Genomic DNA, 243,793 nt, shown 5'->3' on the forward strand with positions numbered 1-243,793 from the left:
TCATGCCAACTATATAACTTTGCATCCTGAAAACTGGGATGCATGTGAATAAGGCTAGGGTTTTGTCTTTTGCAGAAAACATCTGAATTCCCTTTACTCTTCTATTCTGTTGGAGTTTTTCCCTGCATCCTTGTCTTGAATAAAAATATATATTTATGGTTTTAGGTTGGCAAAAGTGGTTGGATTGTCTGGATATATCATTGATATTCTTTACCACCTTACCTATTTTTCATTTTTCTTTTTATTAAGTGATGATTATGACTAACATTTATAGAGTACTATATAATACTAGACACTGTGTTATGCAATTTGCATTGATTATCTTGTTTAATTTTCATAGTAACTGATAAGAGATCTTTATTGTTATCCCCACTTTACACATGAAGAAAATGAGACTTGGAGATGAATAACTTTCCTGGGGTCACATAGCAGTGGGCTAGACCAGGCCACCTGACTCCAGAGCCCTGCCCTACACTTCCTCCTTGCAATGTTTTCTTAGGAGTATAACAAAACTGAAACTCAGTGACTTTTTCTAAGATCTCCAGATGATTCCAGATCTTCACCTGGTGTCTTGCTTTTAGACTTGATCCTCTCAAGTTGATTCCATACACAGCTACCACTGTGGTTTACCAAAAATGAAACCTACTCATGTTATTTCCTGCCTCAAACCCTTCAAAGCTTCCGCATCCTCCTGTAAAACAAGATCTAGGTCCCTTAGCACAATATCCGGGAACCTCTGCATGAGCAGGTCTCTGCTTCATAACTTCCATACCGCCTTCCCACATTGACATTGCAGCAACAGGAACAGTTTGTGATTTCTCACACACACTCCATAATCTCTTATCTAGTTTCTGAAGCACACAACTGCATGGGCAGTTCTTCCTCCATGCTACACTAAAGCCTCGTTCCATCAGGGAAACACCTATCCATCTCCAAGAATACTTCCCATACCAAACACTCCTCTGAACCCCACACACCTCACTGAGGGATGTGCCCTCCTCTGCACTAGTAGAATGTCCCCTAGAATTTTATTTATGTTGCTGCAGTAGAGTCATAATACAGGGGTCAGCCTTTCCCTTTAGACTACAGGTTCATTGAAGGCAGAATAAACCTCATTCCCTTTTATTCATATATACATATTATATAATGAAAAAATGAAACTGATGATGGAAGGTGGAAGAGTGATCCAGTGGTTAGTCCTGGCCCTTAAATAATTCTCCATTATCATTTAATGGTTCAGGTACTTTTGAATGGAGTCATTACTACTAAGAAAACTCAGGAGTGGAGAGAGGGAAGCCCATTAGCTTTGCTTCGTACCTGAGCCTAGTCTGAGGCTTGCAGCTCCTGGGAGCTCACCAAGCCTCTTTTGTGTTTTCAGCTCCTGAGCAGTTTTGCTGTAGACGGGACAGAGCCTAAAAGGAGTGGCATGAAGTATGTTAAAGCTGAGTGTTTTGCCTCTAAATAGGACCAGAGGCTAGGAAACACATGGATCCAGGTGCTGAGTCAGTGTTAGTGAAACTCCCCAGTTGCATCATGGCTTCTTTAGAAAAATTCTAACTGAAAATACCCATGTTTTATTTCACATCATGCCTTTGCACATAACTGCCAAGCCATAAATGGTAATACAGCAGGCTTCCTGTTCTGATTCAAAGCAGTCTAGTGAAGAACAAAGTTGTCATGTTTTGTAAGATACAGAGTTGTTTTTCTCCCCCCAATTATTTTTAGCATGAAGGGTGATCTCATGACACTCTCTCCTTTTTTTTGCAAACCTAACAGTGCTCATTTGTTTCTTGGTCTTACAAGTCACTTGCTTTAGGGTGTCCTTTTTCTCAGAAGGCTGCCTGTAATAGAACTGTCTTGATAACTTCAAAATAAAGCCTAAGAAGGTGATTTTAAAAGGTAAAGCCCTGCTATTGTAAGTTCTTCGTAGGTGTTGATGCTAAATCATGCTAGTGACATTAACCCAGCTGACTCTAATTTCAATTTATTCATTTGACAAGCAAGTATTGAGTCCCACATTTATAATATTACTTTAAAATACATTGAAAGGCTTGTGGTCAAGGATCTTGCTCAATAATCTCCTAGCCCGCGGCGGCTCCGCGTCAATCAGTCATGGGTCTGCAGCCCAGAGCCGCCGCGGGGGCGGCGGGGCACTGGGCGCGGGGGCCCGGCTGAGCCGGCCGCGGAGCGCGAGCCTGCCGCGGAGACGACGGAGGCGGACGCGGGGCGACCCCGGCGGCGGCGGGGGGAGCGGGAGCCGCCTGGGATGTTCAGTCATGAAACGGGTGCGCACCGAGCAGATTCAGATGGCCGTGTCCTGCTACCTCAAACGCCGGCAGTACGGGGACGCAGACGGCCCACTGAAGCAAGGCCTGCGGCTGTCGCAGAGCGCCGAGGAGATGGCCACCAGCCTCGCAGTCCAATCAGAATCTGGTTGTGCCAACATAGTGTCTGCGGCCCCTTGCCAGGCAGAGCCCCAGCAATATGAAGTGCAGTTCGGACGGCTGCGGAATTTCCTCACCGATTCTGAATCCCAGCATAGCCATGAAGTGATGCCTCTCCTGTACCCCCTCTTTGTCTACCTCCACCTCAACCTGGTCCAGAACAGTCCCAAGAGCACAGTGGAAAGTTTTTACAGCCGCTTCCATGGAATGTTTCTGCAGAATGCCAGCCAGAAGGACGTCATCGAGCAGCTGCAGACCACCCAGACCATCCAGGACATCCCGTCTAACTTCCGGCTGCGGGCCTTCCTGGACAACAAGTATGTGGTCCGCCTGCAGGAAGACAGCTACAACTACCTTCTCCGCTACCTCCAGAGTGACAATAACACCGCGCTGTGCAGAGTCCTCACCTGGCACATCCACCTGGACGTGCAGCCCGCCAAGAGGACGGACTACCAGCTCTATGCCAGCGGCGGCCCCTCCCGGGGTGAGGGCGGCGGCCTGGAGCCTCCCGACGTGCCTGCGCCCATCCTGCAGAACGAGGCCGCGCTGGAGGTCCTGCAGGAGAGCATCAAGCGTGTCAAGGACGGCCCCCCGCCCTCTCACCACCATCTGCTTCTATGCCTTCTACAACACGGAGCAGCTGCTGAACACGGCGGAGGTCTCCCCGGACAGCAAGCTGCTTGCCGCTGGCTTTGACAACTCCTGTATAAAACTGTGGAGTCTGCGTTCCAAGAAGTTAAAATCCGAACCGCATCAAGTAGACGTGTCCCGCATCCACTTGGCTTGTGATATCTTGGAGAAGGAGGATGACGAGGACGATAACGCAGGCACGGAGATGAAAGTCCTGCGGGGACACTGCGGGCCAGTGTACAGCACCAGGTTCCTTGCGGACAGCTCAGGGCTGCTCTCCTGCTCTGAGGACATGTCCATCAGGTACTGGGACCTCGGCAGCTTCACCAACACCGTGCTGTACCAGGGCCACGCCTACCCCGTGTGGGACCTGGACATCAGCCCGCATAGCCTGTACTTCGCCAGTGGGTCCCACGACCGCACGGCCAGGCTGTGGTCGTTTGATCGGACGCACCCGCTACGCATCTACGCCGGGCACCTGGCAGACGTGGACTGTGTCAAGTTCCACCCCAATTCAAACTACTTAGCCACGGGCTCGACCGACAAGACAGTCCGGCTGTGGAGCACCCAGCAGGGGAACTCGGTGAGGCTCTTCACGGGCCACCGCGGCCCCGTGCTCTCTCTGGCCTTTTCCCCCAACGGTAAGTACTTGGCGTCAGCGGGCGAGGACCAGCGGCTGAAGCTGTGGGACTTGGCGTCCGGGACCCTCTACAAAGAGCTTCGGGGCCACACGGACAACATCACCAGCCTCACCTTCAGCCCGGACAGCAGCCTGATCGCGTCGGCGTCCATGGACAACTTGGTGCGCATCTGGGACATCAGGAGCGCGCACTGCAGCGCACCCGCCGACGGCTCGTCCAGCGAACTCGTGGGTGTCTACACCGGCCAGATGAGCAACGTGCTGAGCGTGCAATTCATGGCCTGCAACCTCCTGCTGGTGACCGGAATCACACAAGAAAATCAGGAACATTGATTTTTATCTTTGATGTAACGGACTGGGGCGTGTGAAGGGCTCCAGACGGCAAGTCTTAGGACAGACGGATGGAATCACTGACTGTGAAGGACTCCCCGCGTCCCCACGCATCCCCCCCTCGCGCCCCCTCGTCCCGCGGACATCCCAAGCCCGCCACCCTTCGCTGAGCCCCCAAGTGTGGAAGGACAGGGGGAGGAAGGGCAGTGACGGGAAACGAACGTGAGATCAAGAATCACGGAGAGCCCGCTGTGTCCTCCTGCTGGCCCCTTCCTGTCTCTGGAGCCAAGATGCCCTCACCTCGCCAGGGCTGCACTTGGCCAGAGGAGGTTTGCTGGGCGCCCTCCCCAGGAGCAGTGCTACAGGGTCACTGGGTGGAAGGGACTCTATCTGGGTAGAATTCGGGGGCGGGAACTAGGAAAGGGGGCGGGGTCATCCTGGCAAATGTCTTTCCTTTTTCGTGATTACAGAGAACCAGGATTTTTTTTATTATTGTTATTATAATTATAATTATTATTATTAATGAGAAGAGGAAACCTAGCACTGGCAGAGGGGGCCTTCTCTGCTCTCATCTTTCAGGTTTTACTCCTGGCACTGGCTGTGATACTTGGAATTTTGAGGTTCAGGGAATTCAGAGAATGTGGTCGCACAGTGTATTGGGAGAAAGGGAAGATTTCTGGGGGACAGATTGATCACTCCAGCTGACCTGTTTCTAGAAGTAGGTGGGTGGATTTGATTGAGAAAGTCTTGGGCTCTTGCAGTGATGGTGGGATAGATTCTTTTCGTGGCTGCACTTCTATTAACAATTCTCTCCCCTGAAAGGACAGATTGTAGTAAAGAAATGAAAATAATTGGAAGTGAGAAGTCAAAAGATAGAATTAGAAAATGTTGAATTTCCAAATGATTCCGAGGTGTGGCTTTTCCAGCGTCTTTTCCCCCTGAGATCGTGCCTCCCACCTCCTGCTTTGCAATAGCAGTTTAATGAACAGTCTGTGAAACAAATCTTAAGTACGAACACACACGTCGAAAACTACGCTCTGAGGATAAAGCAACTTCTAATTTGTGGAAAAAGGATTAAATATTTCTGTTTTCTGAAGAGTTATTTTGTATTTTGTTTTCTATTAAAATGTATTTAGTTTCAAAAAAAATAATAATCTCCTAAATTTGTTGACATGAATAACTCCTGATTTATGTTGAATGAAGAAAATTCTTAGAACTGAAGTGTTTGCTCATCTTCCTTTCCATCAATCACGGGGAAAAAAAATCAACCCTCTAGGGAGGAAAAAAAAAATCACAGAACACAATATAATACAGCTAGAAAGGGAAATAAGGACCAAACTAACTTAGCCGTCCTCGAGATACTTAAATCTGGAACCCAGGTCTTCACAGAGGTCATGCCAAAGATCTCATAGCAAGAGAAGGCCAGGCTGTTTAGTAAGTGTTTTCATTATTTTGTCAGAGTGAAATCCCAAATGTAAAATGTAGTCATAGATAACATCAGTGGAAGAAGGTATTTAAAAGCCTGATTTTTAAATAAATTGATTTTAAACTAATTACTCTGTTAGATTACCCATCTCTCTTATCTCCTGTTTGTGAAATAAGAAAAGTTGTTACACCATTTCCCAAGAGAACAAGTATGTCACAGCCATGGATATAGAAATACAGTTTTGCTCACATTTATACACACACGTACACACACAGAGAGACACAATTTCAGGTTAAGATACTACTACCATTCTCCACTGTCATCAATTTTGAAGTTTTTCCTAAATGTAATTTACTCTGATTAATTTTTCAATTGTTTCAGCTGTAAAGTAGGGATAATAATAGTGCCTACTTCCTAGGGTGGTTGTGTGAATTGAACGAACATATATATAAAAAGCACTTACAGGGGCTTCCCTGGTGGCACAGTGGTTGAGAGTCCGCCTGCCGATGCAGGGGACACGGGTTTGTGCCCCGGTCCGGGAAGATCCCACATGCCGCAGAGCGGCTGGGCCCGTGAGCCATGGCCGCTGAGCCTGCACGTCTGGAGCCTGTGCTCCGCAACGGGAGAGGCCATAACAGTGAGAGGCCTGCGTACCACAAAAAAAAAAAAAGCACTTACAGTGATGTTGTGCATAGTAGGCATTATTTAAGGGTTAGCTATTATTATTCATCCAAAAGCTATGTTATTTTTAGAAGTCAGACACTTCCTCTAACTTATGTCCACAATTCAGGTGGCATGAAAGCATAAGCTATAAGAAACCAAACTGACCTTACTAGTCACAAATAGGAGTACGAGTAGTATAAAAAAAACTCATCTGCATAAAAAGATGATTATGCAAGAAGGTTAGAGTTGTCTAGGTTGAATTTTAAATGTGTGTGAGGAACAGTCTTAGTTATTTTTGGAAGTGGCAAAAATCTTTGTTTTGCTTTGAAAATGAATGTGTGTACTATGAAGATGGTATTCTAAAGCATAAGTGACCTAGATTCAATTAAGCTAATTGGAGTCCTACAGAGGAATTAGAGGTTGGGGAATAGACCAAGAGATGATGGAGTATAGAACAAGGGAAAGGGAGAGGAACTGGACATAATTAGCTAGGCAGAGATGTGTAGAGGTGGTACCATAGGATGGAAATAGAAAATTATCAAAAAGGAGAAAAAAGAGGTCGGTGACAGAAAACTGAGGGGTGGAAGAAGGTCAGAACCTGTGGACAACAGGTAGAAAGAAGACATGGAGCATGTGAGATAGTGATCTGAATTTACACAGGCTAAGAACAGGTTGAGAGCAGGGCCTACCTTAGAAGCACAAGAGAGGGGAGAGCAGGAGAAGTTGCTTAAATCATAGTATCTGAGCTGCCCCAGCATCCCCAGTGGGGTCACTGAGTGCTTTTCAACATGGTGAAATTGCCTGAACTCTATGAAATTTTAACATGTTAGATTCTCTTAATAGTACCTGTTTCATACCACAATACCCACACACAAAAGAATAAAATGTGATTGTGCATCAAAATCCTTGTTGCATCCTGTTTCATGGAAGCTAGCAGAAACAGAGCCTAGTAGTGTGCCCAGGACAGAAAGGAGCTCCTGTCATACAAGCGGAAGTCTCAGGCTGAAACACTGCAGGTAAGAAGGAGAAGCAAGCAGTCCTGGTGAGGGGACAAGGGCGGAGCCAGTATCCTGACAGCAGCGCCAAGCTTAGCCACAGAGAGATGTTGAGATGGGCATGGAGCAAATGCTAACAGAATTTATCTCAGGGTGGTGGGGTCAACCCCTGGTGGGGTTTCCTTTGTCAAACTGTATTTGCTAAGTTTTTCAAATGAGAATAATTGACTTTGGTGATTAAAAAAAAGAGTTTCTCAAGAGCAATGAAAAAAATAACCAAAGTGAAAGCTGCTGGGATGCTGCTCCCTGGGCAAACCTGTATTCAGCTCACACACTGTAGCTCCTGCCCCCATGTGCCTTCAAAGTGGCCTCCGTCATCTGACAACCTTCTTTAGGGGCTTGCCAGCTCAGGGTGAGGAGGACTGTCCCCACCGGGCAGCGACACCATCTTACTCTTAGACAGTCAGCTCCATTATGGCACAAAAAATTTTCTGGGGTAAAAGTTTGAAGACACAGACCTTGAGATGTGTCTGCAAGCCCCCATCATCTGTAGAACATTTAAGCTGTTGCCCCTCTGAACATATACACTGAGCAAAATTGTTTAATGGGAAATACGTGAGATCTGGAGGCGGGCAGTTTGGAAGTTGGCTCCATCAATTATTAGCTGCATATTAGTTAATCACTGTGTGTTTCATTTCCCAAATTACTGAGTGAGAACAAGAATCCTACCCTATGCATTGTAAGGATTAGAGGTGAAATTTCAAAGTGCTTAGTACAGTGTATGATACATATAAGTTGTTCAACAATAAAAAATAGCTGATATTATTGTTAAATTGGGGAGGTAATCCAACATAGACAAGTGTTAAAGCACTTAAGGAACATACCAATTAGCTGGGAGGCAGACAAGTAAGCTAACAATTACACATAATGTAGAAAATGCTCTAACAGAAGTATGTTCTAGGAGCACATCAGATTGCGGGGGGACAGGTTTCCTAAGTGAAGTGTTGCTTGAGCTGAATCTTGATGGGAAACAGTGTCTACAACAGAGCCAGGCCTAGGGTGATACAGCGAGGCACTCACCTCAGGCACAAAATTTAAAGGGGGTCAAAATACTCAATAACTAATAGAAATAATATTTTAATGCAATGCTTTAAAAAGTTGAATTGGCAAACTGCAGTCTGCAGCTTGACTGCTTATTTGTATAAAGTTTTATTGGAACAGGGGCTGCTATTTGGGTGAGGTGAGTAAGGCAGTGTCGTGGAAATGCAGGATCAATTTCTGTCTTTATTTCAAGTTTGAATATTTTGTTTATTGTGGATTTTTTTAAACGATTGCATTAATGTATTATTGATCTTGATCACTGCATTTATTGTCACCTCCTTAGATTTTGTGTCTGAGATGAGTGCCTTTCCCTCTGATGAGAAGATATCAAGGTGAAGGAGACCCAGCAGTTAGAGGACACGTTCCAGGAAGGGAAAAAGCATTTGTGAAGGCCCTAAGGGCAGGCATGGAATGCTATCCTCACAGCAAATGGCTCCACGGGGCTCCATGGGGCTGGAACAAAGAGGGCAGGAGGAAGAACAGCAGGAGAAGGGTCAAGAAAAGCCATGTAAGGCCAGACCTTGAAGAATTGTTATGTACAAGCTTAAAATAATTAAAATTCTAGAGATGCATCAACCATTTTCATTAGCAATGTTTTCCTCAAACATTTTTGTTTGAGGAAAAGTAACTCTTGGAAGAGCCAAGACTCAGGTATTTAAGAGGCTACTGTAATCACAGCCTAGAAAGTATGGTGACATGAACTATGGAGAAGACAGTGGGAGTAAAGCAGGAGGGCCTGGATTGACAGACATTTAGAAGATGGAGGGAATGCTGAATAAACATTGAAAATAATTAACCTAAAAGTTTCTCTCCCTTCTCTACTAGAAAAATGGCAATGCTATTCGCCTAGATCAGTCATACAGGAGGAAGAGTAGGTCTGGGGGAAGATGATGATGAGGTTAGTGTGGACCCAGGAAATTTGGAGTTTAGGGAGAGGTATAAATGGAAGTATCATCACAGGATTGTTACAATCATGAGGAGAGATTCCAAAAATCCATTGGAACGATAGAGACTATGTGACCAGGCACCAAACTCAGTCCTTTGTTTTGGAGGAGCCAGCTGGGCAATGCAATCAACATGAGGCTGTGGAGATCTGCATCGTACAGGAGTCTGAGCATCCTCCATGCCCAGCGCCTCCCTCAGAGAAAAACTCATTGGTGAGTCCTTGTAAAGTTGCAAAGCCTGTCACTCTAGTCATCACTGAAGGAAACAGGAATTGGTGTCCAGGTCAAAAGCAGCTATGGATTCTAGGGATGGAGGTCAACTAGCGGAGAAGTGATTTGGTCCCAAAGTCCACTCTTTGTGTGGGAAGGTGATAAAATGTCCTTAGTCCAAAAGCAGCAGAGATTCATGGATGCCTGTTCTGAGGTAACAATAAGATGACTGAATCACTTGGGGAGCTGTTGTATCTTGTTTAACAGTGAGCTGTTGACAGTTCTCCCTCATACCTGCTGTCAGTACCGTCTGGCCTCAGAACCCCTGGGACTCAGCCTAAACCTGCAGCAGCTAAGATGGGTTTTGTTGCTTTCTCACTTTTTGGTAATCCCTACAAGCCCCTGCCATTGCATATAACATGAGCAGGTCTTTTCCATACAACCTAAAAGGCTATAGGTGAGGCAAGGCCCGTTTCACTGGGGGAACCAGAAGACCAAAGCCTGAGGGCAAGGTTGTGTCAGAAACCAGAAGCACAGAGCCAAGGAGCTTAGAACATAGACAAATTCCAGGAACAAAACTGAATCATGAGCCAGCACAAGAATCAGATCCCACAGACTGATAATGGGGAGTCTAACAAGGAGCCCCAACAAAATCCATTCAACAGTGACCAGGACAAGTCACTTCTCTTTGCCTCATTTTCCTAATCTGCAAAATGGGGGTAACCTTGGTACCTTTGGCATGGGGTTGTGATGAGGACTAAATGAATTAAGTGTGTGACGTCCTTACAACCAGGAAGATAGTAAACATTATGTAGATGACTGTTAAAAATAAACTATTTACTTTTTTAAAAAATTGACTGGTATCAGCCTATTTCTCCCTTCTTAGACATTGTGTAGCTTATGATACATATCCCAACTAAAGTTAACCAATTGCCAGATATACACCAAGACCAGCAAATCGTTCGATTAAGCTTGGGGTTAAGTTTTCTCAGTTTGGTTTATTTACTCAGGACTGCTAGGACATACATTCCCCAGTGAATCTATGGGAATGAGCAGTTATGTCTACACTAGATATTTAGTTTTTAAGGTTACTTGTAGGGAGAAAAATATCATCCTGCTCTGGTGCAGTCCCTAATAAGGCCACCAATCAACCGTAAAAGAACATCTTTCAAAGTGAAGAAACAACTATTAAGTCAGTTGCTGTGTATGTCCTTTATTTCCATAGCTAATTTTCTGTTTGATAATAAGCATCAGCTTTGATTTTTTTCTATAAGATATGCAATTTCTGATCCTAAAGTAATCCTTCTAATTGATATATATGCAATTTATTTTATACAGTTTTCAATTGACCGGAAAGAAAAGAAAGAAATTTTCATTGAGAAGCTACTAGGGTTTATGTACTATGCTCTTCACTGTTATATACATTTTTCTCATTAAATTCTCATTGCAAGTTTATAAGTTTAGCAATATCATCCCCACTTAACATGTAATTAAAGAGAGAGAATGAGAGAAAGGGGGAAAACAAAAGCAAGCAAGCAAGAGAGAAGGAGAAAGAGAGAAAATAGAAATGTTTACTTCTCTTATACTATTGAATCCAGAAGATCATATTACATTGTAAATACTTTTTTGCCCACATTTTCATAAATGATGAATTCCACATTAACAATGAAATAATTGAGATAATGCAGTGCTTTGTTTTGAATTTTAAATTTCTTTTGATTTCAGGCCCTTGTCTGTTTTTGTTTTTTGTTTTTCTTTTGGCTGCACCACACGGCTTGTGGGATTTTTTGTTCCCCAACAAGGGATTGAACAGGGACCCTCAGCAGTGAGAGCTCAGAGTGCTAACCCCATTGGACTGCCAGGGAATACCCAAGGCGCTTGTCTTCTAAGAACCTCGCAGAGAATATTCACTCTGCTTACCCCTGGTAATTGCCTGATTTGTGATGTCTTTCCTTCCCACTAGACTCCCCAAATCTTCCAAGAATGAGAGTACAGGACTGCCAAAGAGCAAAGATTTAGTGCTGCATTTTAATATGACAACTCTAATTTGGAGCCTGTTGATTTAAGGTTTAATGGAGAGTCTTTCTGGGAAATGTGTCTTCTTGTTTAAAAACACTCAGGACTTTAAACAATGCCACTGTTCTGTTACAACCAGAAATCTCTCTGAAGCAACAAAAAGAGGAAAAGGAAAAGTTATCTAATTTCTAACATTTTTCTTTAACTTCCCAGATTTCGTTGAGCGTTATCCTTGTTTTTTAAGGATCTAAGTTTAGCAATTGAGAAGAGTGTATCTTTTACCCAGTAATCTCCATGAAAAAAGCTTCAAAGCTTCTTTGTTCAACAAAGCAAAAATGGTGATTAGAAATGTCATTAAAATTATTATACTCTCAACTCATCTTTCTTCTATATTTATTATTTAGTTTAGCCTTCTAAAAGCACTAACAAAATACAAGAATAGCCACTGCAGAAAATTATCAACTGATAAATTACATTAGTTAAGGGATTTTTTGTTTGTTTGTTTTGTTTTTGAAATAAAAGTAAATGAAGTCTACTTAACTTGAGCAAAATAATAATTATAAATAACTTTATGGGAATACTGAAATATTTATCAGAATCCAGGAAAGAGTAAAAGGGTCTTGGAAAGTACAGGAATTTAGGAAGCTCTGAGTACCCAGTAACAGAAATATACGGATTTTCTAGAATGCAGTCTAGAGTTACTGAGCTTCGAGAAACTTTCAGAGCCTGTGTCTTTTCAGTCAACAATTCCAAATTCCTGGAAGGGAAAATCTGATTGATCTAGCTAAGGTCAGGTGATCACCCTTGGATCTGCTCTCCAGAGGGTTCCACATAACACACACACACACACACACACACACACACACACACACACACACACAAATGTATGCAAGGATGTTTCTGTTATGGGGGACCCAACACTCATTAGTGGTAACATAATGCACCATACTGAACAACGACTCTCATGATTAATACCAATTATGTCCCAGGAAACGCTGTCTCTCTTGCCATTTATCCTAAAAACACAACATGACTGCATCTGAATGCCATGAATGTTTGGGGTTGTGCCATTGCTAATGTCAGAGAGGGAGGCTGCTTTGGAGCATGAGGAGGATTGGAGTGGCAGAAGCACACAGGTAACAGAAAAGGCAAAATAATTAACCTGAAATCCTGCTTCTCACATACTATGAATGCAATGAACTCCTGTATGATAAAGTGCCTTTTCCTAGTAGTGCTGAAAGTCAAGTGTCTTGTTTCTCTTTGTGTTCCAATCTGATTCCAAATTAGAGCAGTATTTGAAACAGTTGCTTTTCAGGGCTCAGGACCATTTTGCCACAGTAAACAATTCATATTACTCTTTAACTTGTATATATGTAGATCTCAATGTAATACTATGAAACATGTTACCGGCTTGATTTTATTTTCTTACATTGGCAACTAGAGGAAGCCTGAACACTAGAATTGAAAACAATTTTATTTGTATAAAAATTCTTAATATGATGTTTTAGATTTTTTTAAAACAACTTAATTTTTATTTAAAATTTTGATATTCAATAATTTAATTTGTAGTTTGACTTTTGGTGTTAATAGATCATTTAAATGTTTTAGTAAACAACATTAAAAATACTTTTATTATTTTCAAACGTTGCATTTAATTTAATCCCCATTTTTTAAAAATGCAAACTTTATCCCTTTTAAATATAATTTCACTTGATTCTTTAATTTTAATCTAAAATCAAATACAAATTGTGCTATTGTCTTGGTATTAATACTATAATTTGCGATTTCTTTAAATGCAGGCAAGAAAAATCATTTCTGGGAATAAATAAGAAATAATTTTTGAATTATGTAAATCATTATTACTCACCCTAGCACTGTCAGCCCATCAAATGTACATTCACGTATATGCAATAATTATATTGAGTCATCTTGATACTTTGGTAATTTTTAGTCATAAAAGTCCTGGCTTTACACACATGTCATTATTTTGTCATTTGAAGCTATATCTGTCAAGATAGAAGGTTAGAAGATATATAACAATGTGTTAGTTTGATTTGTGATTTAAATATCTAGACTGTAGAAGTTAGTCAATATTCAGTCAAACTCCATTTGACTCTTGCAACAGGTCTCTTAATATTAGAGGCAGAGTAGCATTTATGATTTCCTTTTTTGTTGTTGTTGTTTTTTGCTTTGTTTTGTTTTGTTTTTACGGTACGCGGGCCTCTCACTATTGTGGTCTCTCCCATTGTGGAGCACAGGCTCCGGACGCTCAGGCTCAGCAGCCATGACCCACAGGCCCAGCCGCTCTGCGGCATGTGGGATCTTCCCAGACCGGGGCACGAATGTGTGTCCCCTGCATGGCAGGAGGACTCTCAACCACTGAGCCACCAGGGAAGCCCTATGATTTCCTCTTTATAACCTCTCTCTTCTCATTACTTGTCTTCCTCTGTTACTCTCTGATTCCCTAATTACAGAACTGGCTATAAGCCTTGCTAGCAGATTCAGACAGACCATGGGAACAAGATAAAAACCCACAGAATCATGATTCAATATTGGGAGAGACCTGCCCTACTAGTAAGGGCTATACTTGTGTACAGTGTGGTCACATGGAAGCTAAGTTGATTTAAAGTTGCACAGAGACAAAGTACCATGTACATAATTATTTGTTTTTGGAGGTACAGTAATTTTCACACTCTTTTGTCCCATGACATGAAGGCAAATTCCTTCAGTGACCCCATAACCATCTGATTCTAGCTACTATTACAAAGTCTTTCTCCTAGAATCTAAAGCAATTCCTTTATCTGGGAAGGATAAAATAAAAGATGAGCCACCAATCTTCTCACTTCAAGATTCTGCAGTTACACTTTTTTTGTTCATACCCAGAGCTCATGACTTTTCACACCTATCTTTGATTTCACTTTACACTTGACAACTAAACATACTCATGTTCTTCATACCTGCTGCCAGTCCACCAGCATTCTCTTTTTCAATCAAGAAACATTACTTTTCAAGCAGTTTTACATTCACAGAAAAATTAAATAGGAAGTACAGAGATTTCCCATCTACCTCCGGCCCTCACGGATGCACAACCTACCTCACTATCAACATCCTGCATCAGAGTAGTACATTTGTTACAATCAATGGACCTACACTGACTCATCATTATCACCCAAAGTCTGCAGTTCACATTAGGGTCCACTCTTGGTGTTTTATATTCTATGGGTTTGGCCAAGTGTATAATGACATGTGTCTACCACTGTACTATCATACATAGTAGCTTCACTCTCCTAAAAATCTTCTGTGCTCATCCCTTGCTCCCACACAATGCTTAGGAACCACTGAACTTTTTACTATCTTCACAGATTTACCTTTTCCAGAATATCATAGGGTTGGAATCATATAGTGTATGTAACCTTTTCAGATTGGCTTCTTTCATGAAGTAATATTTATTTGGGTTTCTTCTGTGTCTTTCCCTGTCTTGGTATCTCATTTGTTTTTATCACTAAATAGTATTCATTGGCTGATGGGGTGTACAAGTTTATTTATCTATTCACCTATTGAAGAACATCTTGGTTGCCTCCAGGTTTTGGCAATTATGAATAAAGCTGCTATAAACATCCATGTTCAGTTTTTGTATGTATGTAAGTTTTCAGCTCCTTTGGGTAAATACCAAGGAGCGTGATTCCTGGATTGCATGGTAAGAGGGTATTTAGTTTTGTAAGAAACTGCTAAACTGTCTTCCAAAGTGTCTGTGCCGTCTCTTCAGCAATTAATGAGTGTTTCTATTGATCCATATCTTCACCAGCATTTGTTATTGTTAGTATTTTGGATTTTGGCCATTCTAATTGGTGTGCAATGGTATCACATTGTTTTACTTGGGAATTCCCTAAAGACGTATGATGTTGAGTATCTTTTTATATGCTTACTCGTTATTTGCATATGTGCTTTGGTGAGGTGGCTGTTTAGGTCTTTGGCTCATTTTTTAACTGGGCTCTTCATTTTGTTACTGTTGAGTTTTAAGTGTTCTTTGTATATTTTGGATAACAGTCCTTTACCAGATGTGTCTTTTACAAATATTTCTCCCAGTCTATGGCTTGACTCCTCATTCTCTTGACATTGTCTTTTGCAAAGCAGAAGTTTAATTTTAATGAAATCCAGCTTATCAGTTATTTCTTTAATTGATTGTGCCTTTGGTGTTGTACCTAAAAAGTCATTGCCAAACCTAAGGTCATCTAGGTTTTTCTCCTATTTACCTTCTAGGAGTTTTATAGTTCTGAGTTTTACATTAAGGTCTATAATTTTGAGTTAATTTCTTTGAAGTGAATAATATCTTTGTCTAGATTCTTTTTTTAAATGTCCAGTTGTTCCAGCAACATTTGTTAAAAAGATTATCTTTGCTCCATTTCCTCTGCTCCTTTGTCGAAGATCAGTTGATTATACTCTGTGTTTATGTGGGTCTATTTCTGGGCTCTCTATTCTGCTCCATTGATCTATCTGTTCATTATTTCACCAATATCACACTGTCTTGATTACTGTGGCATCACAGTCTGTTTTGAACTTGGATAGTGTCTATCCTCCAACTTTGTTCTTCTCAATATTGAGTTGGCTTTGGAATCAGTTTGTCAATATCCACAAAAATACTTTGTTGAAATTCTGGTTGAGATTTTGTTGAATATATAATCAAGTTGGAAAAAACTGACATGTTGACAATATTGAGTTATCATAATCATGAACATAGAATCTCTCTCCATTTATTTAGTTCTTCTTTAATGTCTTTCATCAGAGTTTTGTAGATCATATAGATCTCATACAGATCTTATACATATTTTATTGAATGTATACCTAAGTATTTAATTGGGAAGGGGGGATGCTAATATAAATGGGAAAGTGTTTTTAATTTCAAATTCCACTTGTTCATTGCTGCTATGTAAAAAAGGGTTTCACTTTTGTATATTAACCTTGTATCCTGCAACCCTGATCATTTATTTGTTCCAGGAATTTTTGTTGATTCTTTTGGATTTTTCTACCTAGACAATTATGTCTTCTACAAATACAGTTTCATTTCTTCCTTTTCAATGTGTATACCTTTTATTTCCTTTTCTTGTCTTGTTGCATTAGCTAGGACTTCCAGTACAATGTTAACAGTGGTGAGAGGGGACATCCTTGCCTCTGTTTCTGATCTGGGAGGGAAAGTTTTGAGTTTTTCACCATTAAGTATAATGTTAACTGTAGGTTGTTTGTAGATGTTCTTTTATCAAGATGAGGAGGTGTCCCTATATACATAGTTTGCTGAGAGTTCTTTTTTTAATCATGAATAGATGTTGAATTTTGATTATGGGGCTCTGGCTCACTCAGGCCGTGGGGGAGGGAGGGGTATGGAATAAGGGACAAGCCTGCAGTGGCAGAGGTCTGCGTGATATTGCAACAGCCTGAGGCATGCTGTGTGTTCTCCCAGGGAAGTTGTATCCTGATCATGAGACCCTGGCAGTGGGGGGCTGCACAGGCTCCCGGGAGGGGAGGTGTGGAGAGTGACCTGTGCTTGCACAAAGGCTTTTTGGTGGCTGCAGCAGCAGCTTTAGCATTTCATGCCCCTCTCTGGTGTCCTCGCTGATAGCTGTGGCTCAAGCCGGTCTCTGGAGCTCATTTAGGTGGTGCTCTGAATCTCCTCTCCTCGCACACCCTGAAACAATGGTCTCACTTCTTAGGCAGGTCCAGTCCTTTTCCCGGACTCCCTCCCAGCTAGCTGTGGCGCACTAACCCCCTTCAGCCTGTTTTCACGCAGCCAACCCCAGTCCTCTCCCTGCGATCTGACTGAAGCCCGAGCCTCAGCTCCCAGCCCCCGCCCGCCCCGGTGGTTGAGCAGACAAGCCTGTCGGGCTGGTGAGCTCTGGTCGGCACCGATTCTCTGTGCTGGAGTCTCTCCACTTTGCCCTCTGCACCCCTGTTGCTGTGCTCTCCTCCATGGCTCCGAAGCTTCCCCCCCCACTCCCCCATCTCCACCAGTGAAAGGGCTTCCTAGTGTGTGGAAACCTTTCCTCCTTCACAGCTCCCTCCCACTGGTGCAGGTCCCATCCCTATTCTTTTGTCTCTGTTTATTCTTTTTTCTTTTGCCCTACCCAGGTACGTGGGGAGTTTCTTGCCTTTTGGGAGGTCTGAGGTCTTCTGCCAGCGTTCAGTAAGTGTTCTATAGGAGTTGTTCCACGTGTAGATGTATTTCTGATGTATTTATTTGTGGGGAGGAAGTTGATCTCCACGTCTTACTCCTCTGCCCTCTTGAAGGTCCCCTTCTGTCTTTCGTGGTTTTAATTAATCATTTTATATGATTCCAGTTTTCTCTAATTTCTTATCATAGAAATCATACTTTCCTTTTTTACTTTTTTAAGGATTGCCCTAGAGTTTGGAATATACATTTACAACTGATCTAAGTTCACTTTCAAATAACACTATACCACTTCACAGGTAACATAAGTACCTTATAATTACAAAATATTCCCTTTTAATAACAAAATATCCCCAAAATATAATAACAAAATTTCCCTCCCTTCCAAATCTTGTACCATTTCTGTCATTCATCTACATGTATACATAGATATACATAGTTATATGCAAGCACATATAATCAAGTATATTGTTACTATTATTTTGAATAATCTTTTAGATCAATTAAGAATATGAAAAAGAAAAGATTTTATTTCACTTTCAATTATTCATTCACTGGTACTCTTCCTTTCTCTACAAATATCCAATTTCTGACCTGTGTTATTTTCCTTCTCTCTGAAGAACTTCTTCCAACATTTTTTCAAGGCAGTGCTAATGGCAACAAATTCCCTCATATTTAATTTGTCTGAGAAAGTCTTTATTTCTCTTTCACTTTTGAAGGGTAATTTTACATGGTACAGAATTCTACGTTGTTGGTCTTTTTTTTCTCTCAACACTAAATATTTCACTTCATGCTTTTCTTGTTTTCACATTTTCTGAGGAGAAGTTCAGTGTAATTCTGATTTTTGTTCCTCTATAGGTAAGGTGTTTTTTTACTCTGACTCCTTTCATGATTTTTTTCTTTGTCTTTGATTTTCTGAAGTTTGAATATGAAATGCCTAGGTCTACATTTGTAGATTGGTGTGGGTTTTGGGGTTGGGTAGTTTTTGTTTTCTATTTTTGTGTTTTTCATTTATCCTGCTTGTTTTTCTGAGATTTCCAGACCTGTGGTTTGGTGTCTAAAATGAATTTGGGTAAAGTCTTAATGATTATTGCTTCAAATATTGCTCTGTTTCTTTCTCTCTTTCTTTTTCTTCTGGTATTCTCATTATGCATATATCTTTTGTAGTTGTCCCACAAGCTTTTGATATTCTGTTCATTTTCTTCTGTCTTTTTTCTCTTTGTTTTTCAGCTTTGGAAGTTTCTATTGTCATACCCTCAAGTTCAGAGATTCTTTCCTCAGTGATGCCCAGTCTATGAATGAGCCCAAAAGGCATTCTTCATTTCTGCTACAATGTTTTTGGTCTCTAGCATTTACTATTAATCATTCTTAGAATTTACATCTCTCTGCTTATATTATCCATCTGCATATTGTCCACTTTTTCCACTAAACTCCATAGCATCTTAATTATAGTTTTTAAAAAATTCTTGGTCTGATAATTTCAACATTCCTGCCATGTCTGACTCCAATTTTGATACTTGTTCAGTGTCTTCAAAATGTGTTTTTTGCCTTTAGTATACATTGTAATTTTGTTGTTGTTGTTGTTGTTGAAAGCTGACATGAGTGCTGGGTAAAAGTAACTACAATAAATAGGCATTTAGTAATGTAATGGTTAGGTGTGAAGAAGGGAAGCATTGTATAGTCCTACGATTATGTCTCAGTCTTTTGGTGAGCCTATGCCCCTGGGCTGTGAACTTCAAATGTTCTTCTTGGTTTTCCCCCCTTAGATGGAATGAGATGGCATAGGGGGCTGGAGTCAGGTGTTTCCCTTTCTGCAGTTATGTTGGGCTCTGATAAAACTCCAACAGGTTAGGATCTAGTAAAATAGTTTTTCTTGACAGCAAGCCTTGTTAAGAAGAACAGAATGTTCTGGCTTATTTCAAATGGCTCCTTTCCTCCTTCTCCTGATGGAAGTACCAGGGGATTTTTCACTGTGAGGACCTTGTAGAAGACCTGGAAGTAAAACTCAAAAAAGTGTGCCCCACTCCTGCCCCATTACTCTGTCCCCCTGGAGTTTGTAACTCTCAGAGTTGTCCACACTGAGGCTCCAGTGATTCATCTATTACAGTTCAGGTGGTTTTTTTTTTTTACTGTGACACTGATAACTTGAAGGTTTCTGCTACGGGTTTCTGCTCCTGTCATTTGTGATTTTCTGCATCCACTTGTCTGTTTCTCCAGTTTTGGTGGCAGCAGTTTGCCCTGTGACTTCATTTCTCTGACAAATATAAAAAGAATTATTTATTTTTCACTTTTTGGTTAGTTTTTTACTTGTTGGGATGGTGTGATGACTCAGCATTTTTTAAATTAAAACTGTTTTAATATAATTTAAATAAATACATAGATGTGAACATATGATACCTTAATTTTTATTTTAGTCTTTCTTTTTCTTTTTCCATCTTTGCCTGGTACTCCTCCCTCTCACTTCTCCCACATACATTAGTGCCTCTCCTTCACCAACCAAGGTAACATGTTAATAACCTAGTATGTATCCTTCCATATTTTTCTCCAAGCTTTTGCAGACCTATATATCTATGTATAAACATACATATTCAGGTATTTCATATTGATTAATATGAACAAGATCATATTATACATGTTTTTCACCATTTTACTTTCTTCATAAACTAAACCTCTTGGAAAGTAGTGCAATTCAACTGGCATAGCTTTAAGTTATTCTTTTTAATGTCTGCATAATAGTCAATAGAGAGGATATTCTTTTAGTTCATTCAGCTGTAACCGTATTGCATTCTCACAATAGAGTTCTCAAAAGAATTCTCAAAAGACCCTGGATGTTATGACCCAGGGTTTGAGAAAGCACTTGAATACACTACATTTGGAATCAGAATATATGAGTTTAGTCTTCACCTGTTACACTTTCACAATTGGCAATAAAGAAGCCATATAACTTTTAAAGACCTGTATATCTACATAAGGAAAAAGAAGGCAAGAAAAAATTCTGTAAAAATCCATATCTAGCTGTCTCATAAAACGGCCAGATAATAAGAAGCAATTTTTCTTATACAAAAGAAGCTCAGTAGGGTAGGAAACAACGCTCTGCTGCTGCTGTTCCTACCATCTAAGTTACTAATATGGGCAGAATTCTAAGATGGCCCCAAGACCACGCACTCGAGTTTAGATGCTCTGGATAATCCGTTTCCCCTGAGGGGGCGGAACTGTGCCTATGATGGTTTCCACTCCTGTGATTATGTTATATGAAGAAAGTGAAGGTACCAAATCAGTTGATTTTGAGTTAATCCTAGGTGGACGTCATATAATTGGCCTGCAGCCCTTAAAAAGGGTCAGAGATTTGAAGAGAGAAAGAGGTATTTTCTTCTGCTGACTTTAAAAAAGCAAACAACCATGCTGTGGGAGTACACATGGTTAGCACCCACCGGACGATGTCCTGTAGGAGCTGGAAGCAAACTCTGGCCAACAGTCAATAAGAGGATGAAGCCCTGAGTCCTATAGCTGCAAGGAACTAAACCCTGCTAACAAACAAGAAAGAGCTCAGAAGAGGACCCCAAGCCACAGGTGAGATCAGAGCCTGGGCTGACTTTATGATTTTAACCTTGTGAAACCCTGAGGAAAGGACCCATTACGCCATGTCTGATGACTGACCTACAGAACTTGATAATAATAAATAGGTATTGTTTTAAAGCACTAAGTTTATAGTAATTGGTTATGCAAGAACAGAAAACTAATTCAGTGACCTTAGACAAGACATAAAGTCTAGTCTTCACCACTATCAAGTAAGACAGTGGGCCCAAAGGACGGGCTTTTGAGTTCTAGAACACTATATTTTTATGATTCTCCTCTCAGTCAAAAGAAACAGGGTTTGTTTCAGCAGCACTGGGCAATGACAACACTCTGGGAACACTGAGTGTATTCACAATCTCCAAATTTAAGGTGTCGTTAGAATGATCTGACATATTATTTTAGATATGGCATATTTAAAAGTATTTTGCATATTAAATGAAAAACTTCCAGGCAGATTGACAGAGCAACATTTATTTTACAGGGTTGAATAAAAGGGTAAGTCACTGAGCAATGCTTAGGGAGAGAAGACTTTCAAAGTAGAGGTCAGTAATGATAATAATCTATTTCTCAATATTGACCATGAGCAACCATGGTTTTAAGAGACAACCCTGGGGCCTCCCTGGTGGCGCAAGTGGTTGAGAGTCCGCCTGCCGATGCAGGGGATACGGGTTCGTGCCCCGGTCTGGGAGGATCCCATATGCCGCGGAGCGGCTGGGCCCGTGAGCCATGGCCGCTGAGCCTGCGCGTCCGGAGCCTGCGCGTCCGGAGCCTGTGCTCCGCAACGGGGGAGGCCACAACAGTGAGAGGCCCACATACCGCAAAAAAAAAAAAAAAAAGAGAGACAACCCTGGACACTATTCTCTAATCAAATTGGCATGGAGCTGAATTTGTCTCAACAAGAGTCACATGTACACCATGTGTGAGGATGCAGAACCACCTTACCCGTTTGACAGGATCAGAACCCTTTGCAGTTTTATCAGCATTTGTGCCTATTGGAGAGTTTATTTTGCAAAACGATAAAATTGTCAGCATGTCTTCTGCCCATCCCTTCAAAAGTGGATGAGAGAGAGGGGGAAGATGGCGGAAGAGTAAGACGTGGAGATCACCTTCCTCCCCACAGATATGTCAGAAATACATCTACACATGGAACAACTCCTACAGAACACCTACTGAACGCTGGCAGAAGACCTCAGACCTCCCAAAAGGCAAGAAACTCCCCACGTACCTGGGCAGGGCTAAAGAAAAAAGAATAAACAGAGATAAAAGAATAGGGACGGGACCTGCACCAGTGGGAGGGAGCTGTGAAGGAGGAAAGGTTTCCACACACTAGTAGCCCGTTTGCGGGCAGAGACTGCGGGTGGCGGAGCAGGGAGCTTCGGAGCCGTGGAGGAGAGCGCAGCAACGTGGGTGAGGAGGGTAAAGTGGAGAGATTCCCGCACAGAGGATCGGTGCCGACCAGCACTCACCAGCCCGAGAGGCTTGTCTGTTCACCTGCCGGGGTGGGCAGGGTTGGGAGCTGAGTCTCGGGCTTCGGAGGTCAGATCCCAGGGAGAGGACTGGGGTTGGCGGCGTGAACACAGCCTGCAGGGGGTTAGTGCACCATGGCTAGCCGGGAGGGAGTCTGGAAAAAGTCTGGAGCTGCCGAAGAGGTAAGAGACTTTTTCTTCCCTCTTTGTTTCCTGGTGTGCGAGGAGAGGGGATAAAGAGCGCTGCTTAAAGGAGCTCCAGAGACGGGCACGAGCCACAGCTAACAGCACGGACCCCAGAGAGGGGTGTGGGATGCTGGGGCTGCTGCTGCAGCCACCAAGAAGCCTGTGTGCGACCACAGGTCACTCTCCACACCTCTCCTCCCAGGAGCCTCTGCAGCCCACCACTGCTGGGGTCCCGGGATCCAGGGACAACTTCCCCTGGAGGATGCACGGCGCGCCTCAGGCTGGTGCAACGTCACACTGGCCTCTGCTGCCCCAGGCTCGCCGCGCACTCCGTACCCCTCCCGCCCCCCGGCCTGAGTGAGCCAGAGCCCCCGAATCAGCAGCCCGTTTAACCGCGTCCTGTCTGAGCGAAGAACACACGCCCTCCGGCGACCTACACGCAGAGGCGGGGCCAAATCCAAAGCTGAGCCCCGAGAGCTGTGTGAACAAAGAAGACAAAGGGAAATCTCTCCCAGCAGCCTCAGGAGCAGTGGATTAAATCTCCACAACCAACTTGATGTACCTGCATCTGTGGAATACATGAATAGAGAACGAATCATCCCAAATTGAGGAGGTGGACTTTGAGAGCAAGATTTATTATTTTTTCTCCATTTCCTCTTTTTTGTGAGTGTGTATGTGTATGCTTCTTTGTGAGATTTTTTCTGTATAGCTTTGCTTTCACCATGTGTCCTAGGGTTCTATCTGTCCATTTTTGTTTGTTTGTTTGTTTTGTTTTGTTTTACTTTTTAAAAAGTTTTTTCTTCATAATTATTTTTTATTTTAATAACTTTATTTTATTTTATTTTATTTTATCCTCTTTCTTTCTTTCTTTCTTTCTTTCTTTCTACTTTTTCTCCATTTTATTCTGAGCCGTGTGGATGAAAGGCTCTTAGTGCTGCAGCCAGGAGTCAGTGCTGTGCCTCTGAGGTGTGAGAGCCAACTTCACGACACTGGTCCACAAGAGACCTCCCAGCTCCACATAATATCAAACAGCGAAAATCTCCCAGAGATCTCCATCTCAACACCAATACCCAGGTTCACTAGACGACCAGCAAGCTACAGTGCTGGACACCCTATGCCAAACAACTAGCAAGACAGGAACACAAGCCCACCTATTAGCAGAGAGGCTGCCTAAAATCCTAAGTCCACAGACACCCCAAAACACACCACCAGACGTGGACCTGCCCACCAGAAAGACAAGATCCAGCCTCATCCAACAGAACACAGGCACTAGTCCCCTCCAACAGAAGCCCACAAACCCAATGAACCAATTTTATCCACTGGGGACAGACACCAAAAACAATGAGAACTACAAACCTGCAGGCTGCAAAAAGGAGACCCCAAACAGAGTAAGATAAGCAAAATGAGAACAGAAAAACACACAGCAGATGAAGGAGCAAGATAAAAATCCGCCATACCTAACAAATGGAGAGGAAATAGACAGTCTACCTGAAAAGAATTCAGAATAATGCAAAAGATGATACAAAATCTGGGAAACTGAATAGACAAAATGCAAGAAACATTTAACAAGGACCTAGAAGAACTAAAGATGAAACAAGCAACAATGAACAACACAATAAATGAAATTTAAAATACTCTAGAGGGAATCAATAGCAGAATAACTGAGGCAGAAGAACGGATAAGTGACCTGGAAGATAAAATAGTGGAAATAACTACTGCAGAGCAGAATAAAAAAAAAAGAATGAAAAGAACTGAGGACAGTCTCAGAGACCTCTGGGACAACATTAAACACACCAACACTCGAATTATACGGGTTCCAGAAGAAGAAGAGAAAAAGAAAGGGACTGAGAAAATATTTGAAGAGATTATAATTGAAAACTTCCCTAATATAGGAAAGGAAATAGTTAATCAAATCCAGGAAGCACAGAGAGTCCCATACAGAATAAATCCATGGAGAAATATGCCAAGACACATATTAATCAAACTGTCAGAAATTAAATACAAAGAAAATATATTAAAAGCAGCAAGGGAAAAAAAAAAACAAATGAAAAACAAGGGAATCCCCATCAGGTTAACAGCGGATCTGTCAGCAGAAACTCTGCAAGCCAGAAGGGACTGGCAGGACATATTTAAAGTGATGAAGGAGAAAAACCTACAACCAAGATTACTCTACCCAGCAAGGATCTCATTCAGATTTGATGGAGAAATTAAAACCTTTACAGACAAGCAAAAGCTGAGAGAGTTCAGCACCACCAAACCGGCTTTACGACAAATGCTAAAGGATCTTCTCTAGCAAGAAACACAAGAGAAGGAAAACACCTACAATAACAAACCCAAAACAACTGAGGAAATGGGAATAGGAACATACATATCGATAATTACCTTAAATGTAAATGGATTAAATGCTCCCACCAAAAGACATAGATTGGCTGAATGGATACAAAAACAAGACACATATATATGCTGTCTACAAGAGACCCACTTCAGACCTAGAGACACATACAGACTGAAAGCAAGGGGATGGAAAAAGATATTCCATGCAAATGGAAACCAAAAGGAAGCTGGAGTAGCAATTCTCATATCAGACAAAATAGACTTTAAAATAAAGTCTATTAGAAGAGACAAAGAAAGACACTACATAATGATCAATGGATAGATCCAAGAAGAAGATATAAAAATTGTAAATATTTATGCACCCAACATAGGATCACCTCAATACATAAGGCAAATACTAACAGCCATAAAAGAGGAAATGGACAGTAACACACTCATAGTAGGGGACTTCAACACCCCATTTTCACCAATGGACAGATCATCCAAAATGGAAATAAATAAGGAAACACAAGCTGTAAATGATACATTAAACAAGATGGACTTAATTGATATTTATAGGACATTCCATCCAAAAACAACAGAATACACATTTTTCTCAAGTGCTCATGGAACATTCTCCAGGATAGATCATATCTTGGTTCACAAATAAAGCCTTGGTAAATTTAAGAAAATTGAAATTGCATCAAGTATCTTTTCTGACCACAACACTATGAGACTAGATATCAATTACAGGAAAAGATCTGTAAAAAATACAAACACATGGAGGCTAAACAATACACTACTTAATAATGAAGTGATCACTGAAGAAATCAAAGAGGAAATTAAAAAATACCTAGAAACAAATGACAATGGAGACACGACGACCCAAAACCTATGGGACGCAGCAAAAGCCGTTCTAAGGGGGAAGTTTATAGCAATACAATTCTACCTTAAGAAACAGGAAACATCTCGAATAAACAGTCTAACCTTGCACCTAAAGCAATTTGAGAAAGAAGAACAAAAAACCCCAAAGTTATCAGAAGGAAAGAAATCATAAAGATCAGATCAGAAATAAATGAAAAAGAAATGAAGGAAACAATAGCAAAGATCAATAAAACTAAAAGCTGGTTCTCCGAGAAGATAAACAAAATTGATAGACCATTAGCCAGACTCATCAAGAAAAAAAGGGAGAAGACTCAAATCAATAGAATTAGAAAAGAAAAAGGAGAAGTAACAACTGACACTGCAGAAATACAAAAGATTATGAGAGATTACTACAAGCAACTCTATGCCAATAAAATGGACAACCTGGAAGAAATGGACAAATTCTTAGAAATGCACAACCTGCCAAGACTGAATCAGGAAGAAAGAGAAAATGTGAACAGATGAATCACAAGCACTGAAATTTAAACTGTGATTAGGAGGGTGGGAGGGAGGGAGACGGAAGACGGAAGAGATATGTGAACATATGTATATGTATAACTGATTCACTTTGTTTTAAAGCAGAAACTAACACACCATTGTAAAGCAATTATACTCCAATAAAGATGTAAAAATAAATAAATAAAATCTTCCAACAAACAAAAGTCCAGGACCAGATGGCTTCACAGGTGAATTCTATCAAACATTTAGAGAAGAGCTAACACCTATCCTTCTCAAACTCTTCCAAAGTATAGCAGAGGGAGGAACACTCCAAACTCATTCTACAAGGCCACCATCACGCTGATACAAAAACCAGACAAGGATGTCACAAAGAAAGAAAACTACAGGCCAATATCACTGATGAACATAGATGCAAAAATCCTCAATAAAATACTAGCAAACAGGGCTTCCCTGGTGGCACACTGGTTGGGAGTTCGCCTGCCGATGCAAGGGACATGGGTTTGTGCCCTGGTCCAGGAAGATCCCACATGCTACGGAGTGGCTAGGCCCGTGTGCCATGTCCACTGAGCTTGCGCGTCCAGAGCCTGAGCTCTGCAACGGGAGAGGCCACAACAGTGAGAGGCCCGCGTACCGCAAACAAACAAACAAAATAAATAAATACTAGCAAACAGAATCCAACAGCACATTAAAAGGATCATACACCATGATCAAGTGGGGTTTATTCCAGGAATGCAAGGATTCTTCAATATATGTAAATCAATCAATGTGATACACCATATTAACAAATTGAAGGAGAAAAACCATACGGTCATCTCAATAGATGCAGAGAAAGCTTTCAACAATATTCAACACCCATTTATGATAAAATCCCTGCAGAAAGTACGCAGAGAGGGAACTTTCCTCAACATAATAAAGGCCATATATGACAAACCCACAGCCAACATCATCCTCAACGGTGAAAAACTGAAACCATTTCCTCTAAGATCAGGAACAAGACAAGGTTGCCCACTCTCACCACTCTAATTCAACCTAGTTTTGGACGTTTTACCCACAGCAATCAGAGAAGAAAAGGAAATAAAAGGAATGCAAATTGGAAAAGAAGAAGTAAAGCTGTCACTGTTTGCAGATGACATGATACTATACATAGAGAATCCTAAGATGCTACCAGAAAACTACTAGCGCTCATCAATAAATTTGGTAAAGTAGCAGGATACAAAATTAATACACAGAAATCTCTGGCATTCCTATACACTAATGATGAAAAATCTGAAAGTGAAATCAAGAAAACACTCACATTTACCATTGCAACAAAAAGAATAAAATATCTAGGAATAAACCTACCTAAGGATACAAAAGACCTGTATGCAGAAAATTATATGACACTGATGAAAGAAATTAAAGATGTTACAAATAGATGGAGAGATATACCACGTTCTTGGATTGGAAGAATCAACATTGTGAAAATGACTCTACTGCCCAAAGCAATCTACAGATTCAATGCAATCCCTATCAAACTACTGCTGGCATTTTTCACAGAACTGGAACAAAAAATTTCACAATTTGTATGGAAATACAAAAGACCCCGAATAGCCAAAGCAATCTTGAGAACGAAAAACGGAGCTGGAGGAATCAGGCTCCCTGACTTCAGACTATACTACAAAGCTACAGTAATCAAGACAGTGTGGTACTGGCACAAAAACAGAAAGATAGATCAATGGAACAGGATAGAAAGCCCAGAGATAAACCCATGCACATATGGTCACCTTATCTTTGATAAAGGAGGCAGGAATGTACAGTGGAGAAAGGACAGCCTCTTCAATAAGTGGTGCTGGGAAAACTGGACAGGTACATATAAAAGTATGAGATTAGATCACTTCCGAACACCACACACAAAAATAAACTCAAAATGGATTAAAGACCTAAATGTAAGGCCAGACACTATCAAACTCTTAGAGGAAAACATAGGCAGAATACTCTAGGGCATAAATCACAGCAAGATCCTTTTTGACCCACCTCCTAGAGAAATGGAAATAAAAACAAAAATAAACAAATGGGACCTAATGAAACTTAAAAGCTTTTGCACAGCAAAGGAAACCATAAGCAAGACCAAAAGCCAACCCTCAGAATGGGAGAAAATATTTGCAAATGAAACAACTGACAAAGGGTTAATCCACAAAATTTACAAGCAGCTCATTCAGCTCAATATCAGAAAAACAAACAACCCAATCCAAAAATGGGCAGAAGACCTAAATAGACATTTCTCCAAAGAAGATATACAGACTGCCAACAAACCCATGAAAGAATGCTCAACATCATTAATCATTAGAGAAATGCAAATCAAAACTACAATGAGATATCATCTCATGCCGGTCAGAATGACCATCATCAAAAAACCTAGAAACGATAAATGCTGGAGAGGGTGTGGAGAAAAGGGAACCTCTTGCACTGTTGGTGGGAATGTAAATTGATACAGCCGCTATGGAGAACAGTATGGAGGTTCCTTAAAAAACTAAAAATGTAACTACCATATGACCCAGCAATCCCACTACTGGGCATATACCCTGAGAATACCATAATTCAAAGAGTCATGTACCACAATGTTCATTGCAGCTCTATTTACAATAGCCAGGACATGGAAGCAACCTAAGTGTCCATCATCGGATGAATGGATAAAGAAGATGTGACACGTATATACAATGGAATATTACTCAGCTATAAAAAGAAACAAAATTGAGTTATTTGTAGTGAGGTGGATGGACCTAGAGTCTGTCATACAGAGTGAAGTAAGTCAGAAAGAGAAAGACAAATACCATATGCTAACACATATATATGGAATTTAAGAAAAAAAAATGTCATGAAGACCCTAGGGGTAAGACAGGAATAAAGACACAGACCTACTAGAGAAGGTACTTGAGGATATGGGGAGGGGGAAGGGTAAGCTGTGACAAAGTCAGAGAGTGTCATGGACATAGGTACACTACCAAACGTAAAATAGATAGCTAGTGGGAAGCAGCCTCATAGCACAGGGAGATCAGCTCAATGCTTTGTAATCACCTAGAGGGGTAGGATAGGGAGCGTGGGAGGGAGGGAGACACAAGAGGGAAGAGATATGGGAACATATGTATATGTATAACTGATTCACTTTGTTATAACATAGAAACTTACACACAATTATAAAGCAATTATACTGCAATAAAGATGTAAAAAAAGTAAAAAAATAAAAATAAAAACGTGGATGAGAATTTTAAGATTTCTAGTAAAATACTCACTTGAAATGGTTTTGAATCATTTATCACTCTTTCAAGAAAAAAACAAAAGGTAAATACATAGAATTCCACCCCAAAATGCCTAATTTGGTTTCCTAAGGCTGTGATAATAAACTACTGGGTGGCTTAAGCAACAGGATTTTATACACTCACAGCTCTGGAGGCTAGAAGTCTGATCTCAAGGTTAAGTCCATGCTCCTCAACCTTTGGGGGCTCTAGACAAGAATCCTTCCTTCTCTACCAGCTTCTGGCGGGCCATCTGCACTCCTTGGCTTTCCTGGGTTTTGTTTGTTTGTTTGTTTTTCTTTTTCTTTTTGCCACTTTGCTCCAATTTCTGCCTTGTTTTCAAATCACTTTAACCAATATGTACATGTCTCAAATCTCCCTCTGCCTTTCTCTTACAAAGGCAATTGCCATTAGATTTAAGGCCCACCTGGATAATCCAGGAAGATCTCCTCTGAAGACCTTTAACTTCATTGCATATAAAGAGACTCTTTCATCCAAATCAGGTGACATTCATAGGTTCCAGGGATTTGCACCAGGACGTATCTTTTGGGAGCCACCATTCAACCCACTATGTAATAGGGAAGAAACTTTGTATTCTATTACAAGTTAATCACTAAAGGGATGTTGTCTATAAGCATAAATTATACATAATGATCCATCTCTGGGAACCCTGCTTCCAGGTAATGAGCATTAACCTAAAATAAGTTTGTCTGGCTCACAGAAAACATCCTGACCAGGCCCACCTTTGAATGACTGCAGGAAGAATGAAATTAACACATCTCCTCTGGAGGCTGACTGGAACCAGGAAATGACTGACTTTACTCCCTCCCCTTTTAGTATAAAAGAAGCCTGCATTCTAACTCAGGCAAGATAGTTATTTGGGACACAAGTCCACCATCTTCTTGGTCTGCCAGCTTTCTAAATAAAGTCACTGTTCCTTTCCCCACCAACTCCTCTCTCGATTTATTGGCCTGTCTCGGGGTGAGCAGTATGAGCTTGGACTCGGTAACAACTACACTGCCTCTTTTTGCTATTATATGTTTATGGATTGATTTGTGCCTTTCTCCACATCCCCCCTCCCCAAATGCATATGTTGAAGTCCTCACCCTCAGTACCTCAGAATGTGACCTTATATGGAAATCGGACTGTTGCAAATGTCATAAATTCAGATGAGGCCACTAGGGTGAGCCCTAATCTGATATGACTAATGATCAGGGTTATACTTCTTGAAGCTAAGAAAAGCCAAAAAAAAAAAAAAAAAAAAAATTGCCAGCAAACCACTAGAAGCTAGGTACGAGGCATGAAACTGATTCTCCCTCACAGCCTTCAGAGGAAGAATCCTGCCAACACTTTGATCTTGGACTTCTGGCCTCCAGAACTGTGAGATAATAAATTTCTGTTTAAGCCACCAGTCTGTGTACTTTGATAAGGCAGTCCCAGCAAATGAATACATTATCCATACATACTTTACTTTTACTTTTTACATTTACTTTAAATGGTGAAAATAAAATTATGGTTTTGTAACCTATAATAATGTTGCATTTTATTTATCAACACTACACTGAAAGTATGTTTTCTATTTTCTATTTTATAAATAGTGTTGTAATGAACATGAACTTTGTCCATATGACATTTCTCTTTTGTGAATTACTTTCTTTGGATATATTCTAAGAAATGAGAATCCTATATCAAAAGATTCAGGGCTTCCCTGGTGGCGCAGTGGTTGGGAGCCCGCCTGCCAATGCAGGGGACACGGGTTCGTGCCCTGGTCCGGGGGATCCCACGTGCCGCGGAGCGGCTGGGCCCATGAGCCATGGCCGCTGGGCCTGCGCGTCTGGAGACTGTGCTCCGCAACGGGAGAGGCCACAGCGGTGAGAGGCCCGCGTACCGCAAAAAAAAAAAAAAAAAAAAGATTCAGAACAATAAAAAAATTTTTGAGTGACTCAACATTTTAAGCCTTGGAAACTTGTTGCCAATTGTTTTTCAAAGAGTTGTAACAATTTACCTTTTCCGCTATGTGATGAGTGATTTCAATACTCACCACATAGCAGTGATTTCAATCTCACCACCATTTGACAGTATCATTTCAAGTGCTGACATACACGTTGTTTGGGGAACACATTCAGACTTATTCTCAAGTGGGAGGAGCGATAACAAAGAGTATATTTATGTGGTCCTAACTTTTTCTGTCTCTCTTGCTCTCAGGTAAAAACACCGGAGAAAATTAGCCACCGTGATTTTAGGCTACACTTTGCTTAATATATTCAATTGAAGAGAGTCCAATAGAAGAGAATTCAAGATGGGTGTGATTTTTTTTAATGCAAAAAATGGCTCATATTAACTCCAACTTGCATGAATTAAATTTTATTTCTTTGTATGTCGATTGTTGTAATGAGGAGAATGAAGACAACGTATAGGGCAATGTTCCTTTTTGGCTTTTCTTAACATAGCACGTTTATTTGGGAATTTACCTTCCACCTTGTCCAAGAAATGAGGTTGGGCGTTGGCCGTTTTTCAGCACGTCCTGGCTGAGGACTGTGACAGCTCCACTCACGTGCCTCTCTGTCCCTCTACAAGTCTTCCCTGACGACAGTCCAGTTTTCCCGTTTAAAATGTAACAGCGACCAAAGCAAATCCCCCCAAAGCTAAGCTACCAGGCTTATAAACAAAACGTTTTTGTTGTTGTTGTTTGTTTGCCTGTTTTTTTCTTTGTTTTTTTTGTTTGTTTTTTAATCTGATAAGGAGCTCTGATGAGCAAAGCTGGCCAGCTGCATTCTTGCAGCCGCATCTCTGATCTTTTCTAGTTTCCTATCCACCTACCCACTCCCACCTGACGCAGACAGAGCCTGATTTCTGCCCTCCACACCCTGGACATGAGTAAACCGCGCCTCCGGCCCCTCCTGGATTTTTAAAAGGACACTGCCCTGGTCGGTCATTGCCAGGCGCCTCTGCAGTCTGGAGCAGACACCAGAGCATCCCTCCCACTGGGCGTGCAGTACGGACGAGCTGAGTAAACTCGGATTTTTGGCTGCCTTTTCTGCTAGGGTGGGTGGGGAAAGGTGTGTCCTCCAAGCGTTCACGGTAGAACCTCTGACCCTCTGTCTCCCCTTGGCCCCCATCTCTCTCTGTCTCTGTCTCTCTTTCTCCCCTCTCCTCTCTCTCTCTCTCTCTCTCTCTCTCTCTCTCTCTCTCTCTCTCTCTCTCTCTCTCTCTCTCAAGGTGTAGGAGCTCTCCTTTTCCAGACCAGAGAGGGGCGCCTTTCCTGTTCCCTTACCCCTCACCCACCGATTTTTTTTAAAAATGGGGGGAAAAAATCCAAGCCGGGAGTAATAGCGAGTGGATCTGCTCGGATCTGAATGAATGGAAGCTGCGGGGCGGGCCTGCGCGGCCGGCCACCCTGCCCACGATGCGGTCCCCTCGCGGCCTGTAGGGCCCTCGCCAGCCCCTCGCCCTCCTCCCGCCCCGGGCAGAGGCCGCCGCCAGCTCCGCGCCCGACGCCGAGGCCGCGGCGGCCGAGGGGAAGGTCGGAGGGAGGGTGGTTTCCTCCCGCCCCACACCCAGTCTCCGAGCCGGATATATAGAGTGTCACGTTTGGGAGCCGAAAGACGAGAGCAGCTTCCTCGTGGCCGGAGCACCTCCTGGAGCCCCGGGAAAGGACCGGGATTTAGAGGACCACTAGTTGAGCCCGCCCTGCGCCGGAGGAGCAGGTACTCAGGGTCGCAGCCGGGCCGCGCGAGCGCCCACGCCTCCGCCGGCGAGGAGCCGGCCGGAGTGGCCGGGTGGCCGGGAGGCCGGGCTCGGCGGGGTCTGCAGAGAGGGCGAGGCAGCCGCGGGGCCCCGCGGCAGGGTGGGCTCGGGCCCCGGCGGGGAGACGCGCGGTTTCCGCGGCTCTGCCCCGGAGCTGCCCCCGGCCGCCCCCAGCCATCCGGCCGCGGCTTAGGCGCGCTGGGCGCCGGCATCGCCCGCCAAGGTGGGGCACGCGGGGGCGGGAAGGGCGCGCGTGTCGGCAAGCTGCAGACTGGGCTAACTTGGGAGCCGCGCCGCGGCCGCGGGTCCGGAGAGACAGAGGCTCCGGCCGGGTCTGGCGGAGGCCTCCTCGGCCCCCGGGGCTGTTCCAGGAGAGAGCAGGGCCACGTGGGGCGCGGTGGCCGCCCTCCCTGCGCCCTGGACTGTCGGGGCGCGCTTTCCGGCCCCTAGTCCCACGCCGGGCTCTGCACGCCTCGCCGGGTACCGAGCCCCAGGCTGAAAAGGGCCGGCACGGCCCCGGGGCGGCCGGGGTGGGGTCTGTCCCCGTCCGAAGTTTTCCACCTCTTCCTGAGGGGCCTGGGCGTCTTGGAGGTAGCAGGGGAGCAGGTACCAGATTGCAACTGGTGTAGATGGCTTGAGGGAAGGCTGCTGGCACCCCTGGCGATTACCCACGGCGCAATTCCATTCAGTTAAAAGAATTAATGACCGACTTCATCCTAGAAACCTCCTACTTTTCACCTGGTGGGATGAGTAGAATTAAGAACACTTATTCTTCGAAGGATGAGTTACCAGGTGTGAGCAACCAAGGTTCGTTTTGTATCTGCCAGAGCTTCGGCGGCTGGTTAAATCATGTAGATTGTCCCATTGTGCCATGGACAGGGACAAGAGTGGGTACAGCAGACTGACCAGGAAACTCAAGTGAATCGTGCTTTTCTACTTGTTAGAGGCTGCTGCATCAAGAGAAGTTTGACACTGTGCAAATGGAAATTTGAGAATTTCCCTGCTGTTTCAATTACCCATCTCTCTGTATCCCCATTCATATGAGTTGGAGATTTGGCTGAGGAGCATATTTAGTCTAAAAGGGCAAAGAGACTAAATAAAATTTTAAGGCAGCCACTCAGACTAAAGGAGCAGGGCTTTCAGCAAAATCCGCTATTAGGGATATTTGTGTGTGAGACTTCTAGGAGATGGCCATGGGGCTTTACCAGCCAGACTCAAGAGTTGCAGCATTTCTTCTGTAGTATTTCTCGGGATGCAGGTCTTCAGAGCACTCTTTCCCTGTTTCTGAGGGCATCTTCTGAACCTGCTTTGTTAACAAATTCCTACTTTACTCCTATTTCAACGTTGGGTTATAATTATCTATAAAATTGATATAAATCAGCACGAGTTGGTAAATCTTACATTTCTCCTTAACTTAAAAGAGGGAGAGTGACATCTAATTACAGAAGGAGAGGGAGAAGCTTCCTTTAAGGGAGGAAAAATAAGTAAAATAGCTCGTACTTGGGTATCACTTTGGGGTTTGTGAAGAACATCATCATCTTGAATGTCTCACTATTCCCTTTCCTATCTTCTGAAGGTACATTCAGATGTTATTTCTTTCTGGCAACATCTGGGCAGCCTTAAGAATTCTTTGTCTTTGCATTAATACTTGTGCACCCATGAAAACTCATGCATGTACAAATGGTCTCTGAAGGAACATGCACACGCGGTCCCTGCCAGTCTCTTGTGACTTTGTGTTTGGTCTCTTTGAGAACATTTATTACTCTTGAAGAAGCATTCTTTTTTTTTTTTTTTTTTTTTTTTTTTGCGGTACGCAGGCCTCTCACTGTTGTGGCCTCTCCCGTTGCGGAGCACAGGCTCTGGACGCACAGGCTCAGCGGCCATGGCTCACGGGCCCAGCCGCTTCGTGGCACGCGGGACCCCCCCGGACTGGGGCACGAACCCGTGTCCCCTGCATTGGCAGGCAGGCTCTCAACCACTGCGCCATCAGGGAAGCCCTGAAGAAGCATTCTTAATGCTTTATTTTGTTAACAGACCACTTAAGGATCTGATAAAAGCTTTGGAATATGAAAAATAAGCATATACATATTAACAGAATTCTGCCTACAATTTCAGGCGCTCACAGCCTCCTTGATACTTAATCACCCAGATGTTAGAGGTTCAGAGGCCTCAGGCAGGGCCAGCTCACAGGGACCAATACTTGGAGAAGGGCCCTGCACTTGGTTTAATGTTCTGCTGTCGCTGTCAGCTGTCTTAGTAATTTTCAAACAAGGAGCTCCAAATTTTCATTTTACACTAGACCCTGCAAATTCCATAGCCAGTCCTGAGGCCAGGTTCACAAGCCTGTTCTGTCACTTCCTGAATAACAACCCTGTCTCAGCCATCCTACACTGCAGGTGAATTCTCTGACAAAAACAGAAAGTTAGCTGCTGCATGCTTCTGTCATTAAGTCCTTCTACGCCCAATTTCCTCATTGACAAAATAAAGATAACAGACAATATCTACTACTGTATTTCATCTTAAAGAGTCATTGTGAAGACAGGTAGGTAAAAAGAGATAATAATTGTAAAACTGTTGACTTACCTTGAACAGTACTATACTAACAAAGACAGTATTGTTACAGGCTTAACTTTTCTAATACATGTTTCAGAAGTAGCTTGAGGAAGGCTGGTTAAGTACATTAAAAGGGTTGTAGAACCTTTATAACCCTTATATTTTGGTGGGAGAAAAAATAGAACAAAAAGTAGCTATGTTTTGTGGTATTTTAAATATTCCTTAAAAGTCTTTATTTGGTCAAGATTGGAACTGGCAACTAAAAGTACAGAATACCTTCCTGGATCCCAAAGATACTTCCTGAATTAAATTGATGTTTTGGTGGAATTCATCCAAAATTGAACAATGAAAAATTGAGTCATTGATTGAAATTTTTAAGAAGGTATCCTTTTTGCCCCATTTAACTTTTAAATATTCATACTTTCAAAACCGTGAGCAAGGCACTCTTTTAAATATTCTGGGAGATACCTGGCAATATAAAGTATACCTAGTCCCCTACCAAGTTGTCTTCACCTTCTGTACCATTGCGGGAGGAACTTAGAAACCTTGGACCAGTCCTCTTTCCCCACACTCCTCCTTTTATTGCTTCTCTCTGACCTCAGAACTTATCCTTTCCACAGCTTTCATTCCCAGTATGATGGCAACACACTTGGAAGGGTTGAGGAAGAAAATAGAGTAAAAGGATATAGATCAAACTTCCGTATCAAAGTCTTAAAATAGGGGCACCAGAGAAGGTGGATGGAGACTCCTTTCATGCAGCTACTCTGTGCAGAGGCGTGCTGTGAACTTCAGGGTTATGAAGTACCAAGTCCTGTACTCGATAGATTTATGACATCATTGACAAGATGAAATATGTAAATATAATGTGTTAATTAACATAACAGATACATTGTTAAGAGGCAATATAAAATTAGGCACCAAATGAATGGTACAGAAAATAAGTGCAATGAGTTCCCAAGAAGAGAATAAAATAAACTGAAATGGTTAGAGAAGCTTAAGAGGAGAGTTACATGAGATGGCCCTTAAAATTCCACTCCTAATAGAGATGAATGAATGAACCTTCTGGGTGATAATTGTGCAAAAGATGAAAATCTGGATGGAACTAAAGTTTCATGCAAGGAAAAGGCAGGAGATAAAACGAAGAGAACTTTCCACTGGTTAGCTTCAGTCATGTAACACATAATTATTAAGCCCATTCTGTGACCAGACACAATGCCAATTTTTCTGCATTTAGTGTGGAATAAAGCAGATGTGTCCCCTATCCTTTTGGATCTTACAGGCATTTAAAATATAAACATATAATAAGAAAATTTTGGAAGTAGCATGGAGAATAACAGGTGCAATGAAAAAATGAGGGGTTGACTCAGATTTGGTGGTTTGTGAAGGTCTCTGACAAAGAAAGATTTAAATTGATATTTGAAGGAAGCATAGGGATTAACTTGGCAAAAAGAAAAAAAAAGAATGGAGGGAAAAGCAATCTGGGCAGAGGAAATAGCAAGTAGGAAGACTGTAAGGAAAGGAAAAACCTGGAAGTGTTCAAGGAACAGAAAGAAGGCACGTGTTTTGGGTGAGGGAGTTGCTGAGAGGCCGGCCGTGTGTGTGAGCCTGGTCATGTAGATCCTCACAGATCTTGATAAAGATTCTGAATTTTATTTTAATGAGAAGCTCTTGAAGACTTTGAAGCCAGAGACTAATTTAAATTTTAAGACCTTTGTGGCTGCAATTAGGAGAATGGACGAGCGGGATCAGGGGTTGGAAGTAGGACAGAGCTGGTGATGGTGTGGACAGGCAAGATGGAGAGAAGTGGGCAGACTTGAAGTGCATTTCAGAAGTAGAACTGATAGACCTTGGTGATAGATCGGCGATGAGAAGTGGCTAAGCAAAGAAGTGTGATAATAAATTCCTCCAGTAGATACTGCTGTATGTTTATAATCCACAACCATAGCCTCCTGATGCATAAGATTTAGAGTTGCCACAGAAGAGCTGAAAAGTGACATGGAAACTGATAACGCTGCCTGGTATCTCTGAAAAGTGTGCCAGGCTGTTGGGATAGAGGTGAGATAGCAGAAGATAATATGCTTTTCATATTATCATTTCTACTGTTGAGATTATTAATGAACTGTGCACGAACTTTATAATGTTTAAGAGGTTACCACCAAAACAAATATGACTTCTGTCTTTCTGACTTGAGCACACTGATGGCACATGGGGTAATCTCCTAAAATGACGAAAACCCAGAGAGAAAAGTCTGATCCGCACCAAAGTGATTGCTCTACACCATAAGTTACTCCCCTGCTTAGAAGCTTTCCATTCTTCCACCTTGTCTGTATCAGTGTCCCAAAATGCAGTCTGTGGACCATTAGTTTCTCGGGATATTAATAACAGTCAAGTGAAGGGAAAAAAGCTTCCCTCATCACATAAGCTTGAGAAACACTTAATTCAACCTAGTTAAGCAGTCTTATTGTGGGAATCCTCAAAGCCTTTAACATACTAATAATGCACTTTAAGAATCATCAATCAAGAAGAGATATTTTATGCTGCATTTCCTAAACTTACTTGACCTTGAAATGCTTTTTTTGGCAGAACATCTAACAGAGTCAGCATTCAACATAACACGCTTTGGGAAATGCTGCCCTATATTAATAGATTAAACCTTTTAACATCCACAGCTGTCTATTAACCATCAGCTTCTCTCATGTCTTTCATGCTACTGCTTAGCTGGAAGGAAGCAGAAGACCGGAATTGAACTGACTCTGTTAATAAGTTCTGAGTTGATGATGAAAACAATTCTACCATATGGATAATAGATGAAGAGATATTCACAAGCAAGATCTGCAGTCTGACTAAAAACAATTTTTTAAAAATTTTAACTTCTACTTCCCTGGCAAGGCTATGCAGGACCTCTCGGAGGTACATTCTGTCAAGTCTAGATGTACACGTGAGAAAGCTGAAGCATAGAAAATGGGGAAGATTTCACAGGACCTTTCATGTCCCATGGGAGGTCTGAGCCTTATTTGATGTTCATAGTATATCCCCGGCAGGGCAACACAGTGTGAATACATAGGACATCTGTAGGAGCAGTGATTTTGCACTGAATCTCATACATCTTCTTTACTGGTCCCCAGTGCATTTGCGTGGTGGTGGGATCGAGGCAGAAGTGCGATTTGTGACCAAAGAATAACCAGCAGAGCAGGGCAGAAGAGACGAGTTCAAACATCTGTGGACTCTGGCCACGGCTTCATCCACCTGGTGCTCTAGCTTAGGGGTTAGCAAACTATGGCCTGAGGGCCAAATCTGAATCCTGCCTATTTTTGTATATGTCTTGGACTAAGAATAGTGCTTATATTTTTAAGTGGTTGAAAAAAATCAAAAGAAGAATAGTGTTCTCTGGCAAATGAAAATTATATGAAATTCAAATTTCAGTATCCATGAGTGAAGTTTTATTGGAAATCAGCCAGTACCGTGCACCTACTCATCCTATTGTCTATGGCTGCTTTGGTGCTCCACGTAATGAGTAGTTGTGATTTGCAAAGCCTAATATATTTACCATCTGGCCCGTTAACATAAAATGTTTGCCGCCCCCTGCTCTAGGCTACTAAACTCACTGGCCATAGATAATTATAATAGATTTGTTTTATATATTAGGGGTAGTCTTAGTTCAGGCTGCTATAACAAAGTACCATAGACTGGGTGGCTTATAAACAACAGAAATTTATTTCTTACAGTCCCAGAGGCTGCGGGTCCAAGATGAAGGCACCAGCAGATGTGCTGTCTGGTGAGAACCACTTCCTGGTTCATAGATGTCCTTCTTTCCATTGTAACTTCACATGGTGGAAGGAGCAAGGGGGTTCTCAGAAGTCTCTTTTATAAGGGCACTAATCCCATTCACAAGGGATCTGCCCTCATGACCTAATAACCTCCCAGAGGCCCCACCTCCATACACCATCACATTGGAGCCTAGATTTCAACACACACATTTCGGGAGGACTGAAACATTCAGTCCATGTCAAGGTAGAAATACAAATAGGTAAACTGACGGTCTAGAAGCTCCTCAAATGTTATTACCATCGGAGTCATGACAGTGCCATTTACTGTGGATGAGTAGTGTAGCTAGTGTTAGCTGCCAACGTGAGGTGCAGAAGACAGTCTTGCAGGTGATAGCTTTTGAAAGTTATTCAAACGTTTGAATTCACATGTAAAGGATGGGGCCTCAGATAAACATACCCAGCATCTAAGAGGTAGAGGGGGTAATTAACACCAATATTAGCTGTTGAAGTCTGCTACCTCTAAGCATGGATCTTCTGTGAGTAGTCACCTCTGATTTTTATTTCAGTAAAGCAAACCTGTTTTTTATTAAAGCACCCTGTTTGTGAAGAGTGATGGTTTAAGCGTGACAGTCTTAAGTTTAGGTTGACAAATACATTTTTCATCATCCCCACCCCATGCCTATTTTATTTATTTATTTACTAATTATTTTTTATACATCTTTATTGGGGTATCATTGCTTCAAAATGCTGTGTTAGTTTCTGTTGTACAACAAAGTGAATCAGTCATATGCATACATATATCCCCTCCTTCTTGAGCCTCCCTCCCACCCTCCCTATCCCACCCCTCTAGGTCATCTCAAAGCACCAAGCTGATCCCCCTGTGCTATGCTGCTGCTTCCCGCTAGCTATCTATTTTACAGTTGGTAGTGTGTATATGTCGATGCTTCTCTCACTTCGCCCCAGCTTCCCACTCCCCTCCCAGTGTCCTCAAGTCCATTCTCTATTTCTGCATCTTTATTCCTGCCCTGCTCCTAGGTTCATCAGTGCCATTTTTTTTTAGATTCCACATATTTGCATTAGCATACAGTATTTGTTTTTTCTCTTTCTGACTTACTTTACTCTGTATGACAGACTCTAGGTCCATCCAGCTCACTACAAATAACTCAGTTCTGTTTCTTTTTATGGCTTAGTAATATTCCATTGTATATATGTGCCACATCTTCTTTATCCATTCATCTGTCGATGGACACTTAGGTTGCTTCCATGTCCTGGCTATTGTAAATATTGCTGCAATGAATATTGTGGTACATGTCTCTTTTTGAATCATGGTTTTCTCAGGGTATGTGCCCAGTAGTGGGATTACTGGGTCGTATGGTAGTTCTAATTTTAGGTTTTTAAGGAACCTCCATACTGTTCTCCGTAGTGGCTGTACCAATTTACATTCCCACCAACAGTGCAGGAGGGTTCCCTTTTCACCACACCCTCAATGAGTCTATATTTTTGGTACAGGACTCCCCAGGTACTTCATACATAACCAACACAGCACAGGTACAAATGTGGGCACAGCTGGTGTAGGTGCTTCCATGGGACTTAGAACCAGAAGATGGGAGATGGAGGCTTGTGCTTAGGTCTATCGCTGTGATCACAAAATCTTTCCAGGCCACAGTATTCTGTGGGAATCAAACAGATTGCCAGCCACATTCTTAAGGGGCCTTTCCATGACTAATTCAGAGACCTGCCTTTAATTAAAAAAAAAAAAGAATTGGTTTCAGGTGAGATCTTTATTCAATAGCCATTTTTCCATTTTAGTCAACACTATACCAAAGCAAAAAATATTATATATTTCTTTTTGTAGAGAACAACATGATTAAGTAGACAGTGAAAAAAATTCATCTTACTTTAATTGGCAGACACTAAAAATAGCATGTGTCTATTGCTTTAGTCATGGTTTATTTTTAAAATCCTAGATAATTTTGTAAACTTAACCTCTGCAGTCCAGGAAAAGCCCAGTCCAGCTGCAGATGACAATGCATCCCCTTTGGCTTTTGGACATGCTATTACCTTGTTTTTAATGCATTTTAACTTCCTAGGCTCCTCCAGAGATGGCTCCAAAGTGTTGAAACACACACTTGAGGGGAAGAGGAGAAGGGAAAGCTCTTCCTTGTGAATCTGTGTAAAAAAAGGCAAAAATCTGGCCTCTTCTATCCACTTTCCCATCCATCCACCTCAGCTGGGAGGTGCTGGGTCAGTAACATTCACTGGTGAATAACAGGATGACCATAGGAGGCAAGTATAATATTTCCTGAGCCAAGAAATGAGAAAAAGTCATTGTGAAAATGCTCCACATTTTAGATCATTTTAGAAAAATGGTGCATTCTTTATCATAGGTCAGTGAGAGGACACTTTCCACAAAAGTCAGCACAAACTCCAGTATTCTTGAGGGCAGGAGAGTTGGAAATTAGGAAGATCGTTAAATTTTGTGTCTGGTCCCAACATATTTGAAACCACTGAAGCGCTTCAAGCAGAATTAGATTCACCAATGCATGATATTGCCAAGAAACTGGAAGAATCTGCCCAGAAGAATTTGATAACCTGAACAAAAGAAGCTCTGTGTAACAATTCACTATGTGTGCATGTATCAAAGATTTTTTATTATTATTTTCAAGAAAGGACATTTAGTACTAAAAGGTGTGTGGATAGTAGCAGCATAGTTTTATCCAGTAATAAAAGCATCTTAAAGATAGATAGGGCTTCCCTGGTGGCGCAGTGGTTGAGAGTCCACCTGCCGATGCAGGGGACACAGGTTCGTGCCCCGGTCCGGGAAGATCCCACATGCCACAGAGCGGTTAGGTCTATGAGCCATGGCCGCTGAGCCTGTGTATCTGGAGCCTGTGCTCCTCAACGGGAGAGGCCACAGCAGTGAGAGGCCCACGTACTGCAAAAAAAAAAAAAAAAAGATAGATAATATTCATTTAATAAAAATAGAAGTGTTTGTCTAAAACTTAAGAGAAACTGTCCACTTAATTCCACATGAAACATAAGTGTAAATAAGATACCCTGATAAATATTAATGAAATCAATTTTATGTCAGTCTGTGTATTTTTATTTCTATTATGCTGTAACTGTTGTCTCATTCTGAATTGACTCATTTCCTTTGTGTTTGTTTACATGAGACCTTTAAGACCTATTTGTTCTGAAGATAAGTGTATGATCTAAAGGATGGACACGTGTTCTCGTACCAAGAAGCTTTGAGAGCATTAAGATCCACTTACAAAACTATTCTCCAAGCTGCAGGGGAGTTTGAAAGAGTTAATAGTTCTCATCCAAATAAGCAGTTTCCTTCTTTCTTGGTAACCTGTAGTTGCCAAAGCTCTCTCCTTAGTAGAATTGTGACTTTGCTTCTTCCTTCTTTTCTTCTTACTATTTTGGTCCAGTCCTGCCTGAAGCAATGGTTATGCAAGTGCTGCTGAGTGCACTGTTGATCACAGGATTGCACTTTAGGTAAATTTAGGTCTCAGTTTCTTTTAGGACAGAGTGAAACTTTCTCAAATTAGCCTTCCCTAAACTCTTAGACATACTATATACATACATACATATTGCACCATCTTATCTACTCCACGTAGTGGTGACTGCAAATAGCTTTGCCTTAACTAACTCTATTCATATTCTACATATTCTAAATTGTAGAATGTTCAAGTACCTTATCTATATTTGATCTAATTCCCTTATTTTATAGAAAAGAAAAAGTCAGTCCCCAAAACACAAAGGGACTTGTCACTTATCTATTTAAGTGTAGAATAATATCCAAATGTTATGACTACAAATCCCATGAGCATTTTTTTTTTTTCTTTTTGCGGTATGCGGGCCTCTCACTGTTGTGGCCTCTCCCGTTGCGGAGCACAGGCTCCGGATGCGCAGGCCCAGCGGCCATGGCTCACGGGCCCAGCCGCTCCGCGGCATATGGGATCCTCCCAGACCGGGGCACGAACCCGTATCCCCTGCATCGGCAGGCGGACTCTTAACCACTGCGCCACCAGGGAGGCCCCCCATGAGCATTTTATTCCATTCATTCATTCATTCATTCATTCATTCAATTTACTACCATGTGTCAGGCCAGGTGTTTAGCTCTGCAAATATAGTGGTGAACAAGTTATAGTACCTCCCCTTAAGCTTTAGTGCCCCCTATTCATTGGGCAATTTCTGACCAGTTAAAACTTTGGAGTTTGTGAAATCTTTCAGCGAAGATCCTCAGTGTGAATATAAAAAATACTCATATATTTTTATTTCCCATTCCTCCACCTCCTAGCCAGCCCCAGTCAGTGATTTAGCTTCCCATAGCCCTGAGCAGTTAGCACCAAGAAGGGGGTGATGGGAAATGGAATTAAAATGAATTAAAGTCCACAGGGAAGATAATGAAAATTCTCCCCAAGGAAACAATGTTCTCCTTTATTCACCATAAATCCTGAGGATTAAATTAGCCTGTGGCACCCTCCTCTCAGTTTCTCACTCTTTCCCCAAACCTGGCTGTGGACTGGGTTCAATCTTCATGCTTCCCCCTTTCCTTTCTGCCCTTAAAGCTAGACGTACAATCTCTTTGTGATTTAAGTAACTGCTATTCATTGTGGATAAAGAAATAGGGGAAGAGCAAAAACAACCAACGTGGGAAAGTTACAGAGTTTCCAGAACGGTACCTTTGAGTCTGGGCATAGGGCTAGTAGTTAGTTGCTGGCTTCCTGGGTGATGACAAGTGGAAACCCCATTATCTTCAGCCTTCCATCTTTATTTCTACAAGTGAGATCACAAACCAATACTCTGTTTTAAAAATCCTCACCTGTACTCTTAAATCTGGATGATGGGAGGATTTATAGTTTTCAACAGAGTTTCAAAGAGGTCGTGACCAAAACAACATGGGAAACCACTGCTTCAGGAACAATCAAGTGGTTATTTTACTTCCTTGAAGACCTCCAGACCCAGGAAAGATCCCTTCTGAGGATACTTGCCAAGTATCATAGAACTGTTTGAGATGCTTAGGTTTTCCTGATCCATCTTCAGTGTGTCACATGATTCAGAACATTCCATTGTTCCAAAACAAAAAAGGGATCATGTCATTCCCCTGCCTAACACCTTCCACTGCTCCCCATTCCCTAGAGCAGCCTTGCCAAGTGTGTGAGTTGCTAGTTGAGGCAGGTGTGTGTGTGTGTGGGGGGGTTCCCTAATACAGAAGAGCTTTTAGCATCACCCTCCCTTCCTGCATCTCAGAAATCTGGAGACTACAAAAATCAAGGTGTTGGCAGGATTGGTTCCTTCCCAGGACTGTTAGAGAAACATCTGTTCTAGGCCTATTCTTAGCTTGTAGATGGCCATCTTCTCCCTGTGTCTTTAACTCCACTGCCCTCTATGCATATCTATGTGTCCAAATTTCCTCTTTTTTAAGGACACCAGTCATAATGGATTAGGGGTCCACTGTACTCTAGTATGGTTTCATCTTAACTTAATTAGTTACCTCTACGATAATCTTATTTCCAAATTAGGTCACATTCTGAGATACTGCAGTTGAGGACTTTAACATATGAATTTTAGGAGGACAGAATTCAATCCATAACACCCAGGAAACTAATACTTATTCCTCCTTACCGCAATGGAATATGGTGATGAAACTACAAGGCGCTTTCCGTGTTACTCTAACAAAACAAAACAAAACAAAATGACCACAAAAAGCAAACAAAAGCAAAGAAAAAAGAAAACGAAAACCTATGCATTTTAGGTACAGGTTAATAATGAACATAAGTAATAACTATTTTCACCGAGTTTCTTCTCCATGTGATTTTTATTATTTTTTACGAGGTATGACTTACATGTGGAAAAGTGAATATATCATAAATACAATAATAAGTAGCTCTCAGATTTCAGCTTCCAGACTTAAAAAAAAATAAAACATTACCAGCATCCCATAAGATGCCATCTACTCATTACCTATTCACCCCAAAGTAACCATTATCCTGACCCCTAAGTCATAGATTAGCAAGATTCAAACATAGGTTAGCTTTGCCAGTTTTTGGAGTTTTATTTGTAAGTAAAATCATACAGTGTGCATTATTTTGTATCCACCTTCTTCACTCAATGTTATGTTTGTAAGTTTCATTCAAATGTTTCTGTATTCATCTCAAGTGCTCATGGAACATTCTTCAAGGATAGATCATATATTGGGTCACAAATCAAGCCATGGTAAATTTAAGAAAATTGAAATCGTATCAAGTATCTTTTGCGACCGCAACGCTATGAGACTAGATATCAATTACAGGAAAAAATCTGTAATAAATACAAACACATGGAGGCTAAACAATACACTACTTAATAAGCAAGAGCTCACTGAAAAAAATCAAAGAGGAAATTTAAAAATACCTAGAAACAAATGACAATGAAAACACGATGACCCCAAACCTATGGGATGCAGCAAAAGCAGTTCTAAGAGGGAAGTATATAGCAATACAATCCTACCTTAAGAAACAAGAAACATCTCAAATAAACAACCTAACCTTATACCTAAATCAATTAGAGAAAGAAGAACAAAAAAATCCCAAAGTTAGCAGAAGGAAAGAACTCATAAAGATCAGATCACAAATAAATGAAAAAGAAATGAAGGAAACAATAGCAAAGATCAATAAAACTAAAAGCTGGTTCTTTGAGAAGATAAAAAAAATTGATGAAGCATTATCCAGACTCATCAAGGAAAGAAGGGAGAAGACTCAAATCAATAGATTTAGAAATGAAAAAGGAGAAGTAACAACTGACACTGCAGAAATACAAAGAATAATGAGAGATTACTACAAGCAACTATATGCCAATAAAATCGACAAACTGGAAGAAATGGACAAATTCTTAGAAAAGCACAACGTTCCGAGACTGAACCAGGAAGAAATAGAAAATATGAACAGAACAAGCCAAGCACTGAAATTGAAACTATGATTAAAAATCTTCCAACATAACTGATTCACTTTGTTATAAAGCAGAAACTAACAAACACACCATTGTAAAGCAATTATACTCCAATAAAGATGCTAAAAAAAAAAATTCTTCCAGCAAACAAAAGCCCAGGACCAGATGGCTTCACAGGCGAATTCTACCAAACATTTAGAGAAGAGCTAACACCTACCCTTCGCAAACTCTTCCAAAATACAGCAGAGGGAGGAACACTCCCATACTCATTCTACAAGGCCACCATCGCCCTGATACCAAACCAGACAAAGATGTCACAAAGAAAGAAAACTACAGGCCAATATCACTGGTAAACATGGATGCAAAAATCCTCAACAAAATACTAGCAAACAGAATCCAACAACACATTAAAAGGATGATACACCACGATCAAGTGGGGTTTATCCCAGGAATGCAAGGATTCTTCAATATATGTAAATCAATCAATATGATACACCATATTAACAAATTGAAGCAGAAAAACCATATGATCATCTCAATCGATGCAGAGAAAGCCTTTGACAAAATTTAACACCCAGTTATGATAAAAGCTCTGCAGAAAGTAGGCATAGAGGGAAATGTCCTCAACATAATACAGGACATATATGACAAACCCACAGCCAACATCATCCTCAATGATGAAAAACTGAAACCATTTCCACTAAGATCAGGAACAAGACAAGGTTGCTCACTCTCACCACTATTATTCAACATAGTTTTGGAAGGTTTAACAACAGCAATCAGAGAAGAAAAAGAAAAGGAATCCAAATTGGAAAAGAAGTAAAGCTGTCACTGTTTGCAGATGACATGATAGTATACATAAACAATCCTAAAGATGTTACCAGAAAACTACTAGAGCTAATCAAAGAATTTGGTGAATTAGCAGGGTACAAAATTAATGCACAGAAATCTCTAGCATTCCTATACACTAATGATGAAAAATCTGAAAGTTAAGTTAAGAAAACACTCCCATTTACCATTGCAACAAATAGAATACAATATGTAGGAATAAACCTACCTAAGGAGATAAAAGACCTGTATGCAGAAAACTATAAGACCCTGATGAAAGAGATTAAAGATGATACAAATAGATGGAGAGATATACCATGTTCTTGGATTGGAAGAATCAACATTGTGAAAATGACTCTACTACCCAAAGCAATCTACAGATTCAATGCAATCCCTATCAAACTACCACTGGCATTTTTCACAGAACTAGAACAAAAAATTTCACAATTTGTATGGAAACACAAAAGACCCCGAACAGCCAAAGCAATCTGAGAAAGAAAAATGGAGCTGGAGGAATCAGTCACCTGGTTTTCAGACTATACTACAAAGCTATAGTAATCAAGACAGTATTGTACTGGCACAAAAACAGAAATATAGATCAATGGAAGAGGATAGAAAACCCAGAGATAAATCCACACACATATGATCACCTTATCTTTGATAAAGGAGGCAAGAATATACAGTGGAGATAAGACAGCCTCTTCAATAAGTGGTGCTGGGAAAACTGGACAGCTACATGTAAAAGTATGAAATTAGAACACTCCCTAACACCATATGCAAAAATAAACTCAAAATGGATTTAAGACCTAAATGTAAGGCCAGACACTATAAAACTCTTAGAGGAAAACATACGCAGAACACTCTATGACATAAATCACAGCAAGATCCTTTTTGACCCACCTCCTAGAGAAATGGAAATAAAAGCAGAAATAAACAAATAGGACCTAATGAAACTTAAAAGCTTTGCGCAGCAAAGGAAACCATAAGCAAGACCAAAAGACAACCCTCAGAATGGGAGAAAATATTTGCAAATGAAACAACTGACAAAGGATTAATCTCCAAAATATACAAGCAGCTCATGCAGCTCGATATCAGAAAAACAAACAACCCAATCCAAAAATGGGCAGAAGACCTAAACAGACATTTCTCCAAAGAAGATATACAGATTGCCAACAAACACATGAAACAATGCTCAACATCATTAATCAATAGAGAAATGCAAATCAAAACTACAATGAGATATCATCTCACACCGGTCAGAATGGCCATCATCAAACAATCTAGAAACAATAAATGCTGGAGAGGGTGTGGACAAAAGGGAACCCTCTTGCACTGTCGGTGGGAATATAAATTGATACAGCCGCTATGGAGAACAGTATGGAGGTTCCTTAAAAAACTAAAAATGTAACTACCATATGACCCAGCAATCCCACTACTGGGCATATACCCTGAGAAAACCATAATTCAAAAAGAAACATGTACCACAATGTTCATTGCAGCTCTATTTACAATAGCCAGGACATGGAAGCAACCTAAGTGTCCATCTACAGATGAATGGATAAAGAAGATGTGGCACATATGTACAATGGAATATTACTCAGCCATAAAAAGAAATGAAATTGAGCTATTTGTAATGAGGTGGATGGACCTAGAGTCTGTCATACAGAGTGAGGTAAGTCAGAAAGAGAAAGACAAATACCGTATGCTAACACATATATATGGAATGTAAGAAAAAAAAAAAAGGTCATGAAGAACCGAGGGGCAAGATGGGAATAAAGACACAGACCTACTAGAGAATGGACTTGAGGATAGGGGAGGGGGAAGGGTAAGCTGTGACAAAGTGAGAGAGCGGCATGGACATATACACACTACCAAACGTAAAATAGATAGCTAGTGGGAAGCAGCCGCATAGCACAGGGAGATCAGCTCGGTGCTTCTGACCACCTAGAGGGCTGGGATAGGGAGGGGAGAGGGAGGGAGACGCAAGGAGGAAGAGATATGGGGATATATGTATATGTATAACTGATTCACTTTGTTATAAAGCGGAAACTAACACACCATTGTAAAGCAATTATACTCCAATAAAGATGTTAAAAATATTTTTTTTGTGTATTCATTCTCCTTGCCGTCTAGTACTTCATACTGTGAATATACCACATTTAATTTATCTCTTCTACTGTTGATGAACAGTTAGGTAGTTTCCACTACCAAGTGCCACTAAGAACTTAGGAATAGTAGTACTAAGAACTTTCTTATGAATGTCTTTTGTTGAACATATGTGAATACTACACTTGGGTATACCTCCATGTGGAACAGTTTCATGTAGGGAGCTTTAATAAAATCTGCCAAAGAGTTTCCCAAAGTGGTTGTACAGAGTGTACTCCCAGAAGCAGTAGTCAAGAGGTTATACTTATTCCACTTGTCAACACTCCTCATTGTCTGTTCTTTTCATTTTAGTCATTTCAGTGGGAGAGTAGTTGTGTGGCATAGTAGTTTTGCTTATATTTCTCTGGTGACTGACAGTGGAGCACCTTTTTGTATATGGACTATTTGGATATCTTTTCTTGAGACATGCCCAAGTCTTTGCCCATTTGTTTACTGGGTTTCTATTTTTTTTCATAATGATGTGTGCATATACTTTATCCTGGATGCATTACGTTTATTAGATATAGGTATTGTGAATGCCTTCTCCCAATCTGTGGCTTGCCTTTTTATGCTCTTAATTTTTTCTTTTGATGAATACAAATTCTTAATTTTAGTAGAGCCCAATTTATTAGTATTAGTCTTTTATTGTTAATGCTTTTTGCACACTTACAGATCAGGGAGTTGTTCTCTTCTAAAGACTAGATTGTTTTGCCTTTCATACTAAAATCTGCTATCCATCTGCAATTAACTTTCTGTTTGATGTGGGAAATAAAAAGTGCATTTCCATCTGGATATCCAATTGATCATTTATGAGAATTATGTATATGATTTCAAATCAGGGGACACAGTAGTAGTAACCTGGACACCTCAGTTAGAACTAACGCATTTAAACATGAAGTCATTTTAAACATATCTCACTGTAATGACTTCTGAAGCCCATGTGACTATGAATGAATGTTCTAGGCCCCTCCGTGTTAAGATCAAAATACTTATTTTACCTGCTTGTAGGATCCTAATTTCTGGTCTAATGGATTAAGTGAAATAAATTATTTTATCTCACACTCAGAAGTCAAAGTATAAAATTGAAAACAAATTTGGGCCCCAGATAGAGTGACTGTGGATGAAGAAAATCCCTGTCTTAGTAGTGTGATGAGTTCATGACCAAACATTTGGGGAACAACAATCAAAAGACTTATCTTTGGTTATTAAGGAAGATAAGTAAAGGGTTTACCAGCCTCCATAGAACTTACACACTAATGTCTCACTAGTTTCCCCAACTCACTTCAGGATGGAAGATAGGTGGAATAAGGAGAAATTGAAGACAGAAAGATTTAGGTGGCCCTTCATTCTTTCATGCATTCAGTCAACAAATATTTACTTACTGTTTTTTTTAACATCTTTATTGGTGTATAATCGCTTTACAATGGTGTGTTAGTTTCTGCTGTATAACAAAGTGAATCAGCTATACATAGACATATATCCCCATATCTCCTCCCTCTTGCGTCTCCCTCCCAGCCTCCCTATCCCACCCCTCTAGGTGGTCACAAAGCACTGAGCTGATCTCCCTGTGCTATGCGGCTGCTTCCCACTAGCTATCTATTTTACGTTTGATAGTGTATATATGTCCATGCTACCCTCTCACTTTGTCCCAGCTTACCCTCCCCCCTCAAGTCCATACTCTACGTCTATGTCTTATCAGGTGTTGTGTCAAATCCTGTGAATATTAGGAAGAGTAAAACACAATCACTATGTTTAAGGTGTTTGCAGGCCATCAGACAAAACAGACAAATAAGTAGCCAATTCCATATAAGGTGATGTTGCATGGGGACTGAGAGAGTTTGGCAGATACGATTTTCAACAGATTGAGGGGAGAATTGAGAACTGTTTCCCAAAAGAAGTGAGTGTAAGCTTTGTTCAGTGAAGAGCAGGGCAGGACAAAGGGCATATGGTTGCGTGATGGGGGCATGGCCTCTGGCACTAGTCTGCAAGCTGTGTGACCTGGGGTAAATCACTTTAATTTTTCTGTACCTTGGTTTCCTATTTGTAAAATGGGGTTTATAATAGTAAATGTCATGGAGTTGTTGTGCTGATTCATGAGTTAATACATGTAAGACATTTAGAAGAGTGATTGGCACAGTGAGTTGAGCTATTGTCATGGGCAAGTGTTAGAGAGTTATGATGGGTCCTGAAACTGCAGAGAAGCAAAGAGGCATTATCTGTAGCATGTGAGTCCAATGTGAGAACAGAGGTGGAGAGAGAACAGCAGACACGGGCTCAGGGGTCCAGACTCTTGTCTTGATTCTGCTCCCTGCTCGCTCAGTGACTATGTCTGTATTAGAAAAATGACTAGATTATCTCTGAAATCCCTTCTAGCTCTCATGCCCAATGATTCTGTGGCTCCTGCTGAGGTGGACTTAATAAATATCATTTGGATTCTTGTGGTAAAGAAATATAAAAAGAAAGAAAATTCTATTTTGAGATTTCCAGCTAGTGACTGGGTGAGCGCTGATTCATTTCAAAAGAAATAGGCAAGGCATGAAGAGATTGGTGTATGGAGACTGGGAACGATACAGCACAGATTCATGCATAGAAATTTTAGGTTGAAAGAAACCATTTCTGTCATTTTAATTCAGTGTGGTAGAGAGGTATTATGTTTCAGTGGTTCACAATGACTACAGAAACAGAAGCTCGATTATCAGGGCCCAGGCTTGACACTTTCTGGAAAGTTACTTAATTGCTCTGCATCTAGATTTCTTCATCTGTAAAATGCAGAGAAAATGCAGGCTGAACCAGCCACAGTGGCCATTGGTAGGTCAAAATGGTTGAACATTGGCAATTTCACATGCTTCAACCTAGTAACAGACACTTTCTAAAGGGTTGGACTGAGAAATAAATGAGTTCATATGCATCACAGTATAAAGGCAGCAGTCGATACATGATAAGGTGCCATAGAAATATTTCCCTTATTAGTAAACCTTTCTTTGCTTGTTCAAAATTTATTGCACCAAGTTTAATTTGGCAAGAACAATAGGTATTGCATAATGTAACTGCTTAAGCTTCTTTCCCATCCTTACGTTTAGGCAGGCCTGAGGCCTTGATTAGGCAATTAGTCCACCAAGGTACAGCTGTATTCACTTTCAGGATGGCACCTGCTGCCATTTTGCTTGTTTCCAGTGCTTTCATCTAGACAGGCATTGGTTTCTACTCCAAAGGGAAATTTAACATCAAAGTTCCTGGGCTGCAACTGGCTTCCTCTTCCTCTTCTCAAACTACACGCTCCCTCCCCAGCCCGGCCCTTGGCATCCATGGGCACAGTTTCTGTCTCCCTCAGGGTGTAATACCATCCACAATCTGAGGCCCCTTGACATTACAAACACCAGGCTGCCCCTGCAGGGAGGGTAAAAGGAGCATGGGACATCTAAGAGTGGCCCTGAGTGGAGGCCCAAAAGACGGGGTAACTGAGGGATGCTAGAGAAGTAATGAAAAAAAAGAGAACATTTTCTTCTTGAAAAGAAAGAGAAAAGCATGTCTTTCCTGAGTAAAAGCAGTACTAGCTGCAGTTCCTTAAAAAACTGTTTATGATCATTGCCCATTGTCACCCGTATATTAACCATGGCTCACGGTGTTGGATTGATATAAGTCCCCATTTGTGACTTGTCTTCTTAGTTTCTTTCTGGTGTGTGTGTTTTTTTTTTTTTTTCGGTATGCGGGCCTCTCACTGCTGTGGCCTCTCCCGTTGCGGAGCACAGGCTCCGGACGCGCAGGCTCAGCGGCCATGGCTGATGGGCCCAGCCACTCCACGGCACGTGGGATCCTCCCGGCCCGGGGCACGAACCCGTGCCCCCTGCATGGGCAGGCGGACTCTCAACCACTGCGCCACCAGGGAAGCCCTCTGGTGTGTTTTGAAGGACAGAAGTTCTAACTATTAATGTTGGTGAATTTACCAAACATTTTCTCTTTTTACCGAGATTTTCGTGTTTTGTTTAAAGAGATCCTTCCCTGTCTGTTTTGCTTTTTAACTAATTAGTTTGTAAACCTCTTCCTTAGTGAGACTGGTTTCAGACTCAAGGTTGCAATTGTTCTATTTCCTCTTGCTGGTGTCAATGCAATGATACAATTCACACAAAGGAAGGAAATACTCTTGTAACAATGAAATGCAGGATAATAAATCATGGCTGATTGAAATCACCCTTATTTTTACTGAATGTTTAAGTCAAGGTACTGTGCTAAGCACTTTACAAAACCCATATTCCATCAAACCTTGAGGTTACACATTTTGCAGATGAGGAAACTGAGACCCACAAAGTTTAAAATACAGTCATTAGGCAAGTATTAACATAAAAATATAGTTATTGTTGAAGCATAATTTCAGTTAAGGGAGACAATTCCAACTCAAAAATCTATTTGAGAGTGAGTCAAAAGAAGCCTTTGGCACTGAAACACCCATGGTTTGGATATAGTAGATATATTTGCTTTGAGAGTAGGGTCCTATTTTCCTGAAAATCAATGAAAAATGATGCAGTATTCATTTTTGATGGACAGTGTCTAAGGAACAGAATTGTGGGTTTGTCTTTACTATCAAGAGACAGTTTGGAAAATAATTGTACCAACAGGTAATATGTGAAGCCTCAGAGAGGAAACTGGCTCTTGAGGAGAGAATCACCTTGCAAATTCAATACCTTTGAGCCCCTAAAGTTTTAATATTCTGATATGCAGTGGCTAAGAAAAGAAATACAGAACAGAGAGTTATCATATGTATGTGTGTCCCAGATGTTATTATATGGGGAAAGCAGGAAGCAAATGAACACCTGGTGAAAAGCTTTTTTTCTCATTACCTATGGGAGTTAGAAGACTTCACTTTCTTTAATCCAAAAAAAAAAAAAAAAAAAGTTGGCCTTAGCCAAATCACTCACTGTCTCTGTTCTTCAGTTTTCACATCTATGGATAATAGTATCTACTATTTACCTCCCATGATTGTGGTGAGAAAATACTGAAATGTGCATATGAAATGCTTTCAGAACTGTTAAAATAAGGTGTGAGATATTACAAGAGTTGCTAAAATGTTGATGATAGCATATGACTGATAACTGTGTGTGTGGGGGGGGGTGTATAGGTTCCAATATCTGTGTCTATATATAATTTTGTACACAAATAGTAATAATAATAATAATACCTTCAATTTAAATTATATTCTACACCCCATGGAGGACTTTTCTATCCATGACTTCATGTGAGTCTGCCCTGTGAGTTGGGCCAAGTGTCATCCTACCTTTCCATGTTACTCATGAAGGTTTCTGTTTTCTCACCAAAAGCAAGCCTCTCCTCTTTCACAATTTCTGCAGCTTCTGCCAGTCCTTGTTGCTATTACTTTTCACCTCCAGATCATTCTCTGATATCTGTCAAACACATAACTCACAAATATCTATTCCTTTCCAACTGCTGAGCATGTCCTAAGGTTCAGCATCCGTGTGGAGGCGCACACAGCAGTACAGAGCCCTGATCACACGTCCCCTTCAGCGTTCATTTCAAGCCCACTAAAGCACCCTATTTTTAGAAGACTACTTCCAAGGCCAATCCTTGGGCTTGGATGTTGCTCCAGACTGTTGTATCTAAAATCTCTAACAGTTCACACTGGGACAGTGACATTCTTTACTTCCAGCTCTCTCGTTTTCTTTCTCCCACCAGAGCTACGGTTCCAATTTGGCAGGACCTCCAGTCATTTGCCTTCTCTGCCCAACATACACACACACTTTCTCCTATTGCATGAGCTCCCTCTCATGAGAGGTACTTCCCTCTCTGAGCACCTAGGTCCACTACTTTATGCCTTTGCCAGCTTCCTCTACTCCTGACCTTTTCCATTTGTTTCCCCTAAATCCATTGTTTATACCCCCAAGTCTGCAGCTTGCCAATGATCTATTCTTCCTGCTCCAACCACGGGCACTCAAGTGTTACTGAAGAAAAGCAGGTAAATATTTGTACGAAGTGGGGTAGTACAAATCCGTCTTCAATCTCAGCTGGACACTGCTGCTTCAGCTTCTTCACTGGTTTCTGATCTGTTTTCTTTCCCATGTAGAGCTGTGGTTATGAATATTTATCTCCTTCCAGGAGCACCTTCCTTTAGCTCTTTAATAAGCAAAATATGATCTTGCCTTATACTCCTTAGAGAAAAAAAGAAATAACCAAAGATCTATCTCAGGTTCTGCTCCAACCTACATTTATCTACCTCCCCCACCCCCCAACCTCTTTTCCTCCTTTTCAGAGGATGAAATGACCTTCCTGTATTCAGTGCTGATAACTCTACCTTTTCTATTAATTTTATGCCCTCTGAGCTCCTCTAGAACCTCAGTTACATTTATTTTCATTCTCTCTTTTCTGTCTAATTCCTCTCAGATTCTGCACATTCTCAGATATCCCATTTCACCAACAAATGAAATTCCCCCACCCATCCTTATTTTTATGTGCTTCTATTCTTCTATTGCTACCCAGTCACCTACATCACTTTTCCTTCTATGGTTGAACTTCTGCCCGAGGTAACGTACACTAGCTGTTCTAATTTAATAATCTGTCCAGAGTTGTCTTGTAAATACTACGCTCAAAGACAGCTCATGAATTATTCTGACACTTCATTTGGTGCTTTATTTAGTCACTTTCTTCTTGTGTGTTGACCTTTCACATTACTCAATAAGGATGTTTGCTTTGGATGAGTATGTGAATGTAACTTGCTGCTTTAACCAATGAATGGAAATGGTATCAGAGCACCAACTGTGGGACCTCATGGAGGAAATGAGAACTTTAAGGATAGTAATGGGTATTGTGGGGAAATAAAGACCCCTCATTATCAGTTACTGAGATGAAATTCTTAGAGAAATGGTGCCTCAAAAAAAATGTAGTCAAAATAAATGTGCATATCCTCATAGATGAATTACAAATAGTTTTTGCACTCATGATTCCAGGAAGTACCAGAAAGTACTTCGTAATGTGTCACTCAGAAGTAAACACAGATGTCAGGGGAAACCTTTTCTGTATGGTTTATCCTACCTTCAAACCAGAGACCAATTGAGAGTTGCTGAACTTTGGTTCTTGCTCCATAAAAGGAGAGAGTGTGCAATTAGATGAGCCCTCCTCTGTTGACAGAAATTACTGAGATTTATGATGCTGTGAGGGGACATGGGGTACCTTTTACTGTTAGTGTCAAGTTACCCTGATGATATTCCTGGTCAACTCATTTCTGGGGGTATAGAATGGTATGATTGCTGATGGATGAGGACCTTTAGGGATACTAATTTAGTGCATGTCTAGATGCTGCAAAATCTCATTTCTAAAGATGAAGCTCAGAAAGAAATGAATAGAAAGTAATTCAAACTATAAATAATAATAACATAATATTCATCTTATAAAAATGCAGAGTAAAAATTGAGAAATAAAGCAAAATACCAAAATTTAACATGGTGAGTAAAAACAAGGTGACTTCAGTTTATGAAACTTTAAAGGATAGTACATTTAAATATTGCACTCTTTTAGTTTTGTAAAACTATGTACATGTTACTTAAGTTTTCAAAAGCACTAAGTATAGATCATTTTTTATGAGTTTTATTATCAAATTTAATTTTAAGCTCCCCAGTTTGCTTTTTCCTCATATGAAAATTCAGGAAAATGCTCAACAACTTTGTTAAAGTGAAGATTTAATTACTGATAGATAAAAGCTATTTGTTTTTCAATAATTGCAATAGGTAATCATTGCTATTAAAGCAAAGTGTGCATTTGTTTTTCTTAGTCAGTTTACTGACTGATGTACATCATCTCATCAGGGCTACTGGCCTGCCACTAAGTGCTCTGATATACCAGTTATTGGAATTCCAGCTGAGTTTGGATGAGAACAGCAAAAACAGACAGGTAAATTTGCCAATGGCAGAGACAGCATTTTGAACATTTTTATTTAGTTTGCATTATTTTCTTTAACCTAGAAAAGAAAAAGTAATTTCAGAAAAACTCTTAATTTAAAGAAAATGAAGTTTAGATAAAGCAATTCAAAGATCATTTAGAGAAAAATGAAATTAGAAATACAGCTAAAATGGTCACCTTTATATTAACAATTGTGATAATTGAACAGAGAGTCAGAAATAGATAATCACTGCAACAAAGCTAAAGAAATGATGCTACAAATATTATGTATATAAAATATAGGTGTGTTGCCCTTGCCCCAGATCGTAATTCAGTGTGTAATCATTTAGGCTGTTTTGATTCTGCCTTAGACACTCTATGTTCACTTGGGCTTTTACCTATGTCAGTGCCATAGAAAATGGCAAATGGGAAATTGTACATAACAGAATGCTTTTTCAGAGAAAAAGTAATAAGTTTTGTTGTGGAGGGGTAGAAACTATAGGTTAAGTTATTCTTTAACAAAGGACCAGTGAAGTGTATTTAGCCATGCTGGGCTCCTATCCTTCGTCAACTTGCTTAAGCAAGACAGACCTACACACAGGACTTACCTCACAAAATGAAGCAGTGGTCAACCTTATCGAGAGCCAAAGAGCTTTCTGAAGGACAGTCACTTTAAAATAACCCAGGCTAAGATCCTGAGGATGTTTATGGTTAACGCTACAATGAATGGAGCCAAAGCATTTAGAGATAATGTTTGAGTACCTTCCTTGGGCACCCAGACCTTCAGACACTTGATGCAAATCTCATCCATCTTATTTCAGTCTTTTTGGCTGCACTGGATCCAGGGTAACAATACAGGTTGAGTGTGTTGCATAAATTCCAAGAAATCTGCAGAGCAAATAACAGAGCTAGCTGTGGCTGTGGTCTTGATTAGAGATTTTTAAGGGAGGTTTTCTCCTGCTTCTATTTATGCTTTTACTAGAACGTCTTATTGTATAAATGCTTGTGTGGAAAAATGTGGATGGGAGAATGATGCCACTGAGAACTAGGCCAGGGAAACTGTTAACCTCCCTATGGCATCTTTCCAGACAAAAACTGGGATATAACCAATTTTTCTGTGGCTAATATAGGGAGGGCTATCCTAGGGTTTTCTCTAACAGTTGGATAAGTAAGAAGATACTTGCAAATGATAAAAATAGGGATTGGGTTGAAAAAAGCATTGAAACGGCATTACACAGAAGCTGAGCTGTAATCAAATTCACACATTTGTGTACCTCAGTGATGGACAAAACCTCAAGTGGGCACTTGCTCTGGGCTCTGGAAGGTATTATTATCCTCATTTTGTAGCTATGTCCCAAAAATTTCCCCAAGATTATGTGTAATAATTAAATAGCAATTGTAATGTAAGCCAGAAAAATTCAGCAACCATATTTCTTTTCATAAAACCAATTGCCTTTATGAATAAGAACCATGCAAAAAGAAGTAAGGAAGATTGAGTTTACCTATACTGCTGATATGAAGGAGCTATATGGCAATACAAAAACAGTGGGTAATCTACACCTAGCCTCCAAAACTTCAAATGCAGTCAGTGACATCTATGAGACACATTGCTCATGGTCTGCTACATGGAGGCTAAACTAATGATTTTCATCTGGTGGTCAGTGTAAAATTAATGACCCTCAGAAATAGTGGTCTAAATGGATGCCAATCTGTCATAATTCCAACAATAAAAATAACTATAAAAGAGAATTCTCAATAACATTGATTTCCAATACTGCCACTCTTTTATGTTCTTAAAATTTACATTGTTATAAATGTTTTTAAAGTATGCCTGTAAAATAAATGTTTTTCTTAGGAAAAAATGGGCGGACAGCTTTGTTTTTCTAGTATGGTGTGAGGCCCAGGTTTTTTTGATATTGCTTTTTGGACTATAAGATATAACAACTAGAGAAACTTTATTCTAGAAACTTATTGAAAAGTTAGCTTTCTTTGCTGACAATGTATGGCTTGATTTACTTGCTTATTGGATTTGCAGATGTTATTTCACTGATGAATTTGCTAGGGCTGTCAAAATATGGCACCACAGGCTGGGTGGCTTAAACAAGGGAAATGTATTTTCTCACACAGTTCTGGAGACTAGATGCCTGAGATCAAGGTGTTGGCAGGATTAGCTTTTTCTGAGGGCTTTGAGGAAATTATCTGCTCCAGGTCTCTCTCTTTGGCTTGTGGATGGCCGTCTTCCCTCTGTGTTTTCACATTGTCTACATCCAAATTTCCTATCTTCATAAGACTATCAGTCATATTAGATTAGGGTCCATTCTAATAACCCGATTTTAGCTTAACTGCTTCTGTAAAGACACTGTCTCCAAATATAGTAACATTCCGAAGTCCTGGGGATTAAGAATTCAGGGTTTGATTTGGAGGGACACAGTTCAGCCCGTAACACCAGGAATTTTCCTCCCCTCCTTCCTTCCTTTCTTTCTTTCTACTTTTAAAAAAATTTGGGGGGAGCTGTACATATCATCAGATGCACATATTCAGAAATATATTCACCTCTGTGTTAGTTTGCTAGGGCTGCCATAACAAAACAGTGAAACTGGGTGGTTTAAACAACAGACATTTAATTTCTCACCATTCTGGAGGCTGGAAGTCCATGATCAAGGTGTCAGCAGGTTTGGTTTCTTCTGAGACCACTCTCCTTGGCTGGCAGATGACTGCCTTCTTGCTGTGTCCCCACATGATCTTTGCTGTGTGCGCATACACACACACACGTGTGCGTGCACATGCACTCACACGCACAGCCCTAGTATCTAACTGTCCTTTTCTTATAAGGACATGAGTTAGATTAATTAGGACGTACTCTAAAGATCTCATTTTAATTTAATCACCTAGTTAAAGACATCTCCAAGTACAGTTACATTCTGAGGTGCTGGGGGTTAGAGTTTCAACATATGAATTTGGGGAGGGGCAGACACAATTCAGTCCATGACAATATCTTAACGGCATTGTCTCTGAATCCTGATGCCAAAATCCAGGCCATTGCTGAGATATATAATAATAAAGGGAAAGAGGAAAGAAACCAACATTTATTATGCTTCTCCTGTGTGTGGAGCACTAGGCTAGGTAGTTCAGAGACTTTAAATGCCTCTGTAGCCACCTGCTGCATACTTACCCTATGCCAGGATCTTTATATTCATTCTTTTAAATCCTCACAACAAAGCTTCAAGCCAGACATGATTCCCACTTAAAAGAAGACAGAATTGAAGTGATAGGTGCTTTTTGGAGCGGAGATTTACACAGAGGAGTATAAGACTCAAAATCCCTTGCTCATTCTTCATGACACCAGAGTGACACCTGTATACTCAGATCCTTGATAGGCAACCCATGGTCATTCCAACTTGTATGCTCTAATTTCAGGAACTTTTTCCTGTTTTGAATGGAAAAACTGAGGCCCAAAGAGAACCAAACCTATCCTATCTGTCTCCTGTACTTCAGGGATTTGTCATCCGAAGCAATTAGTCTGTTGTCAACTACAGTTGCTTCAGTCAGATATGGAGGTTTGCAGCAGGGAGCATTGTTGATGGGAATGAAATGGACCATTTTCCACATAAAATTTAAAACTTTGCTATGATACTGCCAAACAGAAAAGTGGGTGATGGAAAAACTCATGCCTTTCACCAGTACTACCAATTACAGACCAGATCATAAGGACAGTTAAGCCTGTTCAGATTGCCTCTGAGTTCTTTACTTCTTTCAGGATGGGTTTCAGATGCCCTCATGATGCTCTGGGTCAGGTCCCTCAAACTACCCTCTCCCAATGAAGTCCTGAACCTCACATCCTCAGTCTTGAGGAAATTCCTCCATCCTGATTTATCCAGTCACTACTGGTCCTACTAAATTAGTTTCTTAAACTAATTGGAGAGATGCTGTAACTATCTGATATGTGACCACTTTCAGAGCACATATATACAGTTTAACCCAAAACTGTATTGTCTTCTGAGAGTGTTTTCAGGCCCCAAGGAGGACTTCTAGGGAGAGATACTTGGCCTGGGGAATCTTTCCTGTCTTCAAACAACATGTGTTTTCCTAAGGTTACATGTATTATTCAATGAATCTATCTAGCTACCTAGCTATCTATCATCTATCTATCATTATCTATCTTTAAAAACCACTCACAAAGTAAAATACAAAGGGCCAGAAATCTCTGGATTTTTGAGAGAACATTTGGTTCTCTCATGTCTTAATCCTCTGTGTGCAGAAAGAACATCAGCTTGTCACATACCTTCTCTCTACCTTGTTGGAGTGAGAGTGGGAAGACAATTCCTTCTGCTCTTTTCTAAGCATATATATTTTTACATCATCAAAGCCTGTTGTATCTAGTTTTATTACTCTTAAATGTTCATTCATTCCTATGTACTTATCTATAAAATACTGCATGTTTTTACTTGTCTCAATGACCCGTGTTTATCTTGCCATTATACTTAACATTTTTCAACTATATCATGTAACAGTTGGCAAATATAGAGGGATAGACTTTTATATTAGTGTTTCTGAAGTTCATACACAAAATTACCCACTAAAGATTGAATTTTCTACAGCTAACAATAATCAAATTTTATTTGAAATGTGCCTTTAGGGGTGTAGTACCTTTTCATATTTCTCCTGAAGCTAATTAGCAGGACTCTCTCATCAGCCTTTTATCTTACTGGTTAATAGCACTCTAACTTATTTTATTATCATTCATTTATGAAGCACAAACATGTATCATTCATGTATTAAGTGACTGTTTTAATTCCAAATGAAAGTTTACCAAAACCCCTCAGATTTCTAGATTCTGTACCACATTGTTATTTTATTAGGAAACCTCAAAAAGAAATACACTGAAGACTGTCTTAACTGCAAATATCAACCCAAATTTGGAACTTTATCAAGGTGATGGTTTTGTACCAGTGTGAATATATCATATACCACTGAATTGAATGCATTAAAAATGGTTTATTTTATGTTATGTGAATTTCATCTCAATAAAAAAATCAACACAAAAATAGAAAACTCTCCGAGAGGCTCATCTCCCTCCTTTATAAAAGAACCTTACATAACTCCACCAGAATAAGTGTCTATCCAGGCCACAGAAATTAATTTGAACCTGCAGTTCTGAGAGAGATTAGGTCAGGCTTTAAATAAAGAAGTTGTAGACAAGTTAAATTGTCACTGAATTCTTAAATACCACTCAGTGTCCAAGAACTGTACTTCCAAATTATTTGTTCTCAGAGCTATTCTTCCAAATTATTTGTTCTCACTGTGATAAATTGTGTGGCCTGGTTCCCAAGATCCACTGTAAAGTGTGATCAGTCATCCTTGTTCTTACAGGTCCCTGGAGAGGAAATTTTTTAAACCTTTGATGGCATTTTCTAATATTTTACTCTGACCCTCAAGGTTTGTGAGGCTCAGTTAAATCTCTCCTTCAGCTTTTTGTTTTTTTTTTTTTTTCCTTTTTGCGGTATGCGGGCCTCTCACTGTTGTGGCCTCTCCCGTTGCGGAGCACAGGCTCCGGATGCGCAGGCCCAGCGGCCATGGCTCACGGGCCCAGCCGCTCTGCGGCATATGGGATCCTTCCAGACCGGGGCACGAACCCGTATCCCCTGCATCGGCAGGCGGACTCTCAACCACTGCGCCACCAGGGAGGCCCTCTCCTTCAGCTTTTAATATCCATTTCTTCTCTTTTAAATCCCCAGTAGGAGTAGATAACTGATCTGAATCCATCAGCCACCACTTCAGAAAATTCAGTATTGTTGCTGATCTTCATTTTCCAAATTTCACAGGCTTTTCCTCAAAGATTTCTAAACAAATATTAAACCATCTCTATTTTTCACTTCTTGCCTCTTTTCAATATTTCCATTTTATATATCATTTCATAATGTTCCAAACTAGATATAATTTTTACCCAGATGTGTAATGGAAAATTAATTTCTTCTTCCAGCATATCCTCTTGTCCTCTAGATAGAGAATAATATCATCTAACACCACAAGTGCAATGAATTAAAATGTGCGTTCACATCCGTACCTCACTTGTTCTGTATCAGCCCTGTGCTCTTTACTTAAAATAATGACACTGATAATGTGTTATTATGCTAGATTCTGTGTTGGAATTCAGTCTGAATTCGAAATCTTTAGCTATAACTGATGGCTGTTGTCTCTCCGAAATGTTTTTGTTTTTGTTTTTGCGGTACGCGGGCCTCTCACTGCTGTGGCCTCTCCCATTGCGGAGCACAGGCTCCGGACGTGCAGGCTCAGCGGCCATGGCTCACGGGCCCAGCCACTCCACAGCATGTGGGATCTTCCTGGACTGAGGCACGAACCCGTGTCCCCTGCATCGGCAGGCAGACTCTCAACCACTGTGCCACCAGGGAAGCCCTGGGCAGTGGATCTTTATGGCTGCTTTTATTTAAGCTTCTTGGGTGAATTTTCTCTAGAGGTCCAGATTGTAAACATTTTAAGCTTTGCCAACCCAGTAGTCTCTATCACAACCATTCCATCTCCCTGTCATTGTAGCATGAAAGCAGCCACAGACAGTATATAAAGGTATAGGTTTGACTATATTCCAATAAAACTTTATTTATAAAGAGACCTCAGGCTATATTTGGCCTATGGGCTATAGTTTCTTGGCCCTTGTTCTAGATATTCTAGAATCACTCACTTTACTTTGACTATATAAACTAGCCATTTGATCTCGCATCATGATTCTGGCATAATATTGAGCTGTTACACTGAGCTTTGAATACAAAGAAGACAGGTTCAGAGATCACTAATTCTCATCTGACTATGAAACTATATTTGTTGTCTTTATTTTCCTTCTATGTGTATAATAAAAAAAATCATTTATACCTCTGCTTTTAAAACAAAATTTATCCAAAGTTTACATTGTTGTTGCTTTATTTTAGTAGTTTCCATAAAACTACTTCACCCTCAGCTTTGGGTGAAGCTTCCTGGCTTTTGGCCCTTAATTTTTACATATTTCGCACTTTGAATTCATTTGTTGCATGGTGAACACTTAAATTTTTTGACTTACACTGTAGCATAAAAACAGCCTTCCAAGGAGGATTTATCATAAATGTTTCTCCATAAAAGTGTAAGGATGGAGCTTCCCTGGTGGCACAGTGGTTAAGAATCCGCCTACCAACGCAGGAGACATGGGTTCGAGCCCTGGACCGGGAAGATCCCACATGCCACGGAGCAGCGAAGCCCGTGCACCACAACTACTGAGCCTGTGCTCTAGAGCCCGTGAGCCACAACTACTGAAGCCCTAACTCCTAGAGCCCACACACCGCAACGAAGAGTAGCCCCCACTCACCACAACTAGAGAAAACCTGCATGCAGCAACAAAGACCCAACGCAGACCAAAAAAAAAAAAAAAAAGTATAAGGACGAATTTATAATACCACTGGCTGAAATGGACAATTTTAGGATTAATGTGAAACATACCAATTTGAAGAGCTTTCAGTAGTAGACCCTACATGCCATGCGTTTGAAATCCTAATGTGAATAAACACACCAAAACAAAATGCAACTTAGTAGCCAAAACTTTTTAATGACAGAAAGGCCTAGAGCTGCTGCAGAAATGCTTTCTCTGGTTGTGGATATTCTGGGTTGTTACAGTTGAAGTGTTAAGTGGCTAAGTTCCAATTGCTATGGGAACTGTAACTGAAACTTGACCTTTGATATATTTACATATTCAACCCTAACATTGTATTAACAGGCTTTTGCATTTACCTTGTGTCTGTAAGTGACTTTGTTTTAGGCTTTCAGGGATATTAACTTGAAAAGATCCTCTGGGAGGGAAAAAGCAGAAAGCTTGATTCCTTTCAGAGTCTCATCCACTCCTAGCATCAGAGTTTACTTCTGTAGAATCAGTGTGTAACCATGCTTTTTGAGGATAGGCAACAAATTCCCATATAGAGACTACTCCTTTAAAGTAAATAGTGGACTCATTTTTCAGAAAGTCGGTTGCTTGGCTATTAGTGTTCATTGATTAAAACTTTGTCTGCACAGCAGGTAGAGTTCCTGTGGCTTGTCAGAAAGCAAGAGAAGAAAAGCAATAGTTGTGAGTAGCCATAAGTGAGAAATAACCATCATTAATTCTTTCACCTTCTTTATCACATCAAGTTCAAATATGGGTGAGTCAACACACCACAGTGATTCCTGCCATTGCTTTGTTATTGTACCTCCACAGGTTAAGTCAATTAAACTATCCTCTATGATTATGCAAGTTTGAATATTGTGAGTAAATATGAACCATCAGGCTCATGAAGCCCCTACAAGTTTTCGCAGTACCAAAGCCCAAAAGGACTTGCATGGACTACCTTGGAAATGAAAGGGGTTAACATTTATGGGGGACTTCCTGTGCTGGGCAATAGGATGGATGCTTTATGTAGGCAATCTCATGTAATCCTCACAACATTCCACAGGACTGTTGAGGTTAATGAACTTTCCCCAGTCACACAGTTAGTAACTGGTGAAGCCATTATTTGAACCTAGTTCTGGATAATTCCAAAATCCCAAAATTCTATAAAAACATCTATGTTTTTGCAGATTTCTAGTTCAGTGAATAATATTTGTTATGTTTTTATCAAATAGCTCAAAGTTTCCATAAAATATTGACTCTGGTATTTCCAAAAAGTGTTTGGAAATACCAAAGTCAACATCTGGATTTACTTCAGGAGTCATGTCCATTTATTGAGCATCAGATTTTATAACAATTAATGAAGCATAAGGGTCTGGTCAAAATAAAATAAAAATGAAAGTGGAAATGCAAAGCAAGAGAGAGTTGAAACAAAGGCCTTGATTCCTTCAGTGGCACTCTTCGCCTGTTTATATACGTTCCTATAAGTTAGTGTCTACATTGCAGATACCAAGAGGTTTTTGTTTAATAACAAAGGGGTTAGAATGCTGCTATTTCTATTTAGGCAACTTTTCAACATTAGCAGTTACAGCAGGGGGTCAAAATCTGGCTGCACAATGCCTTTTTTTTTTTTTTGACGGTACGCGGGCCTCTCACTGTTGTGGCCTCTCCCGTTGTGGAGCGCAGGCTCAGCGGCCATGGCTCACAGACCCAGCCGCTCCGTGGCATGTGGGATCTTCCCGGACTGGGGCACGAACCCGTATCCCCTGCATCAGCAGGCGGACTCTCAACCACTGCGCCACCAGGGAAGCCCCTGCACAATGCCTTTTAAAGCACAGTAAATGGTTTTAATGGGCAATGTAATAGAGCCAGATTATTCTGGGTTGTAATGCAAAGCTTAACATGTCTATTTTCTCTTGCCTGCTCCATTTAAGTTACCTACTGCCCCCTGCAGGCATTTAAGTTTCCCTTCCATAAAATAGAACTGTTCTTCAAATGAAGTGCGCATTATTTCTTAGAGGAATAAAATTGTGTTTCCATATGATAAATAAAAGCAAAAAGAGAAAGTGTGCTGTAGTGATCTCTTGGAAAGGTTACCAAATTCCAAAGACTAATCTTCAGCTTCTCAGTTTCTGAAATTGAATCTTGACATCATGCTAACATTGATTAGATTCAATGGAATGGATTCCCAGTATATGAACTCACAAAAAATGGATGTATGAACTAGAGCAGTGGTCCCCAACCTTTTTGACACCAGGGACCAGTTTCGTTGAAGACAGTTTTTCCACGGATTGGGGGGTGGGTGGGATGGGTCAGGTGGTAATGCGAGCGATGGGGAGTGATGGGGAGCGATGGGGAGCGATGGGGAGCGACGGGGAGCAGTGGGGAGCGACGGGGAGCGGTGGGGCACGGTGGGGAGCGATGGGGAGCGACGGGGAGCGACGGGGAGCGATGGGGAGCGACGGGGAGCAATGGGGAGCGATGGCGAGCAGCAGAGGAAGCTTCACTCACTGGCCCGCCGCTCACCTCAGGCTGCGTGTCCTGGTTCCTAACAGGCCACAGACCGATACCAGTCCACAGCCAGGGGGTTGCGGACACCTGAACTAGAGTCTCAGTTTATTAAGTTACTCTTGGATGCAGATTTCTTCCTAGGTACTAAAATTATTACGTCTTCATTGCAAGGGACCCTCCTTCCAGTATCTTGGTGACTGGGTGCTATGGCCAGTCCACAGAGTTGAGATGGATCCCCACCCAAAATTTGGTTTGGATTTTGAAACTAATCATCACAAATACACACACACACACACACACACACACACACACACACACACACACCAAGAATGTATGAAAAGGTTTTTTATTCCCATAATGAAGCTTTCTGGGGCGAACAGGACAGACCTCTCAAGCTGATCTGAAATGGCTTGAAAGAACTGTGAAAGGACAAAAGGAGATTGCCTTTGAGTTTTTATGGTGGTTAGGGGCTGAGGCTGGAGTGAGGGTTTTAGTGCAGGATTTGAACTTGCTGTTGGTGACGAAGCACCTAGGTTTTTATCAGCTTGCCCAGATGTGAGACAGAAGGGGAAGTGGGATGCATAAGGCATAAAAGTTGTCTGTAGTCAAACACCAAATGATAGAGTCAGACTATTATGTTGGGTCCAAAAAAGATAGTTTAGTGAACATGGAATTAGTGCAACATGCAGTGAATACTCTTGAAATGGCTCATACAAAATATGGCAGTGAAACCTAAGCAGAGTCCTGTCCCACCACAGCACAAGCCCCTCGGGCTTCCAGAATGTCAGGTTTTTACGTCTCTATCTTTTGATCACTATTGGGGAAAAATATCTACAAATTCGTGTTCTTTCCTTCTGTTCATGAGATTTTCCCTGAAAACAGTCTCTGATATTAGAGAATTCAGTAAGGTTTCTGACCAATCCAAGTCTTTCTTGATTTTTTAGCCTGAGAATCAACATATCTTTTTGGGTGATTTCTTCAGATCAGTAAATCTGTTGTGGGTAGAGTTAAACTATTTTAACTCACAGTGTTTTAAGGAAATTATACTGTCCACCATCTACAACCACTTTCAGTTTTTTTCTAAACTGGATGCTAGTGAATCTTCCTTCTATTGTTTATGAAGTTGCATCTTTCATGTCGAACACTGATCTTATTCTCCCATATCATCATTTAAAAGGGAAATAATATGGATAATGTGGAATGTTGGTAACAGCAGAGAAAATTCCTATTAAATGACTATTTAATGCAAGAAGAGTAAAGTAGTAAATTGAGATCAATTCTGTATGACTGTGGCCAACAGTTCTGTGTCTCTGCTGAGGAGAGATCAAAAGAATACACTCAAAGAGAAACAGATAAGATTCAGAATAACACCTGAAAAACATCTGCAAAAATAGGGAAGAGTCAGAAAAAACCCTTTTTTAGAAGTTTATTTTTAGAACTTCCCTGGCAGTCCAGTTGTTAAGACTCCACGCTTCCAGTGCAGGGGGCGCGGGTTCGGTCCTTGGACAGGGAACTAAGATCCTGCATGCCACACCGCACTGCCAAATGTGCTTATAAGAAGAACAAAGTACCTTCCGTGCCTGCAATTGTCTAGGTCAGTGGTTCTCGATCTGCTTGGAGTCATAGGCCTCTGGAGAATTGATGAAAATCCTTGGTGGAGAGAAAACTCACATGAAGCAACATTTGCATTTGACCTATAATGTGCATTAAGTTATTCAATACTAACTTTATGCTGTGTGGTGGATAAAAAAATCATTCCAAAGGGTAAAAGTTTGTTTCCTAAGCTACTTAGTCTTCAGTGTCTCATTATTGGCTGGCTATGTACATTTAGAGTTTCCAATTTGCCTCTGAACCTGGCTTTGTGTTTTGTTACTCAACTATTACCCTACTTATAGAGCTGAAATATAAGATGACAGTGTTGAGGATAAAACAGCCCCTCAACCAGGCTTACAAGGATCAGACATGCACATAATAATAGCAGCCTTTGATTGAATGGTTACTATGTACCAGGCACAGTACAAAGCACTATCTCGTTTAATCCTCCAATGACTTTATGATATGGGTATTAATCCCATCTCTTTGGTGAGTAAAAATGAGGCTTAGAAGGTTTAATAATTTGTCTAAGTATTTATTGAGCACCTTTTGAATGTCTAATACTATAAAGGAAGATACAAATGAAACAGAACATAGACTCAGTAAACTTTTAAAACTAAAATAACTTTTTTAAATTAACAGCATTTTAAAATGTCTGTGCTTGAAATTATGACATGTAATTGCCAGCATGATGGTTTAATTATAGCTCAAAGTAATGGTGTGGAGAGTTGACTTCTTCTAAAACTCTGTGGGTGTTCATTTAGGAAATGATATATTCCATCATAAGGCTCTGTTGATGATGGTGTTGAAACAGATATACCCCAGATATTTGAACTTGAAACAAAATAAAATCTCAGACTTAGTGCAAGATAATTTTTATAAGCCAAAAACTCGTCTCCGTTGTTTGTTACATATACAAAGTAATTGATACAGCTTAATGGTGACATTAAATGTACTTCAAATAAATGTGACACTACTGCCTCTGTATAGCTGTGAACATCTGTGTACTTTCAAAAGAACAAACTTTTTTAAAAGAAAGAAGAATAGAAGAAAAATACGCTTGGAGAGTTTCCTTTTATGCTCACTGTTTTGAAATAGCTTTGTGTAAAGGCAATTTCTATTCTCTCCCATTATTCTTTTTTTTTTTTTTTTTTTTTTTTTTTTTTTTTTTTTTTTTTTTTTTGCTGTACGCGGGCCTCTCACTGCTGTGGCCTCTCCCGTTGCACAGGCTCCGCGGCCATGGCTCGCGGGCCCAGCCGCTCCGTGGCATGTGGGATCTTCCGGGATCGGGGCACGAACCTGTGTCCCCTGCATCGGCAGGCGGACTCTCAACCACTGCGCCACCATGGAAGCCCTCCCATTATTCTTTTACATTTAAATATCATAGCAACTTTCCTTTAAGTTTTATCACCAATACCCATAGCTTTGACAAAGACTTTATAGGGTATTACTGCTTTGAAGTAATTTGGCCCCTTTTAAAGATTTTTTAAAAAAACTGAAGCATAAAAATATTAGGTGTCTCTGAAATAATGCTGCATTCAATGCTACACTTCTACCTACGTGGTTAGAAAAAGCTGAGTGATTTTTTTTTTTTTTTTTTTTTTTGCGGTATGCGGGCCTCCCACTGCTGTGGCCTCTCCCGTTGCGGAGCACAGGCTCCGGACGTGCAGGCCCAGCGGCCATGGCCCACGGGCCCAGCCGCTCCGCGGCATGCGGGACCCCCCCGGACCGGGGCACGAACCCGCGTCCCCCGCATTGGCAGGCGGACTCCAAACCACTGCGCCACCAGGGAAGCCCCCCTAAGTGATTTTGAAATCTAGAGATACGGACTGCGTCATAGCCACTATTTTCTTTCCTACCTTACCTCTTTATGCTCCTCACCTTTCCTGATCTTTCAGAAGAATTTGAAGTTCATAATTTCCTCCCTTGCCTTTCTCTTTGACTTATGCATTCACCCATCGACTTGTCAATCATTCTGAGTAGCAAGTACTAGAGATACAAAGATAAAATCATTTCCCTGTTCTCAAGGTACTTGAAGTCTCTCGGGAAAGACAGATTTGGAAACTATTGCAATGTGCTCTGCTAAATACCACTGGAGTTCTAGGAAGGACCACTGACCCAGCCTCAGAGGTTGAGCTGGGCCTGTTAAGGAAGCCAAAGGTAATGTGTATGTCTAAAGTGTCGTATATGTCAGGACAAGTGGTGGAAGTTGAAAATGGAGAAGCATGCCGGGACCAGCTCACCTGTAGTGCCTTGTTATATCCCACAGCTGGGAATTCAAATTTCATCACGAGTTGCATTAGCAAGATATAACAATTGAAGAAGCTTCAGTGAGAGAGTGACATGGTAATATATGCAAAGATTCCACTGGAAACTATGTGGATGCAGAATGCACCAGATTAACAGAAAACATGACAGGTGATTGGAGAGGGCCATTGAGAGGCCCCAAACAACTGCACTAAGAATGTAGCAGGGACAGATGTGAAAGAAGTTAATTGAGGCAGAATCTCCAGGATTTACAGATTGATGTTTTGTGGGGAGTGAGTGAGATAGAGATAATTCTCACATTCTGGCTTGAGATGGATGGTGGTGGTGTTAATCAGGATTGGGGATCAATTCATCTTTTTAATGTGTTGTATTTTTGGGGCCACTGAAATATCTGAGTAGAACTGTGTAAAAACCCCATTAGAAGGTGAGTCTAGGGCTCTGAAGAGAAGTCTGGTTGTGGATAATATAAAAGTTTAGCAGCCATATAGGTGGTGGATGAAGCTGTATGTATGAATGAAGTCATCAGTATCTACATTAAAAATGAAAACAGCAAAGGGCCTAGGGTCTCCCGCAAGGGGAAGCACTGCCTTGCTAGAGGCCAAACTGAGGAGCTTCTAGGCCATATGGTGCCCTTGTGTGAATTAGAGGACACCTTTACTGCCATCAGCCCGAACGTCATCATAACGAATTTACAGATGTGTGCAGTCTACAATGTGAATGGCACCCCTGGAGCTGAGCAGTGCACAGCCTCCCCTAATCATACCTAGTAGAGATAAAAAAAAAATCAGCTGGGAAGGAGACCGAGAAGCAGCCTCTAGGCAGATAAGAAGAAATCAATTGTGTGGAACAAACAACAAGGACGGAGTTTCAAGGTAGAAGAGCGGGCGGCACCACCCCTACCAACCATGACTCAGAAGTCAGGTAAATGTGGTCTGAAAATTTTCAGCAGGAGCCAGTTGATCTTAGTGACGATGGGTTCAGAGGAGCGCTGAGCTCTGGATTAGTCTCCTGAATTTGGATGTTCTTTCTCTCCTGTGTCTTGCAGATGCTTTGACCCAGACACTGTTCTGCTTCCACCCTCTCTACCATCTGCCTACCCAACACGTTATCTTCCTGTCTCATGCTTTCACTTTTGCTTTGAGAGCTTTGTCTTCTCCTGTTTTGGATCTTGATACATTTTAATTTTGTTCTTATTCCTTTTACCTTTCACAACCACTTTCACCTCCACTTTACCCAGCACACTCAGTTTCCCTTTAAAAAAAACATATCTAGGGCTTCCCTGGTGGCGCAGTGGTTGAGAGTCCGCCTGCCGATGCAGGGGACAGGAGTTCGTGCCCCGGTCTGGGAAAATCCCACATGCCGTGGAGTGGCTGGGCCCGTGAGCCATGGCCGCTGAGCCTGTGCGTCCGGAGCCTGTGCTCCACAACGGGAGAGGCCACAACAGTGAGACGCCCGCGTACCGCTAAAAAAAAAAAAAAAAAAAAAAAAAAAATCTAGAAAATGGTACAGATGAACTCATTTGCAAGGCGTAAATAGAGACACAGACATAGAGAACAAATGTATGGACACCAAGGGGTGAAAGGGGGTGTGGGATGAATTGGGAGATTGGGATTGACATATATACAGTAATATGTATAAAATAGATAACTAATGAGAACCTGCTATATAGCACAGGGAACTCCACTTCGCTGTACAGTAGAAACTAACACAACATTGTAAAACAAATATATCCCAATTAAAAAAATATATATATATCAGTTTTGGTCACAATTCTCATAGACATCTACTGCCCTTTAGATGTATTTGTGAGCACAAATTTATATTTGAATACAGATGTCTTCTGAACAAGAGATAAAAGGGAGGGTGAGGTCTTATATTTACTGTCATCTTTTTGCATGAGGAAACATATCAGCCTGATTTGAGATAGGCATACCAAACCTTCTGGCCTCTTAAAGTCAAATGGGATTTCTGCCTTTTCATCTATATGTAAGCTGGAGTTAGGGGCAGAAACAGAGGTCAAGAAATAGACTTATCAAGAAAAGAACTCCGCTTTCTAATGTCTATCACAGTGAGACTTAATATGAACTGGTTAGTCATAATTTACTTGTAGAATAGTATCATTCATTCTTTTAATTGTGAATGCTGACTTTGATATGTTTACGTCAATTTGGCAAAATTTGAGCTCATTATTCCACTAGAACTGTATTGTCCAATACAGTAGCCACTAGCCACATAGGATATTTAAAATTAAAATTTAATTATTTATTAAAATTTAATTATTTATTAATTTAATTCATTATGCTGTACACCTTAAACTTATACAGTGCTGTATATCAATTATATCTCAATAAAACTGGAAGAAAAAAATCAATTAAAAATAAATTAATTAAATTAAAATTTAATTAATTAAAATTTAATAAAAATAAAAATTCAGTTCCTCAGTTATATTAACCACATTTTAAGTGCACAGTAGCCACATATTGCTAGTGGCTACCATATTGGACAGCACAAGTATAGAACATTTTTTCATCATAAAAAGTTCTATTAGACAACACTGCTCCAGAATAGTGTTTGATTGTTCCTGTTAGTTTACCAATTTTTTTTTTTTTTTTTTTTTTTTTCAGTGCACGGGCCTCTCACTGTTGTGGCCTCTCCCATTGCGGAGCACGGGCTCCGGACGTGCAGGCTCAGCGGCCATGGCTCACGGGCCTAGCCGCTCTGCGGCATGTGGGATCTTCCCAGACCGGGGCACGAACCTGTGTCCCCTGCATCGGCAGGCAGACTCTCAACCACTGCACCACCATTGTTTTTATTTCCATTTCTCTAGGAGGTGGGCCAAAAAGGATCTTGCTGTGATTTATGTCATAGAATGTTCTACCTATGTTTTCCTCTAAGAGTTTTATAGTGTCTGGCCTTACATTTAGGTCTCTAATCCATTTTCAGTTTATTTTTGTGTATGGTGTTAGGGAATGTTCTACTTTCATTCTTTTACATGTAGCTATCCAGTTTTCCCAGCACCACTTATTGAAGAGGCTGTCTTTTCTCCATTGTATATTCTTGCCTCCTTTATCAAAAATAAGGTGACGGGGGGGCTCCCCTGGTGGCGCAGTGGTTGAGAGTCCGCCTGCCGATGCAGGGGACACGGGTTCGTGCCCTGGTCCGGGAAGATCCCACATGCCGCGGAGCGGCTGGGCCCGTGAGCCATGGCTGCTGAGCCTGCGTGTCCGGAGCCTGTACTCTGCAACAGGAGAGGCCACAACAGTGAGAGGCCCGCGTACCGCAATAAAAAAAAAAAAAAAAAAAAAATAAGGTGACGATATGTGCGTGGGTTTATCTCTGGGCTTTAGATCTGTTCCATTGATCTATATTTCTGTTTTTGTGCCAGTACCATACTGTCTTGATTACTGTAGCTTTGTAGTATAGTCTGAAAACCGGGTGACTGATTCCTCCAGCTCCGTTTTTCTTTCTCAAGATTGCTTTGGCTATTTGGGGTCTTTTGTGTTTCCAACAAATTGTGAAATTTTTTGTTCTAGTTCTGTGAAAAATGCCATTGGAAGTTTGATAGGGATTGCGTTGAATCTGTAGATTGCTTTGAGTAGTATAGTCATTTTCACAATGTTGATTCTTCCACTCCAAGAACATGGTATAACTCTCCATCTGTTTGTATCATGTTTAATTTCTTTCATCAGTTCCTTATAGTTTTCTGTATATGGGTCTTTTGTCTCCTTAGGTAGGTTTATTCCTAGGTATTTTATTCTTTTTGTTGCAATGGTAAATGGGAGTGTTTCCTTAATTTCTCTTTCAAATTTTTCATCATGAGTGTATTGGAATGCAAGGGATTTCTGTGCATTAATTTTGTACTCTGCTACTTTACCAAATTCATTGATTAGCTCTAGTAGTTTTCTGGTAGCATCTTTAGGATTCTCTATGTATAGTATCACGTCATCTGCAAACAGTGACAGCTTTACTTCTTCTTTTCCTATTTGGATTCCTTTTATTTCTTTTTCTTCTCTGATTGCTGTGGCTAAAGCTTCCAAAACTATGTTGAATAATAGTAGTGTGAGTGGACAGCCTTGTCTTTTTTCTGATCTTAGAGAAAATGGTTTCAGTTTTTCACCATTGAGAACAATGTTGGCTGTGGGTTTGTCATATATGGCCTTTATAATGTTGCGGAAAGTTCCCTCTATGTCTACTTTCTGGAGGGTCTTTATCATAAATTGATATTGAATTTTGTCAAAAGCTTTTTCTGTATCTATTGGGATGATCATATGGTTTTTCTCCTTCAGTTTGTTAACATGGTGTATCACTTTGATTTTTGTATATTGAAGAATCCTTGCATTCCTGGGATAAACCCCACTTGATCATGCTATATGACCCTTTTAATGTGCTGTTGGATTCTGTTTGCTAGTATTTTGTTGAGGATTTTTGCATCTATATTCATCAGTGATATTGGCCTGTAGTTTTCTTTCTTTGTGACATCGTGTCTGGTTTTGATATCAGGGTGATGGTGACCTCATTGACTGAGTTTCAGAGTGTTCCTCCCTCTGCTACATTTTGCAAGAGTTTGAGAAGGATAGGTGTTAACTCTTCTCTAAATGTTTGGTAGAATTCGCTGGTGAAGCCATCTGGTCCTGGGCTTTTGTTTGTTGGAACACTTTTAATCACAGTCTCAGTTTCAATGCTTGTGATTGGTGTGTTTATATTTTCTATTTCTTCCTGGTTCAGTCTTGGAAGGTTGTGCTTTTCTAAGAATTTGTCCATTTCTTCCAGGTTGTCCGTTTTATTGGCATATAGCTGCTTGTCGTAATCTCTCATGATCCACTGTATTTCTGTAATGTCAGTTGTTACCTCTCCTTTGTCATTTCTAATTCTATTGATTTGAGTCTTCTCCGTGTTTTTCTTGATGAATCTGGCTAATGGTTTATCAATTTTGTTTATCTTCTCAAAGAACCAGCTTTTAGTTTTATTGGTCTTTCCTGTTGTTTCCTTCATTTCTTTTTCATTTATTTCTGATCTGATCTTTATGATTTCTTTCCTTCTGCTAATTTTGGGGGGTTTTTTGTTCTTCTTTCTCTAATTGCTTTAGGTGTAAGGTTAGATTGTTTATTTGAGATGTTTCTTGTTTCTTGAGGTATAAAGATGTTTCCTGTTTCTTGCTATAAACTTCCCTCTTAGAACTGTTTTTGCTGCATCTCATAGGTTTTGGGTTGTCTTCTTTTCATTGTCATTTTTTTCTAGGTATTTTTTTGATTTCCTCTTTTATTTCTTCAGTGATCTCTTGGTTATTTACTAGTGCATTGTTTAGCTTCCATGTGTTTGTATTTTTTACAGATTTTTTCCTGTAATTGATATCTAGTCTAATAGCGTTGTGGTTGCAAAAGATACTTGATATGATTTCAATTTTCTTAAATTTGCCAAGGCTTGATTTGTGACCCAAGATATGATCTATCCTGGAGAATGTTCCATGAGCACTTGAAAAGAAAGTGTATTCTGCTGTTTTTAGTTGGAATGTCCTATAAATACCAATTAAGTCCATCTTGTTTAATGTATCATTTAAAGCTTGTGTTTCCTTATTTATTTTCATTTTGGATGATCTGTCCATTGGTGAATGTGGTGTGTTAAAATCCCCTAGTATGTCTTTATCATTTTTTCAGGAAATTTATGGTGTACATTTATGCTCTACATCTACCCTCGTTTGCAAAGAATTATTACCTAGGTGAGAAGTTACCTTAGTTTTTAGGTTCCCATGGGAGAATCACCGAAGAGTTAAGCTCCTAGTGTTAATCTTAGTTAGTGGGATGGGTCTCCATACTTATGCTTAGGCCCCATGAAAGTCTCTAAGTCATGGCAATTGTATTAGGTTTATATGACCATCCACCTCTGAGGTTATTAAAGCCATTTCAATTCCCACAGTACTGTTTTACCTTCATGAAAACTGTTTGTGTCAGTGCAGGAATGAAGGTTATAAATGGGTGGGGCCTTGATCACCACTAGCACGTTACAAGTTTCAGAAGACTTAGAGTTAGATAGAAAATATGTCAGAGATAAAAGTAATCTTTCAGTAGGATCTAAAGTGGTAAAGCCCATCCTGATTTTGTAATCAATGACTTGACAAACAGCACAGTCATCTCACAGCAGTTTGTTTCATGGGCATAGCAGCAAATGAGAAACATATCCGTTTGTAAAAGAAGAAATGAATTTGTTCTTCATATAAAAGCAGGTCATTCACTTTTTCCCCTAGTTTTTTTTCTTAAGTGTCTCCTCTAAGCCAGGACTAGGCTGGCACTGGAGAGACAATGAAGAAATGGTCCCTGCCCATGTGGACCTGATATTCTAATGGGATACCTGACAAAAGTATATACAAAATGATACAATTAAAAATTGTCATAAGTTTTATGAAGGAAATTTACATGAATCCGAGAGAAGGAAAAATAAAGACTCATTTACTATATGTGGGGTGTTCCAGAGGGCTTTTCTGGGCATGTGGCATCTAATCTGACACCTGAAGGGTAAAGCAGGAACCAGCTTTGTGAACTGTGTTCTCCACAGAGGGAGCAACCTGTGCAAAGGCCATGAGGTGAGCTTGTGTAGCTACACAGCTGCTACAGTCTTTCACAAGACCTTTTTTCCTTTTTTAAAAAAATTATTTATTTATTTATTTAGTTAGTTATTTGGCTGCACCAGGTCTTAGCTGCAGCACATGGGAGTTTTGTTGCCGCATGCAGGATTTTTGTTGCGGCATGTGGGATCTAGTTCCCTGACCAGGGATTGAACCCAGGCCCCCTGCATTGGGAGCATGGAGTCTTAACCACTGGACTACCAGGGAAGTCTAAAGATCTTTTTTTCTTGACAGAATCCTACTGGTGACTCCTGTATAATATTATAATAATCATAAATATTTGTTATATTGTTGCTTTCATGGAGAAATGTGAGGCTCTCCATTGAATTATGGTTATACAGTGAAACCTACAATTTGGAAATATTCATTCTTTCAGGCTTTGACAGTCATCTCATGTACCTGTGACTGGGTGTGGTAGTAAAAGTTTATGTAATTTACTACATTCAGGAAATTGCTTTTTGGTCCCCTACTAGACCTGAATCATTACACATATTTTCAGGGGTAGTGGAGAGAGATCTGTAAAATAGGAATGAAATTTTATTTTCTCTGATCTCAGCAAATAACAGGCCTGGTAATTTTCAGTGCACTGATGTGTTACTCAAACATTTGTCCAACCTATTCTGCTGATCTGAAGGCACAAAATTTCTACTTCATAGTGTTTACTGAATGACTAGATGAGAAAAAAAAAAGATGTATGAACTATGGACACTAAAATCTATGCCATATTTTAAATTCTTACTATTTCGGTAAGTATGTAGAGAAAGAATAGCCAAGTGATGCCAAAAGCTACAGAGCAGGCTCTGAAAAAAAGGAGGCCAATAAAATGGAGAAAAAGCTCCATATGATTCTTTAAACCTGAATGAAATAATGATACTGGCCAAATGCAAAGGGTCTCACATAGAGGGGAGAACACAAGGCATCCTTAGGCCTAAAAGGGTCTCAGAGACCCGTGAAATTCTTATAAATCTCAGTCTCTAGGAAATAACAGCTATGCCACATAGCTGAACATTAAAGGAGGCTGTAAGTAGAGAGTTAGAGTTCTAGAACTTACTGATTCTTACTTTGATTTGTCCTTTAAAAAACTGTATTTTATTTTTTTGACTTGTGGCTACTAAATGTCCATTATGAAAAGCTTACTTAAAAAAAAACTCAATTCTCTTTGCTTTGATTAGAGCCCAGGGATGGTATCTTAATGATAGCATCTTCTGGAAGTAGAAGCTTAATAAAGATGCAGTTTCTTGTACGGTGCTTCCTTTAAATTTACACTTTGGTACTTGGCATCACTGGGAAGCATGTTTTATGGAAGCACATTCTTACCCAATGAGAACAGTCCCACACCACCTGTTTGCCTGACTTGTTTCCCAAGAACTGGGGGAGAATCACCAAAGGATCCAGCAGTCCTCACCGTTGTGCAGAATTGCACCAAGGGCTTTTCTTTCATCACATTTGTGTCTTGGATCCCAGTAACTTTTACAGCTTACTTGAACTCTTGCAGATTGTCGCAGTGTTCCTATAAGGATTGAGACTCGGAGCATTAAGACACTATATTCAAAAAGTGACACCTAAGTTTACCTAACACAGATTCTTGCCTCAGCAGAACTAAGACTGATTGAGAAACTGTGCTGAATGTCATAAACATTGGTTTGTGTTCAACTTGGCACAAGGGCTCAGACCCTGAGAGCTGCACCAACCGCGTGGCACTGCGGGGCACACAGCTCTCCTACAGAACTCGGCTTTGGCTGCATGGATTAAATAATGGTTTGGCCTTGCTTTGGTGTCTTTGACCCCTTTCAGGCAGTCAACATATTTCTTGACCCCTAACTAAATGGAAAATACAGTGGGATTCAACTCTCTTTGTTTCCACCTCTAATTGAGGGATTAAGACACACAGACCTTGAAGGAAGGGAGAGAACAGCAAAAGTGCTAAAGAAGAATAAAAGAAGATCGTAACATGAAATGACATAAGGGAATTCATTATTATGTGCAAAGGTCTGACATAAACTATAGCTGAGGGGATCGGTAGAGGGAGGAGATGTGCCTGGATCCCAGGGTAGCCCGAGCAGGTTCACAGATGAAGTCAAATTTGATTTGGGCCTTGAATAGGCCAGTAGTTCTCAACCTTGAATAGGCCAGTAGTTCTCAACCTTTCCTGGTCAGGAAGGCCGTCTGGGAAGGTTCCCAACCTTTCCTGGATGTGAGGGCCATCTGGAGAGGTTTTTAAAGAAGGCCAAGTGAGAGATCCAGGAGAGGTGTGAAAGAGGAGTGAGGGTGCTATGAGAAGGAAACGAAGTTTGAAGGAACAAGGCTTGTTTGGTTGCAATAAAAAGTTCGTGTAGGAGGAGAAAAAAGAGAGAAGGCAGAAAAGTCAGGTTTCATCTGATTTTTAAATAACCTTGTGTGCCAGGCCAAGGAACTTTGGAAACGTATTCGGCCTAGGATATCGGGGTATATTTAGCCTCAACACCTGACTTTCACAGCCGGAGAAGGATGTTAGAATTCCTCTGTATCACATAACTCCTTGCTTCCCACTTCCACTCCCTGCTTGGAAGCTTAAGTTTGAGAGAAATTAAGTGTAGATACGTGCTAATACTTCACCGCTTTCTCATTCTCTCAGATACAGGATTCCGGCTTTCACTATGGGGATGTGGTGATTCATACAGAAGTACTGCTGTGTGGGATTCCCCTGAGTAGCAGCCAGCAGGAGGCACCCCTGAGGCAGCAAAGCTAGCGTCCCCAACAGGGTAACCACACTGTGTTCTCATCCTGTTTACCTAGGATAAGGGGACTCTGCACTGGTACTTCCTGAATTACACAGATGTGGATGATAGCTAGCTAGCTCGCTAGCTAGAGATTTTTTTTTAAAGAAAGCCACCTAGTGTGAAGGAAATGGTTAGTTTCCAGCTGGCATTTAATAAGATTCTTTACAAATAAAATTCTATTGGATCTTAAGAGAAGATAAATTTTATACCACTGAATGAATTATTCAGAAACTTGAACACAGCACATTAACCATAAATCTCTGCTTATTCATATAACTTAGAAGGCAATTTTAAGTAAGTTTGTGTTTTAGCATTAAATGTATTGCCTCAAAACTGGCTAGAGGCTTAGCATTTTTTGGATGAACAAGAGCTTTGGACAGGTTTATGATGTATATAGGGGGAAACACACACTTATACACACACACATATCCTGGAAGCAACTGAAATCCTCCTCCTGTGCTTCTTCCTCTGAATTGAAGTTTAAAGACTATGGGCACTTGTGGTGACCTGTGCCGGATGCTTTGGTTTCAGAAACCCAGGTTCTGACTGTGACCTCTACTCTTCGTTTCTATTTTACATCTCTAGCTGCTTTTTCTCTGACCCATTTTTTATCTTTTATATGTAGAGTTACTCAGGTGCTTTCTTCTCTTATGTCTTCTTTACTGTCACTTGCAAAGTTATCTGTTTATTCTATTCCACATGCAGCTGACCCCCAAATTTGTGTCCAGCCCTCATCTATTTTCAGATCCCCAAGAAGGATTAATAAAAAAAAAAGACATCTAGGGCTTCCCTGGTGGCACAGTGGTTGAGAGTGTGCCTGCCGTTGCAGGGGACTCGGGTTCGTGCCCTGGTCCGGGAAGATCCCACATGCCGCGGAGCGGCTGGGCCCGTGAGCCATGGCCGCTGAGCCTGCGCGTCCGGAGCCTGTGCTCCACAACGGGAGAGGCCACAACAGTGAGAGGCCCGCGTACCGCAAAAAAAAAAAAAAAAAAAAAAATCTAGAAAGTTTCTGTAAAACAAAGGTAAAGAGAAAATTGTTAAAAAGCAGCTGGAAGGGGGAAAAGTTACATTCAGGAAAACCACAGTAAGAATAACAACTGTCCTCAGAAACAATGAATTTATATCCAAGATGGGAACCACTATTACCTACCTTATAGGGCTTATATGAGAATTAAATGAGTTAATATTATAAATCACTTAGAATAGTATCTAGCACAGAGTAAAATCTAAATAAGAGTTTGTTATGTAAAGTAAAAACTACATGGTGGTTGGGACTGTAAATCGTTACAATCTCTCTTGGAAAAAAATTGCCTGAAGCAAATGGGACAACACCAAACATTGTAACTTATGTGTCATTTACTTTCTTCTTCATATTTTTCTATAATCATGCACTACTAATATTACTAAAGCAAGACAGTTTTGATGGAAGGTATGCTCCACAAAAACAGGGAATTTGTGTAGTTCACTGCGTACCTCATCACCTAGAAGAGTACCTCCATAACCTGTAAATTAGCTCACACCACGGATATGAGAAAATATTTTCTTGAAAATAGTTTGTAATATATATGTTGCCACTATGTAGACAAGAAAGAAAAGAGGACACATAATTAAAGTTTAGACCCATTTAAATCCTTAAAATTTGAAATTGGGTTATTTACAGAGATATAAATAATTCTGCAAATGCTTATATCTGTGGTGCAGATATCAGCCCTTTAATTTTCAAAAAACCCCAGGGAGGAATATAATAGCATCATTTGGTTCCCTTTTTCCTAAAAGCTTTAGTGTTTCTTATCATTCAGATACAGAAAACTTTTTTTTTTTTCCTTTTGGGGGGTTAAACATTCAAGCCAGATTTAGAAACCTAGAAGTCTGAAATGTTTAGGATGAAATCATTTATTATTATAGTACTTACTACTCATTACAAATCAAGAGTTTTAGAGCTAGATGGGTACTTAGAGATCGTCATGCCTGCACATTACAAATGAGCAAACTGCGCTCAGTGAGGTTACAATGCTAACTGGAAACAGAGCTGGGGCTAGAACCCAGGGCTCTTCCTTGACATTCAAGGTTAGTTTTTAATGGACTCTGGCCTTGGCAATTTTTCTTTAAAGGTCTCCCTTACTTTCTCCCTTTCTCTATTAGATTTTCCTTGGTAATGGATGTCAGGGATAGAGTTAAATCAAGATCAGTATTCTGTTGGGGAATACAGTGGAAAGCTTAGACTAGTTTCTTCCCATAAATTGAAAGCAATAGGAATCCTATGGGTAAATTTCTTTGAGCATATAGGGAAGATTTTTAATTTGCAGTAATCCTAAAGGGAGGTAGAGTTTGTTCTCATAAATGACTTGCTATATTTCTCTATTCATCTAATGGATGACTTTGACATTAATATGAAGAACTCTACAACTTGAACTTAAAATCAAGGACTTTTTACTATTTATTAGTATTTCCTTCAGGAAAATGGTGATTTACCTATTAAGAAAGTAAAAAATCATTTATGACTAGTGTAAGTGCACATTTTTTTCTCCATGCATCAATAGTTCCTTTCTTTAACCTCTGTCCTATTTCCTAATTAGGATTTCTCGAGACTAACTGATATATTTTGAACACTAAGTGACTGTTTTCAATTAGAAAAATGCAAATATCCTAACTACTTATTAATTCCATCTCTTCAAAATATATTCAAGCTGAGCTGAAATTTAACTGCCCTAAATACCCCTTCTATTTTATTTACTTATGTTGGCTTTCCACTCTATCAAATTATTTTAGACACTTTGTTTCTGATGCATGGTCTACCTCCAGCCAGTTTTCTCCCCTGTCTAGCTCTACAGTCAGGCTAGAAGATATATACAAAGAATGATATGTCTGTATATGTCTGTCTTTATTCTGTATAAAGAATGATATTTCATTACTGTTACCACCAATATTAGAAAATGAGTTTGTTTTAGGATCAACGTGAGTAGTAACCTTTTATTTTAAATGGGGAAAAAAAAAAACCTAGAGATGACACCCAGGGAAGTATTTTAGGTTTTCTATGCTTGCTTTTATTATCTGCCCCCCTTCACCTTCATCACCCAACTGTCATAAGAAAACCTGTCTCTGATCATCAAAAACTCTTTTAATCTATTTGAACTTTTCCCCATTGCCCTGGGTAGAGACTGAATCATAATTCAACCATAGTGCTATTTCATTGTTTCCATTGTTAAAGAGAAGTTATCCCGACACTTGTTAAAAATGGCGAGGAAGACTTTATTCCAGAGTCTTGCAATAGGGGAGAGAGGTTGAACTCAACTCCAAATACAAACTGGGATGAGTAGGACTTCATAGCTGGCGACAGGATGAGGGAGAGGATGGCAAATTACTAAGAGGAGCTTGTTAAGATATTAAGGTGGGGATGAGGAAGGGAACTTAGTTAGATACCAAGGTGGAGGAAAAGGAGCTTGATTGGATCTCAAGAGTGGGGAGGGTCTTCCCTGGTGGCGCAGTGGTTGGGAGTCCGCCTGCCGATGCAGGGGACACGGGTTCGTGCCCCGGTCCGGGAAGATCCCACATGCCGCGGAGCGGCTAGGCCTGTGAGCCATGGCCGCTGAGCCTGCGCGTCCGGAGCCTGTGCTCCGTAACGGGAGAGGCCACAACAGTGAGAGGCCCGCGTACTGCAAAAAAAAAAAAAAAGGAGTGGGGAGGATTCTCAATAAACTGGCTAAGCAGAATTCTTTTCTAAAACTGGGTTCAGCAGGTCAAGGTCGAGACCTGGTCAAGAAGAGGGCTCAGAGGAGGCTGACTTTAGTCAGGCTTGGTCAAGGAGGGAGTCTTTGTGACCATAACTTTTCTACATTTGGATTGACCCGCTAATAAGGCCCAATTTAGAATGCTACAGATACTGTGCTCGTTCTTTTATATCTCTGGAAAATAAGCTCCATTATCATTCATAATGCTATTACAGATGAGTGGAACCAGGGTCTTCATTAGCACAAAATCTTTTAGCACAACTGCCCACACACTGACAATTTGTTCCAAATCAAATATAGAAAATCTGATCAACCTCAGAGGATGATTACAAAAATATTTGTAATATTTACATTGTGCTATTTGCCAGGCCCTACCCTGGAATATTTAAGTAAATTAATCATGTAAATCCTCACTGCAATCTTCTGAGGTAAGTGCTATTATTATCCTCATCCCAGGACTGCAGGCAGAGAAACTGAAGCAGTTACAAAACATGTCCAAAGTTACTTAATTAAAATATGTCAGGGTTGCGATTGGAACCTAAGCAACATAACTTTTGAGATGGTGCTCTTAACCTCTGTGCATTCCTGCCCCTGTGAAATCTCTTGCCCTCTCTTTCCCCAAGCAAACACAGAGAACTGGAAGTTGGGTGAAGGGGCAGTGGAAGGGTATATATTTGTGGAAGTCCCTGCATTTTGGTGCATTCTTCACATTCAGAACCCTTTCTGTCTACCACCTAGTGCAGTGCTTAAGATAGCAGGTCACTGGTAATTTTTATTGTTGGATGAACGATGATTGAATAAATTTCTAGATGATATTCAGTTCCTGATTATCAGTGAGATAATCAAATTTATGTTTCTCAAACTCTGGCATGCCGAGGGCTGCAATGGCCACATTTTAGGACAAGAAAGCATTTTCTGCATTTCAAAATACACAGGTGATTGAAGCTGTCCATGGGAGCCCAGCCCACAGAGTCTTCCAGTGTCAGCTTGGGGTGAACTGGACCTCAGGCACATGAATATAACAGTGCAAGGAACCTTTCTCTCCTGAGGTTTTAGATCTCCCCTGAAATCTACCATTTCTCTTTAGACCTAATTTTTCTGTCACATTTCCTGCTCAACTCTTACTCATACCTTCTTGTCCTAGAGAAACCTGAAGCCAGAGAAATAAGACAAAAAGGTAAGAGGAGAACAAGAAATGAACGGAGTTTCAGATGTTGCTAAAGTTATTGGTAGGAGTGACAAGCTAAATGAGACTTATGGTGACAGACTGGTTCTTTTATTTCATTTTCACTTTTCTGTGGTCTCCACTCTAGCTCATCAGAACTCATTTATCCTGAGAAATCAATGGCTAATTTCCTGTGAGGTAGAATCAATAAGTCTGCAATGTTCTACATGGCTTAAACTTGAGTCCTTGGTTCAGCTGGGGCTGTGAAGTACAACTCAAATAATTGTTGCAAGTCATTTAAGCGTTTGAATGAAGAACAATTGCTTTTCACTATGACTGCATGGCATGAAATGCTGAACTTTTTGTGGAGGCTGGGAATGGGTGGATGGGGTGGGGATGGCTTTCCCAGTCTCGGAAATTCAATTCTGGCCTGAGTGCATGCATTACCAAGTGTCACTTTGGCGCATCTGCTGCAGGTTTATAGTTTAAGAGCTTTCACATGGGGTTCGAACATAAATTACAGTAGCAGGGAACTTGAGAGCTCCAGGAAGGAATATGATATTTCAGGTGCATTTGATCACTTTATTGAATTTGCCTGGAAAAAATCATTTAAAAAAATTTAATTTGCAGACTCAGAGCCGAGGTTATTCATTCCATCTCATGCCTGACAATAGATTTGTGTGTGTGTGTGTGTGTGTGTGTGTGTGTGTGTGTTTTCATTAAATAAGTAACGCCAAGGTGCTCAAAAGGCTGCTTGTTCTACTCTGTTGAGTATGAGGGAATTGGACTGGGGCCCTCATTCTATAAACATTTCACCAACATTTTTGCTTCAACTGGCTTCTCTGTGGGACATGTTCAAATTGTATACATACCAAAGTAATGATTTATTAGATTTAAGTGGCGTGTTAAAAGGATATTAATAGTATATTTAAATTGCAAAGTGGAATTAGTACAATAGTATGAGAGACGTATGATTGTAATGACTAATTGAAGGGTCACCAACTGAGTGCTTAGTTGCCTCATGTTCTTTTTTGAAGGAAAGGGATATAAAAATAATGTTAATTAAGAAGTAATCCGTTAACTTTGTAAATAAAAAACTTTGGGGCAAGTTGCTTACCCTCTTTGAGCCTCAGTTTTCTCATCTGTAATAATCATGTCTGCCTCAAAGGTTTGTTGTAGGATGAAATGGGGTAACACCTGTGGAGCCCTTACCGGAAGGCTTGGCACAGAAAGTCTTAGCTATTGTTATATTGTTATTGCTATTGTTAGTCAAAGTTCAGGCTGTTAGGACAGCTCCAGTTATATTATACTCTAGACAATTAGCATAAATTTTTTTCCAGTGGGATAATTGGATGGAGGGGTTCTTGGAATGCTCTATAATAATAATGTCAGTGGGAACTCACATAGGACTCTGGCCTTTCTGGCTACCCAGTAAGAATGTAAGACAAATGCTGAGGTGGAAATTGTAAGATAAGCAGCAAAAGTTAATGAAGGCAATCACACTCTCCCTGGAGTGGGGCCATCACAGCTTTGCTCAGCGACCATCACATTCGTTCACTTTCAGGCACCTGAAGGCCTCACCTTATGTCAACTCCAAAAATAATTGCAGCTTCCCTTATTTCCAAACTGAATAATGTGAGAAGGTGAAGATGCACGTGCTTTACCCTAGAGAATATGTAGTCAAGGCCCTCTTCCTAGTTTCATGCAGAAGGAGACAAGCTCTGGAGACAGAGCTCTGGGCTCAAATCCCTGTTCTTGTCCTATTATCAGAACTGCACAGGTTACTTAAGCTCCCTGAGATGAGAGTCCTCATTTGTCACCTCATGTAGTTATTGTAAGGATTATATGAAAAAATAATTGCGTGGCACGTGGGACATTTTCTGCAACAGAATTGTTGCAATAAATGTTAGTGATCCACTTATTTCTTAGGATGGATGATATTTGCACTGAGCAGTGTTAAAAAAAACTGAGGTTTATTAGACTTTTAAGAGTTTATTTGAGCAAAACTCAAGTAGACGGAGGCAGCACCGAAGCATAAGTGATTAGAAGCCCTCCTTTAACTGGCGGGTAGGGAAAGACTCTGATAGACAAGAGGTGGAAGCAGAGCAAGGAAACTGATGCTATAGCTTAAGCCATTGCATTATTTGAGAAAGCCTAGTTGGCTGTTTGTCACTGGTTGTCGTTAGGTTTTGCTTTTTTAACTTTGAGGCAATAAGGGCTGAAGTTTTGCTTTGCTTTTGTAAGCTACTAAGCCTTTAAAGCCACCTCAGTCTAATGGCCTCCTTGTTTAGTTAATTTAACAGATGTTCGAGATCATTCTGGTTTTATTATATGGTTTCCTCTATGAGTTAAGTTGACCCAGAGTAAGGGAATTGGGAGAAAGGGGAATTAGAAGTCTTATTCTCAAAACCCATAGACAAGCCTCTGGACTTACTTCATTTATTAATTTAATAGCATAGGATTTGAGAATTGTCTTCAGGATTTAAATGGTTGCTCTTTTCACTTCTAATGGTGAAGGTTCAAAAAGTACTGGGACAAGCTCTTTGTTACTAAAGTAGCTGTAAGGTGTTAATTGGCAAAAGTTCATATGCAAATTTGGCTCTGGAAAAAGATTTAAAATTTTCCAAATTATTGTGGGAACACAAACATGTTTATGATGGTGAGTTTCTTCTAAAATGAAATTCTAATCCATCCAAAATCATTTAAATTTAGTATTGTGGAATAGGGATATATTTTCTGCCCATCTTTTCAGAGAGTTTGGATGTCTGTCTAGTTTTCACATTTTTTTCATTCCACTTTGAAATCATTTTAGTCCTAGTCCCATTCTGGTTTGGAGCCAGTGGTGGAGCCTCTAAATTCCTCTAAACAGATATTTTGAATAATGATACAGAACACTACTGAATTATTTTAGAGAAAAATGGCACCCTCTAGGAAGACGACAGAGGTAACCAAGCAGAGCTCCATACAAAAAGCATGATGAGGCGGCTTATTTGAAAGAACATAGAACATACTGAATTATTTTTGAAAACTTATTTTATTAGAGCTTTATATTAGATCTTTACAAAATAAGATTAGAAAATAAAATTTAAAGCAAACACTACTTTCCCCCTTTATAAAGAGATTATTTTTTTCTATCTTGGTGAGGAATGCAAGATCTTTAGAGTGTGGCAGTGCCCAGATTCCTTCAGGGCACCCTAGGTGCTGTAATTGTTATAAATTCTGATTTCTGTTGTTTGTCAACAGATTTGGCCTCTTAGTTGCTAAGAGTTGAAGACATTTTGATTGGCAATATTAAAAAGGAGTTAATAGAAAATTTTAAGAGAATTTAAATTAAAGAAAATAGAAACATTGTAATGAGGATCTCTGAAACAAAACATTTTCAATATAAATGGATAATGGTTTATCTATTGTCTCCGATACAGTGGTTTCTTATTATCTATTTAACTCCTGATAATTAACATGCATCCTCCTTTTCATCTTTCTCAGGGCTGATGAACAATGAATGAATAATTTTAAAGTATGAGTAAGAAGTAGTAGAAATTCTTTCGTAATTGATTCTCTATTGAGCAGATACTCTATGTATTTATAGCATTTGCCCCAAGACTTTCTGCATCATCCTTTTTGTTTTTTTACCTTTTACACAGGGATATTACAACTGATTGTCTCTAGGCAGTTTTATCTGGGCAGATTGCTTTATTAAGCAAACAATTTTTCAAAAACACTATGAAATAAGAACTTCTAGTGTCAGCCAAAGAAACATCTGAAAAAGTGGCATTTTCTTGACTGCAGGAAAAAATGTCTTTTCCTAAGAATTTTTATGATGCATTTAGTTTTCCAGGGAGATTAACATCTGCCCTGTTCTACACTTAACACTAGGACAGAATAATAGCCACAAACTGTATATTTCATTGTTATACTTTGCTAAGGTCAATAAAATTGGTTTCCATTTTGTTTTCTTTTAGAGTGTGTTTTTCAAACCTCATTACCTTTACTAACCTAATTTACATTCTCCTCAGAAAATATTATAAAAGTTCTACATTTCCAACTTTGATATTGGTTGTTTTGTTTCCAAATGAAACAAAATAGTCAGGATTTTTAGTTTTAAAATATTGGGGTGATATCTGTTTGTATTTTATTCTGAAAAGTGGCACCCTCTCTCAGGATTACATTTACTTTAAAGGTTTAAATTTTAAACAAGTTATTATTTTTTAAGTATTATAATATCAAAAAACTTTGAGAAACTTGCTATAAAGTTTGGTTATTTTTGTAGTGATTCATTCCAATTTCTTTCCATCATATTCTGGCAGAAAATCTTAATCTTTCCTGAAGTGTGGATATCCCTGGCTGGCATCTGCAGCATCTTAGAGTGAAACTCATAAAAGAATGTCTTTATCTTGAGCAGAAGAAAAACACAGGGACTATTAAGGTTTTCTTTCTTCATTTGCAGAAACTCAGCAATGTTCTTTCTGTAGTTACTTAGTTTTGACATTCTTTGCAGTTAGGTCAACAATGGTTGTTTTTAAAAACGTTTCCACCCATGATTGAATATAATCTAAAGCCCATCTTCCCCACTGCGTATGGCATGCTGAGCTTTCCTCTGTGGTTTACCTGAGTATGATAATTGATATATTTTGTAATTGTAATCTGTTTTTAATTCTTCTAATGATGAGAAACAAAATAAAGTGTGAGGTTCCTGAGAGGTATCTGGCATATTTTTACAGATTCAAATGAAGAACTCAGGTCCAAGTCCTACAAGTGGTCCAGATGGGCAACACTACTCTAGCAATCCTACTATAAATTCATTTTGTACCTGCTGACAGCCGCATCTCTCAACTTAAAGAAAATACAATGAAAAATAAAGTAGTCCTGAGCAACAAAAAGAAATTGGTTAATGAAGTAAAGATGTTAAAACTTTAAAAAAATTTTTTGAGCCTTTTATTTATTTACTTTTTAATTGAAGTATAGTTGATTTACAATGTTGTGTTAGTTTCAGGTGTACAGCACAGTAATTCTGTCATATTCACACACACACGTATATATATGTATATATATATATTTTTTTCAGATTCTTTTTCCTTTATAGGTTATTACAAAATATTGAGTATAGTTCCCTGTGCTATACAGTAGGTCTTTGTTGATTATCTATTTTATATATAGTAGTGTGTATATGTTAATCCCAAACTTCTAATTTATCCCTCCCCACCCTTCCCCCCTTGGTAGCCATAAGTTTGTTTTCTATGGCTGTCTATTTCTGTTTTTAAATAAGTTCATTTGTATCATCTTTTTTAAATCCCACATATTAACAATATCACATGATATTTGTCTTTCTCTGTCTGGCTTACTGCACTTAGTATGATAATCTCTAGGTCCATCCATGTTGCTACAGATGCATTATTTCATTCTTTTTTATGGCTGAATAGTATTCCATTATACGTATGTGTATGTGTGTGTGTGTGTGTGTGTGTGTGTGTGTGTGTGTGTGTATCACATCTTCTTTATCCATTCATCTGTTGATGGATATTTAGGTTGCTTCCATGTCTTTGCTATTGTAAATAGTGCTGCAGTGAACATTGGGGTGCATGTATCTTTTTCAAATTAGAGTTTTCTCAGGTATATGCCCAGAAGTGGGATTGCTGGATCATACAGCAACTCTATTTTTAGTTTTTGTAGGAACTTCCATACTGTTTTCCATAGTGGCTGCACCAATTTACATTCCCACCAACAGTGTAAGAGGGTTCCTTTTTCTCCACACCCTCTCCAGAAACTTTTCAAAGAGACCATATTCATTTGTTCATTCATTCATTCAAGAAATCTTTATTGAGTGCCTACCAAGTGCTGAGCTCTGTACTAAATTCTAAGGATACGGTGTTGAGCAGAAGCAGGTAGCATTTCTGCCCTCAGGGAGTTTAAAGCCTAGTTGGGGGGCAATTTTAATCAATATATCTTACAGATAAGTGTACAATTACAGCTGTGATAAGTGCTAACAGAGGAAGGTACATGGAAAGAGTTAAATTACAGATTAGATTGAATATGGAAGGTCAGGGAAGACTTTTTTGTGGGGGTGGCAGTTGAACTGACATCTGAAGGATGACTGAGGGTCGATAAGACAAAGATGGGCTGGAGAACATGCCAATAAAGTGAACAGCATTCATCATGTGGTCATTCTATGTGTCAGGGCTATTCTTGGTGCTGAGCATACAGCAGTGAACAAAATAAATTCCCTGCCCACGTGGGGTTGACTGGGGGCAGAAACAGACTATAAACAGATGACAAAATAAATATAAATGTTGTCAGGAGGTTATAAGTGCTGTGAAGAAAAATTAAAAGTAAGCTGAATACGGAGTGCAGGTATGGAGGTGAGGTGGATATTTTATAGGGGAGGGTCTGGGGGAATGTCTCCCTATTAAGCTACCTTGAGCTGAAATGGGAAGGCGAGGCAGCAAGTCACGCAGTTATGGGTGGAGGAGGCCTCTCTGGGCAGGGGGAAGAATGAGAGCCGAGGCCTGGGGTAGAGCATCCTTGGGCATGTTCTAGGAGCTGAAGGGACTGTGTCTAAATGTGTCGGGTGGGAAGGTGGGTGTAGTGCATTAGATGCCATCAGAGGGGTAATGGGGCCAAGTCATTCAGCACCTTTTATGTGAATGAGAAAGGCAGCCTTTAGAGAGTCTAAGTCTAGGTGTGATAGACCTGACATGTCTTTGAGAAGGATCGTTCAAGCTAATCTATAGAGAATAGACTGTTAGTGGAGTGGATTAAGGGTAAGGGAAGCAAGAACCACTTAGAGGCTATTACGATAATGGTTTGAACCAATTTCATACAAACAAAGGTGGTGAGAAGTGGTCAGAACCTGAATATAATTTATAGACAGAGCTGATGGGATTTGCTGAGGATTGGATGTAGAGTGTGGGAAAAAGACAGTCAAGGATGGCCTCAATGTCTTTGCACTGAGCAACATGAAGAATCAAGTTTTTACTTACTGAGATGGAGAAGATTAGGAGAGAAGCAGGTTGGGAGAGGTGGATCAGGAGCTTGTTTTGAGGCATGTTAAGTTAGGGATGCTCTTAGACTTGTGCCAAGTCCTGTGGTGGGTGGAGTTTGACATGTTTGATTAACTGAAAGAAGACAGCGAGTCTGAGCAAAGCTAGTACAAGAGACATATTGTCTGATGTGCTGGTAGGGCAGGCTGTGGCCAAACCACATGAGACCTGGAAGGTCACCTTGGAGATTTCAGCCTGAATGCTAAAAGCAATGGGAAGACATGAGTTATTTAGGGATATTTAAGGGTATCAGAGTTTCATTTCCAAACTGAAACTGACTGCAGTGTGGCAAAGTTATTGGAGTTGGGGATTGATGTGGGTAAGAGTGAATGCAGGAAAACTTACTAGTAAACACAACAGTCCCGAAAAGATGTTGTGGTAGCTTAGGTCATGTGTTGATGGTGGACGTGGAAAGGCAGGCGATTAGACAAATTCAGAAGACAACTGTCAGGACTGGGTAACGAGTGCCCATGGAGGTGAGGGAGAAGGAAGTGTCAAAGCCTTCAGGCTTATACAATAGGATGGACAGTGATTTAATTCAAGAATACAGGACAAACTGGAATAAGAGCCAGTCTTTAAGGGAAAGATCATAAGATTAAGGTGCCTTTGTGATATTCAAGTGGAAATGTCAAGTAAGCTGTTGTGTACCTTGAATCTCAAGGATGGGGTCTAGGCAGGAAAGATTAATTTGTGAGAGATTTTCCAACGCTGAAAGGAAGGATAGTTTTGAGTGCAGCATATTGATATGCAAGAGAGGGAAGGGATAATCAATCATATAGCTCTCGAGAAGACTGGAGGAGATGAAACCCAAATGCAAATAGAGAGATGAGCCCCATATAGAAGAGAGGCAGCTTTTCCTTCTATTGACAAGGATGGGCACAGATACAAGATTTATTTGTGTGCTTCATTCACTCGACAAATATACATTGTGCACCTATCATGTGCCATGCACAGCTCAAATTACTGGCGATACAGAAATAAAAAAGAAACAACCTTCCCCATCAAGTATCTCTCAGTCAAATAGGAGAGATTATACAGTATAGCAACAGAAGAGAGTTTCTGAGAGCCATGGGAGTACTGCCATGTTTGGATATACACCCTGGCACTTTGGGGACACAGATTTTTTCACAAGTCAGAGAAGAGATGGGTATAATATTATGACCTATGATGCTGTAAAAAGGCATATCTCAAGGGGGTTTAGAACCTGAATCCAAGAATTCAGATTTTGTAATTTATCCCTGGGAAGAGACAAATGCTGTTTCCAATACAAGGCATGGGTCCCAGGATTGAACTAATTGTTTGCAATTCTGGGCTAAGATTTCTTCAAAGACATTATCTCGTCAAATTTCTCATTGAAAACTAGAGGAAAGGACTCAGACTATTCATGTCATCAAGCTTCCAACAATTCCAGGGGTCTACACTGACCTTGAACCAGCTTCAACCTGGTCCCATCCTTTTCACCCTTGGCTAACATCCAAATTGCAAACCTTTCCAGTCATCCATCCCTTCCCAAACTCTCACAGGTTCCCTTGTGCTTTCTTCCCTTCCTCATAGTCTTTTCTCTCCCCTGCATCACTCCACCCTAATCTTTCCAATAATGTTTGTGGAGGCCCTCTACATCTTTACCTCCTTGCTTTAACTGAACTTTGAATATCCAGTTAGGAGCTACCTCAAATACTTTGTTCATTCTTTCCCATCATCAGAAGGATGTTCAGCACTCTTTTAAGTCCTAAACATTATACCTCCAGACATCTTTTCAGGCTTCATTTCCATCCCTAAATAGATTAGACTACATAATTTTTAACCATTGTCCTAAACCATTTTCTTAAACCATACACTCCATTATCTTGCTATCTTCCATACTTTACCTCCAAAATCCAAGTCCTGGAAGAATTCTAATGTCCAGCTTCTTTGCACTTGTTCATGCACCACCAGGCACAGCTGCGGAAAATTGTACAAGTGTGAAGATTGATGCCAGTAATTATCTCCTAATTTTGGCTAGACCCTCATTCTTACTCAGCAGTATTCTGCCCGCCCTGATCATCTCCTCAAAATTCTTATAACAGCTCCTTCACTTCTTTACCATCCTCCTAAAACCCTCTAACCCACAATTTTCCATGCCATTTTCAGCTCATGACTTCCCTTCCTATTTCAAAAGGAAATGGAAGCCGTAAAATAGGAACTCTGTCAATTTATCCTTTCAGGAGGATACCTGCATGCCTTTATCTATATTTACACCAAATTAGTATATGTCTCACTTCCTGCCAAAAGTTAACTCTTGAACTTGGCTCTGGATTGCATTTGCAATTCTCTCATCTCTCTTTGGGATTTCTTTATCAAAGTTCTACAGTATTTTAGGCAGTAGGAAAGATGTTTATAGAGAAGCTGGGTAAGATTAGTAGACTAGAATGAAAATAAAGATGCTACGTCAGGATGACAGGTGTTGGAATTTTTAAAGTGCAAATTAGAATATCTCATCATGTTTTCCCTGTAGTACATGATGGGGATGCAATTTTAGCAGCTTTGCGTGTTGTGGAAATGCACCTTTATGCATCTCTCAGTATTTTTCCATAAGACTCATCCACTTGAAAACTGACCCTTACTGAGTCACTTCCTCCAGTAAGTCCTGAAGTGTGTGGTCAAACAAGAGTATATATACTGAGGAGTCCAGCAATGGTAAGAAAATAAATCTATAGTCAATATGCTTTTACTAAAGGTTGGGCTTTTTCTCTTGGAATAAATCTGGAAGCCATGCCAGAACCTTTCACCACTTGTTACCTTTTCTGAGTGTGCCCTGGCCCAGGTACCAGTCGGTTCCCCCAGCATCACTGGTTACCTGCAATGGGCCAAGCATTGTGCTATCCCAGCAGCTGTGTCCAGCTCTGGGGGAAACAATGTGGTGGGTTATGGGAGCAAATAAGACAAGGGTTATATTTTTGTCAGGAAATAAAGTGCTGCTAGTCAAATACCATGTTGCTTCTCCAATAATTTCAGTGAATTCTAGGTTGAGTTTAAAAAAAAAAAAAAGGCTTCTCTTGTGGAATCAGTCAGCTGACTGAGAGAGACAACTAGTAGAGCAGATGTGCATTTGTTACCAAAGATCTAATGTTCAAAAAGAATTGCCCTTAACCTCTTGAAATACCAAATTACACCCTGAACTAAAAAAAAAGCAACCAGAACGTAGCTAAGAAAAAGAGGGATATTGCCTCCTTTCATAAATTTGGGTCTTAGTTTCTGGTTTGGGAAGCAACAAATCAAAGATGCCCAAACTTTTGAAACAAGAAAACCAGAGTGGGCTTCCCTGGTGGCGCACTGGTTGAGAGTCCGCCTGCCGATGCAGGGGACACGGGTTCGTGCCCTGGCCCGGGAGGATCCCGCATGCCGTGGAGCGGCTGGGCCCGTGAGCCATGGCCGGGAGAGGCCACAACAGTGAGAGGCCCGCGTACCGCAAAAAAAAAAAAAAAAGAAAGAAAGAAAACCAGAGCAACAGAATATCAACCATGTTAAACTGGTGATATATCATCATCTTTAGCTTTAACTAAGCTGGTTAGATTGGTCATGATAGAATGAATATATTTCTAAGACTTGCTAATTACTAGCTCAGTCTAAAATATAAAGAAACTCTTTTTCCTACCTTGTTTTAATGCATTTGTGTAATAAGTTAAAGATAAGGACTTCTGTGCTCATGAACAGAACCAGCAATTCTTTGCAGCTTGAAAATACCTAAAAAGTTCTAAACCCAAACTGGGAAGTATTATTAAATCCACTTTGAGCTGAGTTCAGAAATGGTTGGTATAGTGCCCTCAAATAATAGTTTAGACCAGTTGTTCTCAGAATGTGGTCTGCAGACCTCTGAGGTCTCGAAGATACTTTCAGGGATCCACAGGGTCAAAAAATTTAAGATGTTATTTGCCTTTTTTACTGTGCTAACATTTGCACTAATGAAAATACAAATGCAATGTTCTAAACTTAGCACGAATCAAGGCAATGACCCCAGACTGTACTAATAGTCATTGTATTCAAAGCTTAAAAAGAAAAAAATCCGTTTCATTTAAGAATGTCTTTGAAGAAGCAGTTAAAAATAATTATATTTCAATCCTTGCTTACATGTCTTTAATATTTTGTGTGATGAAATGTAAAGTATATAAAGAACTGCTCCCTACCAGAGTTGTTTCCAAGACAAGCACTTGTGTAATTGAGTTGTGAGCTGAACTAGCCGATTTTTTCATGGAATGTTGTTTTATCTGAAAGAATAACTCATAGACAAGCTATGGTTATTCAGATTTGAGTATTTGGCAGACATTCCCTCAAAATAAACTAAGTGAATTTGTCGCTTAGGAAAACAACTGGCAGTGTTTTTGCCAATGATGAACTTGAAGCTTTCAAATGAAAAATAGAGTTTTGTAAGACTTCTATCAGTTTGATAGCTTCCCAGTACTTAAAGACTTTCCTGATAAGATTGACTAGATATTAACAAACATGATTTTTTAATATTATATAATGAAACGTGTTAACATTTGTAAGATCTGTGTAACTCAGTGAATTGTCATTTTCCAGGTGACCAATGCATGATGTTATAAAATTATGCATGAGTAAAAGATCCATCTAGATAGTGAGATAGGCCAATGGATCTTAGTGTAACAGAATCTGAAAAGTTCATTGATATGGTTTCAGATTCCACATTGTACTAAACTTTAAGAAACTATAATTTGCCAAGTTTTTGGTATAATATCAAAAAATCCACAATTATCTAGAAAGGCTTTTAAAATATCCCTCCCTTTCCAACTACATATCTGTGTGAGGCCAGATTTTCTCAATATGTTCAACCAAAATAATACAACAGATTGAATAAAGAAACAGATATGAAAGTCTAGTTGCTTCTACTAAGGCAGATACTAAAGAGGTTTGCAAAAATGTAAAACAGTGCCAATCTTCGCAATATAGATTTTTTAATTTTGGAAAATATTAGTCACTATTCAAAATAGTCCCTTTTCAAAAAACATGTTATTTCTGTTAACATTTAATGTGCTTATCATGGTTTTAAATGATAAAAAATATTTTTAAATCTCAGTTTTATTTTCAAATATGTGAAGTGTTGGTGGGCATAACCACATAAAGGCTCTTTGGGATATTCAATAATTTTAAGAGTATAAAAAGATTCTGAGACAAAAAAAGTTTGAGAACAAGTGGTTTAGCTGATCCTAGTGAGAGAAGGGCTTTTACCTGTGCTAAACTATAGCTACAGAGAAACCAATATGTTCTGTGACATTTAATCCCAAGAGAAATGTAACTGGTTTTGTTGTTTATTGATCGAAATATGCTTCACAGATTGCAGCCAAGGCATTTTTAAGGAGATCCAGCATTTCATTAGTCAGAGTTCTTTGGTTGAAGGCAACAAATCAACTAAGGCAACTGAATTAGTTTTCTATTGTTGTGTAACAAATTACTCAAAATTTAGCAGCTTAAAACAACATGTAATTATCATCTCACAGTTTCCACGCAGTTTTAGAACCCATGGAACTTGTCACTTTTTTAAAATTTTATTTTATTTATTTTATATTCAGCAGGTTCTTATTAGTTATCTATTTTATACATATTACTGTATATATGTCAATCCCAATCTCCCAATTCATCCCACCACCACCCCTACCACTTTCCCCCCTTGGTGTCCATACATTTGTTCTCTACATCTGTGTCTGTATTTCTGCCTTGCAGACCGGTTCATCTGTACCATTTTTCTAGGTTCCACATATATGCATTACTATACAATATTTGTCTTTCTCTTTCTGACTTACTTCACTCTGTATGTATGACAGTCTCTAGATCCATCCACGTCTCTACAAATGACCCAATTTTGTTCCTTTTTATGGCTGAGTAGTATCCCATTGTATATATGTACCACATCTTCTTTATCCATTTGTCTGTTGGTGAGCATTTAGGTTGCTACCATGACCTGGCTATTGTAAATAGTGCTGCAATGAACAGTGGGGTGCATGTGTCTTTTTGAAATATGATTTTCTCTGGGTATATGCCCAGTAGTGGGATTGCTGAGTCATATGGTAATTCTATTTTTAGTTTTTTAAGGAACCTCCATACTGTTCTCCATAGTGGCTGTATCAATTTACATTCCCACCAACAATGCAAGAGGGTTCCCTTTTCTCCACACCCTCTCCAGCATTTGTTGTTTGTAGATCTTCTGGTGATGCCCATTCTAACTGGTGTGAGGTGATACCTCATTGTAGTTTTGATTTGCATTACTCTAGTCATTAGTGATGTTGAGCAGCTTTTCATGTGCTTCTTGGCCATCTGTATGTCTAGGAAGACAGTCACTGTTATAAAGGGATCACTGAGTAGATTAGGCCCACTACGGATAATCTCCCATTTCACTTAATTAAGGATGTTCATTACACCTTTGCTATATAAGGTAACATAATCATGGGAGTGTAAGCCATTACCGTTGCCATATTTAATTGCTTAGAAGGAAATTACAAGACCTGCCCATTTTCAAGGGGAGGGGACTATAAAGGGTGTGGGTCACTGGGGGTCATTTTGGGATTCTGCCTTCCATAGCAATGTAAACGAATAGAGAATTTATTGAAAGTAAATGAGGTAGCCACACAATCAAAGGAGTGGCTGAAAAGCCAGCCTTGGAAAGGGCAAGAAGCCCTTTTCCATTTCCTAAAAGCTATCAAAAACTTGCTTTTGTATCAAGAGGACAGATATTAATTGACTAGATTATCTAGTCAACATGCCATTACTAGGTGAATCAACTCCATGTTTTCTTAACGTTGTGTCCCTTTACTCAAAGTTTAAAATCTTGCCCCTTGGCTAAGTGGGGCAGAGAGTCTTGAAGGACAGTCCCACAAAGACTATCCACAGTAGAGAAAGAGGTACTGCCCCAAAAGGAGGTTTTGAAAAGTAGAAGGAGAAAGAGGTGCTGGAAGGCCAAGATAAAAACGTCCATGAAAGCCATCAGAACCAAAGATAGCATAACTTTTCAAAGAGCAAAGGCAGAGAAATATTATCCTTCAACAATATATACTCATGATGTAAAATTTGACAAATCTTTTATACTTATAAGCTCAGGTTTTGAAAAATACTTCTGAATAGATCATTATTATATATCCCCATTGACTTGTTTTTTAATGACACAAGATAGTTTCACATTATAGTTTGACTATTTCATTTATTATTGCTATGAAAGAGGGACAGATAGCTTTTTGTAGCTTTAAACAGAAAGAGACAATAACTAGTTGTCTTGATCTTACTTCAATATTCCTTTTATCCTATATTTGAGATATCTCCTGCCTCAATTTTCTAGCCATCATCTATTCCATCATTCCAAGAACATCCAAAATTGCCCTTCCTCTATCAAGAAGACAAATGTTCATATTCCTGACTCCAGCTTCCAGCCAGGACACCTCCTAAAATTCACTTTACCACTGCTTATACAAAGTAAAATTTCATATTTTTATCCCAAGTGTCTGGCTGGAATCAACCTTTCCTTAATACGCAAATAACATAAGTCAGCCTCCCATCCCATGCATTTTGAGAAATTTCCACATATGCCTGGCAGGCTTATATATGTTCTCCTGATTACCTCTGATTCTGAATTGCTGCTCCCACTGGATTCTTCATTCCTCTGCTTATTTGCTCATCACCTGTTGTGACTGCTCTTTCCATATCACTTCTGATGGCAGACATGGCTCCCTTTACCAAGAATACCACTAACATAAATATATAGCGGACACTTCCTTAAGGCATGGGGTAACACAGAGAGATTACAGCACAAAATGGGAATTTTTAAAAAAATTTACTTCATTATACTTATTTCACTGCCTCACTATCCACAGCATGGATTTTTTTTTTTTTTTTTTTTTTTTTTTGCGGTACACAGGCCTCTCACTGTTGTGGCCTCTCCCGTTGCAGAGCACAGGCTCTGGATGCACAGGCTCAGTGGTCATGGCTCATGGGCCCAGCCGCTCCTCGGCATGTGGGATCTTCCCGGACCGCGGCACGAACCTGTGTCCCCTGCATCGACAGGCGGACTCTCAAGCCCTGCACCACCAGGGAAGCCCTCACAGCACAGATTTTTGCTTGCACTCCTTCTTTCTCAGAGAGCTCCCACCATTGCAGTCAGGTCCTTTCCTTTCTCTCTAGAATATTCTCTCTCCCTTCATATAAATATATATGTATGTGTGTGTATCTATACATATATAGATGTGTGTGTGTGTGTGTGTGTATACTTCCTGTCTTGTGGAGGGGGTGAGATGTGATGGTTCTCATGACTAAACATGACTAAACATGCCCATACTTTCCTGAACAAAAAAAGAAATGATCTGTATAACAGGATTTCTGCCTTCCTCCTAACTTTGAATTACAAACCTCTATGTACGATATCATCACTTTACATTTTATTAGTATTATCTTTTTTTCTTTGTAAGCTTTTACTGAGAAGAGACTACATCTGTTAAAAATGTTTCCAATAAGATCTGGGCCAGCACCAATTCCAAATACTATTTTTGGTGGGAGGAGGGGAGGAGGTGATATAACTGAAAAGGGTAATTAAACTGTGTAATTATTAACAGAGAAAATTTATACATTTTTTTAAAGTGCTAGGAATTTTATTGCATTTTTGAAGGACATTTTTGAAAATGTCATTCTGAATTTGTACTAAAGAAAAGTTAAGTATATGCTACATATATGGGTGTATCTGTGTGTATACATATGTAATGTATGGACATGTATGTATCTATGTAAACATGTGCTAAAATGCTCTTCTCCACTTCTCTCTCTCTTTTTTTTTTTTTTTGTCCTTTGGTACAATTACTGTGACTTTTTCTTTATATTCGACAGAAATCTAAAAATACTTTCTCAAGAAAATGAAGGAGGAATTTCTGTAAATTTTAAATTTATTTTACCCAAGTAGTCTGCAAATTGTGGTTTCTACTTTTGTGTGTACTTCTACTCAATTTCCCTTCCTTTTCTTCAGGAAAAAAAAAATGTCTAAAACGTCTGGTCTCCCTTTCCTCTCATCTCTCCAGCTCAATCTCTATATTTGTTTCTTGTTTTGTTTTGTTTTTTTAATTTCACATACTGAGGTGTTTTTTGCAGACTGCATTGCAACCTGACAATGTTTCCTTTGATGTATTCTGAGCTGCCTTTCCAAAAAAAAGCATGAAATAAAAAATCTTTCCTTTCCTTCCCGTGTGAACATTTGAAATAAAAAGCAGTCTGCTTTTCGCTGCTGCATATTCCAGCAGTGGGACTTGTGTTACTTGCTGTCTCTCCTGCCTTTCATTTCCCAGGAGGTACCTCAGCTGCTACAGGGAGTGGTTGATTCCTGAGAGAATCGCTGATGGCGTAGCAGAGCTCCCTAGAATGGTGAGGAGACTTGCCTTTTCTCTCCAGAGTCTCTCCGGGGAAACCACTTGAGTCAGTACAGTCAGTGACCGTGAAGGATGGCAAATGCAGAGCCCACATGGGTTCTTAGTGTGCTGAGTCTGAACGCTCAGCATGGGCCTTGCCTCTGGATATATTTTTATACATCCATTTCAATGCACAGCATTTCATGTTACACAAGAGGATTCATACAAGCTTCGATACAAATCTTCAGGATTTCTGTGGAACTGGAGAGCAAAGTTTCTGTGAGTTTTGAGGCCTTTCCCTTAGCACCTTTATTTCATTTAGAACTGGGCAATCCAAATGACAAAATGTAGTCACTAAAAGAAAAACTTACTTTCTTTAAACTTTTATTAATTATCCTTAATCAACTCCCTTTCTTGACCTCTGAGCATTATTATACAAGTAAGTTTACCCAGCACTCTAAATTAGTGAATATACGGATGCTAAAAATCTGCATTGTGGAGGTAGCATGTTAATTTTAAATGCTTTTAAAGTTACATGGAGGCCCACATTTAGTAAATGAAATGCCCTAATTCAGTCATTGGTATGCAGCAGACGTGGGCAGCCCTGTGGTCCCATGAATCAGAGAAACACAGTCAGAGAACTATTTCCCTATCAACAACTCAAAGGTCTTCACCTGCTGGGCTCTAGATGTGTTCATACATTCAATTAATGGTAAAGAAATATGGAATTAAAATTACCATTATAACCCCAAGGTGTCTCATTAAACTCTTAACAATGCATCTAAATTGAACTTTTCTTCTAAACCAGCAGACCCATAGACGAATATCATTGCACTTGGAGTCACTTCCTTTTAAGGAAAGATAAAAGTCATCCAAAAGTACAATTAGGCTTAGCAGGGGACAGTAGAAGAAAAACCTCTTATGTCTTTTCTACATTTGGTTAATGGTTAATGGAATAACTATGGAATTAATGAAACCAGGTTCAAAACCTTGCTCTTCCACTTGTATGGCCCCATTCAGAAGTTAATCTCTATAAATTCCCTTATCTGTAAAAGGAGTAGAATAGTTTTATGGAAGTAAATGAAGACCTACCAAATGAGAGCAAGCAAAGGCTATTTATCTGAGCTGGCTACAGCAAGGAAGTCAGCCACTGCCACCTGCGTTTTGGCACAGATTCAGAAGCAGACACAGGAGCAGGAAAGCTTTACAGTGGAAAAAGGGAAGGCGGCAGGTGTGCCCTGATGGGGGGCTGTTGGCATGGGGAGACTGTAGGCCAGCAAACTAGGAGCGGGGCATCCTATGGGATTGGTTAGTGGTATACATTTGGCTTTCCCTGGTTGGTGCTAACTTGGAAGAGGAGACAGAAATTAAGGGAACTGTCAGTTGTTAATCAAGCCCTGGCTGTTTGGGGCCAGCTGTTTCAGAAGTTATTGTTCAGCTTCCTGGATCATCCCTAGAGATAGAATCTGACTTTCTAAAAATCTGATTCCTAGCTAGCTGGCTTCCCAGGTTGTTTATTATAGATAACAGGTTGGGTTCCTGGGCAGGTTGCTGTGGGTTGTGGGTCAAAGTTCTATTTTTATATATTCTCTGACCATGGCCCATTGGTATGTTCAGTCTCTCAGTTGCACCCATGAATAGTATTCGTCACAGGGCAATCATGTAACAGGTGCTCAATAAATAGAAATTTAGTCTCTGCAAGTGTTTGAAACCACTGCTATCTGGTACATTTTTCTTGATGTCAGTGTTGGGGTTTCTTGATGTCAGAACTGGATGGATGTGGGGGAAGCCAGATGATGCTGGTATAACTAGGTCCTTCTCTAGGGAGTTATGTCAGAGTCGGCAGAGTATATCACTTGTAGGCAAAACACCTGTGAATACCTTAGGAGCGCCTGAAATTGCACATCCCATTTATTTCATTTCTAGGAACTGTCCAAGCCGAAAGAAACTCCAGGATCCTAATAGGTCTCTAAATTCATCCTGAATTTAGGATGTGTTCCAGGGATACCAATGAGCTTAAAGCCACTCGCAATTATTAAAAGTTCTATAATAAAAACTCTCACATGGCGAGAGACAAAGTACCTTACCCTGAACAGGTGGGTGTCTTGTTCATCCTTGTACCCCCAGCATCTAGCACAATGCCTGGAACACTGTATACACGTATTCAGCAGTTGAATAAATGAATAAATGAATGAATGAATTTCCCAATTAGATCAAGTAGCTATTGTAAAGATAGTAGGTGTCACCTTGCCTGCTATTTGCTGTGTAATTTAGATCTTCCTGTATGTTTTATTCTTCACCAGAGCTCTTAAAGTCTGATTGAGCTAAAAATAATCAAATGATTGATCACATAATTTATAGTGATAGAAAAATCATGAATGACTATTTTGGTCACTTTCTTCCCCCAGAATGCTGAATTCTGAAAAGAACATGCCAATGAACACATTAAATGGAATTTTAAAGCCTTATTCAGTGAACTGGAAAGAAAGATGACTTGAAGTAGCTTCTTATTAGTGCTCATGTGAAATGGTGCCTAATTTGAACTTTAAATGCTGAACTTATTCAAATGTTTACATAGAAATATGTTCCAAGCCAGCTGGTTCACACAGCCTCTTGGGGATGTACATCTCAATGGGACAGGCAGAATGTCTTGCATTTTGTATGGCAGAGTCCGCAGAGACCAGGATTTCAGAGATAAGAACCTAGCTTAACATCCAGCCATTACTGGAGTGCACTTCATCCTCCACATATCCATTTATCCATCAATTTGTTCATTTATTCATCACTTAAATAACATTGATTGAGCATGTAGAATTTACTAGGTACTAGGGATAAACAGTGAATCCACTGTCCCTGCTCTCAAAGAGCTCAAGGGTATGATATGAAATCAATGATGAACATAAATGCATCTAGAGACAAGATCTGACAGAATTTATTCATTCAGTTACAATATCTGGAGCACAGAATGATGACTAAGCTCTCTGCCCTTGAAGAACTCCCGCTCTTGTACAGCAGAAAACTCATGTACACAAATCTGCAAGAGAGAACATGGTTAGTAGGAGAAAAACCAAAATCTTCTTGCAGTGTTTCTGCCACCCGTCCCTTCCATTCCAACCTCATTGACCCAACTATAAAATGTGTCAGCCTTTGTCCAACCTTCCTAAAATTAAATCCACTCAATAAAATTTTTTTATTTTACAAATGAGGAAACAGCATCTAAGTCTAAATCACTTGCTTAAAGTCATGACTAGTAAATAGTAGAGCTAAAATTCAAACCTACATCTTCCCTACAGAGACCTTAGAACTCCTCTTATCATATTAATGGAGGACCTCATCCAGATCTACTGAATCAGAATGGAATGAGGGGTGGAGAGAAGACTGCAAATCTGCAGTTTGAATAAATAAACACCCCAGATGGATCTGATTTGCGTTATGGTGTGGTGTGAGAACCACTACTGCCTTGCCCCTCATTGAGCTCTTCCTTACCTCTAGCCTGGACCTTTGAAATAGACTCCATTTTATTGTGTTTCCCCTCCTTTCTCAGCCCCTCCTGTTGATTAACAGTCCCTTCTTCAAAATTTTCTGTGCCTGTAAAAACCTACCTCTTTAGCTGGGCAGTGAATTTTCCACAGTCTGTTGTCATCTATTCTTTTGGCCAGGGGCCCCTTGACTTCTTTTTAGGAATTATCTCCTACAGCCATACTAGTGCACACCTAGCATACCCATCAGACTTTCTCATATCCCTTTGCTTTACCTTCGTCATTACCTTAAACACCTTCTGAATTTCTGCATCTCCCATCATACTCCTTGTGCAAAAATCAGTTTCATAGTACACAAATGATTTACTGTTCATGCTCAAAAGTAAAAAATCCTTCCTGTAGTCACCTTAATATTTTACATAGTTATATATGAATATGAATATATGAATTATATGAATATGAATATATGAATATATGAATTTGTATATGAATTATATATGAATATATATTATTCTATATTATATTTTATACAGTATTATATCTATGCCAGGCTTTGCCTTTTACCATCATGGTACATGAATTCTCTTCCTGATTGGAGGCAGGCCCTTAGAAGACAGGCAAGAGTCCAGACTCAGGAATTCTTATATCTTCCCCTTTGCCCCACACCTTTATCATAGCTTAAGGTGGGGTACATAGAATTCAAAAGGAGATCAACATTCATTTGTGATTGATAAGTAGACATAGGTGTTTGCCTAGATACAAAATTGTTAATAATAAATTGCAATGGCCTACAGATTCTGAAATAATGGTTCAGATTTAGAACTGATGGCAGAGGTTAGTCTGTGAAACAGCAGCCTAAATGATATGAAAAATACTCCATCTCTGTTCACAGTAAAATGAACAGAGAGTGGATTTTATAATTTCAGTAAATACTATGAAAAGCGTGTGATTTGATTGGGTAGTATATGTTAATTAGCATCATAAAAGAGTTAACAGTCGTTAAAATAACATAGTAACTGGGGGAGAGAAAGAGTGCTTTTGTTTCTTTGTTCAAGTTACTATGAAACAACTAGGCATAAGAATTTGTCCCAAATGCACCTTTTATGGACTGTGGCCTTCTGATAGCTTGTACTTTGTTGTATAAAACCTGTGTTTTTCTTCTCATGTTATATAGCTACTACCCACAGCTTAGTACAAATATGAAGTACATGTTTTTTCAAATCGCTAAGTACTTTCTCTTTTACTTTATAGCCAATATTTTATAATAACTATAAATGGAGTACAGCTTTTATAATTTGTGAATCACTATGTTGTACATCTGAAACTTACATAATATTGTACATCAACTATACCTCAATTTAAAAAAAGAAATAGCATATAATCCTAAAGTTGTCATCAGGTGAATCACTCTTAAAGCAAATTTTTTTTAACATCTTTATTGGAGTATAATTGCTTTACAATGGTGTGTTTGTTTCTGCTTTATAACAAAGTGAATCAGCTATACATATACATATATCCCCATATCCCCTCCCTCTTGTGTCTCCCTCCCACCCTCCCTATCCTACCCCTCTGGGTGGTCACAAGGCACTGAGGTGATCTCCCTGTGCTATGTGGCTTCTTCCCACTAGCTATCTATTTTACACTTGGTAGTGTATATATGTCCATGCCACTCTCTCACTTTGTCCCAGCTTACCCATCCCCCTCCCCATGTCCTCAAGTCCATTCTCTATGTCTGCGTCTTTATTCCTGTCCAGCCCCTACGTTCTTCAGAACCTTTTTTTTTTTTAGATTCCATATATATGTGTTAGCGTACGGTATTTGTTTTTCTCTTTCTGACTTACTTCACTCTGTATGACAGACTCTAGGTCCATCCACCTCACTAACAAATAACTCAATTTCATTTCTTTTATGGCTGAGTAATATTCCATTGTATATATGTGCCACATCTTCTTTATCCATTCATCTGTCGATGGACACTGAGGTTGCTTCCATATCCTGGCTATTGTAAACAGAGCTGCAATGAACACTGTGGTACATGACTCTTTTTGAATTATGGTTTTCTCAGGGTATATGCCCAGTAGTGGGATTGCTGGGTCGTATGGTAATTTAATTTTTAGTTTTTTAAGGAACCTCCATACTGTTCTCCTTAGTGGCTGTATCAATTTACATTCCCACCAACAGTGCAAGAGGGTTCCCTTTTCTCCACACCCTCTCCAGCATTAATTGTTTGTAGATTTTTTGATGATAGCCATTCTGACTGGTGTGAGGTGATACCTCATTGTAGTTTTGATTGCATTTCTCTAACGATTAGTGATGTTGAGCATCCTTTCATGTGCTTGTTGGCAATCTATATATCTTCTTTGGAGAAATGTCTATTTAGGTCTTCTGCCCATTTTTGGATAGCATTGTTTGTTTTATTGATATTGAGCTGCATGAGCTGCTTATAAATTTTGTAGATTAATCCGTTGTCAGTTGCTTTATTTGCAAATATTTTCTCCCATTCTGAGGGTGGTCATTTCATCTTGTTTATAGTTTCCTTTGCTGTGCAAAAGCTTTTAAGTTTCATTAGGTCCCATTTGTTTATTTTTATTTCCATTTCTCTAGGAGGTGGGTCAAAAAGGATCTTGCTGTGATGTGATTTATGTTACAGAATGTTCTGCCTATGTTTTCCTCTAAGAGTTTATAGGTCTTTAATCCATTTTGAGTTTATTTTTATGTATGGTGTTAGGGAGTGTTCTAATTTCATTCTTTTACATGTAGCTGTCCAGTTTTCTCAGTACCACTTATTGAACAAGCTGTCTTTTCTCCATTATATATTCTTGGCTCCTTTATCAAAAATAAGGTGACCATATGTGCGAGCATTAATCTCTGGGCTTTCTATCCTGTTCCATTGATCTATAATTTTGTTTTTGTGCCAGTACCATACTGTCCTGATTATTGTAGCTTTGTAGTATAGTCTGAAGTCCAGAAGTCTGATTCTTCCAGGTCCGTTTTTCTTTCTCAAGATTGCTTTGGTTATTTGGGGTCTTCTGTGTTTCCACACAAATTGTGAAACTATTTGTTCTAGTTCTGTGAAAAATGCCATTGGTAGTTTGAGAGGAATTGCATTGAATCTGTACCTTGCTTTAGGTAGTACAGTCATTTTCACAATGTTGATTCTTTCAATCCAAGAACATGGTATAACACTCCATCTGTTTGTATCATCTTTAATTTCTTTCATCACTGTCATAGTTTTCTGCATACAGTTCTTGTGTCTCCTTAGGTAGGTTTATTCCTAGGTATTTTATTCTTTTTGTTGCAATGGTAAATGGGAGTGTTTCCTTAAATTCTCTTTCAGATTTTTCATCATGAGTGTGTACGAATGCAAGAGATTTCTGTGCATTAATTTTGTATCCTGCTACTTTACCAAATTCATTGATTAGCTCTAGTAGTTTTCTGGTAGCATCTTTAGGATTCTCTATGTATAGAATCATGTCATCTGCTAACAGTGACAGCTTTACTTCTTCTTTTCTGATGTGGATTCTTTTATTTCTTTTTCTTCTCTGATTGCTGTGGCTAAAACTTCCAAAACTATTTTGAATAATAGTGGAGAGAGTGGACAACCTTGTCTTGTTCCTGATCTTAGTGGAAATGCTTTCAGTTTTTCACCATTGAGAATGATGTTGGCTGTGGGTTTGTCATATATGGACTTTATTATGTTGAGGTGAGTTCCCTCTATGCCTACCTTCTGGATGGTTTTTATCATAAATGTGTGCTGAATTTTGTCAAAAGCAATTTCTGCATCTATTGAGATGATCATATGTTTCTTCTCCTTCAATTTGTTAATATGGTGGATCACATTGATTGATTTGCTTATATTGAAGAATCCTTGTATTCCTGGGATAAACCCCACTTCATTATGTTGTATGGCCCTTTTAATGTGCTGTTGGATTCTGTTTGCTAGTATTTTGTTTAAGATATTTGCATCTATGTTCATCAGTGATATTGGCCTGTAGTTTTCTTTCTTTGTGACATCGTCTCTGGTTTTGGTATCAGGGTGATGGTGGCCTCATAGAATGAGTTTGGGAGTGTCCTCCCTCTGCTATATTTTGGAAGAGCTTGGGAAGAATAGGTGTTAGCTCTTCTCTAAATGTTTGTTAGAATTCACCTGTGAAGCCGTCTGGTCCTGGGCTTTTGTTTCTTGGAAGATTTTTAATCACAGTCTCAATTACAGTGCTTGTGATTGGTCTGTTTATATTTTCTATTTCTTCCTGGTTCAGTCTTGGAAGGTTGTGCTTTTGTAAGAAATTGTCCATTTCTTTAGGTTGTCCATTTTATTGGCATAGAGTTGCTTGTAGTAATCTCTCATGATCCTTTGTATTTCTGCAGTGTCAGTTGTACCTCTCCTTTTTCATTTCTAATTCTATTGATTTGAGTCTTCCCCTTTTTTTCTTAATGAGTCTGGCTAATGGTTTATCAATTTTGTTTATCTTCTCAAGGAACCAGCTTTTACTTTTATTGATCTTTGCTCTCATTTCCTTCATTTCTTTTTCATTTCTTTCTGATCTGATCTTTATGATTTCCTACCTTCTGCTACCTTTCGGGTTTTTTTGATCTTCTTTCCCTAATTGCTTTAGGTGTAAGGTTAGGTTGTTTATTTGAGATGTTTCTTGTTTCTTGAGGTAGGATTGTATTGCTATAAACTTCCCTTTTAGAATTACTTGTGCTGCATCCCATAGGTTTTGGTCTATTGTGTTTTCATTGTCATTTGTTTCTCAGTATTTTTTCATTTCCTCTTTGATTTCTTCAGTGATCTCTTGGTTATTTAGTAGCATATTGTTTAGCCTCCATGTGTTTGTATTTTTTACAGTTTTTTTCCTGTAACTGATATCTAGTCTCATAGCGTTGTGGTCAGAAAAGACACTTGATATGATTCCAATTTTCTTAAATTTACCAAGGCTTGATTTGTGACCCAAGATATACTCTATCCTGGAGAATGTTCCATGAGCCCTTGAGAAGAAAGTGTATTCTGTTGGTTTTGGATGGAATGTCCTATGCATATCAGTTAAGTCCGTTTTGTTTAATGTATCATTTAAAGCTTGTGTTTTCCTATGTATTCTCATATTGGAAGATCTGTCCATTGGTGTAAGTGGGGTGTTAAATTGCCTTACTATGATTGTGTTACTGTCGATTTCCCCTTTTATAGCTGTTATCATTTGCCTTATGTATTGAGGTGCTCCTATGTTGGGTGCATAAATATTTACAATTGTTATATCTTCTTCTTGGATTGATCCCTTGATCATTAGGTAGTATGTTATTTGTTGTTTTGTCTCTTGTAATAGTCTTTATTTTAAAGTCCATTTTGTCTGATATGAGAATTGCTACTCCAGCTTTCTTTTGATTTCTATTTTCATGGAGTATCTTTTTCCATCACCTCACTTTCAGTCTGTATGTGTCCCTAGGTCTGATGTGGGTCTCTTGTAGACAGCATATATATGGGCCTTGTTTTTGTATCCATTCAGCCAGTCTATGTCCTTTGGTTGGAGCACTGCATCCATTTACATTTAAGGTAGATATCAATATGTATGTTCCTATTACCATTTTCTTCATGGTTTTGGGTTTGTTATTGTAGATGTTTTCCTTCTCTTCTGTTTCCTGCCTAGAGAAGTTCCTCTAGCATTTGCTGTAAAGCTGGTTTTGTGGTGCTGAATTCTCTAAGCTTTTGCTTGTCTGTAAAGGTTTTAATTTCTCCACTGAATCTGAATGAGATCCTTGCTGGGTAGAGAAATCTTAGTTGTAGGTTTTTCCCTTTCATCACTTTAAATATGTCCTGCCACTCCCTTCTGGCTTGCAGAGTTTCTGCTGAAAGATCAGCTGTTAACCTTATGGGGATTCCCTTGTATGTTATTTGTTGTTTTTCCCTTGCTCCTTTTAATATTTTTTTCTTTGTGTTTAGTTTTGATAGTTCGATTAGTATGTGTCTTTGTGTGTTTCTCCTTAGATTTATCCTGTATGGGACTCTCTGCACTTCCTAGACTTGCCTGACTATTTCTATTCCTATATTATGGAAGTGTTCTACTATAATCTCCTCATATATTTTCTCAGTCCCTTTCTTTTTCTCTTCTTCTTCTGGGACCCCTATAATTCAAATGTTGGTGCATTTAATGTTGTCCCAGAGGTCTCTGAGACTGCCCTCAATTCTTTTCATTCTTTTTTCTTTATTCTGCTCTGTGGTAGTTATTTCCACTGTTTTATCTTCCAGGTCACTTATCCATTCTTCTGCCTCAGTTATTCTTCTATTGATTCCTTCTAGAGAATTTTTAAGTTCATTTATTGTTTTGTTCATCATTATTTGTTTGCTCTTTAGTTCTTCTAGGTCCTTTTTATTTTTTTTATTTTTGCTGTGTTGGGTCTTCGTTTCTGTGCGAGGGCTTTCTCTAGTTGTGGCAAACGGGGGCCACTCTTCATCACGGTGCGTGGGCCTCTCACTCTCGTGGCCTCTCTTGTTGCAGAGCACAGGCTCCAGATGAGCAGGCTCAGTAGTTCTAGGTCCTTTTTAAACGTTTCTTGTATTTTCTCCATTCTATTTCCAAGATTTTGGATCATCTTTTACTATCATTACTCTGATTTATTTTTCAGGTAGACTGCCTATTTCATCTTCATTTATTTGGTCTGGTGGGTTTTTACCTTGCTCCTTCATCTGCTGTGTGTTTCTCTGTCTTCTCATTTTGCTTAACTTACTGTGTTTGGGGTCTCCTTTTTGCAGGCTGCAGGTTTGTAGTTCCCATTGTTTTTGGTTTCTGCCCCCAGTAGCTAAGGTTGGTTCTGTGGGTTGCATAGGCTTCCTGTTGGAGGGGACTAGTGCCTGTGTTCTGGTGGATGAGGCTGGATCTTGTCTTTCTGGTGGTCATGTCCACGTCTGGTGGTGTGTTTTGGGGTGTCTGTGTCCTTATTATGATTTTAGCCAACCTTTCTGCTAATGAGTGGAGTTGTGTTCCTGTCTTGTGTGGCATAGGGTGTCCAGCACTGTAGCTTGCTGGTCATTAAATGGGGCTGGCTCTTAGCATTGAGATGGAGATCTCTGGGAGAGCTTTCACCATTTGATATTTCGTGCAGCCAGGAGGTCTCTGGTGGACCAATGTCTTGAACTCGGCTCTCCCACCTCAAAGGCACAGGCCTGACACCTGGCCAGAGCACCAAGACCCTGTCAGCCACATGGCTCAGAAGAAAAGTGAGAAAGGGAGGGAGAAAGAAAGAAAGAAAGAAGAAAGAAAGAAAGAAGGAAAGGAAGAAAGAAAAAGAAAGAGAAAGAAAGGAAGGAAGAAAGAAAGAGAAAGAAAGAGGGAGAAGGAAAGAAAGAAAATAAAATAAAGTTATTAAAAACTTTTTAAAATTTATTAAACATAAAAAAATTAAAAAGTAATTTTAAAAAAAGGAAAGAAAGAAAGAAGAGAGCAACCAAACCAAAAACACAAATCCACCAATGATAACAAGCACTAAAAAGTATACTAAAAAAAAAAAAAATGGACAGACAGAACCCTAGGACAAATGATAAAAGCAAGCCTATACAGACAAAATCACACAAAGTCCACCACCTCAATTTTGGGATGATTCATTGTCTCTTCAGGTATTCTAGAGATAAAGGGTACATCAGGTTGATTGTGGAGATTTAATCCGCTGCTCCTGAGGCTGCTGGGAGAAATTTCCCTTTCTTTTCTTTGTTTACACAGCTCCTGGGGCTCAGCTTTGGATCTGGCCCCTTCTAGTTTGTGGAAACCTTTCCTCCTTCACGGCTCCCTCCCACTGGTGCAGGTCCCATCCCTATTCTTTTGTCTCTGTTTTTTCTTTTTTCTTCTGCCCTACCCAGGTACGTGGGGAGTTTCTTGCCTTTTGGGAAGTCTGAGGTCTTCTGCCAGCGTTCAGTAGGTGTTCTGTAGGAGTTGTTCCACATGTAGATGTATTTCTGATGTATCTGTGGGGAAGAAGGTGATCTCCACGTTTAGTCCTCCGCCATCTTGAATGTCCCCCCAGAGCTTCTTTCTATAATTACAATCAGTCCTGTCAAATCCTGCCACTTTATCAACTCAGTTTATGTAATATTTTAAATCCTTTGTGGCCCTATCAACAATCTTCACCAGGAGTAGATCCAATCTCCAGAAACCACTTTCTTTGCTCATCTGTTAGAAGCAACTCCTCATTCAAGTTTTATCATGAAATTGCAGCAATTCAGTCACATCTTCAGGGTCCACTTCTAATTCTCGGTTTCTTGCTATTTCCACCACATCTGCAGTTATTTCCTCCGCTAAAGTCTAAAACTCCCCAAAGTCATCCTTTAGGAATGGAATCAACTTCTTCCAAACTGGTCTTAATGTTGAGATTTTTACCTCTTCCCATGAATCACAAATGTTCTTGATGGCATCTAGAATGGTGAATCCTTTCCAGAAGGTTTTCAATTTACTTTGCCCAGATCCATCAGAAGAATCACTACTTATGGCAGCTATAGCCTTATGAAATGTATTTCTTAAATCATAAGACTTGAAAGCCAAAATTACTCCTTGATCCATGGACTCCAGAATATATGTTGTGTTAGCAGACATGAAAACAACATGAATCTTGTTGTATATCTCCATCAGAGATCTTGGGTGATGGGGTGAATTGTCAGTGATGTTTTGAAAGGAATCTTTTTTTTATGAGAAGTAAGTTTCAACATATTCATTAAACTGTGATGCATACAGGTGTGGCTGCCATCTAGGCTTTATTATTCTACTTACAGAGCACAGGCAGAGTAGATTTTGCATAACTCTGAAGGGCCCTAGGATTTTCAGAATGGTAACTGAATATTGGCTTCAGTTAAAGTCACCAGCTGCATTAGCCCCTAACAATAGAGTCAGCCTGTCCTTTGAAACTTTGAAGCCAGACATTGACTTCTCTGTTTATGAAAATCCTAGATGGCATCTTCTTCCAATATAAGGCTGTTTCATCTACACTGCAAATCTGTTGTTTAGTGTAGCCACCTTTGTTAATTATCTGAGCTAGATCTTCTGGATAACTTGTTGCAGATTCTACATCAGCACTTGCTGTGTCACCTTGCTCTTTTATGTTATAGATTTGACTTCTTTCCTTAAATCTCATGAGCCTACCTCTGCAGAATTTTCTTTTGTACCTTCCTCACTTCTCTCAGCCTTCAAAGAAATGAATAGAGTTAGGGCCTTGCTGTGGATTAGGCTTTGGCTTAAGGGAATCTTGTGGCTTGTTTGATCTTCTGTCCAGACCACCACAACTTCCGCCTAAGGCTGTTTCAGTTTCTTATCATTTCTGTCTTCATTGGAGTAATTTGCTTCAAGAGCTTTTCCTGTGCATTTACAGCTTGGCTTACTGTTTGGCACAAGAGGTCTAGCTTTCTCTCAGGTGTAGACATGCCTTCTTCCCTAAGCTTAATCATCTCTAACTTTGGATTTAAAGTGAAAGACATGTGACTCTTCCTTTCACATGAACACTTAGAGGCCATTGTAGGGTTATTAACTGGCCTAATTTTAATATTGTTGTATTTTAGGGAATAGGTTGGCCCAAGAAAAGGGAGAGAAATAGGAGAACGGCCAATTGGTGGAGCAGTCAAACATATACATTTACCAATTAAGTTCATCATCTTATATGGGTTTGGTTTATGGCATCCCAAAACAATTACAATAGTAACATCAAAGATCACTGATCACAGCTCACTGTAATATAATATAATATAATATAATATATATATATATAATATAATAATAATTTTATTATAATATAATATATAATAATAATTTTATATAATTATAATATAATATATAATAATAATTTTATATAATATAATAATAATTTTAAAATTTGAGGCATTGTGAGAATTACCAAAATGTGACACAGAGACACAAAGTGAGCAAATGCTTTTGGAAAAATGATCCCAGTAGAATTGATCAATGCAGGGTTACCACAATCCTTTAATTTGTAAAAACATAAAATAAATAAAACACAATATCTGTGAAGCAAAATAAAATGAAGTGCACTAAAATGAGGTATGTCTTTACATTGAACTGCTTCCATCATGGAAGGGGCAGTATCTTGTTCTTACTAGAATAGACACTTTGGATATGGATTTGTTTTCCTTACATGAAATGCTTCTGCCGAAACTATCATGAGTAGACTTATAGAATGCCTTGTATACCATCATGGTATTCCACACAGTATTGCTTCTGCTTAAGGAACTCGTTTCCCAGCAAATGAAGTGTGGCAATAGGCCCATGTTCATAGAATTCAGTGGTCTAGCCATGTTCTCCTCCATCGTGAAGCACCTGTATTGATAGAATGGTAGAATGTCCTTTTGAAGACTCATTTACAGTGCCAGCAAGGTGGAAAAACCTTACAGGGCTGGGGTAAGGTTTCCCAGAGGGATGTATATGCTCTGAATCAGCATCCAATATGTGGTGCTGTTTCTCCCATAGCCAGGATTCACAGGTCCAGAAATCAAGGGGTTGAAACCAGAGTGTCACCACTCACCATTACCCTTAGTGGCCCATGAGCAAAAGTTTTACTTCCTGTCCTCATGACCTTTTGCTCTACTGACCTTTTGCTCTACATGACCTTTTGCTTACTGGTCCTCATGACCTTTTGCTCTATGATATCCACACCTAACAGGGTGTAGCACACAGTAAGCAGTCAATACACCTATTTAATCAATTATGATGAAGTGATGGATTTAGGTCATATCTTTCTCCATTTTCATTTCTGTTACATTTGGAGTGTTTTATGAAGACTTACTAAGGAGCTAAGCAGAAGCAAACTAGGAGGAATGTGATGAGATGATTGCTAAATTTTGTTTTCTTAAGCCAGCCTGGACTATCCCTCCCCAGCTGGGATGATTTCCAAATTGGTTTATCTTGACCATAGAGCATTGCTAATTCAATTAGTGAGACCTATGCCCCAACATCCCTGGGGGTTATTATTTCTCCATCAAGAACTTAAAAGTTTTCCCAGAAAAACTTTATATAAAAAGCCCACAGTGAAAGGTATCTAAATTCATTGCTGAACTGCATAATTTGGCATATACTCAGGAAACCAAAGTAAAAAGTAGAGCTCTCTGATGAAAACTTTTTTTTCACTAAGTACTTGACAAACAGATATGTGACTTATATATATGAAAGTTGGGATTAATAGTCTAATTTACAGCACAGAGACTAAAAGAAATTTGGTTAAATAAAAAGTGGGGAATCTTTATCTGGAGAAATCTTCCTGCACCTTCACTTTGAATTCTATCAAGATTCACCACATGTGTAATTTGCTTGGGTAAACGTAGTTAATTATGAATGATTCAATATGGGTAAAATAAGATATGACAGTGGATTATATTTCTACTTAACCTCACAAACAGATATTTAAGCTTTGAATCTTGACTTTTTAATAGGATGGACAGACTATTATAAATTGAGAATTTTAAAAAGTCCTAAACAGTGATTCTCTGAAAAGGGAGGCAAGTTTTCCCCAAAAGCACCTTGAGCGAAGTCTAGAAGCATTTGGGTTGTCACATCCTCCTGGGGAAAGAAGGATGTCATTACCATCGATGGAATAGAGGCAAGAGTGCTGGTAAATCCCGACGTACATTGCCCTGGACAGCCCCTGCTACAAAGCTTTACTCATCCCAAAATGTTAATAGTGCCAAGACCAAGAAACCTTGACAAAGTATGATTCCTGAGAAGCAAAGAACCTTTTTTCTTTTCTAAAAATGTTTTTCTCTCAAGGGCTACCAAGAAGTATGGATTGTCTACTTAAATGCTTGAATCTTCCTTTTTTTATTTTCCAGAGGAGCCACCCAAAGAAGAATTAAAGTTCCCACATGCTTTAAACCTGAAAAAATGTATGACTTGGCACAACTGTTGTGATTAAATGTTTTAACACCTGTTCTCTAGAAATTAGAACAGCCTCATTTCTAGAGAACAACAGGAGAGGGAACACTATCGAATTCCACTCATGACCATGGAAAACTGGCAATCTTAAGGAGAAAAGATGCTCCAGAATAGAAAGGAAGAGTCTAAGCTGCATAAGGCCTCTTCACTACTAGTCCCAGTGCCTGGACAGTGCCCGGCACACATAGACATTCATTAAAAATACATTGGCTGACTCTCACGGCTCCCATCTTTTTTTCCTTCAAGGCTCAGAGACCCTGCATTATACAGGATGGTTCAGAGATTGTCAAAGTAGTTTAGGCTTCTCACAAACCATATTAGGACCATGAGGAATAGGAAACTGGGCTTTGCTCTCTGCCTGAGTAATCTGAGACTGTATGAAAGGTAAGCCGTGATCCAGCCAGCTGTTCTAAACCTATTCTTCCTTCTAGAGTTGTATATCCTCCATTACTGAGTGTAAAATTATTTTAATTTTTGAAACAATTTAATTGCTTTAATGAATTATATTAAGGGTTAACCGTTCCTGGACCTTGGAAATCCATAACGTATGAAATGGGTTTTCCGGGGCCAAATTTCGTATGGGAGTTTCTGGGTCGAGGAACCAAACCATGTCTTGAGAGTAGAAGCAAAAGTTTGAAGAAACATCTCTGATGATGTTTTGATCTGAGGATGAGGACTTCTCTTTGACATTTTTCAGAATCACTTGCCTTAATTAGAGTCCTGGCCACAACTGCCCTGCCACCTGCTCTTGACAATGGGTAGTGAACGCCAGGAGATACGGGCGTATGTTTTGCTTTCCTCTCAGAGCACTCATTGTACTGTGCTGGTTTCTGTTGTGTTTGAGAAATACTTGGACTCCAGACAGAGCGGGCACATTCCATTCTTTGGGGACACTTTAAGCCTTCCTTTGTCCCACAAGAAATTGGTTCATTAGAGATATGTAACCTGCTCTCTAAAATTTTTCATCACACATTGCAAAATTGTCTGGGACCAAAAAATCTGAAGAGTATCTTTTCAGTTCTAGAAAATATAACTCCAAGAAAGCATATGTTATTACAAAACAAGCATCTGACATCTTCAGGACCAATGAGGTTGGGAAGTCACCCTATCCAAACTCAGTTTCCCATCTGTATTTTCCTGCTAACCATGTTCATTTATGCCTAATATTCTATTAAAGTAGTATGGTGCCTCAACATTTTTATATATAAAGATGTTGGAAAGACTTACCATCGAGTAGAGTTGCATTTGGGGAAAACACTTTATTTGACTTGATGACAGTTATAAATCATCTCATATTTCCAAAAGAGGGTATATAAAATGCATAAGACAGGACATTTAAAACAAAGCCTGCGGGCTTCCCTGGTGGTGCAGTGGTTGAGAGTCTGCCTGCCAATGCAGGGGACACGGGTTCGAGCCCTGGTCTGGGAAGATCCCACATGCCGCGGAGCAGTTAGGCCCGTGAGCCATGGCCGCTGAGTCTGCACGTCCGGAGCCTGTGCTCCGCAACGGGAGAGGCCACAACAGTGAGAGGCCCACGTACTGCAAAAAAAATAAAAAATAAAATAAAATAAGTAAAAAAATAAAACAAAGCCTGCGCGCAGCAACAAAGACCCAACACAGCCAAAAATAAATAAATAAATAAACAAATTTATTTTAAAAATAAATAACTGTCAAAAGAAAAAGCCAGAAACCATTAAGACAAAAAATGTGGAACCAGGGACCATATGAATAGCCAATACTATAGGTAAGTTATATTTTTAAGGGTTTTACATGTATTCACTCACATAATCCTTACCACAGCACTATTAAGTGGATACTTTAGTTACCCCCAGTTTACTGATGAACAAAATGCAACATTGAAAGATTAATAATTTGCCTGAGATTACAGACCTAGTAAGTGGTAGAATTGGTATTTGATTTCAGTCTTGCTTAGAATCTGAGTGCTAAACTAGGATACTGTACTGCCTTCCAAACTTGGGGACACCACTTTTCTGAGCTTCAAGGCAGGCAAAGCAAAAATAATCAATACTTTTCCCAAGTGCTAAATTCTTGAGAAAATCATTAGATACATTGTAATGTAACATTATGTAACGTGACAAAAAATATCTTTCATTGCTCTTTTGCACAAGGTACAAATGTGTTCTTCAAAATAATATTTCTCATATCAATCCTTAATAAAAGGGATTTAAACAACCAATGAAAATAGCTAACATTTGAAACCCATAGTACTTCCTAGTGTATAACACTGATAATTGTGATTTGTGTCATTGATCCCTGTTTTATTTACATTTGTAACAGTTGTAGTTAACTTGTTTATGTATTTACTTATATGTGTATCACTGGCCTCCTCTGCTAGAGTGACAGCAAGGATCTGTTTGCCTTATTCAACCGTTTACCTTCAGAACTTAGCATAGAGTCTGGCATGGCAAGTGCACAGAATTATTTGTTGAGTAAATCCATGAATGAATGAATCCTCCAAAGGCAAAGAGTTCTGCCCAAAACGTAGCCTCAAGATACTCAAAGTATAAATTATGACTATAATTTTAAACTATAAATTATAATTAATTTATACATCAGGACTTTGAAAAATCATTTTTCGTTAAGGAGTCACTAGAGTTGACTTGACTGGAGTGAAAAGGGCAGGGTGTTGGCTTTTTCACTTTTTTTTTTTTTTCGTGTTCTTCTTTCAAGCTCTGAAGTCAGGGCTGGTCCCTGGAGTTGTGTTCTGCAAGATCCACCCAAATCCCATCCACGAAGACAGCCGAAGACTTGCTGCAGGCAGCAAAGTCAGTGACAGAAAGGAAAGTCTGCTCCCACATTATGGCCTTGCCTCCTTCAAAGCTCCGTGGCTTCCAATCAACAATCTTGAGGCCAGACTTAAAGACAAAACACTTCATGTTGCATGGGGTGTTTTTTCTTGGAAGTCACAGCATCCAAGTGCTGCATCTGGCTTCCCACTACCAGATTTGCTCTTGGAAATGATTTTCTCCGAATAAAACTGCAACTGAAATACTAATTACATCATAATTTTAAAAATTTGATCCTGTTCTAATCTTTGGTTTCACAGGTTTCGGGCTATTCCCAACCTTATCATTTACATTCTCATAACACTGAATTCTTTGTATTATTCCCCCATACAGCATCCCACACCACACGTTGGACCTTTGCTTTTGATCTTTCTTTGGCCTGGAATGCCCTTACCCCAGCCCTTATCTCTTTTCAAGTTTGACAGCAGGTGTCACTACCTATAGGGGCCTTCCTGAAATTTCCAGATCCTGCTATGCACCCTTCCTCTGTGCTTTCTTTGGTTTTAGCATTACTATATTATATTTCACGGTCTCTAGGTATCTGTCTCCTCCATCAGACTACAAGCAATTCCTTGAGAGCAGGAGCCATGTCTTACTCATTTCTTGTCCACAGTTCCTGGCATAACATCTAGCATGGAGAGTAATCTCAGTAAATATTGATTGAAATGAATTGTGTTGCCAATAAACCATGATGCTATCACTCTGTCTGACCTTTTCCTGCATTCAATACTCCTGGAAATACCAGCAACATTTTAAATGACTGCATTTTAGCACTTCTGAGAATGTAATCTTTTGTTATTTTTCTTTCTTTTCAGGAACCTCTTTCCGAAGCTATAAAAGACAAAGGGAATAGCCATGTCCATGATTGCAGATTTCTATGGTGGCAAGTCCATTCTCATTACTGGGGCCACAGGCTTCTTGGGCAAAGTGTTGATGGAGAAGCTATTTCGCACCAGCCCAGACCTGAGAGTCATTTACATCCTTGTGAGACCCAAGGCTGGCCAGACCCTGCAGCAGAGGGTTTTCCAGATCCTGAATAGTAAGGTATGCCTTATGGGAAGAGCCTTAGGGCATGGTGACCCACTACAATGTTCCCTTATAGCCCCAAACTGCAGGTGGGGGCCAGGATATCTGGGCAGGTAGAGGAAAGGAGACAAAACAAGATAGCAAGGAACAGCTCATGGAAATCTGTGGTGTTCTCCCATAAGAGGGGAAAGAGTGCTTAGATCCTGTCCAGAACAGGTGAGCGGGTAGTCTATATTCTGCAAATTACTGAGTAAGAATCAAAATGCTAAAGTTCGCAGAGTGGACTCGCCAGGCTTGAAGTCTATCATGAGGTCATCCAAACTCTTCCCTAATTTTCATTTAAATTTAAGGTAGCTTTCCTCCAAATTTTTGGATAGTCTATTACATATTATATCGTATCATATTATAAACAGATATGATTACTAAGTAGCCATGCAGTAATACTTTCAGTTGTCTAAAAGCCACAAGTTGTATACTTTATCTATGATAACTTGATATTTCTATTATCCTGTAAGTTCTTCTAAGGGAAAATGAAACACATGTGTGAATGAGCATTTGAGTATCAAACTTTCTCACTCCCCTCACCCCAAAATATGACTGTCATCTCATGTCTTAATTTATAAATTTGAAAGCTTTCATCTCAAACATATTATCAATTTTTTGTCACTTTATACCTCTTATCCTCCAGCTTGCAATGTTTAGAATAATAACAACAATGACCTCCTAGGCTTGCCATGGGAATTAATTTAAATGTACGTGTCTTGTTCATAGACCCCTTTGGAAAGTACAGGGTCACTTAGGGTTGGCAAAAGGAAGATTTAAATAAGAAATTTTTTTTACAAAGTCTCCTTTCCAGTGTTTAGGCATGCTAACATCTAATGGAGTTGTGTATCTGATAGCACAGCACATTATAGACACCCCATAAGCTTGATGATTACATTTTATCTTCTGGCACCAGCATGAGATTTTGGTATAAACCATCATCAGGAGAATCACAAAAGCCTCTCCTGTATCTCATAGCTTAACTCAGCAGTGGGACAAATAATAACAGCTGGCACTTACTGGGTATTTAGTACATGGCAGACATTATTCAAATGAGCCTTACCTCATTGATTTTTCAACAACCCTGTGAAGTAAGAATTAATATCCCAATTTTACAGATGGATAAATGAGACCAGATGTATTAACTTTCCAAAGGTCACCCAGTTAGTAAATGAGAGAGTCAGACTTCAGACACCCACCCCCCAGTCTGGCTCTAAGGCAAGCACACTTGCCTATACCCTACACTGCCTGCATTGTAACTAATGGTTCTTAAGAATAAGAAAAAAAGGCTGATGTGGCATAAAACCAAAATTGAGAATAAACTCTCAGATCCTTCTTCATACAGCTTGCTCAGTTATACATCCCTAATGGACTGTTTTCATCATGTAGGAGACATGCCTCTTTAGCTTTGTAGCCAGCTTATGAATTTCTAGATAAATATTTTGGCAGAGCGTCTCGTGGTCAGCATAATTTTCGCCTACAGTTATATTCAATGCATTGTATTTGATAACACAGCAACAATTCTTTTGGTATGGAAATCTTGATTATACTATAAATAACTTATTTGTGAAACTGGCTTGCAAATCTCTACCTGTTTCCACTATTGGGCTATTTACAACTGTCAGCTATTGACTTTTATAAACAGTGGTCCTTAAACTGTGGTCTCCCAACCAGCAGCATCAACATCACCTGGGAACTATCTGTTGCAATCAGATGGTGCTTAAGAGCATGGGCTTCAGAGGTAGATTGACCTGGGTTTGAATCTCAGCACTGCTAATTATTAGCCGTGGGACAGTGGGCAAGATACATACTCTACTGAGCTTCAGTTTCCTTATCTGTAAAATGGGATAATAATATCTTGCTCACATACATTTATGGCAAACTTTGGATGAGGAGAGCTGGCTCCCCCTGAAGCTCTCTTCCAAGATCGATGAAACTTCTTTTCTGGAAATCCTCAGCAAAATTTTCCTTACATCTCATCAGCCTGGGTTAGGTTATATATCAACTTCTGAACCAACCTCTGTGGCTTGAGTTATGCGATGTACTGATTTGTTCAGAAACTTCAGATCTAAGCCAATCACTGACCACCTGGAAATTCTCAATAATCTTACAGAGAATCTTAAATTAAGGATGTAATCAATCATAATTTAATTAAGTTTATAGGGAGACCCAAGCTGACATATGGGTTAAAAAGGCAAAATAAAATTTCTCTGAGTTTTGTTAATGTAAAATATAAAATAATCAGCTTTGTATTTTAACTAATCCAAAACATACCCATAAATTTGTCATCTCCAATGCAGAGATAAATAAACTGGAGCTTGGTAGTATCTTAAAACCAAGAAAACTGCAGTCAGTAGCCATTTCCTAAGTTCCTGGATGCTCAGGACTTTCCATTTCTAGTCAGCAGCTGTCCTCCAGTTGTAGTTTTAAAAATTCTTCTCCTGCTGGGGAAACTGGACAGCTACATGTAAAAGAAGGAAATTAGAACACTCCTGAACATCATACAGAAAAATAAACTCAAAATGGATTAAAGACCTAAATGTAAGGCCAGACACTATCAAACTCCTAGAGGAAAACATAGGCAGGACACTCTATGACATAAATCACAGCAAGATCCTTTTTGACCCACCTCCTAGAGAAATGGAAAAAAAAAATAAACAAATGGGACCTAATGAAACTTCAAAGCTTTTGCACAGCAAAGGAAACCATAAACAAGATGAAACAACAACCCTCAGAAGGAGGGAAAATATTTGCAAATGAAGCAACTGACAAAGGATTAATCTCCAAAATTTACCAGCAGCTCATGCAACTCAATATCAAAAAAACAAACAACACAAATCCAAAAATGGGCAGAAGACCTAAATAGACATTTCTCCAAAGAAGATATACAGATTGCCAACAAACACATGAAAGGATGCTCAACATCACTAATCATTAGAGAAATGCAAATCAAAACTACAATGATGTATCACCTCACACCAGTCAGAATGGCCATCATCAAAAAATCTAGAAACAACAAATGATGGAGAGGGTGTGGAGAAAAGGCAACCCTCTTGCACTGCTGGTGGGAATGTAAATTGATACAGCAACTATGGAGAACAGTATCGAGGTTCCTTAAAAAACTAAAAATAGAACTACCATATGACCCAGCAACCCCACTACTGGCCATATACCCTGAGAAAACCATAATTCAAAAAGAGTCATGTACCACAATGTTCATTGCTACTCTGTTTACAATAGCCAGGACATGGAAGCAACCTAAGTGTCCATCAACAGATGAATGGATAAAGAAGATGTGGCACATATATGCAATGGAATATTACTCAGCCATAAAAGAAACGAAATTGAGTTATTTGTAGTGAGGTGGATGGACCTAGAGTCTGTCATACAGAATGAAGTAAGTCAGAAAGAGAAAGACAAATATCATATGCTAACACATATATATGGAATCTAAAAATAAATAAATAAATAAATAAAAATGGTTCTGAAGAACCTAGGGGCAGGACAGGAATAAAGACGCGGACGTAGAGAATGGACTTGAGGACCCAGGGAAAGGACAGGGTAAGCTGGGACGAAGTGAGAGTGGCATGGACATATATACACTACCAAATGTAAAATAGATAGCTAGTGGGAAGCAGCCGCATAGCACAGGGAGATCAGCTCGATGATTTTTGACCACCTAGAGGGGTGGGATAGGGAGAGTGGGAGGTAGACACAAGAGGGAGGGGATATGGGGATATATGTATATGTATAGCTGATTCACTTTGTTATAAAGCAGAAACTAACATAACATTGTAAAGCAATTATACTCCAATAAAGATGTTTAAAAAAAAAAAAGATAGCCCTAATAGAATCAAATCCAGCATACAAAGTTAGCTTCCTATGAGCAGTCAGTCCCACCTACCTTCCCCTTTGCTAAGCCTTCCTTCACATGGGCTCCAAAATTCAACCTCAGAATAAAATTTTTTTTTCTTTTGTCATTAAAAATCTTTCCTTTGCCTCAAAGAGACTTTGCTGTTACAATAACACTATTGAAGATATGTCTAAATGAGTATTTTAAAAGGGAACAATTACTATAGCACCAAAATGCTCAAGACATTGAAATATGTACATTTCTTCTTTAGTCTCTATTTCTGGTTTTTGAAGCAAAGGCATTAATTATACTTCCATAAATTTTGACTTATGTGGTCAGATAGAAAGACAGGGCCTGGGCTTCTTCATAAAAAGAGAATGATATAGTTTAATATTTTTGCAACGTTTCCTTTAAAAAGTGAAACTATTCCATATGAAGTCTAGTTTTCCTCGATTTGGTTAGAATTTGGAGGGAACCAGTGCAAGTCGGTTATTCCAAACATGTGGGTCCCCACAACCAACTTTCCAACACAGGGTTATACTTAAAAGAATATACCCAGACATCTTTGGTTTCCTAGTAATTCTGTCTGCTTTTATGCTTTCCTAATTTCAGATTCAGTGAGAAGAGCCTCAGGTTTGTCAAATAATACACAATTTGCTCAAAATTATTTGATTTGCTGAAACCAATAACACATTTATTATCCCAATTTTTTCCCTTTAATTTTTTAAACTAAGGCCTTTTCGTTATTTCTCTTGTGTGTTCCCACTGTGTCTTCCACATCTGACACAGTGCTTGACACTCTGTAGGTAATCAACCAAATTTGTTCAATGACCAAGTTTAATGTACTCCAGTTCTTTAAGCCAGTCTTTACTTCTGTTGTATGACCACTCTCACCCTAGGTTCTTACTCAGAAGAGCTTTCCCGTCTGGGTTAGAGTTTCTTCTGAAAGGCCTCTGATTCTACAAATATTTATTAAATATCTTATATGAATCAAGATCCAGTCTAGATTCTGCCGCCATTGAACTTTATTTTGACATGACAGAGTGATTTAAATGCCTCCATGCTTTATTCCTAAGAAGGATCTTGTATTACTTTTACTCTGTACTTGCCTCCTGTCACACAAAACAATGCATGAATTCTAATCCACCTTAATACAGTGTGCTTGAAGGTAGATTAATGGTATCAGGTATACGAGGCTTGGAAACTTTCTTTAAAACATAATGAATAGGGCTTCCCTGGTGGCGCAGTGGTTGAGAGTCCGCCTGCCGATGCAAGGGACACGGGTTCGTGCCCCGGTCCAGGAGGATCCCACATGCTGCGGAGCGGCTGGACCCGTAAGCCCTGGCCACTAAGCCTGCGCATCCGGAGCCTGTGCTCCGCAACAGGAGAGGCCACAACAGTGAGAGGCCTGCATAACACACACACACACACACAAAAACATAATGAATAAAAATGTTACCAGTTTGCCTTTGATTCCCACTGTGTCCCCAGGAAATATGGTCAAGAGAACATCTGTTCTATTGATATCTATCTATCAAAATTCGTTCATCAGCTTCATTCCTTTCCTTTCACGGTATGGACAGCAACTACCTCTCACTTCCGGTTTCCCTGCCTTCAGAGAGAGACAATTAAGTAGGAAATGCTTTGGAAAGAAGGTTATTTTTAATCCTTTGGCCACATAGAATTGGGACTCAAGAATCAGAATAGAGGATCAGTTTCCTCACATATGACTAAGATCCTTAAGTATTTTCAGACGACTTAAAGGAACATATCAATTGAGGGAAAGGTATCTGAAGTAATGGCAGATCCTTGAGGACTTTCTCACAAAGATAATTAAGGTGGCACTCTAAGAAAACAACCAGAGACACACATAAATAATGTGCAAATATATTTATTGAGCATGTTTACTTGTATCGTGAGGAAAAAAATACACTGTCTTTTGTAGTGAAAAACCAGAACAATAATCTTTTTCCAAAAGAATTTTCTAAATGCAATTACAATGAAGATGTTTTATTTTTATAGGGGGAGAAAAAGCCCACTTTTTAAGATAGTAAATAAATAAGGCAGTAAAGCAATCACGAATTTCCAAAATCATGTCATCAGATATAAGTTCAGTTTACTTTTAGTTTTGAAACTTTATCAGAATTAAATAGTTTGACTGAAGTGAGAGAGTAGCATTGACATATATACACCACTAAATGTAAAATAGCTAGCTAGTGGGAAGCAGCTGCATAGCACAGGGAGATCAGCTCAGTGCTTTGTGACCACCTAGAGGTATGGGATAGGGAGGGTGTGAGGGAGACACAAGAGGGAGGAGATATGGGGATATATGTATACATATAGCTGATTCACTGTGTTATACAGCAGAAACTAACACAACATTGTAAAGCAATTATACTCCAATAAAGATGTTAAAAAAATAAAATAAAAGATAAAAGTAAGACTCAAAGAAAAAAGAGAAAGAAATACGATTCTAAGTATAAAATCGTTTTTAAGAAAACTCTCCTAATTTCTTTCACAAAATCTGAGAAGTTTCTAGAATAAGCCAAATTTCCCATGTTGACATGTGAACATGCTAACTGCAGACCCACTTGTGGGTCCCCAGGAATCCCAAGCTGACTGCTTGGTCTCTTATTATGAAAAATGTGCTCATTTAAGTATGAACCAACTAGCTTTCCAGGTAGCAGAAACAATTTTCAGTGTCAAAATTGATATTTATTTTGCTATCTAGAATGGGGCTTTGCTTAAAGACATGATTCTTCCCCACGACAAGAGATAATTAGTTGCAAATAAATCATTCAGTTATGAAGCTCAAAGTGTTGACAGCATTTTGAGGTTCTTCAGTGCTTTAAAGGTGTGTTCCTTTTTACAACAGTCATGCCCATTTATATCCATTTAGGTTCTTAAGTTGGTCATAATCTACTCTGAATAACTCTTTAAGAAAACATCAAGAAGACAATATCCATACCTGAAAAATAAAACCACAAGTAGTTGAATTTCTATTAAGAGTGAGGTAGTTAATTAAGAGTGAGGTCAGAATTAAAAAAAAAATATTTCATTGAGAGAATACCAGAAATGGTTAGGCATTTCCTCTTAAACTAGAGTAATCAGGTAAGAAAAGGGTTACAATGAGATTGTGCTGGGTTTAGAATGCAGCATCTGAGAAGACCAGGCAAAATTCAAGGCTTCCAGGGAGGGACCATCCTGTATGATGTCACCAGGAAGCAGATTTATAAACAAAGGCAGAGCTTGGCAGGTTGCACTGGATATTTTAAGTCAACTTCTCTGGAAAAATGTGAATTACTCAGTAAGCTCTCAGCTGCTCCTGAGATAAGTCAACTTTGAAATACCCTGGAGAGTTTTGGGTAATGAATCATGCAGGGTCACACACAGGGCCCTCAGTTCATAGAACTGATTAGATTTAAGACAATAGAAGATAGCAACATTTTATGAAATAGTTTATTGAATCGTTTTGCAAGACTATCACTTTTTGGTAGTTTTTAGAAGACATTAGAGCCCTAAGAGGAAAAATAATGCGTTTAAACAAATTAACTTCCAACCAAGTAACACCTTCAAAGAAAAGGCCAACACTCTGACATCACTGGAGTACTAAGAAGCACCCAACAGAAAAGTTACTTTCATTTTATGTAGAAGTTTGTTAATTTTCATAGACTCTTTTATAAGGAAGAAGAGCATTTTCATGTTTGGTTCAGGCTACCCTGTGTAAAAGTTGCTTGTCCACAACTTCCAAAAAAAGAAGAATTTCTGATTGATATTAATGATTCTGTTAAATCTCCATATAAGGCAAAGGCAAATAAAACCAGAAGTTTGTATTTTAAATTCCCAAAGTCAGTTTTGTTCCATTACTACTTTTTACTTTTCCTAAGAAACTAATGATCCCACAAAAAGCAAGAGGCTTTTATAAACTTAAGACAACTTGAGGGACTATTGCCAGGAATTAAAACTTCCCATGATTAACAAACACACACTTTTGAAAGAGTATAACTGATTCTCAGTTTGACAGATACTCAACTCAGATTAGTTGAAGCATGTTAAGCCTCTCCCCTCTGGGCCATTTCCTTCCTTTTAAGAAAAAAAAAAACTTTTAAAATTGATTTTGTCCTGGAGATATTCTTTAAGGTCCTAGAAACAGAAACAATTTATTTCTCAATCTCTTGTTTTCTTTTATAATACCATTCACTAGTTAATTCAATCACTGGCATGATTTCACATGTCCAACTTCTTTCCTTGTTTTTAAATTTCTTCCAATCACATCAAGTCTTTTTCTTAAAAGCTTCACATTGCCTGTACTGATTTCATTCAAAAAAGACACCAAACCACAGGATTCAACATGACTCTTGTCAACTAATTGGCACTCGCCACTGGCACTTGCCAGCTACCTCTACAAGGATTAAATCATGTGCTGCTGCAGCTGCTGATTTTCAACACCTGCCTGAAAGGTGTTCAGGGTGGAGTGCTGAAATGAGGCTCTCTGTGCTCTGGGAAAAACTGGCAGAATAGGTCTTCAGATAGTTAGATATTTTCAGGAGTCGATTTTATGAGCCCAATTCTTGTATCTCCTCATATCTAGAAAAACACTAAAATCCTTCATGGTGACATCTGTTCCTCATGACCAGCAGTAACCTTCACGAGACCAGCAGAAACCTACAAAAAATATGTGCTTGAAGGGGAGCTTAAAGATGGTGGAAGAGTAAGACATGGAGATCACCTTCCTCCCCACAAATACATCAGAAATACATCTATACGTGGAACAACTCCTACAGAACACCTACTGAGCTCTGGCAGAAGACCTCAGACCTCCCAAAAGGCAAGAAGCTCCCTAAGTACCTGGGTAGGGCAAAAGGAAAAAGAAAAAACAGAGACAAAAGGATAGGGATGGGACCTGCACCAGTGGGAGGGAGCCGTGAAGGAGGAAAGGTTTCCATGCACTAGGAAGCCCCTTCGCAGGTGGAGACTGCGAGTGGCGGAGGGGGGAAGCTTCGGAGCCACGGAGGAGAGCACAGCAACAGGGGTGCGGAGGGCAAAGCGGAGAGATTCCTGCACAGAGGATTGTTGCCGACCAGCACTCACCAGCCCAAGAGGCTTGTCTGCTCCCCCGTTGGGGCAGGCGCGGGCTGGGAGCTGAGGCTTGGGCTTCGGAGGTCAGATCCCAGGGAAAGGACTGGGGTTGGCGGCATGAACACAGCCTGAAAGGGTTAGTGTGCCACGGCTAGCCAGGAGTCTGGGAAAAGTCTGGAGCTGCCAAAGAGACAAGATAATTTTTCTTGCCTCTTTGTTTCCTGGTGCGCGAGGAGAGGGAATTAAGAGCGCTGCCTAAAGGAGCTCCAGAGACGGGAGTGAGCCGCAGCTATCAGCGTGACCTCAGAGACAGGCATGAGACGCTAAGGCCGCTGCTGCCACCACCAAGAAGCCTGTGAGTGAGCACAGGTCACTGTCCACACCTCCCCTCCCAGGAGCCTGTGCGGCCCGCCACTGCCAAGGTCCCGTGATCCAGGGACACTTCCCTGGGAGAACGCACAGCGCACCTCAGGCTGCTGCAACGTCCCGCCAGCCTCTGCCACCACAGGCTCACCCCAAACACCGTACCCCTCCCTCCCCCCGGCCTGAACAAGCCAGAGCCCCCGAATCAGCTGCTCCTTTAACCCCGTCCTGTCTGAGTGAAGAATAGACACCCTCAGGTGTACTACACGCAGAGGTGGGGCTAAATCCAAAGCTGAACCATGGGAGCTGTGTGAACAAAGAAGAGAAAGGGAAATCTCTCCCAGCAGCCTCAGGAGCAGTGGATTAAATCTCCACAATCAACCTGATATTCCCTTTATCTCTGGAATACCTAAATAGACAATGAATCATCCCAAATTCAGGAGGTGGACGTTGGGAGCAACGATATATATATATTTTTTTCCCTTTTTCTCTTCTTGTGAGTGTGTATGTGTATGCTTCTGTGTGTGATTTTTTTCTGTATAGCTTTGCTTTTACCATTTGTCCTAGGGTTCTCTCTGTCCGTTTTATTTTTCTTTATTTGTTTTTTTAGTATAGCTTTTAGTGGTTGTTATCATTGGTGGATTTGTTTTTTGGTTTGGTGGCTCTCTTTTTTCTTTCTTCTTTTTTTATTTACTTAAAAAACTTTTTTAATAATTATTTTTTTATTTTTTATATTAATAGTTTTATTTTATTTTCTCTTCTTTTTCTTTCTTTGTTTTGTAAGATGTTGGGGGTAGGAGTTTTATTTATTTATTTATTTATTTTTGCTGTGTTGGGTCTTCGTTTCTGTGCAAGGGCTTTCTCTAGTTGTGGCAGGCAGGGGCCACTCTTTATTGCTGTGCATGGGCCTCTCACTATCACGGCCTCTCTTGTTGTGGAGCACAGGCTCCAGACGCACAGGCTCAGTAGTTGTGGCTCACAGGTCTAATTGCTCCGTGGCATGTGGGATCCTCCCAGACCAGGGCTCGAACCCATGTCCCCTGCATTAGCAGGCAGATTCTCAACCACTGTGCCACCAGGGAAGCCCCTTTATTTTTTTCTTTTTCTCCCTTTTATTGTGTGCCGTGTGGATGACAGGCTGTTGGTGCTCCAGCCAGGCGTCAGGGCTGTGCCTCTGAGGTGGGAGAGCCAAGTTCATGACATTAGTCCACATGACCAGTATCATGTCCACAAGAACAGTATTATGTGGTCAAGCTCCACATAATATCAAACAGCAAAAATCTCCCAGAGATCTCCATCTCAATGCCAAGACCCAGTCCCACTCAACGACCAGCAAGCTCCAGTGCTGGACACCCTATGCCAAACAACTAGCAAGACAGGAGCACAATCCCACCCACTAGCAGAGAGGCTGCCTAAAATCATAATAAGGCCACAGACACTCCAAAACACACCACCACACGTGGACCTGCCCACCAGAAAGACAACATCCAGCCTCATCCACCAAAACACAGGCAATAGTCCCCTCCACCAGGAAGCCTAAACAACCCACTGAATCAACCATAGCCACTGGGGACAGACACCAAAAACAATGGGAACTACGAACCTGCAGCCTGCGAAAGGAGACCCGAAACACAGTAAGTTAAGCAAAATGAGAAGACAGAGAAACACACAGCAGGTGAAGGAGCAAGGTAAAAACCCACCAGACCAAACAACTGAAGATGAAATAGGCAGTCTACCAGAAAAAGAATTCAGAATAATGATAGTAAAGATGATCTAAAATCTTGGAAATAGAATGGAGAAAATTCGAGAAACGTTTAACAAGGACCTAGAAGAACTAAAGACCAAAGAAACAGTGATAAACAACACAATAAATGAAATTAAAAATTCTCTAGAAGGGATCAATAGCAGAATAAGTGAGGCAGAAGAATGGATAAGTGAAATGGAAGATAAAATAGTGGAAATAACTACTGCACAGCAGAATAAAGAAAAAATAATGGAAAGAATTGAGGAGAGTCTCAGAGACTTCTGGGACAACATTAAATGAACCAACATTCGAATTATAGGGGTCCCAGAAGAAGAAGAATAAAAACAAAGGGACTGAGAAAATATTTGAATAGATTATAGTTGAAAACTTCCCTAACATGGGAAAGAAAATAGTTAATCAAGTCCAGGAAGCACAGAGAGTCCCATATAGGATAAATCCAAGGAGAATCATGCCAAGACACATATTAATCAAACTAGCAAAATCTAAACACAAAGAAAAAATTTTAAAAGCAGCAAGGGAAAAACAACAAATAACACACAATAGAATCCCCATAAGGTTAAGAGCCGATCTTTCAGCAGAATCTCTCCAAGCTTGAAGGGAGTGGCAGGACATATTTAAAGTGATGAAGGGGAAAAACCTACAACCAAGATTACTCTACCCAGCAAGGATCTCATTCACATTTGACAGAGAAATTTAAACCTTTACAGACAAGCAAAACCTAAGAGAATTCAGCACCATGAAACCAGCTTTACAACAAATGCTAAAGGAACTTCTATAGTCAGGAATACAAGAGAAGGAAAAGGCCTACAATAACAAAGCCAAAATGATTAAGAAAATGGTAATAGGAACACACCTATCAATAATTACCTTAAATGAAAATGGATTAAATGTTCCAACCAAAAGACATAGAATGGCTGAATGGATACAAAAGCAAGACCTGTATGTATGCTGTCTACAAGAGATCCCCTTCAGACCTAGGGACACATACAGACTGAAAGTGAGGGGATGGAAAAAGATATTCCTTACAAATGGAAATCAAAAGAAAGATGAAGTAGCAATTCTCATATCACACAAAATAGACTTTAAAACAGACTATTACAAGAGACAAGGACATTATGTAATGATCAAGGGATCGATCCAAGAAGAAGATATAACAATTGTAAATTTTTATGCACCCAACATAGGAGCACCTCAATACATAAGGCAAATACTGACAGCAATAAAAGGGGAAATTGACAGTAACACAGTCATAGTAGGGACTTTACCACCCCACTTTCACCAATGGACAGATCACCCAAAATGAAAATAAATAAGGACACACAAGCTTTAAATGATACATTAAACAAGATGGACTTAATTGATATGTATAGGACATTCCATCCAAAAACAACAGAATACACTTTCTTCTCAAGTGCTCATGGAACATTCTCCAGGATAGATCATACCTTGGGTCACAAATCAAACCTTGGTAAATTTAAGAAAATTGAAATCATACCAAGTGTCTTTTCTGACCACAATGCTATAAGACTAGATATCAGTTACAGGAAAAGATCTGTAAAAAATACAACACATGGAGGCTAAACAATAAACTGCTTAATAACCAAGAGATCACTCAAGAAATCAAAGAGGAAATCAAAAAATACCTAGAAACAAATGACAATGAAAACACGATGACCCAAAACCCATGGGATGCAGCAAAAGCAGTTCTAAAATGGAAGTTTATAGCAATACAATCCTACCTTAAGAAACAAGAAACATCTCAAATAAACAATCTAACCTTACACCTAAAGCAATTAGAGAAAGAAGAACAAAAAACCCCAAAGTTAGCAGAAGGAAAGAAATAATAAATATCACATCAGAAATGAATGAAAAAGAAACAAAGGAAATGATAGCAAAGATCAATAAAACTAAAAGCTGGTTCTTTGAGAAGATAAACAAAATCGATAAACCATTAGCCAGACTCATCAAGAAAAAGAGGAGAAGACTCAAATCAATAGAATTGGAAATGAAAAAGGAGAAGTAACAACCGATACTGCAGAAATACAAAGGATCATGAGAGATTACTACAAGCAACTCTATGCCAATAAAATGGACAACCTGAAAGAAATGGACAAATTCTTAGAAATGCACAACCTTCTGAGACTGAACCAGGAAGAAATAGAAAATATGAGCAGACCAATCACAAGCACTGAAATTGTAGCTGTGATTTAAAATCTTCCAACAAACAAAAGCCCAGGACCAGGTGGCTTCACAGGCTAATTCTCTCAAACATTTAGAGAAGAGTTAACACCTATCCTTCTCAAACTCTTCCAAAATATAGCAGAGGGAAGAGCACTTCCAAACTCAGTCTATGAGGCCACCATCACCCTGATACCAAAACTAGAGAAAGATGTCACAAAGAAAGAAAACTACAGGCCAATATTACTGATGAACATAGATGCAAAAATCATCAACAAAATACTGGTAAACAGAATCCAACAGCACATTAAAAGGATCATACATCATAATCAAGTGGGGTTTATGCCAGGACTGCAAGGATTCTTCAATATAAGCAAATCAATCAATGTGATACACCATATTAACAAATTGAAGAAGAAAAATCATATGATCATCTCAATAGAATCAGAGAAAGCTTTTGACAAAATTAAACACCCATTTATGATAAAAACCCTCCAGAAAGTAGACATAGAAGGAACTCACCTCAACATAATAAAGACCATATATGACAAACCCACAACCAACACTGTCCTCAATTCCTAAGATCAGGAACAAGTGAAGCTTGTCCACTCTCACCAGTATTATTCAACATAGTTTTGGAAGTTTTAGCCACAGCATTCAGAGAAGAAAAAGAAATAAAAGGAATCCAGATCGTAAAAGAAGTAAAGCTGTCACTGTTTGCAGATGACATGATACTATACATAGAGAATCCTGAAGATGCTACCAGAAAACTACTAGAGCTTATCAATGAATTTGGTAAAGTAGCAGGATACAAAGTTAATGCACAGAAATCTCTTGCATTCCTATGCACTAATGATGAAAAATCTGAAAGAGAAATTAAGAAAACACTCCCATTTAGCATTGCAACAAAAAGAATAATATATCTAGGAATAAACCTACCTAAGGAGACAAAAGACCTGTATGCAGAAAATTATAAGACATTGATGAAAGAAATTAAAGATGATACAAATAGATGGAGAGATATACCATGTTCTTGGATTGGAAGAATCAACATTGTGAAAATGACTCTACTACCCAAAGCAATCTACAGATTCAATGCAATCCCTATCAAACTATCACTGGCATTTTTCACAGAACTAGAACAAAAAATCTCACAATTTGTATGGAAACCTAAAAGACCCCGAATAGCCAAAGCAATCTTGAGAAAGAAAAATGGAGCTAGAGCAATCAGGCTCCCTGGCTTCAGACTATACTACAAACCTACAGTCATCAAGACAGTATGGTACTGGCACAAAAACAGAAATACAGATCAATGGAACAGCATAGAAAGCCCAGAGATAAACCCACATACATATGGTCACCTTATCTTTGATAAAGGAGGCAAGAATATACAATGGAGAAAAGAAAGCCTCTTCAGTACATGTTGCTGGGAAAACTGGACAGCTACATGTAAAATAATGAAATTAGAACACTCCCTAACACCATACACAAAAATAAACTCAAAATGGATTAAAGACCTAAGTGTAAGGCCAGACACTATCAAACTCTTAGAGGGAAACATAGGCAGAACACTCTATGACATAAATCACAGCAAGATCCTTTTTGACCCACCTCCTAGAGAAATGGAAATAAAAACAAAATTAAACAAATGGGACCTAATGAAACTTAAAAGCTTTTGCACAGCAAAGGAAACCATAAACAATACGAAAGGACAGCCCTCAGATTGGGAGAAAATATTTGCAAATGAAGCAACTGACAAGGGATTAATCTCCAAAATTTACAAGCAGCTCATGCAGCTCATATCAGGAGAACAAACAGCCCAATCCAAAAATGGGCAGAAGACCTGGGTGGACATTTCTCCAAAGAAGATATACCGATTGCCAACAGACACATGAAAGAATGCTCAACATCATTGATCATTAGAGAACTGCAAATCAAAACTACAATGACATATCATCTCAGACTGGTCAGAATGGCCATCATCAAAAAATCTACAAACAGTAAATCCTGCAGAGGGTGTGGAGAAAGGGGATCCCTCTTGCACTGTTGGTGAGAAAGTAAATTGATGCAGCCACTGGGGAAAACCGTATGGAGTTTCCTTGAAAATGTACAAATGGAACTACCATGCAACCCAGCAATCCCACTGCCGAGCATATACCCTGACAAAACCATAATTCAAAAGGAGTCATGTACCACAGTGTTCATTGCAGCTCTATTTACAATAGCCAGGACATGGAAGCTATTGTGTCTATCGACAGATGAATGGATAAAGAAGATGTGGCACATATATACAATGTAATATTACTCAGCCATAAAAAGAAACGAAATTGAGTTTTTTTATGATGAGGTGGATGGACCTGGAGTCTGTCATGCAGAGTGAAGTAAGTCAGAGAGAGAAAGATAAATACCGTATGCTGACACATATATATGGAATCTAAAAAACAAATAAAAAATGGTCATGAGGAAGCTAGGGGCAAGACGGGTATAAAGACGCAGACCTACTAGAGGTGGACTTGAGGATATGGAGAGGGGGAAGGGTAAGCTGGGACAGAGTGAGAGAGTGGCATGGACATATATACACTACCAAATGTAAAATAGGTAGCTATTGGGAAGCAGCCGCATAGCACAGGAAGATCAGCTTAGTGCTTTGTGACCACCTAGAGGGGTGGGATAGGGAGGGTGGGAGGGAGGGAGACACAAGAGGGAAGAGATATGGGAACATATGTATATTTATAACTGATTCACTTTGTTATAGAGCAGAAACTAACAACACACCATTTTAAAGCAATTATACTCCAATAAAGATGTTAAAAATATATATATGTGCTTGATTGCATGTACTCCCCCTTCACCAAAATCACATATATATTGAACTTCCCCCCCCCCACCTCTTTGTAGCAGTTTCTCAGAACTATCTGAGGTGCTGTCTACTGGGCTGCAGTCCTCATTTTGCCCCCAAATAATACTTAACTCGCAGCTCTCACTTTGTACATTTTTTTTTTAAGTCGACGCTCTGGAATATATTCGGTTTTCAGAGGTATCAGGATCACATGGTATAATCAGAAACCTTGGGATGATGCACAAATACACACACATACACACATAGCTGTCTGATTAGCAGCTTTTGAAAATGGAGTATTTCTGTGGAAGCAGAAAGGAAGTTTTCTTATTATTAGAAACATACTAAATGGTAGCCACTATGCTAGGCATCTGACTTTTATTACCCTATTTAATCCTTAATAAGGTAGCCTTATTGCTACCTCACAGATGAGAAATTACTCCAAGAAAGTTGTCACCTATCCAAGGAAGTACCAAGGTAGTGAAAAAGCAGACTGTAAGTGCAGTTCTCTTATCTCCAATGCCCATGTTTTCCCCACTGAATTGCATTGCTACCCCTAGGAAATTGCTTCCTTTAACCAGGTACTTATTCTCAAAGAACTCTGTGAAACAGGCCTTTGGCATGAGAACAGAGCATTAACAGGATGATGAACTGTGTCACCTCTAGCACTTATTATAGATTCTTATGTAAGGTGAACTATAATTTTGTTAAATGCAAAATTGTTTTCAAGAATAGCAAAATATGTATGGTATACAGGAAAGTTGTTAATAGAGTAATTCCTAAGGGTTCTCATCACAAGGAGAACATTTTTTCCTTTTTTTCATTCTTTAATTTTTATTGTATCTATATGAGAAGATATATGTTAGCTGAACCTATTGTGGTAATCATTTCACAATATATGTAAATGAAACCATCATGCTGTACCTCTTAAGCTTATACAGTAATGTATTCCAATTATTTCTCAATAAAACTGGGGGGAAAAAAAGAAAAGTAGGAAAAAAAAGAATATATGCTGAATTATTAGTTCTCTGAGATCACAGAATGAGACAGTCCTTTGATTGACATTTTAGATAAATATGCAGATGAAGACACGGAGGCCCCATGAGGTAACTTACCCCAGTCCCACAGTTAATAAATGGCAGAACTAGGCTTCAAGCCCTGGTCTTCCTGGCTCCAAAGAGCCTGGGATCTTTCTAATACATCAGTGGTTCACACCTTCAGTGTGTATCAGACTCATTGTAGAGCTTGTACAAACTCCAGGCGCCCTAGCTTCAACTCAGAACTCAGTCAGAATCTCTAGGGTTAGTACATCTGGGTTTTTTGGGTTTTTTGTCTTTTTAAACAACTTCTCAAGCAACCCTACTGTATGCAAAAATTTGACAACCTAGTACTACACCAGACTGCCTTATGGTCCTATAGAGTGGTCCTCACTAAAGCAGTAAAAACTTCTAGGTTAATCCTTCATATCTTACGGAAGTTAGTAGTGAACTAGCAAAATCCTAACGTTTTGTGAATTTTGTGAATCTTTACATTAGGTATGATGGCTTTTTGCCTTAAGTTACATGCACTTATTTGTATTTAATTGTTCTCAACTTAGATTATATATAGCCTTTCTTAATGTCTTTCTTGTTCAAGAGCTAACTTGCAAAATTCATTGATTTGCTTTTACTCAGCACTCTAAAATTTCTATGATAAATGTTACAGGCTCTCTTTTTCATTGGGATGCCAGATATTCCATAGAGATTGCACTTTAGTTTAAGGGACCTAACTTTTTTTTCACAAAATAAAAATACTAAGCAAATTTTGGTGGGTTATTGTGACTAAATAATATAATTATATTTGAAGAGAGGGAATCAGTAAACTGAATAAAGATCAGACTCTCATGATTAGAAAGGAATGATTACATTTAATAGTCTTCAGGAGGTAGTGACTCCTAGATGCCTCCCAAGTTAGGTCATGTGGATAACAAATTGACCATAGAAGTCCAAGTGCAGGGCCTGTACATTGTTTCAAAAGCATTATATAAATGTCATGCCCTCCGCTCCTTGCCCAATTCCTGCTTCTAATAAAGATGCAGTCTTAGTCTCTGGCCACAGAAGAAATACCTAAGGAGTTTATTGAATCCAAAAAGTTCTTTTTCTGTCAATTTTCTTACTTAAGATTTTCAAAGTTTCTCTCTTGCCTCTGAGCTATAAGTAACTATTGCCATAATAGTCTCTCATGTTTAAAAAATAAATTGAAAGAAATACTTGCCTGTATAATGTCAAATCAATGGGACACTCCTAAAGTTTGCAAGAAAAATGTATTGCTTTTTTATCAGTTTGAAATGCTTAGCTCACCTCACAGCTGTTATCTTTCAGTGACCACAGAAATGTGTCTTCCTCCTGTCAAGAACATGGTTTCCTAAAATGGAAAAGCAGCAGTCTTGAGTGTTCAAAAATAGCAAGTAGTTATTCAACGCTTTACCATCTCAGTCCTATGCCATTAAATAATATATGAGAAGAAGATGATAAACTCTTAGAATCTAAAATAATTATACTAAGTTCTTTATTGGTGGGCCTTCACTGAAATTTTATTTTTTCTTAACTCATTTTTATTCCACATATTTTTTCTTGCCTTTAATAAATGTCTTATCACAAAAAAAGAAAAGAAAAAAAACTTTCAGAAGGGCTGGTATCTATTGAGGATCCATTTACATCATTTCATCTGTCATTTAGTCTTGTCATTATTACAAAAGAAAAGGGTCTGCTCTGAGCCTTTACATGCCCCCCCACCTTGGCAGTTAATACAGAGGACCCCCTAAATTGGAAGTAGTTACCTGCTGTCTTTCATTCCACCAACACAAAAGAGCTGGTAGCCAATTTCAGGAATCAAGCTCCCATTTATGGTTCTATTACTATTCTTACAGTAATTCATTTCAATTTAACAAGCAAAATTTGAGTCATTTCAATGAACTGGGTGCTGTCAAGCTTAAAGAGATATAAGAGAATCAAGGAGTTAACAAGCCAGAGGGTGAAATTTAAGCCCAGAATTTAAAAATGGACATGAATTTTTGGAGTCACTGTTTCTCTAAGTATGGACCTGGACCATCAGACCTATCTGTAGAGATGGTTAAGAAACACAAGTCTTGGGTTACATATCAAACCTACTGAGTTAAGATCTCTGAGGGTGGAGTAAGGACATCATTTTTAATCGGTCCCTAGATTTTTCTTATGCCAACACAGTTTGAAAACCACTGATGTCTTGTAATTGCCCTGGGCAGTTAAAAAGGGAGATGAGTCATACACAGTTGTTCATCAGTTATTTAACAATCCAACTAGAGAAGTTTCTCATCTTGGGTTCAGTTAAAATCAACTATGAAACTATGTGAAATGCAAACTCCTGGGCATGCTCCAGTGATTTCTTACTTGGTGATTCTGGAATGGGGTCCAGGAATATACATTTTTAAGATGCATACTAGTGATTTATCTTTTATTTATTTATTTATTTATTTATTTATTTATGGCTACTTTGGGTCTTCTTGCATACTAGTGATTTCAATGCAGTTCACTTGGAGGATAACACTTTGAAAGGCACTGACCTGTTACATGGCAGTTGGCTGTAATCTCTAGCACTCTATTTAGGATGTACCAACACTTAAGGAGAATTATTTTGTTAGAAGCTACAGCTGTATGCTGAGACTCCAGACAAAGCAAGTCATGTTATTAGGCCTGGCTAATATAGTAAAATGGGACCCTAATTTAGCACTGTGGTTTGAGTTGATGCAGCCAATTCATTGATTTATTTCAGCTGATTGTAATCAATACCAACTAGATCAGAAAACTTAAACTTCTTTTTTTTTTTGCGGTATGCGGGCCTCTCACTGTCGTGGCCTCTTCCGTTGTGGAGCACGGGCTCTGGACGCGCAGGCTCAGCGCCCATGGCTCACGGGCCCAGCGGCGCCATGGCATGTGGGATCTTCCCGGACCAGGGCACAAACCTGTGTCCCCTGCATCAGCAGGCGGACTCTCAACCACTGCGCCACCAGGGAAGCCCTTAAACTTCTTTTTAAATTACACTATGTTCACTCAGATATCCCCTCTCATTTGAAAATATAAATCCATAAATAGGATGTAGATTGGGACATTATTTCCCAAAATAGTAATTATCTCCTAAAATAGTAATGCTGTAAATGTATCTTGGTGCTGTTCAACATTGCACAGGTGGTCTGAAAGTACGATAGAGTATAACAATATCCTCTGCCTTTTAAAGTCATAAAAACCAAAGGCAACAGAAAATCTATGGCAGCTTACATCATCTGTGAGCAGCCCCATTGCCAGAAGCGTGGGCACACGTCATTTTCCACATCTTGCTCTCAAGCAGCCAGAAGTCATCACAGGCCAAAGTCAGACTCCACAGAACCTTAAATAGAGTTCTTGTGAATAAAATCTATCATGACTCAAAAAAGAGCCTTCTACAAATGCAGTTATTAAAAAGGGGAGTAATTGTACAAATGTTACATAAATTTATCCAAAAATATCCTACCTGTGTTTGTTGTACAATTAACACAAACTACAAAGGAAAACATTTGACGGGGAAAGCAAATACTAGCATGCTTATGATCCATTATGCCTGGAGAGCTATTAAATATCTTTCTGAAAGAACCAGAATGACCGTTTTTGAGAATGTCCCTCAGATACTTTTCAATCCCAGATGTCAAAAAAGCATTGAGGGGCATCCCTGGTGGCGCAGTGGTTGAGAGTCCGCCTGACAATGCAGGGGATGAGGGTTCGTGCCCCGGCCCGGGAAGATCCCACATGCCATGGAGCGGCTGGGTCCGTGAGCCATGGCCACTGAGCCTGCGTGTCCGGAGCCTGTGCTCCGCAATGGGAGAGGCCACAACAGTGAGAGGCCCAAGTACCGCAAAAAAAAAAAAAAAAGCATTGAGGATTGACCTAATTTCTGAATTATTTTCAGAATTATAGTAATACTTACTAAAAAGGCCGACCTTATAGTGCAGGAAAATCGTAGCTGCAAGACAGAAGTATATTATCTTGCCAGGTCAGTACATGGATTTTATTCCCTTCCCTAGTTGGCTTCATTAAATTTCCATGTTCCTCTGAACATGGTCTTGCATGATACAAATGAGACATGATTTCTATGAATACCTGAGATCAACTTCTTATTACCCAACAGAAAAGCCTTGGGTAGCTCTCTAATGGGGAGGAGAAGCCTTCTGCTAAGGATCAAGCAACAGATGAAAACATTCTTTTGGGGTTAAAAGGGAGAAAAGGATTTTTCGTCTCTATAGATTGTTCGTCTACTATATTACTATTAAAAACGTAGACTAATTTTCTCTGCTCTTAACCTTTCTAAACATTTAACCTTACTTTTCTCGTCCTCACTGTTAACATACCATACCAATACTACAATAAAATTTTATTTTATCAAAGTAGGTTGGAGCCAATATCATTTCATTAAAATTGTTATTTTCTGAGAAAATGGAAAATACAAATTTAATCTAAGAACTTCTGTGTGGAGGGGAAAGTAGAGACTGTTTCATCTGAGTAATTGTAATAAAAGCTAAAACTGCCAGTGCTCTTTCCTTTTCCCTGTAAAAATAAATTAGAACATTAAAAAATCAATTAAAATCTTATAAAAAGTACATAAGCTCATGTAATCCTCTTACTAGACAATAACTGCCATTTATATCAGAATGAGATTATATAAAAATTTTTTTTTACCCATTACAAGTTTTCTTAATTTGTTTTTTTCTAATTATCTTTGTGCTTCTAAGACATCTTGTTAATCTGGTACAATTAACCAAGTTGTTTTGAACCTGTGCTCATGAGACCTTAAAGGCTGGTGATTTTGCTGGTAATTTGTCAAGGCTGTGTAAAGGCTGGTAATTTTGCACTGAAAACAATATTTCCCAGGCAGAAATGGTAACAATCATCATGTATAAACCTGAAGCTTCCCTGGAAAGGAAGAGAGGATGGCACAGGATATGGATGACTTACTACCCCTCTTTCACCCTGCAGGAAAAGTTCAAAATACACTCCTTACTGGTTATTGGGACTGACTTTTTCAAATTTTATCAAATTAAGAGGAGCAGGAATTATACTAAACTGACCTTGAACTGCATGCAATACAGCAAATGGTTGTCCTATTATTACAACTAAAACCAGTTTTTGAGAATTATAATGAAACAAGTCAGTGAAAACAAGAACAGTGTGATGGTGATGATGATCTTTGATGATTTATATTTATGTTTTAGCTGTTTGAAAAAGTCAAAGAAGTTTGTCCAAATGTGCATGAGAAGATCCGAGCTATTTCTGCAGATCTCAATCAGAATGACTTTGCCATCAGCACGCAGGACATGCAGGAGCTTCTTTCCTACACAAACATCATCTTCCACTGTGCGGCTACTGTGCGCTTTGATGACCACCTGAGGTACATCCCCATTCCCCTCTCATGACTTGTATTATACATGTGTGTGCACGCACGCGTGTGTGTGTAAGTTTCTCTATGATTTCCATTTTATTTTATTTTTTTAATATTTATTTTATTTATTTTATTCTTGGCTGCGTCGGGTCTTAGTTGCAGCTCACGGGCTCTTTGTTGTGGCACGAGGGCTTCTCTCTAGTTGTGGTGTATGGGATTTCTCTTCTCTAGTTGTGGCATGCAGGTTTTCTCTCTAGTTGTGGCACACGGGCTCCAGAGTGCATGGGCTCAGAAGCTGTGGCACACGGGCTTAGTTGCCTGGCAACATGTGGGATCTTAGTTCCCAGACCAGGGATCGAACCCATGTCCCCTGAATTGGAAGGCAGATTCTTTACCACTGGACCACCAGGGAAGTCCCTATGATTTCTTTTTTAAAAAAAAAAAAAAAAAAGAGAGAGATTCTCAATGAAAAAAAAAAAACACAAAGGAGTAAAACTTCTCTAAAATCTTACCATCCAGAGTTAACCATTTAATATTGTGAAGACCATCCAATTCAGCTTCTTTTTTTAAAAAATATATTTATTTATTTATTTTTGGCTGTGTTGGGTCTTTGTTGCTGCACACAGGCTTTCTCTAGTTGTGGCGAGCAGGGGCTACTCTTTGTTGCGACGAGCGGGCTTCACATTGTGGTGGCTTCTCTTGTTGCGGAGCACGGGCTCTAGGTGCGCGGGCTTCAGTAGTTGTGGCTTGTGGGCTTTAGAGCACAGGCTCAGTAGTTGTGGCACACGGGCTTAGTTGCTCTGTGGCATGTAGGATCTTCCCGGACCAGAGATCAAACCCTTGTCCCCTGCATGGCAGGCAGATTCTTAACCACTGCACCGCCAGGGAAGTCCCTCAGCTTTTCTTTATGCATCCATAATAGAATAGATTTATGTTCAATTTCACCAAAAAAAAAAATGGCATCACATTGAGAATGTTTTTTGCAACCTGTTCAATTTTATTTTTAGATATCTTTCATTGTCAATTGATATTCTATTATACCTTGTAATGACTACATGACATTCCATTGTACATGTATATAATATACTCAACCAGTTCTGTATTGGTAGATGTTTTTTAGAGTGTTCTAGCTTTTCACTATTACAAACAGCTCTGCAGTGAACATCTGTGTCGAATACATTTTTTTCTCTTTGGGTAAATTCCCAGAAGTAGAATTGTTAGACACATACTAGATGTGTCCAGGTTATGAACAGTTTATATTTTGACATATAATGCTAAGTTACTTTCCAAAAAGGAGGTATTAATTTATGCTGTTCTTGTGCATATGAATGCTCATTTCTAACACCCACAACAGTACCATATTATAATTCTTTAATTCATTTTATCATTGTCAATATTATAATGCAAATAGCATTGCATATTTTGATTTCTGTTTCTTTGATAACCAGAAAGGTTGAAGATGTTTACATGCCGATTGGTGTTTTATTCTTTTGTGAAATGCCTGTTTATGTTCTTCACCTATTTTTCTCTTGAAACATTTTTTTGTCAGTTTTAGAACTTCTTGGAAGATTTAGCATATTAACACTTTGTCTTTTATAAGGCTCAAAATATTTTAACAGTTTATCATTTGTCCTCAGCTCTATTTTATTATTTACACAGTTTTTCATAATTTCTTCCAGTATTTTTTATTGTTTTATTTTTACTCATAAATCTTTGACCCATTTAAAATTTATTTAGCTATAAAGAATAATATTCAGTAAAATTCCATAAAAATAAGAGCGATGTAGGTGTGAATGTACAATATTTTTTTAGATGGTTATTTTTTAAACAGCATTTATTAAATGATTTCTTTTCACTTTTTGTTTGAAAGGAAACTCTCATAGTATATTAAATTCCAATTTCTGAACTCTTATTCCATTAATTAGGCTTTCTCTTCTAGTACCACAGTGTTATAATGACTACAATTCTTATTTTATTAAGCAACTATACACGCATTTTTCTCTTTTTATAGAATTCTCCTGACTATTCTCACCTATTGATTAAACTTAGAATAAGTTTGCTAAGTTTTTTCAAGGGTTGGGAGTTTGATTGAGATTACCTTGAATATGCAGATTGATTTAGAAAAACAACATATTTAAAACATTGACTCTTCCTATCCAAGAACAATATATGTCTCTGTTTATCCAGTTTTTCTGTTATGACCCTTAATGAAATTTTATCATTTTCTTCATATAAAGCCTATTCATTTTTTATTAATTTGATATATGTTTTAAAAGTTCTTTTTTGAATATGTGCCTTCCTTCCATTATAGTCTCTAATTTTTGTTTCTATATAGGAAAACTAGTGATGTTTTTTCTGTGTGTGTGCTAGGAAATTTCACATATTTATTTCTTCAATTTTCTTTTTTTTTCTTGTTTTTTTTATTATTTTATTTTTTTATTAGTTTCTGCTTTATAACAAAGTGAATCAGTCATACATATACATCTGTTCCCACATCCCTTCCCTCATGCATCTCCCTCCCTCCCACCCTCCCCATCCCACCCCTCCAGGCGGTCACAAAGCACCGAGCTGATCTCCCTGTGCTCTGCGGCTGCTTCCCACTATCTATCTACCTTACGTTTGGTAGTGTATATATGTCCATGCCCCTCTTTCGCTTTGTCACAGCTTACCCTTCCCCCTCCCCATATCCTCAAGTCCATGCTCAAGTAGGTCTGTGTCTTTATTCCCGTTTTACCCCTAGGTTCTTCATGACATTTTTTTTTTAATTCCGTATATATGTGTTAGCATACGGTATTTGTCTTTCTCTTTCTGACTTACTTCACTCTGTATGACAGACTCTAGGTCTATCCACCTCATTACAAATAGGTCAGTTTCGTTTCTTTTTATGGCTGAGTAATATTCCATTGTATATATGTGCCACATCTTCTTTATCCATTCATCCGATGATGGACACTTAGGTTGTTTCCAGCTCCGGGCTATTGTGAATAGAGCTGCAATGAACATTTTGGTACATGTCTCTTTTTGAATTATGGTTTTCTCAGGGTATATGCCTAATAGTGGGATTGCTGTGTCATATGGTAGTTCTATTTTTAGTTTTTTAAGGAAACTCCATACTGTTCTCCATAGTGGCTGTACCAATTCACATTCCCACCAGCAGTGCAAGAGTGTTCCCTTTTCTCCACACCCTCTCCAGCATTTATTGTTTCTAGATTTCTTGATGATGGCCATTCTGACTGGTGTGAGATGATATCTCATTGTAGTTTTGATTTGCATTTCTCTAATGATTAATGATGTTGAGCATTCTTTCATGTGTTTGTTGGCAGTCTGTATATCTTCTTTGGAGAAATGCCTATTTAAGTCTTCTGCCCATTTTTGGATTGGGTTGTTTGTTTTTTTGCTATTGAGCTGCATGAGCTGTTTATAAATTTTGGAGATTAATCCTTTGTCAGTTGCTTCATTTGCAAATATTTTCTCCCATTCTGAGGGTTGCCTTTTGGTCTTCTTTATGGTTTCCTTTGCTGTGCAAAAGCTTTGAAGTTTCATTAGGTCCCATTTGCTTATCTTTGTTTTTATTTCCATTTCTCTAGGAGGTGGCTCCAAAAGGATCTTGCTGTGATTTATGTCATAGAGTGTTCTGCCTATGTTTTCCTCTAAGAGTTTGATAGTTTCTGGCCTTATATTTAGGTCTTTAATCCATTTTGAGCTTATTTTTGTGTGTGGTGTTAGGGAATTATCTAATCTCATACTTTTACATGTCCCTGTCCAGTTTTCCCAGCACCACTTATTGAAGAAGCTGTCCTGTCTCCACTGTACATTCCTGCCTCCTTTATCAAAGATAAGTTGACCATATGTGCGTGGGTTTATCTCTGGGCTTTCTATCCTGTTCCATTGATCTATCTTTCTGTTTTTGTGCCAGTACCATACTGTCTTGATTACTGTAGCTTTGTAGTATAGTCTGAAGTCAGGGAGCCTGATTCCTCCAGCACCGTTTTTCGTTCTCAAGATTGCTTTGGCTATTCGGGGTCTTTTGTTTCTCCAAACAAATTTTGAAATTTTTTGTTCTAGTTCTGTGAAAAATGCCAGTGGTAGTTTCATAGGGATTGCATTGAATCTGTAGATTGCTTTGGGTAGTAGAGTCATTTTCACAATATTGATTCTTCCAATCCAGAAACATGGTATATCTCTCCATCTATTTGTATCATCTTTAATTTCTTTCATCAGTGTCTTATAATTTTCTGCATACGAGTCTTTTGTCTCCTTAGGTAGGTTTATTCCCAGATATTTTATTCTTTTTGTTGCAATGGTAAATGGGAGTATTTTCTTCATTTCATTTTCAGATTTTTCATCATTAGTGTACAGGAATGCCAGACGTTTCTGTGCATTAATTTTGTATCCTGCTACTTTACCAAATTCATTGATTAGCTCTAGTAGTTTTCTGGTAGCATCTTTAGGATTCTCTATGTATAGTATCATGTCATCTGCAAACAGTGACAGCTTTACTTCTTCTTTTCCAATTTGGATTCCTTTTATTTCCTTTTCTTCTCTGATTGCTGTGGCTAAAACTTCCAAAATTAAGGTGAATAAGAGTGGTGAGAGTGGGCAGCCTTGTCTTGTTCCTGATCTTAGTGGAAATGGTTTCAGTTTTTCACCATTGAAGACAATGTTGGCTGTGGGTTTGTCATATATGGCCTTTATTATGTTGAGGAAAGTTCCCTCTAGGCCTACTTTCTGCAGGGTTTTTATCATAAATGGGGGTTGAATTTTGTCGAAAGCTTTCTCTGCATCTATTGAGATGATCATATGGTTTTTCTCCTTCAACTTGTTAATATGGTGTATCACATTGATTGATTTGCATATATTGAAAAATCCTTGCATTCCTGGAATAAACCCCACTTGATCATGATGTATGATCGTTTTAATGTGCTGTTGGATTCTGTTTGCTAGTATTTTGTTGAGGATTTTTGCATCTATGTTCATCAGTGATATTGTAGTATTCTTTCTTTGTGACATCCTTGCCTGGTTTTGGTATCAAGGTGATGGTGGCCTCATAGAATGAGTTTGGGAGTGTTCCTTCCTCTGAAATTGTTTGGAAGAGTTTGAGAAGGATGGGTGTTAGCTTTTCTCTAAATGTTTCATAGAATCCGCCTGTGAAGCCATCTGGTCCTGGGCTTTTGTTTGTTGGAAGATTTTTAATCACAGTTTCAATTTCAGTGCTTGTGATTGGTCTATTCATATTTTCTATTTCTTCCTGATTCAGTCTTGGCAGGTTGTGCATTTCTAAGAATTTGTCCATTTCTTCCAGGTTGTCCATTTTATTGGTATAGAGTTGCTTGTAGTAATCTCTCATGATCTTTTGTATTTCTGCAGTGTCAGTTGTTACGTCTCCTTTTTCATTTCTATTTCTATTGATTTGAGTCTTCTCCCTTTTTTTCTTGATGAGTCTGGCTAATGGTTTGTCAATTTTGTTTATCTTCTCAAAGAACCAGCTTTTAGTTTTATTGATCTTTGCTATCATTTCCTTCATTTCTTTTTCATTTATTTCTGATCTGATCTTTATGATTTCTTTCCTTCTGCTAGCTTTGGGGTTTTTTTGTTCTTCTTTCTCTAATTGCTTTAGGTGCAGGGTCAGGTTGTTTGCTCGAGATGTTTCCTGTTTCTTAAGGTGGGATTATATTGCTATAAACTTCCCCCTTAGAACTGCTTTTGCTGTGTCCCATAGGTTTTGGGTCGTCGTGTCTCCATTGTCATTTGTTTCTAGGTATTTTTTAATTTCCTCTTTGATTTCTTCAGTGATCACTTCGTTATTGAGTAGTGTATTGTTTAGCCTCCATGTATTTGTATTTTTTACAGATCTTTTCCTGTAATTGATGTCTAGTCTCATAGCATTGTGTTCGGAAAAGATACTTGATACAATTTCAATTTTCTTAAATTTACAAAGGCTTGATTTGTGACCCAAGATATGATCTATCCTGGAGAATGTTCCATGAGCACTTGAGAAAAATGTGTATTCTGTTGTTTTTGGATGGAATGTCCTATAAATATCAATTAAGTCCATCTTGTTTAATGTATCATTTAAAGCTTGTGTTTCCTTATTTATTTTCATTTTGGATGATCTGTCCATTGGTGAAAGTGGGGTGTTAAAGTCCCCTACTATGATTGTGTTACTGTCGATTTCCCCTTTTATGGCTGTTAGTATTTGCCTTATGTATTGAGGTGCTCCTATGTTGGGTGCATAAATATTTACAATTGTTATATCTTCTTCTTGGATCGATCCCTTTATCGTTATGTAGTGTCCTTCTTTGTCTCTTCTAATAGTCTTTATTTTAAAGTCTATTTTGTCTGATATAAGAATTGCTACTCCAGCTTTCTTCTGATTTCGATTTGCATGGAATATCTTTTTCCATCCCCTTACTTTCAATCTGTATGTGTCTGTAGGTCTGAAATGGGTCTCTTGTAGATAGCATATATATGGGTCTTGTTTTTGTATCCATTCAGCCACTCTGTGTCTTTTGGTGGGAGCATTTAGTCCATTTACATTTAAGGTAATTATTGATATGTATGTTCCTATTCCCATTTCGTTAATTGCTTTGGGTTCGTTTTTGTAGGTATATTCCTTCTGTTGTGTTTCTTGCCTAGAGAAGTTCCTTTAGCATTTGTTGTAAAGCTGGTTTGGTGGTGCTGAACTCTCTCAGCTTTTGCTTGTCTGTAAACGTTTTAATTTCTCCATCAAATCTGAATGACATCCTTGCTGGGTAGAGTAATCTTGGTTGCAGGTTTCTCTCCTTCATCACTTTAATTATGTCCTGCCACTCCCTTCTGGCTTGTAGAGTTTCTGCTGAGAGATCAGCTGTTAACCTGATGGGGATTCCCTTGTGTGTTATTTGTTGTTTTTCCCTTGCTGCTTTTAATATGATTTCTTTGTGTTTAATTTTTGACAGTTTGATTAATATGTGTCTTGGCATATTTCTCCTTGGATTTATTCTGTATGGGACTCTCTGTGCCTCCTGGACTTGATTAACTATTTCCTTTCCCATATTAGGGAAGTTTTCAACTATAATCTCTTCAAATATTTTCTCAGTCCCTTTCTTTTTCTCTTCTTCTTCTGGAACCCCTATAATTCGATTGTTGGTGCGTTTAATGTTGTCCCAGAGGTCTCTGAGACTGTCCTCTGTTCTTTTCATTCTTTTTTCTTTATTTTGCTCTGCATCAGTTATTTCCACTATTTTATCTTCCACGTCACTTATCCGTTCTTCTGCCTCAGTTATTCTGCTATTGATCCCCTCTAGAGTATTTTTCATTTCATTTATTGTGTTTTTAATCGATGCTTGATTCATCTTTAGTTCTTCTAGGTCCTTGTTAACTGTTTCTTGCATTTTATCTATTCTATTTCCAAGATTTTGGATCTTGGAAGTAGAATCTTGGATCATCTTTACTATCATTATTCTGAATTCTTTTTCAGGTAGACTGCCTATTACCTCTTCATTTGTTAGGTCTGGTAGGTTTTTATCTTGCTCCTTCACCTGCTGTGTGTTTTTCTGTCTTCTCATTTTGCTTATGTTACTGTGTTTGGGGTCTCCGTTTTGCAGGCTGCAGATTCGTAGTTCCCGTTGTTTTTGGTGTCTGTCCCCAGTGGCTAAGGTTGTTTCAGTAGGTTGTGTAGGCTTCCTGGTGGGGGGGACTAATACCTGTGTTCTGGTGGTTGAGGCTCGATCTTGTCTTTCTGGTGGACAGGTCCACGTCTGGTGGTGTGATTTTGGGTGCCTGTGGGTTATTATGTTTTTAGGCAGCCTCTCTGCTAATGGGTGGGGTTGTGTTCCTGTCTTGCTAGTTGCTTGGCATAGGGTGACCAGCACTGTAGTTTGCTGGTCGTTGAATGAAGCTGGGTGCTGGTGTTGAGATGGAGATCTTTGGGAGATTTTCGCTGCTTGATATTATGTGGAGCTGGGAGGTCTCTTGTGGACCCGTGTCCTGAAGTTGGCTCTCCCACTTCAGAGGCACAGTACTGACTCCTGGCTGTAGCACCAAGAGCCTTTCATCTACCCGGCTCAGAATAAAAGGGAGAAAAAGTAGAAAGAAAGAATTAGTAGAAGAAAGAAAGAGAGAGAGAAAGAAAGGAAGAAGGGAAGAAAGGAAGGAAGGAAGGAAGGAGGAAAGAAAGAAAGGAGGGAGGGAGGGAGCAAGGATGGAAAGAAAGAAATAAAGAAAGGAGGGAGGGAGGGAGGGAGGAATGAAAGAAAAAGGAAGAGTGAATGGAAGAAGGGAGGGAGGGAGGGAGGAAGGAAAGAAAGACAGACAGGAGGGAGGGAGGGGGGGAGGGAGGAAAGAAAAAGAAAGTGTGAAAGGAAGAAGGGAGGGAGGGAGGAAGAAAAGAAAGAGAGAAAGAAGGAAAGGAGGAGCGGAGGGAGGGAGGGATGAAGGGAAGTTAGGAAAAAAAGAAAGAGCAGGTAAAGTAAAATAGAATAAAGTATGAAATATAGTAGCATTATTAAAATTAAAAAGTAATTATTGAAAAAAAACCGGACAGATAGAACCCTGGGACATATGATGGAAGCAAAGCTATACAGAGAGAATCTTACACAGAAGATTACACATACACATTCACAAAAAGAGAGCAGGGGGAAAAATCAAAAATCTTGCTCTCCAAGTCCACCTCCTCAATTTGGGTTACTTCATTGTAAAAAGAGGAAAAGGGCGAGAAGTCTGAAATCTTGCTAATTCCACCTCCTTAATTTGGGATAATTCGTTGTAAAAAGAGGAAAAGGGAGGAAAGCCTTAAATCTTGTCCTCAAAGTCCACTTCCTCAATTTGGGATGATTCGCTGTCTATTCATGCACTCCACAGACGCAGGGCACATCAAGTGGACCGTGGAGCTTTAATCCGCTGCCTCCGAGGCTGCACAGAGGGATTTCCCTGTCTCTGCTCTGCTCTCACAGCTCCCGGGTCTCAGCCTTAGACCGGCCCCGCCTCTGCGCGTAGGTCGCCGGAGGGCGTCCGTTCTTCGCTCAGACAGGACGGGTTTAAAGGAGCCGCTGATGCGGGGGCTCTGGCTCACTCAGGCAGAGGGGAGGGAGGGGCGCGCAGTGTGGGGCGGGCCTGCGGCGGCAGAGGCCGGCGTGACGTTGCACCAGACCGAGGCGCTCCGTGCGCTTTCCCGGGAAAGCCGTCCCCGGGTTCCGGGACCCCGGCAGTGGCGGGGTGCACAGGCCCCCCGGAAGGCGGGGCGGACAGTGACCCGCGCTCGCACACAGGCCCCGCGGCGGCGCCAGCAGCAGCAGCAGCCCCAGCGTCCCACGCCCGTTTCCGGGGTCCGCGCCTTTAGCCGCGGCTCGCGCCTGTCTCCGGCGCTTCCCCAAGCAGCCCTCTTAATGCCCTCTCCTCGCGCACCAGGAAACAAAAGGGAAGAAAAAGCCTCTTGCCTCTTCGGCAGCTCCATACCCTTTCCCCGGACTCCCTCTGGGCTAGCCGTGGTGCACTAACCCCTTCAGGCTCTCTTCCTGCCGCCAGCCCCAGTCCTCTCCCTGCGCTCCGGCTGAAAGCCGATACCCGAGCCTCAGCTCCCAGCCCCGCCCGCCCCGGCGGCCGAGCAGACAAGCCTCTCGGGCTGGTGTGTGCCTGAGGGCACCGATCCTGTGCCGGAATCTCTCCGCTTTGCCCTCCACACCCCTGTTGCTGTGCTCTCCTCCGCTACTCCGAAGCTTTCCCCCTCCGCCACCTGCAGTCTCCGCCCGCGAAGGGGCTTGTGGTGTGTGGAAACCTTTCCTCCTTCACGGCTCCCTCCCACTGGTGCAGGTCCCGTCCCTATCCTATTGTCTCTGTTTATTCTTTTTTCTTTTGCCCTACCCAGGTATGTGGGGAGTTTCTTGCCTTTTGGGGGGTCTGAGGTCTTCTGTCAGCGTTCAGTAGGTGTTCTGTAGGAGTTGTTCCACGTGTAGATGAATTTCTGATGTATCTGTGGGGAGGAAGGTGATCTCCGCGTCTTACTCTTCCGCCATCTTCCCAGGGTCCCCTCTGATTTTTTTATATGACTTTTATAAGTGGACACATCACTGAATTATGTTATTGTTCATTCCAGTTTTTTCAGCTGCTTGTTTGTTTTCCAGATATAATCTGATAGTCATTTCTGGATTGCCTTTGCATTGTTCATACTTATTAATTAATTTTATTTTCCTCTCTAATTATAAGGCTGGAACTTCAGAGCAGTGTTATGCAGTAGTGATTGTTGGCATTCTTCTTGGCCCAACTTTAAAATCAGTGCTCCTTACTTTTCACCATGAAGCGTGACACAGGCTAGCAAATTAAAATATATATTTTTAAATCATTTTCTTCCTCTTTTAGTGAATTTATAAAAATTGATTTGGAAATGGATATTGAATGTCATTTTTAAACTTTTCTATATATATATATATATATATATATATATATATATATATACATGATCGTGTATTTTTTTCTCTTTTTGAGTTAGATTAATAGGTTTCCTGATTTTGTATGAAACATGTATTTCTAGAAAGAACTATTTCATTGTCATCACATGTTTATATAGCTTTGTATTCTATTAGGTAAAATTTAGGATTTTGACATCAATTTTTTTTTGAAGTAGTTGATTTACAATGTTGTGCTAATTTCTGCTGTACAGCAAATTGATTCAGTTATACATATATATACATTCTTTTTTATATTCTTTTCCATTATGGTTTATCACAAGATATTGAATATAGTTCCCTGTGCTCTACAGTAGGACCTTGTTGTTTATCCATCCTGTATATAATAGTTTGCATCTGCTAATCGCAGACTCCCAATCTGTCCCTCCCCCATCCCCTCCCCCTTGGAAACCACATCTGTTCTCTATTGACATCATTATTTATGTCTGACCTGTACCTTTGCAATAGAAACATATTTCTCATTCTATATTCACTGTTGCTCTCCTCCAATTTATTTGAATTTTCTAATTTAAGTTAGATGCCTAATTTATGTTTTTCATTCTTTTAATGGCTGCTTAAGAGGCCCCTTTATAAATTCAGAGGATTGCGATTTTTTTCCTTCTGGTTGATTTAGAACCATGTGACCTCTAAATGCAACATGCACCATAGGATTTATGTGCACAGAAAACATCATCAACATATTATACATTCCAAGTATCACATAACTTTGTGGCCATGACCTGTACTTTTCTTCCTGGTCCTTTGATGCAGCCACCAAAATCAGATGGATATGCCAGTTATTGGAGTGGGTGCAGTTCCAGCCAAACGGGATGTGAGTTGCCTCACTGCATTTCCTTCTGTCTAATCTTCTCCAGACATGCTGTGCAGCTTAACGTCACTGCCACCCAGCAGCTCTTGCTCATGGCCAGTCAGATGCCAAACTTGGAAGCCTTCATACACATCTCTACTGCCTTTTCAAATTGTAACCTGAAGCACATTGATGAAGTCATCTATCCATGCCCTGTGGAGCCAAAAAAAATCATCGACTCCATGGAGTAAGTTGGGTTAAATGAGGGGGTGAAGGGTGGGCAGACTGTTGTTCTCTTTAGCTCTTTGTAGTCGTTCATTTATAAGGTAACAAAGTGAGACACTCTTGGAACAAAATGCTTCGAAAAGGTGCCAGCTTTAACTCCCTGTCCTTGCTATTCCCTCCATCCCCGGTGGAGAATATAGTGCTTGGTGATGGAGCGGGGATAGGGGAAGAAAAGTCCTACAGAAAAGTTGTATTGAGTAGTTTAGGATTGCATAAAGTACTTGAGAGTACTTTACAAGGAAGTGGTTTCTCAATTCTCAGTGAACTCAGCATTGTTACTAGATAAGGGAAGTATCATACATAGTATAGACGTTCAGAAGAAAGGTTTTGGCATCAGACTGGCAAAGGTACTGCAACTTCCTAGCTGTGTGACCTTGAGCAAGTTCTTTGACCTCTCTGAGCCTTAGTTCCTTCATTTGTAAAATGGGGCTAATAATAGTCCCTGTCCTTATAGCTGTGATGATAAAGTGAGTTATATAAAGCAATGATTGCAGTGCTAGGGAGTGTTTAATAGCAGTTAATCAAAAGGTTAATAAAGAAGAACTAATAGAGAAGAGAAATTTCTTCCAAATCTGGCAGAAAGTGTTGGTCTCTTGCTCTATTCAGCTGAGAGGCACTTTTGTTACTGTACTGTTATGCGTGAGAGACAGAGGTCTAGCATTTTTCTGTATTTGCCAACTAACAGGAACCACTTTCTTTTTAGGACATGGCCCTGGTCTCAGAATAAGTATACTTTTCTTTCTGCCTCTTCATTCTTCTGTTCCATTTACCAAGTTTACCTTGTTTTGTTTGTTTTTTCAAAAGACTCTGCATAAAAAGTATTATAACAGAGAAAATAGACCGTTTCCTGGTGAATTTGCCATATTTTAATTTCTTATAATACTGTATCTTCTATTTAAGGTATACTCTTTAAAATGAAGCTTTAGCTAAATCAAAAGTTTATTCCCTTCAGGGCAAACATTTTTATCTATACAGCTCTGGTAATATATATTTTTACCCGTCATTTAAAAATATCCAGGACAAAGAAAAATGAAAGTCATCTAAAGGAGCCGGAGGTTGCTTAAGTTGCTAATAAATGATGATTTGCTTAATTGGTGCAAAGGAACCTTTCAGAGTCCAAAGTTTGTCAGGATAGTTGGAGAAAAGACACTGATGCCAAAGTCAGTGCAGGAAAGTCGATGTCTAAAGCCTTGGCATGTTTTCAGGATGGAATTGATTTGTTTGTCATTTACCCAGCCCCTTACAGCATTGTCTCTGGGTAAATGTGGTGTTTATGGATGTGACAAGCCCAGGAAAGGAGCACAGGCCCATTTGATTCCCTACCCTGCCATTGAGATTCCAGAGGCTCAGTCCACTGTTAACCCCCAACCCCTGACAGACCTTAGCACGATTTGAGGAAGGATCTCTGAGAGGTCACCAGAGAAAAGAGCTAGGAAATGGAGATTCAGTTCACCCATACCACTTCCTCCCTCCCAGACTGTGTCCAGATGCTCAAAAACCCCAGATTTCAAAGAATAAGCTCACCTCCCAGAGGAGGAGTTGATTTATAGTCAGGCATTTGGCACTTCCCCTACTCCCCACTATATGTCAACTGGTAAAGGCAGGTAATGACTACATGATTGATGATCGAACTGTAATTGACTTGCGTACAAAATTTATGTCTGTCTGTCTTGTACTGCTCCCAGAGGAGAACAATTATTTTTAAACATATATATATAGCCAAACAGAACTAGGAATAAAATTATATTTTATCTCAACAGAATTCATTTTGAATGCAATTAAGGAAATAAAGGTGTTTTTTTTAAACAGGGGGAACATCATTACTACAATTTATTTGTTCAGGATTTTATACTAAGGACCATCTGTCCAGCCCATCCCTCTCAGCCCTGCTCTTACATTTGTGCTGCAGTCACACGGAAGTACTCACCCCTCTCTCTCTTACCTCGCTGCCTTTGCTTAGGTGGTTCTGTTTCTAGAAACTACTTCCACCTCTGCTTCCCCTGGTGAGTTCCTATCCAGACATCAAAGCTCTCTTCTCGGAGCCCACAGGCTCAGGTGGCCATTCCTGGTGCTCCCAGAGTGCTCATCTTCATCACTGTGCTTAGCACAGGTCATTCCAAATGTCTGGTTATTCATCTGTGTTCCCCAGTGGACAATGAACTTCTCAAAGGAGGAGAGTATCTCTTGCTCCTTCTTGCTCTCCAGGGCCAGCACATAGTAGGAACTCAAATATTTGCTGAATGAATGAATACTTTTTTTTTTTTTTTTGTGGTACGCGGGCCTCTCACTGTTGTGGCCTCTCCCGTTGCAGAGCACAGGCTCCGGACGCGCAGGCTCAGCGACCATGGCTCACGGGCCCAGCCGCTCCACGGCATGTGGGATCTTCCTGGACCGGGGCACGAACCCGAGTCCCCTGCATCGGCAGGCGGACTCTCAACCACTGTGCCACCAGGGAAGCCAAAATGAGCACTTTTTGATGGAACTGGATGATTGTTGTTCATACCACTCCAGTTGGTATTTTTTGTTCTTGTTTCTTTGTTTGTTTAGACAAAGCAAGAATAGATGACAGAATTCCACAGCAAGCTGATATTTGGGAATGTGAAGTCTTGTGTATAAAATACCTATATGCCCACATCTTATCCCTGTTTCAGATTGCACTTTTTTTCTTCTTAAACTTTGAATAAAACCTATGTGTTAAGTTTGGAATAATGCTTTGACTAAATCCCAGCAGCCCATCACCAACTAGACCATTGTACATGACTGTTTCAACAATTCCTACATCAGATGGAATTTTCTGAATAACAAATAGCATTAAATTTTAGAATGACAAATAGCATTAAAGTTACTCCTAATAAACATTAGTGTACTTAAATCCAGGTTTGGTTGTGTGTTTTAAGAAAATATTTTTCTCTGATTTCATCTCTATTTTGTAATTGTAGTAACTGAAGTTAAAATAAAATTAGTTTCCAAGAATTTTAGGTTTCTATCTCCCTTGGAAATTTTTACGGAGCACAGGCTCCGGACGCGCAGGCTCAGCGGCCATGGCTCACGGCCCAGCCGCTCTGCGGCATGTGGGATCTTCCCGGACCGGGGCACGAACCCGTGTCCCCTGCATCGGCAGGCGGACTCTCAATCACTGCGTCACCAGGGAAGCCCGGAAATTTTTATTAACAGTAACCCCATGGGGTTCTGTCATTGTTCTTAATACTGCAGTGGTCCTCATTTTTTTTAAAGGAACCAGGAGTTAGACAACAGGAAAATGATCAATTTCCCACTGCCCTCACTTTGTGTTGTCTTTCAATTCCTAGATGCTTTAATCCAGTCAAAGTTCCTGATAGATTTGTACCTATTAAAAATCATGTTTTAGGGCTTCCCTGGTGTCGCGGTGGTTGAGAGTCCGCCTGCCGATGCAGGGGACACGGGTTCGTGCCCCGGTCCGGGAAGATCCCACATGTCGCGGAGCGGCTGGGCCCGTGAGCCATGGCCGCTGAGCCTGCGCATCCGGAGCCTGTGCTCCGCAACGGGAGAGGCCGCAGCAGTGAGAGGCCCACGTTCCGCAAAAAGAAAAAAGAAATCATATTTTAAGCACCAGAAGACACAGGTGATCTGCCAGGTGAAAGAGAAAAGTCGTTTCTTGATCAAACACTAATTGCAGTCAGCCATGGCAGATGTGCTGCATGTAGAGCATGTGAGAAGCAGGGAAACTGAGGTCACAGCAGCCTCGGTAACGGCCCTTTGGGAAATACAAAAAGAGGTCAAATGTTGGAAAGTAGTTTTGCCTTTGTGCTGAAGAGCACATTGTTAACACTAAGAATGCTTATCTATTCTAGGGGAAAGGAAGAAGCTGGTTTTAGCAGTTGTGCTTTTATTGGCAGGATTGTACAGCGTTAGGATGGCATCTAAGCAGCTGACAAAAAAAACCTGTCATTTCTGTGTACCACGCTTTAATGCGAATCAGAGCAGGGTTAAACTGTTTCTTAAGCAAAATGAATAATGTTCATGTTGTCAGGTCACTGGAGCCAGAATAGGTGCTCAGTGGAAGTCTATAGGGTAATACAGAGGCCAAGTCACCACAAGCATTAGGCTCAGATATACCCTTTTCCCCAATAAAAGGTTCATATTTACTTTGAATCCTGTTAAATTCATTCTGAAGCCAACTCTGCCAAACTGAAGTTGGTCAACCTTTAAGCTTCCCAGCACTTTTCACCACTGCCGCAAGACATTAACTTCCAATTTTTCTTCATTCTCTGCAAAGACATCCCCTCTCTTACTTGCCCACAGTCTCCCTACAGCCCCACCTCCTTCTGGGTTCATCCATTCTGTCCTATCATTATCCATCTCAGCTTCCCAAACCTTTGCCAGCACATAAATTGGCCAATCAAGACTGTCTTGCGGGAGGACACACATTTACTGAATAAGGTAGCTCGTTCCTGTGGGCAGAAAGGTGATTGGACACAGAGATAAAAAACATAAAAAACATAATCCCTTCTGGATTCATTGTAAAGTGGGGAAACAGACACATAGGCGAGAACATACCGCATGATAATCAAGGGAAGAACATAATCCAGATGAGAGAAAACAGATCAAAGGCTACCATGAAGCAGTGTGTCCAGTATTTACTCCCAGACACCTTTTCCGATATACTTCTAGGTATATCTAGCTTGCCCTGCTTATTGCATAAGAAAATTAGGAGGCAAATACATATTACTCTTGCTCTTTCATTCAGTAAATATGTAAATTATGAAATTAATGATATTAGGAGATTGAATAAATAAGTTTCAAATCAAAAAAGTAATATTTAGAGGAAATTGTGTGTGTGTGTGACACACACAGCCTTCTGAAGTCTTCAATAACTTTTTGCTTCTTTTGAAGCTATTAAGTACAAGTTTAGTATTTGGAACCCATGGGTTCAGACATCTTGAGTACACTGAAGGACATTGGCTTTAATTTCAGAAATTTTCTTTGGTTTATATGCTGTCATTTTTCCAGGCTAACTTATTCGCTATTTTAAAAACTGATCGAGAACAAAGAACAGCAGCAACTCAAACTCTGGTAAAGAAGAGCATGAACTGATTTTAGGTCCTGGAAAGGACATCACTTAACCAATGGCTGTGCATATTTGTTACATTAATCTCCTCTTCAAACCTGGGAAATGGCCGGATGAGATATGGTCTGTTTGGCTGTATTAGAAAAGATATTGTTAAACCAACTATTACCTTTGTAGCTATATCCTTCTTGGTTGTTTTACTAAAAATAGAAGGTCTTAGATTTGTTGGCTCATTTTGTTTTATCAAATAGCTCTAAGTGTAGTTGTAAATATTCCTGTTTGTCTTCATATAACCTGAAAATTTATAACAGATATAATTATTGCCATTTTTTCATAAGTGAAAATGGAGGAAACGAGAAGATGATACAGTAGAATATGGGGGAGCTACAAATAGTAGAGGCAGACCATCTACAGAACACGGCAAATTCTTTTGCTTTGTGTTCTTAGAAACCTATGAAACCAATATTTTCTAAGATGAGCTAACTCACCAAACTTGGGGAAGCCTCCAGGTGTTACCCTTTCCATGCACACCAACAGCAATAACAGCACATGGTACCAGCCATGTGACATACAATCCTAGCATTGCTGGCTTCTGATGTTTTCTTAAAATTGTCTTTTTTTACAGCCTTAATAAAATTAGGCTGTATTTCTTCTGACCCAGTTTTTGTAACCTGATGTTTTTGCAGGTGAAAAAGAAAATGGTCTTAGGTCAGTTAATCCACTGCTGACCCACAAATAAGGTGAGGTAAAGATAACATTATTAGAAAGATAGAGAAGTGCCTGCATTATCCCTCACTCTCTCCCAACACTCGGGTGACTATGTAATTGAAATATCTTCTGTTTTTCTAAGTATTTGGAGTTGTTTTTAATTCTAGGAACTTCTCAACCTTTCCGTTTTCAGTGTAAATCAGAAGGCATTTGATACCAGAAGGCATTTCATACTAGGCTAGAAAGTACCCAGCACTAGTAGCTGCAAAGCAAGGAAAACCAAACCATCACAGGCAGTGCTCATGTTCCTCTCCAATATCAGAGAGTTACTGAAATTGAGAGTTGTGTTTCTGAATAAGTCTTGGCATTAAGCACATCTTAAATACTCAACAATTTGTCATGGGAGGAAGACGATAACCTCTAATAAGATTTTTCTGCAATCAAAATTGTATGATTACGCTGGTTCCGATAAAATAGGAATGAATGTACCAAACACATGGATTATAAAAATCACACTGACATATAGCCTAATTTTTAAAAACTATATTATATCAAAAGTTTAGCCAAATAGATCTACCAGCTAAAAGAAACATTCAATATTTAATCGACAATAATTTGATTGCTTTCTTAGAGAAGATCAGATAGACTTTGGGATTATCAAAATGGTTCTAACGTCTTTTAAAAAAAAAGATTAGGCTAATGCCATGGTAACTCAGTTATTCGTGATACAGGTCTTCGTGTAAGTGAAGGTATTCAATAATCACTCTATTAAAGCTGCTTCACAGTGCTATTCTCACTCCACTTGACAGACTATTAATAGTTATAAGAGCACTTCAGAACTCATTGGAAATCTCTGGAAATGATTACCAAGTTATTAGCATAGACTCTAAACAGACTTTCAAAATACAGTGCATAGATTTGCTAAAATGTTGTAAGTCTGCTAAGTGTAGTTGCTTTTCTTTTTTGAGGCATTGAGTCGAATTTTTAAAAAACTCAAAGCTGAAGGTTTCAAGATGGGTGCCATAGGTTCTAACTGGACAACAGTGAATTGAGTGGCACTGCCACTGATGAGCCTCGGAGGACAGACTCTCAAGCCCATGACCAGGGCAGCCAGCCCGCTGCCAGGTGCCCGACTAGCCCTCGCAATGTGTTCACTGAACGTACCTTCATAGGTACATTCCTGCTGAGAGAAAATAAGTGAAGATAGAGACTGAGTCTATATGATCAAGTAGCAGACTGAATAGCTATTGGATAGATCTATCGAGGCAGGAGGCTGTAGGATTCGACTAGTAATATTGGGCTGAGCAGTGGAGAGCAGAGAAATCATCCATCATGCATCATTTGGACAGGTATACACTCAAGCCTTGGTGTCTTCTGACAGTTCCTAATTCCAGAACTCAAGCTAGAAGGGGGAAGTTTTGTTTGATTGTCGATGTCTCACAGTTTCTTTTTTGGTCTATTGTCTAACCTATGTTGCTAGAATTCTTTTTTACTCTGACTACCTTCAGGTGGTTAGACGATGCTATTATTGATGAGATCACACCCAAGCTGATCGGGGATCGGCCCAATACGTACACCTACACCAAGGCCTTGGGAGAGATGGTGGTGCAGCAGGAGAGCGGCAAGCTCAATATTGCCATCATCCGGCCCTCCATCGTGGGAGCAACCTGGCAGGAGCCTTTCCCAGTAAGCCCACTCGCCTGGATTCCACACTTTGCTTCCAAACCAGCATCCTTCTAGCCCAATTACTCTTTGATGTCTTTTTTTTTTCTTTTTAGTATGTATAGCTAAGTACAGCAAATCAAATGTGAGCCCATTATATTAGGACAGAAGTCTACATTCGGTTCAGGACTTATTCAGCATGGGGCTCCTCTGAGTGTGACACTGACTGTCCTAGAGTTGGGTGGCATCTTAAATTAGCTTCTCATTAACTCTTGTCTCAAAATTGCCATGGGAAATAGTTTTATTTCTTGGCTTCCCCACTATAGTTTAAATATAGCAGAATGTTCTTGATGGCCAAATTGGTAGTATTACAATTGCCAGGGTAAATAGGAATCACGAAGCTCAGAGAAAAGTCCTCAGTTTAGGAATAATAATTTTTACCTCTGTATACTGCTATATCTTTTAGAAAGTACTTTGAATTATACCATCTTTTTTGAAGCAATTCTGTAAAGCTTTTGCACCAGATAAATCCAAGCTCCATTACTTACTGACATGCAGGCTTTTGAGCTGTCTCATCTGTAAAACTGGGCTAATCCCACCCACTGTGGAGGGTAGATCAAATGAGTCGATGTATGAGGTGTGCTTAGTGCAATGCCTGGTCCCTAGCAAAAGGCTCAACTAATATTAATCCCTTCAACTTCTCCTGTCTTCTCTCCCACTTTACACACACATTTTTGACTTTCACAGATAAAGAAACAGACATAATGAGGTCAACTGACTTGCTTAGGGCTTAGGAGACAAACTCAAAGAGACATTTGTCTCTAACTGTTCCTAAATATAATCTTTCCTCTAACATCTGTAGGCAAGCTAATACAGATGGATAGATAGATAGATACATAGCTGGATAGACAGATAGATACATACATACATAGATAGAATGAAAGATGCTATGACTCTTAAAATTGTCAAGAAATGGACATTTCCTACAAACTGTGTTTGAAATGTTCCCCTGAGGAGTTAAAATCAGGCCCAGGTGGGGAAAATGAATTGGTTAGCAGATTATGATATTTAAGATGTGATCCAGTTTAGTTCATAAGATGTCATAAACAACTTGCAAACATCCATGATTCCTGCTATGAAATAAATGCTGGCAGAATTTTAATTCTTGCACAAACCCAGTGCAGAAAATATCCAGTGCTTTCTCATTGGTCTCTGTTTGAAATCTTAGAAATACTGGATTAGACAGTTCTATCGGCTGGGATCTCAGTGCTCTTGTTTAAAGTTTATTAAGATTAGACTGCAGATGTTCCAAAGATATTAGGATTTTCTGACATGTGGAACCAATTAGAGATCTTTTTTTTTCTTTTCTTTTTAGGGTTGGGTTGATAACGTAAATGGACCTACTGGGCTCATTGTTGCGGTATGTATAATGGCGTGGAAATAATTACTTGAAAAGTTGTGGAGGGATAGTAACAAAATGCTAGCATTGGCTTAGCTTCACTGACGCAAAACCGTAAGCGTTACTTTACTAACCACAATTGATGCAACTTATTTCAATTTTGCTGATTGGAAAATAGAGGCAGAATGAAATTACTTTAGTTATGTGTGGATATCATTATCAGGAAAACAGAAATATTGTGATATCATCAATTACTACCTAGGAGTTTTATTTTTGGAAACTCTTTTGAACATCTAGTACCATGCCTGTATTTCCCCTTAGTTAACACAAGATGGGGGTGTTTCCCCCTTTTCGCTCTTTAACCGTAGCTTGAATTAGGAATGAAATAGAACTCATACCCCAAAGATTTTTAAATTTATGTGCATGTGGATAGAAATTATATAAATTCATAAAATATATCAACATCAATTTCTTAACAGATACAAGAAAGAAAACTACCAATTGGAGCAAATTTTTCAAATATAAAAACTGATGACTATAGGAAACACTTTTCAACAATAATACTCTCACAGACCAGGAGAAACATCAAGCATTCCTCTGGGTTGGCAGCACTTTGTGTGTGTCTCCCTGCAGTGGAGACTGATCCAGTGAGCTGTGGTGCTTCCCAGTTCACACTGAAGCATTTTAGGGCCAGAACCACAACTCTACTCTTTAGGACAATGAACAGGACTTGAACTCTTTAAATGAGTTTAAATCTTATTAGGGATCTCATGTTTCAGACTATGCTTTTGTTATTCTCAGAACTAGATCCAACATGAACTACAATACAAATATAAGACAGTGAATTATAACTACTTGTCAATCACAATGACAATGAACTTTCTGATTTCTTTCTTTTTCTGTTCCCTACCTGCCTTCAACTCTTGAGGCTTAGTTGGGGTGAACATTTGGTAACTTAGAACATATCTATTTTAACATGATCCAAGAGTGAGTTTTATTACATTGTTTACAAAGCTGCACATTAATTCAAATTTTCTAAAATTTTCCAGACTGATTTCCTATGTCCAAAGGAAGGGAAATCAGTTACAAGAAAACAGAAATTAGGAACAGAAGAAAGTGCTAACCACTGCAAACTGATGTTGGAAACACACAGGGTGTAAATAATCAAATACTTTATAAAGTCACTAAATGTGACTTTTAATTTATTAACTGACTTCTTTATTTATTGGCACAACATTTATTAACATGAACAATTCCCAATTCTTACATCTGTATAACATCAGTGATCTGTGAGGTAAACAAAGATACTGAACAAAAAGTAAACAATGGTGGGTTTTTCCCCAAGTGATAAAAAAAGTTTTGTCAATTAGTAGAATTTTATTAATTTTTAAAAAATGTTTCTTAAACATTTAGTGTCTATTATTGCTTGTAAATTAGTAGGAGCTAGCAGAAAACAACATCATTTAAGAAATGATAAGCTAAATTAATGGGGAATTTGGGAACCCTAATTCTTATTGTTTATTAATTAACCAAATACATTAAACCTCTCACAAGTTTGAGGAATTTCACTCTGAAAGGAACCTGAGGACCCCTAGCGGTTCTTGGCAATGGTGGCACTTAAGATGAACTCGGCTGGGAGGTTGGATGGGCTGAGAGCAGTCAGCCTTGGCGCAGGAACCTAGTAAGCAGTGATCAGTGCTGGGCTTTATCACTAACAGCGTTCGTATTACTTGTCTGATGTATACTTTGATCCCGGCTATTACTTAAGACCTGGTTCAATATTTTATGTCCTTGGGACTTCCCTGGTGGTCCAGTGGTTAAGAATCCACCTTCAATGCAGGGGATGAGGGTTCGAGCCCTGGTCGGGAAACTAAGATCCCACATGCTGTGGGACAACTAAGCCCACGCTCTAAAGCCCACGTGTCGCGACTAAGACCTGACGCAGCCAAATAACTTAATTAAAAATATATATTTTGTGTCCTTTTTCCTGTGCAGGCTGGGAAGGGGTTTCTTCGGTCCATAAGAGCTACTCCGATGGCTGTGGCAGATTTAATTCCAGCAGATATAGTCGTCAATCTCACCTTGGCTGTAGGATGGTACACGGCAGTTCACAGGTGTGGATGCATAAGCTGGCTTTCAAAGAATTGTTGAGAAGGAGGGTGACTGTGTTAGGCACCTTTTCAAAATACATGCATTTTGGGACTTCCCTGGTGGTGCAGTGGTTAAGAATCCACCTGCCAATGCAGGGGACACAGGTTCGAGCCCTGATGCGGGAAGATCCCACATGCCACGGAGCAACGAAGCCCGTGTGCCACAACTACTGAAGCCTGCGCTCCTAGAGCCCATGCTCCTCAACAAGAGAAGCCACCACAATGAGAAGCCCGCACACTGCAATGAAGAGTAGCTCCCGCTCGCCGTAGCTAGAGAAAGCCCACGCGCAGCAACGAAGACCCAACACAGCCAATAAATAAATAAATAAATTTATTTAAATATATATATATATGCATTTTATTGTGGAAGACCCCAAATGTGAGAGGGTGTCCATTTCAATCTTTCACAGTTCCAATTATGCCATCATACATGCATTAAGTTGTTTTATAAATACTGGTTAGTACTTGGTTGATCATAAAGTATTAAATTCTTCAAATCATTTAACCATCTAATTCTTGATAACCAAAATGCTTTTCTTTCTATTCAGTAATCTAAAATACAGCTTCCTTTCTTAAGGCAAAGGAGATAAAAGTGGATGGAATGAGAGCATATTTTTTTAAACTCCTCAGTTCCCAATAAATGCCAAAAGTTCAGATCACCATGTGTGTAGCGGGGGAGGCGTGGGGGGGTGGGCGGGATTTTCTAGTAAAAGGAAAAAATAATAGGTTGTTTGTATATCTAGCTTTGTTAGTAAAAGGTAAACAAAGTTAATTTTTATTAATTATTGGAAGTTAGATATTTAGATGTTTTCCAATCCAACAGAGCTTCACTGGATTTAGGAAAAAACATGGCCCATATTTTTGCCCAATAAAGATGTCAAGAAGTTAGAAACATGATCTGCTTTCTCATCGTCATGCTACCTCCATTTGCTCCATAAATATGTCAACCTATTGGGATTTTTTTCCTCATACACATGTACACACACACACACACACTTGCACTTTTCCTAGTCTTCTTCTATTTTGCTTATTAACCCAAAGAAGGAACAAAAGATGGAAGTGTTGTGTAGGGTGACTTAGTAATGGGAATTATTGAAAAAACCTTGTTTAAATGTTATTTTCCCTTATCTTTTTTTCATTAGTTCTCCATTTTGTTGTATTTGTCTAACTTTTGTTTTCCAGACCTAAGTCAACATTGATCTACCACTGTACGTCTGGCAACCTCAATCCCTGTAATTGGGGCAAAATGGGTAAGTGCCTATAATGATGTACCTATATAACTATGAGAGTCTGCTCACTCATGATTAGGGTCTGCCACAGGGAAAAAAATAGACAAAGTGTGTCATGGAGCTTAGAGTCTAATGAGGGAAAAGACAAAACATAGGTAAAGAGATAAAAATAATTGCAAATTGTAAATGTGTAAGAATTAATTAGGATGTACTGTGGTATACCAAAGAAAGGGGCCAGTGGGATAGCTGCAAGATTGTAAGCAATAAGGGGTCCATTGGCTATAGACATTTAAAAAATAAATAAAGCCAAGTAAAAGTCAGCAATTATAAGCAATGTCAGTGATAAAATACACCTCCTGCTGAGCCACTGCTCTCATGAACACTGTCCTCATACCCTGGCCACATCGCTGAGAATGTGACATGATCAATGGCCAAGTAGATTTAGAAAAGTTCAATAATGTTAACTCGTGTTTTTGAGTCAGTGATACTCTTTATTAATTTATGCTGTCAGCCATAGTGTAACCTTGAATGTATCCTGTTGAGTTGAATTAATCCTGCATATAATAGAAAATTAGCTAACCAAACTTGTACTCTCTTTTGTCAATTTCAAAGTTGATTTTCTTGCAAATATTTGAAACAAATATTTGAAACTTTTAGATCATCTAATTGTTTAGCTACTAGATGTTGAAAAAAAAATCAAATATGCTTAATTTGTTAGAATCTGATTTCCAATTCAGAGCACTCTGCTCTGCTATTCTATTTGCAAAGTTATTATTTCAGTAAAAGTAAAATGAAATTATCTACTACCATCAAAGCTCTTTAGCTAATATATCCGGTTATTTAGATCATATAGCTAAATAATTCTGACAATATTTGGAAATAAAAATAAATCTCCTCTACCTCAGTAACAGAATTAAGATATCACTATAAAAAGAGGCATTAGTAGAAGCAACCAAGATACTTAAACTTTTCTTTTTTTAAAAAACAGCTCTTTTTTAAAATTTATTTATTTTGGCTGCGTTGGGTCTTCATTGCTGTGTGCGGGCTTTCTCTAGTTGCGGCGAGCAGGGGCTATTCTTCATTGCGGTGTGCAGGCTTCTCATTGGGTGGCCTCTCTTGTCGCAAAGCACAGGCTCTAGGCGCACAGGCTTCAGTAGTTGTGGCATGCAGTCTCAGTAGTTGTGGCGCACGGGCTTAGTTGCTCCGCGGCATGTGGGATCTTCCCGGACCAGGGCTCGAACTCATGTCCCCTGCATTGGCAGGCAGATTCTTAGCCACTGCGCCACCAGGGAAGTCCCCAAGATACTTAAACTCTTAAATAAAAAGACGCTACATGTAAAATCCATTCCTGAGATTCAAAATAGTCTTCTTCAGTGCTGAAACTGTTTACTATCTATTTTGTGGAATAATAATATTTGAAAGTGATCTTAAAAATAATCTAGTGTGCTCACTTTATTTGGCACACAAGGCCCAGAGAGAGTTAATGATTTACTCAGTTCATATGGGGAGCTGGAGCCTGATGTAGAAGTATTGATAGGTCTCCTGAATGTGTAATGACCACCCACTAGGGATTCCTGAAAGTTAACATGAATCCCTCTAGGAGGAAAAGACCCAGGAATCAGATAATATTTTCTGTATAGGGTATATATTTTTCATACAGATTTCTAGGTAGTATCTTTTATGGGGCAGTAATCATATTACCATAGTAACTGATAGCTTTCAACATAACTGAGTAATGAACTTAGGCATATTCTTTGAAAATTCTACATAAAATCAAAATTGAATTCAAACGAATGAATACCTTTTGAAAAGACATATTGGATTTACAAATGTACACTAAAAGCTTTAAACTAGGTTTTATATAAGTAATAATTTTTTTAAAAGATTATTATTTTAAAAAACTCTGGAGACAAGAGTAAAACTATTGAGTCTGACATATTCCAGAGCAGTAGGAATACCAAAGAAGTAAAAGACTGGTATTTAAAGTGAACCAACACAAAGGAGTCCTGCTTTTATATTCTCTCTTTTACTTAAATATTTATAAAAGTTTAAGTAAAATGTCAAGAAACTTTCCTAATTTTCCTGCAAGTAAATGATCCAACCAAGGAAATGACACCCCTAGGCTCTGTCTTGGGCTTTAGAATAGATTAGATAACCTTGAAATTGAATGATGGATTTAAGTTTTTCTGAACAATACTTCATTGTATTGACTAAAACTATTTCGCCAAGAAGTTGTTTTAGAGTAAAGATTTCAAGAGAAGAACCAAATTCTTTTTTTTTTTTTTTTCCGGTATGTGGGCCTCTCACTGCTGTGGCCCCTCCCGTTGCAGAGCACAGGCTCCGGACGCGCAGGCTCAGCAGCCATGGCTCACGGGCCCAGCCGCTCCGCGGCATGTGGGATCCTCCCAGACCGGGGCACGAACCCGTGCCCCCTGCATCGGCAGGCGGACTCTCAACCACTGCGCCACCAGGGAAGCCCCCAAATTCTTAACCTATTCAAATTGTTTGATTTTGCAGGTGACCACTTGCCCGGCATAAAAATCTTAATATTATTCTCAGAAATTGATTCGTGACTCTACATAACAAATCCTTATTATTTATTGTTTTGACCCATTGTAAATGCCATCCACCACAGTGGGTTTATATGCTCCTAGACTTAGCACTTATTCTGGTTTTTTTTTTTCCCCCAGGGATCCAAGTCTTGGCAACCTTTGAAAAAATTCCACTTGAGAGAGCTTTCAGGAGGCCAAAGGCTGATTTCACAACCAACAACGTCACAACCCAGTACTGGAACGCAGTCAGCCACCGGGCCCCTGCCATTATCTATGACTTCTATCTGCGGCTCACGGGAAGAAAGCCCAGGTGAGAAGCTGAGACAATAGCTTTAGAAGTGTCTCTGCGTGGAAGTTTAGGGCCCCAAGTCCTTAGCCCTCCCATCACCTGGGGTTGAAAGGTGACAACTGAATCATATATATTTATGATTTTGTATATATAAGGGGACAACCAAAGCAGTAGTAGTGAAAAGCCTACCTTAGAGATCCTTTGTCATAATAAATTAAGTTATATGTTAAGGAACTTGCTTGATGAATTCAGCAGGTAATCATTCACCTACAAAGAAAAGCAACTGAGATTCTGTGCCTGGGAGTTTCTAAATTGTTAGATGATCTTAAAATGTACAATGGTGACAGCCTCACATACACACAAGGGATGGCGCATGATGATCTCATTTTCATTCTCACAACATCCCAAGGAGGATAGTCTCATCATCCCAATTTTACAAATGAGGAAATGTAAGCTGAAGGAAGAATTTTAAGTAGTCTCAAAGGAAGTGACAGAGAAAAGATCTGGATTTACTGCCACCTGGAGATGAGTGAAGAGAGTGGAGGGAACAAGGTCGAATGAAAGTATGTTGATGCTGAGGCAGCTTTGTCACCTTCCAGCTGTGTGACCTAGGACATGTCCGTTCGTACCCCTGTCTCACTTGAATAATACTATATGTGTCATCATTATCATAACTACCAAAGGCAAATCCCTGCCATCAAGCCTCAGAAGCATGATGTTAGCTCCTTTTAAAGGAAGAAGTCTCTCTCAGCGTGTTTTATTTTCATCCTTATTAACAGAGCAAATGACTGAAACTTAGACAATGTGGAGTTTATCCAAATTTTCAGAGACCTTACTTAACGTTCATAACTCAATTTTCAGTTTCTTCTTGAGCAAGGTGAAAAGGGGATACTGTGTCTGTGGGAAAATAGTTGTATGAGGGGTTTATTAAATAAAGGTGGGAAAAGAAGGAAAACCAAACATTCCTGGCCGAAACGCTAAAGCCTTTCAAATATATTGGAGTTAGAAGAAGACCTGGTTGAAGAGCAAAATTCGGTAAGTACAAAAGGAAAACACAGGAGGAAGGAGCCCAATAAAAATCTGTATGTATTTTGTTTGTAAGAAATTAAATTGTAATATTCATGGAAAAATGGTTAGGTTTGTTATGTGATAGGAATCTTAAGAATAATCTTTATGGCAGAAAATGCTAGAATCCTTCTGGACCCTTTCCTTCCCCATGTGTGTTTGTGTGTAATCGTCTACGTATTTACAACCATATATGGACATATATACAGTTTTGCTTTGAGGTAAGTGTATGTATAAATCTCTGTGTATGTATAAAGCAATCCTACATACTTTTAACTTTTTCACTTACGTTCCATGAAAATTTAAGTCATTCTGCTAGTGCTGTCTTTTCCCCCTGCTATTACAAACAATGGGGCAACAAACATGCTTTTTTTCTAGAATGTGCCTCTAGATCTGGGGTGGAGGCTGAGGGGTGGGATTGCTAGATTGGAGAGTATATGGATTTTATGACTACCACCAGGTTGCCTTAAAGGAAGGCTCTGTCAATTTACACCCCCACAACAGCAAGTGAGAGTACAAGTCTGTTCTTTCTCACTCTCATTAATACTTTGCAAAAATCAATATTTTGAATTGTCAAACTAATGACAAGGAATAGCATCTCTTTGTCACTTTGATTTGCATTTTCCTTCATTGCTGGAGGGGCTGGGCTTTCATTTGTGTATTGTACTTTCGTGTTTTCTCTGGTATGAGTTGCTTGCTTCTATTTCTCACCTATTTTTTTAATTTTTCTTTTTTTATTGAAGTATAGTTGATTTACAGTGTTTCAGGTATACAGCAAAGTGATTCAGATATACATATATGCATATATACACATGTACATATATATATTCTTTTTCAGGTCCTTGTTGTTTATCTATTTTATATATAGTAGTGTATATCTGTTAATCCCAAATTTTAAGTTTATTCCTCCCCGTTTTTCCCCTTTGGTAACCATAAGTTTGTTTTTTATGTCTGTGAATTTATTTCTGTTCTGTATAAGTTCATTTGTATCATTTTTCTTTAGATTCCACATATAAGTTATATGACATTTGTCTTTGTCTGACTTCACTTAATATGATAATCTCTAGGTCCATCCATGTTGCTACAAATGGCATTATTTCATTCCTTTTTACGGCTGAGTAATACTCCTATTTTTCTTTTGGGTTGTACTTATTAATTTATGGAAGCTCTGTGTGTGTGTGTGTAAATATATATTTCATGTATTTACTTGAAGTCAGTTTCTTATATTGTAGTTCTAATTATGAAGCTTTTTTAATACAAGGGAAGCTATATATAATGCCGGTCTTAAAAGCATGGAGTTTGGAGTCAGACTTACATATTTAAATCCTGGCTTCACCAATTTATCCATATGAGCCCTAAATTACTTAACTTCTCTAACTCCTAACTTGTAAAAAGGGGATTGTAACCATACCTATTTCATAGGGTTTTACATAAGTGTGCATAGAATATAGTAATCACTATTATTACCAAAGAAGTTTAAACATTTTATGAGATAAAATGAATCACTTTCCCTTTATAGCTTTTGCATTGTATGCATTGAGAAGATCTTTACTAACTGAGAGTAATAAATGTATTCTTTCTTTCTAAAAAAATACTATTATGCTGATATAGTCCTGTATATACGTTACACCATTGTATATATAATATACAATATTATATATACAATGTATATATATATTATATATACTATATAATCATTGTGCAATGATTCTTTTTAAAAATTAAATCTATTGAAATCCTATCAATTACGTCAGTGTTGTAGAATGGATAAAGATTGCCTTAGTCTGTTTGGGCTGCTATAACAGAATATCATAGACTAGGTGGCTTATAAACAATAGAAATTTGGGAGTTCCCTGTTGGCCTAGTAGCTAGGATTCCAGGCTTTCACTACAATGGCCCGGGTTCAATCCCTGGTCAGGGAACTGATATCCTGCAAAAAATAGAAATTTATTTCCTCACAGTACTGGAGACTAAGAAGTCTAAAATCAAGATGCTGGCAGATCCGGCATCTGCTGAGGGCCCACTTCCTGGTTCCTAGACAGCCATGTTCTCTGTGTCCTCACATGGTGGCAGGGCCAAGGGAGCTTTCTGGGGTCCCTTTTATAAGGGCATTACCCATCTGCCAAAGACTCCTTCTCCAAATGCTATCACTATTAGGAAGAATAGGTTTCAACAGATGAATTGTGGGAGGATATAAATATTCAGTCTACAGCCAAGATGTTAGATAACAATAGTAAATGGAACCCTATTATGATGCTTATATTGATTCTACCTCCTTGCCTAAGAATTTCCCATGATACCATGAGAGAAGTACCTCATGAGTCATCAGGGATATGGGCAGTAGGATTTGACCAGAAATAGGACCAAATTCCCCGAATAGCATCATAAGTCTTTATGAGGTCAACTATAGTAATAACTATTACCAAGATTAACCTAACTGATTAAGATAGATAAAAATCGAATGTTCTATAGGCCAAAGGTGATCTGTAACCAGAAAATCTAGACTTGAGCATTAGCCATGTGACCTTGAACCTATTAATCCATCTGTAAAATGAAGATAAACAGTATAGACCCTGACTAATTCACAGAATCATACTGTGAGGATCAAATAAGAAAGAATACAAAGTTTTTTTACAAATTGTTATAAAGTTGGGAAGTTCAAACAGCAGGTCCTGACCATGGCGTTAGAAGATGTGATCCATCTCAGGCAATGGGATACAGGGGGTGAGTTTACAGAGGCTTTTTGAAGTCCGTCAAAACTGAGTTGAAATTTTGGCTTTGACACATTATATTATCACAGCCACTTAATCTTTCTTAAGTTTACATAAAAATGCAGATAAATACCTACCTAACAGGGATGTTATGGGAATTAGTGGAGATAATATTTTTTGAAAGTATCAGCCTGAGTAAATTATTAACAAATAAACTATTTTCCCCTTAAATCTCCGTTACAGTTAATAACTGTTTTTGGTTCATTGGACGCTAGTACAGTCACCACTTCTGCCTAGAAGTTATATAAGACCTCGAATCAATTAGTTTTTTTAAAAAAAATATCCAAGAACATACAATAAAAAAGAGAAATAAGTTTTCTTATTGTCTACCTCAGAATTCAAAGAATGAACAGTATGTCATCAGGGGTGGATACCTGGCTAGGCTTTTAAAGTATTTGCAACTCTTGAGAAAGAGATGGTAGAAAAGAGGAAAAGAAGTTTAGTGGTATTAAAATGCCTGATAGGACAAGCAGCTTTAGATTCATCCCCTTCCCTTCATTCAACAGAGTGTTAACATGGAAGGGGGGAAATATAAGAGTTTTAATGTGGAATTGGAAAAAGTGGGAAGAAATAATTTTTATATTTTTTCAAACATAATTTGTCATATATCTCTATAGAGTAGCAGGGAATCAGCCATCTGTGGTGCACTGATACTCGCTATTATGTGATCTTTACCTCAGGATGACAAAACTCATGAATCGGCTTTTAAGAACCCTTTCCATGCTGGAGTATTTCATCAACCGGAGTTGGGAATGGAGCACATACAATACAGAAATGCTGATGTCCAAGCTGAGTCCTGAAGACCAAAGAGTGAGTACAGCACTGACAACCAACAGGAAAACCTTATCCATTCAGAATTTAGAATTATTTGACCCGGAGAGCTGATGAATAAAGGATGTTTTTGTTATATACATGGATTTTTTTTTCTTTTTTGGCTAAGAAAATCAGTGAATGCTATCAACACAATTGCAGGAAGCAAGTTTAATGTAGGTAAGAGGTCTAGGTTCTTAGCCTTTGGCTAGCTTCTCACTGCTGTTCTGCAGTCAGGTCTCATATACTTTGTTTCAATCCCTTGTTCAACTTCCATAGCTGTTAACTTTTCAACAAATCCTCAGTACCTCTATCTTTCCCCCCTAACCTCTAAAACGTATGACTTCAATGAAAAATAATAATTTTACTGGCCAGGAACTCTCTCATCCACTGTTCTTGTCAAATCAAAATCGTTCTGCATCTCCAAAGCTACAGTTCCTTCCTTCTTATCTTTTTAGAAAAGCTAACCCTTCCACCTCTGCATTCTAGCCCAGCTTAGACCTCCCACCATCAGCATTGCCCTCTCTCTAGCATTGTCAGTCTTCTTCCCTATAATGATTTCTCTGACAATTCAGACGTTTATTTCTCAAGATAGGCCTTCACTTTAATTGCTCAGGATCAGTGCCATTTCTTTCTATATATTAGCTTCTTAGCAGTCACAAATGTCCTGAAATTCACAAATATAGAAATCTTCTGTACTTTGTACATGTCCCTAGCTTCATTTTCTCAGTCATTTATTCCTTGAGCATATCCTTAGTTTTTAATTAAGCTTTAAAGATTTCACTCTCTTGACATTTTCCGCTAAAATTTTTTTAAAAGAAAGAAAAGATAAATTTCTTGATTTATCTTGTGCTTGCCAGCATGTAGAAGAAACCAAATCATGCTGAGAAGTAAATGTTAGATGGCTAGCTAGCCTCACCTGCTAGCTCGTACATACCGGCCTCATAGAGCATGATTCAAATCCAAGTCCTAAAATTACTTCCCACCATGGAAACTAAGGGTTACTTGCAGTCAGACACGATGTTAAATATACCAGTTGAGATTTAGATGGATATTTTAACTGAAATCATTGCTGTGAACCTCTAAAATGGACATGAAATAGAGCTTTTTTTTTTCAGAAATGTTTACATGCCTGTATAGACAAAATTCTTCTAAGCACCTGTGTTTAAAATGCATGGATCAAACCAGCTTATTTTTTAAAACCCCTCAGGCTATTAGAAATTATTTTTAAAATTAGCATCAAATGTTATATAGGCTTATCTTTATTGCATTTTCTCCATGGAATTTACCCATCTAAATAATTCAAAAGGTAATAAGCTTAGAGTTTCATTTTTGATATTTTACAAATATTTTTACCTAAAATAACTAAAAATTTTGTGAAAAAAAGAATCAAAACTGCAGTGGATTTAACATATGCTTTCCAAACATCTTAGCAAAGGTAATAGTCCTGAATACTTGGATATAATTGCCAAACTCTGGTGTGGCTCAGAATTCAGTTTCATTTGCCGTATGGAATGAGGATTCCAAACTAAGGTTTCACTGAAATCTAACTAACTTAGAAATATGAAATAGCATAAAAATAAAAGCCTTTGTTTATATAGATGAATAAGTACGATTTAGTGATACTGTGGAAGATAAACAAATCCAAACAAAGTGATACAGAATTGCTTTTGGAAAGCAATTCAGCTTTTGGACAAGTCTGTGAAACTCTCTGGAACTCGTTAATCTCATCTGCCTTCTTTGTTAATACTCCAATTTATTTCACAAAGATTTGGGATAACTTGCAATAAATACATGTAATAAAAGAACAAAACAGAAATAAAACATCAAACCAGGAAAAATACTAAAATATGAAATCAAGAGTAAGAATGGAAAAACAACATTCATATGCAGTCTACAAGATCCTACTAAGACACTGCAGTTAAGCAGGAAATGTGTTCTTAAGATTTCTGGTGGCAAAGTGAAAAGAAAATATAGTTTCATGGCATTCTCTGTCTAAGAAAAGAAAATACACTAGTGTTCTAAGAGAAGCAAAGCTTTTCTTACCACTCTGAATGTTTCTGAAGGGCTTCGTTTTGTGGCACACCAAGAAACATAATGGATAACATCTCAAAAGCAAAGATAGAATATAAATTCTGCTAAGTTAGTCCTTAAAGCTTTGATTTAAGCCTTTGGTTTAAACTTAAGTCCAAAGTTTACCTTAATCAGCATAATGAAGTAGTGATATTTCAGGAAAGGGTGCTAGGGCAAGGGGACAACACCAAAATTTAAGAATAATGAAAAGAAAAAGACATATTATAATTTGTTTTGGTCCCTAACATATTTATTCTCTTTAAAAAAATAATTAATCCTTATTTACTTGAAATTAAATTAACCTTCACCAGACTAATACCAGTTCCTTTAAATTTCCAAGACTTCCTAAAGGTCAAATATTTGTGCTTGATCCATGTTTAAATATTCGTATATAAATGGTAATCCATATTGTTACTGCCTTTAAAATAACAGCTCAAATCATCTCGTTTGAAGGGGTACAACCTAAATCTTCCAAACTGAATGTCACTCATTTAGGTAAAAGAAACTTCATCAAATGAACAAAGTGATCGTCCAGCAGTGCAATTCTGAGAATCCATAATCTCTTCTTGCCTTTCAGGTATTCAACTTCGATGTGCGCCAGTTGAATTGGTTGGAATACATTGAAAATTATGTTTTAGGAGTTAAGAAGTACTTATTGAAAGAGGATATGGCTGGGATCCCAGAAGCAAAGCAACACTTAAAAAGGTAAATATAATCGGTCAGTTAATATTTACTGAGCACTTACCATGTGTACCTGATTTTATATCAGACATGAAATATGAGCGGGGGAGGAGAGGAATTAATATTTTTTGAGGCTTTATACTATATACCCTGTAATATACTGTTTCATTTAGACTTTACCACAGCCCTCTGAGGCAGGTATTATTTCTGTTATCCCATTTTTATCAAAGAGCTATTTAAGCTCAAAGAAAATAAGTGGGCAAGTCGCACATGGTAAGTGCAGGAGCCAGATATGAACCCAAGTTTCTTTTTTCTACCAACATTCTGTCATAATGTGGTATAGAGAAAGAATACCCAACAGGCAGGAAACCTGATTGTGCTATTTAACGTGGGCAAATCAGTTAATCACTCTTCAAGACCTTTGACTGCCTGAAATTTCTTTCAATAATTAATCCCTAAGGGACAAAGAATTATAGTAATCTGACATAATTCTGGTAGAAGCGAAGGGATTTTAATGCAGAGATGATAAGGATGGGAAAAGTAATTGCAAACTGAGAGGAACGTTGCATAGCAAGAACTTTAGAACTTGCCCTCTAGTGAACAAGAACCAGGGAAGATTTGTGATATATAGTAATATGATCAAAGTATATTTAAGAAAGATTATGTTAGCCATGTTTATAAGACAGGTTAAAGCAGGTATGAGAAAGAGAAACTAGTCAGGGGAATACTATAGAAATGATTACTCAGAAGGAATGTGGTGGAAATGAAAGATATCAAAATCAAAAGGCCATCAGGTAGTGCCACATACCTATGCACTTAGTTATTTGCTGGTCATAGCCAGGAAAAGATACATTTATGCTTCAAATAACATAGTTGGGTATTTGGTACTGTTTTGACTTTGGTTATATATGTCTGTTTCCAGGCTGCGAAATATTCACTACCTCTTTAATACTGCCCTCTTCCTCATCGCCTGGCGCCTTCTCATTGCAAGATCTCAGGTGGCTCGGAATGTGTGGTTCTTCATCGTGAGCTTTTGTTACAAATTCCTCTCCTACTTTAGGGCGTCCAGCACACTCAAGGTCTGAGAACATTTGGCGATCTCCTTTTTGGAGCTCAGATACCTCTAAAACAGCAACTGTGGTTCTCAAGATTAGGTAGTAACAAATATGTCCAAGTCATTACCTGTCAAATGTGCTGTCATGTATTCATCTTTATTTCTTAACTATACATTTTTATTTCAGTGAGAGAAGGAAAGTCATATCCTAGCCTATAATCATACATATGTTAGGAAAAAATTGTTTCCTGATTGTTTCCTAACACTCTATTCTATGCTCTTGAATATAAAACACCAAAGTACACCCATCTTCCCATAGTTAGCGTTTTCCTCCTCGAGAGGACTAATTTCAACTCAATAAACATGGAAGAACACATGGTAGAAGCTGAGATATGCTAAAGAAAGGCAGTTCTGACCTTTGAACCATTCTAGTGTACTTAGTATAAAGGTTTAAAATCAAGGTAAGTAGAAGAAGGAAGGTCTCAACATCTTCACAAATGCTGTTAGAGAAATAATTCTCCACCGAGGTTTCTGCTTTCTTTTTGTGTTATACCATGGAGTCCTGGTTGAGGGCTGGGGGGTTAGAAAAGTGGGTTCACATTTAACATTTTCCTTAACTATACCCACTTCTGAAAGCTAAAAAAAACCAAGAGGTGTAAATAATTATGTATAAAGTGAAGGCTCAAGTGTATTTTCATTAGGACTGTTTATTACGCTTTTAAGTAAAAATTAGTTCCCGTAATTTGAATTTGACATCTATTATTTCTAAATCTTTTGAATCACCAGTTTTCCTGATAACCTCCTAAGGGTTTCCCTCTTCTTCATTAAAGTCTCCAAATCCTTTATATTTAAGTTTATATTGCTCAGGCCTCGATTAGAGATTAGAGTGACTAATGTTAGAGGAAGGTCCTAGGCTAGAATCATGTAAAAACCCATTCCCCTGATCTTTGCCATTGAGGAAAGCAAAATTTCAAATAAAATTTTAAATGCTAGTTTTAGCTTTTTCTATAAGTGGGGAAGTTTACTGTTTCACCAGGATTTGCTAGTATCTTGATCACTCCAGTTGCAGAGTGTTACCTGTAGAATGTAAAGCAGAAGAGGACAGACTTCATTAAGTGACTCTTAAGTTTAGAGAACCGGTGTTGTTTTGTTTAAAAATATTTTATGTATAATGCAAATGAGTAAAAAACTAACCTCAAAATCCTATATTAATAATATAACTGTTATCCCAACTTTCCTCATATTTGAGAGACGAGTGCATGTTGGATTGCAGCATTTCATGTTAAAAACATGGACTATGATTCAAATATAGTACCTGGGGCCTAAGCAACTAAAAATAATCACAACTACTTGAAAACGACATGAGCATAAAATGTTAACGACAGTTATATTTATGCTCACTTTGAGATAATTGGTTAAGACTCAGAAAGGCACACTAGGTGGCCGAAGTATACTAGGGCCATGAGGATGACTTCTAGCCCAATATTACTTGAGATTTTTCTGAACCTCATAAAGGGCATTTGGGGGGGAACTCTTCTGGGTGTCGTTCCCAATCTCATCTAAGTTCTGGGAACTACCTCCCAGGGCAGACAACCCAGTTCTGAAACAAAGTACTTGGTTATCTTCAGTTTGAGATGTCTGTATGACATGTTTGAGATACATTGATTAAGATACAAACTGTAGATAATGATAAAAATGAAATCAAGATACAATTCAATGAAATTGGACAAAACATAATAGTTCTAAGAATTTACTATCTTTTGATTATTTTATGTTTCACCAATTCAATAAATTCCACTGATCAAGTATTCACATTTTGACTTGATTAAATGAAAATTTGAATTAAAAAATGGTTTCCTCTCTTCTAGTGTTTAACTGCTGACTACTGCAGTTGATCTCCCGCCTCCCTAGAAAAATGATATAATCTAAAGAAACTACCAGTTGAATATAAATTAACACATACCCATAACGCTTCATTTTTTTCAGACACCATTAGTAGGGTTACATTTACATGTTGAAGTATGTTCTACCCGTGACATTAGAGAAATGACATGAATAAAGTTCTCTTGTGATAATTAAGCAGCTTGTGATGATTAAGCAGTAAAAGGAGGTATCTGCATGAAAGAAAATCCCTAGTTATTTTACATCAAGACCAAGTGACAATAACTTGAGTGCCTAATATATACTCTCCAATGAGAAAGAACCTTTCTACTTTTGGGAAGAAGGGGACAGTGAGGACAAAGAAAAGGTTATGTTTAAAAAGAAGTTTTGGTAATCCCTATATTCTGCACCCATAAGATATATGATACAGTAACAAACAGAGTTGAAGACAGTCACCAGCTGAGGCAATTAATACTAAAAAAGTTGAGGCAGATGAGCACACAAATCAGAGAAACATTTCTCACAATAGTATACTAACCTAACGTCATCCCCAGTTACCAGCTCACTTTAATAAACTGATTTAGAATCTCAAGGTAAATAGACTGATCTGAGGGCTTCCCTGGTGGCGCAGTGGTTGAGAGTCCGCCTGCCGATGCAGGGGACACGGGTTCGTGCCCCGATCCCGGAAGATCCCACATGCCGCGGAGCGGCTGGGCCCGCGAGCCATGGCCGCGGAGCCTGTGTGTCCGGAGCCTGTGCTCCGCAACGGGAGAGGCCACAGCAGTGAGAGGCCCGCGTACAGCAAAAAAAAAAAAAAAAAAAAAAAAAAAAAATAGACTGATCTGAGAAGGGACTAATACCCAAATAGTGTGTTATTTCACAGCGAATATAACAATTAAAGTATGTCAGCCTAAAGCTTCCAAAAACAATAATTTTTAAAGTTCATGAATCACATGCAAATTTCCATACAGCTATTTTTCTCTGTAACTGCAAATCTAATAATTATATTCTAGGAACATAAGCAACTGCCTAGAGTAAAAAGTAATGACTGTCCCATGTGCCCACAAAGAGATATGGAAAAATGTCCACTGCCTAGAATACTTTTTAAAAATATTTTTAAAAATTACAAAATAGGGGCTTCCCTGGTGGCGCAGTGGTTGAGAGTCCGCCTGCCGATGCAGGGGACACGGGTTCGTGCCCCGGTCCGGGAAGATCCCACGTGCCGCAGAGCGGCTGGGCCCGTGAGCCATGGCCGCTGAGCCTGCGCGTCCGGAGCCTGTGATCCGCAACGGGAGAGGCCACAACAGTGGGAGGCCCGCATACCGCAAAAAAAAAAAAAAAAAAAAAAAAAAATTACAAAATAGGGCTTCCTTGGTGGCGCAGTGGTTAAGAATCCGCCTGCCAACACAGGGGACACGGGTTCGAGCCCTGATCCGGGAAGACCCCACATGCCGCGGAGCAACTAAGCCCGTGTGCCACAACTACTGAGCCTGCGCTCCAGAGCCCGCAAGCCACAACTACTGAAGCCCAGGAGCCTAGAGCCCATGCTCCGCAACAAGAGAAGCCACCGCAATGAGAAGCCCTCGCACCGCAACGAAGAGTAGCCCCCGCTCACTGCAACTAGAGAAAGCCCGCGTGCAGCAATGAAGACCCAAGGCAGCCAAAAATACATAAATTAATTAAAATAATTTTTTTTAAAAAATTACAAAATAAAATTAGAAATTGCTGGTTTTAGGGATGTAACTGGCTTGAAAGACAGGAATGCCTTGTGAGGTGTAGATACAATTATGACAAAGGATACTTAACTGAAATTGAGTTTTAATAGCTAGAAACAGCTCTCTTAACACACAGGTAAACATTTTATGTGTGTCCCTACTTTATTTGAAATAGCAGTTCCAAGCTGGAACTGTGAATCGGCTGGGGAGATGTGGGGTTGGGGAACTTTCATCAACCCTAGCAAAATATCTTAAAGAAATTAAAGGTAGGTATAATACAAGAAATCACCAAATTGACTTGCATAGTTGCTTGGAAACAGAATTTACAAAATATTCATTACATAATTATATGCCATGTTGCTGAAGGTCTGCTTTAGTATGTAGCTTTCATCAATGTACACTTTACCCCCACACCTTCTCATTCTGAGTTTTACCTTAAAATTATTACACAAATAACATAAATGAGTTACGATGTTTGGAAGAATTTTTCATCTAATTTCTTTTGATAAATACCCAGTACAACTTGGGAGTTGCTGAAACAAAACTATTAAATGTTTTGCTGATTATAATCTGCTTACAGCTTTATAAACTTGAGTCAACTGCTCAATTTTCATCACTCGTCCATTCATAACATGAAAAATACAGAATAAATCCAATCTCATACAGCAATTTAGCTCCATCTGAAGCAAAGGAAATGTAACTGAGTGATAAAGATTGCTGTAGTTTTCCTAGAAGGACAAAGAAAAATATGAGGAACTGAGCCTTAGTTGGGGGTACATGATCGTAAAGGGACAAAGAAGTTGTTGTACAATTTATTTTATTTAGAGTCCAAATGTTCAGGATTGAGACACTAAATGAGTCTTTTGTGGTTTTTTTCTCTTAAAACGACACAATAAAAAAACTACAAGAAAACCAAAAAATCCAAGGCAGTTTGTTTCCTACTCTTAAAATAATGCTAAGTGACACTGTCACTAAAATATTTCAAAAGGGGTGGGGGGAACTACAATAAAGAAATAACTTGGATATTACTCCAGGCATCATACCATAAGGTAGTGAACAAATAGTGATCTATTTGGACAGTGCTGACAAAAGGTGGACTCACTTTGAAGGTTTGCTACAGCTCCAAACAGAAAGGGAGGTACTTAAGTACTAGGTTAAAGGGCATGATGAGATTTTAAAGATCCTAAGGCTCATGTTTAAGTAATTTTTGAACATTCAAATATATGCATCTCGAACTGAAGTTTAAGATTCAAAATTTTAAACTCTGAAGCAAGGGGGTTGCATATAAGTTTACTTTTTGTTACTTGAATTACTAACCTAAGACATAAAGACAATGCACGTCTACTTATACCATTAAAAAATTAGGAGATCTTAGTCATTCCTTTATGAATTCCCAAATTAAGTTAGTATTAAAGATTGTAAACTTTGTCTGCATTAGTAATTTATATAAAAATTCAGTGCTTTATATCATAAAATGTATACGAGAAAAGTGTAGTATTAATCACCTAAGTTGAGAATTAGAAATAATTTTGTATTCCTCATATTGAGTTAAGCTTTTACCAAGAGGTAGTCTGAGATGTACAAATAATATAGCAGAGAATTATTCACCTAAACGTTTCATCTCCTTTTATAGGCCAATATATGCAAACACAGTTTTAAAAAAACACATTTCACATAATTTGAGATCTCAACTCTTAAAAATATTTAGGATGGAATATGTATACATAGATATTATGAATGCCCTAATAAAATAAAGAGGATTGAGTAATAAAGTTGGGTATCCTACTGGAAGCACCCCAGGCACACACCAAGGCTACGTAATAGACCAGTACAGTGTTCTCTGCAACGGAAAAGAAACACTTGGTGAGGTCAAAAACTCCTAATAAATCCTAACATGCAAGTATACTTCATCATTCATCATACAAAGGGCTGGTCAGAATCTTAATACTTCGATTGCCCAAAATCTGACCCTATTTGAGGAGTTTCAGGTGGAAACCTTTCTTAACTTTTAAAATGGAAATCAATGGCAAAGTAGGATTTTGCTTCAAAGAAATTCCTTTTATAGTCAGTTTTAATGGGACAGATTAATTCCATTAAAATTTTAATATGGTATTTGGAAAACACGGAAACAATTAAAAATCATATATAAGTACCAGAATAATTTTTAAAATCCTTCTTAAAGATACTTAACTGTCATAATCCTAACTGAAAGAAAATAATTCTAAATCAGTATTTTTTCCTCCTATTAAAAAAAAAAAACCCTGAAACTTAATTGAACTTTCTGACAAGCAGATTCACAGAATTGACATTCAGTCTAAAACAGCTAAAATTTTAATTCTAATTAAAATTCCTTTTCCTAGTCTATCTTCATTGGAAATAATATCTGAAGAAAAGAAATGAGAAATACAGAGACGACCATTGATTATTTGGAATTTTCTGAATTCAAAAACCTTTCAAAGCATGTTTGTTACCTATATTAATCAGTTAATTTAATGGCTCAATGATAAACTGTGTATCTTAAACAATGATACTTCTGTTATTATCTGCAAAATACCATTCCACATAAGCTTGAATGAAAAGTAGTTTTATCAGTATTTCTCCTTCTCTCCATTACATTATCTGCCCCAACTGTTTGACTTTTCTTTTACCTTTTAAAAGAATGCAATTTGAAAAACTCTAACTTGTGATGCCCTGTTCTCTAAAAACCACCATTTTAAGTCTTGTCTTTTAGTCTTGGCCTTGTTACTTACCAGGAATTTTGTCTCCCCATTTCCCTAAATGACTTAAACCATGAGGACTGGTTGATGATTCTTCTACTATCATTAAGTATTACAAAAGGAAAAATGATATTGGCACACATATTCCAAATTTAGTTTTTAACAGCACCTGAGTGATATACCCCTCTCATTATTTTCAATCTTTTATAGTCTACAAATTTAAAATCAATCCTTAAATAGTAAGAAAGCTAGACCAACACAATCTAATACAAAATCAATCACATTCAGGACATTCTGAATGCAGATACTTCTTTCATAATAGTTTTACAGTTTAATGGACATTGCTTAATATTATAATCTCTCAGATCTGACATTATCTTGTCTTACTTAAATATTTGCCTCATGCTTCTATTTTATTTAAAGTTACCCTGTTGCCCACTCACCACAACACACACAAAATATGCTACTTATCCTCTTAATCTTTTACAGATTGGTAATTTTCATCATTAGTAGTTGATCTTTTTATTACTCACCCCCTGTTCCCAAAGTACACCAATAATAAGGATCAGATTAGGAAACTTAGCATCTTTTTTAAAGATGTGCTTTCTTCTCCCTGTATAAGTGCCCACTATGTAATTTGTGAATGATTACCTCTGTTACATATTATAGCATCTATGTACCTGCCCCTGTAAGAATTCACCTTAGTCTTTCATGACCCTGCCCTGATGAGAAAAGTCAATCGCCAGAGTTTAAAGAAAAGCAGTAGCCGTCCTAAGACTGAATTATTGGATAAATGGTCTTGTCGTTATGGCTTAACAGTAATATGGCTATAACACAGGGGCCCCTCCCTCTCTTCCTTTATTAACAATGTGACCTGACCACACTTTTTAAAGTCTAGACTAGTTTTCCACATGTTTTACATATTTTATTCTGACATATCTTTTAAAAACAAACAGATGCAAACATTTGCACTTATCAATGCCATTTTCTTTAGATGTGGTTTGACTTGTTCCTTCAGGCTCTTTGTCATCAAGAAGCAAGGTTTGATTTCGATACTGCCGTTTGCTATGAAAATATCAGAAGGGGTCATCTTCAACGCAATATTCCAGTTGGGCTTATTCACTGATTAGATTAGCTGTATAATTTCTTCTAGGACATTTGTAACAGACACAACACACATAGGATTTCAGTTTGGGATTTTTTCTTTTTTTTGTTTTTTCCCTAGGGTGATTCCTGCTTCTCATTCATATTTTCTTTTCTTTGAATATATTGCACAATATTTTATTATTAAAAAAGGTTTTACATCTCCGACAAAAAGTTTTTCTCCTTTACTTGGGAGGTGCTAATGTGTATTATTTTCTAAAAGAGGTAAGTGGTTGTCTGTGTGGCCATCTTCAAAGGGAACCTAGGGGGGAACAAAAAGACCGAAGCATTAGTTTTATTCCTTACACTATTTCCTCTAAACACAACACTTTATTTTGGGCAATTTCTTTCTGGGCGCCAAGAGCTACTATTTAGATTTAACAATGATACTATGACTTAGAGATCAGCACCATTTATACTACACCACTTACAGAATTGACGGGTTTGTAGGCTCCAAGTCTGAAACGACAGTAAATTATTTCGACTATAAATTTTCCAATTCCATGTAACATGCCTGTAATAAAAAATAAGTTTATGTTTTTAATTAAATTATGCTTTTAATGAAATTTCTTCCTAAGTTATTCATTTCCTAATTTTGTAAGTAAGAACAAAAAACTATTATAAAGGAATAGATAAGGAAGGAAACAGTTTGCTTTATTCACTTCCACAGTCAAAAATATCAAGACAATTGAATTTTAAAATAAATGAATTTGTTTTCAAAATCACAAAGCCATATAATTCATGACCTTGACAAAGCAATCTTTTCAAAGGTGCTTAATATGTCTCACACCTACACAATTTTGAAAAATAAATACTACTAGCACCACAAATTTAAATGAATCTAAATAAAGCAGTGACAAACACTTTCATAAGAAAAGCTATTCATCCATTTAAAAAATATAATTCAAACTATATAAACTCCATGTAATATTAAATAGAGGTTAGGATAAAAAAGGAACTGTTTCCTTATCTATTATACTCAACTCTCAAATTTTCACAATTACAATTCTGCAAGTTATCTTTGAGAGAATCCCATAATCTTAGGGAGAAAAGACCAAAAGTCATAAAGACATTACTGACTAAAACATTTGATTTCACATATTTCATAGTTCAACATACCATAAAATACAATTTTACACTGTGTACAGTTAAAAATACCTTAACTGAAAAAGAAAATTTACATTCAAAGTATCTACTATTTCTAGGCATTTTCTCATCTAATCCTACAACACACTTGCAAGTTAGATATTATTATTCTCATTTTTATATAGAGAAAGCAATTTCAGAAAATTTAGGTGACCTACATAAAGCTATCACCATGTAAACGACAGAACTTGGGTCCAATTCTAGGCTCTCTCCAGCACACTAAGCAATCTCCCGTAAATTACTGAATGCAGTGAACTTTGTTATGTGTAACGCTTAATCAATACAATTTTTGAGGTCTGAAATTAAATCTTAAAGAAAAAGTTAAGTATCAAAACATGAGAATGTGTATATTTCTTTCCCCTTTTAAGTAAAAGCATCTTGATTTTTACTGTTAGCAGAACTTTTAGAAATTAGACAAAAAAAGGAATGAATCTTAACCTGTTGTTGAAAAGATTCCTCCAACAATACCACAAAGCCTTACAAAAAACTGCCAGAATGGCATATGCTCCTCAGTAACTGTCACCATAAGAGAGCTGAGATCATATTTCATAAAAATCCCAGAGACTCCATGGCTGCCTGCAGCATGGTTAATGACACGTTCCTAAAGGAAGGCAAAAGGAAGGGGAGAGAGAGGAGGAAGAGACAAACAGGATTCACATCATTAGGTTACTTGTATACACTCAATATGAAGCCCTCCAGCCCTCCTGAACAAGAGGGACATCCAGATCTCTTTATGAATTGTCCTACTAGACCAAGCTCTCCAGAAATAAGCCAGAATAATACAGAATAATTTCTCCAGAAATTATTCTGTATTCTTTGTATGGTTAGCTTTTGCTAACCATTTTGCAGCAATCAAAAGAACAGAATCATTTTTTACTATTTTCTCAAAAAGGTCACTTTACATACTACAAGGTTTCTACTAAACTCAAGAGTTTATATGGCACATTCTTCATTGACCAAATCAATTAAAACTACATTCCTATTTTGACATACTTTTTGTATTATTTCTTTGCTAAGAATTTACAAAATAATTCTATCTACTTCCTGTCATTTGAATGATAAGATTTAAAACCAATTTCAATTGCTGTTGTTCATTTTAAACTATATGAGGTAGAGTGCAGGAAGAAAACATAATACATTAATTTGAAAGATATCAATATCTGAGCTACTGGTTCAGTTTTTAAAGGAAATTTTTCTTGAAAGGAGTGTAACTAAAATTATAAACCTACCACAGTGTGCACACTGAGTGAGAATATATTGTTTCATTCCATTCTGTTTACACTTCAAAACTCAAGTTTGCATATTTCTAATAAATTTCTATTATAGCATGAAACAACTATGCTACCACAGTGCTTTGCTATGATTTTTGTGTCAGGCCCTACCTGTTTTTACTAAGCTGTAACTAAACTGCAAGCTTTAGGAAGACAAGTAACACGGGAAATTAAAACAATTTCATGTGGGCATTACAAAACCTCTTTGCCTATTAGCACAAGAGAGCCTTATAAGCCACTGATCAAGTTTCCAATATAAAGTGACTTCATCTTAAAGTTCTGATAAGTTCAATATTTCGCCAAAATTATAAATATATTGTCATCACCTATGTGAGTGGATATTGTTTTAGGGATCACGGTGTCTACATAACAAAAGACTCATAATGATTCACTTTTGGTCTAGGACCAATGAAGGTCAGCCCTGTCCTTCTCATCCTCCACTCTACCAACTCCAGTTATTCCTTTTTTTTTTTTTTTTAAGTGAAATACAACCACTGTAGTTGTCCTATCAGTACTAACACACCCCACAAAGGTCAAATGCTCTGGGATTCTTTTTTTTTTTTCTTGTTAATTTACTTTTGTTATTTAAAATACATCCTGGAGATAATTTCATATCAGTATATAGATATCTTTCTCTCTCTCTTTTTTAAAGTTGCATGTTCCTCCACTGTGTCAATGTATCACTTGGGTTGTTTCCAGTCTTCTGCCATTACAAGTAACAAAACGAATAATCTCATATACAACATCACTTTTTTTCCACCGTATCTTTGGATTTAATTTCTAGAAGTGGGATTGCTGGGTCAAAAGGTAAATGCATATGTCATTTTGCAGATATTGCCAAACTCCCTTCCAAGAGACTATGCCATTTTGCACTTCCTTAGCAATGTATGCATTCCTGTTTTCCCCAAAGTCATGCTGCTGTGTAGACTGCATGACCTTCAGGTGTTGCCAACCTTAGTGAGAAATGGTATCTCCCCACCCATAAAGAAATGCTAAAAAGCACAATATATACTTGTAGACACTTTAGTTTCTCTTTCTCTCTGCATGTGAGTGTGCACATGTGCACACACACACACGGAGTTACACATACTTGATTTTTCCTCCTGAACCATTTGAAAAGTTATAAACACATGACACTTCACTCCTAAAAACTTTAGTATTTAGTTTTCCAAGAATAAGGAAAACTCTACAATTACTGAGAACATAGTCAACAAAAGTTATAAGACTATCAAAGGAAAATTTCATATGGAGGAAAGCAAATTTTTAAAAGCACTTCAATTCTGGAATTCTTCTGGATACTAATATTTGAATATTCACCATTGTTGAACACAATAAGAAAACATAGCTTATAAAAATAAAAAATTAACAACAAAAAGAATGAAAGAAAGAAAGAAAACATGGCCCCAGAGTAGGTGAAAAATCTGTTAAAACTGCCCAATTCCAAAATTCTGCTTCTCATTATCAATATTTACTTATAAGGCCACTCCACCCTAAGGTTGCAGAACGTCTGTCCTCTAAATTAGATGAATATGAAGCCCTAACTTAGGAAGGCAAACCCTCTAAATCTGCTATCTGAGTCACAATAACCATGCGTGTCCCAGGGTAGATACATTAATTAAAAAATAAATAACAGAGAAATCAGAAAATCTGCTGGCAGATTAAAAACTGCTTATACCAATACATGGGAAAACATTAAATATTAAGATATTAAGAGTAAAATAATTAATATCATAGTTTAATCATTTTTTTACTAACTGAATAGAAAACATTCCAGATTTTTAAAATCTACTTCTTTTCTTACTGTAAAACATACTTAATACCCATTTCTGATATTTTATTGACTTAAAATAAAATGTCAATGCATTTCAAATCTTAAATGGGGGAGGGCATTACCTGAAACTCCAAACTAATTTTGTAGCAGGACTATAAAATGCTTTAAAAAAATAATTTTACCAGTTGGATTCAACTTACCCTTTCTGTCACAGAAAACTGATGGGTGTCTGCTGAAATTTTATATGTATGTAGTTTTGTTGGCACGATTGTAATAAAATATTGGAACATCTGGTTGTCTAGAATAAAAACAAAATGTAGTTTTTTTCATCAATCCAGTAGCAATGAAACTACTGCCAAATACATCAGCCTTCTATTAAATACATCTCATCTGAAATTTAATGCTACTTATAACTTAATGTCTAACAAAAAAATATTACAGAAGAATCAATGAAAGCAATATAGTCACACTTGGTAAAACAAGTTCTCAGTAAGCATAAAATAGTCACACAGACACACACACACATCTATTAGAAGATGCCAAAAAAGATGAGCTAGTTATCTAGTTAGATATCTTTTATAATCATTATCATCCTTTTATAAAATATGGAAAATAAAAGCATTTCTTTATAGTACAGAAACTAATAAAAATAAAGTTCTAATAGCATAACCACCACAAGACACATTTTCAGTTTCTACTAATATCTGAACAGAAATAAATAAACCAAAACTGCATTAGCTATTGGATATATAAACCAAAATGTAGCCTTTGGATAAATACAAACAATCAATACCACAGTAAGAAAATAAGCAAAGAAACTACTCAATGATGGCCTGGGGTTACTACGTAATCAAAATGATCATATTTATATAGTCACTAGGCATTTATAGGTTTAACCCAAGTCATAAACACCAGTATATTACTAATTATTAATTAATTTTAAACAATTAACAGTTCACATCACACAAAACATGTTAATTCTCTAGGTCTACATTCTAGAAAATTTAGAACTAGATATACCTATCTATAGTTTCAGCTAGGTTAAGTGAATAGGGCCTCATTACGTTTGCGATGTACTTCACGTCACATGGTAATAATTGTCTATGACAACTGAGTACATGAATAAAATATATCAGTTTTAAATGTATGGTTTGATAAATTTTGACAAACGTTTTTATCCATACGATCACCGCCACTATCAAAATACAGAACATTTTAATCACCCCAAAGAGTTCCTTTGAACCCTTTTTCAGTCAATCCCTTCCTACCTCTGGCTCTAGGCCAACCACTGATCTACCTTCTATTGTTACAGACTAGTTTTGCCTATTCTAGAATTGCATATAAATGGAGGTATACAGTATCTACTTTCATGTGTCTAGCATGAATTAATTTTTATTTTTATTTCCATCAGTTCAATTTCTCTGTCTCTTACCTCAGTGTAATTCAGAATAGGAGAGGGAAAGTTAAAATTGTAGACAGAAGGGAGAGGTAAGAGTAATGGTCTCTTCAACACTAACATTAAACAAGTTTCTAACAAAATAAAGCAAAGCCTGTTTCAACTTCACCATATCTTATTTCACCTACCACTATAACTACCACTTGTACCACTGTAACTTTCAAAAACGTAAAAGTTTTTGGCCAGTTCTATTATTAATTTCAACTTAAATCCTAAATATTACCACAGATAATATTAGAGCAAAAGTGTGTCAACTTTGTCCACCACCAATAAATGGCTTATCAATTGTGGACGATCTTTCATCCTTTGAGTTGTTCTCTGATGTAAAGTGAACTGCTCAATCTGTGCTTATTTTTTAGGTGTTTTACAAATATCTCTATTACGTCATAAACAAAAATAAGCTGAAAATGAGCGGAGAAGAAGGTGTTCAAGTATGAAGTATTTATGAAAAAGAAGATGAAATTGAGAGTGATGAGGTTATAATCAATGCTGTACATATGGGTGGGATCATTAGACTTGAGGGAAAAAATGAGAGACAAAGGAAATCTCACCACGTGCGGAATGAAGTCCGATGCAATGAATAGTAGCCAATGCGGGTCAAAGAAACGTGACAGGGAAAATTGGAAACCTTTTAAGCTATGGAGAGAGAACTGCTGAAGACCTATTTGTCTAATATATAAGTCTGTTAGCTAACTTAATGGCCAGGCAAGGGGAAAGTAATCTTGCATTAGATTTTGTTGCAAGCCACAAATTGTTCCAAAGGTTATAGGTCTGTCCAAATCTGCACAGCATTAAACATGTCACTGCTAAGTAATCCCCTCAAAATTCCTACATGAAGGAGGGGGCAGTTACCTGAATCCAACAGATCTGTAATGCTGAATTTTTTCTTTTTCGAAAAAGAGGCCCAATAGAACATATATTAGGAAGGTGAAGAGTATACCTGCTTTAAAGCTTTGAATAACCTACTGACATTCATCTCATGCCATTTTATAAAATAACTCTAAACACCTCTTAGTCTTCCTAAACATGTAAATTTAAAGAGCCTTTTGAAAATTAATCTGTTCATATTTAGATTTGCTTCTTTACAAAAATGTATAGTTCATTTCAGCATCTTGAAACAAAGTATTAACCAACATGTTTTCAACTGAGCATCTCTTGTAGTATTTAATGTATTTTGGTGTAGAATGAACACATACTTAAAGATGAGATTACATAAAACAAAGCTTAAAATTCTCAGAATGTTTCTACTCACACATTTCCAAATTTAGTACACTCAAGCTTCCTTGAGTGAAACATTCCCACACAAACATAAAATACTCATGAATTCTGAATAAAACATCTTTAATGTATCTGATTACAACACTATGCTATAAGAGTAAAATACTGAAAAGAACATTAATAAATCTATTTGAATTAATAAAAAATGAAATCCTTAATTACAGTTTTGCAAAGGCTAGAATTCCTAGTGGCACAGGAAGGTTTAGACGTCCTTAAGGCATATCATATAATATGACTATTTAAGAAGAAAGGCAACCAAAAATCTTCAAAAAACATGAGAACAGATAACTTGCTACAAAATTAAGGAAATAATCCATCCATATTTGTATAAACTGAAATCTTAAATGGAATAGATTGTTAAAACAAACAGTAATAAAAGGTATCTGTACTACTTCTGACTGTGTTAATACCAAACCATTCTAGAAAAACTCTAGGTTTCTGATGTTTGTAAAATTCTCTAGAGATGTTTCTGATATGGTAAATACAGTATAGATTTTAGAACTTTGAACCTACACAAAGAAGAAAATTCTTCTTATAATGTTTAAACTTTCTTTTGTTCTTATTCTTTCTTTGTTAAACATGGAAAAGTAGTTATGCCCTCCTAACACATTAACCTTTCACATATTTAGAGAGCCTTTAAATTCTACTCCTTCTGACTACTTCTGACTAATTTCTTATTCTGTTCCATGGCTCATTTTTTACCATTTAAAATTCATCCACTACTAGGACAAATTCTCTTCCACACATCTCCACTTAAAGATGATCAGCCATTTAAACCACTTCAAGATTTATCCATTTATCTGTTACAAGGGGGTTAGGAAGAGGATTATTTAAAATGTATTAATATCAAAGTTATAAGAACGATTTGCCTACATACAAATTCCAGCAGTAATTAGTAAATACTTACGATCTAATGCAATTTTTTCAGTTCCATCTAAAGGATTAATAATTCCTGGAACAAGCTCTCCAAAAGACAAATGATCTATTCTATGAGAAAAATTGTAAGCTAAGAGGCAAAAAAAAAAAAAAAAAAAAAAAAAATTAAGTAGAGAAATTAAATTATTCAAAACTACATGTTACAGATTAGTTCACATTCTTACCTATTCTCAAATGAAAATATCTAAAATCTGCTGGTATAATAATATAGTATTTAAAACCATATTATTTTAAGAAAAATGCATGCAAATATGTGGGAATTATATGTACAGAAGTAAACACATTCTGATAAAATGCTGTATCACAAATTTCATAATTATATACAAATTAATATCTAAGAAATAATATGACATTTAATTCTGATAAACAAATAAATAAGTCTTTTCTAGTCCAAATCATCATACAGAAACAGGATTGTGTTAGAAGAACTGAGATGATGTCAATGAAACTGATCAGATATATTTTTAATACACACTATTGCTTTAGCACATTTATGTAACTAAACTTGTTTTTTATGGAATTTACTACTTGTTTTTGTTGTCTAAAGGAGACTTTAAAAACTAAGTTTTATGATAATCATTACACAAAACTAACTTGAATACTTTATATATGTGTGTAAATATCCATATTTAAATTTACATATTGAAACAACTTTCAAATATATTCTCTTCATTATCTGTAAAAACTATCAGAAAAAAAATAATTAGCAGAAATGTGTACTAAGTGATATAAAGCACACCAAGGCTGCTTCTCCCTACCTCAGCAACTTCTGAGCTATGACTAAAAAGAAATATAGGTAGCTTAAAAACAAGAAAAAATGGATTAGTCAATAAGTTAGATCATTTACTTTCTCCTTTAGATATCTTCTTTCGGCATACCCCACTTCCAAAGCCCTACCTCGCATCTGCACTAAAAATTAAAAAACACACTTTTTTTGGAAGGACATCGTCACAGAAGGAAATTTCAGAAACCGCTTACAGTCGTGGTTGACAAGTGCTGCCAAGTGTGCATGACCTCGGGGATGTGGAATTGCCCTGAAAGGAAGAAAAAAAAGATTAAAGTAATAACATTTAAATACATAACTAATTAAAATCATAAAGGGGATCTTTCCTAAGTTATATAATTTTCTTAGTATAAAATAATATAACAACATACTTGGCCCATGATTTAAGTAGGTAAATCTCATCTCAGTAATGCAATAAACTGGGGGTTGGCAAACGTTTTCTGTAAAGAGTCAGACAGTAAATATTTTAGGTTTTGTGGGCCAAGATACAAAATTGAAGATATTATGTAGTTACATAACAAGAGAGAAAACAAATTTTCACAAACTTATTAATGAAATTCAAATTATAATAGTAGTAATTGAGTACTTTTTTGGAATCCATGTATTTTTGCTGGGAGATAACATTTTGCTTAACTGGGGTTTAGAGTTGACATTCCCTATTTTCAAAATTCCAGATATGATAAGGATAGGATACAAACCAAATGCTTTTCCATTTGGCCTCTCTTATTGATAATATGAGTTATCACATGGAGAGGTAAGTGAAATTGAGAACAAAGGCCAAAATATAGAAGTTCTTACAATATTTGTCAATGTTTCCCTCTTTCAGTTAGTTTTGGAGTAGGATATTGTTTTTATCCAGAAGTGCAATAAAACCTTCTAAATTTCTTTAAGTCAACTATTATTTGTTGACTATATGATACCAAGAAATTCTAAGGTTCCCATCTACAGGTTGGGGATGGAGAGAATAGGTCCTGGCAACAGTAACAAAACAAAACATGAATGTTAAGAAGAGTGGGATAACAAAGACAAAGCAGGGAATTCCCTGGCAGCCAAGTGGTTAGGACTCAGCACGTTCACTGCCGAAGGCCCGGGTTTAACCCCTGGTTGAGGAAGTAAGATCTCACAACCCATGTGGCACGGCCAAAAAAACAAAATAAAGACAAAGCAAATGCTTGATTTGATCTGATCACTGTAAACACTGAAATAATTTTGCATAGAAGTCTAATGCTGTCTCTATATATTTAAAAAATCTCCAGCCATGCTCTGTCCTGCGTTATGGCCTTTCCCTCAGTCTAGATGCCATTCTCTCCTTTTATATATAAAATTCCTAATCATCCATTAGTGTTCAAAGGTTTTCCTCAATAAAGCCTCCACTGACTTGCAGAGTAGGTCAGGTACCTTGTTATATAGTTTCTTATCAGCCATAGTTTTCCTTTATAACTTCAATACAACCATAATTAAATAATTATTAGTGTAATTCACTGTTTAAAATTCAGATTCTCTCATAGAATGTCAGCACCATAAGGGCAAAAACCCTTTCTCTGTTTTTCACTGTTTCATCTTTAGTATCTACCATGGTACTTTGCACATAGCAAGTACTCAAAAAATGTCTTTTGCAATGAAGAATTGTTCAGCTTTGCAAGTCTAGATGGAAGGAAGGAAGGGAGGGAGAAAAGCAGAGAAAGAGAGAGGAGATAATCAGAGAATATATTTATTCATTCAGGAATTTACCAAGTGTTTATTATATGACAGTTTCTGTGCTGGGTTCTGCTCATGAAGGCAGGTGGTCTGATATTTTTCCTTAACATTTACCCAATTTAACTTTATCCCAGACGTATTTCTAACTACATCAAAATATTTGTCTCGTACTGGTCAGGGATTATATTTTGATGAGGATCGCCAAAAGGAAAAAGAAAACAAAAACCTAATATCCAACAAAATGAACAAATTAATGAAATGGCCAGGTAAGAGCTTTCTGGCTACTAAAACTTGGCAAGCTGAAGGTTTTAATTCATATTTACCTACAGCTTATATACTTTAATATATGAAATATGACATGACTGTTTTTGTTTTGAAGCAGTAGTTGTTAAAGTTAGTAGTCTTCTCTATCCTGAGGTTGAAGGCTAAAGACATCAAAAATATAGTTTAAGAGTTCTCTAGTGGTTAGTTATATATTATTTGATTAACAAAGAATTTACTTTTAACCAAACTGCCAACTTGTTTAAAGTATTTTCAGTAAGTGAAAAGAACATACTTGCCCACAGTTATGTGAAAATTCCCTGCTACTTTATTGACATACAGATGACCACGAATTCTGCAAGCATCTGGAGGCTGTGATGAATCATCTTCCCTGTTACAACAAGATACATCAGAATTACTTACAGCGTATTCAATATAGTCACCATATTTCTGGTGAGAAAATTTTATAGAGAGGAAAAAAAAAATCCCTAAAGATCAATTTTTAGGTAATGTTCTAAATGTCAAAAGTAGAAGAGCAGTTTTTTGAAGTCTACACATTAAAAAACATCTAAAAAATGAAAAAAATTATATAACTGTTATATATATATATTTTTTATTTACACAAATATAAAATTTCAAGGTCATTCAAATTTAACCAGAGGACCAAGTCTAATGAGAGAAGAAAAATTAAAAGTAAAGAATTACTAGTCCAACAAAGACGTGCTTTTATCATGTTTCTGGTACTTTAGGGGACAGGAAGGGTTGGGAAAAAGAATGAGTAAGGGAAGGGCATGCCACTGAACTTCAAATAGACAATAACATTTTCTTCCTAAGCAAATGTAAAACCTCTGTATATTTTTAAATTTAAATTATCATTTTCATGATTATAGCATTTCCAAATATCAGCTCTTCTAATCTATAAAAGAGACAAAAAGTGAAATAAAAACATGAAATTCCTGGGGCCTCCCTGCTGGCGCAGTGGTTGAGAGTCCGCCTGCCGATGCAGGGGATACGGGTTCGTGCCCCGGTCTGGGAGGATCCCACATGCCGCGGAGCGGCTGGGCCCGTGAGCCATGGCCGCTGAGCCTGCGCGTCCGGAGCCTGTGCTCCGCAACGGGAGAGGCCACAACAGTGAGAGGCCCGCATACCGCAAAAAGAAAAAAAAAAAAAAAAAAAAAAAAAACATGAAATTCCTAACCAAAGTTTATACATCCTCATAATGGTAAATGAAATTAATTTGTTCTTAAAACCTAGTACAATTTTATATGAAGGTATACCATACACACATAAAAGAGAAAAATTAAATGAAAATAATATCTGGGATAATCCTGATCAATAATCACAGGCCATAGATTTAAGAGTAAAAAAGACATCTTGAGACTTCCCTGGCAGTCCAGTGGTTAAGACTCCACGCTTCCACTGCAGGGGGCGCGGGTTCAATCCCTGGTTGGGGAACTAAGATCCCATATGCCGCACGGTGCGGCCAAAAAAAAAAAAAAGACATCTCATCATACAGAATGATTACATTTTCTTTAAGAAATATAAGATTCATGGGCTTCCCTGGTGGTGCAGTGGTTGAGAGTCTGCCTGCCGATGCAGGGGACACGGGTTCGTGCCCTGGTCCGAGAAGACCCCACATGCCACGGAACGGCTGGGCCCGTGAGCCATGGCCTCTGAGCCTGCGTGTCTGGAGCCTGTGCTCCGCAACAGGAGAGGCTACAACAGTGAGAGGCCCACGTACCGCAAAAAAAAAAAAAAAAAAAAAAGAAATATAAGATTCAGAGGAGTAAACCAATATTAAAATTATGTCACAATAAATTCTTAATAAATAGTCTCACAAAATCTCCCACCTTGGTGGAAGTGCTGTTGATGTACTTTTAAAAGCACTTTTAAATATCACATCTTGAAGTGAATGTTCTTCTTGCAGTCTACTCTGAATCAGCTGTAGCATCCTAAATACAAAACAAACAAGCAACAGTTAAAAAATACAGTAAGACACACAGAGAAAGCCAACACTGTTTTAAAAATAACACAGGTAGTTGACTTAGCTAAGCCATACATTTATTATTACATAACTTTATTCTAAAATAAAGTTCCAAGTATTCTTTGGTCATTTCCTTGAAAGCAGGAAAAGTGAGGGAGTATGGCTAGAGGTCTAACAGCTGGGCTGCTTAAGTCTGTCTAATTCCATCAGTAATGAATGTGTGGACACTAATTACATGTCCATTATTGGTGGGATCAGGGTCACCAAGAAAGAACTTCTGTTCACCTGAATATCTAAATTCATCTTTCATGCATACACACAGCAATAACAAAATTCTTAGTTTTTGTCGGGCATTGAATTAAGTGTTACAGATACAAAGAATGAGACAAATAAGGGGCCACATAATAGATGTGATGGACTTAAAGGGGCAGATTACTGGGGGTTAAACCCACACAGGAGCATCCAATTCTCATTACAAACCAGGCCACAGTGACATTTAATATCACCTAGTGTCTGCCTTTTCCAAAGAAACCTGAACTTTATCCTATGACAAGACCATTCTAAACAAAATATTATATTCTACCTATAATTTTTAAAAAGAACACCAGCATATAAGGTATAGGATTATAGAGAACAAAGTATACATTTGAGAACTCATGCTTAGATTTTCTTTTTAAATATACTTAGCCACTAAAAACACATTAGTTGCTTGAAGATTTTTTTTTTTACAAAATTGTTACATTTACAATAACTCATGAAATTACTTATTCTGAAGAACAAAACCAAGAATAAAAGTATTTCTTCTCTCTAATATTTCTAACATTTTCAACAATAACTTTGTATCTTTAGATATAATCCTATTTTATATCCTTTAATCTATATCTTTATATAACTAACATCCAAAGTCACCTGTATCACAGTTCAAACTCAGCAAGTACAAAATTTATACCCACAGGGAAAGGAGGGATGAATAGACAAAACCGGGAATTTTCAGGGAAGTAGAACCACAGGTACTGTAATGGTGAGTACATGTCATTATGTATTTGTTAAAACTCACAGAGTGTACATCTCCAAGAGTGAACTCTAACGTAAACTATGGACTCTGGGCAATAATGATGTGTTCATGTAGGTGCATAGATTGTAAGAAATGTACCACTCTGGTGTGGGGTATTGATAACAATGGAGGCTGCATATGCATGGGGGCAGGGGGTATTTGGGTACTCTGTACTTTTCACTCAGTTAAATAACTTGGAAAAATTATTAACAAACATAGGAACTTAAAGCAGAAGCAGAAGCAAATGTAAATCAGAATATATTTCACATCCCATCATAATGATATAATAAACATTTTTTAGAAGTGCAAGTGAGAGATAAAGATAAAATACGTATGCACCACCCACTAAGAACACTGCTAACAGGCCTATTTAAAATAAAAAGTCATTTTTATACTGTAAATTTAGTAGAAATAAAAAACAGTTATCAGGAAGGCTATGTCCAGGGTTTGAGATTTCCTTTTACTAAAGGAAAGAGATTAATTGGGATCCTAAATATTTTAAGAAAGCAGAACAACTGAAAGAAAACTTAAATATCTTTTAGCAAGTTCTATAGGTAAAGAACGTTTTGGTATGCACATTATTCAGGTTGTTAGGTCTTAGGCATCTCTAGTCCATTCAAGAATATTTGTTTAGAAGCAGAACATGATAATCTAGGAAGCTTCAAGAGGCCAGATCCCATCTTCAGATTTACATGTACAAAGACTTAAAATCTTTAGATCTAATGCTAACAGAAATTGAAAGCTTCATATTTTTGCATGTCTTGTATTTCCAGAGTTCAACTTTAATTGCTTGGTCAGTGGGAAAAGAGGTTGATGACACCAAGCAGTATGTGTGTCTTCTGTTTCCAGAGTTTAACTTTTAGTGCTGGGCAGTGGGAAAAGAGGTTGATGACACCAAACTGTGTGCGTGTGTGTGTGTGTGTGCGTGTGTGTACGTGTATAACTTCTGCCTCAAATATACCAATAAATACCTGAGCTTATATTCCATATATAAAAGGATGTAGAAAATTCTACTACGATGGAAAATGTCTATCATTTTAACAGTAAAAACACAATCTCTTCTCTCACTACTAGTCTTGAACACTAAATAAAATTCTAGATGAAAGGAGACTTCTCACTTTAACATTTCTGGAATAAAGTAATGTATTTCATCTCTGGATGGCTCTCTACTAAAAGCACTAGAAGCCCAGAGACACCTAATATTCAGTTATTTTGTTCAATACATTCGTTTCAACTTTAATTTTAAAAGCTCTCCAAATGTTGAAAGTGGAAATTAAAGGAGAAAGGCCTTTGAAATGTACTTAGGGACTAGAAAGAAAAAAAAAAAAAGGGTAAAAAAATTTTTTTGTAATAATCTTAAATTAGGTAATGCCTTTTTTAAGCATAAGACATAGTCTAGAAAACAAAAAGAAAGAAAAGAGTGGGGATGGGGTAACTCTTTATAACAAAGAACTAATTTCTTTAATATACAAAAAATTGGGCTTCCCTCGTGGCGCAGCGGTTAAGAATCCGCCTGCCAATGCATGGGACACGGGTTTGAGCCCTGGTCCAGGAAGATTTCACATGCCGCAGAGCAACTAAGCCCGTGTGCCACAACTACTGAGCCTGCGCTCCACTCTAGAGCCCACGAGCCACAGCGCCCCCCTCCACCCGCCCCCGGCTCGCCACAACTAGAGAAAGCCCTCACGTAGCAACAAAGACCCAATGCAGCCAAAAAACAAACAAACAAAACAAAACAAAAAAAACAAAAAATTATTTAAAGTTATTAAGAAAAAAACCAACAACCAAGCAAAATGGGCATACGGCATGAGCAAGCAGTTTCACACACACAAAAATACAAACGGGAAAAAAATAATCCACAGATATTCAATTGATTTACAAAGAAGTGCTAACTAAAACAAGTGCAATACCAGTTTTCACCGATCAAATTGGCAAAAATAAAAAAAGGCTGGTTATACCCACTGTTGGTGAGGTTGTATAGAAACAAGTACTCTCACATACTGATAGCTTTGGAATATAAATGAAACTATTTGGGGAAGATGTTTGGCATTATCTATCAAAATTTTTTTCCAGTTTTACTAATATATAACATTGTATAAGATTAAGGTATAAACATATGGTTTGACAGACATATATATGTGAAATGATTACCACCATAAGTTTAGTTAACAACCACTACCTACCTCACCATTACAAATTTTTTTCCTTGTGATGAGAACTTATCAAAACATTAAATATACTCTAAAAGATAAATTTCATTTCTAGAAACTTTATATACATATACATATATTCACTCAAGTACATAAGGAATATATATATATATACATTCACACAAGGAATTAGATTCAAGAATTTTCACTGAGCATTGATATTAGAATCATGCAAGCAATCTAAATGCCCATCGATAAGTATCCGATTAAATAAATTATAGCTTATCCATAAAAGGTACCACTATATGTACTTAAGTGGGAAGATGTGCAAAAATAAGGTTAGGTTGGAAAAAGAAAGTTATAAAACAAATGTATAGAATGACCCCATTTGTATTAGGAAAAAAATAACATAAGCAAATATGGAAACATGTAGAAAATTATACACAAACAGAATATTTCTAGCAGGCTACACAAGAAATTTAACTCTGGTTATTACCACCAGTCAGTGGCACTAGGTATAGAGAATGATGAGGAGGTTTTTACTTTCACTTTATATCCTTTATATTCAAATTTGATCATATATTGCTTTTAAAATTTTTTAAATAGCTAATACAATTGTAAATGAAAACTAAAATGTATTTATGATTCAAAGTGCATTAAAGATTATATGACTTTCCTAAGATCTGATAAAATCTTTGAAAGTGTAAAGATTATATTATATACTATATTCTGCTAATATTTCATCCAAAGAAATGCCTAGAGAAATATATTAATCTATGAATAATATACAGTAGACAAAATAGACAAAGCATGATCTAATTTCTATGGACCACAATACTTTGTTTACTTATTACCTTTGCCACTCTTTTTGCTGTGGTGAAAGATCAAATATTGCCTGAAATAAAGGAAAACATAATCACTAGCACTGTCAATTTCTCTTGGCTCTTATATCATAATTTTTAAAAATTTTCTATAACCAAGGAACAAATTTATAATAACATTAAAAACAAGTATTCATAATTTACATTTAATCTTCCCTAAGTCAGACTAAAAAATTTAAAATTTTACTCAAAAGTAGTACAAAGAAATTTCACTAATTGCGAATATTTTTCTATTACAGTTATCTACATTTATAGGAATGGATACAATGCAATCTATCACATGTACAAAATGGTATTTTAAGACTTAAAATCATTTAAATGATGCCAGCATGAAACTTAAGTATTTAAAAGAGAAGAAGGAATGAAAAAGACATACAGCTTAAGTATAATATTCAAGCATCCAAAGCCCATATTCTTGCCAGGAAAATACCATGATAAAATCAAAAAGTTTTGAAATGACCTAACAATGTCACTATAATTCCCAAATGTATTAATCAAGAAAGAATAATTCAAGAAATTTTATCTAGGTACTATGTTCACCAATTCAAAGACAAACTTAGCTACTTTGTAGAATCAGAGGAAAAGAGGCAAGCTTCTCACAGTTTGTGGCAATATCCACAATTTAATTTTCCAACAAAAAGTCCACTTTTGATTTTTATAAAGGCAATTTATAACAAGGCATATTAATTCTACTTTCTAAATTATCAATATTATTAATGACCCCTCCATAATCATGCCCTAACCTACTACTCTCTCACTATAAATCCTTTCTCTTTAACCCCTCATTCCATCAGACAGTTCTACCTCTGTGCCTTTGGTTATTTAATTATATCAACCTGGAACCTTCCTCTCCTGTAACTGTGACCCTAATGTCAGTCTAAATTCTATATGCCACTTGCTCTAGGTTAATGATTACAGTGAAATTACTTTGATTACTCCTCCTGCTGAACTTGTCTATACCTTGCTTCCTAACCTTTTTCATAGCACAGCACACAAAGAAAGTGCTATAAAACACACCATGGCAAACAGATGAGGCTACATGCAACTGCTCCCCAGTTACCTTGTGAATAAAACTACTGACAGCAGGGACGATATGATTCTCCCTTTGACTTCCCCAAACTGCTCGGTATAGTGCTTAACACAGCAGGTAAAGAACTACTGAGTGGCCTACTTTGTGCTCGGCACTATGCTACTTAAATCATTATCTCACTTAACCTTCGTAACAACCTTGTGGGTTTGTTATTATTCTCTCCTTTTTATATATAAAAAAGAACTCAAAAGATTAAAAAATTTTTTCAAAAATCACAGATAATGAAGGTCAGTATATAAACCCCACTATGTCAGATTCCTCACTTTCTCACATCCCTAAAAGTAGTTATTTTCTTTAAATAAATAGTAGCTATCATAGCATATTGTGTGATCATGGTTTAGAAACCAGTAAAATTATTAGAATTAAGTTTTTAATATTCAGACTGCATATTGAAAGAATGAGTGAAAATTTAAAAACAAGTAAAAATTATCTCAAATAATTTTACATTAATAATAATTCTTAAATATTTTAATATAAATTAGGACAAGGGAATGAATACTTACCAGGAACACTGTTAAACGTTTTAAAAATTACTGATAAAAATATACAATTACATATTTTTAAGTTTCTAACTTTCTGGCTAAGACATGACTTTTAGTTCATGACAGTTAAATTAAAATAAAACTTTCCTCTTCCACAAATGATTGAAAGAAATGGCAGAAACTGTTACAATGGAATAATCAAAGATCCTGCCACAATTACATAATTCTAACATATTCATCAGTGCCTAATACCTGCAATGCATTATGCTTTATATTTTGTGAGCTATAATGAAGAAAAAAATAAAGTAATTGCTTTTCAGGAGCTTAGAATCTAGCTGAGGAGACAAGCTGTCTAGAAAAAATATTTATTAAAAAAATCAGACTTAATAAATGTGAAGAAAGTGGGAGTGACAGACACTCAGTGTGGAGCGAATGCTAGAAAAACAGCATAAATAAATTTTAGAGGATAAGTTCAAGATGATTATCTCCTCAAATTCTCACAATGTCCAAAGAAACAGAAAAATGAGGACACAAACTGTATCATTATTTTAAATCATTTTAAATAACATCCATATGTTGGAAATTATCAAAAACTTATGCAAGACAGCATACAAGGGAGACTAAATTGAGAAAAGAGCCCAACACATAATTTATTTCATGGGACAGGAAAATCCATGTAAGCAGTAAATCCCCAATTCAGAGTAACAGAGGAAAACAGGTGATAAAAGATAACAAGACACTTGAGGAAGAGACAGTCACCATCCTAAGAAGACTTCTAGCAGTTCAATCGAGTGCCAGAGACCACATCACAAAGGGCATTCCACAGCATTATTATTCCCAGCTTACATGTGACCTGGACTGTATCCTGAATTTAGCAAAAATACTGCTACAGCTGGCTGCTAATGAGGACAGTCACACCAGTTAAAGGAAAAAGGAATTACCCTAGCTAAATTTAACCTGTCAAAACAAATACGGAAAAGGAAATTTGGGGTGCCCTGGTGAACCACTCTGCCATCCTGAACCCAATGTGACTTCCTCCTTTCTTTTCAAAAGCATCTGAAGTTCTAATTTTGCTTAGAAGAAACACAGTATACCTAAACTATATATCCTTCTCCTTTCATTTACGTCTGGAAAAAAAAAAGTGGGGGCGGGGAGGGAAAGGGAACCGACATAACTCAACAGCCTATCTCAACTCTCAGTCAGTTAACTGGCCATTTATTTTCCCATCCTAAAGATGAACAAGAAAATAGATAGCTAGATAGACAAAAAGATTCATTAATTTGAAAGAAGTGGTAAATCTGAGGTCCGAGGGCTAATTTTCCTCTGTGATACCATTTCTAAAAAGAAGAAGAAAAGTCAAGTTTTTCTAATTATTTCTCAATGAGATTTAACATCATGAAGACAGAAGAAAACCGAGTGATCTACAATATATCAGAGGTGGAAAATATAATCACTGAATTTTAAAACATAATGAAGGCATTGAAAAAAAAAAGGTTGATCCTGCTGGATCAAGGTCATCTCCCAGAACTCACAGGCAAAGTTCAAAATATGCATCTTATGCAAGAATTGATAAAAATATTGAGAAGCACTCCATGAATTTCAACATCACTTGATAAGAATTTTAAAAAACAGAGGTAAAACCATAACTCTGAACATCATTAAAGCAAACAAACAAGCAAAAAACACTTAAAACTTCAGATCATTAATATCATCAAAAGCCAAAAATAACTAAAGGGGATCCACACTTGGATATACAGGATAAATATTTGAATTTCAAAAGTAAAAGAAAAAAGCATATAAGTAGATAAATATGTTACCTACAAAGAAAAAAAAATTGTGCCAGAAGGCAATAAAGGAATGTCTATAAAGTTTTGAGTATAAAACACCATAAAGCAAGAATTCTATCCTCAGCCAACCTTACATGTATTAAGAACAGAATGACATAGGCAGTCTGTCATAAAACATAACCCACATATTCTTGCTGATAAAGAAGTCACAAAAAGTCCCTCACAAAACGGTAAACAAAAAATAAAGAAACTAAGAAGGGTAGAAAGTAAAAGCAATAAAACATAAAGTTGAATAATTATTCCTAAAATAGTATGAAATAGAATGCAAATGTTAGTGTCTGATAATAATCATCTAGATCTAAATTTCCAGATAACAGTTTAACATGCAATAACATGGTACCCGAATTTGTAAGGTTCCTAACCTCATTTAAAATTACTGATATCAATTTTTTGAGTGGCAATACAGGAGTTAGGAAGTAGGGTGGATCAGAGTGGCAGTAACAAAAGTTACTTTTTCTTTAGAAAATTTTATTTAAAAAGTGTGTATCAAAAGGCATAAATATATTTTGTTCATGTAAACTAAAAATAATTTGGTAATCAAAACTGACCTAAGAGCTTCCTTTTTTTCTCCTCCACACATTCAGTTACTTCTAATCCTCCTCCATCACCTTTAGCCTTCACTTTGCAATTTTGTTTAAAGAGGGTTCACAACTGTCAATGGTAAACAAAACAACTCAAGAACGCATGGGTAGGGCTTCCCTGGTGGCGCAGTGGTTCAGAGTCTGCCTGCCAATGCAGGGGACGCGGGTTTGAGCCTTGGTCTGGGAAGATCCCACATGCCGCGGAGCAACTAGGTCCGTGAGCCACAACTACTGAGCCTGCACGTCTGGACCCTGTGCTCTGCAACAAGAGAGGCCGCGATAGTGACAGGCCGGCGCACCGCGATGAAGAGTGGCCCCCGCTTGCCACAACTAGAGAAAGCCCTCGCACAGAAATGAAGACCCAACACGACCAAAAATAGATAAATAAATATTAAAAAAAAAAAAAGAGTGCATGGGTAAACATAAGTACCACAATGCCAACAGAGCAGTCAGCAAGGCAGAGTAGCTGGGAGTTCCATGCTTTGTTCTCTAAAGCTTCTTTAGGGCTAGCTCTGATCATGACCTGTTATCACCTACCCCTGTAATGTGATACCTGCCCCTGTAAAGTGATGGTGTTTTCTGACAAATTAGTTTTATTACACACCAACTTGTGCTATGAAAACAATAATAGAATGTCAGTATTTCATTAGGTCTGGGAAATGGAGGTGTGAAGGAGAGAGGAAGAACTAAATGCATATGAAATTTCTCCTCTTAGATAATGCTTCATTCTTGATTACAAGAGAAATTTATCTCAAACATTTTTAAGAACTTAAATTTGGTAAAAGAAGAATACAAATAAGACATAGAATTTCCAAATCATTAGAAGAAAAGAAGAAAATTTCATCACTATAGCAACTGTATAAAAGAGAAAAGGAAACAGTTAGGAAGCATTAACAAAAAATATAAAATAAGTATAAGATTATAGAGGCTTATCCAGAATGCTAACAAGGCTTTGGTATTAGATATGATTTGGTAATTATATTTATATAATTTGGTAATTAGATATAATTTTTTCTTCCCCCTAAATGTTTACAAAGAATATGGAATACTTCTGTTTATTTGTTTTTTGTTTTATTTATTTTTTATTGAAGTATAGCTGATTTACAACGTTGTATACTACTTTTGAATTAAGAAAATATATTTTTAAAAAACTAGCTCAGACAAAATTAAAAGCAAATATCAAAACTATCTTCAAGGGAACAATTCCTCAAAGCATACTATTTAAAAGAACATGTAAATCAAACTTACTGGTTCATAAACTAGACCATCTGCAGATGCAACCATTGTTTCTGCTAAATCCAATACATCTGCTCCAATATCTGCATAAAAAAGAATTAGAAGTTTTATATTCTATGCTGAGAATCAAACTATATCCACTAACCACTAACATAAGAAAAAATAAATGGAAAAGGAAAAGAGATTTAAGGTTGTTCTTAGACGAAATCTTTTAGAAATTAATTTCCTTAACTGGGTAAAATGACTTCACACTTTAAAAAATTTTGTCTGAACTACTGAATTCTTGGTCTCTACTTTTCAAGCAGTAATTTAAGACACAATTTAAGATGAAAAAGCATCCCTATTTTTGAGAACTATACTGATTCAAACATTATCTATCTAGCATATTAACATTTTTCCACTTCTACCAGTATAATTAAGTGAAGCCAGGGAAGAAAACAGAAAAGGGTAACATCACCATTAACTCAAGAGATTTGGATCTGCATTTTAATATGCAGAAGTAAAAGTAAAGGGTAGTAAATTGAAACTGTGAAACAGGATATGTTTCTGGAATGTGGGTGTAAAAACCAGTAGGCCAAACAAGAAAGAAATAAAGGATATACCTAAACTAGAACTTCAATTTATAAAAATTTCCTCCAATTTTCTTTCATTTTAATTATACTAATGTGAAAGGTAAATCTCTTTATGGAGAAGAAATTTAAAGAATACAAGCTGGGGAGAAAAACAATTTGTATTCTTAAATTAAGATATCATAAAGGAAAAATAAAGTTAAAACAACCAGCGGCTTTTACTTTTTACTAGCAACTGTTTAAACCATAATCTATATATGCAATCATCAGGTTAAACATGTACTTACACTGACACTTCATGGCAACAGTAATATCTATATTGATTCTCAATTTGCTAAAAGACAAAAAGGAAACATTAGAACCTACCAATTGATCAACAAAACATGAGCAATATAGATCAACTGATCTATGAAAAACTTGGACTTCATACAGAATAAAATATGTCAATTAGAACTTGGATAGCATCATATGGGCAAAACAAAGGTACTTTAAAAGTAAAAGTTCTATTTTGTAATTATTCCAAAAGCCTTTCTGATTTCACAAGTTTTTAACACAGTATCCTTCATTTTAATGGCAATTCTACAATTAGTAAGTCCAAGCAACTCAGAAAAAAGTATTAACCTCTGTTTGCATAAACCTTACATAGACTATGCCATTAAACAATACAAAACTTTCAAAATCTAAAGTTAGGAATTGAAAGCCTTTCTCTCCTATTTACCAAATAAATACCATACATCAGGCATTGTACCTGACGTCCTACAAACACTATCCTCTTTATTCTTTACCATGGACCTATAAAGTAGATAGCTTAAGTTCTACAAATAAGCCAATGGTGTTTACGGCAGTTTAAATAAATGCCTGGCTTAAGACCACAAAACTACTGAAGTGGCATATTGGAAACTAGGTCTGTGTGACTCAAGATAAATGTACCCAAATTACCAGAAAAAAAAAAAAAAAAAAAGATTCTTAAAGCTTTCATGGCCTTTTAAAAAGGCTCAACCAATGCCTTATTTTCAAGTGATTAGTTCAAATAAAATTAATTTTCAAATATCAGAATCAGCACCATGAATAACAGAATGAGTACAATCACGATCAGTCCTGTCCTGTGTTTCCTATCAAAACTTTCTTCACTCTAATAATTTTCATCTGGTTTCAACAGGGAGTACAGATTTTTAGAACTTCACAGAGTCTTAAAGTAGTTTAGAGTTCGAACTGTGTTCCAAATAACCCTGGGGTTTAGGCTCAGGAGATTTTATAGGAAGAGGGTGAGGTCAAGCAGACAGGCTTCTGGGCATCCCCACTACACTTATGTGGTGAACTAGATGACTTCATTTAGAAAGAATAAAAATTATTTCATTGGTGCTAAAAAAAAACCAAAATAAGAAAAACAACAAATTCCTTAAAAACTAATGGCATTAAGAATAACACTGATGTTATAGATCAAGAAAATGAGGCCCAAAAGAAGTCAGTTGTATGACTTGCCCAAGGTTACACAGCAACTATTACAAATGTTGACTGACTGAATTCTCACTGACCTGAAGAGGAAAGTACTATAATTATTATCCCCATTTTACAGAAAAGGAAACTGAAGCACATGCAGAAATAGATTTAGTAAGTTCCCTAAAGTCACATACCTAGTAAATGGCAGAGCTGGGATTGAAATTGAGAAGTAAATGTTTCCTGCTATCTAGTACAATCTAAGTATTATAAACCTGTTATCTTCAATCAATTAAAAAATCCAAATAATACAAATAAAGTATATTTTGTCTCCTAATTAAGGTACTAATATTTTCAAAGGTTTAAAAGTGATGCTGTTTACCTTAAAATATAGTTTATACACAATTTACAACAATCAAGCTATAAGCATAAACAATGTAACCTTAGACAATTTATTTTCCAGTTCACACAGATCAGTAAGGTATTTCAAAATCTAAAGAGTAAACAATTTCAAAACATCAAACAATTTCTGTCATTTCAACATCTAAGGAAAAACATATTCTCCTAACCTTTTTAAACAAATGCATATTCAATCAGAGAACCTTTCTCTTAGAATTTAACCAGTATTCAAATTATTCAAAAATGTTTTACCTAATGCATACAATTAATGAGGATTTTTCAGTACTATTTCTTCAAAATTAAAATAAACCAAGTATAAAAGGTTAGACTCTTTTTTTAAATATGTTATCTTCAGAGCAATTTAAATCTAAAGGTATTTCAAAAAAAAAGTTACCTAGAAAAATCCTTGTCTACTTCATATTCATACTTCATCCATGTATCTTGATATACTGAAAATTCCATTATAGTTAATAAAGCCATAGTGGTAAATGCTATTAGAGAAACTGAGAAACCAACAAAAAAAGAAAGAATTAAAACAATTTTTAAAAGGTAAACAGCAGAAAACCATTTTAAGTAAGATTAAAATTAGCAAAGAATACCCTAATATGATTGCCACGTGAATGAATACAATAAAAGGTTTTTCTTAAAATAGTCATCATAAATTTTTTTCTAAAACAGCTCAAAAATGAAGATTTAATGAACACAAACATGAACACAAACGTTTGCACTATTGAGAAAGCATTTTATTTCTTCAATACAAAGGACATTTCCCACTAAATAGATTTGTCAAAATTCTACAAATACATAAAACTTTTACCTTGTTATATATAGCAGTGTCACAGATAAGATAAATGATGAAAGTAAGCATAAGTTTCACAACACAAATTTGATAGTCCCCTCATAATTAAAAATGTATCCATGCCTATAGTCCAATTAAAAAAAAAACTAGCTTAATTTCTTAGATCCTAAGAAGCCACAACAATCTGTGTCAGAAACTCAAATAACATCTCCAAATCTCTAATAAAACTTTCTACTTTGAAAGCTCCTAAGTATTTCACTTCATTTATAAAAGTAAAAGATCTAACGAAAAGAAAAAGCACTATCATATACTATGACAAACTACACTTAAAATGGATTGTGCATCAAGAACTTGTACTATTTTCATTAACAAAAGTTAATCACAAGAGATTAGAAATAGCAAGCAATTTATTATACATTTTATTAAATGAAATGTCAATCTTATGGGAAGTATATTGTCTTATCAGCTCTTCATGGGGAAAGAAATAATAGTAAATACTGTTATAGTTGCATATTTTTCTGATATATTTCATTATTTATTTATTTAACAAATACTACTATCTGTACCAGGCACTGCTCTGAGCATTTTATAAATATTAATTTATTTAATTGCTTCTGCAACTCTACCTGGCAAATACTGATATCATCCCCATTTCATGGAAGAAGAAACTAAAGCATAGACAGATTAACTTCCTCAAGATCAAGTAGTTAGGAAGGGGCAGAGGTGGAATTTAAATCCAGACAGTCTGATTCCAAAGTCTAAGCTCTTAACTATTACCCTATGCTGCCTCTCTTCAGTAATGTGAAATTTAAGAATTTTTATTATAATGTCTAAATTGACTTATTCTTAACCAAAACAGACTGAGGCAGTTTCAACATCATTAAACAACTTCAATTCTATTTACATATAATAATCTTGTTAATATACGTATACATAACTCAAGAGCACCAAAGCAGTAAAACTGGATTAATTTGTTCAGTAATGTTTTAATAAACACTGCTAAATGCATAGACTGCACTGGGTTGGATGCCAAAAAGAATATATATAAGAATAAAATTAAGGCAAACAGTGTGGCATGAGGACAGACCAACTATAAAGTCACTGCACAGTTCACTGATGAGTTCTTCCTCATGGCTACATTGCTGTATGCTCTTGATTGATAACTTAGAAGCTGCACTTACTGAAGGAGTTTTAATTTGAACTGATACTCACCTGTACCCCCACTGGCTGAAGTCTCTACATAGCTGTCAGGGACTTTCGGAAAGGCATCCAACTCTTTCACCAAACTTAAGGTTTTCTTCCGATTCAGTCGCCTCATCTTCAGGAAAACCTTCTTCTTCTTTCATATAGTCATGCTAAGGAATAAAAAATGAATAAATGAATCCTCCAAGAAGATTAAAAGGTTTATTTTTAGATAACTGAAAAATGTCCTTGCAACAACATAACATTCTTATTCCTCCTTGAGAAAAAAAAAAAGCTTAACACTTATCCATACCTCTTTTTTCTCCACTTCCACCCTGACAAAAAGTACTATGACAGGCAATTTACACACACAAACATTAAATAGCCAAAAAAAGCGAAAATCAATTCAATCACATTTGTAATATTTGAATATACAAATTAAAATAAGAAATAGTTTTTCTCCTATGAAATTAACAAAACATATAAAAATAATACATTCCCATTAATGGATGACAATGAAGTAAAGCAGACATGCTCATATACCGCTAACAAGAACATAAATATTCACCACTCTTCTTCTAAGTAAATTCCTTTTTTAGGAATGTATCCAAAGGAAAATATCTGTGTTGTGCACAAAAATTTGATGAGGGTATTTCTTGTATGGCTATTTTTAAATATTGAAGATAGGAACGAACTCCTCGTATCCAATATACAAATTACAGTGAATTCAAAGTTCTAAATCTATGTAAACACTGAAAATCTTATAAAAGAAAACATTTAATGATGTAAGAAAATACTCATAATACATTAAGCAAAGTCCAGAAGGCCGTATTCCAGTTTTATGGGAGACAGGGAAAAAGATATATGGGAAACAAACTGAAAGCCTATACACAAAATGTTATAAGTAGATCATGGGAGGATTTTGTCTTCTTTACAAAATTTTGGACTTTCCAAATTATCTGCTTTTATAATAAAAATATTATTTAAAAATTGACTGCTTGCTATTCTTTTTGATCAATATGCCAACTACATCTAAAATATGCTATCCATAAAAATAACTGAAATCTCAAATATTTATATAATTTTATATGACTGATTTATATAAATAATATTATAGGTGATACTACAAGCATTACCAGAAATCAAAGTTGTATTGATAAAATCAACACATAATAGAATAAGTTAAATGGTTGCAAAAGTCACTAAAAGAATGTCTCTAGAAGAAAGCAGAAAGACTTGTCTGAAATCTAAGTAGGATTAATACAGAAAGAACAGACCACAGAAAGAGCATTCATGGAGAAAAAGGAGACTCAGGGAAGTAAAAACTGGCAGTAATCATGAACACTGTCCAAAAGAGAGCAGGCCCTAACCAGGGGCACTACTAATCAGTCCATGAAGGAGCCACTGCCCTAAAATGAAGCTAAATGCATTAATGGGTTGATTTCATTTGCCATTATAAACACCCAACTAACTCCCCTTGCTGATTCCATGCTCAAAAGTGGCCTTCAGAATATAATTTTGCTTTTCATGTATATGGTTTTCCTAAGGAAAAAAAGAACATGTAGACAAGAGATGACAGTGTTTGATCCCCATGACAGTTATAAAACTGCTCTTCTCATCTGTAAATTAAGCTTCTGAGTGTTTATTAAGCATAAGCCATACTCCTCAAGTTTGTTCAACTCAGTAATCAAATTTATTTTCTGTACCTGCTTAGCAGTAACAGCACCAAGACTGATCCTTCTTCCATCTTTCAATTTATACTCATTCTTTCCTACAGGAGCTAAATAATAAATATGTTCAAGCCACTTATCTTTAAGACAAAACTCTCCACTTAAGCTCAAGTCCAACTCCAACTACTGTATAGATCTCCAGCTGCATACCTACAGCAAAACTTAAAGGTATGAGTTGTCCGTATTCATATACTGAGACTACTTCCTCTCCTCTCAACTAAATTTGCTCTCAGCAAGGTCACAAACAACTTGCTTAGTACCAAATCCAATGGACACTTTTTAGCCCTTAATCAATTTTGCTTCTGAGAAAATATATTTTCTCACTTATTCATCACTTCTTTTTCTCCTTGAAACAGTCTCTTACCCTGGCTTAGGTAATACTATACTCCTGATTTTTGTTTTACCTCTAAGACCTTCTTTGGCTTATTTTGCAGATTCTTCTTCCTCTCAGAGGGCTCTAGGCCCTCCTCCCAACCTCCACACTTCCTCCAAGTGATCTCCCATCCCTTCCATTTCTATCTACATGTTGATTCCTCTCAAATCTTTATTCACAGTCCAAATCTTTCTGCAGACATGTAAATCCTTTTGCCTTCTATTACATTTTCATTAGGGCATTCCAGAGACAATTCAGACTAAACAAGTCTAAAAGTAAATACTTCACCCTACCAAACCTGTTTCTCCTCCTGTGTCCCTATATCCGTTAATGATGACACATGCACCCAAATGCACAAGCTAGAAACATAAGTTGCATCCTTAGACTTAAACTCTTCCTAAATTTCTCTCAAATCTGTCATTTCTTTTCCAGGCCCATTGAGAAGTTCCTTACTAGGAGCCTAGTCTCAGCTGCCATAATCTATCTCTGCATTGCTTCAATCTTCAATCTTTCAATTCACTCTCCACACTACAATCAATATTTTTAATACATAAAACTGATCATATAAATTTTATTTTAAAATATTTTTATAGGTTCCCATTACATTTAAAGAGTTTGGACCCTATCCTAACATGGTTTACAAAGCACTCAAAACACAGGCCCTGCTTACCTCTCTTCAAAACCCAATCCCTCAGTCTTAGTTCCAACCATACTAAATCATTTTCTATTCCTTAAACATGCTACTCTCTCTACTATAAATATCCTTCCCCCACTCCCCCACCTCTACATTTGGCTAACTCCTATTTACTCTTCAAGTCTCAGTCTAAATCTCTCAGGGGAAAAAACAAACTTCTATGACCTCAAACATATGAGTTATAGCATGGGCTCCTACAACACTGTGCCTTTATCACACTATTTATACTTGCTTGTCTAATTTTGTTTTCTCCATTGTAATTTTAGGGCAGGAACCACGTCTAACTTAATCTTTGTATCTCCAATGCACAGCAGGTTACTTGAAAAATATTTACGGAAGGAAGGAAAGAAGGAAGGTGGGAAATTTCCCCAGAAAAACTCACGGTAGCACAGCTTTCCAATCAAAAGAGTCATACTTAGATAAGTAAATATGTAAAAATATAAGATCTACAAGAAGAATTTTTGTTTTGCTCACTACAGTATATCCCTAGCACCTACAACAGTGGTTGGCACATTTGTTGAGCAAATGAATAAAACTGTGAATTTTACTTTCTAAACTTTCTATATTGTAATGAGCTCTATAAATGCTTTCTTGTAAATTACATGTAAGTATAAAGATATGACAAGCAACTAGTTTTACCAACCCTCTAACACTTCATATAACCTATCCAGCACTTCTCCCTTAATCTACCTAGTGTACTCACTTGGCTTGTACTCACTTAGCTATCTCCCAGCCTCTGGCTTCTTCCATTCCTAGTTTTCATGATTCCAGGGCCTGACCCCAAGGGCATGCATAGGGCACTCTCACTGCCTTGCCCCCATCCCGGGATAGAAAGGTGGACAACAGCAGGCTGTGTCTCACCTTCTGCTAAGACAGCTCTATTCTACAATGGAGCACCTTGCCACTCTGCTGCTGCTCCGGTCCCAGTCCTGTTAGCTCAGCATTAACCTACATCCAGGAAATTCGTTCCACCTCGAATACTTGCCAATCTACTCTACAGAGCCACTGTTCTGCTATGAACAAGTCATCCAATAACTTCCAGTTTTTCTAAAAGCAATCCTTCTACCTGCTCGTTATGAAACATGACATTCTCCTGGTGGTAATTATCTTTGAATCATACTTCATTTCTGAGACTCACAGGTAAAGAAGTAGCATGTTTTAACATATCTCAACCATCTCTTCCCTTTTCAAGTCTATCTTCTAATAATAATAATAAACACACATACTACATAGAATTATAGCTAACTTTCATACTATGTGCTAGGTATTATTTGAAGCACTTTATATATTAAATTCATTTAATCATCTAAAGGACTCTACAAAGCAAATACTATTTTTATTCTCACTTATAGATAAGGAAACTGAGGCACAGAACAGTGAAGTATTTTCTTTTTTAAAAAAATATTTATTTATTTGGTTGCACCGGGTCTTAGTTGTGGCTCCTGTACTCCTTAGTTGCGGCTCACGGGCTCCTTGGCATGCAAACTCTTAGTTGCTGCATGCATGTGGGATCTAGTTCCCTGACCAGAGATTGAACCCGGGCCCCCTGCATTGGGAATGCGGAGTCTTATCCACTGTGCCACCAGAGAAGTCCCCCGTCAAGTATTTTCAAGGCCCACACAGCAGGCGGTAGAAACTGGATTCACTGCCAAGCAGCTTGGCTCCAGAGTCCATGTTCCAACCCACAGTGTACACTGACTCACGTCAGCACTTGATTCATCTTCCATTAACACCTGGATATATTTAGAATTTCCTTAATGACTTCAGCACCTGGATCATTCACTGTACTTCTCTTCTTCCCCATTCCATCACCACCCTATGACACTCATTCTTGGGCACTCATTCAAAATGATAATCCTTTTACCATGTAAGCCTAACAGATATTCTCCAGTGACTTCCATCTTAATTCTATACAAAGCCACACGTGAACAAGGTCATGCTTTGGCTCCTCTTGACTTTTAAAACTGTTCCACCTCTAACATCCAAATCACCAATTTTCCTCTCTGAGCAGAAACAATTATCCTTCCAGCTCTTTAATTTCCTCACTAGGGAAGAATCTACTCTTCATTTTCCCTGTGTTCTCAATCCCTTGGATTCCTCCCAGTTATTCAGTTCCACTGCTCCCATTCCCACTCTATTTGCCTCTCCATCCAGCTCAGTCAGACATTTTCATAAATGCATTTAGAAAGACCCTAGATCAGTGGTTTCCAGAACCACAGAACTGCCATTCTGTTACAAAAGTTTCTAGTCTGTACCTAAATGAAAAAAACAAGGACAATATAGGATTCTTTTTTTAAGTTAAATTTATTCAGTTTAAAAATCTGTCTTTGAGGGGCTTCCCTGGTGGCGCAGTGGTTGAGAGTCCGCCTGCCGATGCAGGGGACACAGGTTCGTGCCCCGGTCCGGGAATATCCCACATGCCGCAGAGTGGGTGGGCCCGTGAGCCATGGCCGCTGAGTCTGCGCGTCCGGAGCCCGTGCTCCGCAACAGGAGAGGCCACAACAGTGAGAGGCCCGCGTACCACAAAACAAACAAACAAACAAACAAACAAACAAAAAACTGCATTTCTATATCAGTCCTTAAGTCCAGCCCCTTTCCCTGATTTTTTCTGTACATTTGTTTGTACTGGTTAACAAAATTTTAGGAGCCATTATGCTAGATTCCTTTGCCCACTGGTTGGTGTTGCTCTTCATACTTTTACAATCTCCAGTCCGGTATCGTATCTTCAATTTCTCTCCTGAATTGTTGTATATACTAAAAAATAAAACAAGCAAATTCCAGGAAGTCACTGATAACAACTGAGACTAAGACAATGCTTTGAAAAACTGCGTAAGAAATAAGAAACCACCTTTCATGCTGGAACACAGAGACACATTATCAACACTCAATCTAAGAAATGTCATACAGCTAGTATTTCATCATCTGTGTCCAGGTGAATATAATGAAACTATCAGATGCTCTGCCAAAATTAAAATATAGAATTCAGGACACTTTTATGGTCTGCTCAATTAAGTTTAATTACTTCTTCAAACAAAAATGGAGACACGGGCCTCCCTGGTGGCGCAGTGGTTGAGAATCCGCCTGCCGATGCAGGGGATACGGGTTCGTGCCCCGGTCTGGGAGGATCCCATATGCCGCGGAGCGGCTGGGCCCGTGAGCCATGGCCACTGGGCCTGCGCATCCGGAGCCTGTGCTCCGCAACGGGAGAGGCCACAACAGTGAGAGGCCCGCATACCGCAAAAAAAAAAAAAGGAGACACAATTTATCTTCTGCTACCCACACTTTATGAGCTAACTTCTTCTTTTTTTTTTTTTTTTTGCGGTATGCGGGCCTCTTACTGTTGTGGCCTCTCCCGTTGTGGAGCACAGGCTCCAGATACGCAGGCCCAGCGGCCACAGCTCACAGTCCCAGCCGCTCCGCAGCATGTGGGATCCTCCCGGACCGGGGCACGAACCCGTGTCCCCTGCATCGGCAGGCGGACTCTCAACCACTGCGCCACCAGGGAAGCCCTAACTTCTACTTTTAATGTATATTTAACAATATGAGAAATATTTAATTGGTCAACACACATGGCCATTGTTGTGAGTTGAACTATGTCTCCCAAAAGGATACTTTTAAGTCCTAACCCCTGGTATCTGTGAATGGGTCTTATTTGGAAATATTTGGGTTTTTAAAGATGTTAAGGGACCATACTGCATTAAGGTGGCCCCAAATCCAATGACTGGTGCCCTTATAACAAGGCCATGTGAGGATACACAGACACACAGGGGAGAATGCCATGTGAAGACAGGCAGAGATTAGAGTGATGTATCTACAGCCAAGGAGCCAAGGATTGCCCAGATGCTAGAAGAGACAAGGAAGGTTTCTTTCCCAGAGCTGTCAGAGGGAGCATGGCCCTGCTGACACCTTGGTTTCAGTCCGGGAGCCTCCCGAACTGTAAGAGAAGAAATTTCTATTTTTTAAAGCCATCCAGTTGGTAATTTGTTATGGCAGAGTCCTATGAAACTAACACAACCCATTAATAACAATGAGAAAGGAGATGGGAACATATTATCCAGGCTATCACTGAACTTCAGAAACGAAAAGCAAAACTACGACTTATAAGTAATTTTAAACTACTTGACAATATTGCATTAGAATACAATAAATTTTATGAAAGATAACTTAGTTTCACTTTACAAACACTAGATATCAAAAAAGTACTCATTCTTTTTACTTTAAAACATTTTACAAGAGCTAAATTTTGTTTTTAAAATTATTTACACTAACATAATTCAAACAAATCTAATAAACTTCCCAGTGATTAAAAAAAAAAAAAGGTTTACTTGGAAGCCAAGTAAGATGGTATAAATGTGAGTTTTTTATGATCAAAAACACTTGGAGGGCTTCCCTGGTGGCGCAGTGGTTGAGAGTCCGCCGCCGACGCAGGGGACATGGGTTTGGGAGAGGCCACAACAGTGAGAGGCCCGCGTACCGCAAAAAAAAAAAAAAAAAGAGAGAGAGAGGGAGACACAATGGTTACCTCACAGTTTTTAATCAAGATAAAAATGAGTCATTTGATAAATATCTGTTTCTAATTCTCAAAAGAAATGCAAAGACTTGTAGGATATTTGAGGTTTATGTTAAAGTCTTTAGGAAGGTGGGAAAGTGAAGTTAGGTGATAATAACAAGAACAGATTGAGGATTATATAAATTGATAGAATGAAAGTTAAAAGAAGAGACTACAGAGTGATGGCAACACAACAATTTGGAAGTACCTAGTAGCAAGATGAAGCAAAGACAAACAGCCTCCTCCTCAAAGAATGGTTTGACTACAGTAACTACTCAATAAAAGCATACAAAATTGAATTAAATTAATTGAATAAAACAAGTAAGGAAAGTGTGAGGAAACGGTCAGAGACACATGAAATATACTGACAACAGAATGAAGGTCCCCAAAAGCAAGGAGAATGGGTTAACAAGGCACCTAGGGCAGAAATGACCTAGAACTGACCTAGACTTAAGTAAGACTGCATGGAGTAGTAGAAAGAGGATTCTGTACCTTAGTAATTAAGAGAGGATAAGGGCTTAAGAAAGCAAGCAATTGGAAGATGGAGTTTAAGGACATTTTAACCATATAGACTGAAGAGTTTAATCAATTTTGGAATCAAAGAAATTACTTATAAAAGCATCTTCTTCAGTCTATATTTTGACTAAGAACAAAGGCAACATTTTGTGAGTAGGTATAGAAGTTAGAAAACAAAAATTTAAAAATAACAAGAGGGCTTCCCTGGTGGCGCAGTGGTTGAGAGTCCGCCTGCCGATGCAGGGGACATGGGTTCGTGCCCCGGTCCCTGAAGATCCCACATGCCGTGGAGCAGCTGGGCTGGTGAGCCATGGCCGCTGAGCCTGCGCGTCCGGAGCCTGTGCTCCGCAACGGGAGAGGCCACAACAGTGAGAGGCCCGCGTACCGCAAAAAAAATAAATAAATAAAAATAACAAGAGCTAACATTTAATGAAAGTTAACTGTATGTCAGGCATTGTTCTAGGTGCTTTGTATGCTTTAGCTCACTTGATCATCACCACTCACTTTCTGAGTTAGGTATTATTATTATTCCCATTTTGCAGATAAGGAAACTAAGACAGAAAGAGGTTAATTTACCCATCATGACATTAAGAGGCGGAATCAGAATAAATATAGAAAAACTGTTGAATAGGATTTGGAGCACGCACAGACTGCTTAAGAGTAACTTCTATTAAAAATGTTTCACTATTTCTTCCAATTAAATGACTAATCCTCAAAGAAATTTATCTTTTTTTCTAATTCTTTTTTGTTGCTGCTGTTCCAAACTAGTACTGATTTCCTCTGAGACTTTCAAGCTTGATATATTTTTATGATTTGTACCCTCAAACAATTACAACAGTCAGTTGTGACTGAAGTTCATCATCAAAAAGAAAGAAATTCCGCCCCACGTTCTCCCCCCGAAGAAAATCATGAAATTTCTTTTTTTCATGTTTTTCCTCTAAGAGAACTGGAATAATTGCATCAATTTGGAAATACCAATAAACAAATTAAGTAAACAAACATAAGTCCTGAATTCTTCAGTGAACAAGCCTAATTCATTTCTTTATAATGGCTGTATACTAGAGTTCAATGAAATACCTAAGCACAACTGCAAACAAATAAATAAATCCCGTTTTTAACTGTATCTTTATCTGTTTCTGTATCTTCATCTTTAACAGATTCTGAAAGCCAGTCTTGCATCATTTTAACCGATATTTTGTAACTCTGCGTTGTCTCGAGGGCACTAAATCCTAAATATAAAAGCTACTGGAACGTAACTCTCAAACAATGACCTATTTAATTCTATATACTACCAATACCCAAGGCTATTCTCTACCACGAGCTGACATGTTATCTAACAAGGGCTTCTTAACTCTTCGAGGGTTTCAGAAAAGTAGTGACACTCGGACCTGTCTCTCCTACAGCATCTCACCCTGCCCTGCCCCTTTCTCAATTTCCTAAGCGCCGTGCGAACCTCCCGAGGCGAGGCCAAGATCTCGGTCTTTCTTAGAGAGCACAACTTGCTGCGAAGAATTTGGTATCTGAATGGGGATGGGAGCCAGACACCCGGGAGGATCGGGACACGATCAGGCTGGTCTTCACAAAGCGGGACCCTCCGCCCCTGCGGACGGGAGGAGCCACCGGGGCACGGGACACTGTGAGAAGCAATGGGCCAGGGTCAGCAGCTATGGGGACGCAGCTAAACTCCTTCAAGTTGGAAGAGAGCGGAGAGACATTGGACCAGGAAAAGGGGAGCTTCCAGGCGCAGCGCTGCCCAGGGTCCTGCCAGTAACGACCCCGGGGAAGGTAGGTAGACCGGCTCCCCGGTCCGGCCCGCTCTCCGGAAGAGAGGAATTAAGACAGGGAGCCAACGCTATGACGGGCTCTCACCCCTTTAACCACATTCATGCCCTGAACAGCCCTGGAACAAACGAGAAAACAGCACCCGGCGAGGTTTCAGTATTTTACCTTGTGCTACGGTCCCAGCCGACCGCCATGTTTCACAGAAGCCCGGTCGCCCGGGCTCCCGTTTACCGGAAATATCGCGAGAACAAAAGCGACTACCACCGTGGAAAACGTCAGCGGGGAGGCGGGGAAACGGTGTAGAGTTCTCGCGATATTCCTTTCTCTGGCGAAGTGCTGTGTGAATCAAGAGGTGTGAGCCAAGTTAAAGGGGCTTGGCTAAGCAGAATTGAGGTTTAAACTTATTTCACTTGTAACCACGTGGCTAGCAAGAAATTAACTTTTCCAAGGAGAGATTTGTTACCTACCAACGGATACTTAGAGACCACAGAAAGGATCTCAACTCCTCTAATAGTACTTCGTTAGGAATGAGATACCTGGGCACAGGAATTAACATTTGCAGCCCTATCCGTATTACTCTTTTTTTTTTTTTTTTTTTTTTTTTTTTTTGCGGTACGCGGGCCTCTCACTGTTGTGGCCTCTCCCGTTGCGGAGCGCAGGCTCAGTGGCCATGGCTCACGGGCCCAGCCGCTCCGCGGCATGTGGAATCCTCCCGGACCGGGGCACGAACCCGCGTCCCCTGAATCGGCAGGCGGACTTTCAACCACTGCACCACCAGGGAAGCCCCCGTATTACTCTTACAAACTCTGCACCACGTTTTGTACCCCTTTATTTTCTTCTGTCAAGAACGTTTAAACTTGCCAGGCACAGGTAACGCTTTTAATTATTTATTAAATGTTTTTCTTGTCTTCTAGATGGTAAGCTCGGTAAGAAATCACATCTGTCTTCCTCATTCTTATATCACCAATACTTTTCTATGCACTCGAATATTTGTTGAGAAAGAAAATTAATACCTCATTCACCTTTTTTCCCTAACACTTCATATTATAAGAGGTAACAGAGGGGACTTTGCGAAAAAAGGGCTCAAGAGCAAGCCCATGTGTTACCAGATTTTCCAAGCATTGAGATTTTTAATTTCATGATTTATTGACCAAAAATTCTAACAAAAGCGTAATCATGACTAATTCTTAAAGGGTAATCACTGCTTTTTTCCCCCCAGTAAGCAATATTTATATGCTTTACTTTCCTCATCTCGTTTAATCTTTTACAACTGTGTGCGATAACATTATTTACCCATTTAATAGATAAGGAAATTGAGTCAAGTGGCAGTTAAGTGATTTACCCAACGTCAGATAGCTGGGAGAGGCAGAGAAATCTTGACCACAAGACTAAACTGCCTTTCGAAGGAGCAGTCATCATTTTGTTTATTGAATTAACATTTATCGAAATATGAAATTTTACTAAATTTGAACTGTCCTAGAAAATAAGGGCAGATAAAGAGTTTCCACTGATGCAATTTCATTTCCAGACTTTCATTTCAGGATTAGTCCAAAAACTTTAAACCAGCTCTAAACTGATAGAAAGTTTCTGCCTCCTTCACATATTTAAGAAGAAGCATAATGTGATGTCTAAGGTCATAGACACTGTAGCTAGGATTTCCTGGGTTAAAATTCCAGTTCAATAACTTACTAGCATGTGACCTTGGGCACATTATTTCATTTTTTTGTCCTCTTTTCTTCATCTATAAAATTGTACTATAATGTCTCAAAGATTGTTATAAGGACTATATGAGTTAATACATATCTAAAGTGCTTCTTCATCTTAGCCACAAATGCCCCATCAGCCCTTCCTTTGTAGGTCTGATTGTTTGAGGTCTTGTGTGTCTGGAAGCTGGTTGTTGTTCACTTAGTTACACTGGATGCCTGGTCTCTAGAGTAGTCTACTTTCAGGGTAACAACTATCCCATAAGAGTTGGATGTCCCAATGAAACAAAACTGACTAATTTGATCCTGCTTATTTAAAAAACAGCTCACCATCTTCTAAAATACTAAGTGAAGACTAAATTTCCTCCTGAAGGTTGAAACCTTGCTTAACTAGAAAGAGGGGCGAGTACTTAATCCTATGTTATTGGCGGAGTTATATCTGGAAAACAATTTGCTTCCAAGGGAAAAAAAATGTCCATTGTATTATGTATTACTGAAACTGTGGGTAATGATTAGTCAAATCCGTTTTACCTGCCTTCACTAATCAAGGTCATTTTAAGACTTGCTTGGCCTCCAAGCAGCACATAGCCTAAACAATAAGATGTTTGCCGGAGTTATTTTCAAGGAACTTGGGGTCATCAGTGTCTAGCTCAGGCTGAGCTGGTCAAGGCTGGATGGGACCACCAACCCTACAACGGGGCATGTGGAGTGTCCACTTGGTGACCTTTTGAAGGTGCAGTAGCCCATAGGCCTGCACAGAATGATCATTACCTCACCTTTTTCCCATCACCCTTCTCCATGCTCCCCCACTGAGACCACCCTGCTTCTTTATTCCATAAATACCCAGAGACCCTTGCCTTCAGGGAGGCAAATTTGAGATTTGCCCTCCAGCCCCTTCACTTGGCTGCCGTGTGGAAAAACCCTGCCTTTGCTGCAAACCTCAGCATCTCAGCATTTGGGCTTTCTGTGCGCTAGGTAAAACGAACCTGGTTTGGTAACATTGCCCACAGAAGAGAACTGGGAGATAGATGTTAGATTGGGAATTAACAACTGGTGCTAAACAACCTGTATTTTGTGCAAATGATCAAAAGGTGTTTTCATACTGTTTTTTTTTTCTTTTTTTAGTTCTCTGCAATTTGCATAAAAGTTTTAGCAAGTAAGCAACAAAATTAAGGTAAGTTAATACTTTTTGCTATGAATGCCCCAGAAACACCTCAAATTCAATATATCCCAAGTGGATTTTATAATTTACCCCAAATCTATTTCTTCTGCACTGTATCTACAAAAGTCAATGGCACCACTAACCTCAGATTCAGTCACTAGCTACCAATCCCAATGACCAATCAATTTCCTTCATTAAGACGATTTCCAGTTTCATGCTGTACACCAGACTGTGTGATTTTTATGTATGTGACCAACTATCATAATTAGAAAGGAAAAAAACCCAGGATGATATGACAGAAAGAAAATCAACTTTCAACTGAGCACAGCAGAAGATATTTTTCCATTTTCTGATATGATTATATACCATTGATGTTGAGCTAAAAAGGTCAAATAATTTCCATCCCATATATGAGATATGTCCATAAGTTGATTTTCCTATCATGTAAAAAATATAGAAGCAGCTAAATATGTAAATAATATATGGTCAGAGTTCAGATGCTTTGACTAAAAATTATGAATACATTTGTATATCTTACTGTTCAACAGGACCTAACCTGACAAATACTCTTATGTATTAAACTTGTTTTTCTAAGTAAAGGATAGTTGAACCAACAATAGTGAGGTCCTCCTCCTCCCTTTCTGGGTCTTAGAAGGAAAGAAGCCAGCCAGACCTCTTCTCCTCTGCCCTCCACCTTTTCATGAGTAAACTTGGTCAGAAGTTGATTTTTCCTCTAATGGAGGGTAGTTAGATTGGGGGAACCTCATTAAAGATCTGAGTCCTTGACACAGATTGAGGCTGCTGCTTTGGTATCACATCCATCTATAAGGGTGATGCTCTATAGCACATTGAGTGCCCTTTGGCACTCCCATCATAATAGAGATGGGGATTGCTGAGTCTGAGGTAGAAGAAGCCATTAACGTCATGTCTATCCTAAGCCAAGTCCACGCTGAAGGAACACACAGGAACCCATTAGAGTCTTTCATTTGGAGGCAAAAGATGGAAAAAATGAGGCTGGGAAATTAGTACTTTAATTTTTTTTTGGTCTATACACCAAGCAAATAGGCTTGATTCAGTTAAACTATATGATTTGTCAAGGATGAATTAAAAAAACAATAATTATAAAGTTTAAAGGGTGCTAGCAAAGGCCATAAAGGACACTGCAACTCCCCCTTGCTCTCTCTTGGATCATCCTTTGGGGAGATGCAGCTGTTCTGTCGTCAGCCCACTCAAGAAGCCCAGTGAAGAGGTCCACATGGCAAAGCATCTTTGTGCATTTAAATATTCCTGATGAGAAGTCTAAAGCCACTCAGATTCTTGACCCACTGTATGAGACCGGTTTTTCTCTGGAATCTTATATAATTTTCTTGTCCCCAGTGCCTTTAAGCTTCACAGTGACATCTGTGATCTGGGTCCATCTTCACTCTTGTGCTGGGCATCCAGTGCGTTCTTTCCACCTGATAACACATACCCTTAAGTTCTAGGAAGTTTTCTTGATTTGTTTCCTTGATTAATTTCTCACCTCCATTTTCTCTATTTCCTCCTTCTGAAACTCCTATTATTGTTATGAGATGTCCTGGACTATTAAAAATGATAACTAGAGGAAATGGGAAAAGGATAGCAGTGAAATAAAGAATTATAATTTTTGCTTTATACAATCACAGTATCACGTTTTAATTGACACTGTTTCTTTTGCATTTATTCCTAGAGAAGGTGATAAAAGTAAAATTAATGCAAAGTATTATAATTAGATATGTGGGAGAGACTTCTGGTTGCCATGTAAATACTCTTCTCTCCTTCTTTAGAACCAGAATCCTGGACAGTAAACCCAAGTGAAGAACTATATTCCCAGGCTTGGCAGGTAGATATGTAAGTAAAAGTCACTGAGTAAGGCTTTTTTGAAAGGCATTTATCCCCTTTTCTCCTTGCCCTCCCTCATTTCCCATCTTGGAATGTGACTGCGATGACCTGAGCCCTGTAGCAATTTTATGACTTGAGGATTGAATCGATACACTGAGGATGGTGAAGGAGGAAGACAGGAAAAGCTGCAGGCCCTCTAACTTTGTAGAGCTGCCTATCAGCTGCCTGACTTCATTTAGGTAAGAGAATAGAAATCCTAATTCCTTCAAACCACTGTAGTAAAGTCTTTTTAACCAGCAGCTGGCAAGTAATTCCCAGTGGATTCAAGGAAATTTATACTATTTTTAAGCTCTCTGAAAACTAAACGTCCCTTATTACATGTAAGTCTTCTTTTTACCTCTCTCCATTTTATTTTCCTTCTCATATTCAAGTGTGTGAATGAAGCCAGCCCAATTCCAATCTCTCCATGCTCCCAGTCTTATCTCCCCAGTCCAAACTCCACACTCTTGCCTACATTATCTTCTGAAAACACCCATCAGCCATGTGATACAGTAATTAAAGTCTGTAATCAGAAAAATCTATGTGTTATTTTTTCTCTGAAATCAGATGTTTGATGTAAAACAAGTCAACCTCCCTAGCTTCAATCTCCTCATTGGTAAAGTGGGAAAGAGAATGCCTTTCTGATACAATTGTGCTCAGAATTAAATTAATATATGTAAAGAAGCCGACACATGGAAAGCTACTAAGGTAGCCTAATGGGATTGTCATTCCCCAATTAAATACTTAGGGAACTTATGAAGAGAATTTTTGGGAAAAAAAATGGAGACATAAAAAAGAACAGAAAAATTAGAAAACTATACTGTATTCTTGAACAGCTAGGCTTAATAAAATCAGCTTCTCCCCAAGTAACATATGACATAGCTTCTGCCTTCCACACGTAACAGTGTATTGCTGGATTTTGACTACATTCAAACATGAGAGTTTAATCAGATTTTACCCATCCTGATAGAAGTGCTGTTAAAGTAAAAATTCTGGAACTGTTACTTAAAAAAAATTTGTAAGTGTACAATTCCATGATTTTAGTAAATTTATGCAGTTGTGCAACCATCACCATAATCTAATTTTAGAACATTTCCATCATCCCCATTTTGTTATTTCTTGCACCCATAACCTTAGGGAACCACTGTTCTGCTTTCTGTCTATAAATTTGTCTACATTCCATGTAAGTGGAGTCGTAACATGTAGTCTGTTGTGACTGGCTTCTTTCACTTAGCTTAATGATTTTGAGGCTCATCCATTTTTGTAACAATTTTTTAACTATTCTCTTTTCTTCAAATATTTTTTAAAGGATCCAATGTCAAGTGTGGGGGGGGAATCCTCTTTAAAACTTTATTTTAGAAAAATGCACAAAATAATAACTAACATGAATTGAAAGTTTACTAGGTGCCAGCCACTTTTTTAAGTGGTTTGAATTTATAAACTCCTTTAACTATAGGATATCTCTGTGAATAGTTTTTTTTATTACCTCCACTTTATAGATGAGAAAATGGAAGTATAAGGAGGCTAACTTGCCCAAAGTCATAACACTAGTTGACGATGAAGACGAGATTTGAACCCAAGAAGTCTGGTTTCAGAACCAACACTTAATCCCTATTCCCAGAGGTTATTAATATTACATTCAAAACATTTTCATAAGATTAGCTTTAATGATAAAATGACCTAAATGGAAATGTCAGGTAATATCTGGCACCTAGAATGTAAACAAATTTTAAACCCTTTTCCCCTGGAAGAGAATAGATGGTAGAAAATGTAATTGCCAGTGTTAACTAAGCAAAGTTAAATAGTGACATCAGGTAATGCAAGTGTCAGTGACAATTTGTGCTTTCTAGGCAAAGGGAACTGCCGAAAATGCAAGGGTATAATGCTCCGAATGAGTGTGGAACTCTAATTACCTGGCGAGAAGAATAGGTTCTATGCTAAGAAGCTAGTATTATTTAAAAGGTCTGTAAGTATACTTATACTGTGTAGTATTCAGTATACACAGAAGTATGTGTAAGTTATGGAGCAAGATCATAAACATCTGTAAAACCACAACCCAACTTAACTAGAAAATTATTAATACCACTTGCGTGTGGTTCCTCCATCCTATCCCCACACCCCCCGCCCACTGCTCTGAATGGTGGGTTATTTTCCCTGGCATTTTTTTCAACCATATATGAAGCCTAAGCAGTTTAATTTTGCCTGTTTCTGAGCTTTATAAGGTACCTACTCTTCTGAAATTTGCTTTTTAAGCTCAGCATTGCTTTTAAGATTCACCTAAAGAGCCCGTGGAATGTCATATATTTTACTGCTGTGTGAGTATACTATATAGATTTTGATTACCCATGCTTCTCTAGTGGACATTTGGAATTCCGGCTTTTGCTGATATGATGTTTCTATAAACTTTCCTGTACCTGTTTAGTGGTCATGGTTGCATCACTTTCCTAGGACGCTGTTCCCAAACCTGACTGCACATTAGCATCATGTAAGGAGTTAAAAAAATTACCCCTAGAACTTCCCTGGTGCCCTAGTGGTTAAGACTCAGCACTCCCAATGCAGGGGGCCTGGGTTCGATCCCTGGTCAGGGAACTAGATCCCACGTGCCACGCAACTAAGACCTGGTACAGCCAAATAAATAAATATTAAAAAAGAAAAATTACCCCCCTCCATGCCCCAGATGTTTTCAGTTAATTGCAGCCATGGTTGAAGACAATGCTCTAGGGCATTTACCTAGAGGTAGAATTGCTGACTCAGAAGACATTGGCATCTTCAGTTTTACCCATGTTATCTGAGTTACACACACCCCCAGCAGTGAGGAGAGTTCCCCTCCACTCCACATTCTCATTATCTGTTTATATTGTCACACTATGCATTTTGCCAATTTAGAGAATGAAAGATGGCGCTATTTCTTGCTTTTGTATTCTTTTCTCTTAATCAGTTTATTTATCTCTGCAGCAGTACCACCCTGTCTTAATTACTCTAGCTTAATTGCCTTTGTTATAATTCCCCCACTTTATTTTGCCTCTTTAAGAGATTCTTAGTTATTTTGGCCCCAGCAGTTGTTTGTGTTACCACTATCTGACAATTTGGTTTAAAATTTACTCTTATTTTATAAATATCTGTGGGGGATAGAAAAATGAAAGTGATCATGCCACTGATAATAAAGTTGAGACCAAGATGAAATCAGGTAAGTGTCCAAAGCTGTTAATCTTTGGTGAGAATTAGACATTTGTTAGGCTTAAGTTGTTGACTGTTAAATTGACAAAGAATATGCATGAAATATTGGAACTATATTATTGAAAATTTTATGAAAAAGACAAGATGGAGGGGACTTCCCTGGTGGTTCAGTGGTTAAAACTCCGTGCTCCCAAAGCAGGGGGCCCGGGTTCGATCCCTGGTCAGGGAACTAGATCCCGCGTGACGCAACTAAGACCCAGCATAGCCAAATAAGTAAATAAATATTTTAAAAAAAAAGACAAGACGGAGGGTTAGAGAAAGTGAAGTAATGCAATTTATGGCTTAAGAATGAACAACAAAATGTTCCACCAATCCAAATGACAGGAGAGATTCACAGTATGTGTAATTGTTAATAGGAAAACAGCTTGATACAGATTTCTTTAACATAAGATATTGGTGTATAAAACATTAAAACAAAAATCAAATCAACTAATACTTGAGCTTTAAAACTCAGCTCAAATATTACTTCTCCTGCAAAACCTCCATCCATCCTTGCAGAAAGTGTTGGTTGTTCCCTCCTAGACTGGCAGCTCCCATGGCATGTGGAATTGGAATTATCTTTGTATATTGTTCTTCTCCACTAGAATGAAATGCTAAAGATAAGGGAAACTTCCTTTTTCAAGGTGCCCCTACTTGCCTCCTTGCTCAAGGAGGACATTTTTAAATACACGCATGAGTGAAAACTTAGGTTATTAGGTCTCTAATTTTTTTTAATTTGGCTATGTAACCCTTACAGACTATATCAGTTTACAAAATTGATAGCAGTCTAATCCACAGAGAGCTTGACCTTGAAATGAAAGAATAAAAAAGAGTTCTTGGGAAGAAGAAACAGTCAAAGTAAGAAATAAAGCTTATGTCCCTCCTGAGTTAAATTGGCTTTCAACTAGAGAAAGGGCAAGTAAAACAGTCTAACATAGTAAAATAGTCTAACACAGTTCTATTCAATAGGGAAAAGATTAAATACAGAACAATTTGAAAATTACTGCCAACTGAAGCTGAAAACAGAGCACCAGTCTCTGACCCTCATATGAAAGTCAGGCAGCTTCCTTGGGTAGTAAACGGAATGCTAACCCCTCGTCCTCTGCTGACAGAGCCCTTAAGCATCACCACCAGATCACTGTCCCAGGAGGTCAGAGATTGTGCCAGTACCAAAATTAACCACCTTCAGATCATACTGTGAAGAAGAAAGCTTTAGACAGGCCTGACATTTTAATACAGCCCATCTTTAACCCCCCTTAATGTCATCTGATTGAAAAGATGAGAGAAATTCAATGAGACGAAGTAAAAATGGTACAAAACAAATGAACATAAGAATTAGAGAATCCTTAATGTAAATCTCATCTTTCAATTTACTGAGTCCCTATCAAAGAGTATAATTTAAATTAATTAAAGCAGTTTAGACCAATATTCACGTGAGAGGTTTTTAGTAAATACTGGGAAATTCAAAATATTTTCCCTTTATAGCATTTGCAAAAGAGAGAGAGACCGAAAGAGAAAAAGAGAGGGGTAGGGATAAGGGGGTGAGAGAAAGGGAGATCAGAGAAAGAAAGAAAAAAAGTATTTATTTTTTGCTTATTTCTTTATGAGTTGTTCTTTGATTAGGTTATATTATGCTTACCTAAAAAGTTAAACTATCCTCCTTTTTTGAATGCTGTAATTTTGGAAACCAAATGATAAATTTTGGTAGAAAATAAGAAAAAATAGTTGCTTCAGACTCTTTCTTATTCTGTATTATATATCTCTGTGATGGGCTTTGGCATTAAGTATCCAGGCTCAGGGGCCTTCCTTAGTTTTTGGCTAAGCCTAGAGAGATGAGGGTATTGGTCAGCTGAAGTTCAGATAAATGTTTTGTAAACAAGTGAAATATCCTAAGATTTTATCTAAAAATTTAAAAATCAAATGATAAGCCTGATAAATAATTTCTTAAATGTCAATTGCTCACTGAAATTGTGAAACTTACAGGTACCATTCCTATATAACTGCACATAGGGCACTGTTCTATGTGAGTAAAATTAAGAATTATATGGAGTGAGGGCTTCCCTGGTGGCACAGTGGTTAAGAATCCACCTGCCAGCTCAATATCAAAAAAACAAGCAACCCAATCCAAAAATGGGTAGAAGACCTAAATAGACATTTCTCCAAAGAAGATATACAGATTGCCAACAAACACATGAAAGAATGCTCAACATCATTAATCAATAGAGAAATGCAAATCAAAACTACAATGAGATATCATCTCACACCAGTCAGAATGGCTGTCATCAAAAAATCTACAAACAATAAATACTAGAAAGGGTGTGGAGAAAAGGGAACCCTCTTGCACTGTTGGTGGGAATGTAAATTGATACAGTCACTATGGAGAACAGTATGGAGTTTCCTTAAAAAACTAAAAATAGAACTACCATACGACCCAGCAATCCCACTACTGGGCATATACCCTGAGAAAACCATAATTCAAAATGAGTCATGTACCACAATGTTCATTGCAGCTCTATTTACAATAGCCAGGACATGGAAGCAACCTAGGTGTCCATCGACAGATGAATGGATAAAGAAGAATGTGGCACATATATACAATGGAATATTACTCAGCCATAAAAAGAAATGAAATTGAGTTATTTGTAGTGAGGTGGATGGACCTAGAGTCTGTCATACAGAGTGAAGGAAGTCAGAAAGAGAAAAACAAATACTGTATGCTAACAAACACATATATATGGAATCTAAAAAAAAAAAATGGTCAGAAGAACCTAGGGGCAGGACAGGAATAAAGACACAAACCTCCTAGAGAATGGACTTGAGGACACAGGGAGGGGGAAGGGTAAGCTGTGACAAAGTGAGAGAGTGGCATGGACATATATACACTACCAAACGTAAAATAGATAGCTAGTGGGAAGCAGCCGCATAGCACAGGGAGATCAGCTCAGTGCTTTGTGACCACCTAGAGGGGTGGGATAGGGAGGGTGGGAGATGCAAGAGGGAAGAGTTATGGGGATATATGTATATGTATAGCTGATTCACTTTGTTATAAAGCAGAAACTAACACACCATTGTAAAGCAATTATACTCCAATAAAGATGTTAAAAAAAAAAAAAGAATCTGCCTGGCAATGCAGGGGACATCAGTTCAAGTCCTGGCCTGGGAAAATCCCACATGCCGCGGAGCAGTTAAGCCTGTGCACCACAACTACTGAGCCTGTGCTCTAGAGCCTGTGAGCCACAACTACTGAGCCACGTGGCACAACTACTGAAGCCTGTGTGCCTAGAGCCTGTGCTCCTCAACAAGAGAAGCCACCGCAATGAGAAGCCTGCACACCACAATGAAGAGTAGCCCCCGCTCGCTGCAACTAGAGAAAGCCCACACACAGCAACAAAGACCCAGTGCAGCCAAAAATAAGTAAATAAAATAAATAAATTTTTTAAAAAGCTTAAAAGAATCTTTAAAATAAAAAAAAGAATTATATGGAGTGAATAACATCTCCCTTCATATCTTCCAATGGTAACCAAATTGAAAAAAATAGTAAAAGTGTATATGATGGTATTCAAATTTAACATATAGTACATGGTACACTAGACATGAAATTAATGACATTTAAGATTGTAAGTTCCCAGGAGGCATGAACCAAGATTAGCTTTCTGTGACCGATGTTTAATATTGAACGTATGTACACACCAAATCCAAGCTCGTCAATGACAAGGGTTGGGGGAAGTGACATTGAGTTTTTTAGCAATGACAAGAGACATATTTTTCAGGTAGGTGGTCATGTATTTCCTTTCCCACTTAGGAACACAGTTCCACCATGCTGCTCTTCCAGTGATCATACTTCTCCAGTGACAGATGTGATCCAGTCTCTATAAGCAGAAATTCTGGTGAAGACCGTTGGTGCGGCAGGATGGCAATTACTGCTGCCCCAGCTCACAATACCGATGAGCTTGTACTGCCCATCCTGGGCACACTGCAGTGGTCCTCCAGAATCTCCCTGCAACCAGCAAAAAGAGAAGTTCATTCTCCTGGCTGCATGATTCATGGCTGACACTAACCCCCAACTGCAGGGGATGATCCGACAGTGTGTAAATCACTCTCTCATCTCTGATTTCTGCTCATAACAGCATAGGGAACTACAACCACTGAGGTTGTTGGCTGATGTTCCAGATCTCTGAATCAGATCAAAATCTACATTTTCAAGGCGAGGCTGAAAGAAACATTTAGCATAAATTCATTTTATGCTGACAACAGACTGTGCCATGCAGAAAGTTTCAAGCATCTAATAAAAATAAATGACTGAATGATGGTTTTGAGTTACATGAAAGCATCTTTATATTTTCAGTGCTACTGGAAGTAGGTGGTTTGAGCTACCTAATACAGCTATGAAGTTGAACCACAAGAAATCATCATTTTTTTTATGGATCAAAAACAGTTGAGGGCCTCCCTGGTGGCGCAAGTGGTTGGGAGTCCGCCTGCCGATGCAGGGGATACGGGTTCGTGCCCCGGTCTGGGAGGATCCCATATGCCGCGGAGCGGCTGGGCCCGTGGGCCGTGGCCGCTGAGCCTGCGCGTCCGGAGCCTGCGCGTCCGGAGCCTGTGCTCCGCGGCGGGGGAGGCCACGGCAGTGAGAGGCCCGCATACCGCAAAAAAAAAATTAAATAAATAAATAAATAAATAAAAACAGTTGAAAGTTATCAGTTTCACATAGTTCAACCTAGCAATTGAACAAGTAATTCCTTTTGAGAATAGAATCCACAAAAATATCAAATTAACAATCATAGTACATCAATTTAGCAATGTACTTACTCCTCTCACTTTTCATTTTAAAACTACCATACATTTATACCTTTTTATGGTCAGCAAACACCCATTCATGAGACACATTGAGAAGAAAACTCCTGCCCTCATCAGGGCAGGCCTTCATTACCATACAGGAGGATGATCCTGCAGCCCCTCCGCAGATATTGGTGTTTTTAATATCCAGTCCCCAGTAGCTTCGACAAGATGTACTACTAATCAGTGGTACCTTTGCCTGCTGCACAGTTTTAGGAAATTCATCTTCTAGTAGAAAAGGAATAAAAACACATAGGCAAAAAAAAAAAAAAACATAGGCAAATGATATTAAAGGATAAAACAAAAATAGCCTTATATATACACAGACTCCAAGGGTTAAATCCCACCCATTCTCCCCTCTCAGCACTATAGTGATGCTGTTAGGTGACTTCTAAAAACCTAATAATCACTCTACAGTGGCTTATACAACAGAAACAATGAAAAACATTTTATGTGGGTTCTTTTGTCTTTACTATAGTCCTCAGAAGATATAAAAACATCACTTTATGAAAAAAAGACAAAGTTTACACCCAAATCAGTTGTTGATAAAGCAAACAATATACATTTTTTACATATTAAGTCTATACCTTAATTCATTGGTTTCATGACGTTCTCATTCTTTAGATTTGACTTCTGCTGAGCAGACATTCTGGTTAAGTGCTGACACTGACTGGAAGCTGACAACTGAAATTGCATTCTAAATAACTCTTTAGTTTATTGGATATTTGTAAGTAGTTAATTCATTTGCAGAATACGGTGTATGTGAGACCAGAGTCATGGGTTTGATCTTTATATGGACCAGAATATCTGCACATAATCTTTCTACCCATTTACCTTTTTTTTTTTTTTTTTTTTTTGCGGTACGCGGGCCTCTCACTGTTGTGGCCTCTCCCGTTGCTGAGCACAGGCTCCGGACGTGCAGGCTCAGCGGCCATGGCTCACGGGCCCAGCCGCTCCGCGGCATGTGGGATCTTACCGGACCGGGGCACGAACCCGTGTCCCCTGCATCGGCAGGCGGACTCTCAACCACTGCGCCACCAGGGAAGCCCCATTTACCTTTTTTTTTTAAATTGAAGTATAGTTGAGTTATTCAGTTATTACATATGTATATTCTTTTCATATTCTTTTCCATTATGGTTTATTACAGGATATTGAATATAGTTCCCTGTGCTACACATCAGGACCTTGTTGTCTATCCATTCTACATATAATAGTTTGCATCTGCTAATCCCAACTCCCACTCCAACCCTCCCCTGCCACCCCTCCCCCTTGGCAACCACAAGTCTGTTCTCTCTGTGAGTCTGTTTCTGTTTCATAAATAAGTTCATTTGTGTCATATTTTTTAGAGTCCACACATAAGTGATATCATATCTACCTATTTACCTTTTATACCAGCCTATTATTTCAGAAAAATGCCTCACAGCTTTAAGAATAGGCTCATATATCTTCAAGTATGGGTTTTCACAATAGCAATGTCTACACTGTTGTGAAAACAATTATGTGTGTGTGAGTGTGTGCACTCACAGTGCAGTTGGGAGTAAATACATATAAGTGAAACACAAATATTTATTAGGTAATAACATCACTAGATATTTACCAACACAGTTTTTAAAAATATCAGTCAACTTGTATTAATGAATATGATGGCCTAAAACCCAACTAGTCACCTTTAGGTCCATTATGAAAAAATTTTTCCACTATCATTCCTATTAAAAATACAGAAAAATTGAAAATGAGTAAACAGTATACTCAGACTTCACATATATTTGTTTGGATTCTAATCTTAGAAGAGGTAATAAAATATACTCACGATGAGGTTCAGTTATTCCCCATCCAGCAGTCATACATTTGGAAAGTAAATTTATTTTATCATCTTTCCCTGGCAAACAGATTGGAGATACAAACTTTCCTAATTAAAAGGATGAGAAAGAAAAAACGCAAATATCAGTTAGTCCATAAGATTCATATTAACATTGACTATACTGTTTGCTCTTCAGTGATGGCTCTAGAAATACCTACTTTGACCTAACGGTACCCTTTCTAACCCTGTAATTTAATAAGTCTTCCAGAAGATTCCACGTATTATTTACTCAAGAGGGGATCATCCCAATATACGTGTTATCACTTTGCTCCAGGTATTTCCATATACTCCTAGGAAAACAGAAACACACGCCCTACACTGAAATGTGGGGCTTCTCATCCATAACCATTTTTTAAAGTGCATCTCTCTTTTTGCCTATGTGCCTTCAGGACATCACCTTGTTGAATCTGAGATGAGAGTGGAGAAGAATATAATTGTCTTCTTTGGTTTTTTAAGATTTCTATTTATTTATTTATTTATTTATTTTTGGCTGTGTCGGGTCTTAGTTGCAGCACATGGGCTCTTTGTTGTGGCGTGCAGGCTTCTCCCTAGTTGTGGCATGTGGGTTTTCTCAGGTTCCAGGGCGCATGGGCTCTGTAGTTTGTGGCATGCAGGCTCTCTAGTTGAGGCACGCAGGCTTAGTTGCCCCGTGGCATGTGGGATCTTAGTTCCCCGACCAGGGATTGAACCCACGTCCCCTGCATTGTAAGGCGGATTCTATACCACTGGACCACCAGGGAAGTCCCTATAATTGTCTTCTTTTTTCAACTATGTTATATGAAGAACGGGGAAAAACACGTAGCGATTGAACTGTTAAAGTATTTTTACAGCTAAAAAGTATTTTTATATCTAATTCTATCTTCACAGGTTATTATAAAATATATTGATACATTATACATTTAAACATTTACATTTTTTCTTATCACCAAAATCTGTGTATATATAAATATTGTGGGTTTGTGTGTATATATGCCACACACACACACACACACTGAATGCAGTGCTTTTGTGTTTGTTTTCCCTTTTTCCCAGGCTGTTTAACTTCATTTTCATCCAGATTTTTACATACTTAAATGCGTCAGCATATCTGCTATCATAGGCCGTTTATATCAATGATATGTTCTTTATTTTTACTGCTATCTCTTAATAAAATTACATAAAACTGTTTGTAACTTGTCTATTCTTTTCCTACTCATCTCTCTACGTGTGTGCCAAATCTTATGTTATTCTGCCTTCAAAGATAATCATTGCTCTATCGTATCTTCTCCCAAATTTCCTTGAGCTAAATAACATTTTCCTACTAACAACATATTTTTTTAATCAGCCATTTTTCTTATTCTGATATTCTTTATTTACTAGATTATGATCATGCCATTTACATGGCATCATTACTACATCATTCTTTTTAATAGCATATAGTAGTCAGATAATGAATGTACCTCGATTTATTAAATCCCATTGGAAAACATTTAGACTTTTAATTTTTCCCCTTATAAGCTGCATCAAGTTTCCGAGACCATGCATCTGTGCATTTGTGCCAGTATTCCTGGATGACTGAGTTGCTGGACCACAAGGCACACACTTTAAAAACTGACAGATATTGCCAGATTGCATCATTTGGCAGGATGGAGGAGGGGGATGTATTGACTTGTACTCCACATCCAGCTGTGTTTATAACTTAGAAATATGTCAAGAGTCTTGAAAACAGTTATGCCCTAAATCCAGCATTTCTGCTTCCGAGAAATTTATCTTAAGGCAATCATAGACCTGGAAAAATGTACACATAAGGATAGTCAATCCAGCATTATTTAAATAAAAAAAAGGAAACAACCTTTACACGAATGTTCATGGGAGCTTTATTTGTAACATCTGAAAGCTAGAAACCACCCAGATATTCTTCAACAAATGAATGGTTAAACATGAGTGGTTAAACATTTATACTGTGAACACTACTCAGCTATTAAAAGGAATGCACTACTGATCCATGCAACCACATAAATGAAGCTCCAGGATGTTATGCCGAGGGAAAAAATTCAATCCCAAAAGGTTACATATTATATAATTCCATTTGTGTAACAGTCTTGAATTGACAAAATTATAGAAACAACAGATTTGTGGTTGACAGAAGTCTGGGTGGGGAGGGTGGAGTAGGGAGGAAGGAAATGGGTGTGGCTATAAAGGGGCAACAGTAGCGATCCTTACGGTGACAAAAATGTTCTGTATCGGGCTTCCCCGGTGGCTCAGTGGTTGAGAGTCCACCTGCCGATGCGGGGTACACGGGTTCGTGCCCCGGTCCGGGAAGATCCCACATATACCGCGGAGCAGCTGGGCCCGTGAGCCATGGCCGCTGAGCCTGCGTGTCCGGAGCCTGTGCTCCGCAACGGGAGAGGCCACAACAGTGAGAGGCCCGCGTACCGCAAAAAAAAAAAAAGTACTTTGGTTTCTCTGTATTATTCCCTATAACTGCATGTGAATCTACAATTATCTCAGCATTGAAAGTTTAACTAAAAATCAATTTAAGAAGCAGGATAAAGAGAAAAAATACTGATATCAGAGCTCCAATCCTGAGATTGTAATTAATTGTTCCAAAATGCATCTGGGCTGATAGTTTTGTTTGTTTTGTTTTTAAAGCAACTCAGAGGATGATAATGCATAGTCAAGGTTAGGAAGCACTGTTCTAAATGCTCTCACTGACTCAGTTTTAAAAGCATATAAAGCAAATGGTAGACTGAACCATGACTGGGGGGGTTTGTAGGATGAATGCACCGAAAAGACATAAAAAGGGAGGTCTATAGGCAGAAACAGAAGAGAGAATTGGAGCAAAGGAAGAAAACTGTCCCAGAACCCTGTGATGCCATGGAAAGGCTTGGGTGTGAAAGTGGAGACTATCCACAGATCTTAGTTACATTCCCCCCCGTACACCTTCCCACTGAATGTTCACCTGTGCTAAGTAGGTAGGTGGGTTACTGTCATTCCCTTTCTACAAACGATAAAGCTAAGGTCACAGAAGTTACATAACGTGCCCAAAATCACATGGCTACTTCGTGACAGAGCCAGGATTAACAATGCCTCATTTTCACTTAGCTTTGGCTTAAGTAAACATTTTTTTAAAAAACAAGATTTTACTAAGTTATGAAGGCACAGAAAATTAAACATCTGGTGGTTCAAACTGATGTTCTAAGTGTTTGGGATAACCTCATAGAACATAAAGAGTCTCAGGAGAATATATAGGACAAAGTTAAAAACATACTTCTCTGAAATCTTCTCTAGACCTCTGTCAATTAAATACACATAACAGTAAAATGTTTATGCAGATACTTCAGCTTTTTTTTTTTTTTTGCAGTACGCGGGCCTCTCACTGTTGTGGCCTCTCCCATTGCGGAGCACAGGCTCCGGACGCACAGGCTCAGCGGCCATGGCTCACGGGCCCAGCCGCTCCGCGGCATGTGGGATCTTCCCGGACCAGGGCACGAACCCGGGTCGCCTGCATCGGCAGGCGGACTCTCAACCACTGCACCACCAGGGAAGCCCGATACTTCAGCTTTTAGAGTAAGTATCTTAGAATGTAAGAAAATTTTAAAATAATTATTTAACTTCAAAAGTACATACAGGGCTTCCCTGGTGGCACAGGTGTTGAGAGTCTGCCTGCCGATGCAGGGGACACGGGTTCGTGCCCCGGCCCGGGAAGGTCCCACATGCTGCGGAGCGGCTGGGCCCGTGAGCCATGGCCGCTGAGCCTGCGCGTCCGGAGCCTGTGCTCCGCAACGGGAGAGGCCACAACAGTGAGAAGCCCGCGTACCGCAAAAAAACCCCAAAAAAACAAAAAAACATACAGCACTTCTAAGCAAGATGGAAGATAAAAGGTTCAAAATATGGAAAAGAGTTATCCATACTGACCTAGTTCAACAGGGTTTTCCAGATGCAGCAAGCATAGATCATCATTGGGAGGAAATTGTGTGAAGCTGGGGTGAGTGTATACAGCTTTCACTGGTATCAAATCTCTATTTCCTGTGTTCCGCAGGTAACTTCTTCCTATTACCAGGTTGTCTGTGACAGTACTTGTCATAAGATAAGGGAGTGAGGAAATAGATACCACTTTTAATGAGGCCATCACTTTTCAGAATTACTAAAAATGTATTCTTTAACATTTTTTTTGCTTCTATACTCCAATTATATTATTGCCAAAATCTAGTCCCCAAAACTTTCTTTAAATTTTTTAATCCACATTAATATCCTTATTATTCTGAATTCTTAATTTTATTTTAAATTTTTAATTTTTTAATCCACATTAATTTTTAATCCACATTAAAATTTTTAATCCACATTAATATCCTTATTATCCTGAATTCTTAGAAAATGGGAGTTTCTCATTAATTCAATCCTTGAGAAAATTTTTAAAGTATCTACTTTCTTGCCTTCATAACATCAAATAAAATGATTTAGTACAATATTTTTTTGACAATTAAGATTCATGATGCCTCAAGATAATGATTTTATGTATTGTAATCATTATGCATTATATGATGTGCTTATGTGATGGTCACTGAAACTATCCTGAAAGTTATAGTTATTCTACTCCCTAATACGATGTTTCTCAAAGAAACATGCATGTCTAGGGACCACATGCATTAAATCTGGCATGTGTATTAAGAATGCAGAATCCCAGACATAACTCAGCAAATTAAATTTCAGGATTAATATTCTAGGGTTCTGTTTATAGCAAACTCCCCAGGTAAGTTTAAGCACATGAAAGTCTGAAAACTGCCCTAATAAGGATGCCTTCTTGTGATTTAGCTATATCAAAAGTAAGACTTGGGGAATGCTAAAGAAATTGAGGGTTTTTTTGTTTGTTTTTTTTTGGTTTTTTTTTTTTGCGATACACGGGCCTCTCACTGCCGCGGCCTCTCCCGCTGCGGGGCACAGGCTCCGGACGCACAGGCTCCGCGGCCATGGCCCACGGGCCCAGCCGCTCCGCAGCATGTGGGATCCTCCCAGACCGGGGCACGAACCCATGTCCCCTGCATCGGCAGGCGGACTCTCAACCACTGTGCCACCAGGGAAGCCCAGATATTGAGTTTTTGGTTCATTGAAGCTTTCTGCTCACCATGTTATTTGAGCAGATGCTTTCATTATAAAGCCAATTTTAGAGACCCTGAAAATGTCATATCTACTCATTCAGCTATGGGATATTGTATGACAATGTCAACTGTCTCACTACTTCTGGGAGATAATATTAAAAACGTCAAGCTAAGACTCCTTTGAGGAAGGAGTTTTCAGATATTTCCATATTACATTGAGACCAAGATTCAGATAAAGTCAAAGAAAAAAAAATGTTCCTTTAAAGGACATTCTTTAAAAGTCTTTGAAACTTTACACATTTATTTCAGGACTGTGTATGATCATCAAGACAGTCCGTAGAGGAGAGCAAGGAGGAAAGGAAGCCACATTTGAGCAACCCCTGGGCTCTGGGCACCATGCTGAGAGACTGATGCAAAAATGTTGAGACATCATTACCTTCATTGTTATGGATGGGGGGGTGTTGTTAGTTACTTATTAAATTATACCTAGAAGCAGGAAGCTGCTTTTAAAATTAAAAGCTATTAGTAGTAAGTGTATTACTGAAGCACAGAAAGTTTCATCAACCTAACATGTTCATTCATTTGCAAGATGGGGACTGTATCAGTGGGAGCTGATGCTTAATGTTTCTTGTGACATGGGGAGAACAGGAGTGCACCCGCTGTGGACCCTCAAATAGCTCCGCACCGCCCTGCTGTCCCCAGCCCTGCACCACTTGGGCACACACCTGAAGTTGCAGTGTGCCGCTGTCAGGACCCACTGTCTCCCAATCAGAGCACCTCCACAGTAATGCTGTCCTTGGTACTGCAGACTGACCAGCCAGGGCCACGACATCGCAGGGGCGGCACGGCCACCAACCACCATGGGCTTCCCAAGCTTGGCTGGCAACACGTTTGTATTCCTCTCAGATCCTTCCATGAGAAATGGGTCAACAACAGGAATTCCACATTTGTCTTGGGCTGGCTGTCTTCTGGTATTGTTTTCTACTGTTAGCCCTTAGAGAAGTAACAACAAAACATCAGATAGCAATACTTGTGAAAGTCTATTAAAATCTCAGAATGGAGGCATTTATTTCTTTTGTAGGTTCAAAACTAGGATTCTTTGCAAGAGATGAGACTCATCTTTTCTTCCATTGCTTTTAAATGAGTAAAAATCAATAGTTAACTAAAACATTAATATATACATCTTTAGATGAATCAGAACACAAATCAATTTTTAAAAAAGAAAAGTATTGCACTTAATCATGAAACTACTGGAAATTGTTCTTTCTGTGGCATCATTTGTGTTATCCCAGTATAACATATCTAGACACATCAAAATACTTTATGCTACATGCATTCAAAATAAAATGTTTATATAAAGGAAAAGCATAGGGGAAATTTCTACCAATGTGTTTACTCCATCCTCAGATTTATAAAGAAATTTACCAGGGAATAACAAGAGACTTAAATATAAAGAAAATTAAGGCTCTCCATAACCATATAATTTCAGAATGATAAGATATGATCACTTGTGAATTCTTTACTTGAGATTTTTTTTTACACTAGAAATCTATTTAAAACAAAGTTTCTAGCATAGTGGATTTGTGTTTATTCAATACTCATGTCAAAACTCATTTCTAATTTCTTTTCAGATATGTATAACACATGGATTCCCTCTTCCTTTTAAATACATATGCCTAAAAAATATGCAGACTCTTCAGAATTAAGATTATCCTAGATTTTAGGGAGAAAAAACCCACAAAAGGTATTTACTCAAACATGTTTTTAGTGAATTAAGGTTTACTGCATTACTGCATGTTTTTTATTGCATTTGTAAT

General features: G+C 38.5%; 4 protein-coding genes and 1 non-coding gene across 9 annotated transcripts; 3 read left to right on the forward strand and 2 right to left on the reverse strand.

Moving 5' to 3' along the window:
• The first annotated feature begins 2,144 nt into the window (after window positions 1-2,144).
• LOC132498852 (TAF5-like RNA polymerase II p300/CBP-associated factor-associated factor 65 kDa subunit 5L) lies at window positions 2,145-4,253 on the forward strand. Its single transcript, XM_060113031.1, is given in 2 exon segments — window positions 2,145-3,038; window positions 3,040-4,253. Coding segments are annotated over 2 exon segments (1,770 nt in total). The 5' UTR covers window positions 2,145-2,276; the 3' UTR covers window positions 4,048-4,253.
• A 28,424-nt stretch (window positions 4,254-32,677) lies between these two features.
• Window positions 32,678-180,871, forward strand: FAR2 (fatty acyl-CoA reductase 2). 5 transcript variants are annotated; one of them, XM_060113454.1, is made up of 12 exons: window positions 32,678-32,765; window positions 121,073-121,301; window positions 143,659-143,834; window positions 155,122-155,301; window positions 162,603-162,780; window positions 164,132-164,176; window positions 166,151-166,269; window positions 167,488-167,555; window positions 170,225-170,396; window positions 174,892-175,021; window positions 177,672-177,799; window positions 178,698-180,871. In XM_060113454.1, exons 2-12 carry the CDS (start codon window positions 121,113-121,115, stop codon window positions 178,858-178,860), a joined length of 1,548 nt encoding a protein of 515 aa, XP_059969437.1. In that variant the 5' UTR covers window positions 32,678-32,765; window positions 121,073-121,112; the 3' UTR covers window positions 178,861-180,871. The 5 variants fall into 5 exon arrangements, with proteins under 5 accessions (XP_059969437.1, XP_059969435.1, XP_059969434.1 ...); XM_060113452.1 differs by having other exon boundaries at window positions 32,684-32,760; XM_060113451.1 differs by having other exon boundaries at window positions 32,696-32,800.
• Window positions 180,872-184,669: 3,798 nt separating this feature from the next.
• On the reverse strand, window positions 184,670-222,483 carry ERGIC2 (ERGIC and golgi 2). The gene is made up of 14 exons (XM_060113380.1): window positions 222,387-222,483; window positions 212,608-212,750; window positions 210,991-211,099; window positions 209,048-209,094; window positions 208,204-208,274; window positions 202,929-202,969; window positions 198,737-198,838; window positions 197,182-197,277; window positions 195,122-195,177; window positions 194,115-194,213; window positions 190,674-190,771; window positions 187,870-188,032; window positions 186,717-186,799; window positions 184,670-186,547 (listed from the first exon to the last, which is right to left on the reverse strand). Exons 2-14 carry the CDS (start codon window positions 212,711-212,713, stop codon window positions 186,485-186,487), a joined length of 1,134 nt encoding a protein of 377 aa, XP_059969363.1. The 5' UTR covers window positions 212,714-212,750; window positions 222,387-222,483; the 3' UTR covers window positions 184,670-186,484.
• A 7,835-nt stretch (window positions 222,484-230,318) lies between these two features.
• On the forward strand, window positions 230,319-230,391 carry TRNAW-CCA (transfer RNA tryptophan (anticodon CCA)). Its single transcript has one exon. It is a non-coding gene; the product is annotated as a tRNA-Trp (tRNA).
• A 3,645-nt stretch (window positions 230,392-234,036) lies between these two features.
• Window positions 234,037-242,892, reverse strand: LOC132499481 (chymotrypsinogen A-like). The gene is made up of 5 exons (XM_060114159.1): window positions 242,702-242,892; window positions 240,796-240,956; window positions 236,848-236,946; window positions 235,132-235,265; window positions 234,037-234,198 (listed from the first exon to the last, which is right to left on the reverse strand). The coding sequence occupies exons 1-5, from the start codon at window positions 242,890-242,892 to the stop codon at window positions 234,037-234,039; spliced, it is 747 nt and encodes a 248-aa protein (XP_059970142.1).
• Between the last annotated feature and the right edge of the window lie 901 nt (window positions 242,893-243,793).

The sequence above is a fragment of the Mesoplodon densirostris genome, chromosome 11 (genome assembly GCF_025265405.1).
Source record: "Mesoplodon densirostris isolate mMesDen1 chromosome 11, mMesDen1 primary haplotype, whole genome shotgun sequence".
Taxonomy (NCBI): Eukaryota; Metazoa; Chordata; class Mammalia; order Artiodactyla; family Ziphiidae; genus Mesoplodon; species Mesoplodon densirostris.

Excerpts from the sequence above, each read along its gene's own strand:
- FAR2 (XM_060113454.1), top strand. The coding sequence starts at position 121,113 with ATGTCCATGATTGCAGATTTCTATGGTGGCAAGTCCATTCTCATTACT. Across the intron at positions 121,302-143,658 it reads TCCAGATCCTGAATAGTAAG|CTGTTTGAAAAAGTCAAAGA; the intron begins GTATGCCTTATG and ends TTTATGTTTTAG. Across the intron at positions 167,556-170,224 it reads CTGTAATTGGGGCAAAATGG|GGATCCAAGTCTTGGCAACC; the intron begins GTAAGTGCCTAT and ends TTTTTCCCCCAG.
- ERGIC2 (XM_060113380.1), bottom strand. The coding sequence starts at position 212,713 with ATGAGGCGACTGAATCGGAAGAAAACCTTAAGTTTGGTGAAAGAGTTG. Across the intron at positions 208,275-209,047 it reads TGTTGCCATGAAGTGTCAGT|ATATTGGAGCAGATGTATTG; the intron begins GTAAGTACATGT and ends TTTTTTATGCAG. Across the intron at positions 186,548-186,716 it reads CCTACAAACCCGTCAATTCT|GTTCCCTTTGAAGATGGCCA; the intron begins GTAAGTGGTGTA and ends GTTCCCCCCTAG.
- LOC132499481 (XM_060114159.1), bottom strand. The coding sequence starts at position 242,892 with ATGGAAGGATCTGAGAGGAATACAAACGTGTTGCCAGCCAAGCTTGGG. Across the intron at positions 240,957-242,701 it reads GCGGCACACTGCAACTTCAG|TACTGTCACAGACAACCTGG; the intron begins GTGTGTGCCCAA and ends TCTTATGACAAG. Across the intron at positions 235,266-236,847 it reads GGGAATAACTGAACCTCATC|AAGATGAATTTCCTAAAACT; the intron begins GTGAGTATATTT and ends CTTTTCTACTAG.